General features: G+C 46.6%; 13 protein-coding genes and 1 pseudogene across 16 annotated transcripts in view; 6 read left to right on the top strand and 8 right to left on the bottom strand.

The window, feature by feature from the left end:
• Nucleotides 1-11,801: 11,801 nt before the first annotated feature.
• Nucleotides 11,802-30,201, bottom strand: LOC142574520 (uncharacterized). The gene is made up of 6 exons (XM_075683580.1): nucleotides 30,017-30,201; nucleotides 27,471-27,881; nucleotides 26,982-27,044; nucleotides 26,678-26,781; nucleotides 15,848-16,044; nucleotides 11,802-12,992 (listed from the first exon to the last, which is right to left on the bottom strand). Exons 2-6 carry the CDS (start codon nucleotides 27,865-27,867, stop codon nucleotides 12,542-12,544), a joined length of 1,212 nt encoding a protein of 403 aa, XP_075539695.1. The 5' UTR covers nucleotides 27,868-27,881; nucleotides 30,017-30,201; the 3' UTR covers nucleotides 11,802-12,541.
• An 8,616-nt stretch (nucleotides 30,202-38,817) lies between these two features.
• On the bottom strand, nucleotides 38,818-38,997 carry LOC142576827 (U2 spliceosomal RNA; annotated as a pseudogene).
• A 6,779-nt stretch (nucleotides 38,998-45,776) lies between these two features.
• LOC142575613 (uncharacterized) lies at nucleotides 45,777-55,990 on the top strand. Its single transcript, XM_075685106.1, has 3 exons — nucleotides 45,777-45,853; nucleotides 48,867-49,249; nucleotides 55,692-55,990. The coding sequence occupies exons 2-3, from the start codon at nucleotides 48,901-48,903 to the stop codon at nucleotides 55,784-55,786; spliced, it is 444 nt and encodes a 147-aa protein (XP_075541221.1). The 5' UTR covers nucleotides 45,777-45,853; nucleotides 48,867-48,900; the 3' UTR covers nucleotides 55,787-55,990.
• Nucleotides 55,991-59,488: 3,498 nt separating this feature from the next.
• LOC142574518 (uncharacterized) lies at nucleotides 59,489-60,151 on the bottom strand. The gene has a single exon (XM_075683579.1). The coding sequence runs from the start codon at nucleotides 60,149-60,151 to the stop codon at nucleotides 59,489-59,491; it is 663 nt and encodes a 220-aa protein (XP_075539694.1).
• A 6,280-nt stretch (nucleotides 60,152-66,431) lies between these two features.
• Nucleotides 66,432-71,290, top strand: LOC142575612 (uncharacterized). The gene is made up of 3 exons (XM_075685105.1): nucleotides 66,432-66,536; nucleotides 68,693-69,084; nucleotides 70,991-71,290. The coding sequence occupies exons 2-3, from the start codon at nucleotides 68,724-68,726 to the stop codon at nucleotides 71,110-71,112; spliced, it is 483 nt and encodes a 160-aa protein (XP_075541220.1). The 5' UTR covers nucleotides 66,432-66,536; nucleotides 68,693-68,723; the 3' UTR covers nucleotides 71,113-71,290.
• Nucleotides 71,291-80,976: 9,686 nt separating this feature from the next.
• On the top strand, nucleotides 80,977-84,936 carry LOC142575611 (uncharacterized). Its single transcript, XM_075685104.1, has 3 exons — nucleotides 80,977-81,064; nucleotides 83,051-83,462; nucleotides 84,562-84,936. The coding sequence occupies exons 2-3, from the start codon at nucleotides 83,084-83,086 to the stop codon at nucleotides 84,705-84,707; spliced, it is 525 nt and encodes a 174-aa protein (XP_075541219.1). The 5' UTR covers nucleotides 80,977-81,064; nucleotides 83,051-83,083; the 3' UTR covers nucleotides 84,708-84,936.
• Nucleotides 84,937-95,017: 10,081 nt separating this feature from the next.
• On the top strand, nucleotides 95,018-99,779 carry LOC142575610 (uncharacterized). The gene is made up of 3 exons (XM_075685103.1): nucleotides 95,018-95,132; nucleotides 97,511-97,787; nucleotides 99,540-99,779. The coding sequence occupies exons 2-3, from the start codon at nucleotides 97,529-97,531 to the stop codon at nucleotides 99,665-99,667; spliced, it is 387 nt and encodes a 128-aa protein (XP_075541218.1). The 5' UTR covers nucleotides 95,018-95,132; nucleotides 97,511-97,528; the 3' UTR covers nucleotides 99,668-99,779.
• A 607-nt stretch (nucleotides 99,780-100,386) lies between these two features.
• LOC142575609 (neprilysin-1-like) lies at nucleotides 100,387-106,051 on the bottom strand. The gene is made up of 2 exons (XM_075685101.1): nucleotides 105,886-106,051; nucleotides 100,387-102,866 (listed from the first exon to the last, which is right to left on the bottom strand). The coding sequence occupies exons 1-2, from the start codon at nucleotides 105,907-105,909 to the stop codon at nucleotides 100,857-100,859; spliced, it is 2,034 nt and encodes a 677-aa protein (XP_075541216.1). The 5' UTR covers nucleotides 105,910-106,051; the 3' UTR covers nucleotides 100,387-100,856.
• Nucleotides 106,052-120,998: 14,947 nt separating this feature from the next.
• Nucleotides 120,999-129,982, bottom strand: LOC142575608 (neprilysin-1-like). The gene is made up of 3 exons (XM_075685100.1): nucleotides 129,648-129,982; nucleotides 127,828-128,001; nucleotides 120,999-124,053 (listed from the first exon to the last, which is right to left on the bottom strand). Exons 1-3 carry the CDS (start codon nucleotides 129,873-129,875, stop codon nucleotides 122,047-122,049), a joined length of 2,409 nt encoding a protein of 802 aa, XP_075541215.1. The 5' UTR covers nucleotides 129,876-129,982; the 3' UTR covers nucleotides 120,999-122,046.
• A 14,850-nt stretch (nucleotides 129,983-144,832) lies between these two features.
• On the bottom strand, nucleotides 144,833-196,074 carry LOC142575606 (uncharacterized). Of its 4 annotated transcripts, none has more exons than XM_075685095.1 (8): nucleotides 195,885-196,073; nucleotides 182,822-183,133; nucleotides 178,728-179,210; nucleotides 173,269-173,311; nucleotides 164,970-165,122; nucleotides 160,760-162,403; nucleotides 149,903-149,935; nucleotides 144,833-148,343 (listed from the first exon to the last, which is right to left on the bottom strand). In XM_075685095.1, the coding sequence occupies exons 1-8, from the start codon at nucleotides 196,041-196,043 to the stop codon at nucleotides 148,264-148,266; spliced, it is 2,907 nt and encodes a 968-aa protein (XP_075541210.1). In that variant the 5' UTR covers nucleotides 196,044-196,073; the 3' UTR covers nucleotides 144,833-148,263. The 4 variants fall into 4 exon arrangements, with proteins under 4 accessions (XP_075541210.1, XP_075541211.1, XP_075541213.1 ...); XM_075685096.1 differs by lacking the exon at nucleotides 195,885-196,073 and adding an exon at nucleotides 195,501-195,719; XM_075685098.1 differs by lacking the exon at nucleotides 182,822-183,133 and having other exon boundaries at nucleotides 195,885-196,074.
• Nucleotides 196,075-196,555: 481 nt separating this feature from the next.
• wbl (endoplasmic reticulum protein 29-like protein wbl) lies at nucleotides 196,556-200,788 on the top strand. The gene is made up of 4 exons (XM_075685099.1): nucleotides 196,556-196,781; nucleotides 197,011-197,149; nucleotides 197,269-197,430; nucleotides 200,114-200,788. Exons 1-4 carry the CDS (start codon nucleotides 196,677-196,679, stop codon nucleotides 200,437-200,439), a joined length of 732 nt encoding a protein of 243 aa, XP_075541214.1. The 5' UTR covers nucleotides 196,556-196,676; the 3' UTR covers nucleotides 200,440-200,788.
• A 10,365-nt stretch (nucleotides 200,789-211,153) lies between these two features.
• Nucleotides 211,154-236,089, bottom strand: LOC142575605 (ran-specific GTPase-activating protein-like). Its single transcript, XM_075685094.1, has 7 exons — nucleotides 235,972-236,089; nucleotides 235,496-235,546; nucleotides 234,698-234,804; nucleotides 230,584-230,741; nucleotides 229,868-229,996; nucleotides 227,160-227,231; nucleotides 211,154-215,429 (listed from the first exon to the last, which is right to left on the bottom strand). The coding sequence occupies exons 1-7, from the start codon at nucleotides 235,984-235,986 to the stop codon at nucleotides 215,278-215,280; spliced, it is 684 nt and encodes a 227-aa protein (XP_075541209.1). The 5' UTR covers nucleotides 235,987-236,089; the 3' UTR covers nucleotides 211,154-215,277.
• A 201-nt stretch (nucleotides 236,090-236,290) lies between these two features.
• LOC142575604 (tRNA (uracil-5-)-methyltransferase homolog A) lies at nucleotides 236,291-259,807 on the top strand. Its single transcript, XM_075685092.1, has 13 exons — nucleotides 236,291-236,705; nucleotides 236,803-236,894; nucleotides 236,962-237,037; nucleotides 237,191-237,297; nucleotides 240,588-240,737; nucleotides 242,443-242,662; nucleotides 245,197-245,343; nucleotides 248,272-248,424; nucleotides 251,821-252,003; nucleotides 255,924-255,999; nucleotides 257,081-257,200; nucleotides 257,735-257,831; nucleotides 259,643-259,807. The coding sequence occupies exons 1-13, from the start codon at nucleotides 236,412-236,414 to the stop codon at nucleotides 259,770-259,772; spliced, it is 1,845 nt and encodes a 614-aa protein (XP_075541207.1). The 5' UTR covers nucleotides 236,291-236,411; the 3' UTR covers nucleotides 259,773-259,807.
• Nucleotides 259,808-268,015: 8,208 nt separating this feature from the next.
• Nucleotides 268,016-287,369, bottom strand: part of LOC142575603 (uncharacterized) — a 283,677-nt gene continuing 264,323 nt past the window's right edge. The window contains exons 6-11 of the mRNA XM_075685091.1: nucleotides 283,097-283,314; nucleotides 281,083-281,279; nucleotides 279,508-279,662; nucleotides 278,100-278,245; nucleotides 274,731-274,943; nucleotides 268,016-271,345 (exon numbers count right to left, since the gene is read on the bottom strand). Coding sequence (XP_075541206.1) covers nucleotides 271,228-271,345; nucleotides 274,731-274,943; nucleotides 278,100-278,245; nucleotides 279,508-279,662; nucleotides 281,083-281,279; nucleotides 283,097-283,314 — 1,047 coding nt within the window. The 3' untranslated portion in view covers nucleotides 268,016-271,227. The remainder of the gene's footprint in view (nucleotides 271,346-274,730; nucleotides 274,944-278,099; nucleotides 278,246-279,507; nucleotides 279,663-281,082; nucleotides 281,280-283,096; nucleotides 283,315-287,369) is intronic.

Below are 287,369 nucleotides of genomic sequence, written 5' to 3'. Positions count from 1 at the left end.
CCCCTCAAAAGACGAGCACGTGAATGTACAATGGGCTAATGGTGACGCACACTGTCGTAGCGATGCCGTAGCACCATGACGAGCACGATCTCGTAGCACCCTGTCGAGCACGATCTCGTAGCACCCTGTTGTAGCGCTGCCGGTCGGGCACAATGACTGTAATGAGAGGATGGTCCCTGCTTTGGCATCGCCTGTTTCGGGCACAATGACTGGAATGAGAAGATGGTCCCTGCTTTGGCATCGCCTGTTTCGGGCACAATGACTGGAATGAGAGGATGGTCCCTGCTTTGGCATCGCCTGTTTCGGGCACAATGACTGGAATGAGAGGGTGATCTTTTGCGGTCGCATCGCCGCAGTCGCGCCTGGAAACACCTGCCGATGAGTGTTGCGGCGACGACGATCGGGCCAAAATGTCTGCCGCCCCGCCGCAGTCGCGCCGGCAAAACCACGTGTCGCAGGCGAAACGCAACACCCTGCAGGCCGATCGTAAGAACGGTACGTAGTCGCTAACAGTCCTTCCTTTTGTGCGCCTGCAACATCTGGCGTTCCACAGGGGTGTGTGTGCTTGGGACCTTGCTCTTTCTTATATTTATTAACGACTTACCAGACAATGTCCAGTTTTTTTCTATTAAGTTATTTGCAGACGATTGTGTAACCCACCACAAAATCAGTAGCCCTGATGACTTGACAGTCACCTTGACAGAATTTCTTCGTGGTGCAATAACCGGCGCATGAATGTAAATGCTAACAAATGTAAATATATGCAAGTATTTACACCAGTACTAACGCGCTTCCTTATTTCTTTTGTGGTACCACTAGATCCTGTTGACCTTTTCAAGTATGTTGGGCTTTACATCACCAGTTACCTTACATTGAGTGTACACAATGATTACATGGTTAACGGTGCCAATCGTGCACCAGGGCACCTACGCCATCACTTTAATACTGTACCGAGTGAACCTAAAGTAACCGTGTAGAAAACACTTTTTCGCTCTTAACTAGGATTTGATTCGGCAATCTGGGAGCCGTCTTAATCTACTAATACGACTCTAATTCTCAATCTACCGTACTTCTAATACAACTTACTGAAAGTGTTCAAAATCGTGCTTCTCGTTTTATATCATCTAATTATTCTCGTTACGCCAGTACAACGTCTAAGAAACTTACGCTTAGACTACGTGAACTCTCATCCCGTCGTAAAAGTGCACAACTGTGTCTATTTCATACAATCTACAATTTTAATCCCAGTCTAAATGAACAACTTACAGCACGTCCGCTGTACGTATCATTTCATTGTGATCCAAAACTTAAAGTTGGTGTACCGTCTTGTCGAACAACCTTGTACCAGGATCCCTTTGATCCAAGGACAAATCTGGATTTTAAGCGCCCTCCTGCTTCTATCGCCATTATTCCGGACAATGCTAGCTTGAAAACAGCCGTAAACAACACGATTTGTTAAATATTTATTGTTGCGCATGCATGTCTTCATTGTTCATGTATACAACTCCTTTCTGTAATGCCTTCGGGCCTGGAAAGTATTTTAGTAAATAAATAAATTAAACAATCGGTGCATTTGCCAACTTCCTTCTGTGAATATAAGTACCAATAGTACCAGCAATATAAGTACCAATCACAAACATTCGCCGTGCACCTGTGATTCTTTAACGGATTTATAGAGAGAGATTAGGAATGGCTTAATTGCATACTTGCCTAAAGGTGCCTAGATTGCCTCCTTTCTTGAACAAGAATGTCCTTGGTGATTAGATAGTGAGTCCACAATAGATAAGAAAAAGTTTAATTTAAGAAAAATTCTTCAGTGAAGAAAAAAAAATTATATCTGGGGTTTTACGTACCAAAAACCGCGATCTGACTATGAGGCAGGCCGTACAGTGAGGGACTCCGGATTAACTGGGACCACCTGGGGTTCTTTAATGGGGGACCACGTGGTACACAAGTGTTACACAAGTGTATTTACATTTTTGCCACCATGGAAAACATATAGCTCTTGTGTACTCAGGTGCAACTTAAGGAACCTCAGGTGGTCAAAAGCCTAAACGCGCCCGTACTAACTTGGATAAAAGCCTTTGTGACCGCTTGCCAGCAGTTTGTTCATTGCAACAATTATTATGCCTCTACTGCCCCCGTTCTCTCAGGTGTTCCTCAAGTTACCGTCCTACGTATCTTTTCGATACACATAACAGACATAGCTAATTGCACTCAAACCCAAGTCCGATTGTTCACCGGTGACTGCGTAATCTATCGTCGTATACACACGGCACGTCTGATCCGCTATTCCTGAATCCCATTTAAAATGCATTGAATATCGGTGTGCATCATGGCTAATGTCCGTCCATGTCTCCAAAACTGGGCATATCCCCTTTCATTGCAGGGAGTCCTACCTGCCGCGCTATAAACCTAAAGTTATGCAGTACCCACTAGCCCACTAGTCTGTTCTACTATACTTCACGTGCTACTTCCATAACGATTTCCTCTTATCGCGGCCCTTCCAGCCTAAGTAATCATAATGCTGTTTACCCACCGCTAGCACGTTCCTCGTCGCACTCGAACTCATTCTTAATTCAAACAGCCTGGAACTGGAAAGCATTACCCGTCAATGCCGTAGGTTGCACCAAAAGCATGAAATTCAAGGAATTCATCGAACGACTCAAGCAATTTTGCCAACACCTCATGTAATACTGCTTACCGGGGCATTCGAGGAAATAAATGAATAGGAAATTATGCGGATCCTACGCAGTGTGGGAATCGATGTAAGATAAGCTTTCTGTGCTGTTTGCGTTGATTGACGATAATTGGCGGTGATGTATATGGCGATGTTAAGCGATAGAAGACTGGTGAGTTGATGTTAAACGTAACTTAATGAAAATGAAAACGGGAAAACGCCGACCAAAAATGAAATGGTTTAAAAACTTCAAGATGTTCCGGCTTCCCCGCGGAAGCCTTGTTCACAAAAAAAATGACTCAATGAGGCGAACTATGTCCGTATTAGTACGTGACCGTGGCATTTAGCATACGCATGTACAAGACTGCCATCATTCCTGTTTAGCGTTTCTTTCGTAGGCTAGTTAGTCACATAAACATAACTTGCCTGCGCCGCTTTTGTTTGTCTACGTAATACAAAGAACACACTGCGAGACGTGGTTGCTTGAGGCGTTGTTTTTGTGCATAACCTCCGACAAGGTTAGAATGTCATCACCTCAAACGGCGCATCGCATAGTGGCAGAAGTGTTAAACTTTAACTGAATTATGGAGCTGTACGTGCCAAAACTACAATTGGATTATGAGGCACGCCGTAGCGGCAAATTCTGGATTATCGTTGGCCCCCTCGGGTTCTTTGGCGTTTACCTAAATGTAAGTACATGAGCATTTCTGTATCCCTCCACCCCCCCCCCCGTCCCCTTCAACTGTGGCTACCGTGGTCGCGATCGAACCCACGACCTCGAGAAATACCTTAACCACAAAGCTACCGCGGCGGGCACAGTAGTATTAATTTGATGTGCTATTGCTTCCGTAATGGCACCTAGACGCTACAGGACTTTAATTGTGCTTTGCGTCTGCACACCATGCTTCAGTTGTCTGCGGGACAACTTCGCAGTGTTTATTTTTTCAGAAGTAGCAGAAACGTGCCGTACCATGCCTTGTACTTCAATTTATCCAGCTTGCCCACAACCGCTGACCTGTCTAGTAGTAGTGTTTCCTCACTTTCTCACGTCGTCTTTTCCCTCTCCCCTCAGTATGGAAACTGCGAGCGAAGAGTGGCAAGGCTATCTATCAATCGTTGCGTGGCTCCCTCAGTTATAACCCATTCTCTGCCTCCTCTCCCTACCTCCTCTCTACTATTCAATCTCCACTCTCGGCTGTTGCACGTTAGTAGAAAGATAAGTGCCGCAGTTTATGCAATGGTTTTGCGGAGGGGTCACCAATAATTACAGCTGTCAAGAGGGTACTGTGGGAGTTACATAAGTCAAGAAGGAACTCTGGATGGCACTGTGCACATGCGACGCGATGGAAAGGTTCAAACGAGTTTCTCGCGTCGCCTTTCCTCTCTGCGACGCTCCTTACACGTATGTACACGCTCTGAACCACCTCCTGACGCCGCTTGCAAGACAGCGACAGCGACAGCAGCAGCAGGAGCAGCAGTGTAATGGTTGAATGAAGAGGCAAGAAAAGCTTCGCTTTAATAAAATTAAATAAATAATGCGGAGTCCACCATATCGAAATGCGGTTGGCGGGGCAGGTACCAAACCTGCGACATCGCGCTCACCAGGGCAACGCCATAGCCGCTAAGCTACCGCGGCAGGTTTCTTTACTGTGGAGTAGACTACAGTAAAGAAACGCAAGACATAGTACAGAAAAAACTGTGCTTACATTTCGGGTCATGTACAAAATAACCTAAACAGTTCAATATTTATACCGCAGGGACCTACACTACATGGCACAAGACTTCCAATGGCACGTGTGCAGTGTTTGGGCATTAAACACTGCCTGTTACTATAACTGGCCATTTCTATCTCCCTCTAATTTTTTCTCCCTTTCTTCTTACCCAACGCTGAGTAGCATGCTAAAGATTAGTAGTTCAAGCCGACCTAGCTCTCAGCTTTTCTCACTTAACAAACCTCTCTATCGTTCGCCTCTTAAATCGTGCTGGACGCTATACGAAGTAATCAGCGCCTAAATAGAGCACCAGAGGAAATATAAATGTTTTTGTTGAAAGGATGTGCGAATACGCATATCGGTAATCCATGATTAACGATAGGTAGCGCAGCGCAGCAGTATACAGGGGTAACGGCATAGAAGAATCAAGACGGACCATGACGTTGTTATTGTTGTCATCGTCTTCGTCGTGCGAGTGTACACTACATCACTACTACTACTACTACTACTACTACTGCTACTATGTACACTACATCACACACACACACACACACACACACACACACACACACACACACACACACACACACACACACACACACACACACACACACACACACACACACACACACACACACACACACACACACACACGCACACGCACACGCACACACACACACACACGCGCGCGCGCAGACTCACGCACGCACGTATACAACACACACGCGTACAAAGAGACGCAATATGCCACATACGAACATATGAAGTCGACAAAAAAGGCAACGTAAATGTAATCAAGACAAAAATAATGCTAAGAAGAAACGACCCATACGCACGCGCGTTAAATAACCGAACGTCGAGTACACTGGGACGCTCTGCTTGAGACCTCAAAAAAGAAAGTCCTCCCACATGTTTCTCTTCAACACCTTGTATTTCTGGATGGATCTGCTAAGGCCCGAAAGTAAGATTCATGCCTTCTTCTAGAATTTCTAGGGGACACTGAAATGTTCGACAGACAGTGAATACCACAGTGACAGCAAAAAAGACACACTCAGGTGGAGCAGTTGCCGGCCTCGATCTCCATGCTAAACTCGCCTGCAGCTACAAGATACCCCCACCACGGTGGAACTTCGCAAAATTTCCAAACACTCGTCGCATGCTTTGGATCCAAATCTACAGCTCCGTCTTTCGCCAGAGATGTCACGAGCTGCAGAAGCGCTTCTGTGAGTTTTTGCAGCTTGGCGTGGTCTTCGCAAAAGCCTATTCATTTCGCATGCAGAATGGCCGCCAACTCTGCGACAACTGTGGCTTCGAGGAGGCGAGCGCGCATCTCCTTTGTGAACTTCATCGATTCAGTGCGCCTTAGAAACGAACTCTGAATTGCATTGGACTGACTAGACAATGGGCCTATGCCGTAAGCGAAAACCCTCGGGGACTGGCCGAGACCATCGTCAATAAAGAAGGCGTTGAACGCGTTCTTGCGCTTCTCGAGAACAAATTGAATGAGTGATAGACTTTGAGAAGGGCCGTAGGCTATATCGCACCGATGTTCAGTTTTCTGTTTCATTTTTCCTTTCTTTTTCTCTCGTGTGTCATTCTATACTCTGTAATTCTTTTCCCCCTTATGCCAGCAGAGGTTAGCCAGCCGGTATATGTACTGACTAACCTCCCTGTCTTTCCCTCTCGTCCTTCCATCCTTCCTTCCTTCCTTCCTTCCACGTCCACTGCACCACAAGAACACTGATACACACGCACGCACGAAAGTCATAGTTCGAGTAGTCCTGAAAGCAAACACTCCGAAGTCACTGAACAAACCGAATCAGTTAACTTGGTGCCTACAAGGGAATACCGTGGAGCACACTGAAATGATGCCACTTCTCGACTCACTAGTGACTACCGCTGGCACTGATGTCCATAAAGTTCTAACGTTGTTTAGCTAGCTCGGCACACGTGTAGAGAACCACGGCTGCTTTTTATATGCGCTCGCATACACACGACACTCTTGCGCGAGGAGCTATGCTCGGCAGCACAAGTCTCTTGCTATATATCTTTCAAGCTTTCACCAGTCTCGGTCATACTTTCCAGCTGTTCGCCATCTCACGTCGTGGAAGCGTATGCCAGTGCATATCGCCGGTGGCAAGGATGGCACCTATGCAGGACAGGTGCAGTTGCGGCGAAAGGGTATCACGCAAAGCTAGATTCAAATAGTTACGGTGGAAAACCAAGTGAAGCATCAGCAAATAGTTGGGTCTACCATTTTTGCGAGCGTTTGTTGCTGAATTTTCTTTGTTAACTCTTGCATTTCAAAAACAATATGTCAGCTTCGTTTTTTGAAATTCAGGTTTCGTACAGCCTACAGTGAAAGCGCGCAAGAAAGTCGTTAGCATACAAGTGGAGCTTCTTCTTCTTCTTCTTCTTCTTCTTCTTCTTCTTCTTCTTCATCATCATCATCATCATCATCATCATCATCATCAGCAGCAGCAGCAGCAGCAGCAGCAGCAGCCTGTTTTGTATCCACTGCAGGACGAATGCCTCTCCCTGCGATCTCCAATTACCCCTGTCCTGCGCCAACCGATTCCCACTAGCAACCGATTCCAACTCCTAATTTCATTATTCCACCTAGTCTTTTGTCGTCCTCGATTGCGTTATCCTTCTCTTGGTACCCATTCTGTAGCCCTAATCATCCAACGGCTATCTAACCGGCGCATTACATGACCTGCCCAGCTCCATTTCTTCCTCTTGATTGCTCTTTGCGCGGTCTTTAACTTGTTCTCAAGCTTCTTGGTCAGTTTCCAAGTTTCTGCCCATATGTCAGCGCTGGTAAAATGCACTGATTGTACACCTTCCTTTTCAATGATAATGGTAAGCTTTCAGTCAGGCGCCGGCAATGTCTGCCGTATGCGATCCAACTCATTTTTATTCTTCTATGAATTTCCTTCTCATGATCAGGGTTCCCTGTGATCAATTCACCTAGGTAAACGTACTCCTTCACAGACTCTAGAGGCCGACTGGCGATCCTGAACTCTTGTTCCTTTGCCCGGCTATTTATCATTACCTTTGTCTTATGCATATTAATCTTCAACCCCACTCTTACACTCTCTCTGTTAAGGTTCTCAATCATTTGTTGTAATTCGTCTGCATTGTTGCTGAATAGAGCAATATCATCGGCAAACGGAAGGTTGCTGAGATATTCGCCGTCGATCTTTACTCCTAAGCCTTCCCAGTTTGATAGCTTGAATACTTCTTCCAAGCACGCATCGAATAGCATTGGAGATATTGTGTTTCCTTGTCTGACCGCTTTCTCTTCCTGTTTTTCTTGTGTAGAATTAAGGTAGCGGTAGAACCTCTGCAGATGTTTTCCAAAGTATTTACGTAAGCTTTCTGTACTCCTTGATTACGTAATGTCTCTATGACTGCTGGTATCTCTACTGAGCCAAATGCCTTTTCGTAATCTATGAAAGCCATATAGAAAGGCTTATTGTACTCTGCGGATTTCTCGATAACCTGATTGATGGCATGGATGTGATCCATTGTAGAGTATCCCTGCCTGAAGCCAGCCTGTTCCCTTGGTTGACTGAAGTCCAGTGTAGCCATTATTCTATTGGAGATTATTTTGGTAAATATTTTATATAATACTGGGAGTAAGCTAATGGGCCGATAATTTTTCATTTCTTTAACGTCTCCCTTCTTGTGTAGTAGTATAATGTTTGCATTGTTCCAGTTTTCTGGGACCCTTGCAGTCGATAGACACTTCGTATAAAGAGCCGCCAGTTTTTCAAGCATTGTCTCTTCCATCTTTGATTATATCGACTGTTATTCCATCTTCGCCTGCCGCACTTCCTCGTTTCATGTCTTGCAAGGCCCTTCTGACCTCATCGCTAGTTATAGGAGGAGTTCCTGTATCGTGTTCATTACTGCTTCTAACTGAGGTATCCTGGCTCCTCTGGGTACTGTACAGGTCAGTATAGAATTCTTCCACTGCTTTTGCTATATCTTCGAGATTGCTGATCATATTACACTGCTTATATTTCAGTGCATACATCTTGGTTTGTCCTATTCCAAGTTTCTTTCTCAATGATATCATGCTGCATCCATTTTTTACGGCGTCTTCAGTCTTTCTCACGTTATAGTTTCGAATATCCCTTATTTTCGCCTTGTTGATCAGTTTTGACAGTTCGGCGAATTCTATCCTATCTCTTGAGTTGGACACTCTCATTTTTTGTCGTTTCTTTATTAGGTCCTTTGTTACTTGGGAGAGCTTGCCTACTGGTTGCCTTGGTGCCTTGCCTTCCACTTCACTTGCTGCCTCTGAAGGAAAACTAGTTACGGTTTCATTCATTAGCTCTATGTCATCATCATCTCTCTGTTCTAAGGCAGCATATTTGTTTGCAAGCACCAGCCTAAATCTGTCTGCTTTTTCCCTTCCTGCCTCTAGGTTGACCTGTCTCTTCTTGACCAAGTTATCTCTTTCTCTCTTCACATTGAGATGAATCCTAGCTCTCACTAACCTATGATCACTGCACTTTACCCTATCTATCACTTCTACATCCTGCACAATGCTGGGATCAGCAGAAAGCATGAAGTCAATTTCATTTCTTGTTTCCCCATTAGGGTTTCTCCAGGTGCACTTTCTGTTGCTAGGCTTCCTGAACAAGGTGTTCATTATTCGAAGCTTATTCCTTTCTGTGAATTCTACCAGCATCTCTCCTCTAGCGTTCCTAGAATCGACGCCGTAGTTGTCAATTGCTTGTTAACCAGCCTGTTTTTCCCCCACTTTTGCATTGAAGTCGCCCATTACTACAGTATATTGAGTGTGCACTTTTTCTCATCGCTAATTCAATATCTTCATAAAACTGATCTACTTCCTCATCATCGTGACTGGATGTTGGAGCGTAGGCTTGTACTACCTTTAATCTATACCTCTTATTAAGTTTGATTACGACTACAGCTACCCTCTCATTCATGCTGTAGAATTCGTGAATGTTGCCCGCTATGTCCTTATGCATTAAGAATCCTACCCCGTATTGCTTATTATCTAGGAGACCTCTATAGCAGAGGACATGTCCATTATTCAGCAATGTATAAGCCTCACCAGTTCTTCTAATCTCACTAAGGCCGATGATATCCCAATGTCTGATAATTCCTCAAAGAGTCCTGCTAAGCTAGCTGTACTCGAGAGGGTTCGGGTGTTAAACGTTGCAAGGGTCAGTTTGTCAGTCAGATAAGTGGAGCTTGTCATGGACTTAGAACCCCATTATCGGCTAACGGGTTTACACCTCTCCAGAGCATATTGTTCTCTCTGTTTTTTTTTCTGTTATACATAGGAAGCTTTGGAGAGACTGAGGTGGAAAGTGATTCGGTTATTCCATCTGTCTATTTCATATAGGAAAAAAATTAATTATACGAAGAATTGATAATGGCGATGAAGTCGAGTGTCTGATGGAATCCCATCTGGTCGGGGAAGATCATAGTCAGTAATACGTGCATCGCCGACCGAGGTCAAATGTATTCAGTCGAAGCAAGTTTCAGCTCCCCCAACGGGGGCATTGTTCACAATCATGTGACAATAAATAATAGCAATAATAACAAACCGATAAAGGTAACGATGGCGCAGCTCGGAGTAGAGCTGACGTCTGTCCAGGCCGTCAACCAAGTAATGTAACAGGCACACACTTTTCAGTCTTCATTCGTTGATGTAAAGAGTCCTCCAGAAAAGATGACTGCATGATAGGTCTAAACGCAAAACTCGTTTAAAATTCCGTCCATAATGCAGAGAAGTGAGTCACATCCAACACAGCTGTACAGGATTACTCATCACAAACGCGGACCTGTGAGTGATAAGCCTATCGCTTATCAGGGATGACGGCGTTTCGTTTCTGTGTGGCACCGTCAGAGATGCCGACGTACAGTGAAGCCGATGCCTAGAGCCGCGGCTACCCAGCCCACTTCGCCACGGTCCGCGCGCACAGTTCTTCTCGGAGCACCGCTGAGAGCGCTGCGGTAGGATAACGCATGAGCGCAGTCACATGGTTCTAGTTCATATTTCGCGGGCTTTCTTTAAACTCCGAAAAATGAATCCCCACGCAGCATATACGTTGCCATAAAAAGTTGGACCTGTTTCTGAATTCACTCTACAATACCACGAATGGCCCTTGGCCCTGAAGTGAATATTAAAAGTCTTGCGCAATGAATCTTTAGTTTATTAACTGATTCAGCGGAATATAAAAAAATATACTCTAAGGTGCGCCAGATTACGCAAACAATATGTCGTTGGTTTCATACAGCTGCGGTTAACCATATCTTTTTTTTTTCAATCCTTGGCTCAAGTTATGTGAAACACCCTGCGTATTAAGGCGATCGTGCAGCTGCTATACTGAGGGGCCAACTCCGTTTGCTTAGTTCAAACAATTCGTATGAAAGGTGCATAAAATCAGAGCACGCGATGTTTTTCCTTTCGATTCACCTTTCGCCTCGATTATAAGTCATATTTTCCTACTTTGCCACGTGAATAATGTTACACGCAACAACAGATAGTACAAATAAGGATGAACAAATGACACACCAGTTCGCTCTACTTAGGACAATCTGTTATGACGGCATGTTTCATGACATTCTTCCAAGGGCACTATTTAAAAATAATTATACCTTATAGTCGAGCCGCATAGCGGGCGGGTCGCTGGTTTATGAAGTAGGTTGACTGTGCGATCACTTCAAAAAGAAGCCTCAACAGTATGGGCTCCATATGGCTTTTCTTGGTCAGAGAAAATTGCAGATTCGTAAACATGGAGGAATAGTGAGACAGAGGCGGGGACGGGGCCGAGGGAGGCAGGAGCAGACGAGCACCTTCTGGGTAAGAAAGCGTCGTGAAATGTCGGAGCGCCCTTGTTGCAGCGTTCTTGAGCTCGATGCAGATGAAAACCGCGAGCCACTCTTGGTCTTGGCATTAGGTGGCTGTTGTCAGCCACTCGGAAGTAGGTTCAGTGGTGAGATATGCAGAGGAGTATGAGGAGAACGGACTCTATTCTGCCACTGGTACGCTCAGGACGAGCCCCAAATTCGTTGCGAGAATGAAGAGTTGACCGCACATCGATAATTTTTTTTCTTGTTTGTACGCGGACTAAAGTTATCAACGGGTTAAATTCGACTGACACGACTCGTTGCCAACCACTTGGTACAACAGCGGAGCTGCGAGGAAACCGCATGCTCACGTCGTCGCGGTGTATAGGTGAATTTGCAAAGGCGTCATTCAACCACAATACTGGTAACAAATTCCCACGCTAACGATGGGAATAATTCCTTACATAATATGAAATAATGTGGCCTACCTCTCTTTCAATTCTGAGCGAAGTCGGGGAACCACACTTTTAAAGGGACTCAAGACAAAGAAAAGGGAAACTAAACAACATAAGTCTAGCAGTAACAATACAACGAACAAAGTTCTAATTGTTTATTTCTGGTGAAGTGCTATTTACACAATGAAAATGCAGTCCAGGAAGCCCCAATAACACAATCAAGCTTAAGCTCGTTGTTCAAATGCTATGCTATGATAAAGGCCAAACATATGGAAGCATACTGATAGCAACTTAACGCTGGAAAGACGATAATGATTGAAAGACTTTGGTGCAAAGCGCATTTCCTGAACCACACATTCTGGAATACACACGCGCATCCATGCTTTTCGCATCAGAAAGAGTGCGTATAGCTTTATTCTGTTATAACCTTGTAAAGAATTCGCATTATGTAATACCATAACGGAGGCAGCAGCAGAGCTGGTAGAGACGTCTTCTGGCAGTTTGTGCAACCATAAAGCATCAGAATTAAGCGGTTTTCGTGATAAGTCACTGTTCTATTCACAGGAAAAGAAAAGAGCATTAGTACATTCGGTGATGAAGATTCTGCCAACGCCTTGGTGCTGCAGCAGCTGCGTTGTGCTTTGCCCACCATTGCGCAATAATAACTTCATGCACTCTACTTCGACTCAACGTTTTAAAGCGCCGCCACCACCGCTGCTGCTCTGCGTCTCCACTATTCTGCATCGCTCAAACGGTAACGCGTACACGGACAGGCTAAAAGTATCGTTAACGCGCCAGACGGTCTACGTCACTGACGCGTCATCGTGTGCAGGTACGAGCCGTCATCGCGAGCCCGATCACGCGCTGACTTCACAACCGGCGAGAGGCGGGAAGTCGCAGTGGTTGGTGACCTTGTTGAAGTGCAAGCCGGGCGCGCAGTCCATTTTCATGCCGAAGCCTGCGCTGCAGACGGTGTACTTGGTGCAGTCGTCCGGATCTGGCACGTAGAGGGGGACCATGCCGTCGGTCGGCGGGCAGCTGGGGTCGGAGGGCTGACCGCCGGCTCCAGGTGGTGCGCCGCCAGCTCCACCGGACGCCGCCGGTGGTGCACCGCCGCCGAACCCGCCGAATGCACCGGGGCTGCCCCCGAAACCACCCGGGGGTGGCGGATTTGCGGGTGGTCCGCCTGGACTGGCGAACAGCGCCGCCGACGTCACGGACACGGTGATGGTCGCGACGAACACGACGAACAAGAATGTCGGGTAGCCCATTGCCGTCGTCGTCTGTGTGGCTTTTTTGTCGCAGGAGCTGAAGAAATGAAAAGAGAGAGAGAGAGTGAAGATGTGGCACCCAATCTAAGGACGATAGCTGCTATTGGCATTCTTGTCTTCCAGCACTGTTGCACGCCTGTGCCGCCTGTGCTATGTCAGAGTGCTTCGACACAAATAAATGACTACGCTAAAGCACTCGATAGTGAGGTGGTCTCAGTGATGCCGACGTATAATTGGAAACAGCAGCGATCGTTTGTGGGGCCGAGCTCAAATTGGGGGTCTGACCAATGTTATTGTAGAGCACGACAACGTTCCGCTTACATGCTAACCTCGCGATTTCGGATCTTCTTAAACCTATGTCCAGCACCTGAAGGTTGTTATATAAAGAAATGCTAAATTATAACACTATCCGAAGCTGCGTGAAAGACTATGCAAGAAGTCCCCCCTCCCCAGCCCCCCGCACCCCACTGCCTGCATCGCTCTTATTAATTTTCACTTCTTACGTGTTTTCTTCTTCAGAGACACGCCCGTTAATGCTGATCGTTCACTCCACTTAAGCAGCTGTTTTTTTAGGTCTTACAAACTCTTTTCTTATCTTCTGCCCCAGTTTAGGAATCGCTTGAGGCCAAGAATTGGGAGGCAAAAAGCCAAATAGCTAGCAGGGTCGGTCCGCGAAGGGCCGGGTGCGAGGTGCAGAGTTATCGATGGGCTGGATGCATGATGGCACCGTTTGCAGTCTTCCGTTAATGAATGTCCTAATTATCTCACCCATCTTATAAGGTAGCACATAAGGCGACAAGCCATGCGAACATCTCTGTAGCTTATAATTAAAGTCAGCATCCCCTCCTTTCTCCCTCTCTTTAAAACGAGCTTACCTGGATACCTTCAGGTCCAGGTCAAGCGACGGCATCGACTCCACTATATTTCTCGGGCTACTTCAGTACGTCACGAGGATTTGGGCACCGAGGGTCAAGACTAGCATTACATTACCGAATAATGCGCAGCTCGTCTGAGCTTTCAATGTTTGGTTTAAACGGCGCCGGCAAGACCGGTCAGTTGCTTGAAACTTGCTTGGTAAAGTCGTAAGAGAGGCGGTTGTAACCTTTCTTCACTAGAGTACAGTAAATCGGTCGTCCTACCACTGCCGTCGCCTTGCTGCTGTCATGGCGCACAAGCTATGCGTCACGCGCGCAATCGTTCGCCATAAACAAGCTGTTGGCCCAACCGGTAACGCTTTTGAGAACTCCAAACGATACTGGATGTCTATAGCTACTTGCAAAACGTTTCGCACAGCATCGATTTCGACAGTGCGCGGGTTCTACATGGTTTTTTCTGCGTGAAACATGTAGTTTTACGTAGTCGAAAACGTAAAAAAAGCCCACAAAAAGGTGGACGGTCCCTAATGTAGAGACTGCTTATATGTATGATTTTATACAGGGCGTGAACGAGCATGTCAGACGAAATCGCTTTCACCAAATGTCCTCTATTTGTTAGTCGCGATTACACGCGGCTTTTCCCTGATTTTCCAAACAGTGCCAGATTATTCGGTGAGTGATGAAGAATTTAACTTTGCGGAATTGTTGCAGACAGAGAAAATGCCTGCTTTTATATTTCTCCAAGATCCGATGACCACCTGTGATTTCAACGCCACCGCCATTCAGAATTGAGACTAAAGTTTTACTTTCGGCACCAACTGACACTACTGCCCTCCACAGCTTCGTTTCCCGTACAAAGCGCCAACTCTGCGAGGCAAAAGGCCCAGCCAAGGCGAGCGAGCCCCACAACACCACGAAATAAGGAACGCGCACCTTTTCTCACCTTTCTGTGTACGGGGACTGGAATCAGCCGACTAGTTTGGCAGCGATCTCGCGTGTCTGTGACGGGGAGAACCGAGCGGGCCTGCCTTTTCTACCACGTCGCGTGAGTCCGCGTGTCCTCCCTTTATCGCGAACACGGGTTTTCGTGGGTCCAACCGGCTCGCAAGAAAAAGGGTCCCGAGATAACAGTCCTGTGACGTCGGCAGGGGTTGCCGCTACTTCACGTCACTACGTTCTCAGCGTGGAAATGCACACGGCACTCGGCCGGATGCCGGTAGACGGACGTCGCGAGGCGAGGTTGTTAAGCCATAAAAAAGGGATAATTGCTCCTGGTTTTGCGAGTGCGCAAAAGGAAAGTCTAGAAACGAGATAACTAGGGAAGCTAGGTAAATTCTGCGCAGCTCAAAAAACGAAAACATGTTGGCACGAGGTTGCATACAAGCCCAACTTCGCGCCTACATTCTCGCTTTTCACGTGTGCCGTCACAGATATTTGAATTGATGTGCCTGCGCCGTTACGGCTTGGGTGTTGTGAACAGCGAACTTCTGCCACTTGGTTCCAACGCCATCAAATGTGGCACTGTGTTCAAGCAGGCGCACCTATACGGGTGCATTCATTCGAACAAAGGCACTATTTTGTACCGAACGCGATTTTTGTACTGGAGTGGTTGCTTGGGCTAGTTGGTAATTCATGTGACCAGTGCACTAGGATTTGCTGAGGAACAAGGACTGCGAGAGACGACATACGCGTACACAGCGCAGTGTATGTCGTCTCCCTCAGTCCTTGTCGTTCGCGCTGTACGTCATCTTTCATCGCGATTTTTGTACCAAATACGGTATTTGGTGACGTCTGAATCAAGTAGCAGCGGTTCGCTGGTCAGAGAGGTCCTAACCCCAAACTCGTGGCGAAACCCGTTAAATAAGTGTGTATTAACATAGTCGCAAGACGGCGTCCAGGTCGCAGTTATGCTCTTTGATGTGCTCGTAGAAATCGTGTAGTGTAGTGAACTGTGGTAGTGGTGGTGGTGACAAATTTATTTTTGTCCGGCAAGTTCATAGGGTGGGCTTCGCCATGCCTAGGCGTCTGCCACGAGCCCTTGGGCTCAGGCGTCGTCGTCTGCCCGCTGGACTGCCACATTTGATCATCTGGGTCTGAGCTGGAAGGGTATCCTGAAAGAGTCCACCTAGTTGACTGTCCATTTCGGCCGGTGCTGATTCGCTGGGGCCGCTCGTCTCCTCCTCCCTTGTACAGCTTCATCCAATCAGCAGCAGTCTAAATGGACAGTCCACTAGGTGGACTCTTACAGTATACCTCACCTGAGCAGCACAGCACACCAACGCGCGTGGAGGCTTTCGCTAGAGGCTCTCTCTCTCTCCCCGTTGCCACTCGTTGGCTCATTGCATTCCCAGAGCACATGCTCGAGAGTTGCTCTGGAACAACGTAACTTATATTCGTTTGTCCTGTATATATCTGGATAAATTATATCCAGATAGATCCAAGATCATGTTACCGTACCAACTCGCCCAACTTTCTATCCTTTTGCATCACCTATAATGATCCAGCCTGGACACCTCCGCTTGTTTCTCTGCCTTCGTTGTTTCCGTAAGGCGCGGTCTCCTAGTAGGACCGTCTCGGACTACCGTTGCCATCGTTTTGAGACTTCGATCTCGATTTGGATCTGCCCCTGGGTCTCGAGCGGCTTCTTTCTCTGGGTCCTCTTTTTTTCTTTGTGTCCGGCAATCTAGGAATGGGTTCTGAGCGATCCCTTGTCTGAATGTTTCCTCCGTCCTCTCTTGCTCTTGTCTCTTTGTTGCATCCATTGTTGTCTGTTGTTTGGATCTCTTTGTTCCATTTTGTGGTGTTGTAATTTTCCTCTCCGGATTTCTCTTTCTCCTTTTTCTCTCCTTCTTTCCCATCTTTGCCTCCTGACTAGGTATAGAATTCTACATCTCGCCACACACCTGTGGTCTCCCTGTTGGGTGGCCCTTTCCACACAACTGGCACTTTATTACGCACTCATGATCTTGTTGTTTTGGGTTGTTCTTTCCACATCCACGGTAGATTTTGTCACGGGGATTGGTGCACACGCGTCCGCTCTGTGCCCAAGTCTGCCGCATCCGTAACATATCTCGACCTGTTTTTTGTATACCGCACAACGAACAAGCGAGGCACCATAGTTCACAAATTTTGGCACGTAGGACCCGTCGAATACGATGATCACTGGTCGTGTTTCCCATTTTTTTGGCGCAGAGCACACTGGAATTTCTCGACGCGACCAATTTTCTCGTGATTTCTTCTGGACTCTTATGGTACCCTCGGATGGATTTTCTGGCCCTGCTCTGTATGCACTCGTCTCGTATTCCTTGTTCCCCATGCGTAATCTGGTTAAAGCGACGTATTGTTCGGCCCCATCCACTGAAGATGTGCAGAAGACTGTTATGTTTTGTCTGTTGTTTAGCCACATGTTGTCATCTTTTGCTTCTTGTCCAATTCCTATTTCTAGGCATATGCATTGTTGTATTCGGTCGTCTGCGTGTTCGGTCACGTTGAACCTCCTCTTGGTCTTAATATTATTCTGTAGTCTTTTCTGTATTTGATAAATTGGGCATGCGGCTTTGCAATATTGCAACTCTCGCGAACTGCGCTAAAAACAACAAAAGACACCATTTCGATGGTACGTCTTCGTGAAGCTTTGATGACAAGACTTACAAGGTTGCAGTGTTCTATTCCCCTTTCCCTTAACTTCATTGTTGGATAGCAAACCAGACGTTCCTGTGGCTTACCTCTCTGATTTTGCTCTGCTTGCTTTGTCTCTCTCAAGTGCGAGTAGAAAGAAGGTTGAGAAGTAAGAGATAAACTCGCTGTTTCGCCCGTAAGGTGAAGCACCGATTGCTAAAGCAAATTGGTAGAAAGCTATACGAAGTAAGGATAGCAGTTCTTTTCAGCCGTATAAACTTGTAAACAAACGCTTAGAAACAAAATTAACAAGCACGGTGTCACGTGCGCACAGGTCAACATGAACGCACTTCGCTGTCAAAACGCTGGAGTGAGGAATCGCGGCAGCAGCAGCGAGCGAATTTACCTTCATGCATTTCTCGCTTCAACGCGAACGAAACGTCGATAGCACCGCGCATGCGTAGCTATACTGGCACTGCACGCACTCTGCAAACATCGCAGATCGCTTTGACGATGGGGCCCGCGCAGGCGTGAACTTTGGCCGCGTCGCAGATCGCTTTCAAGATACGGCGGCCGCACGGTCGCGCCTTAAGCAGCTGCAGTTGGAGAAGAAGGCCCCCCTCCCTCGCCTCACCCCCGTGCCTCGCGCGCGACAGCAGATTGCTGTCGCAGTAAAGGAATGATATCTGTAGTCATGTTAGAGTACCATACGCGCGAGTACCGTTCCGACAGGGGTAACAAACACCATATTGCTTTTGACGGCGCAATCTCTTGCTCCACCTATTTTTCCATGCCATGGTGGAATGTAGTTTCCCTTTTTCTGGGTATTACAGATGTTGTGCTGCTTGGCTACAGGAATCAGGCTGCTCGAATGTTTGTATAGAAAAAGTTTATTCAACGAGAGACGATACGAACACTGATTCACAATCATGGCACAATTCCACCAGGACCATCACATATATAAAGTACGAAGCACTGTATACACGGCACGTTTTCAAAGAAGTGTCCGAGTCCTCACTTACTAACACATAACCACATAGACCCACACAACATACAGTTACACAGAAACTAATTGTCACGTTATATAATATGATGTTGATCTATACAGTGTACAAAATGGTTATGTACAATGATGATGCGAGAAAGACATTTTACACAATTTTGAAGTGTTGCTATGCGATGGGTATATACAAAAATGATCAGGTATGCAAGATCACGCACACACAGAAGTCACAGGCACCTACATTCTGTGCACATTCAGTGAACACCTCTGATGGCCTGGCTACAAGAACCAGGCTGGTCGAAAATTAAGCCGTACGCGTCTATCAGACACCGACAGGAAACGGCATGACCACTGTCGAAGGAACTCTTCTTCCCCGAGGAAGAACAACTGCTCTGACAGAAACGACAGTAGCTCAAAGTGGAGCCTCCCCAGAAGTGGAAACACAGCACAGCGACGATGTCCCGCGGCAACTGCCTCGCACCGGTTACGCCATAGACGAAAGGCCCCCGCAGCAATTAAATGTCACGCATAGCGGCCACGTGAGCAGCGACCGGGTGTAGTAAAGCGGTTAACTCTAAGGCCACGGAAACCAGTATTCACGGCCCTCCAAGATACCCTGGCAACGACGCATTGCAGCAGCACATGTTGATTGGATTCCTGAAGGGGGCAATTTGGACACAGTGAAGATGAGACCTACGCCCCACCGCTCTAACCTGTCCCAAGTAGGAAGCACTAGCCACCCTAGACACCACATGAAGTCGCGTTGGTAGCCTGGCAGAAATGACGCCGTTATTGCATCCCCCGACACATTACTGGAACGTGCGCGGCGCGCAGGGGGAACTAGAGCAAGCAGTAAGGCTGACATTTTATCCACAACACGGTTTTCGAGAACGTCTACATCAGGACATACCTGTTGTGTGTGGCGATAAAATGCCACGACCGTAGAGTAAAATACAGGTGCGTTTAACACTTGTGGTCCGCGATTTAAGTGCATGCACGCCCGGTAACACGTAACGAATTTTTATGCCAAGGAAATAGCAGGCGAGTTCACGCGTAGGACACGGATCATGCTGTCATAGACGCCGCAGACACCACAGCATTCTATGTGCTAAACTACATAATTACGGTTTTCGGGGGCATTTCCACACATTTATACAAAACTACCTGTTAAATCGGTCCCAGATCGTATATGTATTGGCGACCAAAAGAGTTCTTTGCGGTTTCTTAACGCAGGGGTTCCGCAGGGTTCCGTTTTGTCTCCGCTTCTTTTTAATTTGTACGTTTGTGACTTGGCACAGGTAACAACTTCATGTACTATTTTCCAGTATGCAGATGATACGTTGCTTGTATCTAAACACATGCAGTACGAAGCAGCTGTCGCTTTACTTCAAAGCGACATAAAAAATGTGATGAACTGGTTTAAAAAAAAAACCGTATAAAAGTCAGTGCTAAGAAAACTCGATTAGTATGTTTTAGAAATCCGTTAAAGGCTCTTGTAACAAATCAACATGTTTTCCTTCACGGTTCTGATTGCTTAGACTGTGTTTGTGCCCCAGTACAATATGCGGATAGTGTCAAGTACCTTGGAGTATACTTTGAGGCTGACTTATCATGGAATATTCAAATGACTCGAATATGTGCGCGATTACGTAATGTTGCGTGTGTCCTTTACCGTATAAGGAGTTATGCACCTACCAAGATTAAAAAAGTGATAGTGCATGGTTTAGGCTACTCACATATAAGGTACGGCATTCCCTGTTTTTTTAATTGCAGCGGATTTTGGAAACATAAAATTGACAACCTATTAAAAAGCATACTAAAAAGTGTTGCGTACAACCAAACCACAGATAACTTATTTCGAGATTTAGAAATGCCCGATTTCGAGTCTCTGTTTCGTTCAACAATTGTGATGCGTTATTTCTGGTGCAATGCTTTCCGAGAACCTGTCCATAAAAGTGTTGCTTTGCGTAGTCATCCCAGATATGTAGTTCCTCGGACAAGAACTCGTTATAGAAAAGGACAAAGAAGGTACTACATCCCCCACCTGTTTAATAACCTTCCCAGTGCTGTACTGGATCAGACAACTTTGTCAGGATTAAAAAAGGCCCTCAAGGCAATGATAGAATAGTTCACACTTGTATAAAGTCTCTTTTGTTGTAGTGTGATCTTTACCAAAATGAATGTCAGACTGTTTCCGCTGTTTTCACATTTTTTCTTCTTTTTTCGTTCTAGATAGGTTGTGACTTTGTTTACATATTGTGCCATGTTTACTCAATTGTAATGGTTGTTGAGTGCTACGTGTATTCATTTGAACATTAAGTGTTGTTTCCTGGGCATGTTTACCTGAAAAACCTGTGAAACGGTCTTTCTTATTTTTTTTAGTTTGATATTTAGTTTGTCTGTAATAAGGTTCATAATGCATCGCCCTGACTGCCAGGCTTCTGCCATACAAGCCCACAGAAGGCTTCGGCAGACCTAGCAAAATCATATGTACAATTTCATTATTTGTAATAAAGATTATTTATTATTATTATTATTATTATTATTATTATTATTATTATTATTATTATTATTATTATTATTATTATTATTATTATTATTATTATTATTATTATTGGCAGAGTGCTTGAAGTCTGCTTCACCTAGGCCGCGGGTCGGCCCGCTATTGCACTACCTTCTGTATGGGCCCACATTTTTGCCCACGAACACGACAAATGCTCTGGGAGACTGAGGTATACACCTTCGTTGTAAAAAGCGTGAAGGCATTCCCAGTACAGGTGTTCACGCCGGTTGGTGGATCACGCAAACAGTGGTAAGGCTAGCATGCTTTCTGATGTGTTGATTCCCGTAGCTGTAAAGTCTTTCTTCGAATGAAGGCCGGTCGTCCAACTGGTTGAGCCCACCGGACGTCTCTTCACACGGTCTCTGAGGAAGCTGGTCATGGTGTGTCGCGCACGCAAATTATTCGTTGTCAGAAATCTCAAAGGCAAGGCGTAGTTCCGCTGACGGCGATTATAGCCTTCGAGAAGATTTGCCCACCAAACACGACAGCCCGCCGAATAAGTCGACTTGCGACTGTTCGGCTGCGCTGCGATCAGTGAATAAAATGTTGACGAAAAAAATTGCTGGCGTCTTTCGTTGTTTTTTTCATTTTTGCGTGTGTGTGTGTGTGTGTGTTTGTGCGCGTGCGTGTGTGCGTGCGTGCGTGTGTGTGTGTGTGCGTGCGTGCGTGCGTGCGTGTGTGCGTGTGTGTGTGTGTGTGTGTGTGTGTGTGTGTGTGTGTGTGTGTGTGTGTGTGTGTGTGTGTGTGTGTGTGTGTGTGTGTGTGTGTGTGTGTGTGTGTGTGTGTGTGTGTGTGTGTGTGTGTGTGTGTGTGTGTGTCATCCCACCTTTTCACATGCTTTGACAAACCCAGGGAAAGTCGTGAGGACATTTTTTTTTCTTTCCAACGCCGAAGCATACCAACATACTGCCGAAATATACGAAGAAAGCTGTACGTCATCGTTAAACATTTCAGGGAAACTCAAAGAAACGAATCCGTCAAATCAAGGAAGAGAACGGGTAAGAGAGGCGTATAAAGTTTCACAAAGAGTCATGTTTGTGTGAATTATGACTTCCTGCACAAAGTAAATCGAACCTGTCGTGTTGACAGGTTTCATTTTCGCGATGGCGACACATGCATGGTGTAATAACGGGAGACGAATGGGCAACTTGAAGATAAGCTTCGTGTAGAAGCGTTTCGCGAGCTGTCTTCAAAAACGCGCAGGCCAAACCGAACAAACCACCCTGCGCATTAAAGGCGGCTCGAAACTCTGGTTATAAACGGAGCATAGACAAAGCAGGCGGTTGGCGACAACGCATGTTTGCGCTTATCTAACGCGCTTACGCTGACTCACGTTGCTGTATCCAAGCACAAACTCGCACACGCTACGGAGAGAATCGCCGTTACCTATACTGAGTGAAGTGCTTTTCAAGAGAGCCGAAATGCCGCTTTCCAAGTAGTTCCACTTCTTTTTTTCTTCTTCTCACTCTAACCACGCTTTTCACAACCATCTCGTTTTACGAGGCACACTGGTAAATCAACTTCCAGCAACTTCGTAACGGGAGTACGTGAGATCACCTTTACGTTCGCAGAAAGCTTCATCGGCGAAAGACAAAGAAAAAGAAAGTACTTTCTCTCTTTCGTTTTAAAAGCGCTGTTAAGTGGAAGACGTATACGCCTGTCATCGTGTTAATCCTGAACAACTTCTACTGGGTTGGCAAGGGGGCGCGATGCTCACATATGCACAATAAAAAGCATGGCACCCATAAGGATCGCTCATCTCGTGATTAACACGTTCACGCTAAGGGGTAAGATCAAATCCTTCGTGATAACAAGCGAAGATTTTTTTTTCTCTGATGACATTTTATTTAATTTTATGCCGGGCAAACATGACGGTAGCTGCGACAGACGAGACGATAATTGCGTGAAATAAGCATTAATGGCTATCCACGTGAAATGCTCGTGCCAGATATAATTTGGTGCGCGCTACGCGGTCAGAAGTAGGATATAGCTTTCAGGTATGGCTTCTCTCTTCGAAGGAGTAGTTGAAGCCACTTGAAGACAACAAAACACCTTTAAGAGTACAAAATTATATTTCTGCGTAGGACACTGTGCAATTATGTACACGGCGTTATGCAACTCTACAGAAGGCCTTTCTGAGGGTATTAATCACGGCCCTAGATTCACTGGGACGCAAATGACTATACACAACGGCCCAACTCGTGATTCGAGGAGAAGTAATAAGAGAGCCATGCGCGCTGTTTATATTCTCTTGAGCTTAAATCCCCCGATACACTCCCCCGCCTTCCACCGCCACCACCACCACCCCCGCCTTTGACACGCGCGAAAGCAAAGCGCGGCTCAGACATCTAACGCCCTCTGAACATAGCGATGCGAAACCGGCACCCGCAGTAGTCGAAGGCACCACACCACCGTGCGTGGAACTATCCCAGTGTATGAACGACATCTGGCCAGATGGCGGCGATGTTTGCGTTGCTCAGTTATGGTGCTGTCGACGGTGGCAAAAAAAAAAAGAAAAGAAAATGCAGAGCCAATGCAGATGTAATCTTTGTGTAGTGACGCTTTTATGAAGCCTTTAATAAAATGCTACAAATTTGCCAATATTTCATTCCTTCCTCTTCGGCGTAGAGAAAGGTGGGGCGCGCATGGGTCCTCCCTCACCCGTTCTGCTCAGTGTATCAGATATTGCATTGGCTTACAGTTGTTAATTTCTCCTTAAATACTTCAGATATATTCCGTTGACCGATCGCCAGTTGCGGGTATGTGTCGGTCTATGGAAATCATCACCATCATTATCAGCATGCGGATGCCCTTCATGCCCCTGTGCGTATGTGCCATAGTAGGGAAATCGTAATCATGATCAACACTCGGAGTTCATTTGAAAGCTCTATAGTTGGTGGCACGATAGGCACTGCCTATTTCTACAGGCGAACGCCCCATTGTGGGTGCAATGTGTATTACCCACTCCTTGGCCAATCTCCCGTTGTGGGTATGGGCCACTGTATACCGCCCATTTCTTGGGTACGCACCGTTGTGTGCAAATCATCATCATTAATATGAACACGCCGGCACCACTTCTTGGCCGATCCCTCGTCGTCGATATACGTACCACAGTAGGAAAGCATAATTATCCTCAACACTCGACGGTCATCTCATTGAGCTACGTGGTACCATGACGCGTATATCGCCTTCATCTTGGCCAATATTTCATCGTAGGTATGCGCCATAGTATGTAACTCGTCATCACAATCAACACGTGGTCATGCTTGTTGGTTGACATCCCTTCGTGGATATGGGCCGCGGTATGGAAATCATTATAATCATGAACACGCTGCAATCGTCTGAAAGAGTGCGCTGGTGGCACGATATCTACCGCCATCTTCCTCGCCAATTCCCCCGTTGTGTGTATATGTGTCCGTAGTATGGATAGATCATCATCATGATCAACGCGTAGCGACCATCTGAAAGAGCTAGTTGTTGTTGGCACGAGAGAATAATAATAATAATATTTGGGGTTTTATGTGCCAAAACCACTTTCTGATTTTGAGGCACGCCGTAGTGGAGGACTCCGGAAATTTTGACCACCTGGGGTTCTTTAACGTGCACCTAAATCTAAGCACACGGGTGTTTTCGCATTTCGCCCCCATCGAAATGCGGCCGCCGTGGCCGGGATTCGATCCCGCGACCTCGTGCTCAGCAGCCCAACACCATAGCCACTGAGCAACCACGGCGGGTGGCACGAGAGAAGTACACGTGCGTCTGTGGCCTAATGAAGAAGGGTCACCTTCATTATGCGTCTTTATTGTGCACATGTAATAAACACCGAAAAAGAAAAACCAAGCACTTGTAGCCTAATGTGCCGAGTATCAGGCTGCTGCGTTTGTGGACCGCGGCTTGAATTCCGCTGCCGGTTGAGCTCTTTTTTTTAAAGTTACGTTGAATCTATTCGTATAGAATCCATCCAGCGACCGACCGACACACCGCCGACCGAACCAGGCCAATCCATGGAATGGTAGGCAAAGAATGCTTCCCTTTAAAAACAATTTTTGTTGAGGGGCTTAAGCACGCCGTAGTGGGGGACCCCGGAACAATTTTTACCACCTAGGTTTTTTTTTTTTTCTAACGTGCACCTGAAACTTAGTGCATGAGCGTGTTTACCCACCGCTCTCATCGAGAGGCGGCCGTCGCGACAGCGATCGAACCCGGCACCTCGAGCTCAACAGCTCAGCGCCATTAGTGACTAGGCTACCGCGACTGGTATACTGACCGGTTAATGACCCATTTTGTGAAAACTTACAATGCATTTGGGCTGCTTACAGCTTCTTTCTGTGTGCACGCAAGGGGGGGGGGGGGGCGAGTGGCGATGGAGGCTGAAATAACCTCTCTGAGCCACTTTCGCAGTTTGCGCAATCCCAGAGCCAGTGCAATTCGTCCTATGTACATCGACTCAAATCCTACCTGAACGTCGCTTGCATTGGCTCCGCCAACGAAAAAACGCTCGATCTCGCACACTTGCCAACACCGTGACAACTTCCTAAGCTGTAGGGCTCGTTCAATATTTAAAAAAAGCAACAAAATGGCTGTGAATGAGCCTTTAGTGTTTTTGAAAAGCCAGTGACATACATTAGGCTCCTTTGACTCAGTCGAATGCCGCCGAGTGTTCTTACGTGTGGACGGTGTTAATCCCGCGCTAGCGGGCGTTGTAGGGCAGCGCTTCTTGCTTTGCATATTTGAGCACTTTCGAGTTTAGCGGAATGCTTGTTCTATTTTCTTTCTAAATTCAATTTTTTTTCAGTGCACTTGCTAAATAGAGCTTACCCTTTTTTTTTAATTGAAAGAATTGCTGGAAGCAATGCCATAGCGTGGTTAGTCCACTTGCTAATTGTATCATTCGTAATGCTCAGGTGTAGTGTTCGCCCCTTCAGAGTTAATAATCTTTTAAGAGGTTTACAGATGTCAGGAACTTAGGGTCACTGCAAGAAATAATAGTAAGTTCACCAGAAGACATCCTGACATGACTCCTGACCTAAATGCTTGAAGAATAAAACAGCTTGGCGGGGTCCAGGAGACTGACACAAGGCAACGTGCGACAAGTCGTTCATTCACAATTAATCAGTACAAGAGAATTTCACAAGCAAATTAAATTAACTACTCAATAGTAGCAATAATATTATTAAATATAGCTAATGTACTCTCACTCCTGATCCTGAAGTCTCGTTTGATTTCAACTTGATTGCAGGTATCTGAATAAATTAAGCCTGTAGCTTTCAGTGTCCTGGATAGCCGCTTGGCATCGGCAAAGAATAGTATCTGATTTAGGAGGAAATTGGAGACACTGCAGTGTAATGTGCATAACAGAACTATACCGTCCTGCCACTCAATCGATAAACTGTTTAACGCAGCGTAGCGTTAAATACACACGACAAATCGGAGTAAAAATGGCACAAATTTATTTTGTAATCTCCGCGCACGACGGCCACGACTGGATCCACTTATTTAGTTACACGTGGAGCTCTTGGCCCTTCAACACTTTAAATACCCGAAAAATAAAAGAAAATCCGAGCTTTCGGCTGTGGCGTTGTTTTGATCGCCTGTTCCCGGCGCTGTTAGAGGAGGCCCAGAGTGGGCTGCACTTTTCGAGAACGCTGTAGCACTTTCTAGGCTGCGGGAGCGCTGGGCTTGCCGGGAGGGTTCTTAAGCTGACCGATTCCGGGGTTCGGTTGTCCGAGGAGGATCGGGAAGCCGGGCCCGCTCAAAAGGCTCATGTCTGAAAGAGCCAAGAGTATACAGTGGTGGTTGTCAATAGGCTCATACTTACGTCATGTAGTAGGCTATGGCTTTCTGGAAGGCTGTACGTGAGCCTATTCATTGAAGACCATCATATATATCAGATAAGGTAAAAAGTAAAAGAAGAAGGAATGCGTATCGTATGCATGGATGGGCACAGCTGGCAGGGCCCACTCTTACCGAAATAAGCGTCCTTCTTGATTCCGGGTGGCCCCGTCAGCGTCGTTGGGTCTTCTGGTGGGACTGAAACAAAACGGTCTTGTCAAATTCAAGCTATAAGTTCCCGGTAGACCTGCTGAGATATGCTGCTGGGGGACACTTATTGGTTAATTGTGTTGGTTGATGTTACTAGGCGTAAGGATGCTGCCCCGTTGCGTCACTTCCAGGATTGGGTCACTTCACAAACCACACTAAAACAATTTTGAGAAAACATATGGCGCACTGGTATCAGGATGGACCCAGCATGAATACACCTTCGATTGCACGGCTTCCTGGATGGGCCACCATTCGTTACGGCGCCTCCACGATCGGCCCGTTTATTCGGCCAGAAAATTATCCACGCGAAGTTAGGAAAAGAGCGAAATAAAGTTTCACTTTAACAGGATAATGTCAACAAAGGCAGTCATGCAAGTTGCGAGATTTCAATAACACTCATTCAAATCCACTAACTTTCTTCACAGCCGGCGAGCGGCGGATAGTCGCAGTGGTTGGTGACGCTGTTGAAGTGCAGTCCGGGCGGGCAGTCGAGCTTCATGCCGAAGCCACCACTGCACACCGTGTATTTGGTGCAGTCGTCGGGGTCGGGCACGTACAGAGGGACCATGCCGTTGGTTGGCGGGCAGCTGGGCTCAGAGGGCATGGTCATTCCGGGAGCAGCGCCGGCCGCGCCCGGATATCCTGGAAATCCTGAAGCGCCAGGGGGCCCGAACGCCGGACCCGCAGCGCCGCCTGGAGGGCCACCCGCCGAGAAGGGCGCCCCTACCGGTGAGGCGGCGAAGCCGCTGCCAAAGCTGGCGGCCGAGGCTGGAACCACGACAAGCGCCAGCAAAGCGGCAATGGGCAGCATGGTGATCTTAGTTTCTAGAAATAGAGAAAGAAATGCGAGTTCAATTGCGTGGCATCGCAATAGCGCGTCGTGACGGCGTTGATCGTGACCTAAACGTCCGTGGGTTGTTCGCAGGGGTGGGGTGGTGGGGAATAGGTAAACGATGCGAAACCTTTATGCATTGGACAGCGTTGGTCCTGATGTTTGCCGCGAAAGATCCCTCCTAGTAGGACAGCTCATTGGCGTGCTACCACTTCAGAAGTAATCGCGGGGAAGCCGCTCTTACTTGTAGTCCATTGGCCTTAATAGTTCTGTGTCTTGCTGATGATTTATGTGTTGACGACTAATTCTGTCATTCTTTCTTATCTTGCTTTATAGCGTTTGATACTCTGTACATGCATTTTTATTTGTATGTGTTTGATATTTTTCAGTGTGTTTTGAAGCATGTTGCGCTCATGTTGTGTGCTGCGCGTGCTGTCTGGTGTCAGAGGTCTAGTCAGGTGGCTTTTAGTGCCGCCTTTTTTGCCTTGGCACCAAGACAAACCGCTCTTGAGCGTTGTTTTGTCAATAAACAATTAAACAAAGAGAACAAACAAAATTAACTTATGTTTCTATTGACTTTTTGCCGCTTTCCATAGGCTTTCTGCTCAAGATTCGATTGAATATTGTGCACAATTCTTTACAAGGACACCCAGACGGAGATCACAATCCCCTGCTTTTCAATAATTTCGCCTCTCTTAAGTAAGCACCGAGCGAGTCGCGTGTACATGTGGGTGCAGAGAGGGTGCAAGGTAACAGCGAGAGAAAATTTCGTGAGAGCATTGCCGTGAATTCGCTGGCACAGTGCGTAAACTTCGCTTACTGAAAGGAAGAATAGTGAAGCAGAGTTTCCAAAAGCATTTATCTCGTGCTCGGAAGCCAAGTTATCGCATCCAATCAATACTCTACTTGTTGTCTATTTCTCTCTCTCCGTCTCTATCTCCCATGCCCTAAGAAGCAAACTTGTTGATCTGTACTTCCCTTTTCCCTCTCCCCAAGCGCAGGACAGCCAACCGGGCACGTCCTTGGTTAGCCTTCCTACCTTTCTCTCTACGTTTCTCTCTCTCTCTCTGGTTGATCTCGCAGGGGGACGCCAGCGTCCTGTTCTTCAGAAAGAAGTTTATTTTTTGCATCAACTGAATAGTTCGTTTAAATTTCTCTGCATCCTTATTTTCCTTTGCGCACATATGCATGGTGGTTCAACTTATTCTACCTGCACATTATGTTCTTTGATTTCGGTTTTATAGATGGCTAGGTGGTTAGATGTTGTTGATGGGTTAGATGGGTGGTTGAACCATCGTTTCTCTTTTAAAATCTTTTTGGCTACGTTTTCTAGGTCCCCCCACTACTTTTATGTTTCCGACCTTCAGTACAACAACGCATTGGCCTGCCACCTAAAACAATGCCCGCTCTAGCCTACAAAAATATTGCAAGCCGATTTCCTGGAAATATCAACATAGCTACCACGAGGAACCCAAGTACTTATGAGAAGACTGGCCACCAATACAATAAAGTCCCCCCACAGGAGGCGTCTCTGCTTTGGTGACGAGCCAAACGAACGGATGTGCACAGCATATCAGCGACAAGCCACTACAAGACATGTGATGTGGAAACGTACCAGACACGATAAATTCCGCAAGAGTACCATGGCAGGAATACCTCGACATATCCCGCCAGCCACATTGGATAATTGGGTTCGACCTCACCACATCAATCAGGAAGCTGTTTCCTATCTTCAGGCGAAGCTTGCCGAATTCGGTGGCGATGAAGGCGGACCACGCCTTCTCCTAGGAGACCATCATCGTCTTGAGAATCGCTTACGAACACAAGGACACCCAAGGCCCCCTCACGGGGTATCCACATGTATACGCTCCTAAAGCTTCAGGCCCAGTTGGGGCTTCATCTTTTTTGTTATGTTTTCCTTTCGTTTTCTTTTTTTTTTAATACGGACGTTCCAACTGAAATCTAGCCTAGGAAGCGCAGAAACTTTACACAGGGCTTCTGTCTCAGAAAGCTCACCATCCTCTTGTATCGAACCCCAACAAATTTAAGTTGTGACGTCAGAATGTTAAATTCCTCCAAAGATGTCACGGAAGAACGCAAGAATAAGTGACGGGCGTCCTGTGCTCACCTGCACAACGATACGAACGCGCTGTTCGGCAGCGAGGCAACGGAGTGTTCTCCTTGGACAAGACGACGAAGGGCTGAGGGGCAGCTTGGCGTATCCTCTTCCACTGGTCTCTGGAAGGTGCGCGCTGGTTTTATCGGGCACCCAGAACGCGTATAGCAGCGGGGTCCTCTGGTTCTCGTGGAGTTCCGCCACCAATGACCAGCTCCGGCTCGAGATAAGGTATTCTCCCTCTTCCCATCCTCTAGTCGATGACGCTTGCTTGCTTACCAGGTCTTTTGCTGCGCACATTGTTAGGCCCCACACGTATACATCCGTTGCGGGGGGTGCGCAGACACGCAGACGCAATGGCGCCATCGTTAAGCCATAAACCCGGCCGGCTGTGTCTGTGACGTTGACTTCGAAGCAAATATGGACAGTGGAGGCATACCGCGACTCCGAAAACAACGAAAAAAAAATAATAATCTGTTTCTCAGGCTCGACACGTTTCTCCCGAGTCTCTGAATGAAAGTTTAAGAGATAAGCCATTACTGCGCAAATATAGCATAAGCCTCAAGTTCAGGGCTAGGTTTATGCGTGTTACCTGCGGAGCTGTTACAGTATCGCCGAAGCACGCAACCAAGTGACTGGGCATACAGAGACATGGCATTCGAGGCACCTTTTCCGGTGATAATGCTCCGAGCGTTCCGGCGCCGTGCAACCATCCGGCGCTTTATGACAAGAAGTTATCCGCTTGAGCCCATTCTGGGCTGACACGGAGTGTTTTCCGAGAAGGAGCCTTGCCGCTGTTGTCCCAGGCGAATGCCTCAGCAGTGCCATTATGCAAAACGTTTGCGTCGACAATAAGGGGTTGCTCTGTTGCCAACGCTGTCCGAGCGAACGGCTTCAAATTCTTTTCCCCCTGGTTTTCACCTTGCGTCGCTTGAGAAGGTGCCGCCGGGACTGGGACCTCCGCCGAAGTACGTATACGATCATTACTTAGTGACTTCTCGTCACCTACGACAATAAATAGTCGTCGCAGACCTTTGTTTCCACAAGATGCGCACTTGCAGAAACTTAAAAACTGAAGACTTTCCCACGATGTTTCCTTAACGTTATTATTTATTATTCTTTCTTTTCTATTTTCCTTCTTCAATTACCCCGAAGATTGCAGTAAGGTAAGGAATTATGTAGGCAGAGAGAGAGAGAGAGAAAGAGTGTTTATTATGAGAGAAAAGTTGAAGGTTGGCCTGTATCAACGTTTTGACCTGCTACTCGGCGTTGGGGGAATGAGAATGGGTGTAGAAAGAAATAGAGAAAACTAATTATGAGGATCAAGATGGTGGTGAGAACCTTGCACTCTTAAACGTCTCTTGCCCAGTCCATACAAAAACTTGTTGACAGCCTTCATACTGTCAGGCTGATGACGAGGGTCAGGCGAAGGTCCCAACAGAACCTTTTCAGTCAATGGTGCAAAGACAAATTTCGACAATATGTTTAGTTTGTCAGCGATTTTCTCTGTACATAAAATCGCGGGCAGATGCACAAGAGGTGTCGTCTGTCGTCTTTGGAATACCGCATTCCGCACAGTTCGGACTGTCCGCCCGGCCCATAAGATGCACGTAGCGCCAGGTGAAGGCCACATCTAAACGTAACATGTGAAGCAAGCTTGCACTGCACTTTTTCATGGTGGGTGGTATCCGTATTTTCATCTCTGGGTCGAGTTCGTGAAGGCGGTGATGACGATGGCCTGGCGAGGAACAGTATACTGCGGTATTACAGCGCAAAATTCTGTTGGCTAAGGCATTAGTCTCTGGTCGTGAAAATGGAATGAGCGTTGGTGAGCTATTAATGTGGGCCATCTTTGTCTCCACGTTGGCGGGCTCATTGTCATGTAAGCCAAACTGTCCTGGAATCCACTGAAACCTTATGCAATGGCCAGCTCTTAGAGCTACATCGTGTGATTCTATCATCTCTTGAGCAAGGACATAGTAAGGTCCTCGTCCAAGTGAAGAATCGATCACTTGAAGTTCCGGATTGTAATCGCAAAATATAGTCCAAATCCAATGCGGCTGCATCGACGTATAACAAATTGCCTTCCGAATGGCGATAATTTCTATGGCTGCTGATGTAGTTTGATGGTCAGGATCTTTTTGGAAGCGCTTACTGATTGATCTTCATATTCGGTATTACGAATGCCGCGGTTTAAGTGGTTGTTGACACTGACCCATCAAAAAATATATGTATGGAAGCAGCATATTCTTCGGATATATGGCCTAATCAAGTGTCGATGCTCAAGTTCACCAGCAACTTAATATAGATGCTTAAATATATAGCAGATGTGAAATGGCACCTGTCAGAAAGATCATTACTCCAGCTGTATGAATCACCTTTCTTAGGCTACCTACAATACAGTTTATCGATTATTACAAGCATTCGACCCCCCTGCCTATTGTTGCCACGCCGTTTCTCGAACCTCGACCGGCATTACTATTGGGCAGCGTGGCGTTGTCGGCGGGCTGCAGGCGTTCGGTAGACCATGGCGACCAGGTAGGGACGAGACGCGGTGCGAGAAACAGGCGTCGCAACAACTGGTGGCAGCGGTGGGGCACACTACCCTGGAGACCCCAACTTTAGACGACATCTAAGAGATCGTCTCCTCTTCGTCCTGGTGACAACGTTCGGAAGGAAGGTGTCAGGATTCATGACTGCATATGGTGAGTGCACGGCTTTTCTTTACTAAGATATCACTTGGGTTTGCGTATTTTTGGGGAAGTACAGAGTAGTGATTTTTCTTTAACTGTTGACGGAAGTTTTGAGTACGTCGAGGTTGTTACAAAGTGAAGAGTTAGCAGCACTAAGGGCAGCCGCGAACTTGAAGGTACTAAAGAAGCCGGAATCGTTTAGCTTGGCCAGAGAAAAAAATCCTCCAAATTACCGAATCAAAGAGAAAGCCGGAGATCATTGAGGCGATCGAAGCGACCGGGGCAGACGACGATGAATGAATGGAATGAAAAAAAGTACATTGGGGGCCCCTTAAATAGGACAACTAAAATCGTAAGCGGGATCTTGCACACAACGTCACGTGACATGCACTGAGTCCCCCTCGTTGCTTTTGGGCTGCTCCCACTTTCCTGGGCGAAGTTTTCCCGAGCTTGCCTCCGCTGGTGGCAACCTGCGGGCCTGGTCGAGGATGGGTGGCTGATCCATTCAACCAGGTGACGTTTTCACGAGCGTGCCTCCGCTGCCGGCAACCCGGGGGTCCTGTCTCGTTTGCGGAACGCGTTCCCCCCTAGAGTTGGACAGTTCGTGGAAAGTTCCCTTAGTCGCACACACACAAAAGGGCCTGTCATCACTGCGGGGCGCCTGCCAGACCGGCAACCACTGCAGACAACCACAGCAAATTAGGAATCCATCCTCCGCTTCGGCTAGGCATGGTCTTTGAACATTCTTTTTGCCCGGGGTGTTACACGCCAACAGTAACCCTATGTACACTGGAATTGTGTAGCGATTCTATTCTAATCCTCCTCATTTTCTGCCTTTGTTAATGGTCTGAGCTGTCCTTCATGGACGTTATCACCAGTATCGGCAAGGTCGTGAGGGGAGGGTTATAAGTAAAGAATAAAATCTAGCGAAATTAAGGGACCGTTAGATTATACCGGCTCAGATTCTTCAAGCAAATGCAAATAGCACCAGCCTATTACATTATAAGTCGTGTGGAACTGCTGTCCGATTGCAGTACACAAACATCATCACCATCAGTAAATATTTAAATCCACTGCAGGACGAAGGGCTCTCTCATTAACGACCTGTTACCCCTGTCTTGTGCTAGATGATTCCAATTTGTGCCGAATTTCCTAATTTCATCACACCGCCTAAGTTTATGCCGTCCTCGTCTGTGCTTCCCTTATCATGGCACAAAATATCTAACTCTGTAAGAGAACATCGGTTGTCTGCCCTACGCATTGCATAGCCTGCTCAGCTTCAATTTTTCCTCTTAATGTCAACTAGAATACCGGCTAGCCCGTTTCCTCTCCAATTCACTTCCTGTCTCTTAAAGGGACACTAAAGCAAAAAAAAAAAAAATAAATCAGTTTAGACTAATCAAGCATTGTTTCAGAACCCTGCAGGCAGTCATTTCAAAAAAATAGTTTGGTTATTAGATGACAAAACGAAGGCCGAAGTATCAGTATTTGAATTTCGCGCCGAAACCCCAGCGCCGGCACGTCAGCGTGACTTCAGGGATTCCAAAGTATGTTTTCGCATTTAGGCCGCGTTGGCTGAGTAAAGGTTCCCGAAACGTGCCATGTTTAATATTTGGTTCCTTTAGAACACAATGTAGTCAATCTGCACCACTATATATAATGAGTAGGCCCTAGAAGATACCATAAAAATCGAATACGTCACAGCCTCAAGGTGCGGGAACTTAAGTGGGCGTCGCCACCCGTATTTCGTTCTTGCGCTTTTTCTGGCTTTTTCTGGCCCATCGCCAGTCACGAATTCTTATTATCTCGCCAGGCTATTGAACATTACCTTTGTCCTTCTGCATATTAATCTTCAACCCTACTCTTACACATTCTCGGCTGAAGCCCTCAATCATTTGGTGCAATTCATCACTAGCATTTCATCGCCAGCATTCATCCCCTGCATGGAAACGCATGCTGTGTTTGAATTCGCATGAAATAACTTATTTATCTTTCGTTCTTTTGTCCTGTCTCCTTTTTTTGTTTTGTTTGGGGAAGTCTTCATGTTAATTCCAGCTGCTGATGTTTTTTTTTGTTGTTGTTGTTGTTGTTGTCGTTTATCGCGAGAGATATTCATTTGCACCGTAAGTCAATGAAATATTTCTCGTTCATTACGGACGCTTCGCTCTGCACTTATAATATAAACAATGACGACATGTTTGTTGCATGAGGTCCTACACGGAACCGGTGGGAACAACTAGCAGGGGGAAAAGGCAGCATTTTATTTCATCATATTGTGAACCGTTCCTTCGGGATTTCTGCTGGTTCCTCCTCGTTTACTACTTCCTCTTTGGGCTACTCTTCCTCTTTGGGCTACTCACTCCCGCGGTAAATGACTATGGGGATGTAATTTGTTAAAGTGCAAGTTAGACCGATTGGGACGAGTTGCAATAAAGAAACAGTCGTTGCTCTCGAGGTGTTTGTAAAGCTTTATTTAATCAGTGCAAAGTACTAAGACGCTATCGTGACCAGCGTGTGCATGAGATATATGATGCTTACAGCATCATAGGGCGGAATAGGGGACACGTGTGTGAATGTGCCGTCGATATCTCTCCTCACCCAAGAAATCGCGCTTGTTGCACATTGGTGACGGCGCTGATTGAGTGACCTTGATTTTCTATATCATACGTCTTTCTCTCTTACTATGTAGCTCACCCTTCACACACCTCTGTATGTGTGATTGATGTGTGTGCGCGTAATAAAACAATGGTTGATGATCAGCGCTTCGCCCGTATCCTTCTTAGGTGCGGTGTCCTGCAACGTTACTCGTTTTTTATGCAATATGTAGTATGTTAGTATAAATAAGTAGGTACGTTTCACACGTTTTCTAACCGCTTTATTTCACAGGCTTTCAATGAAGATGCTTGTAACTAATACCACCAGATTTGTCACATCTTGTCATTCATTTCGGTGCAATGAAGTCTGTAGTGCCTTCGTGGCAAACAAGACCACTGGGAGCGCACTGGATGCCGCTGTGCTTTTGTATATGATCCCGTAGAGATGGTGCCTACGTAGAATCACTGTACGCCTCCACAGAGAAGCGGCTGCTTTTAAATATTCAGCGAAACCACGTGACCACAAGCTGCTGTGTCAATCTGCGTGGGAACAGTGCGGTGCAGTGGGAACAGACCTTGTTAATTGGTCTACAACTTGCATCTCGCGTCGTACGGTCGTTTTGGCAGCTCTCAGTGAATCGCTGTATATACCGGTATTGTGAAGCGACGCAGTGCGCAGTTTTGAAAGAAAGAAAGAAAGAAAGAAAGAAAGAAAGAAAGAAAGAAAGAAAGAAAGAATAATGACCCTCTTACCTGCCCTACTGACATGCGATCTCGCTTACTGGCTTTTGAACAGGCACAGGATTCGTGAAGGCGGGTAAACATATACAGTGCCTGTGAAAGCTAGTAGATACATGCATGTGTGGATCGACTTGCATCCAATGATCATTGTGCGCGTGAGTTTGCTCTAGGTGCTGTAATTGCTGATATATAGAGAAAGGGAGAACGGGGAAGAACTAACACAGTTAATATGAATTGATTCCGACTGTTACTGTACGCTGGGGAAGAGGAGAAGACAGAAAAAACAAGAACGAGTAGGCGGAGTTATAGAGAGACTCTTACTGGAGACTAGAGAGCTTTGCCTGGCTGCACGTCTATCATCCCACTCCCAGTGAAAATGACAAGAGAAGACGCAGCTAAAGACTTGTACGCATGCATTTGAGATTTTGTCACCCATTCACAAGCGGCTACCTAGGCCTGTCGACTTCAAGAACGAAATAGCAACTTGGTGGCCATCTGTGCCTCACACACACACGGTCTAAAGGCCCTCTTCGTGTGCAGTATCTTCGAGCTGGTCCTCACAGGGTTCTTACATGGTGTGGTCAGTTGTACTTTATTCGAGAAGTTGGCGTAAAGTGAAGACTGAAGTTATGATACATAGGTTGTTTTTGCAACGAGAATTCATCCTTTAAGCAACCAGAACAAATACCTACAACAGCAGCTTCCCAACAAACCCTCGACGAGCCGTAAATGTTTACGCCTTCTAGCTGGATAGTGCATTTATCATGCTAAATGAACGTACGTCTGCTGATAAGAAGGGGGTGAAATTACGTGTCGTTCGGTTTTATCACACTACGGGTGAATTTGGAACGCAAGTACGATGCACGCTTCATGCATTGTGGTAAGGATCGGGCGTCATAATGACCAGTTCGCAGACAACCTTCTCCACCCTCGTACTGTTTGTTATGTCTAGCCAAGGAGTAACCTTCTTGTGTCAAGCGCTGCATGGAACTACATCGCTCTCCGCTGTGCCAAACCAGTCGGACGACCGGCCTCTTTAGGAACAGATAACTATACATGAAAACAGAAGGCCATGTAAGCATTAGTGTGCTTACTGCGATCTACAGGCCTGTGTGAACGCATGTAATATGAATGCCGTACTATGTTTTGTAGTTTCTTGCCCCATATTTCTTCCGTCCGCTTTTACAACACCTGTGAAGCGTAACAAGCCGAAAACCCTTCTCTCTAAACACCTCGCCCCATCAGCTACCCGTCTTCTGAGTTTAATCGGCTTTAAGTTCTTCCATATACTAGTACTGCGCTACATTCTTTTGTACTGACCTCATTTGTTTTTGTTATGAGGATCAGCATTATTTGCCTTCTTCTCGACTTAGCTTCGTCGACTTGATTTTATATTGTAAGCGCCTCTATTAGCCCTTCCCGAGGTTTATTTTTTTCCTTCGCTGCAGTCATCTAGCCACAGATCTCAATATCGCTTCGCGAAGCCTGTGGCCACTACGGCACCATTTTTACTGAGTCACCGCTCGACTTATAGGAACTGGACAACTTATTTCAGAAATAATTAAGCCACTTCGCGAAGCTCTCGTCCGTTCCAGTTACGTGGCGAATACTTTCGAACTTCGACTTCGATGTCCGCAACACTGGGTATTCCACAGACACACTTGTTCAAAACAATATCTCTCTTCGTCGATGATAAAATACACCTAGGCTTCCCTATTACAACAGAATCGATTTACTTCAAGTTTTATCCTTCAAAGTTACTTCGATTTCATTCAGTGCAGCTAGCCGCACGAGCCTCGCACTCCTGGCTTTTCAACTTACCCGCTTTTGCTTTTTTTAGCTCAATGTACCCCGACATCCATCTATTTCTTCAACTATATGACTGGATTATGTTTTTCAGTTGTCCCTAGGTTGCTTTCTTCTCCCGCCACTGAAACAAAATACCTACATATACTCAGTTCAGTTGGATTCGATTCAGCTTTATTTTTATTGAATACAAGGGGAAAGCAGCCGCATACGAGCTACTGCACTGAGCAGCTTGACAGAGTTGTCGTCTGAGTTATCTGAGGTGTCCACTTTCACTCGAAAGTGTTCGCGGCCGTAACTTTCATGTTCAAGCGCAGAGCACACTTGAAGTTATGGTGCATCAAGCACTGTGAATAAAAGGAGTAAGCAGCCGCATACCAGCTACCACACTGAACAGCTTGACGGAGTTGTCTTCTGAGTTATCTGAGGTGTCCACTTTCACTCTAAGGTATTCGAGCACGTAACTTTCATGTTCATGCGCAGAGCACACTTGAAGTTATGGTGCATCAAGCACTGTGAATAAAAGGAGCACGCAGCCGCATACCAGCTACTGCACTGAACAGCTTGCCAGAGTTCTCGCCTGAGTTATCTGAGGTGTCCTCTTTCACTCGAAGGTGTTCGCGAACGTAACTTGCATGTTCAGGCGCAGAACACACTCGAAATTATGGTGCATCAAGCACTGTGAGTCAGGCTTCAGAAGGGCGCTGTGCCAGCTGCTCCTCAATCTCCCGAGTGACGCTGATTCCCTTCGTGACACATAAATATGAGCATAAGATCGCTGCCAGGTATAAAGGGGAGAGAGGTGACTTTCTCAACCCAACCCCACGTGCTTTGACGTAAATCGGTACCGCTACTGCGCTTATAAAATTGAGCGTGCACTAAGCACCTCCCCCCCCCCCCAACTCCCCGCCCTCTCTTCCTCCTTAAACAGCGACGCTGTACATGGCTCGTTTCCAGCGGATCTACGTCCGTAGACCAAAAACCGTGGACCGATCCCGAAGATGGCGCAATGCCGAGTCGACTCGCGGCGTGGGTGAAGCAGGCTTGAAGCACTCCGCCAACTTGCAAAAGTAAGCTTAATATCTCGGGTCCAAATACAAGCCATGTTACACATTAAGCTTATAACAACAGATACTACAGTTTGACGCGCGTCGGATATGTCTACGTTTGCATCACCCTCTCATTGTCCCCGTTCCAAGTGCTTGCGCCCATCACCCTTCTTTTTCCACTCTCCCGTGGCGGAGGTCCCGTCGAAACGTCACGCGTGTCTAATTTCCTGCGGCTCCTCGGGGCGGCGGTGCCATCCTCCACGCGAATTAATATAAAAATCACGGTAAACGAGTTCGTACCTGCGTTGAAAATTCTGTGTCACCTCTGTTTCCTATGTTAAAGAGCTTTGCTGGTTATCGACCTTCGCAGAGTGGAATGGCTCATAATTTTTTTTCTTTCTCTCTTTCCTTCTTTTTTTTCGGTACGATGAGCCTGGTTATGGCATATATATTTGCAAGGGTTTAAGGCTGGTTGAAATGGACAGATTACCAGGAATCTGCAAGGGCAGAGAATGATGGAAAAGGGAGATCTGTACACTTCGATTGTTATTTTTAAATTGTACGCAATTTCCGCCTTTTCCCTCTACGTTCTGTTACTTGATTTTCCTTCCTCGTGCTTACATTAGCGCCTTTTCCATCAACCAAATTCTGAAACATTGTTCTTCAAGGGCCAGTAATGCGGCTAACCATGTGTGGAACGTATTTCGCCATCATCAGGCTGCTCTTTCTTGACTGCTAGCCCCACGTTGGGTTCTTCGGCATTGAGGTGTGGTGCCTGCAACTCGTCTCTCTTCTAGGCCTGCTGACCATCTGAGATATATACGGCGTCCGGCGACGCAGTTGCGGGCAATTCCTCGCAAGGCTGTGGGGGCCGCCAGCCAGAAAGCGAGCTGTAGCATCCCGCCTCTTCGCAACGACTGCTGCCACCTCTTAGCACAAATTTTGACACAACACACGTCGCGCTTCCCTCCGCAGACGTTAGATGTCGGGGGGTGAGCAGACGCGCAGCAAGCATTTAAAGCGACGAGAGAGAGAAGAAAGGCCCCGCGACACCCGAAGAGAGTAATTTGCGTCGCACAGTGATTGCCACGAGGGCTACCACTCTTTCCTTCGTTTCCTCCGCTCTCGCAGATGGAGATTAGACAACGCGCGTACGTGGATAACCTTCTGCATACGCTTATAATGTTTCTCTTCTCGGAAAAAGTAGATTCGCCCTTATCACTCCCGCAGTCCTTGCTTTTCTAGCTTAATTTTTTTTTGTTACCCACAGAAAAACCTAGTCATATCTCATCCTTTTATCCGTTTACCTGATTGAAGGGATTAGCTGGCCATTACCGAGGGAGGAACGGATGTTTATAAAGTGGCGTTGACACACTTTCACTTTCGGTGTAACTGCTCCTACTTCTGGAAATCATATGGGAAACTTACTAGGCTCACGTTCCCTCTCTCACCCGCAGCAGTCACCGTTTATAATAATACTCGTATATCTTTTAAGAAGCCTAGAAGAGATCCTGCACATATTTCTGTATATAACCTGTGACAATGACTCTGGTCACACCCATTGTGCCATAACCATTACTAGGACAAGCACCGGTATATAATCAGTGGAAAGAATGGATGGATGCATTAACGGATGGAAAAACTCTATTGAGGACCATTATGTCGCGCTAGTTCCCTAGCCCGACGCGGGAAGTCGTAGGGATTTTTCCGCTCACGTGCTAATCTTCGCGAAACGTGGCATCCTACCGACTGTCTTTCCCTTGATTGTTTGCTTCAGTGATATTTGTTCTTGTTTTTATACTGCTTACATGTTTCAGGCTTTCGTAATTAACTGTACATCAACCTTTCTTTTTATGGAACGCAAGTACTCTAGTACCTAGTTACGTAGTTTATATGATTTCCCTCCTTTGTGTCGCCACTGTGTCACCGCTGTGTCATTTTGTATTAAAGAGTAATAACACTTTGTCAAGCAATTTTATTTGAATTGATGCCAAGCCATTTAAAAACCGGTTATTTGGTGTGCAAATAAACCCCAACTTCAACGACGTGTTGAACTTGCCACGCACCGTTGCAGGCTGCGTGAAATTCGGTGTTTAGTGGACGCTAACGTAATAAGTTATTTGTTCTCCAGACCTATTCGAAAGAAGTCTCCGTCTGTTTTGTTACTTTTACCGGTTGGGTTTTCGTTGGCAGCGCGGACGTTGTAAAGTCAAATAAAGCAACCTCTGCGCAACCCTCAGCCTATCCCGAGCGTCTTTGGCATGACCGACCTGCGTGGCCCTCTGATGAACTGTGGCTACTCGGTTTAGTTGTCGCCTTGTTCTGTAAGGTATGTTTTCGACCACATCCACAACTGTTTCAAATGCGAGGCTGTGAATTGCCTACGTACTTCGCGCTCTCCAGAAATCTGTCACCATTCCGACATTCAATGAATTCTGTCGTCATCCCCGTATCCGTAAGTGAATTCTTCGTGAAGTCAGCCGGGTGTAGTGTTTAAGATTCTACGTTCTTTTTTTTTTATGGTTCGGACAAAAAGTTGTTTGTAAATAAATGAATTTTCTCTTTCTCTCGCGAAACGACTATATCACAATCCTTCCCTGCTCGATGTGTATATTTAAGCATTAGATGTGCACATTTAACAATTAAGAAACCTCAGGTTGTCAAAATTGTTCGGAAGTGCTCCTATACGGCATGCCTCACAATTAGATCGTGGTTCTCGCGCGTAAAACCGTAGAATTTAATTGTTTGTGCCAGCGGACCTGACCGCGGGAGTGTGCGCCGAAGCGTCATCACGCTGTACGAAGACAGATTACAGACATATTTAAGAATGAAAAATGATTGATAGTGACAGTTAGTGGATGATAGCATTATAATAGAGATTGTTAGAGATTAATAACGAGTAGTAATGACTAAAATTACAACTAATGACTTGTAATGACTACTAATGACTACGAAATGACGAATATGTCTAACGAAGGCTTGTAATGACCACTATTCATTACAAACGACTAAATATGCTTACCAGTGAGCAGTAATGACTAGTAATGACTGAAATGACTTCAACCTTCAATCGAATGATGACTAGTAATGACTACTAATGACCAATACGTACAACGACGAATTGTAACGGTTGTATTTGATTACAATGACTAAAAGAACTTACTAATGAGGCGAATGTAAGAGGACAAAGAGTAGGCTTTCGCCTTTCACCTCTTAAGAGAGATATTAGGAAACCCTGTAATTTTTCTTTCATTTATGCATTAGTGAAGCAATTCACGGATGCGCTCTAGCTTATCCAGCTTGTGCATATCCAATGCTCTAAACGTTATACGACGTCCAGCCTCCAAGCTCACTCCAAAAGAGTTTGCTCCAAAGCAAACTCGGAAATCCCACTCGCAGGTTTCACTCTTTTCTCCTTCATATAGCTACGTGACTTCGTGAGCAGAGCCGGGCAGTGTCCTTATCGGCTACGTACCTGTGGCGCGGCCGCGTTCTCCGACCCTGGTGCAAGCGCTAAGCTTTTCTCCTATCGCTGTCGTAAAGTTTATTGTCTCTTCCTAGGTCACCCGTTCTAACACGTCGCGGAGAACAGCGAGCAAAGAAAAAAAATTATCAAAAACGAGCTTTCGTTCACTGATCCACTCACTTCAGCAACGGGCATTATCTCAGGCCATCTACAACTCGATGTCTGGGAGTCGCGCGAAACTGGAGGGAAGAGGGTTAGGTGCAGCGGGAATACCCGCTCCCCCTAGGGACATTCAAGCTCTTAATTTTGAGAGATGAAGTTCATGCGCTGACAAACTTGAACGTGTCGTGAACGCACCAGTGAGGAACCAATTGAACGCGTCAATGGCGAGCGGTATGCAAATTTATTTGAGTATATCCTATAAATGGACACTAAAAGGAAATACTGAGTCAGCTTAGATTGATAGTTATTTTTGAGGAACTCTAGTTTCATGGATGTTGCGGTAATAGGTTGACTATTAGAAGCGAAAACGACAGTCAAAGTTTCATTTCTTTTCGGCCCCTCGCGCCGAAGCCCCCATGCCGGTACGTCATTACGACGTCACTGTTGGCAAAGTACTTCTTTTCTCGCCCTTCGGCTGCTGTTGGTTCAGTAAAAGACCTTCAAACTTCCTAAGTTCAGTCTTCGGTTCCTTTTGAACACAATGCAATTCATTTTTGCCGATAAAATATTCAACTTGACCCGAGCAGACAGATTCAAAAGCCATGACGTCACGGCTCAGTGGTTCAGGAATTTCCAGGCGGCGGCGCCACCCGCTGTTTCTTTTTGCGCCCTACCAAGTGGCCTTTCGCGATGAAAGGGAACTTATTTTTGGCAATGGGGAAGGGTAATTCACTGGCACAAGTCAAATAATTTTTCCCTCATTAGTGTCCTTCACTCTCACTGCGTGCCTCCGGCCGATGCGACAACGTTGATGACAATGACGTTGGCGTGGCTTCACCTTTCCGAACGGGCTGCCGCAAGTGCTGCGCCCTATCCGTGACACCAAAAATAAGAAAGTTATAATTAATGCGTCACAAAATATAGAAAAATGCAAAAGACAACAAAAATAAAAAGGTCTCCTCTTGCTACCGAGTTACGCCAGCTTGCATGTTCCTCTGACACCTCATCTCCTGCTGGACTTGCGATCGTTTTATTGCGATCGCAATTATATGGGCACTCCAGGCGCATTTCTGCCGTCGGCGTCGGCGTCGGCGTCGCCGTGAGGTTCCGTATGAGTTAAATCGCGCGACGGTGAGCCGGCCAACGCAATTGAAGCGCGTGCGGAAGCGAGGAACGTGGCCCGGATGCGTGCCCTCTCATCTGACGCACGAGGCGGGGGGGGGGGAGAGGCGCAGGAGGAGGGGCGTTCTTCTCCGGCGGCTGCTACTCTGCCTCGATGTCCTCCTCGCCCGCCGCTCCGTACAGAGTGGAGACAACTGCGGCGTATTCTACGGCGTTGGCCGCGCGGATCGCGGGAGCCGTAGTAGGCGCCTTGGGCGGACGCTGTAGGGACGCGTTGCCGGCGCTCGTGTGTCTTGAAAGTGGTCTGCGACGTGGCTAAAGTGCGAGCCCGCGGGAGCCTCATCTTCAAAGCGATCAGCGGCGTTTGCAGAGTGTGCGTAGTGCCGGTAGCTTCGTATGCGCTGTGCTTTCGACGTTTCGTTCGCGCTGAAGCGAGAGATGCACGAAGGTGAACTGACTCGCGACTGCTGCCGCGATTCCGAACTCCGGTGTTTTCACGGGCAGTTTCCTCTGTCGTTAACCGAGATGTGTTCGTGTTTACCTGTGCGCGCGTGACACCGTGCTGGTTAATTTGGCTAGAACACGTTGACGGGCTATTTGGTTTGAGTCCACGATCGAATGTGTAAGTGCGACTGAACAAGCACGTAGAAAGAAGCAAAAACACAAACACAGCGCTGTCCCAGTGTGGCTGTTTCTTTCTACGTCCTCGTTGAGTCACGCTTACGTATTCTACCATGGTTAATTTAGTTAGTAAGCGAATGTTTACAGGTTTATATGGCCGATAAAACTGCTGTCCTTAATTTGTACAGCTACCTACTAATTTTCTATCGCAATCAGTACTTAGCTTTTCCGGCGAACCTGCGAATTTTTTTATTTATACCTTCAACGTCGTTCGATCGCTCCGTTACGAACGATGAAAAGCACTGACAAGGTGATGACTTGGATGTCTCAGCACTTCAAAGGTGTTCTAGCATGAATACCTACCTCCTGAAAATTGAAATAACAAGTGTCTAAAGAATAATTTCAGCATTTAAAAAAATTATTAGCGTAACTGTTTCAACAAAATTGCTTAGAAAAAAAATTTCTTTACACACTAGGGTCATATATTCCGAAGACTGCATACAGGGACCCATGATGAGAACTGCAGGGTTAAAAGACATGCAGGTAGGCAGCAAGAAAGCCGAAGTAGCACTTGCAATAACAATAGCTCTCAAAATCAACAAAACCACAGAAACACAACAGTATATGAACGTAAAAATTTCAAATAACCAAAAAGAAATATAACACAAGCCAGTCAGGGGTGCATGGAAATTAAGTTACGTAAGAGAACTACCTCAATGCTCCTTTTTCTGATAAATACAGCTGAAACAATGACACTGTGTTAGGAGGCAAGGAGCTGCGTAACGAAATACCGTAAATGACACTGTTTTTACACCGTAATTAGTGCAAACTCATGACAATCATGAACTTCCGTCCGACACGAAAGGAATACGGTTGGTGGTTTGTAATAAGTAGTTATTAAACTTCGAAAGCCCGTTGACGATTAAATATTTATAGAAAAACAAACAACTACAACTGTATTGAAATACCTTGTTCAATTATGAAACATCGTATTCCCTACATAATTGCGCACTTTAGTGACTTAAAAGGTTTCCGAGCATTTGCTACACTGCTTTAGGCACCAGACAAGAACCTCTCCGGCCTTTCATTTTCCCTTTGTCTGCTAGTCTAAAACATGCTGTAGCATCTACAGTTGCCACGCACAGTGGCGTTGTAGCTTTGGCTGACACGCAACTCGGCAAGTTACAAAAGTTACAGTTGATTATTCTCACAAAGGGCGGGGTAACCCCTTGGACCCGGCCATGATGGATAAGTTTCAAAATGTCCCCTTTCGCTTAACGACGCGAAACTTGGTCAGATAAGACTGCAATGAATATGGCCGAGATTATCGTTGTCGTCTTGTGCCAAGATCAGGAGGTCTCGATTCGCAGGTCCGGTAGCAAAGGTCGCGGCGAGCTTCAGTTGAACTTCGGTTTGCGCAACTCTATCTCAGAGCAATTACTAGAGCTACGATAAAGAGTATCCTTTCCTGTTTTTGGTTTTCTCTCTCTCTCTTTGGTATTTCGCAAAAGAGGCTTTATAAAACAACTGGTACCACCCTACGGAGTCACTCGGAGTTTGGATTCTCAAGCGATTCCCGAAGAAAAAAAGTTGAGGTAAGTTCCTGGGCTAGTTTCTTTTCTCGAACGCTCGTCGGTAGACGGAAGCAGACAAATTACTTGCAGTGTCTTTACTTTGTAATATCGAGATCACTCCGGAAATCTTAGACAGTGCAGTAGATTATGAGTTATTTTTCTTGCTGTCTGATGTGTGTATCGTGATGGAGTCATCACACTCGCATCGCGCATATAACGCTATTTTATTTGGAAAATGACATTTTGTCCTGCAACATCTTTTCGTTCTTGTAGTAAGGCTTGTCACTTTCTACTTCTTAAATGCTTCTCTTGAATGTCTACGTCGCAGTAGCATGGTAAATCCTTGTTGCTGTGTAGGCTAAGGTTTGTTCAACCCTTTTAGAGAATGCAAGAGAAACAACTCCCGGCATGTCGCCCTAAACGTAGGCACCTTCCCTAAACCCATTTGTATGTCTTCTTGCATGCTCATAGAACAGCAGACAGGGTGTAAGTGGTACATTGATTGTTTTGAAGTGCTTGATGTCACAAAGTAAAACAGAGGACAACAACATAGTGGTGGATGCACATTAACTTCAACCACCTGGGGCTCTTTAAAATGCAGCCAAGGTATGATACGCGAGCATTTTTGCACTCCTACTCCGTTGGAATGTGGTCGTTGCTGTCGGGAATCGAACCGTGGACCACAAGCTCACCTTCTTAGTGGCACAGCCTATGAGCAAACATGACGAGTGACGCTGTAGTGGCATAAGGTCACTATTTCAAATCCGACTTCGTGTTAACGGGCTCGTGGTTAGAAAAGTTGAATACCTAAGAATTATTCGGTAAGGTCTCCACCTAGTGGACCCATCGATTTCGGCTGCAGCTGAAGTGCTGATTGGCTTGCCAGGGGTACCACTGAGAAGGAGACAGGCACCCCCAATCAGCTTCCTTCTCGATGACACAGCTCCAGCCATTCGGAGGCGGCCTCATGCGTGTACAAGGTCATCCACCCTTAGGGAAGGAGATTGATCGGCTTACGATGGCAGATATTTATGACGCGGAAAGCAGACCTTTAAGAGGAGCAATTCCCGGCCTATACCGTCTGTAGCAACGTCATCATCATTGCCACCTCCGCCAACATCACGATCGAAGACCTCCTTAGCTTTGCTACACTTTCTAGACTCACTCTGTCCATGTTTTACTCCTGTCTGTACGTGAGGGGAGAAGCGTGCTAGCCAGACAGTGCTCGTAAGGAGGCAGCTAAAAGAAGGTGAAACGGATAATCTCGCTCACGACAGGTCAAAACAAGAAGAGGGCGACAGAGTACACAGTTCGCTTATCAACAATACTAGAGCTAGGTCGCAGGCTTGCACATGTGCTTTTTATTTGTTTACTTGTTGTTTTTAGCGTGGTTCGCGCGCATTGTGAGGACAACTCTGCGAACCAGCAGCCTTCTGCTTCTTTCTCCTCTTTATGCCTTGGACGCGCCTCCGCAGGAATTGATAACGACCCGCTTAACAAGTGTCTCGTCCACTTCATTTCTGGTTGCTGCACAGGTTTCAAAAGGGGGCTATTTAAGCTTGTTTACTGCTGGATAAATGAGCTGCGCGGCTCGACCAGCATGCCCTTACTGTGTCACTACATCCTAATTGCACTCTAGTTTTTAAACTAAGATATGGACTCGAACAATGTCGTTTGTCTCGAACGAACGGAACACAGTGCCATCATAAAGAAGACACTGCGCTTCGAAAACGCTCCTGGATGAATCATACAACGAGGGCTTGCTTGAGGGGCGCACCTTCAGTGGTGGCCACTCGTCTCTAGCTAGGCCTCGACAACATCTGCTAAGAATTTTCCCTCAGGAGTCCCCTTGGAGTCTCACTAAATCCCAGTGACCATCTAAGCACTCTGGTTTCTTGAGTCGATGTGGAATGTAGAGAGGAAGGACGTTCTAGACTATTTTGCTTGGGCATGACGCCAATACAAGGCCACACGCAGAACACCGAAAGAAGCATCGACGGCACGCGTTGACTGCTAACTGCTGCAGTTCATTGTGCGCCAGTTGGCAGCCAACGCTTGTACACGACGCGGCATTGTGTGCCCCGTGTCTCGCACTTGCGTTGTACCCAAACACCCTTGGAGAGTCACGAAATAGTTCATTCTGTCAGACTGCTATGCTCCACAATACGTATAGGTAAGTATAAAGATCTGCATGAATCACAAGGCGCAACAGAACAACGCCATGATAAATGTTGAACGGGAAGCGCAGCTTTTACGGTGTGATTTCTAGCGCTATCGCTTTATTATTGCGACAGCAAATATGTGGACCCTTAAGGCTAATTTCCGCCACCTTCTCCATCACCGCCGCAGTCACTGGGATGTGCCTCATATAGTCCAAGTTCGATAACATCGCGGATGCGCGCCGTATTCTGCAGCTGCGAGCGAAAGCTTACGAGGATGAGCCGAGAAGGATGCTGGGGCTTGATGCGGCGATGTCTTCTCACCCGCGCAAGGGGCGGGGAGATGTACGCGTGCTTGGAGGAGGGTGGTGGAAGGGAGCAGTTTAGTGCGTAACACCTCTTCTACTCCTGCTGCGCCGCCGCAGCTCGGCCGCGCGCGCTGCATCTTGGAGGCAATCTGCGTTGGGTTCGAAGGCTAGCAGTCCGGGGATGGCTGATGACTTCGTGGGCACTGTGTTCTCACATATTGGCGCTGAAGCGAGAGGCAGCAGGAAGGCTAGTGCACTTGCTGCTGCTGCTCGTCCTCCTTACAGCGTTTTGACAGCGAGTGTCGGCGGTCGTCAAGTCAGATGTGTTCAATTTTTCCCTGTGCACACGTGACACCATGCTTGCTAATTTGTTTAGGAAGCAGATGGATGTTTAAAAGTATATAAGGCCGTTAAAACAAATATTCTTACTTCGTATAGCTGTCTAGCAATTTGATATCGCAAAATCGTTGCTTCGCCTTTCAGGCGGAACTGCGACATCCTTCCAGCGAGCTGCGCTTGTATGTTCACAAGGTACATCTGTTCTGAGCTTCTCTCTTCTTTATGTAGGAACATCGCGGCAAAGCCCACTACGACAGGCAAGATGGTCAACACAAAGGGCGTGCTGTACTCAGTGGTCGTGGTCGTCGCCGTGGTCACGATGTGCGGAGTCCTACCGGCGGTGCAAGGAAAGGCCGCCGCCAAGGCCAGCGATGGCCCGAGTGGCTTCGACTTCACTCATTTCTTGATGCCGCCGCTTCCGAGCGAAGACTGCGAAGGTGTCGCGGTCGCCCCGGGTGGTGGCTCCACCATGGTGGCCGACGCCAACGACTGCACCAAGTACTCAGTCTGCACGGACACGTTCAGCACCAAGATCACCTGCCCGGCCGGACAGCACTTCAGCGTGGCCGACAACAGGTGCATGGCCCCGGAGAAGGCTGGTTGTGACCCCGGTATGCATAAGGCACCTTAATTCGCATTTAGAAAAAGAAAAAAAAAACAGATGGATGAATACACCTAATGGACATACGCCAAGAACAGCGTACACTGAAAGTAAACCCCGAAAGATGCGCAAGGTTACCCAAAAACAATTCTAAAGGGATACTAAATCGAAGCCCTGAATAGACTGACAACGCACTCTTTCAAAACACTACCTTCGAAAGACAACTACGATATTAGGTTGATTATGAGAAAGCAAAACAAAACTCAAACTTCTATTTATTTTGCGTTGTTCGTAATCACTAGCGCTTCTACCTTTTAATTTGGGTCGCTCTAGCTCTGTAAACATTCCTGCAGGTTGCTAACTTCAGTCTTTGGCTCGTTCAGAATGCAATGTAGTCCACGTTTAAGGTTAGGAACTTACCCGGGCTCTAGCGGACAAAGCCCAAAACAACTTACATCTATAGGAGCGGTGGCGAGGGACTTACACGTCTTGCATTGTGCTTCTTTTCCAACATACAAAGCGTTTTTCACGGCGTGTCTTTCTTAGTTTTGTAAAAAAGGTAAATTGCTAATACAGCTCAAGTGGCTTTTCTGCTTACTGTCCATTTAGAGTAATACTGAGTGACATATTCAATTTGCCACTTTAAAAAGACATTTATTTGTAAGCGAAGGTCCAGATCCTCTAAATCTTGGACAGAAATATTGGCATGCGTCAGTACTCATTTCTGCAAACCAGGACACGTATTCACAAAAACAAAGTATTACGCGGCACAATGTTAGTAAGAGATAATTTAAGCCAATTCGAATGTTAGAAATATCATTAGCAAAGCCGGCTGGCCAATGCCAAGACGCACTTGTGAATGCAAAGCTTCGTAAGTTTGGCCCCAGGGGCTGAATTCACTAAGCTGCGCGGTTCGTAGGCGATTTCTTAATCAAAAGGTGCTTATGCTAAGGTGCTAAGGGAAGCGTGCATCCGAAGTGGCAGCGTATTTAACTTACGGCGTTGTATGAGTGTGAGGAGGAAGCAAAGCGCGGACTTAACGACAAGAAATTAAAGAAGCGCAGACGACTGTTAGCGTGATCGCACATCATGCATCTGCAGTTCAGACTATGTACTTACGACAAATCGCTACACACCGCTATTGGACAGCTTGCGTTTCCGGGCGTCTGCTACAGCGCCGACGAGTGGAACCACGCTCGTTCGTACACCGCAGCGCAGTCGAAAGAATAGCAGAAGTGTCCCGCATTCTTCTTACATTTCATGTGATACACAGGACTGATGTATACCTGGTAGCATATTTGGCGCAGAAGGACACGCTGAGGCGGAGCAATTGCCAGGCAGTTCTGCTAGGCTAATCCAGCCTGTAGCAACATCACCTCCACCACATCCACCACCACATTGATACAAAACGACTAAATGTATTTATTTAGGTACTAATTACGGAAAGGAAAAACAAATCCGCATAATATCTAATTCATAGGTCCTCAATGGAAGGCTACCAGCCCCTGTACACATGCACACGGTTGCAGGTGCGGTTCTTAAGCCACGTGCGCGTAGGCACAATATCAGCTCTTTCGGCAGCTGATACCGTCTAAGCGGCTGCTCGATGATGTCGTCAAACGCGTACCGACGCATAGGATATCTGTCAAGTGCAGGGAGATCTATGAAAAAAGCAACTCTAGAAGAGAAATGCAGAAGGACGTATCTATGGATAGTACCAAATTAGGACAGAAATTCGACAACGTAACATCCGCACATGGAAGTTTCGCTGCGTATCGCACTTTGACATCGAATCAGAGATCATCGCTTCTTCTTGACTCCTTCTCAGTTGATAAAACGCGATGATGTTTCGCACCAGGTGCAGAGCTTCTTTTGCAGGTTTAGGCGTCTGCATACCGACAGATGCGGAATACACGAAGGCGGGTACATTTCAATTTTGGAGACTGACAATGAATCATATATTGCTGCCGTGAGGACCTGGATCCCATAACTGCGCTATCTCTCATTGCCCAAGTGGCACTTCCTTGAACTCGAGGATAATCAGCGAACATCAGAACAATGCTCAGCGCCAACGTTTCTATAAGCCTACCAACCTCATAAGAACGCACGTTCAAGTGCAAGTCAGAATACAACACAGCACCGTACACGAAATACATAGCAGTTAAACATTGCAGCTGGTTTCGCATGATATCGGTTCAAGGCGACCTTGCGGCACTGAGCACTTTGTTTGTTCGGAGCAATCAATGCACATACAGTACGAGAACAGTCGGAGAGGGGGGGTGGGTATTCAATCGGTGAGAGGCACCGTTTTGTAAACATGCGAATGCGGCCTCACGGTACCAAGCAAACTGTGACCTAAGAGCAACAGTTGTTTAATTTTCTGACGAATTTTGGATGTTGTAAAACGTCATCAGCCTATGTTTATCTCCAGTTCAGGACGAAGGCCACTTTCAGTCATCGCTAACCATCCCTGACCAGCACTAGCTGATTCCTAGTTGTGCCTGCAAATGTTTTTACTCATTACCCACCCACCCCTAATTTTCTTCTGTCCTTGACAGCGCTTACATTCCCCTACCATTGCCTCTGTATCTCTCGCGGGCCACTCATTAACAGCTCTACGAATTACGACGCTTGCCCAGTTCAAAATTTTAAATTCGTAATCATTTCTATGCTTGCTCAATGGGAAAGCCGTCCGTCATGTAAGTAAAAAATATGGGCCGATCCAGGAGATAGTGAGGTACCGGGCCGACCAACGGTGGAGGTGAAGACGGTTTCAAGCACTAAGCAAAGTAAAGCGAAACTTGCATACGTTCTTTGGAATCACACATGCAATACCGATAGAGCCCGTAGCAGCGAGCGGCTTTACCTTCGCTTTGCCTGTCGCTTTCAGGCGAACGAAGCGGCGAGAACACAGCGCGCGAAGCTATCAGTAGTCGACATTCTCGCTCTGATGTGGTCCGCGCGGCGCATAATGCTTCGACGCGGATGGATATCGATACCAGCTTGTAATAATCGGATCGTCATCAGCGCACCTGGCACCGCCACTTGGAGTATGCTTGCCTCAATTCACCTTGCGCCGCCGATCGCGGCAGTTCGTGTTGCCGCAGCGCGGTCTTTTATGCCGGTCGTTTCGAATTTCATGACATTGATAATGACACCGCACTGCATGTCGATGAGCAGATGGTACAATGGTTACGACAACTCCCTGAAGAGTTTCTACGGGAAATTTTTGCTGAGCGAGCGTCTTCTAACGGTAACCTTGTTTGGCATCCCCGAAGGGTAATTCACTAACGCGGCGTCTATTTCGGGAAGACCTAGGAGCAAATGAAACAACTTAGCTTCAGGCGTGTGATATTTAGTATTTATATATGTAAGCTTAAAGAACATAAATAACGAATAAAGTATTGTATCGCCATTCATGCGTGTTCTTGCCAGAGGTGCTGTTTATGCAATTTGTAAAACGAAACACACAAATAACTCAGAGCACCCATGGGGGCTTCATTAAGTTACTCTACGTTACAAAGTCTTAGGAGTCGGCTCCATCTGCGGCAGGGCTGCGCTGAACGGTGTGCTCGAGGCGTTGTTGTGTGAATTTTAACGCGACAGCGTTAAGGAGCTCGTGTCGCAGAAAACCCGGTGTCGTCGGCGTCCGCGGCGTTGGCCGTGAGCGATAAATCACGGCAGGCACTTCATAAATGAAAAGCAACTTCCAAGATGGGCTGGGTGGGAATCGAACCAGGGTCTCCGGAGTGTGAGCCGGAGACGTTACCACTGAGCCACCGAGTTCGATGCTTCAAAGCGGTACAAAAGCGCCTCTAGTGAACGCGGTGTTGCCTTAGAAACGAGCTGTTTCTAAGGCTCAGGCGTGCGTCGCTTGCTCAGGCACACATTTCGTTGTCGCGCCGAACGCTGCGTTGCTGGACGCTCACCGCGTCCGATGCGGGGCGCGTAGTCGCTGCGCCGTAGCCCATTGTCTTACACCCCTTGGCGGGTCGACGGGAACGCTGTCGCGTTCCACTCTTGAAGGCGAAGCTTAAGCGTCCTCCAATTTTTTCTCAATCATTTGAAATGCGTAAAAATATGTATGCTTAACCGAACGAGAAAATCGGTCCACCACGTAAAGCGATCGTTTCAAAGATAGAGCCCCCAGCAGCGATCGAATACACCTTTGCGGTGCCTCTCGCTTCAACTTAAACGGCCTGAATACAGAGGTCACGAAGCTATCAGCACACGTCGCACCCCGCCCCTTTCGCAGATCGCATTCAATATAGGGACCCGTGCGTCCCTCTTCACCGCGAAGTAAGTGGCGAGGACATAGCGCACGAAGCTATATGCAGTAAGCGCCCTCTGTCCACAACGCAGACCGCTTTCAACATACGTCCTGTACGTCTGTGCCATATACAGCCGCCGCCACAGTACGCTCTATCACGGTTCATAATGGTTCAACGCGAATGGACAAGGCGCTAGAGAGTTATAATGCTTCATAATAATCGGAACGTCATCAGCGGACCTGGCGCCGCCACTTGCAGTACTTTGCTCGCGTCATCAATGCACTTTGCGCCGCCGTCTGCAGCAATTCGGGTCGAAGCAGCGCTGTCGTGTGTACTGGACGGATCGTTTCGGAACCTTGCCAACGACACCGGGCTGCGTGGTGGTGAACAAGTTGCACAATGCTTACGCATTCTTACACAACTCCCAGAGGAGTGTCTGTGTGAACTTCCCCCTTAATTTCAGCTACCACTACCCCCGTTTGTGCTCTGATTCACACCGCCTTCTTCCTGTCTCTTAATTTTAGGCCTCGCATTTTTCATTCGATTGCTTGTTGGGGCTCTCCTTTACTTGCTCTCAAACTTCATTGTTTCCTTCCAAGTTTCTGCTCCATATGGTAGTACTGGAAGAATTAAATTATTGCACGTTGTACTTTTCAACGATGGCGTTGAGCTCCCGGTCATGATTTTATAATGCTGGCCGTATGGGCTCCGACTCATCTCATTCTTCTGTAAATTTCGTTCTCATGATCAGGGTTCCGTATGAATAATTGACCTAGATAAGCTTAGTTGTGCAGACACTCTAGAGGCGAGATGCCGATCATGAATTTTTGTTCGCTTGAGAGGTTATTCAACATTACCTTTGTCTTCTGCGCAATAATCTTCAACCTACTCTTACACATTCTCGGTTAAGGTCCTCAAACAATTGCAATGTGTGCACAACGTTGCTGAACAGGACGATGTCATCGGCAAGCCAAAGGTGGTCGAGATATTCACCGTTGATCGTCGTTGCTGATCCTTCCCCTGTCTAACAACTTGAATATTTGTTCTAAGCATGTCGTGAATAATATTGGAGAGATTGTGTCTCCTTGCCTGATCACTTCCTCGATAGGTACTTTTCTACTTTTCTTGCGGATAATTAAAACATATTGTTACGGTGGCAAAAGAGGACAAGGTCGTTGACGGGTGAAGAGGACGAAGTGGCAAGAGCCTCTCGGTATTCTCGGCAGCTGTGTATATACGCTTTGTAAATACAACGTGTAAATAGTTTTATACTCGTGACAATATAACCTGCTTGGTCACTATGCAGCTTTCTAGTTCACTGTAGTTGCTAGGCGTTGCGTGACGCCTACGGGCCCGTGTTGCTAGAACACATCAAGTTTCGCGCTGGAATGTAGTACTTTTTCACGTTTAGTAAACAAAACAAGAAGAAAGCGTCGACGAGTCTCTATATTAGCATGCGGATTTTAAGATTGTGCGACGATAACACTTTTCGTTCACTAATGGTGTTCGCGTAAAGCTTTCAAGAGATGCTTTAAAAGCCAGGCGTGCGGCTACCGTTCCTTACGTTAGGACGGACGAAGGGAGCCTTTAGAGTACGCTTGCTTCCTCAATCAGTTCAACACACGTTGGAGGGCTAGTTAGTTTGAATCCATGGTAGAGTGTAGAAGCGTGACTGAATGAGGACGTAGAAAGAAACAGATACACAGACACAGCGCTTCACTTTCAACTATAGATTTTATTTTCGCACGCATCGATAAATATATACCGTACTAGCGGAAACACATTCACAACAAAGAACATTAAGTGGTGCATTTCTTTTGGTACTTTGCTGAAAGAGGCCTCACGTAAGGTTAGAAAGCGGTCGAAGGAAAGGAATATTTCATTACACAGGTCTAAGTCCGGACAAATAGTCGCTACGCTTTGCTTCCTCTACCAATATCTACTACGCTTGTGGTTTTCTTACTATTCGCGCATCCGTACAACGCAGGCGACGTCGATTACGCTCCTAAAGCAGGCATTCGCGTTGGCGCGTTTCTCGAGCATTCCGTAAAACGAACAGAAGCCGCGTTTATGAAACGCCGGCACCGTTAATTCTACCTCCGGCGATCTGAACATACGCGTACCTCAATTTTACATCCTATATGGAATGTACTTACGCGTTATCTTTTTTTCTCTTTACAGCCTTTGCTGTCATCACTGCAGCTGCTGCTGCTCCCGCTGATGCCAGCAAAGCTGCCGCCAACGTTGAAGCCGAATCGGCTGCCGCCGAAGCCTGAATAGTTCGGCCCACACTTGACACTGTGCAGGATAAGTGTGCTGCTCGCCGTAGTGTACGGAACGAGCGCTGTTGCTGCTCGTTCACCGCCCCTGCGAAAAATTAAAAAAAAAATGAACGTCGCTGCGGGAATGTGATAGATTCGCGCTCCACGTCACAAAACCTACAATAAATAAATAAATAAACCTACTAAAGTGAACTAAGAGAGCGAGAGCCGTCTTCAACCTTTGTTTTCCTTCCTTTACATTTGCCAATGCACTGCAGTTCGTTCAGCATTCAAGACAGCGTTCGGTTTCCGATCGGCGCAACCTCCTGTCGTCCTCGTCAGCCATCATTTATATCGCTCGCCGTATTACGACCTGTTAACAAGCGAAACAAAGTACAAAAATAAGACACGAACAGGAATAGCTCGCTTTGTTTCGCATCACACACATGCGCAAACACACGCACACATATACATATACGCGCATGCACACACACATTATCTGACACCTCACCTTTTACTAGACTTGCGATCGTTTCTATTTATTCCTTCAACGTCTATCGTTCGCTCCGTCACAAACGATCAAAAGCACCGACAGGCTGACTTGGGTTGCTCACCACCTCAAAAGTGTTCCTGCATCAATATTTACCTCCCGTAAAGTAAAACTAGAAGCAACTATAGATCAATTTCAGAATTTAAAAAATTATTAGCATAACTGCTCTATCAAAATTGCTTAGAAAAAGTCTCTTTACACACTATACTCGCGGGACAACTTCCTGTGGTTGTGAAGGGAAAGCTATACGGAGACAGCGCGCACAAGTGAGAGCGCTTCTGAAAACAGCCCCGCGTTTTAATCCACGTTACTTTAGGCTGGGGAAGACAAAACATAAACGCCTTATTAGCAACACTTAAATAAAACAGAACACGCCACTGAGTGTAACGGGTTCACTTATTCTGCAGCTATTCCCTTCCGCGTCTGGGTAAACGAGAAGGCGTCGCACGCGGAAGCTGCGTCGATTCAGCGTTTGTTCCAAGCAACCAAAAGCACTGTCAAACGCTGCCGGGCTACTTGGCGCGATGACACGCGTGCAGTATTCACGTGCCCATACCTTTCCGTTGATGGCCACAGAAAGTTGTCCGCGAGTGTAGGGTCACATATTCCGAAGACCGTATACTGGGGACCCAAGATGAGAACCGCAAAGTTAAAAAATTGGAGGACGCTTAAGCTTCGCCTTCAAGAGTGAAACGCGACAGCGTTCCCGTCGACCCGCCAAGGGGTGTAAGACAATGGGCTACGGCGCAGCGACTACGCGCCCCGCATCGGACGCGGTGAGCGTCGAGCAACGCAGCGTTCGGCGCGACAACGAAATGTGCGCCTGTGCAAGCGACGCACGCCTGAGCCTTAGAAACAGCTCGTTTCTAAGGCAACACCGCGTTCACTAGAGGCGCTTTTGTACCGCTTTGACGCATCGAACTCGTGGCTCACACACACAATAAAGAAAAAAAAAACTCGTGGCTCAGTGGTAACGTCTCCGTCTCACACTCCGGAGACCCTGGTTCGATTCCCACCCAGCCCATCTTGCAAGTTGTTCTTTATTCATGAAGTGCCTGCTGGGATTTATCGCTCACGGCCAACGCAGCCGACGCCGACGACACCGGCTTTTCTGCGACACGAGCTGCTTAACGCTGTCGCGTTAAAAGACATGCCAGGTAGGCAGCAAGAAAACCGAAGCAGCGCTTGCAGTAACAATAGCTCGCAAAATAAACAAACCCACAGAAACATAACAGCATGAACGTAAAAAATATCAAATAACCAAAAAGAAATATAATGCAAGCCAGAAAGGGATGGACGGAAATTATATTAGGTAAAAGGACTGCGTTATTGCTTCTTCTTTTAATGAATACAGCTGAGGCAGTGACTTTGTGTTAGGCGGCCAGGAGTTCCGTAATGAAACAGCTGTAAATAACACTGCTTTTATACCGTAACTGGTGCAAACTAATGCTAATAATAAAGTTCCGTCCGAGGCCAAAGGAATTCTAATGGGAGTTTGTAATAAGTCGTTATTAAAACTTCGGGAGTCAGTTGACGATTAAATATTTATAGAAAAACAAACAACCGCATTGAAACAACTTGCTCAATTATCAAACATCGTCTTCCCTGTTTAATGACGCACTTTCGTGCTTTAAATGGTTTTCGAGAATTTGCACACTGCTTTAGGCACCAAACAAGGACCTCTCTTGCCTTTTCTTTTCGTTGTCTGCTACTCTAAAATGTACTGTAGCCTCTACAGCTGCCACGCGCAGTGACGCAGTAGCTTTAGCTAACACGCAACGCGTAACACTTTGTCCACAGTGTCCAGCTACGCGACGTACTGGTTCCAAAAATTACAGCTGATTGGTCTCACAAAGGCGTGGTAACTTCCTCGACCCGGCCATGATGAATAAGTTGCAAAATGTCACCTTTCTCTTAACGACAAAAACTTGATCAGAGAAGAGAGAGAGAGAAAGAAGGAAACCTTTATTTGAAGTATTCACTTGTCAGTCGAGGTGGGAGGGTCCCTTATTCCAGGAACCCTCTGGCTTGGATCGCCCTCCGGGCCAGGGCGATGAGTTCGCACTCGTCGACCAGGACCGCCTCGGAGATCGCAGCCTCCACGTTGCAGAGAGGAAGTTTGGGTCTGCGTCTGCTGGGGCTACTAGTTGTGTCGCTGTGATGCTTGCTAGGGTGTTCTTGCATTGGAGGAGGAGGTGCGCCAGGGTGTCTGGCACGTTGCAGCGTGGACAGGTGTAGCTGTATAGCGTAGGGTGGAAATGATGTAGTAAGCTTCCGTGGGTAAAGGTATTGCTCTGGAGTCGCCTGCAGTCGGTGCCTTCGTTTCTTGTTAGTTTTGGATGTGGTGGAGGGTATACCCTGCGTCCAAGCCGATAGTGTTGTAGTAGTGCTTGGTAAGTTAACGGTATTTTTTCCGTTTCCTCCGCTGATTTGGGTGGGTGGGACCTGTCTAGAATGTCGTGCGGGGAAGCCCGGTTGACGCTTGCGTGGGCCGCGGTGTGTGCCGCTTCATCCCCCTCGAGTCCCTCGTGTCCCGGAACCCACATGATGCAGGTGTAGGGGCGAGGAGTATCGCCACGTTTAAGTATGTTGATCACTTTGATGGTGATTTTGCCCTTCATGTAGTTGCGTGCCACTGTTTGAGAGTCGGTGAAAACCACTATGGCATCCTCGCTTGTATGGGTGGCGAGTGCTATAGCGGCCTCCTCAGCTGTGTCCGTGCGTTTGGTGAGAATTGTCGCAAACGCCAGTGTCGTCTCCCTGTAGTCTGTGACGCTGATGGTGAATGTGTTTCGGCCTGGATACTTGGCTGCGTCCACGTAGGGCGCCTGCGGGTCGTTACGCTGCTTGTGTCTGATGGCGTTTACCCTGGCGAGCGGTCTGCCCCGATGGTGTTCTGGGTGCATGTTCCGAGGGATCTGAAGAACTTGTAGACATTCTCGCAGCTTCGATGTGGTCTTTTCCTTACGTTCGCCATCGTGTTCTAGGTTGGTTACGTATCCAGTGCGTCGGAGGACTGCTCGGCCTGTGGTTGTGAGCTTGAGTCTCTCGATCTGGTTGATGAAGTGCGCTTCCGCGAGTTCTTCCCAGGAGTTGTGAACTACCATGCGAAACAATCGGTCAGCGGAGGTGGTTGTCGGTAGTCCTAGGGCGAGCTTCGTGGCCCTTCATATTAGAAGGTTTAGCTTTTGTTTCCCAGCTGTCTTCAGGTTGAGGTAAGGAGTTCCGTATGTAATGCGACTGTAAAGGAGGGCTTTTACCATTTGCAAAGTGTCGTGCTCTTTGAGGCGATTGTGGCGATTGGCCACCCGTCGTATCAGATGAGTAGGCTGTGCCACGGTGTTGTGTAGCCTGGGGAGTGTGGCGGAGCCGGACCCGTCCTTGTGTATATGGACTCCGAGGACTCGAAGGGACTCGACCTTCGGTATCGGGCCTCCCTGAAGAAGCACTTGTGGGTCCGGTGCGTCGTGGCTTGGGGGCCGGCCCCGGGTGCGTGCCCCGAGTTCTAACATCTCGGATTTATCTGGGGCACAGTGGAGGCCGCAGGTGTTGAGGTACCGTTCGATGACGTTGACCGCCTCCTGAAGACGGACCTCCTGTTCGCCCGTGCTCGTGCCTCTCGTCCACAGTGTGATATCATCTGCATATAGAGCATGGAGTATCCCTGGAACGGTGTCTAGGAGGCGGGGAAGCTTGAGGAGGGCCACGTTAAAGAGGAGTGGCGAGACTACCGAACCTTGTGGCGTACCTTTGTTAGGTAGGTGAAATGTCTTGCTCCGGAGGTTGGCAATCCCCACCGTGGCCGTACGGCTGGTGAGGAAAGCGCGCATGCAGGCGTATGTTTTGGCACCGCAGCCGATATCTTCTAGGCTACGGAGAATGGCTTCATGGCTCACGTTAGCAAAGGCGCCTTTTCCGTCTAGCGCTGGAATGGAAGACTTGTTGTGTTTGCTCAAATGGTCAAGAATATCTTCCTTTAGCTGTAAGAGGACGGGTTCACGACGCCGCACAGCAGCACGGTCTTGCGTTATGGAATGACCTGCTCCAACCCACCCGAGTGGGCAACAGCGTGTCAAGGGACACCAATCCTTATCTCAGGTTCACTCGTGACGGGCGAAAGGCCACGTGGGCCCGACTCCCGGGCAGGCTAGGGAGCGACTTGAGAAGACTACAAGAAATATGGCCAGGGTTATCTTTGTCCTCTTCGGCCAAGATCAAGTCTCCATGAGACCTGATCTGATTATTGAGACCTAGGGTCCCGTCGCAGTCTTTGACTTTAGGACCCACGTCTGTATATTGTCTCTTACCCATTCATTGTACTTAAACTGATTGTGAAACTGAAAGTGATTCACAGGTCTGGTAGCAAACGTCGCGGCGAGCTTCAGCTAAACTTCGGTTTGCACAACTCTCAGGGCTATTACTAGAGTGACGATAAAACATATCCTCTTTTGATTTGTTATTCTGTCTTTCTTTTGTACTGCCCAAAAACGGCTTTATAAAATAGCTGGTACCACCCTATGGAGTCACTCGGGTTTCGTATTTGCGAGCGATTTCAGGAGACACAGAGTTGGGGTAAGTTTGAGGTAAGTAAGTTTCTGGGCTGGTTTCTTTTTTCGAACGCTTGTCAGTAGACGGAAGTAGACAAATTACTTCCAATGCCTTTACTCTGTAACATTGAGATGAGTGAGTGAGTGAATAAACTTTATTGTAGGTCCGGCGAAGACGCGAACTCGTCGCGCACCCGGCTAGTCCCACGTCGGGACCGGCAGGTCTAGCCCACCGGCCCGGTCGCGGGCACGCCGGACGGCAAGGATTTGCTTTTCTAGAGCGGGGCTACGCAAAAGCGAGTCCCACTCCTCCTTGATGAACTTGGGGTATGTCGACCCGCACTCCCAGAGCATGTGAGGTAGAGTGGAGGTCTGGCCGCAGGACGGGTAGGCGTCATCGCGATACACGTCGGGGTAAGCCTCGTGGAGAGCGGACAGACACGGAAATGTGCTGGTCTGTAGGAGCCGAAGCGAAACGGCTTGCGCCCTATTCAACTTGGGGTGAGGGGGTGGAAAGACCCTTCTTGACATGTAGAAATATTTAATAATCTCGTTGTGAGTAGCGGGAGCGTCCCTGTGACCGTAGAGAGGAGGGGAGTCAGTGCTCCTTATAGAGGAAGCGCGGTCGGTGAGGTCACGCGCAGCCTCGTGGGCAGACTCATTGAGGTTCGGGGGAGCACCCTCGACCGATCCTACGTGAGCGGGAAACCAGTGAATTGAATGGTTTGTGAGAGCATGTGGACTCGAGCCGCTAAGAAGACGAAGAGCTTCCTTGGAGATGCAACCCTTTTGAAAAGCCCTAACTGCCGTTTTGGAATCGCTATAGATTTCGGACCCACGACTGTCTAGCAGGGCGAGGGCGATGGCGACTTGCTCGGCGACTCCGGGGTCTGAAGTGCGAATCGAGGCGCTATTGGAAATGTTTCCGCTCGAGTCGACCACAACGACGGCAAAGGTGTCCCCATCACTGTACTCCGCAGCGTCGACGAAGCTTGCGCTAATGTCGTGTCGCTTGATCTGTTTGAGGATGGCTGCTGCTCTGGCCTTGCGTCTGCCCTCGTTGTGGACGGGATGGACGTTTCGGGGCACAGGGGACCCTACGAACTTGTCTCGAATGCACCTAGGGATCGGGGTACTGACCATCGAGAATTCCGCAGGGTGGTAACCCAGCTCATCGAGGATGCGTTTACCTGCCGCTGTGGTGGCCAGGCGACTGAGTTGCGTGCGTTCTTGGGCTTCGGCAATCTCCTCGGCGGTGTTATGTACCCCCAGCTTCAAGAGATCCTCGGTATGGGTCCGGATGGGTAGCCCGAGAACCCTCTTGACTATTTTGCGGATAAGAACGTTGAGCTTGTCTCGCTCCGCTCTGAGCCAGTTGTGCATAGAAATCGTGTACGTGAGGTGGCAGAGTACGAACATTGAGATCACTCCGGAAATCCCAGACAGTGCAGTAGATGATGACGAAGTGATTATTCTATAGAACGCTTCTACTTTTGCCTGCGCTTTTTGGCTTTGTTTCCCTGAATTTCTGGGAGCTGCCGCTCCCTCCTTGCGGCAATAGATGAGGAGATCTCTGAGAACTTTCCTGATGCGCAGCCGTCAGCTCGGATAGCGTTCAAGAAACGTGGAAGTGCTTCAAGCGATACAGACAGCGAGGCCACTGAGTTATGTTCGGATAGCTACAACTCGTCGGACGATGACCTCCCGGTCGTGATGAGTACATCAGCAAAAATAAGACTACTACAGGCATCTTCGTCGCCAAGTGCTTCTACCGTGAGGAGGGCCACACACTGTGCTCTTTATGTCCGTGGACCCGGCGACGAATTTGCGGCTCCTCAACAGGCAGGTCCTCTCTTCGTTACTCGAGAGAATCGCACCAAATGAGATTAAAGACGTAAACAAACTAAAAGCGTAAGAAAACTCGACCGCACTCCGCCATGCCTGCATGTCTAGGAGACAAGCGCATACAACACGCGCTAAGAAACCACCTCCGTATAGTGCCTAGAAAGAGTCATATATTCAAGGAGCAAAAGCCTCCAGATTTTCTCTCTCGCGCCTGCTTCTACTCGCGCCTGCGCACAGACGGCTGGCGATCGCTCAAATGAATGTCATTGAATGTCTCGTCTCCCGTGGTCGGCGCGGCCTAAAACCCCTTAAACTTCGTAAAGTAGTGACACTCTCCTCCTCCGCCTTCACTCCTCCTCGTTTCTCCTCCCTTTCACGCTCCCTTCTCGACCATGGCGCCGCCTACACTGCTCGAGCGTAGCAACGGCGCCAACATGCGCTCCTCGCCCCTCCGTAGACGCTTCTCGAGCAAAAATGGCGCTGAAGCACGGCGCGAGGGCCCACGTGATGCTATTAGGCCAATAGCGACGCGGCGTCGGCCTCGGCCAGAGCGCGCGAGGAGAAGGCGGCATTCTTCAAAGCGTGGCAGTACTTTACGAAGTTTAAGGGGCTTTAGCGCGGCCTCGACAGTGGCGCCGCCTATGCTGGTCCTGTCGTAGCAGACGACGGCTAAAGCGCTACCGGAGGAAATCCGCGGAAAAGCTCGTTCGAGCCCTGCAGAGCTGTTCTTGAGGCGAGATTTTTCTTCGTCGGTAGGTAACTGGCCTTAATAATGTTGTGTTGGAAATGCGCAAAAGAAAAATAGAGGAAAGGACCATTATTTAAGACGTAAAGCGCCCGCACGTTTAGAGTTCGTGTTGCTGAAACACGACGCATGCGCATGGTGTGTTCAAACACGCGCGTAATTACCTCAGGTTTTTACTCTGTGAAAGCATGTGTACGCGATTTCGTAGGTTCATTTACGTACCTACAGGATACTTTTATTCGGCCGGCGCGTGAGATATTCCAACTGTCTGGGGCCAGCTAGCAACGCCTAGCAACAGGGCTGCTTCTTCTGCGCACCTTTTACAGATGTGTGTAGCTCATGCAGGAGTCAATTGTGGCGGCCATGAGCAACGTTTTCACACGCAGACACTATCGATAATTTGAACAACGTACCAGCACATGAAATCGTTATTTATTTATTACAGTGCAAGTAGTTGAAATTTGATAGCAAGAACGAACTTTTTGGGACAACTTGACAGATGTTCCGAAAATAATTACCCCCCCCCCCTCAATAGCACCAGTAACACTTTTGTTGAAGTGCTCATTTTATATCTGTATACTGCGTGCGTCTGTATTCTTTTGCGTTGTAAGTTTTCGCAGGGAAGCAGTGTTGCTTTAACTGGAACACTCAAGGCACGCAAGACAGAGAAAAATAAAATTCTTTTTTGGGTTTTACAAGCCATAACCATGATCCGATTATGGGCATGCCGTGATGCGGGACTCCCAATTGATTTTGACCAGCTGGGGTTATTTGGCGTGCTCCCAGTGGACGGGCCACTGGCGTCTTAGCATATTGCCCCCATCAAAATGCGGCCGCCGCGGCCTCGATTTGATCCGGCGGCCTCCCACGATCAATCCGTCTAAAAAAATTAAATTATGGGGTTTTATGTGCCAAAACCACTTTCTGATTATGAGGCACGCCGTAGTGGAGGGCTCCGGAAATTTAGACCACCTGAGGTTCTTTAACGTGCAGCTAAACCTAAGTACACGGGTGCTTTCGCCCCATCGGAATGCGGCCGCTATGGCCGGGATTTGATCTAGTGACCTCGTGCTCAGCAGCCCAACACCATACCACGGCAGGTATCCATTCGTCTGCGCGCACTTTTGTCGCACTGGTATATATATATATATATATATATATATATATATATATATATATATATATATATATATATATATATATATATATATATATATACAAACGCGCGATGTCTGCTTCCACATGACAGACCTGACACAGATTGCCCAATGGGAGAGTGGAGGAGGCTGGGGCGACAGGAGGCGTGGAGGGGGAAACGATGGGGATAGCGAGGTGGCGGAAAGGTCTAAGAATGGCGCTACTTTTTTGGACAATTGAGGGTCTTTAAAGACGGAGCGGTGGATTCGCCGCTGCAGCTGCTTTTTGTTCAAGTGAAGTCGACCGCGCGGGCATCCCGCGACATCACATGGAAGCTGAATTCTCTGCTACATGCAGTTTGTGCGAGTTTCGCGAGCCAAAGAAACCAGCGCAGCACTACGCGATGACGAAACTAATGAAATGCGAAAGCGTGGGAGGCACGGAGTCGAGCGAAAACAAAACCTTTTCAGCTGCCCGTGTCGTTGTCGAGGGTAACTTCAATGAGTTCTTTTTTTTCTAAACAGTGAAACAGAACTGGACAAGTAGCATTTATTTCGTCTTGTAATACAATAACAGGATGTTTCTTCCAACGAGTGGTTCAGTACTAGTGCAATGAACTCAACTGAGGAGTGTTTTCGTCATCGGGCAAGTAATTGAATTTCCCGGGGGTGTCTCTAATCATGTCCTGCGTTTACCTCAATTTCTCAATTATTAAGGCTCTGTTCGCGATCATATTGACGCCTTAGAGATTCTCGAGCACTAATCTATAACTTTAGCTTGACTTAATATTAGCCTTCAGTGTCCCTTTAAGCGGGTCACCGGATTTCAATATGGCGATGACTGTAGGAGCTCTCTAGTGATATGGGGATGGTACGTACCAGTCGGGAGCGATCGTTGAAAGAACACTGACAGAGCAGGTAAAGTGCTCGGTGACAAATTTCTTATTGTGGTGTTATCCAACGCACAAGCGTCAGAAGCTCATGATATCTTCAGTTTGTTACGATGAGAAAGAATACCACACTCAATAATAATTATTTCTGGCCTAGAACTGTCAGTTAAAGTGGTTTCGTTTAGGGTATTGATGCGGTGTCCTCAACAGTAAATACTAATGAGGACATATCATTAAGCAATCTATCGACGTACATTGCTTGACCACAGTTGATCACTGTGCTGCTTTGTTACGTTAATCCCGACCAATCGCCGTCTCAACGCTCGTCCGTATATAGATAACCACAGTTGATCACTGTGCTGCTTTGTGACGTTAATCCCGACCAATCGCCGTCTCAACGCTCGTCCGTATATAGATAACCACAGTTGATCACTGTGCTGCTTTGTGACGTTAATCCCGATCAATCGCCGTCTCAACGCTCGTCCGCATATAGATAACGCAGACGTGTTCACGCAGGCTCGCATAGTGGCGTGAACACATCACTTAACTCGCAACACGTAACGGTTGCCCATTGGGCTCAGTGACGTCGGCTGCAAGACGGCGGAGCAGATAACGAGGAGTTGCTGTCAAAATATGACAGAAACGGGCGGCAGGAAACATACAACGCTGGCAGGATGGTAAAGTTGCGAAATGCCACTTAAGCATGCTGAACAGAGCGCCGCGGCCGATTAGATAACATTACTAGAAATACAGCGAGGATTTTCGCACTCTTTTCTTTTTTTGTTCTCATTGTAAGATCAAGTCTGGGCTCTAAGGGAGTGCGACTTGCAACTCGCTGGTCCGGTCGTAAAGTTTGCCGGCGCGTTTCAGCGCGCACCTTGGCTTAGCAGACCTTCTATCTGAGTGCAATTAACATAACGACGATAGGGACAATCTTTTTTGTTTCGTCTTTCGTCACACTGCGAAACCTCTGCTTTATAAGTCACTGGTACCACCCTTTCGAGTTCTGGAGATCTCTCATCCGCCGGCGTGTCCAGGCTAAAGCTTGTGAGGTAAGATTTGCCGGTGGCTTCCTTTCAACTGTGCAAGCATATGTGTGTAGAATGTGTGTAGAAGCAAGCGGCCGATCGACGTGGACGAATTTAGCATTGGAGACGGAAAGTCCTTTACGGCGCTGTCACAAGCAACGCGTTTGATTGTTCGAGTTCGCTTGCGGTTTGTCGCACGTGTAGAGGCCATTTTCGCGACAACTATTACACTGCCGTCACACACAGGTATACTTCGCCTTTGAGGAAAACGGCTTCTAGCTCTTTCGTGCCCGTTTGCAATGTTACACACGAGCTTTTCGATTACGCATTGTACTGAACAGCAAAGTGTCGTTTCCATTCTTTGCAATGTGCCAGATGACGAAACGTCGCGGTCCCACGACGGCACAAAGTTGCAGATTCTTACCTCACGTTGCATTTTATATTTTTTTATCTCTATATGTAACCTTCTTTCCACTGCCTTCCCTCGCCGAAGTTCAGAGTATAAAACGGTACTTTTTCATTAAGTTTAACCCCCCCCCCTCTTTCTTTCTTTTTTAATTATTTCATTCTCGGGATTTATAGTGCCAACCTCACGTGCACATGCGCACGAATCCTTCAAGAGGACAAAATATGTAGGGCTCTGGTAAGCCGGCGAGGAGCTGTAGGGTTCCGACATCAAGCCTTTTATTACAAGTCAATGAGGTCAGCCAAGAAGGAAGCAGTAGAAGGGACAGTCCGCACTAACTTGGCCTGACTAAGTCCTTCTGGCACAACTTCTTGCCATTAGCGTTTGCTTTGCAGCGATAGCCACAGCGCAAAATTGCTATCGTTCTCGTCATTTTTTACTTGTTTCTTTTTTTTTTTGTAATAAGGCAGTGCAGAAACACAGGGCGAGTGCTCGCTTTCGAAAACTTTTGGAAATGAATTTTTTTTCTTCTCTGACTCTATCACGAAGCGACGAATCACGAAGCGACCATATTCATGCATGCTGTCCAGCTTCCGTGGAAGAAGGAAATAGCGTTATAGAAGAAAACGTGATGTCGGCAGTCAAACTTCGTAAATCGTCAGACGTGTAAAAGTCTACTCCGAATTGGCGTACTGGCTCACTGAATCATGCGAAAACCACCCCGCGCGCGAGTTTCAGTCTTTTCATGGAGTTTTTTGGATCGCGGTATGCTTTAGTAATGCCGGCCGTTGGATTCCATCCTCTGAGTCCACTATAATTGGTTAGTCCCAATCTTGCAAGGCGGCTAAACCCTACTGCTTGTTTGTCACTGGACAGCAACGAGGCGTAGTTGTATTTAGAACGAAAGCTCTACTACGCCATGTCTCGCGTAGCAAAGGTAAAGTTGCCTGCTGAAATAGCGAAGCAAAGGGAAGCCAGATTAGCAAATTATAGAGAAGCTTACCATGAGCAGGAGCGTGAAAAGATCGTAGCTACTGCAGCCGCCAGCCGTCGTTCATGAAGCCAAACAGACCTTTCGCTCGTGATAACTAGGTTTAAAAGAGTTTTAAACCTCTGTCAATTTTTTCGTGACAAGTCCTCAGGGTTGTAGCGTGATGGTCCCTCTGGAGCATTTCTTTCTTGCTCAATAGTTTCCTCACCTCGACGCAGAGCTCCGTGGAGATGTCGGCCGCGAGCGAGTTTTCGCAAGGGCTGTCGGCTCGGCCCAGCTTAGCACAGTTTACAGGTACGTTTACGTGAGCATGACAAGGCGTGTCGAGCCGGCTTGCCGGGCTGGAAATCGGTAGTCGGGTTAATGCAAGCACTAGGAAGTCAGACCGAGTGAGCGTCGAGGTGAGTTCGGTCAACCCGCCCTGCAATGAGTGAGTCGACTCGCACAAGTCACTTCACAAAGTGCACGTTAACGCGGTCGGTTCGGGCTGGGTCCGCTCGACTTCCGACTCAACCCCCTCGCGCCGATTTCTCGCAAACGAAGCTTGTGACTCGACTCGCTCACGACATGCTCGCCTCGTCATCGTCAGCAATTCTATTTCTACTGCAAGACGAAGGCCCCTTCCAGCGACCTCCAGTTACCCTGCCTTGCGTCAGCTCAGTCCGTCCCGTGCCCGAGACTTTGCTAACTTCATCGCACCACCTAGCTCTCTACCATCCATCCCTGAATGCGCTTCCCTTCCCTAGACCAACCTACAATTGTCGTTCTGTCTCTGGGATGCAGGAATTCAAAGCGCAACCGAGGAGAAGCAAAAATGGTCAGCTCAAAGGGCGTGTTCAGCCGTGTGGGAGTGGTCGTGGTCGTCAGCATGGTCGTGGTGTCCAGCATCCTACCGGTCGTCCAAGGAAAGGCCAGCAAGGCCAGCAAGGCCGGCAAGGCACCCGCAGGCGTAGACTTCTCGTCATTCGCAGCACCGCCCGCTCCCAGCGAGGACTGCCAGGGAGTGGCGGTCGCCCCTGGCGGTGGCGCCGCCCAGGTGCCTGACCCGAACGACTGCACCAAGTACTCCGTGTGTACCGACACGTTCAGCACGAAGATCACCTGCCCGCCTGGACAGCACTTCAGCGTGGCCGACAACAGGTGCACAAGCCCGGAGCAGGCCAAATGCGACCCCGGTACGCACTAACTACCGTGCCACTTACGGTCGCGACACCTTAACGAAACCGTCTTAATAACCTTACCGAAGTGTACACATCAAGGCGATAGGTAGGACCACTCAAGACCTTCATATCAGAGTCCCGGTTTCCAGCCTCTGCATTATTCAAGCTCAAACCCGTGCCCAAATCCAACAGAAAAAAATGTGCTACAGCCGCCAGCCAGTGGAAGTAAACTAGTACAGAAGCAACCGCATTAGGAACACCCCGTTAAACTTCAAAAAGAAATTCGCTAGCCTCAACCTACCTCTCTGATACTATGTTTGGCCGCTATCTGATAACAGCTGCAATGATGAGACATCTCATCGACATAAAGAAGCAGTTTGTGCATATTAAATTACAAACTGCCAAAAGCAAAGGATTGGCGTTCTCAAAAATGACTCTAAAGATGAAAAAACGCGTCGGAAAGCCACCTTGTTATACCTGCAAATGGGGTCTAGATGCTTTATATTTCAATGTAATCATAATCGCGTGACTTCTAAAAAATTAACCATCATAATCTCAGCGGGAACTTATGTGACAGGAGGCACTGAGTCAGATGGATGTCACCTTTATGGGGCCTCGCAAGAGCACATTACAGGGGCTCATATGGACGCGAATTAAATAAGCACAACGTATTTGAAGCATTAAGATTAATGCTGCCACGTTCTCAACAAACAACAACAGATACTTTAGCAAAGCCCGTGTAATACTGAACTGGAGTAGCGGGAAACCAGTGTTGTCGAACTCTGCAATCAGCTAGCCCCATTAGCTACGAACAGTTGGCCTCATTAGCTACAAAAGCAAACCAACAAAAAGGAAACACAAGTGAGTACATATGCGGATACTCTAGGAATATAGACAGCGCTATAATGTCAACCCCTAGTTCCAAACAGTAGTCAATAGAAAGTTCACAACGCTGAGAGAAAGAAAAAAAAGAAACATCGTGCGGGGAATATCGATTATGATTGACGTAAGGGAACACCGGCACTCTCCAGAAAGCTGCTCGCTTTATTAGGTTGGTAGCGCTCGTTATTAGCTAGAGCTTTTTTCATTGAGAAGCGTTGTTGGTTTATTGCGTAATTCCGTAGAAAACATTAGCCGATTCGCCATATGCGAGTTCTTTCTCTCCAGCGGCGCGAACGTCGGCGCGGCAGGTGGCTGCCATCCTCCTCCTCTTCCACAGCCTCCACGGTGTGGGGGGAGGGAGGGGGAGAGAGGGCGGCGACAGAAAAGGCGGGGCTGTCCTTCGGCCCCAGAGCGCACCACTGCAGCATCTGAACACTCAGACGCCACAAGGCTATCACCGTGCGTCGTCAGCACGTGCTCCTCGAAGGGCTGGTTGGCGTTCGCTTTCGTCGCGCAAAAACACGCGCCGTTTGCATCGACGGCGTTGCACCGGTAGCTGAAGTCCGCTAAGTATGGACAGCTGGGCTAGTTGGTTGTGATTGGCATTATGAAACAACGTTCCAGCGCAAATCCATAATGCCAATCACAACCAACTAGCCCAGCTGTCCATACTTAGCGATATACTTTGTAGTACGTTGGGCCCTGTCTCCCCTCATCTTATGTGTGCAAACCCTTCCTCGACCGTTTTCAACCTTTTAGCAGTGACCACATGCCATGCACCGGCGTTTGTGTTGTCCTTCTAGTTTCTGTTCAATTTGTGCGCTGGAACGATGTTTCATAAAGCTAAAGTCCGATCACCTGCAGCCAACCACGCAAACGGGCGAAATAGGCAAGGAAAGGCCGCTCACTTTAATATTATACGACCGAAAAGGGTGTGGGAGGGTGCTGCTATAGAAAAGAGCAATGTCACATTTGATTGCCATTCGTTACGAAATCGATTAACATTACGTGTCGTTCTCTTTCTGTTCTTTTGACACAGCTTTTGCTACAGTTGACGCCGCCGACGTAGCCGCCAACGTCGATCCGGAATTGGCTGCTGTCAATGTCGCTGATGCCGCCGACGTGAATGTCAATGCCGCCGATGCCCTCGCCGACGTTTAAACACTCGGTCCGCACTTCATCGTCGCCTATGCTCCCACGTCCCGAGATCTTGTTCTATACTCGCAGACCACCCCAGCGACAGACGTGGACACAGCACCGGAAATCACGGAAGAAAGCCCATACGGCTTCTGCGCCAGATGCCTGCGGCAAAGAAATAAAGCTAAAGTGCTCGTGTGTTTCCGAATGTCGTCCTTACGTTACGCACGAAAGGCTGCTGTCATTTGGTGGACTGATGTGTTACCGTATTCGCTCATTTAAAATCCTTCTGCTCTTTTGTTGTTGTCTTTTTTTGCAAGCTGCCGGAGACATATCTTGGGCGTGGACTTAGTGTCGGCAGTGTTCTTCAAGGAGTCAATAAGTTGCAAGCATTGATATCGTGGCAGACGAGGGAATGGAGAAGAAGCAGACGACGATTTTTTACAGTGCATGCCAACGCATAAGCTATATGCAGTGTCAACTTTCAAAAGAACTAGGCGTCAATTTCATCTTGAGTTTAACTTCAGCTGACCGCTGCTATATTTCGCTGCTCTGAAAGGCTTACTGAAGAAGAAGGCCGCCAAGACTGGTTTGCGATACCGTATATGAATGAATGAATGTCTGACTGAATGAATGAATTAATCCACCATGCACGACAAAATTCTGACAGCGAATGGGATAGCAAGCGCACTTGAGAACTTCTGGTTCTCGTGATCTTATCGAAATTAGTGCATTTAGAAAGCAGCAATGTAAATCGAACTGATCTGGGAATAACAAGAGACGCACAGATAGAGAGAACAAATAGAGGAAAGGCAGGGAGGTCAACCGGACGAGCGCCCGGTTTGCTACCCTACACATGGGGTAAGGGAAAGGGCGAATAGAAAGAGGGAAAGGAGAGTGAGCACCGAGTGTACGTGGGATGATACACAGGGACATTATACGCGGTCTCTTAAACCGGTGCACTTCAAGTAGTATACTACTGCACGAATCGCTTTTTGTGCCAGGGAGACGGTCAAAGTATCTTTGACTAAGAGAACGATCTCAAGTCCAGTTGGTCTAAGACAAGTAATCTCATGCCGTCAATATATATATATATATATATATATATATATATAGAGAGAGAGAGAGAGAGAGAGACAGAGAGAGAGAGAGAGAGAGAGAGAGAGAGAGACGTGTAGGGCCTGTGATGTTCTGTCACGCAATTGAGCCTTTGATGCGTCGAGTGCACTTGCTCAAAGCATTCGCGAATCGCGTGGCGTACGCGAGAAGGTATTGCACTTCAATTTTGTTGATATTCTCGTCGGCTTAAGTTCTAGTAAACATATTTTTTTTTTGCTTCTAAGCTAAAGTGATTGTTAGGCTTGTTAGTGCTGAAGTTTCAAGAACAATGCAGCGCACAAGACACGAACACAGAAAAAGGAAACAAAGCCATGATGACACACAGGGGCGAACCTGCTGCCATCGGTGATCCTTTCGATGTCTGCATCTCAAAAGACGCCAAGCGATGAACTGCGGAACACGAATCTATAACTACGTGCGCTCGTTCCTCAGCGACCGCACGGCCACAGTCGGATTAGTCTCCACGAGGTCCGACACCTTCAACTGTCCCGACAGAGGCACCCCTCAGGGAGCTATACTCTTTCCACTGCTATTTAATGTGGGGATGAGAAAGCTAGCCTTGGCGCTAGATAAACACACGAATCTCGGCTGTGCGATATGTGCCGATGATATCACGTTCTGGGCTCACCAAGGGTCCTATGGGTACAAGCAAGAAACTCTTCAAAAGGCCATAGACGCAGTCGTGGAATACGCGAGGGCGGCGGACATGGCATGCGCAGCTGAAAAATCGGAATTCATTCGGGTGCGTGCGAAATACGCAAGAAAGAAGGATTGGGTGCCACTCACTCTGACTCTCGACGGGGCGCCAATTCGTGAAGTGGAGACACTCAGAATATTGGGGATGTGGATACAGCAGACCGCTAGAACATCCCACACCCTTCAAAAACTAAAGGCGGTCACAGGAAACGTGGCCAGAATGATACGGAGAGTGGCAAGAAGCAGAGACGGCCTAACCGAGAGAGAGACCATCAGCCTGGTTCACGCATTCGTAATTAATCGTAATCGCATCACAAACGCCCTTCCGTGTCAGGCTTCGACAAACCAATAGATTATACAGGCAAACACAATAATAAGAAAAGTCTTCAAAGCCGCCCTTGGTCTTCCCGAATGCGCCAGCACAGACAGATTCGAGGGACTGGGTCTGCACAATACTTTTGACGAGTACGCAGTCGCGACGTTATATGCAAAGAACTTTGTTCTTTGTTCTTCAACTCAGGGCAGGGAAGTATTGGCGAGGTTAGGCTTTCCACTGAGACCCCAGTATTGCGGAGAGGAAACGGCACAGATAGACCGCAGCGTTCGATCGCACATCGTGGTGGCCCCAATTCCCACAAACATGCACTCCAAGTACCATCCCGGACGACGCAGAGCAAGGGCAAAGACTCTTCACAAACGTTTTGCAATGGAACCGAGGGTGTATTATACGGATGCCAGTCGAGCCAGCTCAGACATTTTCACCATAGTCTCTACATGCAAGAACAACGTAAGAACGGCATCCTACAAAACCACCTCGGCATGCGTGGCAGAGGCTGCAGCCATCGCCTTTGGCCATTCAGGACGCCAAGCGCCAAACCAATTCGGCTGTCATATTATCCGACTCACAAGCGGCTTGCCGCCTTGTTATACATGGAACGGCTCCCAAATCAATAATCAAAATTTTAGGCAATCAACTAGAGGGGCACCGCACTATCATATAGCGTCCGGCACACGAGCGACTGGCAGGAAACGCGAGGGCAGACCGTATTGCTCGAGGATTAAACGTCCGACCAACGGCGTGGCCCAGCGACGACCTTCCACCGAATTCTCGTGACATCCTCCTACAACAAAGGCAGGAGCGCAGACATTTTGGACATTCTCACTCCGATTTAAACGGCCAACAGGAAAGGGACTCAGACGTATTCAGACGAATACATACCCCAACCTGCACCACCCACACAGAATACACCCCACGAGATTCAGCGACGAGTGCCCATGGTGCACAGACACACCCACACTAAAACACATCACATGGGAGTGGCCCAGGAGGCCTCCGCACATAGACAGCCCCATATTACACCAACATCCACTAATGAGGAATATGCAGTGGGATGCATGGCTTGCGGACGAGGGTTGGGAGAGCCAGTTGGCTCTTCTGGACCAAGCCCAGCGAGCCGCTCGTGCCAGAGGGGCCCTGGAATAGGGGCTCCAACCATCGTGCCTTATTTTACATATATTTAATGAAGTTTTTACTCACTCACTCCCAAACTTCGTTTTTATTCATATTTAAAACAGCACCAAAAAAACACGGACAAGGGAGGACACAGGACGAGCGCTCGTCCTGTGTCTTCAACTTGTCCGTGTTTTTTGGCGCTGTTTTAAATATGAATGATCCGTAACAACTAGCTCGCACCCAAACCCTTCTGATTCGTTTTTCTTTTCGTGCCTTACAAATCCTTGGTATAGGTTTATGTATTAGGCTGGCTAAAATTCGACCAAATACGACATTTATTTTCAGGTAATGGTGGTAGTTAACATTTTCTTTGTTAAATATATGCGGGTACGATCTTCCTTCTCTGCCCTTACTCTATGGCAAGGAGGGGAACAGGGTTTGAAATGGAGGAGAGGGTTCAATTATCAGTGCAACCTGCAGTCGCGCTTCTTAGAGATACTCCAGAAGGTGGCCAATGATAAGGCGAAGGCCACACGTACGTTCGGTCTTGATCGGTGTGTTCCTCATTAGCCTTTACTTATACCAGTCATTGTTGTTGGACGTGGGATGATGATATTGAATAACTTCAAAGTGTTTTTCCAGAAGAGATCTATTATTATTTTTAAAGCTAAGCTTTCCTTGCCTACCATCCTGTGCTTTCGTCAGAATCAGTCGGTCGCTTGTCGGTTTCTGACTAATTTCCTCATCAGTCATAAAAAGAAAATTCACGGACGATTACAATACTAAATTATGGGGTTTCACGTGCCAAAACCACTTTCCGATTGTGAGGCACGCCGTAGTGGAGGACTCTGGAAATTTTGACCACCTGATGTTCTTTAACGTGCACCTAAATCTAAGTACACGGGTGTTTTCGCATTTCGCCCCCATCGAAATGCGACCGCCGTGGCCGGGATTCGATTCCGCGACCTCGTGCTCAGCAGCCCAACATCATAGCCACTGAGCGACCACGGCGGTTTATGACAATATTCTGCCATATGACATTTGAACGCAGATTTATGCGTGTTTTCATTTCGCGATATATTGGGGCAAAGAATTTGAGAGAGACATGTAGCAGAGTAGGAAATCGTCGAAGACTTGATCTGCGGGTCAAGCGCGGCGGCTTTCATATATCAATTGTAGAAAGTTCCAGTGTAATCGTTGGTGCCGCGTGGATTCCAGAAAGTACCACGCAATTCGCGTCGCGCTTACTATCAGATTACAAAACAATAGCAAATCATGCCAATCGAAACAAACGCGAACGAGACCAAAGCAAGCAAACAAATAACAAGCGCAAGCGACAAGCGAAAGCTGAAGCGAGCAGACGACAGTATGAAAGAAGCGGTCCGGCTGAGACCAGATACGACTGCGCATCGAGAGGTCGAGCGGGTCCGCATGACACCATTTTCTAGCGCGCGCATCACTGAAAGGGCCGCTCTCGTTGTTCTCCGCCATAGAGTTTCTCACTGCATTACCTAGAGGGAAATCTGGCGCTGCTGCGCTGGGGTATGCATGGGAATGCCGGTATATTGTGACTTCGGATTGGCATCGTTCTCGGAGAGCCAGGCAAGCACCGTTACGTCTGTCACAGTGATTAATTTTCTACTAAAACAGAGCTGTATTAGCTTTATTATTACACCAAATGATACACCAAATATGTATTACACCAATAAATATTACACCAAATATGTTCTTTAACTATGAGAGCTTGTTATTGCACGTGCAATTAATTATATGAAACGTAAAACATATCAGCAGGCCGCTAATGTTAGAGGACAGACGACAAGATTCGTGCTCGCTTTGGAACAGTTTGTCGTCTCTTATTCTTTTCTTCGCTTGGTCATGCATTGTAGGTGAGTAAAGATGTAATCTGCGTGAATGGAAACATTTTATGAAGATTTTTACTTTTAGAACGCGTTATTTGTGCAGCCATATCGACGTTTTAGACGAAGCCTGTTACAACAGCAGCCAACACAAGCCTCGCAGACACATATACCGTCATTCCCGTGACGGCACAGCGCCCCTTAGGAAACTCCCATAGACGGTGGCGCCAGATTTCCCTCTAGGTGTTATAATGAGAAACTCTATGGTCTCCGCCGTTCGCTGTTCGCGTCTTTCATCTGCCGCTCCGGTTTCGCGCTTTCGTCTTTCGCTGTGCTCGTTCGCTCGCTTACGACGACGCCGACGCTCGCCGCTGAAACGGGCGCTTGAGCTGCACTTTAAAATGAAGCGCACAAGGATTGCAACTTCGATCCCCCTAGCACAGCAGCCCGATGCTCAAACCATTCTATACAATAGTCCACAATCGCACTTTCTTTTTGCTTATTTCGTGGAAGTATTAGTAAATGCGTGCGAACATTATTTGCTTTGCATTTAGATGTACCCGGGAATCGCTTGTATGCTTACATAGTGGCAAAGCCAACGAGCTCCCTGATATGATTGCCGCGCGTAGATGATGATCATGATTTCCGTACTGTGCTCACAAGGGGTATCGGCGGGGGCGCGGCAGGTGTACTTAAGATAAGAAAAAAATAAAGAATGCAAGTCAACATAAGAAGCTGTCACAGTGCGCAGCTCAGATGTTCGAAATCACATGCCCGCCAGTTTCCTTTAAGCCAAAGACGTTGGAAAGAAATTGGAAAATATGTAGCAATTCAACAGTTACTTCACAGTACAGTTTCGCTTCTCATACATTGAAAAATGTACATTGGATCTGCATAATTTCTCATATTTATTTGTGCCGACCAACGCATCTGGGCAATTTCAAAGTACTTCTAGAAAAAGAACGTGCAACGTATCTCATACTTATTATGCCGCAGTGTTTTTATACGTAATCCCTGATTTAGAGAACATAGTACGAGTAATCAACAGTAGTCGAAAAGCAAATGCTGCTGAAGACGTGTTTCCTTCTTCAACTGTCATTATTTCTCCATCTTCCACTGAATACCGGTCTTCTTGGCATAGAACAAGTCGAGTTTATGTTTTATGTTTGTCAAGTTTATTAAAGAAATAAATTTGTTACTTAAAAGACGATGCTTCTCATCACATAGAATGCCTTAAATGTAACTGTGACATGACATGTACATGTAGTAAATTTGTTGAATTGCCCAAAACAAATGAGCGCTTGAATGCGACAGTACCACCAGAACTGAGCTGAGGAGCATTATTCATATCTGGCAAAAAAACAAGAACGAACTAAAATCTGACAGGCACTTCACAGACTTCAAAGTTCTGGGGATAACTGTCATATCATTAACACAGGCCAAGGCCATAAATTCCAGCTTGGTCAGCAGTCTGAATCCTATTTTCAAGACATCAGTCAGTCAAGCACAAGGACCTTCAACACCCGGCCGGTGAAGAGCTAACAAATAAGGATACCTAAGTTAAATGGCAATTGAGGTAGAGAGAACTGGTTAAAAATTTGGCATCCGACTGCTAAGTATCTAACTTTCTGGTTGCCAAAATAATAGGAGCAAGGGCTACACGAAAAAATTATGCAGATCCCACGCACTGTGGGAATCGATGTACGCGAAGCTTTCCGTGCTGGATGCTTTGATTGGCGATAATTAGAGGTGATGTTGACGGCTAAAGCTTAATTTATTCAACGTTTAGGCTAACACGAGAGTGGTGAATTGATGTTAAACGTTACCTTGCGTGCACCACTGCTGTTTGTTTGCGTAGTACACAGAAAACACAGGCAGAGGTGTTTGCTTGAGGCGTTGTTGTGCGCCATATTTTGTAACCTCTGCGAGGTTTGAGCGTTGTCATTTCCTCACATGGCGCGTCGCATTGTGGCAGAAGTATTAAACTTGAATTGGATTATGGGGCTGTACGTTCCAAAACCACACTCGGATTATGAGGCACGCCGTAGTGGCGGACTCCGGATTATTTTCGACACCGTGATGTCCTTTAACGTGTCCCAAAATCTAAGGGCACCTGCGCTTTCTATTTAGCCCCCGCCCAAATGCGGCTGCAGCGATCGGAATCAGATCCGTGACCTCTAGCAATGCCATAGCCGAAAAGGTGACGCGGCGGGCACAGAACTGTTGATTTGACGGTCGTACGCGTCTGTAGTGTCTCCTGGACCCTGCGGTGCGCTTTAATTAATGCAGCTCTGCTTCTGCGCGCCCTGCGTAAGTTGCCCGCTTGACATATTTGCATGGCGTTTATTTTTCAGAAATAGCAGCAACGTACTGTACCGTACCTTGAACTTAAGCTCATGCTGTGTCCCCGCAACCGCTGTCGTGTCTTAGTAGTGTTTCCTTGCCTTCTCACGTCACCTCCCCCCCTTCTCTTGTATGGGAACTACTCCTCTTTTCCTCTCTACAGTTCTTTCTGCGCCCCCTCTAGCCTCGCACATTAGTAGAAAGGGAAGCACTGCAATTTCTACAATGCTTCTGTGGGGAGTCACGGATAATTACAGCTCTCAAGCGGCTAATGTGGCGACGGCCAGGGATCTCCAGAGGGTACTGTGCACGTTCAACGCGGTGGTGTGAGAACGAGTTTCTCCCGTCGCCTTTCCTCTCTTACTAGCGCCTGTCATCTATATACACGCTCTCAACCACCCCCCGACGCTGTGTGCGCGACAGCAGCAGCAGTAGGAAAGTCGAAGGAAGAGGCAAAGAAAGCTACGTTTTAAAAGACAGCGATACGACAAGGCCCCCAACGAGGTGATAAAGACAAATAAACATCAGCGGGAAATGCAGTCTTGCTTTGTACTGTGGAGTAGATCCGTGCATGCAACAGAGTGATGATAAAGCGGCAAGGAGACCCTTGAGAACACATAAATAACGCAAAAATAACGCAACTTGCATAATTTGAGATTATGTTAACAAAACAAGCAGCAAGTCAACGTGTGAACAGTTACAACCATAATAAAGTAAACGTGGCATGCTATAAGAGTTGTTAGGCTATAGTGACTGAAATAAAATAAATTAGTATTCCATGAAATCAGGGCGGTCGATTGCAAAAAAAGACGAAAGAATTGAATCTGGGGAAGAAATGAAAAGGGCTCGCTAGCGGCGCATATAAAACTTTTAGAGCTCCAAAAACGCGTAAATGTCTGGTCATAAACAGCTTAAACCTGGCGTTAAGAAGGAAAACATGAGTGTACATGGAAAGCATATACTATAAGCCACAAAGCGGCGATATACCAAGACACAGACGGTGTATCTATCTCTCCAGAGAAAAATAAAGTATGCCTTGTAAGGTGAACAACCTGAAAAAAAATACATCTAATATAACGAATAAACGCATCTCTTCGTATTCTTGTATGCTTATCAAGCAATTGGCTTAACAGCACCCTTTTATCAACCTCAATATGTGGTCACCAAAATGAAGCATTGTCGTAATTCAGTGACCCGACTTGAGGTGTCAGTTGCTGCTCGTAAAAGAAAAAAAAAAGAACTCGAATCTTTTTGACAACATGAAGGCAAGAAGTGAGAATCTGCCGACGTTAAGAGAAATAAAAGAGCCCGTAAAACCAAGCCATATAAGATTGTAAAGTCTGGTAGAGGCTTCAGAGAACACGTGAGGAAGTCAAATTGCAAGCATTACAAAGCTCGTTGGGCGTCATCACGAATCTGACCTAAACATGGCAAGCTGCTGAATAAGTTTTCAGAAAAAAAAATAAGATGCCGAACATCCTTTGTAAGTTTATGCATATGAAATGAAATGTCGTCTTGGAAACGAACAAATTGTGAGCCCGAAAAGAGTGTTTTCATTGGGACTTAACGTTATCCGGGACGGCAAAGCTGGGCTATCGCGACCACAGAAGCTGATGGACAGCAACTGTCGTGGATATTTGAAACCCGCAGACTTTCGAAGTCTGAAACGTTCCCTGACAGGCGCGCTCAAACGAACGGGGACTCCCGAATTAATGGGTGCCGACATTCAAGAGAGGGGCTTACCTGCCGTCAGTATAGTAAGTTTTCTTGGAGGAAATAGATTTAAAGACAGAGAAGCCTGAAGCGCTCTTTCAATAAATGTGCGTTATATGTTTGAAACGTCACGTCTCGCACAGATGGGGAATGTGTGATTTGTGGAGCAGTTTGGGAAGATGGAATGTAGATTGTTTTCATATTGTAGACGTATCAAAATGTTGCGGGAACGTATAGGGACCGCGATTAGTTAGTGAATGTTTGACTATAACTTATACGTACAGTTTTGCTTAAATCACTGCAAGTAACAGTTGTTGCTTGTTCTCGAGCTTCGGCTTCGAGATCATGTAACAACCAGCCAGAAAGTTACGACAAAAAATACTCAAGAAAACAAAATCTCTTGACGCCGGCATCATGACGAAATTGAGAATTACCCACAAAGCGGGGGGGGGGGGGAATAACAGCGTCAGTGCCGATTAGATAGCATTACGAGAAATGCGGCGGGGATTTTCATTCTCACATCGTCGCCCTGAGAAGATCCGGCCTGCACTCAAAGTGTGAGCTCCGAGTTCCCGGACCCGGTAATAAAGGTCGCGTCGCCGACAAGCTTTGAGAGACCTTCGCTTTGCGCTTCTATCTGAGGGCAATTAGTATAGCCACGATAACAATAATCCTGTTTGTTTTTTCTTACGTGCCCGCGTCTAGACAACTGCCTTATAAGCCGCTGGTACCACCCTTCTCCAGTCATAAGGATTTTGCATCCGCCAACGGGTCCAGAAGACAGAGTCTAGAGGTAAGTTCAGCTCGCCTGCCTTTTTTTTTTTTTCACCCTCGTTAGAATAAGCGTGCATAAAAAAAACGAAGTTCGATGGTTCCGACGGGTGGCTTTGCAGTTATCGTATGAAATCCCAGAAAGCGCAGTATAGATGCCGGAGTGTTCATTTTTAACTTGTGACACGTTCAGTCCTGTCTCCAAAGTCATCACAACACTTCGTTCGCACATTTCCTTTGGCTTCGTGCCTTCTCTCTCTCCGTTTGACCTAAACCGGCTCATTGTCGGTTACCGTTCGTTCTTAAACAGCGAATTGAGTCTAAATAGCTTTAGGAATTTAGGAATTGCTTTGCTTTCGATATGTCAAAGGCGCACGACGAGCACGACGTCCTGAAAATTTAAAGCTGCAGCTTTTGCTACAACGGTTCAGCGAAGCCACCTTTATGCGGTTCCTTAGCGTAAAACAGCCGACTGTGTAGTCTACTCAGTTCGCTCGGAGGCAAAACTACACTTATATTGTGAAGGCTACATTATTTGTCTACAGCAAGACGCATCCTGAACGCATGAACTATTGTTGCTGAGAAGGGCTTCAAACAACTGTCACGTTAGGATGACAAAATACAGGGGAGGGATACTGCTCTCCGTTTAGAGCGTTGTGCTTCAATTAGTCAAGTTCTGATGTGGTTATTAAGCCATCAGAACTATACAGTTGTGCGCTTATACGCCTAAAAATATAATTTCTCGTTTTTAGTTTATCTAACGTTCATCGTTGCCCTGACATATGAAACAGTCCAAACAAGCGAGAAGTTCACGGGAAGATGGAGAGTTGAAGTGAACAATAGTAGTAGAACAAGGAATGCCACTGACGCCAACGCTTCGACAAGATGACTTGTCTTCATCAGGGCATCAACTGCCTTCCTTAGCAGCGTTTTTATGCACACGTAGCTTACCCTCTCCCACCCTCCATGGAAGAGGAGGAGTAGAACGAGCCTGTGCGTTATAAGGTGAGGTAGCTGAAGACAAAGTGCTCAAGACAAACAACTTGTCGTTTTTAGGTTATCTGAGGGTTAGTCTTAATCTGACCATACAACACTCTGCTGCCACTCTGTCTGTTAAGTGGCCCTCCCGTGGAACGTTCATGCCAATTAGAAGGGAGGCAATTAGAACAGGGACGAAGGGCCGTAATAAGGCAGACAAACAAGGATGCAATGAAGGAAATGTTTTACTACAGGTCAGGGCAAGAACGCCACAACAGAGTGTATCAGCGCTGCCGGGATAAGTCGCTCTTGCCGAGTTGTTTTTCTTACTAGGGTTCACGTTTATCGTTAGGTCTCCGCTACGAAGGGGGTATATTCCCTTTCTTTTAGCTTCTAATTAAGCTTGTAAACCGGTTAGGTTTAGCAGAGTCTTCGCTATTCGAAATAGACGAAATAAAAGGGGGTTTTGACGCCGTATTGAACCTCCTGCACAAGTCCCCATGACATCAAACACTTTGATAGCGTCTGCTCGCGATAATTGTTTATCGATATAAAGGCAATACGTGGTGAACCTTAAATAACTCAGACTCAACTTTGCGAGCTATGAGGATTTTCTCTGTGCAAGAACCACTCAGCCACGGCGCAATACATCAATATCCATCACGCCCCGCTGGCTCATTGTCCTGCAATTTGGCGCCAGGTTTCAAAGTGCCAATTTGTCCTTCATTTTATTTTCATTACTCTTTTTTTTTCAAGATAAGCCTAAGTATACCTTTGAAAGAATACATTGCTAGTTTGAACGTTTTCATTAATTGATTCATTCATTGGTTATCCCCTATACGAAATTATTCTGTAAGGGGTCAAGTAGGAAAGCCGGTTCTCGAAGATGCTTTGGTCCTCCTCTTTGGCGATGGCAGCGACAGCACAGTTAATGCTTTCACTGTGCTTTTTAAACCTGCAGCTGTTTGAAAAGAGCCCGCTATTTCTCCTACTATTTGTTCACTAACGACCGCCCTTACCACCATTGCAGAAACCCGCAACCGAGCCGACGACGACAGGCAATATGGTCAACTCAAAGGTCAGCCGGTTGGTAACGCTAGGGGTCGTCGTCATGGTCGTGGTGGCCGCGGTCATCCCGGTGGTCCAGGGCAAAGGCGGCAAGGCCGGCAAGGCCGGTAAAGCCGGTAAGGGCGGCAAGGCCGGCAAGGGGCCAGGCAGCGGCTCTGGTTCCTTCGGGACGCCGCCTCCCCCCAGCGAGGACTGCGTCGGCGTCGAGGAGGGCCCGGGCGGTGGAGCATCCCTGGTTGCTGACCCGAACGACTGCACCAAGTACTCCGTGTGCGCGGGAATGTTCAGCCTGAAGCTCACCTGCCCCCCCGAGCAGCACTTCAGCGTGGCCGACAACAGGTGCACGGCCCCGGAGCAGGCTGGGTGTGACCCCGGTATGTGCGATAACCTGCAATGATGAGACGCGACAGAAATAGATTACTGTGGAAACCGTCAATTGCGTACGGTTATTAAAGATATCGTATCGTTGCAAAGTCGTTAATGCTTAATTACCATCCACGCTAAATTAGTCGATCGCGCTTATCAAAGCAGAGTAAGCTACCTATACGGGTGAGTCGGCAGATATTCATAGAATGAAAAAAGAAAGCATAGGAAGAAATTGGCATAAAAGAGAGAGAAGAATACAAGAAAGCGGACAAGCTGTCTTTCTTATAGAATCCTCTCTACGCGCCTTTTACTTCTTTTATTTATTTCTTCTTTTCACCATCTTTATGAACGATCATCAAAAGCGAGCACCTTACGGTTAACGTGGTGCGCAACCAAATACGTGATGGTGAGAGCAAAATCGGGTAACTGATACTTGTAACATTAAGAAAAAGGGTTGGAGCTGGGCAGATCGGGTGATCTGCACAAGTAAACAGTGAGCTTTTAGGGGTGCCCAATGAAGTAAAACAGAGTCGGCGGCGGTAGATAATCAAATAGTATCATGAGATTAGGAATTTATAACGCGCAGAGTAAAGCCTGTGCGAGCGGGACGTATGTGAATGAAAATCGCATAAGGTTAGCTCTCGTCGTGCAGCAGATGTAAACTTACGATGATGAACGCAATGTGTTGATAAGCTTAAGCTGCATTTAAATTTTCGTACCGACACTGGGTGCAGGAGATGTCGACAAATAGTTTACGTTTCTGACGCTAGAAAACGATGTAAGATTGAAAGAGCCGCGCGGAAGCAACACTCAAATCCACAGCGCACACCTTTGGTGTTTCCCCTCACGAAAACTGGCCCAGGCTAATTATTTCTGGAAATAATAATAGTCAACAACTTTTTTTATCATCTATTCATATTCTTGCGCTTTTTGACTAAACCATTGCCCATGAGTAAGGTACGACAAGAAGGACAACTCTATAGCGGGTACCCCGTAGTCTTTAATATGTTTATAGACAATATATATACTACCTGAATTTATCTTCACCAGGACACCGCGTTGCTTGACTCGGCGAACCTTTTTCATTACCTCTGTCTTTTTATTCAGCCTTTGCAGCTGCACCGGCTGATGCAACGGAAGCTGCCGCTCAGGCCGAAGCTGCTGAAGCAGCCGTCGACGTGGAGGCGGAGCCAGAAGCTGAAGTCGCTGACGCCGCTGAAGCAGTTGCTGAGGAAGTCGACAACGTAGTTTAACTATCAGCTACTCTGCATGCATCGTTGCCCTGCGGAAGTGGACACAGGCTATCGCATTACGTCTGATTACAAGCAGCTCCACAAAAAAAATAATTAAGTAAACGAAGATGACTATGTGGGCAAGCATTTAGGACGGCGGCATCGAGGACTGCTCTGGTGAAGCTGGTTTCAACCCTCGAAGGAACTTCAGTTATTAAATAAACAAAAAAAGATACTTTGCAAGTTCATTTCCGTTGTACCTCCTGAATGATCGAATGACCTCGCCATTACATTATGGTCCGCGCGAACTTTTTGTTGATTATGAAAGCGGTCGGCCATTTTCAAGTTCGTTACTATACCCTTCAGGTATAAGCCACGTGACAATGAGCAGTTGACGTATCACGTCTGTCCTTTTGGGAATTCCCGGTTTAACGACTCTCAGTTCTATGACGAAAAATAAAGCATCGCCTATGTTGTAGAACTTGCAGTGGCCGTTACGTCGACGTCGCTTGGCAGGTAAGTTATCGGAGGTGTAGATAGCATATCAAGATAACGTCGATAATAAGAGAATCTAAACTGATCGAATGCTCTCACGTGGATATCGAAATGTTTTCGTCTAAGCATTGCAGGCAATAATTTAAAGTGTAACGTGCAGTACATCCACAGACACTGCAGAACACCGATATCATGTTTTTTTTTTAAATTGAAAGCCTAAAGTAGACGAACGCTTGATTTTAGGCACAACGACCCTTATTTCCTATGCATTATCCAGCGAGCCACATGACGACACTACTGTGAGAGTCGAAGCTACCAGAGGCGCGACACCAAATGCGTTATAAAATGCACGGTTATTTTAATTCTGTCTTCTAGGTTATATAGCTAAAGGATGTGTTTAGCTTCTCATTAGCTCACTCTCATTCATAGTACGCCAAACATCGCAGAATTATCCGCCATTAGGCGCGAGTGGCAACCCCGACTTCCTTCACTGCGCTCTTTCAAAATAAAAATAAAATGATACGCTGCATTCCAAAGTGAGTGCTTGGTTGCGTGCAGAAAAAAAAACAGCTAACCTATGAATGGGTTTGTCCCGATTCCTATGTTTCCCGCGGATTTGCCGAAACTTCACTCACAGCCCTTGTTTTTAATATCGAGATTAAAGACTCATCGTCATTACTTCCCATCTCTTGGTTGTTGTAGCAGAGGTAATTGAACGCCAGTTCATTTGTTCCTTTAGTTTTCTTTGTCTATGGCCAGAGTGGTACCACGTGAAGATCACTGGATTTCAAAAACTTCTGAATAAAAAGTTAAGTTGGCAGTTGTAAGTACGACAAACGAGTACAGCGTTATATTCAGATGATTGAAGATAGGTATGGGGGGGGGGGGAAGGTTTGCCTTTTTTCCTCAAAGCACTTTTTGAGCCTAATGCCTGCTCCACCGGGCTATCGAGCCACCGAACGTCTCAAGAATAAGTATTATCGCATAAAACTAACCCTTTAATTTTTGTTTCCGAAGACATTGTCAGTGAGAACATCAGCGTCTCATCCGTGTAACAATGTATCTTTAGCACTATTCTCTGAAAGCGTGAAGGAATACAAAGTTGGATGTGTTTCTTTCAAATCCGTGGATGTGTAACGTCTTTGGCTACCAAACGCTATGAATTGAAATTCGCGCTAGTTGGTCGTGATTCATCTGAAAATAATTCATCACTCTCCGAGTGTGCTACTCGGGCGTCCTTGTCGTCCATCTTCGCGCTCAAAAAACATATTAGAAGATGAAGCGTTGAAAGCTATATGCCTATAGGCTTTTTCCCTATAGGCTTTTTTATTTACTCATACTGTTGGCCTGTTGGCCGTTACAGGGTGGGTTAAAAGCAGCACTTCCACAATTAGTACAATACATGAATATTCCAATAATACATATACCACAACATAAAACAACAAGTCAATAGCAGTGTTTTGGCAATTAGTACAGTACATGAATAACGCAGTACATAAATAGGTGAACATAAGCGAATAAAAAAGATACGTAAGCGAAATATTCTGCAGATACTCCGATCAATAATACGACTATAAATGTAGTGTTAACAAACGAGCTCATACACACACACCTGCCCACCAAAAAGAAGAAGAAGAAGAAGCGGTGAGCGCGTATACGTGTGTGTATCTTTCAATGTAGCTTTAAGTTTTTCTCTTTCTTCTGCACTGATGCTTTCTCGCGTTGACACCGGTAATTCATTCCATTCTTTAATGGTTCTTGGGAAGAAGGAAAACGCGTAAGCGTTAATGTGCATCTGAAGTATTTGAAAAATATTATATTTGCTTTTCCCTAGCGTTCTACCTTGTCGTGCTATCAAATACTGTTCACTATTGATGTTGAATGTGTTTTTAGTGAGAAGAAAAAAAGAACTTTAACCTAGCTATGCGCCTGCATTCAGCGAGTGTAGGCAAGTTCACCAAACCGAGCATTTCGGAGACAGAACCTGTGCGAGAGCAACGTGATAGAATAAACCTTGCTGCTCGACCGTTTAACACTTTCCAGTCTCTCAATTAACCCTGACTGATAAGGGTCCCATATTATGCTGGCATATTCTAGCGTGGGTCGAACGTACGTTAAATAAGCTCTTAGTTTTACTGACTGTGAGGCTAACTACAGTTTACGTCGCAAGAACCAAAGCTTCTTTTCCGCAGTTTCGCATATTTTTATAACATGGTTCGACCAGCTTAAATTCTTGGATATATCTATGCCTAAGTATTTCAGCACGTCAACCGTGGAAAGCACCGAAGGATTCCTTGTCGTAATTAAAATCGAAAATATGATTTAGTTTATTCGTTATCCGCAATACAACAGTTCTACTCTCATTCTTTTTCATTTTCCATCTGTCACACAATTTTTCTATAGCCCTAAGAGCGTCACTGAGTAATTGCTGATCTTCCGTGCTATTGATTTCTTTGTATATTAAGAAATCATGGGCGAAAAGTCGCACCGTGATACCTTCGTCAATGGCAGAGGAAATGTCATTAATATATACTAAATATAGTACAGGACCTTGCACAGACCCCTGTGGGACACCAGACGTCACGTTCAACGGCTTAGATTTAATGTGTTCCACTTCTACTTGTTGGGTTCTGCCGCGGAGGTACGTGGTTATCCATTTTACTATTTCCGCCTTTATTCCCATATCAGTCAGTTTCACAATCAATTCTGCATGTAGCACTCAATCAATTCTGCATGTAGCACTCTGTCGAATGCATTCGACAGACCAAGACAGATGGCATCTATCTGTTTCTTATTTTTTGATGTGCTGGCAAAGTCATGGATTGTTTCAAGAAGCTGTGTTGTTGCGGAAAGGCGCTGCCGCAATCCGTGTTGGTTGGCAAAGAATGAGTTAACATTTTCGATGTGCGTGTAAATTGACTTGGCTACAACATGTTCTAGGAGCTTGCAGCAAACGTAGGTCACCTATATTGGACGATAATTTCCAATTATCTGTCTATCTCCAGATTTGTGCACAGGTATAACCTTTGACGTAAGCCAGTCATCAGGGACTCGGACTTCCGCAAGTGACGCGTCAAACATAATTTTTAAGTAATGCGCAACCCATTCCGCACACCTGCGCAGAAATGCGTTCAGTATGTCATCGGGGCCTATCGATTTTTTGACGTCAATGTTTAGTAGAACTACAATTCCCTCATATGAGACCTCAACGGCTGGCGTCTCTTCCAAGTGAAGCGATGGAGAGAGTATGAATTCAGTACTGGATTGTGACGGAACAGAGAACCCTGACTGAAAGAACTCGTTGTAAGAAGAAGCAATCACTGCAGGATCAGTAACTACAGTGTTATCAACTACAATGTTGTGTGACTCGTTGTCCTTTTTCGACATGTGACGCCAAAATTTATCGGGAGACGACCTCGTGAAATCTGTAAATGTTTCTATGTAATATCTACTTTTGGCTGCAGTAATCATAGAACGTAGTTGTGCAGACAACTCAGTATTCTTGCGGGGTCTTTTGTTACTTTCCGTCTCTAGCGGCTTATTCTACGTTTTAGTTGGATGATTTCCCTATTAACCCAAGGGTTCCGTTTAGTTTTCCTTCTTTTACAAACCGGCACGAATTTGCTAACACAATGGAAAATAATAATCTCTAACGATTCCCACATGGCATCGATATCACTTTGAGAATCAAAATTGTCCAGTGCAAATGACAAGTAGTCAATGATACTTGTGTCATCAGCATCGAAAAAAATAAAAACATATGTAACCGCCTCTTTACGTTTTGACATTGCTTCGTTGTGTGCTATCTGAACGAAGACAACTTCATGGTCGGAGATACCCTCCTCAACCGACACTTCAAACTGGTCAAAGCGCCCGTCAAGGAACACCAGATCCAGGATAGACGGACCTTCCCCTGGCTTTTGCGTGTTTTGACGAACAACTTGTGAAAGGTCATGGGTGAATGCAATGTCAAGGAGCAAATCACAGTGTGCCTCTTCCCTCGACTCTGTTGCGAATGGGTCCCAGCTAAGTGCAGCAGGTAAATTGAAGTCACCGGTTAGGAGTAGACGGCAGTTGCGCGTTTTGTTTGTTTCTAAGTAACTCTGTATCGACTCTAAGAATGAAAGAGGTGAGTTTGGTGGTCGGTCAACTGTACCGAGAAGGACTCGTGACGTTGAAATATTCATTTCACACCAAAGACTTTCGTGTCCTGGGATACCGCTTAATGTTTTGAATTCAATATTTTCTTTCATTATTACTGCAAAGCCGCCTCCTCGAGACTGTCGATCCCGACGTACTATCTTGTATCCGGGAGGTATTATCTCATTATCTTGAGTCTCTGAACGCAACCATGTCTCTATGATCGTAACAACCTACCCCCCCCCCCCCCACACACACACATCCGGATCATAATTGACTAAAATGTACTCTAAGCCTGCAGTCTTATTCACGATACTTCTAGGCTTTAAAGTTAAGTAGACGAAATTCATGATGCCCTTTCTGTTTCGGTCAGTCCTCGCTTACTGCTGATAGAGTACTCTTACCACGCCTGACCTTGACTCGACGGTTCTTTTCGTCGTCCCAACTGTACACATCACCATCGATGAAGTCTAACATAGTCAAGACGCACGCGCTGTCCTTGTTTTCGTTTATCCTGCACTGATTTCCAGAGAAGCTTGCGTTTGGTAACTGTTTCCTTGCTGTAGTTATCAGCAATATATATACGAGTTCCCTTTAGTTTTTCACAGTTTTTGTATACTTTCGACTTTTCTCTGGAATTGTAAAAATTTAGTATAACAGGTCGTGGCTGTTTGTTCTGCCGTTTCCCGATCCTATGTATTCGTTCAACTGTGTGCAGAGTTTGTCAGCTGTTTGTCAAATAAATCGGTAAGCACTTTAGTAGATAGCTCTTCTGTTGTTTCTTTTTCGCCCTCCGGAATTACGAAAACCATGACGTTCTTTCTTCTGCTTCTGCCTTCCAATGACACAAGCATATCGTCCAGCGTTTTTACAGACGCGTTCAGGGTTTTGTTTTTCTTATTCAACTCAGCTATCACTTTCGCTTGGCCCCTGACAACCTGCGCCGTCTTCTCAACTTGTTTTATTCTCTCGCTCAAGGCGGCTAAATCCGTTTTGATGGCTTGCTGCCCGTCAAGCAGTTCTTTCAACAGCGCTGCCGTGTTAGGACTTGGATTCGTCTCAATGTCACCAGATAACAACTGACACAGAGAAGCGAATGACAAATAAAGCACTTTTGGGCACGGCAGCACAACAATGAAGCGATTATCATTCTTGTAACCATAATACGAATAGAAACCAACCTTTTCAAGGAACAGCAGACGAGTTACAGGTGACATGGCATTTGCGGTGCCACCGTGCCCACTGATGCAGGCTGCTGAATCAGCTGCCTTTATAGGACAGGACGAAGTTACCATGATGCTCCCGTAGTATCTGGTGCCGAGGGTGTCGCTCACAGGCACTTCCCAGTTGAGGACCGCCATATCAGGAACGCGTCCAGCGATACACGTGTTGTATGCATTCTCATGGCAAGATGGGCAGATCAACAGCACCTGTTCAAGGAACAGAAGACGAGTTACAGGTGACATGGCTTCTGCGGTGCCACCATGCCCACCCTGACTTCGGCTTTGCTCTATGTTGGCTTCGTATAGTCACTAAAAATCAAGCCACTGGTTCTCGTTCTCACTCAACGCATAACAGCCTTTACCCGACAGCCTTGGTGCCTTAAAAAAGTCACACGGGATTTGACTGGCCAGTTGCCCGTCGCCAAAATTAAGTAGTTAGCGCGTGACATCTACGAATTTCTTTAGTTAGTTAATTAATTAGTTAGTCTGTTTGTTTGTCTGTTTGTTTGCATTAGAAATATTCGCAACGAGCACAGTATGTCTGTGGCTTCCACACAACGCTCAATTGTTAAGGCAATGAAGGATGGTCACCGGTAACGTGTAGCGTTTCAACTACGCGTATCTATAGTAGTTTGCATTCAAACGTAGGGTAGTCGCTTGCAATTAAACAAACAAACGTAAAAAATATATATATAAAATAAATCTCATTCGTCATAGCCTGACGGATGCACTGTAGGAAATAACTTTGTCATGTTCACAAGCATTTCAAAAATACTTCACAGGTGGCCACTTGAAACAAGAGAAGAAAAGGAGAAAATTTGAGTTTTCGCACAATCATGACTGAAGACACGACAGTCGCGGAACAAGTAGCGATAGCATTGGCTTTAAGGAATAATAAGTGGACGCGAATTTACAGTGACTCTAAGATGGCTATTAGACACTTTGCCAAAAGTTTGTAACCAGAATGGCTGCCCAGCTGATTGGACAGCCAAGGGAGCGAAATCTGCTGGTTTCCTGTACACATGGGGTCTGTCGATCCATCTCGGAAGAATTTAACGAGATGGCTAACGCAGCTGCACGAGGACTTACTATCCGTGCACTACGCAACCAGGACCATAATAATACACAGGAGGAAAACAGGGACCAATTAATTATTCATAATCAAACCACGAAGAATTACTACACGAACAGAAGGAAATTCCTAGTGCCACACGCTAAGCTCAACAGAGCTCAAGCGGTGACTCTTTGATTGTTACAGACAAGAACCTACCCGAGTCCAAACTTTATTAACAAGCCCTATTCAGAAAGAGATGTACCAATCAATCGCGAGATGTGTAATGACATCATTACTCTGGATCACATGCTTTGGTAGCGTCTTGTGTCGTTCACAGACTGTGACAACGAAAGAGACTGGTGGCGACGAGTCCTTCACAGTGGAGTTCCTTTAGGTCAAGTACAGGCCGTCCAGAAGGCCCACGATACTTGCTGTCCTGACGTGGGAGCCGCCTGCCTCATCCTAAGGGTTGATCTTTAGTACCTGAATAAAGTTCATCATACCATACCATATGAAATGCCACGCGGAAAATGTGGCACATCCAATATACACATGCAAACACGAGATCACACTTGAGCAACCTTCAAAAGAAGAGACAACTGGCTGCGGTTTGGCCGCCATGGGCTCGAGCGGCGCTACCTAACACTCCCAAACGTTGATTGTAAATTCAGCCCCATAAATATCCAATTAAGAGGGCGGAGGGAAGGCAGTCGTCCTAACTCAATCGGTAGACCACAACATGTGGCCTGCGGTCGTTGTGGTCATGGTGGCCACATGGTGGCAAATTATGTTCTCCGATTTTGTCCTCCCTTTCCTTCATTACGAATATAATGTTAACCGCAAATATGACTCTCATTGATAAGTATTTCCGCAGTTGAATAAAAAATCTTCATTTCGCTGATGTTTTCCTTTGCTTCATTGTCTGTTGTGCTCAAATGATTCTCACTAAATATTGAGCCTCTCACCTCGTCATAACCCTCGCGTACAGAAACGGCAATGTTTCTTGCTCTTAGTAAACCCACAGCGTCAACAACGAGAACTCGGAGCTTTGGTGTACCTGCCCTAACCCGTTCGGCGCATGCTTTTATAGAGTCTCAAATCGCATGGCACAACTATACGGCTTCCTTACCCGTGCGTTCTAAAGCCTTTTGTTTGCCTCTCGCCGCAGTCTGTCGCCGCGTTATCTCGTTTACCTAAATGCAAACGTTGGTGGGCAGGAAAAAAGGGAAGAGAGGCCGAAGGCATGTGGAGCGCAGTGCATAAAGGAAAACTGTGGTCGTAGACGCTTGCGAGCACTCACCGTTTCGTTGGAACGAAGAATTACACGCTATTGTTAGCACTGTCCGGCTGCCGTGCACTACACCCGCTGTTTAGATAGGGCCGCCAACGAACCGCGCTATCTAAACCCATCTGGCCGTATACAGAACCGCACGCTTACAGCCTTCCATCAGGTGTCCGGTGCGTGTACGTTATTACGCGTTGTGGAGCGACAACCCCAAACAACAAGTGTCGCTGGAAGGTGAATGGCGACAAGGATGCATTCCCTCTCCCATATCTCTCGGTGATTGCTCATTATCGTCGGCAGCGGAAGAAGCCGCAGCAGCAGCCTGTTTGCGTAGCGCAGTAATCTCAGTAGACATACGGCGTTCCGCCGCCCGAGCACGAGGTCGTGGGTTCGGTTACACCGGCCGTGGCAGCCGCATTTCGATGGGAACGGAATGCACCAACGCTCGTGCGCTGAGAATTGGGTGCGTGTTAAAGAACATCGGGGGCGGTCAGAATAAATCTGGAACCCACCATTACGGCGTGCCTCACAGTCCACTGTAAAGCTTCAAGACAATAAACTCCCCCATATCAGGATCCGTATTTGCAAAAACCTTTTACGCTACAGTTCTCTCTGAGTGAACATTTTCAGCCAATACTGTAGCTGGACGTATAAGTTAGCGAAGATAGCCTGCCACTGGCAAAGTGCGTTTACGACAGAAAAGCTCTGCGAATTCGGCCCACGATTAAATCGGCCGGTTTAAGATCACTGTAGAACGAAGGTCCTTCTCACCGATCTCCCGCCAACCTTGTCTCGAGCCCGCTGACGCCACAACATGACGGTGCATTTCCTAATCTTCCGGATCCACCAACTAATCCGCGGCTGTCCTTCTCTTCACGTTTCTCTTCGTTTTTTTTACGCAAGTTCCATTACTCTAATAGATAGCCCGTTATCTAATCTACACATTAGATGAGTGCCTATAATGACACCCAAGGCAAGAACCTACAATGGCGACGAGTAAGTGTTGCCATCTGCACACACCGAACTTCCGCCAAGCACTTCAAACGCCTCTTCAAGAGGATAGCCTTGCGCTCATTTGCGATGCATACGTTCGTACGTGGCAGTTATCGCTGCCATAGGTTACCTTTCGCTATGGGTACCATTGAAATCAGCCCGTAAGTTGTTGAATTTTAGTCAGCAATATTAACGGTTGCCGGACATAACCTATACATATACTTTGCTTTCTTCTTCGTTTGTATTTCATAAGGCGCTCCATATGCATTTTTAATCTTGACTCCGTGACGTATATCTTTTCATGTCGTATACAACACGCACCTAACTTGTTTCGATTTCTAGAGGAGTATAAACTGCGCTTACGCTAAATTCAAAAGTACCAATGACCAAAATGTCCGGGCAAGTTAGGCCTACTCCTGTCGGGTACGCACTGCAATGTCAATTAGACTCAGGGGTGTGGTGAACTGAGCGCCACCAACGCCAGGCAGCAATGACACCCACTGCTCTGATTTCGGGCATCTGGAAACCGGACAGCCAAAAACATTTTTCGTCGCGTATTAACCGGGCTTAGGAAAAAAAGTGCGGAAGTATGGAGAGGCAGAGGCGCGAAGGTACGGATGAACTTGTAGGAAGATTATCTCGCCTGTTTCATATACCGGATGTCCAGCGAGACATGACGTCACGGACATTCCTTCGCATTCTATCAAGGACACGATCTCGCCAATACGGTGACATCCCTCAGCAACATCACCGGGAGTCGTAGTTTTGGCAGCCACCTTGACGGGCAGAGCCACTTTTCGTCGCGTATAAACCGGGATTAGGAAGAAGAGCGACGGGGGGGGGGGGGGGGGGGGAGGAGGAGGGAATGGGGGCTGTCACTCATGTGCAGAAGCCGGATGTCTAGTGCGTGCATGATGTCACGGGCATTCCTTCTTTGCACTGCACCAACGGTGCCTCCATAAAGACGTGGCCGAGACCATTTCCCAAGTACCCCCCCCCCCCCCATGGCGCTATTTCTCTCACATTTTTTTGTTTTGTTTTGCGTTATTCGTCTGGGCGTCTAATGACTGCGGACACGGATTGCAGCAATCGCACCAGATAACGAAGCAGAAACCAGTCTCGTGAAACGCGGGGTTTGTTTACAATACCCTCGTGACACCGACGTCGTTCGCTTTATAAGAACGTCGCATCTCGGGCGGAAGACCCCAAACAGCGCCGGCTGTCTCGCACTACTGGAAGCATACCAAGGAATCAAGGTGAGGCAGAGACCCGAAGGAATTCCTTGTACCCTGGTTTTGAGATTGGATTCTCGCAGTTCCTGCGCCTTACCGCTGTTACTCGACATTTCTGCAGTTAGCCATAGGAGACAACGAAACCAAACCTCGCGAAATTCCTTTTTCCTTTCCTTCTTTGCACGAGCTCTGCAGTGATGTTCCTTTCCTGCATTTAATATGTCGAATCCTCGTTTCACATCGCAGGTGAGAGCAGTCTTCATATCCTTTTCAGACGGCTAAGTGTATAGTTGTACACGCTTAGAAAATGCCTAAAAAATGAGGACTGATGAAAATAGCGACGCCTCAAACGCGTAACAGACTCCTTAAGGTACTTTTGATTGAAATGTGCTTCAAAACTGATTGTGTCACTCGAAAGGGCGACGAGATAGAAACCGCGTGTTTCTTGCTAACTTAGTATATTTTCTGGTAGCGGGTTCTTTTTCTTATTTTTTTTTCAGTGATCGTCTACCCTATAGGCAGAATTCTTAGGTGGTTAAATGTTTTCCAAGTACAATTCACGCGAAATGTCGGTCCGATGTCGCTTCCGCAACTGAGACCGAGTTCAGGCGCGGACCTCATATTTGAGGACGCAATAAATATCGCAAGAAAACACAGGGTATCTATTCGACCGCTGTCTAATGGATGATGTGGAAAGGGAAAGGAATTAGCTAAAAAAAGTATTTTAGACAGAAGTAAATAACTGGCGCCTAACAGGCTGTAGTCAATGTTTCATAGAGTTTCCCTCCCGCATCTCATGAATGAGCGGCTTCACTGCAGACCGGAAAAATCAGAGTATAGACTATATTGTTCTGAAACTTTGGAGAGCCCGCCATCATGTGCTGTTAGCACGGGCGTTTTCTAAATATAGCAATCAATGCACGATACTCTGCGGTGGATTTGTACGCACAATAATTGTTCGCACGAAACGACGATTTCGGTTATTCGCAACCACGATAATGTGACACTGCTTTGCACAGAATAGAAAAAAAAAAACGTGCGTGTACCAAGTGCCCGGGATGGCGCGCCGTCCGTGAAACAAGAATCAAATCGTTTTAGACCGACTGTCAGCTGTCACACGCTGGGGCTTTTCGATACGCTTTCACCGCTCACCCTTCTTTCCGAGAGACAAGTGTCAGCCGCCATCTCAGTATCGTCTTAGTCCGAATGCTCTGACTTTTTTTTTTTACTTTGTGCCTCTAAATTCAGTGCACAGCTGGAACAACATATACAACAAGTTATTTTTTTAGCAAAGTTAATTAAAGCTGTGTCGCCTTTATCATCCTCTTTCTCATCCTCTCCGCTCAATGAGAGTTCACCCCAGTCGATTGACTTAGAAGGTTGTCGCGGATTCCCAGGGGTCGCGGTGAACACGCCGTTGAGTACTGGCTTCCGCGCACCCGTCATTAGTTTGGTACAAATTGAAACTGAGATTACGAATTAAAAATAAACTTTGTACAAGAGAGCACGCGAACGCGTAGGTAGCTCCTCCGCTCTGCAGTGCGTGGTGTCTCCTCAGTTCAGGCTACCAGTGGCGTTACTGTCAATCTCGCTCAGAAAAGCAGGCACGTCAAATAATTTAGCTTCGTAAAACCATTATCTACAATATATCTCTTGATTCAAATCTAGCTATTCTCAAATTTGTACGTTTATTTTATTTCGAACTATCCGGTCATCAGCCGATCTCCCGGAGTGGGTGTGTGCCACTAACTCCTAGGCCCTACATATATACGCGTCTACAACAGGAAGCAGTCCAGTTCGCTACCCCACATCTGGGAAGGGACAAAATCAAGGAGGTGCAACCCATTCGGGACATCATTTCCACTCCAAGTTTTTCTTGGTAACCTCATTGTGTAAAATACAAGTAAAGAGAAAAGAACAGAGAATAACAGAAATATATACGTAAATCGCTAACACATATCGAAGGCTGTAGGCACCAAATGTTGCAGCCCATTTCACTGACAGGCCTACAAAAGCATAAATTCAATTGTCTTTTTAAGAATATTACACTGGGAGAGACACAATCTCAGTAAAAAAAAAAGAACAATAAAATGTCAATAATACTTTTTGCAAGTCGAACTCACCGACAAGTTTATGCGGCAATGAAAGGAACTCGCACGTGACAGCGCTTGCTAAAGAACAGTCCCACTGCATCGTTCGCATTCGTTTATAAGCTTGGGAACCGAAACTATACGCAGCAGTTATATTAAGGTGAGACATAAAGCCCGTCAATCAGTGTTAGGTTTGAATAATCTCCATTACCTACTCCTTCTCCCCCTTTTAATCGTACACCTTAATGTCGAGCTATACTTTACCGCGCTTCTTGCTGCAATGACGGCGTACGCTTCGACTGCGTTTCGCAGAGCCCCACATCGCCAACCATGAAGGTCCTGGTCATCGTAGTGGTTATCCAGGCCATCTGCGCCACGGTCGTGTCGTCCTTCGGCTTCACGGGGACCGAAGACTGCCCGGAACAGGGAGTGCCCGGCGTCACGCTCAAGGTTCCTGACCCGAACGACTGCTCGGCGTACTCAGTGTGCCTGCCGCTGTTCGGCTTCAAGCTCAAGTGTACCGTGGGAAAGCACTTCAGCGTCGCTGCTGGCAAGTGCCAGCCTGCCGCTGTCGCCGGATGTGACCCCGGTAAGGAAAAAAAAAACAGAAGCCCACCTGACGAAGAGTATACACTCTGAAAAACGCCCCCAGAAAGTCGTCCGCAATTTCCACGTCTGCGAAAGAGCAGACGAACGCGAAAAAAAAAGTACAGAGATTTCTGCTGAAATTACTATCGAGAATTATGGCACTGAGATCGTTCAGCTACTATGAAAATGATGGGTAGCACCAGAGTAACAACGTCCTTTTTAGGGCTTGTTGTTAAAGAAAAGTATTGAAAGACTCTGGTAGCACTGCAAAACGTATGGGGTGTAACGTGCCAAAGCCGCGATCCTATTATGACGCACGCCGTAGTGGGTGACTCCAGATTAATTTTGACCAACTGGGGTTCTTTAACGCACGCCTAAATCTAAGTACACGTGCGCTTTCGGATTTAACCCCCATCGAAATGAGGCCGTCGTGGCCGGGATTTGACCCTGCGACCTCGTGCATATCAGCGTAACACCACACCCGCTAAACCAACGCGACGGGTCCGGTAGAACTGTAGTGAGCACGTTGGGGCTTTGTCTAATCTTCGCACAAGTGGCTTCAGACGCTCTTGTGGCGGTGGTTGTTATGTTTTCTCTTTCTGCACTTCGAAGAAATTGTATCTTTTTAACCGCAAAGCGTTTCTTCGGACTGGCGTAAGCATCGCAACGTCTTGAATTTGTAAGACGCAATGTTCTTGTCGAAAATGATCAATTAGCAAAGCGAAGAGGTACGAAGATTAGTCATGTCCGCGCAACTCTTATTCCCCTGCTGGAACAATACCTTCTTTACTAGATGCTTACTGCATCGCTCGCGTGGCCAATTGGAGCGGGCGTCTCCATATTTCATGCTAGTTCGTGGTATTCGCAAAGAGATTTCGCTAGAAGCCGACAGTAATTCCGGTCGCAGCAGAAGTGACGACTGCGAAGTCAGCGCGCGTTTGGCCAATGGCTCAGCGAGAGCCGGAGGGCCTGCCTCCGGGATCGCAGTAGACGGCGCTTAAATCTCGGAGGCAGAAGCACGTGATTTAAGCTTGCAGCGCCTGCCACAACCAGCGCTCGTAAGCAAAAGTAATGGAGATGATAAAAAAATAAGAGGGGAGGGAAACAGGTTCTAGGTATAAAACTCCATGTTCTGGGTTAATGGGACAGACATCCTTCAAAGGAGGCTTTGGCTGGAATACGCCACCACACTTGTGACTCCCGTAGGAATGGCCAGTGTTCCCCTTTCCTTTTGCAGGAAATTCGATTTGCTTGAGAAAAGACTTAGTTAACGCCAAGTTCGTAGTGTCACTAAGCTTCAACTGCATATGTCCAGTGCACTTCAACTGACCCAAGGGGGCTCCAGAAGGTTATGTGACGTCCCTTTCACGTTAAACAAGTACCACTTTCGCTGCAAACGCTGGGCCGAGGTGGCATACTACTACTCCAATCCGCGTTTATTCCAAATCCGCCATTAGATATCCGTGATAGGTCACCGTGGTTAGGGCTCCGCCCATGTAGGCGTGGTGCCTGTCAATCCGGGCTTGGTTCGAGTCATAGTGACCTATTACGGAAGGCTAATGGCGAAGTTGGAATAAAAACATTAGAGTAGCTTTACGTTATCTCAACCTGGTTTAGTTTTCCCCGCGTACAAAAATCAATTGGACATGCGCATGCCTTCAGGAGCCCGCTACTGCAAAGGAGTTTTTTCTAGCGTTGCCTCATTTAGCGTGAGAGTCGCTGTAGCGAGCTAAGTTTCATATTGACACTGCAGCCGCTGCCGAAGCAGTTGCCGAACCGCAAGTTGCTCCGGAGCCTGCAGCCCCAGTTGCGCCAGCGCCCGCTCCCGATGCGCCGGCGCCAGCACCAGCAGCGCCTGCGCCTGCTGCACTTGCCTTCTAAGAGCGGGACTCTGCAGCTGGAACCGCTGTTGGGGGAACATCGTTAATCAGCATACGCGCAATAAAGCAGACGCTACGCTGAATGTAAATAAACGTGTACGCTGTGTCACGGCTACAGATTTTGCATGGAGGCTCTTTATACAGCCACGGCCACTTCACAGCCATTTGACAGCCCACACGTCAATCGAACACAGCGCGAAATAACATCAAGAGGAAGCAGGAACCCGCCAGGAACAGTCGCTACGTGTACGGAGAGCCATTGAGAACTGGCGTCTTCGCGGCGGGGGGAAAATGCATGTAACTGGTTTTCTACATGGGCACCACGCGCTCGAAGCACACAGCACTCTTCACTACGCCGGATGCGGAAAGCTTCGCTCCGCAATGTGCTGCACAGAGATAGAAGTTGTGTTCATGTGCCTTAAGATAATTGTTACGAATGGGGGAACTGCAACTTTTCCAGGGCACAAGGGGCTTTCGCAAGTTGTTCTGTACCTGCTTATACAATGTGTACTTCGTAAGCCCGCAGAATCTCGCTATTTAAAGCACAAAAGCACGTTCTGTTCAAGCCACCAACTACGAAGGGTGCTAGCGATTTGGTGTATCTTCACTGTAAACATTTATCAGCACTCGCGTGTGCGCTTCGCTTTCGTTGCGCGGTTTGTTCACAATTCACTACGCGAAGGAGGCTATACGAATATCCGTTCATTCAACCTGTGGAGCAATGTTCAGCCCTCCCCCTTCCCCCATGCCCTCCCTCTGTCCATCCGAGTGAAAACTCATGCATAGTACATTCAAGGCAAAGGGAACAACGCACCACATGAAAAAGAAAAAAAAACGGAGACATGTACATTCGCAGTATATCAAAACACAAAACTGCACAATTAAAAAAAAAATTTCAACAGCTGTCCGCAAGACTAGCTCTCGTGAGCTTCGAAAGTTTCAGACGGCCGTCCGCTGTCTCTACGCGAGCGCTGATATGCCTCGAGGAACATGCGTGCGTTGATATACCAATTGTACCTCCATGTCCAGACGCACAGTTCCTCAGCACATTCTACCGATGTCTGTATGGGCGACATCCCATAGCGCGTAACCTTCAGCGGTCGAAGAAGACGAGCCTTTGAAAACTTTCGATCATGCCCACGAGACCTGCGTAAATGACAGCGCGAGACCATTACAAAGACATGTGGTTGTTAGAAAACCCGGCACTTGTGCACGGGATTTAGCGACGTCTCCGGCTGGCAACGGAAGGTCTCCGAGAACCTCAGAACGTGCCGCAAAGGTGCGGAGCAAGGATCCACGTCTGCGTTGCGCTCGTTGGGAGGCGCGGCGCACTTCATGAGGCACCAGGAGAGGAAAAAGGTCTCCAGTGCCGAGTAACCGGCGACGTCCACGTGATCCTGATGCTTTTTATCGTAGTTCTCCTGGAAGGCGTCCAGCAAGGCTTCAATGGCGACCGCCTCCAGCATGACGTTGACCCGCGGCGCGATCGACATCGTCCGGGCGTCCTTGGCAAAGCATTCTCGAGACTCGTCCAGACGATCCTTGGTCGCCGCCTGCCTGCCGTAGTAGTCCAGCGCGATTTCGGCCGATGCGCGCGCCAGCAGCGCGCCCAGCGTGCCGTACTTGATCGCGACTGACGTCTCGACGTCGAACATCGGGGACGTCAGCGCGAAGGGCAACAGCACGAAGTCCTGCGAGCTCTTCTTGACCGTGTACAGTTCGCTGTTCAGGATGGCGTCGACCGTGCGCAGGACGTCTACGCTGGTCTCCGTCTGAAAGCGCAACCGCGACGCGTTCCTCCAGTTGCGCACGAACGACGACGTCATGTCCGGATAGCCCAGGAACGGAGAGCGAAGATCGTGCTTTATCCGGTAGTCGAACGCTTCGAACACGCCCTCTAAGGAAGCCCACTCGGTGAGCAAGGTCGTGTCACTGGAGAACGCCGGGTCGTCTTTGAAGCGCACCGTGAACGCTTTGCGCACGGAGAACACCAGCTTGGCCACGTCCGAGCGCACGCCCGGCTTGAGGACGTGGGCGCTGTAGGGCGCGAATATGGCGTCTCCCACCACACCGTAGGTGAACATGAGACAGATGGACGGCGAAGACGTCCAGCTCGCGAGGTGGGACCCGCCTATGGCGGTGGCAAGCAGCGCGTCCCTGCTGGTGAAAATCGAGGCATACTGCACGGCGCACCAGGAGACGTACAAGTGCATCCTGTCGTCACCGTACTCTTGCCAGAGCTCGCCGAACGCGCTGACGAACGCCGCGTTGGTCGAGACGAAGCGGAGTGCCCCGGTGACGTTGTGTCTAGCCAGTGCAGTTGCCCACGCACTCACGTCCGGATACATGTGGTTGGTTTCCAGCGTGGTCCAGTTTCGCAACGCCAGTGCGTCCCTCAGCCGCTTCTTCATAAGAAGCTCGGCATCCAGGATGTGGCTGTAGGTGACGTTCCCGACGCCGCCGTAGTGCTGGACGAGAGCGTCGAAGTACCCCTTCCGCTCCACCTCGTTCGTGGTTCGCGAATCAATCAGCGGGATCACTCGCGTGAACCAGTCCGAAGGCTCCACGATCACGGTGTTTGAATTCGCCGAGGAGCCCCTGACCATGAAGTTAAGGATCGCGGGCCACCCCAGTTCGAAGGCGAGGAACAGGCTCGTCTCCAGCACGTCCGGCCGCGACGGAATCCAGGGCCACACGACGCCGGCCTCGGCGAGGTACGCCCTGACCAGCGCGACCTCGTCGGCAGCCGACCCGGCGTCCGCCTTGACGAGGGACTCGTAGCAGGACCGGAAAAAGGCCGCCGTCTGCTCGCCCGCGTTCTGGTGCGTGTCAGGGATGGCGACACCTTCCACCGCCGCGACAGTGGCCTCGGTCGCCGTGCGGAACACCGACTCCCGCAGTGAGACCGAGTGCTTGCTGCGCCATCCGTCGCACACGTAGCGGCCGAAGCTGTCGCACGGGTTCATGGAACCATTGACGGACGCGTGGAGCAACTTGGCGAACGAATCGCAGGATACCGTAGTGCACAGCTCAATGTTGAGGTTCGACTGGACGACGAAGAACACGATGACGACGGCAAAGGTGACGGAGAGGAAGAGTGCGGCCAAGGACCACAGGTCGCCCTTCTCGGACTGTTGCGCGGCGGCGGCGGCGGCAGCGGCGGCGGCGTGCCGCATCTCTACGGTCACGTCCTGGTTCGGCTGCAAGCACGCGCGGTCCTTTGTTAAGACTGGAGAAGTATATATATAAGGCTCGGCGAACTATTCTGTGCGTAAAGCTTAATTTATATTTCGCGGTTACCGGTGTATGAGGCAAAATTCTTTTCTGCCCTGCGTATTTTCGCTAGAATTTGTACATATCCTTCTCAGATCCAAAGAAGTGTCAGGGGCATAACCTTTCTTGAAGTCGGTACTTCTTACCGATAGATATATGTAACCAAACTGAAAAGCGCGTTGTTGTGTTTATATGCCAAGGCGTTCAACGTGGCCTCTTTATGCATGTGCAGAAGGTAACAGAGCTTGGTGGATTGGCACGTTGAAGCTGCATCCTCACTTTTCATGTCAACTCGCGCTGCTCAAAACGCATTCCACGGATGCTTTTCCTCACCTGAGAAAAGCACGATAGTCTATATCAATATAGCGCCAATTTTCCCTAATGAACACGGAAATAATCGACCTAAGCCACTTCCATACGGTCTTACACGCATGCGACTCGATATGCGCTATAGGAACACTGTACAAAATCGCTTCGTAGTTAGCGTTGAAAAAGGAGTAAAGGTGTATCGCAGAGAAAACAGCCCGCGAAGCGAGGTCTAATACGCGCACAACACGAACACAGTACAGCGCTCGTGCCACGAGCGTTTCCAGTCCTCGCTTCTCGCGCTGTGTCCGCTACAGGCTGCAATATTCAGCGTCGCAGCTTTTGGCAGGTTGAAGGTGACGCGCATTATAACGTGCAACAAGGGGCCGCGCGATCGTATAGTCGTGCGCGTGAGCCTCACCGAAGGCTCGACGATATAACCTACAAGGGGGTAGGATGCCTTTTTTACTAGCGAGGCGGAGTGTCCCGTCGAAATGTCAATCAAACCGCCGCCAGCAAAGCAGCCTGCGTCGGAGACCTGAAGCGATCGAACGTGTGCGAATGACCCGCCGTCGTCGAAACGCGCAGCCAGAAACTGACGTCGGAGCGCGCATGCACTACACATGCGGGAACACGTTGATTGCATGCAGGATGTTTTTAGCGCACACTTTCCAATTTTCTTTAAAGGAATCGCCTGTGGCAGATAGCAGAATTCTAGTCCATGAGCTCGACTATGCTCGAAGAGGCGGAAATTGGTCCCACGACAAATTCAATTGCATAATTGACTAATTAACAATAATTTGCTAATTAAGCTTTCGACTAATTGCCTTATGGCACACATTTCAATTTAAAGAAAGTTCTAGCGGATGAGTTTACCAGGCACATCCACTTGTAAAGAACTGTGTTCACGCCACCGTTTACGAGACGTGCGCCATCAAACTTGCGGTAAAAATGCGCGACGTCACTACTGGCACAGCCAACCAGGCGCCGCTCCTTCTGTTTTTCTTTTCTCGCGCATGCGCATGAGGTTGCGCCGGAAGAGTTTTAGCTGTACAGGCTACAGACGGATGGACGTACGGACGGACGAATCGGCTAGCCCATATACTGCTTCGCTGTAAAAACAAAAGCAAAGATGACAGAAATAAAGTCGAAGATATCGGCGCGTTCTGTCGGAGAATGATACCGAGAGGCAACTGATACACACGTCTTTTCAATTGCCGATTTTTATTGCTTCAAGGATTTCCCTCGTTTTCTTCTTGTGTTTTCTGCACGCAAGTTCCGCTCCTTTCAGGACTAGTTTGCAGCCGAAATCCCTGCAATGAAAGGCTAAATGACCTGAATCTTTAGCCGTGCAATGATAATTGTCCTCAGTTAGCCTCGTATTCAAGCACCTGCCCGTCTTCCCGGTGTATACCTTGTTACAGGACAGAGGGATCTCGTAAACCGCTCTCTCTGTACAAGTGACTTAGGGTTTTCGGTGCTTGATTGCGCAGGTACTCGTTTCCTTTTCCGCGCCACAAAGTTCACCTTTTTGCACAGGCCCGACAATAGCAGAGGCGCCGAAAACACCACATCAACGCCGGCCTTTTGCCTTATCTTTCGCAGACTCTGGGAAATTGTGTGCAAATGACGTGTGACCAACTTGTCTTGACACTCCCTGTGACTGCGAGTGGTTCTGCACGCCTTCTTTTACCTTCTTTAGTGAGCATTCAGCAAATGATATCAACAGCTTCGAGGGCTACACGGAGCTCCTGAGGCGGCTCAATTGGTTTGTGCTCATTTCACTTTTGTGATGGCACGGTCTTTGCAGCGCGTTAAGGAAGCAAGAGCAGACAATCGCCCTCTTCACAACCTTTTAATGCGCCGATTGGTAGGGAAGGACAGGTTTGTTGCCCTATGGTTCATAAGACCAACATATATGATCAGAGGATGCATGTACACCAACGTCTAAAAACCTAATAAAACCACTCCCTGGTAGCTCATGTGTCAGTATCCATGGCGCAAGGCATTCAGAAATGTCGCCATTATATTAGACAAAGCAGAACAAAAAAAAACATCTAAACATCTGAGTAACTGGAACAGTTGTTGGAAAGTAACTGGAACGCCAATAAATTTCTCCGCAAAGTTAGGGAATTAACATCTCGAAACCGGTGTCATCCCGAGAATTCCTTCCAAGTGAATCCACCTAGCAAGCTCTCCAGCTAGAATTTGTAAATTGCAATATGTGCCATAAGTTAATTAGTTATACTTAATTGGTAAATTTTTAATAATTAGTCGATCATGCATTTATTTTTTTGCTGCAAGTAATTAGTAGACAAGCTCAGAGACTAAAATTGTGGTATCTGCCACAGGTAGTCTTTGAAAATTTTGAAAGTGTTTGCTGAAACACCCGGTGCAACCGAATAAAGACGTATTATACTCGGACATAGTGAAATATCTAAAAGGGCTAGGGTATGGCGAAGTAATTGAACGGGATACAGCGAAGCTTCTGCATAAGTATTGAGTAGATTTGAGGCAGTGGCAAAACAGAGCCCTACGACTTCCGAAGGGGATTCCAGACAGTGTTTCGCTGTCTTTGATGCATCAGTTGCTAGGATTCGCGTACATCTTTGAGGATATCTTTCAATAGGTGCCTCGTACCGCAGGCGTGCTTGGCGTGGCCATAGCACCGCCTTGGGTGACAATCGTTCCGGTTTTCGACCGTGGCTCTTCGTGTGCTGCGGCTTTGGTTGGACGAGACCCGACGGGCGGCCTCGTCGTTGACGTCACAGCTGCTTTCGGGACAGGGGCCCCTGGTCGGTGGACGGCCGCGTTTGCCTGCGGTTATTATTATTATTATTATTATTATTATTATTATTATTATTATTATTATTATTATTATTATTATTATTATTATTATTATTATTATTATTTGTCGACTCAAAATTTATACGTCCAATAAACCTTTAAAAGATTTAATTATGGGGTTTTACATGCAAAAAGCATCATCTGATTATGAGGTACGCCGTAGTGGAGCACTCCACAAATATAGACAATTTAGGTGCAAGTGTTTTTTCGCATTTCTCCCCCATCGATATGCGGCCGCCGTGGCCGGGATTTGATCCCGCGACCGCATTCTTAGCAGCCCAACACCACAGCCGCTAAGAAATCACGGTGGGTGCCTCAAGTAAAACTTAGAGTGGAAACAACTATATTCGTGCCTTGCGAAACCTTGTTAAAAGGCAGCGTTGCCTGAAGGGTTTTTAATTAGTAGTATACTTCCGAGCGATGTACGATAGACCCATTTTGCCAAGCTTCAGATAAATCAATAAATCAAAGAATCAATTAACCCGTATTCGTATGACCGGATATATACATCGCTAAAAAATGAACACGAAGGAAAAGCTGCAAATGTTGCAGCTCGACCGAGTGACATCCATCCAATAGGCGCGACGACAGCGTGTAAACAATGTAAGAGATAAAACAAGTGAGAAGATTTAAGTAAAATGCGCTGAAACATAAGAAACCAAACTGATATGTGTGCTTGCTAATTTTGGGCTCAGTCCTTGTAGTCCCTAATTAGTGCATGATAATGAAGTTTTCAAGGGGGGGGGGGTGCTTATAACAATGAAAGTAAAAACTATTAGTTTGTTCAAGGTGGGTGAGGCAAGTGCCAAAAATGTGCCAAGCTTCCGGCGACACGCACTAATGTAGCATCGTGTGAACCTGTATGTGCACATGTCAGCTGCCGCCACAATCTCACGTTGAACAAAAAGTGTGTTCAATGTATGGAATGTCTGTTATTGCCCTGGTCGCTCTTTTTGATCTATGTAAGCTAATTCAAATTTGTTGACGTAGCGTCTCCCCATACTAAGACGCCGTACAAGTGGGTATGGAAGAGAGCTTGGTATATAAGTCGCCTTATGGTGACTCATCTCTAATAAGTGCTGATGACAGAATTGCGATATCGCTTATTTTTTTATTGCTGAGTTAGAGAGTTGTGGGCTTGGTGTTTCAGCCTCCTTCAATTTCCCGATTTTCGACAGTTACTGTAAATGCATTGATGAACCGAATGTAAACTCTTACTCCCCACGGTCGGTAGACCTTGATTTTTTTTTATTATTTACATGATACAAACCGTATCAAATTCGGCGGAGTGGATGCCGGGAAAAAATTATTTTCCCAATCTGATATATTCAAATAGTACATATGAAGGACTCGTATAGACCTTCGTAAAACTTTAGTATATAGATAGCAAGCCTTCCCAGTGCCACCTGAAACTCCTCAATACGGAAGCTGAACACAGGACGGAGCGAGCATGATCCAAGTCTACAGAGTTTCTTGTAGTTTAGTCACTTAAGTACTCCAACGCGTCACTGTTTAACTTTCTGTAGGTGTTTGTTTTAGCCGGATCATATCACCCTTATCAAGGTACAATAACGTTCCAGATAGGGAAAGAAAATGACCACGAAAAGAACATCTCCTCGAAGTGTACCTGTATGACGGGCTTGACCTCCTGCTGCGGTCTTTCTTCAGCCCGCTGGACCTTTCGCGTCGCGTGTCGAGTAGGGCTAGACCTGTCCAGCGTCCTCTCCTGCGTCAGCTCGGTGTCAATGTGCTCGGCCTCGTCGGCGGCCTTGTGGTGCGAGTCGCTGCGGGACTTCTTGTGGCTGCCGCTCCTCCGCGACTTGGACGCCTCGGGGGACTTGTCGTCTTTGTGCATTGTGGACAGCAAAATGGCCGAAGTGCAGGTAATGGCAGCTGACCCGAGGCTTCTTCTGACCGGCGCATGCACTGAGGCGCGCGCTTGTGATGATGATGATGATGATGGCGGTGGTGGCGACGACGATGATGATGGTGCAGCACATGCCTTTTGAAGCGACCAGTCACGCGAGTACATAGGTACAAAAACTAAGTAAAAAAAGGAAATTAAAAGCAACAGTTATCCATGCAGTACCTATCGCACTGCCACCTATGCTGATTTTAGTTTGTTCCGGTGCCGCTTCGTGGTCTGAGCCGCCTCATGCGCCTTCGTCAACCCCAGTTGCCATCGCCAACTGCTCGCCATAGGATTGTCCACACACCCGGGCATCGCCGGTGAATGGGGTGTATACACCATACACCGGTCTATACAATAATAACGATGCGTGGGCATAGGAGCACAAAGTGTCGCAGCCTCTTCTTTGTCCTTGTTCCCGTGCTGTTGCTGATGGTGATTGCAAGGGCCTCAATCGACGACGGGGATGACGAGCCCTGAAAGAAAAATAGAGAAGTGTTTTAATGAAGAGAAAGGAGGAGAGGTTGGCCGGAATAACGTGCGTCTATAGCCTGCTACTCCTCGCAGGGTTAACGAGAGAGACAGGGGAAGGAAAAGCGCTTCCCACAATTTCTTTCCGGGAAACTCTATGGAGAAAGGGGGAACTAGGCGGTAGTTTGCAGTGCCGTTGTTCAATGTACCTTCTCTACAAGTGCCCAATACAACGCACAGTGTAATACTGACAACGTAAGCCCACTAAACACAGAAGCAACGCGTCCACAAAGAGCGTTCTGACACAAAAACATTTTGTCTATTGGCCTTTATTTCGCATTATACCGCACATATTCTAAAGACAAGCGTGTAAGGCCGTCGCAGGAAGAAAGTCACAAGCGGTTGTATGACGTCTTGGGCCCGGTCAATCAGTCTCCGTGTGCCTTGTCTTCTTCTCCGTACAGGAACGGTAGGAAATATCGCGACTGATGCTACATCACACCACCACAAGGTTCTCTGAGAAGCCCCAACTATTCAAGAAATATTTGAGTCGCAATACCCTACTTCGTGCCATTTTCATGACTCTAAGAACACCGCAGCGCCCCATTTTCCTGTAGCTAGGGGTAATAGAAGGGAACTACGCACGTCCCCATTTCCGCATGACGTCCGAGATTACCAGTAGGCGTGCCAATAGGATAATCCTATACTTCGGTGACGTATTCCCATGCTTGCAAATGCAGCTGGTGTGCATGCAGGTCATACGAGTGCACAGTGATGACCATGAGAAGGAGGGTGGTAATGATGATGATAAGGATGATGCAGCCGCTGCTCTTTGACACATTCACTACGTGACGATGATGAGTAGTAGTAGCTATGGCCTTTGCACCGGGCAGGCATTTGGAAATTCTCTATAGCATTCAAAACTATGTATAAAAAAATCGAAAACTTAACTCGTCCACTGTGCGTTCCCAGCCGACCGAGACTGCGCTCGGTATCGTCGCCCGCCAGTACGAGCAACGCCGCAGCACCAACTTCTCCATTTAGGAATAACTACACGAAACTTCCATTATCCGCAAGGCCTCCCAGATTTGTACCTCGTTTTAACGATATCGGAGACGACGCTTCCGCGCTTTCCAATTTTACTCTATGCCCGTAGTGGGTTGCTCCGTTCCGTTGAGGACCAACGAATCAACCGAGAGCGCGCGGCACGTTTCGCGAGAGACTGCTTGGCAAGGGCGCGTGAGCCGGGCCGACGGTTACGTTCCAGAACGTCGTCGGACGTTGCATAAAGCTCTACATGTGCAGTTACGCTTCCCTGATCGCGGCTTCGTCGGTTTTCTCACCCGCAGGCGAGATGGCCGACCTCAAGAAACCTTCCATTACGAAGGTACGTTTGCTTTCTCATTTCAAAGTGTGGTCACGTGCCTTTGAAATGCACCATAATACAACCGCACGAGCTTGGTGCAAGCAAGCGGCTGTATACGCCATGAAGGAAGTAAAGGATATGCAGGAACCATCGACGGTGATGGTCCACGTAAGCGGCTAGGCGAATGCTTTTAGAGATCTATCTATCTATCTATCTATCTATCTATCTATCTATCTATCTATCTATCTATCTATCTATCTATCTATCTATCTATCTATCTATCTATCTATCTATCTATCTATCTATCTATCTATCTATCTATCTATCTATCTATCTATCTATCTATCTATCTCAGGAACGCACACGTCTGCGTCAACCGATCGCTGCAAGGCATGGCCCAGTGCGAAGGTGTCGTCCTCGCAGAACTGGCCTCGCTCGAGGCGCTAGCGGACGCCTTCCGAGCCGACGGTGGCAGCGACAGCGCGTTTCTCCTCGGCGGTCTGGAGCGGTACACGGCGATGCAGATGTTCTTCATCGCCTGGTACTTCGTTCGCTGCGGCGACCAGCGTAACGTCGGCGACGACAGCGTAGAGGCAGACCCGTGCTCGCACTATCTGCGGAACGTTCCCCGCTTCTCGGAGCCCTTCGGGTGCTCGCCGGGAACGTTTCTCAACCAGGACACAAAGTGCGAGCTCTCCTGATGGCAGTTAATTCGACGGCGCGGACGCTCCGCTTGCAAGCGTGCGGGTTTACTTCCAATAAGAGCGCGTGTACTGCAGTATGCGTTTTCTCTCTTTTTTCCCCACTCCCTGTCTGGACATTGAACTTTTTCCTACACGATTTATCCTATTAGCTCCAACTAGGACCGCCCTATACCCAGTATATAACGTAGATGGCTATAAGAAAAGACACGCGTACCGCTCCATGGCTTCTGCAACCCTATTTGTTCTGATGCCAAGTGTAACCGTTTGTATGGTTTAGTTTTACCTATTTTTTTCGCGCTCTAGCTCTTTCTTTTTTATCTTTCAGCGTACAGCCCCCCTTCCCTACCAGGGAGAGTTTGGCGTAAATATACGCGTTTCTCGCCGAATATACGAATCGCATTTAAAGCATGGAATGTTCACCGACCAGTAGCATGTTGCTAGTGAGTGCTCCCCTGTGGTCAAATAATTCAAGATATACGTCATCGTCAGCCTTTCTGCGTCCACTGCAGTGTGTGTGGTGCTTTTTCGCTCCATCTCCTAGGTATCCCTAAGGCACGCGGACCTCTTATACAGGGTGTCCCAGCTAAGTTTAGCCGGAGGTTTAAAATATGCGAATGCCGCGAAGCTGGACAAAACCAAGGTAATGGTGTTTGCCGTCGCTTGGAGATACTTAATTTTTTTTTCATTCCGCCTAATGAAATAGTCCTAATCGATTAATTAACTTCTCAAATATTATAATTAGATGAGAAGTGTCAATGAGACGGGACGCTGTGTCAATGCTCGCCTAAAAGAACATGAAACGTCTGTGACGTCAGGTGGAGGGGCTAACTTGCCCGCTCAATGCGGAAGTTGCCCTTGCCATGCTGTTTTCATATATGAAGACACCGAAATTATTCGTAGGAGACACTCGAAATGCGAGGGGAAAGTCATGGAAATTTACCAAATCCACACACAAAAAAAAAGCGAACACAATCGATGCGTGAGCGCACCCTCCACAACGCTATATTGAAAAGAAGTGGCTTTTTTGGGAAAATGCCGCCTTTAGAATGTGTCATTAAGCAATGTATTTCTTTTTTCTTTTCGTATGGCACATGCGCGAGTTTTCTTTTTCTTTCCGACCAAAGTGTTTTTATTGAACTCTGTTGCCAGTCCCAGCGTGTGCGGTTGTCTTTTCTCTCTTCTCGTGTACGTGTCTTCGAAGGCTGGGTTTCGTCGTTTGCTTATCAAGTCAATGAGACAATTGTAGAGCGACATGAAAAACTCCCGATACAGCTCCCTGTTGGTCAATATATGCTATATAAGTGTTTTTTTTCCCGAGCGTGAAAGAAGCCCGCAAATGCACGCAAAATTAAGCGTGAAAGGAGCCCGCAAATGCACGCAAAATTAAGCGCGAAAGAAGCCCTCAAATGCACGCGAAATTGCCGCGCGATTGGCCCCTCGAGGTACTTTGCAGGTATTCGAGGGCGTTACTTACTGCACCAAATGAGTCCACATTTAAAAACAGTCCCCATTCCAAGGTAACTAGACCAGGGAATCGGATGACTGTGTCTCGGTCAATCATAATCGTCGAACCGTTCGCAAAATCCCACCCATGCCATCTAACCGTTCCGCCGGACTCTTCCTCCAATGTTGCGTGATCGCCCCCGCATGTGCGAGGCAACCACGTGGTCGACGCAGTTCCCACGGAAGTCCTCGACGTTGGTCCCTCGCATCAATCAGTGCATCGGATCTCCGTGACGGTCAGCTTGGGGAGACACGGGAAGCCTGGTATTGACGGTTGTTACGGCGACTACAGAATCCGGTGGTCGTTGTCATAAGGGGGAGCTTCTTTGTTGACCCGTGAACAGTCGTCGCCAGGGCTGCGTCGAAGTCTGGGAGGGCGCTGCTGAAGGGGAGGCTGCCTCGTGGGAACGACCTAAGGAACGCCATTTGCCGTTCTGAGACGTACGCTTGCGCTTATAACAAGCAGTGACGAAAAAAAAAGAAAGCTTGCAGAGCAATTTGGGTGCACTCAAGGCTGCGTTGAGCGCAATTTTTTTTAAACGACTGTCAACGTCATTTTAAATTTTCGTTAAATGAAGTGCCAAACCTGGCAGGCGTCAGAGCGTTCAACATATTTCCCCACGATAATTATTTTAAATTATTATTCGCGAGGATTAGCCGCAAGCGATAAATAATTAAAGGAGGTTAAATGCAAGCTTCCAAATCTTCGCCGTGCAAGAACTGCAGCAGTGCATGTACGAAGTTGTTGTCTATCACCCAACGGTCGTAGTTTTCTGGTAGGTCTGGTTACAGTCCAGGCTTTCTTAGATTCTTGCTTCTACAAACCTGGGCCCATAATCACACGAAGCTAATGAACAGATTGTTGCGATAACAGAAATAAAGTCTTAGGAGGGCAAGTAAGAAAGGATAGGTCGAGCGCTGAACTTCAACTCATCTTATTCATGGCAGAGCAGGAAGAATCAACAAAGGCGTATGCGTATATCAGTGGTGTCTAGAGCGATCTCGTTGTCAAACAGAAAAGCAGACGTATCACTAATGCAGCTCGTGCCTCTCTCTGTTACGCGATATGCTTCCAAAAGTGCTCTTGCTAACGTATCACCATACCTGCCAATTATCTTAATCTCATGCACTTGTGGCTGACATCTGCCTGCCAGGTAAACTGTGCAACGCACATTAACTTTGTTAATTATTGACAATTCATGCTCCTGGGCCTGGTTACTGGCACATTTCCCCCCCCAGTCCCACGCAGGACTTCCGACGTTTCAGCGCTACTTCGTATATAACGCCCATCACACATTTCACGTACGGTCTCATAAGGTCTTTCTGGCATTTCATTTTATCTTGGTCGGCACTTGAGTAGGTCTTCGTGTGTGTACACACCCGCGTACTTATATTGCTTGACAATGTCTATGACTTCCTGTTCAATCGATACCAAGTAATTACTCGTCTCTTCATAAATATCTCACTTCCCAGTTTCTCTGTGCTAAACTGAAGGCCTTGATTCATCGCACAAAGCCGTCCGCATACATCAGCCCAGTGACCTTCTGTTGCACCCTTTGCGCCTTAAAGATGCAAGGTAGATAAATATGATCAACCCTTCCTCTACGGGGGTACGTGACGATGGTCCTGCGTGCACCTGACCCACGTCACGGTTAAGTAACTCGCAGGTAACGGTGCCGGATAGCTTCAGCCTCCTGCTCTCTCCGCTTGGGATCTTCTCGTTGCTGTCGGATTGCCTGGGCTCGGGCGGCTCTGACGTCTAAATCGGCGCGCCCACGACGCCGATTTTCACGGGCGCCGACTTTCACGGGCGAGTTCTCGCCGACGCTCGTCGAAGGCTGCCTGTTCGTCGGGGGGACGCACAACGCGTGACCGTCCCATCTGTTTTCCGAAACTATACTGAACGGAAACGAAGTTGGCGTAGCACGTGCAATATCCATTCCTGCCCTTTCCCTCACTGGCAGAAGTTAACTGCTACGATTGGTTGCGCGCGTGGCCTGAGCGCGCACCTATGCAGCTGGAATCCTTGCTAATTACTCACGCTGCGGCGACTGTGAACTCATCAAACCTCCGATTCGCACAGCTGCTCTGGCAGCAGGTTCTTTTTGTGCGACCACAACGCCACCGAAGCTTGAGTCAATACAAACTTCGCTTGAAAGGAAACTAATACGCTGCTTTCCGTTGGTATTTCTGTGCCTTAACCTATCCTTTTTTCTATATAGGCCTTTTTCCTCTTTAGATGTGCTATTATATGCAATCAACGTAACTGTGATATCGTTTTTTATTGCTGAGCTAGAGTTCTGAACTTCATATTTTGATTTACTGCAAATTTGATTTCTTCGCAAATATTTATTTTAAAAATTGAGCATCTAAATCAAAAATTCGAAACCAGTAGTCACTAGGTGTTAGGTTCTCTTAAGTGCAACAGACCCCGTCAAATTTGGTGCAGTGCTTGCCGAGAAAAACGAATTCTCCTTTTACATGTAATTTCGATAGGAGTACCCGAGCTAAACTTTCCTCTTAACGCTATCGCGGTAATGCCACAGAAGACCTATGGTAATACGTGTAGGTGTTCTGTGGTAATACTGCGGAAAACGCGAGGGCGCGGCGAAACGGCGCTCCGCGCCTTCTGGCGTCGCACCCTCGTTGCGAGACCGGCGCCAGCACGCATGCGCGTCCCTCCGTGACTGCAAACGTGCAAGTTTCCGCCATTCTTCCTTGCACGCCGCCGATACACGAGTGTAGCCCATGAGAGCAATCTTGTGCGCGACGCCGACTAAACGGGCCGTCACTTGAAAAGATCGCTCGATGCTGGACATTAGAATTTGTCGCCCGGACATTCCATGGGCGTCTAGCCGAAGCCGGAACTTGGCTAGCGCAAAGCCGGAACTTGGCTAGCGCAAAGCCGGAACTTGGCTAGTGCAAAGCCGGAACTGGATGTACTGTACATCCCTCATATACTACCGATTGTCGCACGGAAAGAGCAAACGATTGAATTTTATACGTGCATGAATAAGAAGCTATTGCAAGCCCTTCAGAAATATCTTCTGCTGCTTTTTATAGTAAAATAAACATCAGCTTGAATTAATGAAGCACTCGTCACGGTAGTTTCGACGCATATTTGTTGCCCCCATACCGGCAACACCGGGGAGACGTCGCTCAAGATCGTCGCTCGCATGGGGTACGACTTGTAGGCGACGAGCGAACCCGACAGCCATCTCAATCGCACCGCTGGTCGCTGTCGCGCGAAAGATCGCTTGCACAGGGTTTATACACTTTACGATTGGCGCTGTGGCGACTTCGACGGGCAAATCTATATGCCGAAGCGTGAGCTGGCGCGCGCCGCTGCGGTCGCTTTTTTGTCGAGTCACGAGCACATATGCACAGGTTCCGGTCGCGAACGCAACACTTTCTTCAGCATTGTGCCTTTTCGTGACCAGGCTTCGTCCTTTTTACGAACGGGCGTTCTCTCGCAGAAGTGCGTAGCAAAAAAGGTGCTTATAGAAGGAGACAGGCAAGATGAACTCGATTTCGGTTATACGAAGCTTAATGCAGAAACAAGGTTCCCAAAGAGCTCCAGCTACACGGGTAGGTGCGAGGCGAAATCCGGCAACACTGCTTCGCGCGGCTGTTCCCCCACTCCCGATTCGCCCCGGTTCTTGCATCGCGCATTCTTGGCTCAGCAGCCGTTTAATATGCAGGTTCCCATTGTTGACCCCGCCAAGTGCGAGATTCGTTCCGCAATTCGCTTTTTGCACGCCAAAGGGACTGCACCCGTGGATATTCATCTCCGTTGACAGAAGTGTATGACGACAAGTGTATGTCCGTTCAACACGTCCGAAAGCGGTGCACGGAGTTTAGTGGTAGTCGGAAGTCCACATGAAGAAATGAAGAACTGAGTGGAAGAACGTCAGTCTCGGAGGCGGTTATCGAGGCGGTCGAACGCGAAGTGCTTCAAAACAGGAGGATCACCGTCTGTGAACTTGCTGCTCAGATTTCTGCAAGTTCTTACGGTACAGTGAAAAGAACTTTGACTGAAAAATTGGGGTATCGCGAGTGTTGTGCTCGATGGGTACCGCGGCTATTCGAGAGGTTTAGCTTGTCCGGTATTCCGGTAAAACGCAGGCGTTGGGGCGGAGGCGTAAACGTGAGTGGTCTGCACGGTGCAGCAGCCCGGTGGCGCAGTGCTCGAGCAGACAGAAGCAGCTGGTGGCGCAGTGCTCGAGCAGACAGAAGCAGCTAATATTGCATTAAGCGATAGCGTATTCTTTTTCGCTGCCGGTGTAAATTTTTGGCACTGGCGTAATCGCGTTGCTGTCAAACATTTACACCCACAACAAAGTAAAATACACTTGGTTACTGCAATATTAGCTGTTTCTGTCTGTTTGAGCACTGCGCCACCAGGTGGCTGCACCATGCAGACCACTCACGTTTACGCCTCAGCCCCAACGTTTTACGTCCGCCTGCGTTTTACCGGAATACCGGACAAATGGAAACCTCTCTATTGACATCAGACCACAAGGAGAAACGCCTTGACTGTGCTCGCCAGTTTCTTCAGAAGTGTCAAGGAAAGATTATTGGACTCATTGTTACGGTAGACGAAACATGGGTGCTTCATTTCACTCCCGAAACGAAACAAAAATCCGAACTATGGCGTCACCCAGAGTCACCAGTCGCAAAGAAGTTCAAACAAACTCCTTCTGCTGGCAAAGTCATGGCTAGTGCTTTTTGGTATCGTAAGGGGATACCGCTGATCGATTTCATGGAACGCGGGACAACAATCAACTCGGACAGTTATTGTGCAACACTAAGAAAACTCGGGGGAGCTATCCAGATCCACCGGCGAGGACGACTGGAAGCCATTGTAACGCTGTTCCACGACAACACCCGACCTCACGTCTCACGTCAAACCCAGGAACTTCTGACAAACTTTGGGTGCACTGTCATGCCCCACCCACCGTACAGTCCAGACCTCCCGCCTAGTGATTATAGCTTGTTCCCGAAGTTGGAGGAACATTTGAGTGGCCAACGCTTCCGGAGCGAGAATGAAGTCGAAGAAGAGGCGAAGCGCTTCCTCAAATAGCTGGCGGCGGAGTTCTGCGACATTTGGATACAGAAATTGGAGCACCGTTTACAAAAATGCGTAGAAAAATAGAGCAAAGTTCTAAATTTCCAATGACGTAAATTTCTATGAGAATAAACAATGATGTCCATCTCTAAAATTGATGGGTTCCTTATTTCTGGATCAACCCTCGTGTAAGTGAAGTTTCGCCCTTCGAAGCAGCCACAGCGCCAATCGCAAGAGGGGCACCTCGCGGCTGCACTCATTCATCGCCGGCGCGCAATGAGAAAGCTTGCAAACGTGCACGCTTTGAGGAGCTGTGCATGACTGCCCTGCGCAGCTCCGATCCCACCCTGCAGGACCGACTCCCGCGGTGGACAGAGGAGGTAGCGGAGGCCTACCACGAGCGGCAGATGGACGCCTAGCCAGATAATGTGCTGACGGACGCCTGCTGAGACTGGAGTACTTACCCCCTCTGTCCCCCTATGGACCCTCCCCTGTCTTAAAAGGGAAATAAAGTACATTCATTCATTCATTCATTTCAGCCATGAAGGGAGGCACATGCGCCCAAGCGCCGGACTCGATAACTTGGAGTGCGCCGCCTGAAGGTGTGGAGGGTCGTTTCGCTATGCGTTCGCGTGGCCCGAAATATTTTGTGGCCGAGTGTACGTCCATCAAGCATTACCGATTGTCTCGCGGACTCAGCAAACGACTAAATTTGAATACGTGCAAGAAGCTACTGCAAGACGTGCAAAAAATATGTTGCGCTGCTCTTCATAGAGGAAGACGCCACGAACTTAACAAATCACCCTTTCACGCCACTTTCAGTGCGCATCTGCTGCCCTCATACCGGCGACACCGCGGAGAAGTCGCTAAATGTCGCCGCTCGCCTGGGGTTCGGACTTGCAGCCGACGAGCGAACGCGACAGAGCTCTCCCTCGCGTCGCTTGTCGACGTCACGCGCAAGAGCGTTTGCATGGGTGCTCACACGTGAACGCCCATGAATACGAAAATGGTATCGTATTCGAAGACTAGCCGTAGAGAAAGAAATTATGCTATAGTCTTCCCAGCTTGCGTATGACACGCCACGTTTATGAAAACTCGTACTTCCGAGAAACGAAATTCGATCTCCCAAGTTGGGGGTAGGTGGCGGCAGCCTGGCAATGCGTACCTGCAAAGGAAGCAAACAACTGCAACGGATGAGTAACCTTTTCAGCCATTCTTAAAACAAGTCAACAAGTGTACACTCTTCAAGCGACTGTTCATTGCGCTTTCTTTTGGGCCCGTTCATCCCCTCCTCAAATGCAATGGGGAGGCCAGGGTAACAGGACTGTCGTTGCTGCGCGAAAAAAAAGAACAAGCATGAAGTCTTCAAAGTATGCCAGGCCATTGGCAACAAACCAATGGATACAAACTGTGTCCTGATAAAAAGTGTCTCTGTTGGCGAGGCAAAGTACACAGCGCAGTCGTGAACACTGTTTTTCGTTCGCTATGGAGTAACACACACGACCACTCCATTGAGCGCACAAGACTGCGAACTGTAGTAGTGCCCAATCCGATGTGGAATGTTCAGCGAACAGGCTCTTTTGGCTAGGAAAAGCAGCGGGCAAATTGTAAAAAAAAAACTTGCATCGATGTCATTTTCTTTTACATCACCTCTTATGAATGGGATGAAAGGAACGCCAGAACTTGGAGCGTTCTTCAGGCGGTAGCCAGTAATATTTCTCGCGCATTATATATATATATATATATATATATATATATATTTCGCATTCACAGACACTCGAAAAGCAGGGACGAAGTTCGGGCCCAGTCGAGAAAGACACCCGCGCATGGGCACACTTGCGGACATACCAACAGTCCTCTTTGTAGACTCTTCATCTCCTGGGTCTCGACTGTTGCTCCACGTTATTTAAATCGCCTCTTCATCGTCGACTAGTGAATATTTTAGACATTCATGTAACGCTCTCTATAACAACATCGAAAAACAAACAAAAACGCCTATTACGCTCCTCTCCTTCTATATTGGGCGCGGCACAGCCAAGACAGCCCAAAGAATCTTTCACGCTCCAAGAATGCCTTGCACGACAGACAAGTGCTGGGAGGCACTTCTGAACCTGGCAATGAAGGAGGGCCTGGTGGGGTGTGGAAGAGTTGTGGCAAAACTCTATTTGCATTTTTTATAAACTACGAAGCACATAACTTTTGCTTTTCATTTCCTCAACAACGGCTTTCGCTTTCTGCGCACTCTCGGGGAGAGCGCGCAGAGCCGTACCTGCAAGGCAACGTTGATTGTCGTTAGCTACCATGTGTGCCTCCCACATCTACACCGATATGTGTTGCCTATGGAAGTGTTCCACTGCACCTAAATCTAAGTACACGTGCATTTTCGCATTTCGCCCCCCAATCGAAATGCGGCCGTCGTGGCCAGGATCTGACCTTACGACCTCGTGCATATCAGCGCAACACCATAGCCCATAAACCACCGCGTCAGGTCCGGTAGAACTGTAGCGTGCACGTTGGATTTGTGTAATTTTCGCACTTGTGGCTTATGACGTTCTTGTGGAGCTGGTTGTTATGCTTTATCTTTCTGCACTTCGAAGACATTGTACATTTCTGAACGCAAAGCGTTTCTTCGCACTGGCGTAATCATCGCAACGTGTTGAATTTGTAACGCAACGTTTTTATTCAAATATGATCAATTTTCAAAGCGAAAAGGTATGAAGTTTAGTCATATCCGCGCAACTATTATTTCCGTGCTGGAACAATGCCTTCTTTGCTAGGTGCCTACTGCATCGCTCGCATGACCGATTGGAGCGGGCGTCTCCGTATTTCATGCTAGTTTGTCGTATTCGCAGAGATTGCGCTAGCAGCCTACAGTACTTCCGGTTGCAGCGGAAGTGACGACTGCGAGGTCAGCGCGTCTTTGGCTTGGGGCTCGGCGAGAGCCGTAGGGCGCTGCCTCCGGGATCGCGACAGACGGCGCTTTAATCTCGGAGGCAGGAGCACGTGATTTAAGTTGGCAGCGCCTGCCGGAGCCAGCGCTCGTAACCGACAGTAGTGGATATGACAAAAAAGAAGAGGTGCTGGAACCAGCTTGTGGGTATTAACTCTATGTTCTGGGTTAATGTGACAGGCATCCTTCAAAGAAGGCATTGGCTGTAATACACCACCACACTTGTGGCTCCCGTAGAGGTGGCGAGCGTTCCGATCTTTTTGCAGGAAATTCGATTTGCTGAGAAAACACTTTGTTAACGCCGAGTTCGTAGTGCCGCTAAGCTTCAACTGTATATGTCCAGTGCATTTCAAGTTACCTAAGCGGGCTCAAAGAAAGTTATGTGACGTTCCTTTCACGTTATACAGTTATCACTTTCGCTGCAAACGCTGATTTGAGATAACGTACAACTATTCCAATCCGTGTTTATTCCAAATCCGCCATTATCTCTCCGTGATAGGTCACCGTGGCTAATGCTCCGCCCAAATGGATGCGGTGCCCGCCCACCCGGGCTTGGTTCGAATCATTTTGACCTATTACGGAAGGCTAATGGCGAAGTTGGAATAAAAACATATTACAATAGCTTTAAGTTATCTCAGCCTGGTTTAGTTTGCCGGGCGTACGGAAGTGAATCGGACATATGCTTTCCCATTCGGAGCCCGCTGCTGCAAAGTGGTTTGTTCTATCGTTACCTCTTTCAGCGTGAGACTCGCTGTAGCGAGCTAAATTTCATATTGACACTGCAGCCGCTGCCGAAGCAGTTTACGAACCGCAAGTTGATCCGGAGCCTGCAGCCCGTTTCCCCAGCGCCCGCTCCTGTGGCACTCGCCTTCTAAGAGCCGGCCTCTGCAACTTGAACCGCTGTTGAGGCAACATCGTTAATGAGCATACCCACAATAAAACATACGCTACGCTGATTGCAAATAAACGTGTACGTAGTGCCACGGCTACAGATCTTGCAGGGAGGCTCCCTATAGCCACGGCTGTCATATAGCGCCACCGGCGGTCACCGAACGAACGGCTTCTTCGCGGCGGGGAGAGCATGCATGTAACTGGTTTCCAACATGGGCACCACGCGCGTGAAGCACACAGGACTCTTCACTACGCCGGATGTGGAAGGCTTCGCTCCGCAATGCGCTGCACAAAGAGAGAAGTTGTCTTCAGGTGCCTTAAAATAATTGTTCCGGAGCAAGGGGGGAACTGTAGCTTTTTTAGGACACACGGGGCTATCGCAAGTTGTTCTGTAGTTCAATATACAATGTGTACTTGGTAAACCCGCAGAATCTCACTTTTTAAAGCACAAATGCGCGTTCTGTTCAAGCCATGCACTAACTACGAAGAAGGCTAGCGACTTCGTACATGTTCATAGTAAACATTTATGAACTCTCGCTTGCGCGCTTCGCTTTGGTTGCGCGGTTTGTTCGCAATTCACTACGCGAACGAGGCTATAGGAATATCCATTCATTCAACGTGTGTAGCAATGTTCAGCCCTCCCCCTTCCCCCATGCCCTCCCTCTGTCCATCGGAGTGAAAACTCATGCATAGTACATTCAAGGCAAAGGCAACAAAGCACCATATGAAAAAAAAAAAACGGAGACATGTACATTCGCAGTATATCAAAACACAAAACTGCATAATTAAAAAAATTGTCAACAGCTGTCCGCAAGACTGGCTCTTGTGAGCTGCGAAAGTTTCAGACTCTCGTCCGCTGTCTCTATATGAGCGCTGATATGCCGTGAGGAACATGCGTGCGTTGATATATCAATTGTACCTCCATGTCAAGACGCACAGTTCCTTAGCACTATCTACTGATGTCTGTAGGAGCGACATCCCATAGCGCGTAACCCTCAGCGGTTGAAGACGACTAGCCTTTCAAAACTTTCGTATATGCCCACGAGACCTGTGCAAATGACAGGGCGAATACATTACAAACACATGCGGTCGTTAGAAAACCCGGCACTTGTGCACGGGATTTAGTGACGTCTCCGGCTTGCAACGGAATGTCTCTGAGAACCTCCGAACGTGCCGCAAAGGTGCGGAGCAAGGATCCACGTCCGCGTTGCGCTCGTTGGGAGGCGCGGCACACTTCATGAGGCACCAGGAGAGGAAAAAGGTCTCCACTGCCGAGTAACCGGCGACGTCCTCGTGATCCTGATGCTTTTTATCGTAGTTCTCCTGGAAGGCGTCCAGCAAGGCTTCAATGGCGACCGCCTCCAGCATGACGTTGACCCGCGGCGCGATCGACATCGTCCGGGCGTCTTTGGCAAAGCATTCTCGAGACTCGTCCAGACGAGCCTTGGTCGCCGCCTGCCTGCCGTAGTAGTCCAGCGCGATCTCGGCCGATGCGCGCGCCAGCAGCGCGCCCAGCGTGCCGTACTTGATCGCGACTGACGTCTCGACGTCGTACATCGGGGACGTCAGCGCGAAGGGCAGCAGCACGAAGTCCTGCGAGCTCTTCTTGACCGTGTACAGTTCTCTGTTCAGGATGGCGTCGATCGTGCGCAGGACGTAGACGCTGGGCTCCGTCTGAAAGCGCAACCGCGACGCGTTTCTCCAGTTGCGCACGAACGACGACGTCATGTCCGGATAGCCCAGGAACGGAGAGCGAAGATCGTGCTTTATCCGGTAGTCGAACGCTTCGAACACGCCCTCTAAGGAAGCCCACTCGGTGAGCAAGGTCGTGTCACCGGAGAACGCCGGGTCGTCTTTGAAGCGCACCGTGAACGCTTTGCGCACGGAGAACATCAGCTTGGCCACGTCCGAGCGCACGCCCGACTTGAGGACGCGGGCGCTGTAAGGCGCGAATATGGCGTCTCCCACCACACCGTAGGTGAACGTGAAACAGATGGACGGCGAAGACGTCCAGCTCGGGAGGCGGGTCCCGCCTGCGGCGGTGGCAAGCAGCGCGTCCCGTCTGGTGAAAATAGAGGCATACTGCACGGCGCACCAGGAGACGTACAAGTGCATCCTGTCGTCACCGTACTCTTGCCAGAGCTCGCCGAACGCGCTGACAAACGCCGCGCTACTCGACAGGAAGCGGAGTGCCCCGGTGACGTTGTGTCTAGCCAGCGCAGTGGCCCATGTGCTAACGTCCGGATACATGTGGTTCGTTTCCAGCGTGGTCCAGTTTCGCAACGCCAGGGCGTCCCTCAGCCGCTTCTTCATAAGAAGCTCGGCATCCTGGATGTCGCTGTAGGTGACGTTCCCGACGCCGCCGTAGTGCTGGACGAGAGCGTCGAAGTACTCCTTCCGCTCCACCTCGTTCGTGGTTCTCGAATCAATCAGAGGGATCAGTCGCGTGAACCAGGCCGAAGGCTCGACGATCACGGCGCTTGAGTTCGCCGAGGAGCCCCTGACCTTGATGTCAAGGATCGCGGGCCACCCCAGTTCGAAGGCGAGGAACAGGCTCGTCTCCAGCACGTCCGGCCGCGACGGAATCCAGGGCCACACGACGCCGGCCTCGGCTAGGTACGCCCTGACTAGCGCGACCTCGTCGGCAGCCGACCCAGCGTCCGCCTTGACGAGGGACTGGTAGCAGGACCGGAAAAGGGCCGCCGTCTGCTCGCCCGCGTTCTGGTGCGTGTCTGGGATGGCGACACCTTCCACCGCCGCGACGGTGGCCTCGATCGCCGTGCGGAACACCGACTCCCGCATTGAGACCGAGTGCTTGCTGCGCCATCCGTCGCACACGTAGCGGCCGAAGCTGTCGCACGGGTTCATGGAACCATTGATGGACGCGTTGAGTAGCTTGGCGAACGAATCGCAGGGCGCCGTGGTGCACAGTTCTATGTTGAGGTTCGACTGGACGACGAAGAACACGATGACGACGGCAAAGGTGACGGAGAGGAAGAGTGCGGCCAAGGACCACAGGTCGCCCTTCTCGGACTGTTGCGCGGCGGCTGCAACGGCGGCGGCGGCGTGCTGAATCTCTATGGTCACGTCCTGTTTCGGCTGCAAGCACGCGCGGTCCTTTGTTAAGAATGGAGAAGTATATACTACAAGGCATAATATCGCGGTTAATGGTGTATGAGGCAAAATTATTTTCGGCACTGTGTATTTTTGCAAGAATTCGTACACATCCTCCTCAGTCCCAAAGAAGTGTCAGGGACAGAACCTCTTTTAAACTCTGTACTTGTTACCGATAGATATATAACCAAAATGAAAAGCGCATTCTTTTGTTTATGTAGCAAAGTGCTCAACGTGGCCTTTTCTTGCACGAGCATGGTGGATTGGCACGTTGAAGCTTCATCCTCAATTTTGATGTCAAGTCGCGCTGCTCAAAACGCATTCCACGGATGCTTTTCCTCACCTGGGAAAAGCACGATAGTCTATATCATTATAGCGCCTATTTTCTCTAATGACCACGGAAATAATGGGCCTAAACCACTTCCATCCGGTTTTACACGCATGCGACTCGATATGCGCTAAAGCAACACTATACAATATCGCTTCGCAGTTAGCGTCGTTGAAAAAGGAGTAAAGGTGTATCACAGAGAAAACAGCCCGAGAAACGAGGTCTGATACGCGCGCAACACGAACACAGCACAGCGCTCGTGCCACGAGCGTTTCCAGTCCTCGCTTCTCGCGCTGTGTCTGTTATATACAGGCTACAATACTCAGCATCGCAGCTTATGGCAGGTTGAAGGTGACGCGCATTATAACGTGCAACAAGGGGCCGCGCGATCGTATAGTCGTGCGTGAGCCTCGCCGAAGACTCGACGATATAACGTACTAGGGGGTAGGATGCCTTTTTACGAGTGAGGCGGAGAGGCCCGTCGAAATGTCAATCAAACCGCCGCCAGCAAAGCAGCCTGCGTCGGAGACCTGAAGCGAACGTGTGCGAATGACCCGCCGTCGTCGAAAAGCGCATGCACTACACATGCGGGAACACGTTCTTTGCATACAGACTGCTTTTAGCGCATACTTTCAAGTATTCTTTTTAAAAAATTGCCTGTGGCAGATAGCATAATTCTATAGTCCATAAGCTGGTCTATACTCGAAGAGGCGGACATTATCGCACAACGAATTGAAATGCATAATCGGCTAATTAACAATAATTTTCTAATTAAGTTTTCGACTAATTGCCTTATGCCACGCATTTCAATTGAAAGAAAGTTCTAGCGGGTGAGGTTACCAGGCACATCCACTTGTAAAGAACTGTGTGGATGACACCGTTTATGAGATATGCGCCGTCAAACTTGGGGCAAAAATGCACTGTCGTTTCACTTTCTTGACAACGATATTGAAGCAGCTGACTCAAATCTGACACGCTCACGCACACATGAAAAACGGCATACACAGGCGCTGGACTGCCACTACTGCTTTATTGCTTAAATGCCCGCCTTTTGTAGTGTCGTTTGAGAAGCGCACCCACTCTGACGGCAGTGAGGCGTGAAGACCCAAAGTAAAGATCACCGCCCCAGCACTCCGTACAGATGCTTACTCAGCGAATCTGAAACGCGCGACCCGGTGTTTATCACTGATTTAATTCCTACGGTTTATTAAAAGATAATAATAATATTTGGGGTTTTACGTGCCAAAACCACTTTCTGATTATGAGGCACGCCGTAGTGGAGGACTCCGGAAATTTTGACCACCTGGGGTTCTTTAACGTGCACCTAAATCTAAGCACACGGGTGTTTTCGCATTTCGCCCCCATCGAAATGCGGCCGCCGTGGCCGGGATTCGATCCCGCGACCTCGTGCTCAGCAGCCCAACACCATAGCCACTGAGCAACCGCGGCGGGTTATTAAAAGATGGCTTGGTAGGCTGCCATATCCTCAGTACGCAGTTGCTGCTTGCGCTCGGCTGCACGAGCCTGTTCTTGTGCCCGGGCTGCAGCATCGGCACGGCGTAGAGGAGCTCGTTCCCGGTTCTGCTCGCGGCGTTGCTGATCGAAAGCTGCCTGCTCCACAGGAGCACGTATGACGCGCAGCCTACCCATTTCAGAACCGGAGAAAAGCTGCTGTGAGCGTGCTTGGCTGCGATTGAGAGCAACGACGTCACTACTGGCACAGCCAACCAGGCGCCGCTCTTCTTATTTTTCTTTTCTCGCGCATGCGCATGAGGTTGCGCCGGAAGAGTTTTAGCTGTACAGGCTACAGACGGATGGACGTACGGACGGACGAATCGGCTAGCCCATATACTGCTTCGCTGTAAAAACAAAAGCAAAGATGAAAAGTCGAAGATATCGGCGCGTTCTGTCAGAGGATGATACCGAGAGGTAACTAATACACATGTCTTTCCAATTGCCGATTTCTATTGCTTCAAGAATTTCCCTTGTTTCCTTCTCGTGTTTCCAGCAGACAAGATCCGTTTCTCTCAGGACTGGTTTGCAGCCAGAATCCCTGCAATGAAAGGCTAAATGAGCTGAATCTTTAGCCGTGCAGTGATAATTGTCCTCAGCCTCGTATGCAAGCAGCTGCCCGTGTGCGTTATGTATACCTTGTCACAGAACAGAGGGATCTTGTAAACCGCTCTCTCTCTCTCTGTACAAATGACGTAGGGCTTTCGGTGCTTGACTGCGCAGGTACTCGTTTTCTTTTCCGCGCCGCAAAGTTCACCTTTTTGCACAGGCCCCACAATCGCCCAGGCGCCGAAAACACCACATCAACGCCGGCCCTTTGCCTTATCTTTCGCAGACTCTGGGAAATTGTGTGCAAATAACGTGTGACCACCTTGTCTTGACAGTCCTTGTAACTGCGAGTGGTTCAGCTCGCCTTCTTTTATCTTCTTTAGTGAACATTCTGCAACTGATATCAACAGCTTCGAGGGCTACACGGAGCTCCTGAGGCGGCTCACCTGGTTTGTGCTGATTTCACTTTTGTGATGGCACGGTTTTTGCAGCGCGTTAAGGAAGCAAGAGCGGGCAATCGCCCTCTTCACAAGCTTTTCATGTGCCGATTGGTAGGGAAGCATAGGTTTGTTGTTTCTTGATTAATAAGACCAACATATACTATGATCAGAGCATGCATCAGAGGAACCTAACCTAACCTAACCTAATAAAACCTCTTATTGGTAGCTCATGTGTCATTATCAATGGCGCAAGGCATTCAGAAAATGTCGCCATTATATCAGACAAAGCCGAATAAAAAAAATATCTTAATCTTAGCAAAAAATCTGAAATCTTAACGAAACGTCGCCTTATGCATTGGAGCACCAAAGTAACTTGAACGCCAACAGATTTCCCCGCAAAGTTGGAGAAATAATATCTCGAAACTGGTGTCATCCTAAGAATTCGTTCCAATTGGATCCGCCAACGAATTCCCCTGCTAGAATTTGTAAATTGCAATATGGGGCCATAAGTTAATTAGTTGCAAACATAATTAGTGATGTTTGTTAATTAGTCAACCATGCATATCAATTACTTTTTTACGAGTACTGCCCGCCGCGTCGAGTAGACAAGTTCAGGGACGACAATGGTGCCATCTGCCACAGGTAATTTTTAAACATTCTGAAAGTGTTGCTGAAACACCCGGTGCAACAGAGTAACGAAGTATTGTACTCGGACATAGTGAAATATATAAAAGGGCTCGGGTATGGCGAAGTAATTGGACGGGATACAGCGAAGCTTCTGCAAAATTATTGCGTTGATTTGAGGCAGTGGCAAAACAGAGCCCTATGACTTCCGAACGGGATTCCTCGCAGAGCTTCGCTGTCTTTGATGTATCAGTTGCTAGGATTGGCGTACATCCTTGAAGATCTCTTTCAATAAGTGCCTCGTACCGCAGGCTTGCTTGGCGCGGCTCTAACACCGCCTTGGGTGAGTATGGTTCCGGTTTTCGACCGCGACTCTTCGTAGGCTGCGGCTTTTGTTGGACGAACCCCGACGGGCGGCCTCGTTGTTGACGTCACAGCCGCTTCCGGGACTGGGCCTGGTCGGTGGACGGTCGCGTTTGCCTGCGGTTATTATTATTATTATTATTATTATTATTATTATTATTATTATTATTATTATTATTATTATATTTGAGCCTCAAAATTTGTACCTCCTATACAGCTTTAAAAATTTTAAATATGTGGTTTTACGTGCGAAAAGCACGATCTGATTATGAGGCGCGCCGTAGTGGAGGACTCTGGAAATTCAGACCACCTCGGATTCTCTAATGTGCACCTAAATTTCAGTACACAGATGTTTTCGCATTTCTCCTCCATCGAAATGTGGCCGCCGTGGCCGGGATTCGATCCCGCGACCTCGTGCTTAGCAGCACAACAGTACTGCCACTGAGCAACCACGGCGGGTGCCTCAAGTAAAACATAGAGTGGAAACAACTATATTCGTGCCTTGCGAAACCTTGTTAAGAGGCAGCGTTGCCTGAAGGGTTTTGAATTAGTAATATACTTCCGAGCGATGTAACATAGACCGATTTTGCCAAGCTTTAGATCAATCAATAAATCAAACAAATCAATTAACCCGTACTCATATGACCAGATATATACATCGGTAAAAAAAGGGAGACGAAGGAAAAGCTGCAAATGTTGCAGCTTCGCCGAGTGCCATCCACCCAATAGGCGCGACGACAGCGTGTAAACAATGTAAGAGATAAAACAAGTGAGAAGATTTAAGTAAAATGCGCTGAAACATAAGAAACCGAACTGATATGTGTGCTTGCTATTGTTTGGCTCAGTCCTTGTAGCCCCTAATTAGTGCATGGTAATGAAATTTTCCAGGGGGGGCGGGTGCTTATAACAATGAAAGTAAAAACTATTAGTTTGTTCAAGGTGGGTGAGGCAAGTGCCAAAAATGTGCCAAGCTTCCCGCGACACGCCCTAATGTAGCATCGTGTGAACCTGTATGTGCACGTGTCAGCTGCCGCCACAATCTCACATTGAACAAAAAGTGTGTTCAATGTATGGAATGTATGTCATTGCCCTCGTCGCTCTTTTTGATGTATGTAAGCTAATTCAAATTTGTTGATGTAGCGTCTCCCCATACTAAGACGCCGTACAAGTGGGTATGGAAGAGAGCTTGGTATATAAGTCGCCTTATGGTGACTCACGTCTAATAGGTGCTGATAACAGAATTGCGATATTGCTTTTTTTATTGCTGAGTTAGAGAGTTGTGTGCTTGGTGTTTCAGCCTCCTTCAATTTCGCGATTTTCGACAGTTACTGTAAATACACTGATGAACTGAATAAAAAATCTTACTCCCCACGGTCCGTAGACCTTGATTTTTTTTTTCATTTAAGTGTGACAAACCATATCGAATTCAATGGAGCGGATGCCGAGAAAATTTATTGTTCCATCCTGATATATTTAAATAGTACATACGAAGGACTCGAATTACGCAAAACTTTAGTATATATAGCAAACCTTCCCAGTGCCACCTGAAACTCCTCAATACGGAAGCCGGACACAGGACGGAGCGACCATGATGCAAGTCTTCAGAGTTCCCTGTAGTTTAGTCACTTAAGTACTCCAACGCGTCATTGTTTAGCTTTCTGTAGGTGTTTGTTTTAACCGGATCATATCACCGTTATCAAGGTACAATAACGTTCCAGATAGGGCAAAGAGAATGACCACGCAAACAACATCTCGAAGTGTACCTGGATGACGGGCTTGACTTCCTGCTGCGGTCTATCTTCAGCCCGCTTGACCTTTCGTGTCCCGTGTCGAGTGAGGCTAGACCTGTCCAGCGTCCTCTCCTGCGTCTGCTCGGTGTCAGTGTGCTCGGTCTCGTCGGCGGCCTTGTGGTGCGAGTCGCTGCGGGACTTCTTGCGGCTGCCGCTCCTCTGCGACGTGGACACCTCGGGGGTCTTGTCGTCTTTGTGCATCGTGAACGGCAATATGGCCGAAGTGCAGGTGCTGGCAGCCGACCCGAGGCTTCTTCTGACGGGCGCATGCACTGAGGCGCGCGCTTGTGATGATGATGATGATGATGATGATGACGTTGGTGGCGACGACGATGATGATGGTACAGCATATGCCTTTTGAAGGGACCAGTCACGCGAGTACATAGGTACAAAAACCAATTGAAGAAAGGAAATTAAAAGCAACAGTTATCCATGCAGTACCTATTGCACTGACACCTATGCTGATTTTAGTTTGTTCCGGTGGCGCTTCGTGGTCTTAGTTTAGGTGCCCCTTCGTTGTCTGGACCGCCTCATGCGCCTTCGTCAACCCCAGTTGCCATCGCCAACTGCTCGCCATAGGATTGTCCACACACCCGGGCATCGCCGGTGAATGGGTTGGTACCACCGGTCTATACAATAATAACGATGCGTGGGTACAGGAGCACAAAGTGTCGCAGCTTCTTCCTTGTGCTTGTGCCCGTGCTGTTGCTGATGGTGATTGCAGGGGCCTCAATCGATGACGGGGATGACGAGCCCTGAGAGAAAAAGAGATAATTTCTTTTAATGAAGAGAAAGGAGGAGACATTGACCGGAATAACGTGCGTCTACAGCCTGCAACTCCTCGTAAGGTTAAGGAGAGAAATAGGGAAAGGAATAGCGTTTCCCACAATTTTTTTGCAGGGAAACTCTATGGAGACAGGGGGAATTACACTGTAGTTTGCAGTGCCGTAGTTCAATGTACCTTCTCTACAAATGCCCAATACAACACAAAGTGTAATATTGACACCGTAAGCCCACTAACCACGGAAGCAACGCATCCACAAAACATTCTGACACAAAAACATTTTGTCTATTGGCATTTATTTCCCTATATACCGCACATATTCTAAAGACAAGCGTGCAAGGCCGTCGCACCAAGAAAGTCACAAGCGATTGTATGACGAGTTGGGCGTGGTCAACCTGTCTCCGTGTTCCTAGTCTTCTCCTCCGTACAGGAACAGTAGGAAATATCGCGACTGACGCTACATCACACCACCACAAGGTTCTCCGAGATGCCCCAGCTATTCAAGAAATATTTGAGTCGCAATACCCTACTTCGTTCCATTTTCATGACTCTAAGAACACCGTGCGCCCCATTTTCCTGTAGCTAGGGGTAATAGAAGGGAACTACGCACGTCCCCATTTCCCGCATGACGTCCGAGATTACCAGTAGGCCTGCGAATACGATAATCCTATACTTCGGTGACATATTCCCATGCTTGCAAATGCAGCTGGTGTGCATGCAGGTTATACGAGTACACAGTGATGACCGTGAGGAGGAGGGTGGTAATGATGACGATAAGGATGATGCCGCCGCTGCCCTTTGACACATTCACTACGTGACGATGATGAGTAGTAGTAGCTATGGCCTTTGCACCGGGCAGGCATTCTCTATAGCATTCAAAATTATGTATAAAAAAAATCGAAAACTTAACTCGTCCACTGTGTGTTCCCAGGAGACCGAAACTGCGCTGAGTATCGTCGCCCTCCAGTACGAGCAACGCCGATGCACCAACTTCTCCATTTAGGAATAGCTACACGAAACTTGCATTATCCGCAAGGCCTCCCAGATTTGTACCTCGTTTTAACGATATCGGAGACGACGCATCCGCGCTTTCCAATTTTACTCGATGCCCCGTAGTGGGTTGCTTCGTTCTGTTGAGGACCAACCAATCAACCGAGAGCGCTCGGCACGTTTCGCGAGAGACTCCTTAGCAAGGGCTCGTGAGCCGGGCCGACGGTTGCGTTCCAGAGCAGCTCGCCGACTTACGTCGTCGAACGTTGCATAACACTCTACATCTGCAGTTACGCTTCCCCGATCACTGCTTCGTCGGTTTTCCCACCCGCAGGCGAGATGGCAGACTTAAAGAAACCTTCCATCCCAAATGGTACGTTTAGTTTTCGTTTCAGAGTGTGCTCACGTACCTTTGGTGTAAATGTTATAAACAGGGTTAAGATGCCTCAGAAAGGCTGGCCAACGTTTCGATAGGAGGACCTATCTTCGTCAAAGCCGGCCTCGTCATCCTTGGCAGTTAGTGTTAAAGCGTTAGTAGAGTGACCTTATGCACCCTTGTGTTCTGTGGCGGCTGGTTGTGAACGGAGAGACTTCCAAGAGAATGAGCGCTGTCGCCTGAGGTCTGTGAACGTGGTTTCTAGTTAGACGAGGGGAGAAGAGCGGGAGAGTGGGAAGGCGGGGAGAAAATAAATAAAAGGAGAAAAAAAGACACCTAGAGGGGGAAAATGAACAAGAAAAAGAAGGGCATGGGGGAGTGTCGGGGAAGCGAGAAGTTAGGGAGCATTCAGCGCTGACGTTGGCGGCCTTTTTTTGCGGCTTTAGAAGAGTCGGTCAGGCGGTCAGTGCGCGAGTAACAAAAAAAACCCAAACAGACATCAGCTGAAAGAATGACTTGAGTAGCGTAGCAGCAATGCGTCGGGTAATTTTGAAGGAGTTGAGATGGCGACAAGGAATCTGGGATGCAATGCATGGGATAGCAGAAAGGCACGGTCTTTGAAATGCCCCATAATATGACCGCACGAGTTCGGTGCAAGTAAGCGGCTGTACACGCCATGCAGAAAGGGAAAAAAGATATGCAGAAACCATCGACAATGACCGTCAACGTAAGCGAGTAGGGGAACGTTTCTAGAAATCTGTTCGATTTATTATAGGAATGATGCTATTTACGGTGTGACTTGTTACAGTGAGGACAATTAACTAGGGTTTGTTGTTTCACTGCGTACGTAATTTCATAGAGAGCGGTCAACGTTCCAGTTCCTCTGCAGGGGTAGTTCTGTGGGCTTGTAATTCTACAGGCATTGTAATCCAAGATTGCGTGGCTCATATGCCTGTCGTGGGGGGTCTGGTTGGCCAAGTGGTGGAGGTGTCGGCGTTTTGCTGACGTTACGGGCAAGCACGTAATCATAATAATAATAATAATAATCATCATCATATGTGCCAAAGGTCATGTATCGCTCTTCAATGAACCTCTTTGACAACAACCGACACCTACCTGGTGACATATACGTAATTGTTGATGTCAACTCGGGTTCGGTCAGCCTGTCGTTCTTTCTTTTTTTTTCTCTCTTTCTCTTTTTGAGTGAAATTCGTGATATGAATAACCTTAGCGAGCCGGTACGCGACCTTTCAGATGGAGATCTTCGTGTCGCCTGTCGTGCCGACCGCAACAACTGGGCGTAGCGTGAGGGAGGGGTTATCACGCCTGCGGCAGTGCCCCCCTTGGCATCTGGCGGGGATCCTTCGGTTTTTGGGCACCTCGGCCGCTCTTGGCGTCATCCTCCAGTGGGCCGGTTCGAAGCCAGCTCACTACTGCTCGACCAACGCCTGCGCGGCCTTTGCCAAGCTCCTCAAGTCCTCCATCAACAGGTAACGCTTTTCGCGCTTCTTCGGAAGAAGCTGAATCTTTATGCCTCCGAATAAAGTCAAAATCCGGATATAACGACCAGGTTTACGAACGAAAATAGTTCGATAATTCGATATACCAAAACTCCCCCATAAAAAGCCTAAACATTTCTTTTTCTTTTTTTTTTTAAAGGAACCTATTAGTTTCTAGCTGGTCGGGATTTCTCGTCGGCTCGCTCTGTGCTCACCTAAAAGAACAGTACCGCCACCTCGCGGCCACTGAGACACACCTCGAACCGCAGCTGGAGAAGAGCTTTGTGTTTGAGCTTAATACTTGTCCAGAATACCCGACAAGTATTATTCGCCCTCTACGGTACGTTGTTATTTACAAACCAAAATTATTCGTGGGCACGGAAGCAGTCTCCAACAAAGGAGATAGCGGCGAAGCGTATCTACAGATAACAATTTGAGCGCTTGTCGAAGTAAACGGCAGACCTTATTCCGTAGCAGAATAGTATGCCCATGCTGTTAGAATCGTCGCGTATGTTAACTACTCATTTCTGCCTATAAGTCTCAGCTTCGAACCAAGAATCACAGCGAGAATGTTGAACTAAGGTCACATTCGTGAAACGAATTTATATAGATACACAGCTGGCTTCAGAGGCTTCGGTGACATCGATACTTACAATTGGGCAGAGCATTGAATGCGTAATGCGAAGACGTGGGATCGTTCCCCACGTGGGGCAAGCTATATATATTTCGTGTAAGTTCCCATACACTTCCATTTTTGCCGTTTACATTGCAGTGTTGCAGCAATTGATATGGGAACTGCCACGCTGTACTCCTACTCTGTAGTGCAACGATCTTCGTGTAATATGTACTTGTATTTTACCCTGCGCAGTCTTTCCTGTTTCTAATTTTCATTTCAACCGTAAGTATTGCATTGACTGTAGTGAACTTGCATGCTATCGTGTTGTTCGAATAAAGCTTTATATAAAGCTTATGCCTTGCTGTATAGCGCTTCTTTTACGTTGATGTGACCGTAGTTTTCCCTTTACCAAATGCCTTCCTAATGGCAGGTCATGAGGAAGGCATTCATGAATAAATATATTGTCTTAAGGTAAATAAAATAAACTTGCCGTAAGGAGACACGTCGATGTGAGAGACGCGGATTTGTGTGTTCGGTGTAGTTATTACTTCAATCATACCGTTCATAGTTGTGATAATGACTGCTCTTGCGGCAACGATAATATACTAATAAGCGAGTAAATAATTGCACAATTCTCGCTCCGTCAAGCCGTGAAACTGCGGCACGCAGCGGAGCCCACGGTTTTTCTTTAGTCCGCAATGAAACGCTTCTAAAAGCTTGCTGCGTCTTAGCTGAAACATTTCTTGTGTGTTTGCACTTTCGGCGACACTTCACCTCGACTATTTCTCTCAACTGGCACACTTATCCCTACAAATTAGCTCAGTTCGTTGGCTAACAAAGTAAACACTAGATGCGTAGTTCACAAGGTCGAAGAAAGGGGCTTGGCGGTGGTTGCTCCTACTTTCTGCCCGTCTCCTGACAAACTCTTGAACAGACGTACCACCTCTACACAACCACGTGAATGTAGTGGGAGTGCATGTGTGCGGAAAAAAAATTTAACGCATTTGAGAATTGATAGCCGCCAGCGCGCGCGTTGCCCCCTCGTACACCTTCCGCCGTCATTTCCTAATCAGTAAGGGATCGTATAGCAGCGCGAAATCCTGTTGTTCTCGTCTCATAAGGCCGCAGCAACAGTAGCGAAGCGCCCGAAACCCTCCTCGGCGCATGAAAATGGATGGATGGATGGATGTCATGAGCGTCCCCTTTGGAACGGGGCGGTGGGTTGCGCCACCAAGCTCTTGCTATTATACTGCCTAACGTCCTACCTAGGTTAAAAAAGAAAATCCCTCTGGTGCGAGCGCCGCGGCGCGGAGAAGGAGCCGGCCACGCCAACCACAGAAATTGTGCTCTCTACGAGCGAACAGGACGGTCGGAGCAAAATCTACCAGCGCGCGCAAATCTCGGAGGCCATGGTTCGTACAAGAAAGCGTGCCGTTTCCCATAGATGGCGCCATTGCCCGCGCAATATGGACTGGGCGATGGCGCCATATTGACTCAGACAGAAAGGAAGATGACACCAATGGCAGACGGACACCAAAGGCACTAAGCTCTTGCTGCCGTGTAGCAAAGAGCTTGGTGGCGCAACCCACCGCCTCGTTCCAAAGGGGACGCTCATAACATCCCTCTATGTAGCGGCGCCGATTAAAAAATATGTGTATTAGGATAGGCGAAATCTTGGAAGTACACTTCCCCAGATGTCTCGTTCGACACAGACAAGATGGTGGGCGTCACCCTAGAATTGAAAATAAAGCAGGCGCGCGCGACCTGGTGATTGCTGTCCTTGCCACCATGCATAATTTTCATTCTCTACATTCTTGCTGTTTGGAAACCTCTCCTCGGCTCAACGGCGCCGTAAGCGAGAGGTGGGCCATCTTGCGCAGTGAAACTCAGTAGTGTGGAAAGGCCTGCTTACATTATTTGTCGTATCCCCTACTAGAGTATATAACAATGGGTTATTCGTCACTGCAGCTCCGTGAATCCGTGCGACAGCTTCGGCCGCTTCGTCTGCGACGGCTGGAAGCGCAGCAGGGCTCTGTCGGTGCGGGCGCTCTACTACAAGAGCGCCCTGGAGACGCTGATGCGCGCAGCCAAGTCGATGGAGTTCCCTGCCAGCCACCAGAAGGCCAAGCAACAGGCGGCCGCGCTGCTCACCACCTGCGACCGCGTCAAGAACGGCCAGCAGGACGAGATCGAAGTCCTCAAGCGGTACCTCGCCGAGGCGGGCAACCTGTGGCCCGATCGCGCCGTCAATCCGAACGTACTCGAAACCATGCTCTACCTGGACTTCGAGCTCAATTGGCCCGCGTTCCTGCACGTTCGCCCGCTGAGGGAGACGGGTCGTCCGGTCGTCGCCATAGAGGTGGCGAGCTCGTTCTACGGCATTCAGGAGGCTAGGCACCGGTTCGCGGGAGACAACAGGAAGTCGTACTTCGACACCCTCTACAGGCACTACTCTGGTCGGGCCACGAGCGACGACATCACCTTCGAGGAAGTCCTGGAGGCCGACGTCGCGACGGCTCCACTCGGCGACTTCCTGGAGAAGACTCCATGGGCCACGATAAGTGATGCGGCAATGTTCACGAGTGCCGCCGACTGGCGGCAAGCGCTCGGCCGCAGGTTCGGCCACGCGATACCGGCCGGCACCCGGTTCTCCGCCAACAACGTGCGCTTCGTTACGTACTTTTTCGACCTCTGGAGGCGGCTCGGAGAGCGCAAGATGCACCGATGCCTTTCGTGGTACGCCGCGCGCAGTACGCCGGTCTGTCCGCCCACAGCGAGCTGCTGCGCAATAACTACGGCAAAGACATCAAGGAGAGTTCCGGAAGCTGTGCCTCGTCATTAGCTACAACAGCTTGGGCGACCTGGTTTTCGCCGGCTTCACCGAGGCGCTGCCGTTCTCCCGAGTCCGCGACGACGTCAAGGAGCTCGTGTACGCGGTGCGGCGCGGCTTCGCCAACCGAATCACCGACAGGCCGCCGTTCTCGCCGAACGTCGACGTCACCGCACGCTGGTCTTCGGTGGAGCCCCTCTCCTTTTACCGCTAACATCTGTTTCGCCGTAGCAACTACGTCGCAGCAAAAGCGGCAGCACCGACTATAGGCCAACTCTCTTCTTTGGTGATTGTATCTCCTCCCGTACAAACCAGATGGCCGGTGTAGCTCATAGTATTGTATTCTACACCCGGATGGAGCTATAGTTACTCCTCTTAACGAGTAGACGCAGCGGTGTTTCCAAAACAAGCGCTCGCTTACTAAAAAAAAAAAAAAATGTGCCCAGTGGAGAGCGTTGGAGATTCGTCCTGGAGGTTCAAGTCTATACGTCTTCCAAATTCACCGGCTATGATTCGTAAATTGCAGTATGCCCCATGAAGTAATTAAGAGCTTAATTTGCGAATCATTTGTGCGAGTGTTTCAATTTCTCGTGCTAGTAAGGTCTGCCTCTTGGAATAATCCAGCTCAGGGACAAGAATTATGCTGTCTGTTACAGGCGATTTTATTAAAATTCCGGCAAGCTTAAATGTAGCCACTCCGTATAATAGAATATTTTAGCACACAGGGTTACCGTTACACTGCTCCTCCCCAACATCGCATGCGCAGATAGCCCACAACCTGCGCGCGCTATTGGTTGGGTCGGCCACGGCAGCGCTTGCTAAAGCGCTTTAGTAATAGGTAATGGTATCTCTATGCTTACTATATCTAATAATTACCTAACAATTAACTAAAACATCAAAAACGTATACTTTTACAACGCATACAAAAGCATTCCGCGAATACTTCTGAATTGGGGTTTTCTTTAATTATAGCTAATTGAAATTCGGTGCTATTATCTATCTATCTATCTATCTATCTATCTATCTATCTATCTATCTATCTATCTATCTATCTATCTCAGGAACGCACACGTCTGCGTCAACCGATAGCTGCAAGGCACGGCCGAAAGTGTCGTCCTCGCAGAACTGGCCTCGCTCGAGGCGCTAGCGGACGCCCTCCGAGCCGACGGTGGCCGCGACTGCGCGTTTCTCCTCGGCGGTCTGGAGCGGTACACGGCGATGCAGATGTTCATCGCCTGGTGCTTCGTTCGATGCGGCGACCAGCGTAACGTCGGCGACGACAGCGTCGAAGCAGACCCGTGCTCGCACGTTCTGCGGAACGTTCCCCGTTTCTCGGAGGCCTTCCGATGCTCGCCGGAAACGTTTCTAAACCCGGACACAAAGTGCGAGCTCTTCTGAGAGCAGTTAATTCGACGGCGCGGACGCTCCGCTTGTGAGCGTCCGCAGACGTTCTATGGCACCGGAGACCGGTTCGCCGTTACAGCATGTTTGCCGCTAGCGTGGACGTGCCTTAACCGCTCCGATTGGCTGCGCACGTGCCGTGAGCGCGCGCCTATGCAGCTGAAATCCTTGCTAATGACACGCTCCACCACCAGCGCAGCTGTCAACTCATCAAACCGTCCTTCCCCGCAGCTGTTCTGTTCTGGGAGCAACGGGCGCTTTTTCTTTTTTTTTTTTGCGTGGCCACGACAACGCCACCGAAACTTGCGAGCAAATAAAGCTTCGCTTGAAAATAACGAATTCACTGCTTTCCAATCGTATTTCCATGCCTTAACATAGAGCGTGAACAACAATGGAGACAGTGGACTCGCGTGATTCAATCCTCAGTCGGGCCTCTAACTCCGACGCGGCCTATTCAAATACGTGTAAAACGCAAAAACGTTTTTCTAATAACCCCTGCACCAATACTAATGAAATTTGTTGTATTTGAGAGGGAAAGTTAAATTATAGTGACTGTTGAAAGCGGAATTCCTAATCAGGGCCTGAATATTCAAACTTTCAAAAATTAAAAAAAGAAGCATGAAGTTTAAATCGCGATTCTGTAAGATGGATCCATTAAATAGTTCCAATGTGCACAAATTATATATATCAATATATATCTTACTTGAATTTGTTACGTTGTGTACAACGGCTCTGCAAAAGCTGTATTTTTATATTGCTAAATGTTTTTCAGATACACGTGTAACATATTTTTCCGCTTTATATGTACTATATGCAATTAACGTAATTGTGATATCATTTTTTGTTGCTGAGTTGGAGTTGTAAACTTCATAGTTTCGTTTTCTGAAAATTTGCTTTCTTTGCAAATTTTTTATTAATTGACCATCTATATAAAAAAATTCGAAACAAACTCACTAGATACTAAGTTATTCTTTTAAAAGCAACAAACCTCGTCAAATTTGGTGCAGTGGTTGCCGAAAAAAACGAATTCTTTTACATGTATTTAGATAGGAGCACCCGAGCAATGCCTCCTGTACTAGATACCTGAAGCGTGAGCTGATAAGTTGGTTCCCGGCATCTCTCCCCTTTCCTCTTCTCCACCCGGGTCGGCTGCGAGCGCTAGTTGCGGCGGCTACTACAAACTTTAATCGCGTTCTCCTGCCTCCGAGATTTTAGCGGCGTCTAGCTGTTGCGATCCCGGAGGCAGAACCCGCGGTCTCTCGTCAAGCCATTGTTCGAGCGCGCGCGAGCCTGGTAATCGTCACTTCCTCCGCAACAGGGAGTAGGGTCGGCAGCGAGCGCCGTCTTTCCGCGACTACCCCTTACTACACTCTTAGGCAAAGTTACACCCTTTGGATTGCCCCTTCTGCCACACAACAATAATCGTTATCTGCCTTGATGCGTTTCCTTTCTTTAACGCTGCGAGCCCGGTACTTTCCAGTAACGAACGGCACGCGCGTTATCAGCATAGAACAGTTTACACCCTTTCGAGTGCCCCTTCTGATAACGCGCGTGCCGTTCGTTACTGGAAAGTTCCGGGCTCGCAGCGTTAAAGAAAGGAAACGCATCAAGGCAGATAACGATTATTGTTGTGTGGCAGAAGGGGCAATCCAAAGGGTGTAACTTTGCCTAAGAGTGTACGGGAACCTCCGCAACAATGGGCAAACTAGCGACGAGGCAGGAATCTAATAAAGGAGGCGTTGACCCGAGCTAACGCTTATCTTAACGCTATCGCGGTAATGTCACAGAACACCTATGGTAAAGTATAAACCCCCTGCAAGCGATCTTGCACGCGACAGCGACGCGATGGAGATGGCTGTCGCGTTCGCTCGTCGCCTACAAGTTGCACCCCATGCGAGCGATGACTTCGAGCGACGTCTCCCCAGTGTTGCCGATATGAGGGCAGCAATATAGGCGCCGAAACTAGCCTGACGCGTGCTTTATTAACTTAAGTTGATGTATTTTACTGTGAAAAGCAGCATAAAATATTTCTGAAAGTCTTGCAGTAGGTTCTTATCCTTGCACGCATAAAAATTCAATCGTTTGCTCGTTCCGCGCGACAATCGGAAGTACTGGAGTTATGTACATCCAGTTCCGGCTTTGCGCTATTGGCTAGTCGCTCATAGCACTTCCGGGCGACGAATTCTACATTCACAGAACCGAGCGATCGCGCGACAAGACCAAGCGATCTGTTCACGCGACGGCCCGATCCGTCGCTCGTCGCTGTCGCGCACGAAATCGCGCTCATGGGGTTTAACCTTAATACTGCAGGGCACACGAGGGCACGGCGAACCGGCCCTCCGCGCCATCTGGCGGCGCACCCTTGTTGCGAGACCGACACTAGCACGCATGCGCGTGCCTACGTGACTGCAAACGTGCATGTTCCCGCGCTTCTTCGTGGCGCGCCGGCCATATCAGAGTGCTGCCTGGTTCTTTATTTTACGGTGTAGCCCACGAGAGATTTTGTGCGAAACGGCGACGAGCAACTAAACGAGCCGTCGCTTGAACACATCGCTCGGTGCTCGAAATCTAGAATTCGTCGCCCGGAAGTGCCATGGGCGACTAGCCAATAGCGCGAAGCCGGAACTGGATGTACATCGTTCAAACACTACCGATTGTCGCATGGAACGGGCAAACGATTGAATTTTATACGTGCAAGAACCTACTGCAAGACCTTCAGAAATATTTTATGCTGCATTTTATAGTAAAATACAAATCAGCTTAAATTAATAAAGCACTCGTCACGGTAGTTTCGACGCGTATTTGCTGCCCTCATACCGGCAACACCGGGGAGACGTCGCTCAAGATCTTCGCTCGCACGGGGTACGACTTGTCGGCTGCGAGCGAATGCGACAGCCATCTCAATCGCACCGCTTGTCGCCGTCGCGGGGAAGATCGCTTGCACGGGTGTTATACACTTTACGATTGCCGCTGTGGCGACTTCAACGGGCAAAGCTATGCTGAAGCGTGAGCTGGCGCGCGCCGCTGCGGCCGCTTTTTTGTCGAGTCACGAGCACATATGCACAGGACAGGATCCGGTCGCGAACGCAACAATTTTGTTTCCCTGCACTGCGCCTTTTAGTAACCAAGCTTCGTTCTTTTTACGAACGGGCGTTCTCTCGCCGAAGTGCGTAGCAGACAAGGCGATCGATAGGGGACAGGCAAGATGAAAATGAACTCGATTTCTGTTATAGGAGGGTTGATGCAGAAATAAGGTTCCCAAAGAGCTCCAGCTACACGGGTAGGTGCGAGGCGAAATCCGGCAACACTGCTGCGCGCGGCTGTTCCGCCACTCTCGATTCTCCACGGCCGCACTTCGCTGCGCCGCTTAGTATTGGCTCAGCAGCCGCCCGATGTGGAGGTTCCCACTGTGCGAGATTCATTCCGTAGTTTGGTGTTGCACGCCAAAGGGACTCCACCCGCGGATATTCATCGTCAGTTGACAGAGGTGTATGGCGATAAGTGTATGGCCGTTCAGCACGCCCGAAAGTGGTGCAGGGAGTTTAGTGCCGGTCGGAAGTCCACGATGAAGAACAGAGTGCAAGACTGTCGGTCTCGTAGGCGGTTATCGAGATGGTCCAACGCGAAGTGCTTCAGAACAGGAGGAACACCGTCCGTGCACATACTGGTCAGATTCCTGGGAGTTCCTACGGTACACTGGAAGGAGCTTAGACTGAAAAATTGGGCATCACAAGCGTCGTGCTCGATGGCACGAGGCCAAAAGGAGAAACGCCTTGACTGTGCTCACCAGTTTCTTCAAAAGTGTCAAGGAAGGATTGCTGGGCTCATTGTTATGGGAGGCCAAACGTGGGCGCTTCATTTCACTCCCGAAACGAAACAAAAATCCAAACAGTGGCGTCACCCAGAGTCACCAGTCGCAAGGAAGTTCAAACTCCTTCTGCTGGCAAAGTCATGGCGAGTGTTTCTTGGGATCGTAAGGGGTTACTGCTGATCGATTTCACGGAACGTGGGACAATGAACCCAGACAATTATTGCGCCACACTAAGGAAACCCAGGCGAGCCATCCAGAACCGCCGGAGAGGACTGGCAGCCGGTGTACCACTGCTTCACGACAACGCCCGACCTCACGTCTCCCGTCAAACCGAGGAACTTTTGACAAACTTTGGGTGGACTGTCGTGCCGCACACACCGTAGAGTAAGGACCTCGCGCCTCGTGACTATAGATCACTTGTTACCCAAGTTGAAGGAACATTTGAGTGGCCAACGCTACCGGAGCGACGAAGAATACAAAGAACAGGTGAAACACTTTCTCAACGGATTGGCAGCAGAGTTCTACGACACTGGGATACAGAAAGTGGAGCACCATCTACAAAAAAAAGCCTAGAAAAATAGAGCAAAGTTTCATCTTTCCAATGATGTAAATTTCTACGAGAATAAGCAATGTTCTCCATCTCTAAGATTGATGGGAAGGTTACCCCTAGATCAACCCTCGTATATGTGAAGTTTTGCTCGTCGGAGCCGCCACAGCGCCAATCGCAAGCGGGGCACCTTGCGGCTGCAACTCGAATCATCGCCGGCGCGCATGGAGAAAGCGTGGAAACATGCACGCTTTGAGGAGCTGTGGGAGGCTGCCCTGTGCAGCTCCGATACCACCCTGCAGAACTGAGTCCCGAGGTGGGCTGAGGAGGTACCGGAGGCATACCACGACTGGTAGGCGAACGTCTAGCCACATAATGTGATGACGGACGCCTGCTGGGACAGGAGTATACATAGACTTCCTTCTCTACCCCTTGCCACCCCTTAAAAGGGAAAGTTCATTTATCGCAGTCATGGAGGCGCATGCGTCGGTCTCGACAACATAGGGGGCGCCGCCAGAAGCCGCGGAGGGCCGTTTCGGCACGCATTCGCGTGCCCCGCAATATTTTGTGGCCGAGTGTATGTCAGTCAAGTACTACCGATTGTCGCACGGAATCGGCAAACAAATTTGAATAGGTGCAAGCACCTACTCCAAGACGTACAAAGAATATTTCGCGCTGCTTTTTATAGAGTAAGACGCCACGAACTTATGTTGAATTCCAATGGCGGAGTCGGAGCAAGTTTTTCTGCTCGTTTCGGATCAAGTTTGTTCCAATGGCAGAGTGAGGGCAGGAGTAAGGTGTTCCAATGAGAGAGTCGGAGGGGATTCAGAGCGGGAGTCGGTCCGTGGAGCAGAAAAAGATGCTCCGCCAAAATCGGCGGAGTGGACCGGAACTCTGCGTGACGTATTTCCTTTACCACGTTTGTCTGCTGGGAGGCGCCACCGCTCACGACTCGCGAGGAAGCAAAAGCTGCTGCACGCTTGGCGAGATATCCATTCCGCACTTTTAAAAAAACAACAGATGAACGGCGCTAAAGAGACAAGTGACCGGTGCGGCCATAGAGTTTCTCACTATAACACCTAGAGGGTAATCTGGCGCCACCGTCTATGAGAGTTTCTTAAGGGGGCACCGTGCCGTCATGGGAATGACGGTATATGTGTCTGAGAGGCTCGTGTTGGCTGGTGTTGTAAGAGGCTTCGTCTAAAACGTGGATATGGCTACGCAAATAACGCGTTCTCAAAGTAAAGTCTTCATAAAATGTTTCCATTCACGCATATTACATCTTCACTCACCCACGATGCATGACCAAGCGAAGAAAAGCAAGAACAGACGACCAACTGTTTCAAAGCGAGCGCGAACCGTGTCGTCTGTCCTCCAACTTTAGCGGCCCGCTGATCCTTTTTACGTAACATGTAGTCGTACACACAATAACAAGTTCTCATAGTTAAACAAAACATGTTTTCGCATAATAATAAAGCTGAAACAGCTTTTCACGTGCTGTTCTAGCAGAAAATGAATCATTGTGACAGACTGAACGGTACTTGCCAAGCGCGTCACAAGGTGTCCTGTCTCTACGGGAACGATGCCAATCCGAATCCACAATGTACCGACATTCCCATGCATACCACAGCGCAGCAGCGCCAGATTTTCCTCTAGGTAATGTAGTGAGAAACTCTATGGGTGCGGCGGTGCTGGGAGCAAATAGCGGAAGGAAATGACAACACGCAAGGTATCCTGGGTAATTCGGCGATAGAAGTTCCGGTCCCGCCTTGCTCCGGCGGCGCAGGTTGTGTTCCACTCGCGGATCTGGAGGCGTTGCTCTGCGCCAGAGTCGAGTGCTCGCTCGCGGAGTCCGTCGGCTGCTCAGACTCCGCCATTGGAATTCAACATTAGTAAATCACGCCTTCGCGCCACTTTCGGTGCGCATTTGCTGCCCTCATACCGGCAACACCGGGGAGAAGTCGCTAAAAGTCGTCGCCCGCGTGGAGTTCCGGTTTGCAGTCGACGAGCGAACGCGACAGAACTCTCCAACGCGCGCTATGGCCACAGGCACAACGCAACAACGCTTGCATGTTCACACGTGAACGCCCGTGAATACGAGAATTGTATCGTATTGGAAGTCTAGCCTTCCCAGCTTGCGTACGAAACGCCGCGTATACGAAGGCTCGTACTTCCGAAACACGAAATTCGGTCTCCCAAGCGGGGGGAGGTGGCGGCATCCTGGCAATGTGTACCTGCAAAGGAAGCAAACTGCAACGGATGAGTAACCTTTCCAGCCATTCTTACAACAAGTCAACAAGTGTAAACTCTTCAAGCAACTGTTTTTATTTCATTGCACTTTCTTTTGGGCCCGTTCATCCCCTCCACAAATGCAATGGGGAGGCCAGGGTAAGAGGACTGTCGTTGCTGCGCGAAAAAAAAAAAAAAAAAAGAAGCATGAAGACTTTAACGTATGCCAGGCCACTGGCCACAAACCAATGGAGACAAACTGTGTCGCAATAAAATTGTCTCTGGCGGCGAGGCAAAGTACACAGCGCCGTTGTGAACACTGTTTTTCGTTCGCTATGGGGTAATACACACGAACACTCCAGTGAGCGCACAAGACTGCGCATTGTAGTAGTGCCCAATCCGATGTGGAATGTTCAGCGAACAGGCTCTTTTGGCTAGGAAAGGCAGCGGGCAAAATGTAAAAGAAAAGACTTGCCTCGATGTCAATTTTTTTTTCTTTTACATCACCTCTAATGAACGGTATGAAAGGAACGCCAGAACTTGGAGCGTTCTTCAGGTGGTAGCCAGTAAGATTTTTCGCACATTATATATATATATATATTTTCTTTCTTCGCATTCACAGACACTCGAAAAGCAGGGACGAAGTTCGGGCCCAGTCGAGAAAGACACCCACGCATGGGCACACTCGCGGACATACAATAGTCCTCTTTGTAAACTCTCTTCATCGCCTGGGTCTCGACTGATGCTCCTCGTTATTTAAATCGCCTCTTCATCGTCGACTAGTGAATACTTTACATTCATTTAACGCTCTCTCAAACAACATCGAAAAACAAACAAAAACGCCTATTATGCTCCTCTCCTATATTGGGCACGGCACAGCCAAGACAGCCCAAAGCATCTTCCACACTCCAAGAATGCCTTGCACGACAAACAAGTGCTGGGAGACACTTCTGAACCTGGCAATGAAGGAGGGCTTGGTGGGGTGTGGGAGAGTTGTGGCAAAACTAGAGTTGCATTTTTTTATAAACTAAGAGTAAACTAAGGAACACAGAACTTTGTTTTTCATTTCTTCAACAACGGCTTCCGCTTTCTGCGCACTCTCGAGGAGAGCACGCAGAGCCGTACCTGCGAGGCAACGTTGCTTGTCGTTAGCTACCATGTGTGCCTCCCACATCTACACCGATATGTGTTGCCTACGGAAGCGTTCCACTGGACCTTCCCCCCCCTTTTCATCACGCTTAAAAAACGGGGGCTGATCAGGCTGATCAATTTGGCAAAGTGGGAGGGTGACAAGGGGGTGGGGATGAATGGAAGGATTTGTTACCCTGACCTATAATATATACTTTCTTTTGTTCCATCACAGGTCAACACCTAGGAAACCTGCAAGTCATTGCAGCAAGAAGCACTGTGCACCTCACCAGTGTCCCCGCTGTCCTTTAACTCTGGTAACAATAATTATATAATAAATAATGTGCAACACCATTCTGGCAGCGAAAATGGTGTTGGCAGACTCTAGAAGAGCAAACAAAAAAAATTAAAATGTGGCAAAGTCATCACAACGTTGTCAAGCACATGAAAAAAAAAGGATCAGGCTTGACCTGTGCATAAAACTCAAGTCCGGCATTCAAGAGGGCGTGGACAAACTCTACTGAACCCCTGTGTAACAACAGAGCAGCTTTCTGGTAACACGTTTTGACTGTGTACAATACTTCAAGGTCTTGAAAAAAATAAAGTAAGCTCACAGACACACATTTCAATGGCCAATCTTAAAGCCCCATAACAGACATGTCCACTTTCTAATCTTTTCTGTGCCTCACATTAAGACATTTTATCCCCTGACCCTTAATCCCACGGACACTTGTGGCAGTAGCAGTCACATTTGAAAAGTCAATCTCGATAAAAAAAAAAAAATTTAACATCACAACACTACCAAGTGCCGCATGAGTATAAGGTAACACGCACACACACAACAATGCACGCACACACAGACGCTCACATTTTTAGCACACATGCAGCCAGTTTCAGAGCCTTTTCTTTCGAGAACGCCAATTAAAAAAAATAAATTGTCCAGTGCCTAAGTTCCCTACGTGACAACCAAAGAGGAACTTCTCAGCACCACCTATATCATCCAACAAATGCCCCCTTGTCTCCATGCGCCACCAACTTAAGATTTCTTACAAGACACAACTATGCGTTCACAACTGTCCGTGCTCAGCTTGGCCTTCAATAAGCAGTCTGCCACCACAGTACACAGGGGCAACAAGTTCACACGCACGCGCTGCCCCCGACTGTGTTAGTTGCACTCCTTGGGAGGGCCTACCCGTGTGATGCTGCAGTTCCAGAAATGTGCAAATGCGCTCAACACCTTTTGAAAGGGAGGAAAACCAAGTCACTTTCAATCTGAGAGTGGGCAGAGGGGGGGGGGGGATGATGTCGGGAAGGAAGGGGGAGATGGGACGTCATTTGGAGGAAATAGAGAGCAACAACAACGATCTGTAACGTTTCCTGTCTGGCACTGCTCGTGAGCATTTGTCCACGCGATGCTGAGCAAGCACTTGTATCATATAGTCCCTACAGCAGTCGTCGACAAAGGGACGAGACGAGAAAGACAAAGGAGCCGAAACAAAGATGAGTCTTCTCACACTTTGCTCACTCCCACCCTCGCTCCCCGACGAGGGGGAAGGGGGCTGTTTCAACAAGCAGTTTCACTTGCCTTCATTCGGTGAAAGGCGGGACACACGCCAGTGTTTGAAGTCTATATGCATAGCCACTCCTCTGCTGCAAGTCGCATCACGCCCCTTGCGTCAGTTGCATTGCACGGCATCACAGAAAACACACAAGACGAGAGAGGTGCACACACACACAAACACAGTCCCTGGGGCCACACCAGAGAGCCTCCAACGTGTCTGTGGCATGTTACGTTTGTCGGTCGCAACATTGAAAAAAAAAAAAAAGAAAAGAAAAAGAACAGCAGGTTTTGCGAGGCGAGCCAAGGGAGCTCTCGTAGTGTTTTCATAAACTGACTTGGCTTGGCTTGGGCGAAAATCAGAGCAGCGGCGGCTGACTGTGATAATGGACGAGCTGCTACATGCTTCACCAGCAGTCTTGCCTCTTGTTGAACGAGGGAGGGACGAATGAAAAAGGCATCAGATGGGAGTAGCGAGGTGGCTGCAGCAGAATGCAGAAGGGGCGGTGAAGCCCTGTGCTTGGAGACTTTCACGCGGCTTGCTTGCTTGCTTGCAGCGGCGGAAGACTTTGCTGAGGAGAGAGAGCCAGGCGATGATAAACAAGGAGAAGCACTTTAGTGCCGGCAATCAGAAAAAAGAGCCACGAGAAAGGGATGGAGAGATAGAGAGAGACGGCCAGAGCAGGTCAAGCATGCACATGCCACATGTCCAGTTTTCTGCCGCACACAGCCGCGGACATACAGTGACGAGCCGAACTGCGCTGCTTGCCCACTGCCTCTTCTCGACGTTTCATTCCACGTAAGCGCGCGTATGCGCAGGCTAGCTGTTCTGTTGCTGCTGGCCACCAGACGATGAATCACAGTAGTACAGGACTCTTGTCTTAGAGTCCGAGGAGCCTTCTGCAAGAGAAACAGGCCAAATGACACAGTTGGTAAACATGGCGCACTCTGCATGTAAAGCTATACCCCTATACCCCCCATCATTATCCTGGAAATGCTTTTCGTACTTAATCCATGCCGCCCTGACTATTTCTGTGCTGCTAAGGCCACTGTTTTACCATGGCAGTTCTCTGGTTCTGTGAGACGATGCCAAAGTATTCAGCGCTAGCCATACTTTGGTGATACAATAGACTGCATTAAGGCTAGTTCCTTGGCCATATAAATGTGCTTGTGCAAATGGCTCTAATAGCATACTATAGCAGTCATATTTAACATGACATGTAGGAGGATTGAATTATGGCCCAAAAAATACACTGTCAGGGAATTGTACCACCAGGTGTTAGACGCTTTCCTTTTGAGTCTGCCTCGCCTAACATCAAACAAAGCTGGGCAGATACCCTTCTGTTAGGGTATAACAAGTGTCATCGACAGAAAGAAGTACCGGCAAACAGATTTACATGAAAGCAGTCTCGGAAAACTACCGAGCGTCATACCAAAGCAGATACAGCTCACAGCCAAAGACAATATTTCATCCTACTACATGACAGTGCATAAATGTGCGGGGTGTAGTGCAGCTATATTCATTAAACCTAATATCTAGTATTACACAAAATATAGTAAGAATTTTGAAAGCTCATTGAAGTACAAGAACAGGGATGCACACGAAAAAAAAATCTCTTCAGAAGCAGTTATCAATCTAGCCACGTTTACAACTACTTGTACCAATGATATTTCTAGCTGACAATCTTGCCTGCAAAATGACATTTCGCTTGCTGGGGCAAAAAATTTAACTGCCATGCCATTTTTAGGCGGCTGAACTCTTGGAATTCACATATCACAGAATGTACAGTACAGTCCACGCTTATAGGGAACACCAATTTAATACTGAATCTATCGCATAACCCAAAAAGTCATCCCATCATCAAGGAAATGGGTGCCGGATATGATGCATTAAGAAGGAATCAATCGCCAAAGGATCATTGCCGGATGCCTTCTCATTTAATCCGAGCTGTAATATGTGCTGGTATTATATTCTAATTAGATGTTTCCCTTCAACAACGGAACATACTCTACATTCACCATGAGGCTTTCGTGGGAGTCTCGATGAGACAGCTTTACCTGTGGATAAAGATGTTGAACCAGACCAGAAATTACAAGGAACATGTAGCCCTAAGAAGTTCCATTAAGTGAAAGGGCATTTTACTTTGCTGTGCTGCAATAGCTTGATCAGTAGCTAATGTACTGCTATCTTGTACCTAGATGCTTGACATTTTTACTTGATGCTAACCTACTGTTACTGAAGTCCTAAAACTCAAGGTTACAGCAGTTGATCTGGCTAATACAAGGCATTTACCAAAGCAGGCTGCACAAGTGCAGTATTAGAGTGACCTTCAATAAGATCACAATGGCCTAGGATAGGAAATCTACAGTGTGGCTTAACACGTTGCTTGAAGAGCGAGGTAAACAAATTTTATTCCTACTGCACAGTTGATGCCCTCAACACAAATAATATTGCTTACCTTTTTCGTAGCTCTGGTACGCTCTCACCCACTCTAAATAGAAAAAGAAAAGGGAAGAAGGAAGCAATTTTAGTCACAAACCCGCAGCACTATGGAGTAAACTATGCAACGTACGAAAATGAAAAAAAAAAAAAATTTATGTGAAGCACATTATCTTAACATCATCAGCAAATATTGCGTGCTCGAGCACACTGCCGTCAATCAGCAAGTGGGTTGTCATGAGGGACACCTCATTGCATTTCAAAGGCTATGTTTCAAATGCAGAAGAAAAATAAAGAAATAACAATGCATTGTTTCAGAAACTGCTTAATTCATCTTCCTAAATTATTTAATTAGGCAATATATAACATGTACATGGACTTGCACAGGACAAGGCTCCCTTGATCACAAACCGATACGCAAGTTAGACACACCTGAGATAACTTTACCAATGATTACAATCGGAGGCTCCGATGTCACAGATTTGCAGTTAAGTTTTAAACAGCAGCAACAGCATCTTAATGGATGCTGAGCATGCACACTTGAGCAACTTCAGTTATGCAAGCAGCTGGCACAGTTTATGTATAAATACAAACTGCCCTTTGTTCTTGAGTGATCATTCATGCACTCAAATATGGCTTGAGGTTTACATCCTCACCATAGCAGCTAGCAACAATGGTTGCGAGCTGTGAACCGACTTCCATAGGTGGCACCATGTGTGAGGTAACGTGCAGGATTTATCGTTAACACAGGGGGTGGGGCAGCTTACGGGGCCTCACTTTCGTGGCGAGCAGGCATATTCTTTGATGACTTGATTTTAAGATATGTATTTATGTACAACACATGGCCAAATACATGAAGGACAACACAAGCACTTTGTTGTCCTTGTCCCTCTTGTGGCCAAGGCCCACAAGCCCGAGATAGCAGAACAGGTCGCCATCGCACTTGTGCTCACAGACCCGACCATCACCCATGTCTACAGAGATTCACTGCTCGGCCATCAAAACTTTTCATAAAGGAGCCGTTGCAAGCCAAGCCCTACACATAGTCAATAGATCCGCACCGCTGCAGCATCACACTATCTGCTGGTTCCCGGCACACCTCGGAGAGATCGAGGATGCCCCTCCCAATCTCAATGAGATGCTGTGAGCGTGCGAGACCTAACCGTCCACGACGCCACCTATTCTGGTCGTGACCATGCCAGCGAGAATGGGGATTCTCCCTCCACATACGAGATCACGAAGCAAGCACCTTTATCGAGACCGCAGAATATACAGCGCACCTCACAATAAGCTCCCTTGGCCTCAAGCCCCTCATGTTCAGAATGCTTCAAACAAACCCGTACCTCATGCAGAACAGACTACATCAATACATGCCTGAGCTATACACATCATATTGCAAAAATTGCCTTGGCACACTAGAAGTACATTACTTGCTCTGGCCGTGTGGTCAGACCCCCCAAAACAAGAATCAAGACTCCGGCAGGCTACAAGAAGCATTACGCAGCATGGACCTGGCGGAGCAGCTCTGGGCTGTCTAGCGAGCCCACGATGCAGCCAGGGAGTTAAAACTCCCGGTCCCAACGTGGGAGTAGCCCGCTCTATGGGGCCTTGTGCCTTGTAGCTCGCAAGACCTTTCAGTAAAGTTATTCCATCCATCCATCCATCTTGTGGCCATGTTTTCATGCCTGTGCTATAAAATCGCAAATCCTTGCCTAATCTTCCAGCTTTCCACAGTATTTCCTTCACATCATTGGAAAACCTTTGCTCATTCATGGTCAGTAATTCAACATGAAATGTCATTAAACCACTCACAATCAAGCAGCACAACAAGAGTGCTGCACATTCAGAGGCTCCCTGCAGTCAAAACATACACACAGTAAACTTTTGTTAACCTGACTATGGTTGATTCCATCTTTTAGGCCGTCCGATCCCGACCGAAAGACCCAGATGGCACTCATGCATTTCTATGGGGTGAAACCTTGTTTGATCATAAAAGTGGCCTCTGTCAGATAATTTGAACTTGACCAGTCAGCATGCATGCGCCTAACCTCTACGGTGACCTAGACATTGGCTCCTTCAGTTGAAGGGTGTCTTGGTGAACATTAGGGAACAGTGACTATGTTAAGCACATGTCAGAATAAATATCTCGTCAAAAACGACCATGCCATAGGAAGAATTTGAAACAACAATGGTAGCTCACAGTGTCCGATTACGGTATTTACCAGATTCTAACGCGCACTTTTTTTTTTCTCTAGGAAAGATGTCACAAAAATGGCCAGTACAATGCAACTGAACATGAAACCAAAACGATGTTCATGGTGTTTGTGTCCTTTAGCGCATAAGACGGCAGTAATGCGGCAAAAGAGACTTTATAAGAACGGCCAGCATTGCACAACACATGTTAAACTTTTGCCAATCTTTCTTGCAAAACAAATCAGGTGCACGTTAGTTTTACTTTGTTTAGGTGCTTGAATGTTATTTCTACGTTAGTTTGCAACTTTCAACACATAGAAAGCGGGTGCATTTGATTCGGGGGTGTGTTAGAAATGGGCAAGTACTTCCAAACGATTCAATATGGAGTTCTGGCATCTTTTTTTTTTTTGCATAGTGTTTAATTTGACCCACTGGATAACAGTTTCGTTGGTGCCATCAGGGTTGAATTAACGGAAGTTGAGTGTAATGGAATGACATATGAAGGGTGGACAGTGCATGGATATATTAACTTTTTACCCTCTGGCTTCGAGCAACTTTGTGATGTTGCAAACTGATTATTTTTGACAAAATGTTGCATTATGAATGCAACAATACGCAATGATTCAGCACATGCATGGACACTTATTGCCTTGCTGTTTAGTTAACTTTGATCAGAAATTTATAGAGAAAGCGCAACAATGCCACAGACTGAAGCCACAAGCCCAAAGGTTAGACTAATTCACGTACTAGCCATAATTTCCACAGGAGATGCACGATTGCTTCACCGATGTCCCAGAGTTCCCACAAGTAGTTTTTCAAGTATAAACTATGGTCACAGCCACACCACCCAGTCCAATAGGCCTAACCTGTGCTGCTACACTTTGTCGGGATTCAACATGAGCCAACATCATCCTTGCAGTTGCTATGGTAGTTAGCAGGCCTAATATTGTCTTGCGAATGGAAGCATGGGAACAGCTTAACCGCATGATTCACAGCAATTTTGTACACAGCAGTACCTCAGATATTATACGCAGCAGATCACGTCCAAAATGTGAAAGGGATACAGCATGGCATCCAAAATATCGGTCACAGTCGCCCATTGCTTCTGTGAAGTGCATAGTAGCAGTATGGCAAGTCCAATAATGAACTCCAAGAGCACATGAAAACAATAACAAAACAGACACTTGAAATATTGGTCAGCTAGAGTTCAATGTCTCTAAAAAGCAACAACCTACATAATGAAGGATTGTGCATGTTGTGTATGTTCCAGCCTAACTTATCTTTAACATGTGTCGTGAATGCCTCAAGTGCAAAACGCCTACAGTCGACTTCTGCGGACCCTGACGGGACCAACGAAATTGAACAAATTATCTGGTGGGTCGAATTTAACAAGATGCAGAAAAAACGCCAGAACACATTGCTGATTTATTTGGCAGTAGTTGCCCTATTCCAAAATTGTCCCAAATTAAATGCACACCCACTTTCTATGTGTCCAAAGTAGAAAACTAATGTAGGAATGACAATAAAGCTAATAAACAAAGTAGAAATCTAACAAGACCCAATGTTTTAGTCAGAAAAATTGTTGAACAAAGACTTTCCTTGACTTAACTTCGTCATCCATCTTTCTTTTAAAAAAAAAATCAGCTATGCTGCAGTACATCCGTGTTAAGCGGTGAAGCATATGACTTGTGAGGGCGGTTTTGGTTTCGTGCCCAATTGCACCACACAGGAATTTTAGGCGTAACTTTTTTGGAATAAAATAACAAAGGCAAGCATCAGGATCAGGTAAGTACCGTAATCAGACATTGTGAGCTATGGTTATTGCCCAAAAATCATCCTTGGCAGGCTGAATACAGGCGTTTTCAACTGATATGACGTACGTTCAACGCATTCACTGTTCCTTAAGCTCCGGCAGGACAGATGCCGCCACTGAAGGTGTCGCTATCTACAGGGGTCAGGTGCATGCGTGCTGTCTGGTCAAGTTTGAATTATCCGGCGATGGCCAATTTCAGGATTGAAATAATGAAAGTTTGGGCCCATAGAAATGCCTGGGGGCCGGCCCGCACCCGTGGTCGGGATCGAATTATCCGGAGTCGAATTATCAGAAGTCAAATGTACAACTAATTTTCCTCTATAAACGAAAAACTTGGGCTAGCCCAGCAGTCAATATTCTTGGCTTACAACGAATGCACATGCACGTAACGAGTGCCCCTTGACACCACAACGAAGACTGTGTGGGACAGGACTTCCTTGTCACTACAGTAGTCCTCCGCAACAGATGCTAAAAAGGCTCCAAGGACTGCAAAACTAATACACTGCTTGCTGCAACACAGAAGCAGGTGCAGCGGCTAATGACATGATCTGCTCGGAACTGACAAAGTCATCAAGGATGAGAAGGAAGTGGAGGGTGATGAAGACTAAGGTGAAAAGCCTGCAGACGAACCAAACATTTCGACAAGGCAGACAACAGGAGCATTTGACGTGGAGCCCCGACTTGCTTAAAGGTGCCCTTACTGTATGCTACACTAGCAAGTTTCCATACAACAAATGTGGGCCCACAGTCAAAATTCATTATAACACTCATGTGACATTAAAATACATTTATTATATCTGATATTTATTATAAGCTTATATTCATTACTTGCCGATATTACCGAGAAACTTTTCATATTTACTTTTTTTTATATCCGTAATCTTTATACAGAGGTTTGACTAGCAAATTATTGGATATATAAAGAATTCAACCAAGAATTTATTTGGTCATGTGTCTTTTCAAGTAGATCGCTATAATAACACTGAAAAACCACACATTATCAACTGCAGCAAAGCAAATATCTGATCACTCACTGCTCCAAATATGTTTTCTGGTAGCAAAAACGTCAAACATGTACCAGCAAAACAAACATGAAATTGCACATTTTAGGTGCCCGTGTGTTTTTGGTCAGTAGCTTAGCAGGCTTGCTGCCAGCAAGCTAACATGTTGATTTTGTGTGATCACACCGACTGAATGGCTGCATATTAATGTTGTTGCAAGATGTGGGTTTGCAAAAATAATGATTCTTTCTGTACCATGCACAGCATGGCAAAGCTGCTGCCTGGCCAGCAAAATCAACAGGAAACCCTGTGCTGGCCTGTCATGGGCCTCACGCTTGCGCTTCTTTAGTGTAGACACAATTGCAATATTCCTTCACTGACACCAGCTTGTGTGTGACGACGGAATTCAGCTCTATTCGGAGAGTCATAAGCATGTGACGTAGGTATGTGACAAAACATCAAGATGAAAGCAGAAGCACTAACAGCAGCAACAACAACTTATAAATGCAATGCTCGAGAGTTCACTCCAAACGTTAAGAAAAAAAAATTTTTTTTTAAAGAAAACCAAGATGTGCATGTGCCTTTGTGTCAGAAGCCAAGTAGAATCTGTAGTCAGCAACGGGTCAAGAATGCAGGAGACTCCAAAAGAAGTTCGACAGCCCTTCCATTTATCTCTGGGAGCTTCAAGGAACAGTTTCCTCTAGGAATTGCCAACAGGAAAAGGAGGAGCGCTAGTAGTTAAGCAACAATTAGCTCACCACACCCATGTGCAGCCACAAATCAGTCTGGAGACTAAGGAGACACCTTACCAATGCACAAACAGGTCGTTTGTGTACAAGGTCAGTGAAATCCTTTTAATTTTTCAATGTACCTCCTCGCCAATACTTATCCCTTGTGTGTGGGTGTGCACCCACACATAAAGGTTAAGGTCAGCTAAGATTAACGCCAAGGTTCACCAGGAGAGGCTGAATGAACTAACAGATCCCTTCACGGATCCATCGCTCAAACTTGATGCACAACATGCATCTACCAGCAGAGCAATGAGTTTTGTGGCAGTGTCCCAGGAAGGTGGGGACAGATACAGAGAATAGGGAAGGAAACTACGAAGGAAGCGATTAACTAGAACATGTAGGCATATGCATCCTTTGAGAGGCACTTGCCACTGCATCTTTGACCCGTCATGACTATACATTAGACTCTCGATGATGAGACTCTCATGATGGCTCAAACACTTGCATCATCCAAAAATGTAAAGAAAATAAAGAGAAATTAAGGGGAGACGGGGCAACATTTCTCCTCAAGATTGCTCAAAATTTGATTTCTTCATGTTTTACATTTATCTCATGGCTATTGAGATACATTTATTACACCGATCACATTTATCTCATGGCTAATATTAGGAAGGAATAGGTTGCAGAGCTTGAGAAAATTGCGTCTTTCTAGTGTGTTGTCTTAAATTGGGAAAAAAATCATGTTTCGTGAGGCGCTATTGCACAGCCTATTGAGGGTGTCTACCAAGTTGACATTTGCAAATTCCCCGAGTTTTCCAGGTTTTCCCTGAACACATTTGCAAAATTCCCTGAATGAGCCAGAACTTTGTTTTATATCAAGACAGGCTGACACCCTGTAGCCCGATGCTGTCACTTTCTAGAAAGTATGCTGGAACAAAAAAAATGACTTAATCCTGTTTGAATAGTAAGTAGTAATATCTATTTTATTTAAAGAGAAAACAGAAGGAAGGTGTTCGTAAAATGCACAGCGAGAAAATGGTAAAGCCCATTTCAAATTAAGTAGAACATTTTCAAATACGAATGAAAAGGAGATGCATACATAAGTAAATATTCTTAAATATGAGCTATTTGTATCAATTGATAGCAAGCTCATCGGTATGAGGCCTGAACTTTGTCACAACTAAGATTCACTCTAGACAGCTGAGAAGTCAACCTCAACTGTTCTGACATACTTTCAGCCCGTACACAACATCTCAGTGTTGTGTTCCATTGCTTTAAAGAGTTTGCTTTGGTTTGGGTGAGGGACACCTACATCTCGGCGTCAGCCAACACTTCTTTTTTTGAGCTCAAGCTCCTTCAAGGAGGTGGCAGCATGCTTCCTTTTCTGTTAATTCCTCAGTGCGTCGGACCTTTCTATTCTCATCCTCCTTCTGCCACGCTTTGATAACATGGATAATTTGAAGCATCCTATTGGTCAGTTGTACAGTCAACGTCCGATTTTTAGGACTCCCTAGGGGCCGCAAAAACATCCGAAAAATAGCGCAGTCCAAAAAAATGAATGCATGTGTTTAACTGCCCTTAAAGGGCTCAAATTTCCACAGGCACGTTCAAAAAAGCTCTTAAAGGAGTACTGACACAAAAAAAATCCACGTGTTTTTTCTGCTTTAATAAGTAGTTAATGACCCAGTAATCACGGCACGAAACCTCATTTACTTAGAGCGCGACAGGTAATTATTTGCAGTCTTTTTTGTAGCGACCACTCGAAGTTTCGGTTCCAGAGAGCAACGAGATGGGGCAAACGGGAGTGTAAACAAAGTGGTCACGTGTGCGCAAAAAGCCATGGCGTATTGTCGTGCGACTGCCGCATCGGTCGGACGACCGCAGCCAACGACAGCGCCGGTAGCGTGAACGTCATGGCCACGTGGCCCGGCGGGGCGGGGCCGGAGAGCAGGCGCCTCGCCGCTCCGATCATGTCTTTTTTTTTTTTCTGGTCGAAACGCGGGCCTCTTTCGCCGCTGACGACGGCGCATAAATGGGCTACAATTTGTTTCTGACACGAAATAACTCCTAGAATAAAGTGACCTCGAAAGAGTGCGAGGTAAAAAGCGTTGTGCGAAATAGTAAATCGTTGGCGTGATTTCTACTCCGACGCGGTAAGCGCAGACGCGCCAGCAATCGTCTGTATACGAAGCGGCTCGCCTGACTGGCCTGTTTACTCATCGCTACTAACGGCTCCGGGAAAACTAACCGTATTTTCACTTAAGAGAAACATAAATGTTCAGGCATTGATTGTGCTGACGAATTTAGGCGCTTGATTACAAGCTGCGGACGAATCGCAAGTACCCTCGGCCCCGGATAGACGGCCGGCAAGCTAGGCCTACATCGTCTCCCAGCGATCGCAAGCTCGCTTGGCATGCTCGTTCGCTTCTGTTGGCGCCAAAGAAATCAAATGTTCTGCAATTTAAGCGTGACATAACTGTGTACACGTTGTGCCGACTAAAATAGGCGCTTCGTTATACGAGCTGCAAACGATCGTGTCACAAGCGCAACCGGTGTCGGATTCGATGGGCCAGCGAGCTATGCCTGCCGGCTCTTGGACATCGGCGGCTGTCAACGGATCCGATACTGCTAACGCGGCCTTGCGGAAACACATCTACAGTGCTCGCATAGACGTGTTTATATTGTCATCGTTTGTTTCAAACAAGATAGCTGTGCAAATACGGTTGCTTTCACTTTCTGTTCGAAGTTACGCAGGATTCCGAACTTCCACGCAGGGGCGCCGGTTCTGGGCCGCTGCTCGCTCAATTGTACCATGTGTCCCGAATCACCGCATGCGGCAAGTCGCACACGACGCGCCGTACTACAGATCGCACGGAAAATCGCGCCATGTGTCTCGCGCTTTAGACGTGGCCAATCACTTAGTGACTCAGATATTGCGGCCGGCGATGGCGAGGACGAACCTCAACAAAACCCTCGCATCGGCCACAATCAATGGTAAGGCACAACAAATCGGCGTTGAACGTTTTGGCAGTGCAGTCACGCTGATAGTGTGGGAAATATCCCGATGGACACGACAAAAACTGCAGTTGCAGCGACACGGAGAGCGTCCCACTACGAGTACAACAGCTAGAACAAGCAACAACAGAGGAGAAGAGCACACGTAAGCCGCATGGCAACCAACGAAAATTCGTGACGTAGCCACATGACGTAGGGTTTTCTTGGCTATTTACAATCCCGGTTGATGTCGATGTCGCGAGGTGCTCTGTTTTGCGGTTGGCTGGGCGCACGTACTTTAAAATTGATTTTAAATATGTTCTAAGCGATATTCGCCGCTGATATTTTATAGACGTGTGTGTGACCAACTAAATCGATCTCACAAGTTATCTCGACTTCAAATTTTTGTGTCAGTGCTCCTTTAAGGCCTGCCAGTACACTTATTAGGCATATCGGTGCTCGTACTGTGACAGGAGACGGGGGTGCACGCATATATAGTCAAGGAATACATACTGTGTCCCGTGACAATTGCCCCTTCCCGCACTTGTTATGCTTCACCGCCTAACACTTCTGTACTGAGGCGAAGCCAACTTTCAGAAACTGGCATTACGCGACGTGCTGTACTCTGCGAGCTTGGAAGACAATCGCGAGGATTACAAAGGCAGAGTCGGTGCCATTGCTCACAGTGGCGAATTCTTTCAATAAAAACATGGCACTGCAGGGTAAGAAGCTTAATAGCGAACGTAGAAGCAGCCGAATTCCGGTTCGAGGCAGCGAGATAATCAATATGGCGGCGGTGGTGGTGGCTTTGATTAACACCATTTCAGACCTACAGTCAGGGCAATATACATTGACTATATTGAGTACTTGGGGGTGCCGCGAAGCCGTGCGAATTATCGGGCATCTGGAAAATCGGTTAACTACTCTGGCAATACACCGTAACGATGACACGGCATCAATCCCAATTCGTTGCGATTCCTCTGTTACAAAGGCCAGCATTAACACGACTTTCGTTCCCTTTCAATAAAGTTACAGCTAATTTTCCCTGACAGAAGCACAAATTCCCTGAGTTCTCCCCGAGTATTTCCAGACTATTCAAAGTCCCGTCCCGGTTGGTAGGCACCCTGCCTATTGCATAAGCATGGCTTTCCATAGACACAGCACTGACATCTTGATATTGCCGTAAATACGAGCGACCATATATTCAGAAAGCCATAGCACCGCTGTATTTCTCCATGCAGAAATAAAAGTAGCAAGAGTAAGCGCAGGAAGAGAAAACTAATGCTGCAATTTGTTATGGCAGTCACACAGTGGGCAGCAAGCACTCCTATTGGCCAATGCAAATTTGAATTACTGGCACAGTTGTTTTGAGTGTTCTGTGACCGAAATTTCAAGATCTGCCTGGTTATCTAGTTTTTGTTGCTGTGTCCTAGCTGCTACCCGACGGTGATAAAGACATGATTTGTGCGAGATAAGGGGATCTGTTTCTTTGAAGCAGTGAAGCTATTCTGTATGGTGTGATCTGACAGGTGATAAGGCAGAAAAGTTTGGAATTGTCACCAGGCACCTAAACAGGCACGGAATAGAGATAAAGCTACACATGGAAGCGCATGTTGCTGATTATGCTGATGGCCTGAGTGTGAAGACTAGCATGCGTGTGACAGCTCCTCAGAGTTGCAAAGTGTTAGAAAACGGCCAAAAAATTGCATGATGCTGCACAGAACAAAATTGTTTTCATTTCTCTTTTTCCTTTTTGAAGGGGGGCAAAAAAGATGCGTGCTGGTGGAGTCGCAGAGTGATGTAGGCTGCCCTTACAATAGGAATGCGACCGGCACATCGGCGTGCCTGTTCAGCTAGCCTGAGAACAGCCAGTGTCTGGCACTACCGGTGCACCAAGCATTCCTCATCTGCTCCACCAGATAGGGTGCAACGGCTCGATTGTTCCTATCATCTGCTGCGGCGCTAAAATCTGTTCCCAACTTTAACAAGTAAGCTAATGGACTTGGACTGGGACTTTCGGAAATTTACATTATTCTAAAATTCATATCAGGCGCGATCATATCACCAAGGTTCTACAGCAGTAAGTCGCCACAGTAAGTGTAAATGCAAGAGTAACCAACACATAAGGCCATAGAAGTGCTCACCCCAGTCCAGGAAGTCCACCACGTCCCTGTGGTTGAACCTGCCCAGCTCTTCAGGCCGCCCGTCAAAGCGAGGAGGAGCCACGACAGCAGCAGCTGTGGCAGCAGGCTCTCCCCTTTCCCCAAGAGTTCCCCCTGAAGGCACACATTGGAACTGACTGTTCAGACTCATTTGCACTAGCTGCTCGTTCACATCAAAACCGAAAGTTATCTCGCCAAGTGTCGTGGGTGGCGTGCCGCCAATGTCATCCAGGAGCACAACCGCAGGGCTGCTTGACCTGTCACCCTCACCACTCTGATAATGCTCTGTGGAGGACGACGAAACGTTCTCGCGTGCACCGCCAACGCTCGCAGTCATCGTGGCCAGGCCACCTGCCGTGGGCGCCACCGCGCTCGTAGCCGCCGCCAGAGTCTCCGTTCCTTGACTAGTTGGCCGAACTGCCGTTTGTTGTGAAGGCACTACTACAGCTGCTGGGTTCTCAGCCCCTGGTGACGAATTTGCTGCAGCGGCACCAGCACCACCACCCCCACCACCGTTACTACTAGTTCCGCCGCGGCCCTGCCGGCAAGACATGCGTGCAATGTCAGCATACGACGTCTGCAAGACCGTGGTGGCAGCCACGCCACTGCCACTGCTCACTGGCAGCGAGTGGACGCTGTCCAGGTCAGAGTTCTCTGGAGAAGACGGCTCGGAAGGCGGCGCCGAGCCCGTGTAGTTGTGCTGGCGGCCGCCCCCCACCACCGTGGCGGGGGGCTCTGGCCGGATGCTTGGTGCACCAACGCTATTGCGTTGTTGCTGCAGCTGCTGCTGTTGTGGCTGTGACAGGCTCTCCAGCGAGTGCACACCAGGTCTCCGCACTGTTGAGTCCTCAACTGGTCCATTGCCAGTAGCAGAAGTGATGGCGGTTCCCTGTGAACTGCCAAATCCTGTTGCACTACCCCCTCCTCCTCCTCCAAGAGGCCTGTGGAAGCCCTCATACACTGTGGTCGCTGCCTTCTTCAGCTGAGCTCTCCGCCGCTGCTTCTTTGTGACTAGCCTGAACTCCGACTCCTGGATCTGGTCGACGTCCGAGTAGGATGACAGGTCCACCCTGTAGCTCCCAGCGAGCTCAGTCTCAGTGCCGTAGTCTGAGTAGAAGCTAGGCGAGAAGGAGCGCTCCTTCTCGTTTGGGCTGCCGCCACTTCCACCGCTGCAAAGCGGAGCATCCTCGAAGACTGCTCGTCGATGTGAGGAGTCGAAGTTGTTGTTGATGACGTCCTCCGACAAGCCCTCATGCACCACCTCCTTTTCATCAGCCTGGCCCGGTGGCGGACTCGAAAGGGAGTTCTTGGCGCCACTGGAGTTTGACGAAGACGAGGCAGCACCTTTGCGCATGTTCTTGCCCTTGCGGCTCTCCGTGCTCAGACTGTTGCCTCCGTTGTTTGAACTGTTCGGGGCTCCACTCTTGTCATCCGAGTAGATGTAAGCCAGCAGCGTGTCAATGGAGTCGCTGCCGCGGTGGCCTGTCATCTGTTCAGCCATCACGGTAGGATCCACATGGTTGCGAGACCGCTTGCTTTTGCGCGCTGAGTATGAGCCATTGTTGCTGTGAAGTTCACCATCACGGATACGGCTCTGTGCTATGGCAGTCACAGTTCCTGTGTCACCTGCACAAGTGCAAGGAAAAAAATGTGCAAGAAATGAATGCAAGTGGCAACCATCGTCACAAGGAAATTACCTTCAGAAACGCATTTTACAGATGGTCTCATATAAAAGAGCAGATGTCAATGCAAATACCCGCCAAAGTGATTTAGCAAAGTCAAACTTGGAGCCACAAGCTTGTTCATATAGAGCACGTCTTTCGATTTCTAGTGCACACAACTTTGCCTGCATCAAGGCTTTGCTGGTTGCAGTGTGAATAAGTGCCTAATTACCATTTCAATAAATACATGCAAGTACTGACACAGACATCCGCACTACCTGAACAGCACAGCGCTAGAAAGACGAACAAAAACATCGCCACTAAAGCGCAAACATAAGGCCTTCAGCACTTATAGTGTGCCAAGATATCTAATTACCAAGGCCATTGGTTGAGACAGAGAAGCACAACAGTCATTAGCCAGCAAAAATGCGGCACCACGCAAACCATCGGCACACATGTGGCTGGATGGCAGTTCCTGACGAGCACACAGAGGACAGATTGTGTCACTACTGCGCTGTTCATAATTCACAGAATCGTGAAAACGGAAGGTAGTTGCCATCTGCGCCTCACTTGAAAGATTTTTGGTTTTGGTAACAAGTAACACTCCCTGTGTTACGTCCATGCAGGCCAGGTGCTTTGCCTTACACAAATCACAAGGCACTGTCTGGTCAGCTGTTCCAGAAGTATGTTTCACTTATATTCTGATTCATTAGGACATTAACAATATATGAGACGTTTCATAGGGAAGGGCTGAAGATTAATTTGGCCATCTTGGGTTTCTTTAAAGAGCATCGAAAGCATGGTAATGACGAGCAGTTTCACATTCTGCCTCCGCTGAAGTGCGACCACTATGGTAGCAGGAACTGAAACCCTTGAGATTGTGCTCAGCAGCTGAACACCCCAGCCACAGAGTTCTCATGGAGGGATTTTTTCCTCTCCTAGCTAGTACAGACGACAAATGTATAAAAAGCATGGCAGCCGCATAAAGCTTTTTCACAACGTACTAACACACAAATAGTCTGCGAAAATGTGCGCCGCATGTACTTTTCTACTACGCTTCTGCTAAACTCCTGCCACGACGACAACTCTGCAATGCTGACCAAGTACAGCGAAACCCCATTAATACGTTCCTTGCCGTTGAATTTTCCAGCTGCAACATCCTGTTTTCGCGGTCCTGCCCTACATTCCATTGACTCCAATGTACTATGTTCCCATTCGATAAGGTGCCATTCTGTAATGTACCCTGTAATACGCTGCGTTTCCCCGCTGCAGTCACAAATTTAGCAGTGCAGAAAAACATTTGCTTGCAAACTTTGCTTCGAAGACAAGGATACCTTTAATGTTGCAACAAGCAACAGATATGTTGCACAAGCCAGGGGCTGAATGAACATATTGGGAGAAAACATGCAAAAGAGCAGTTGGTGAAGCACCCCAAGAAGTGCACATCTGTTAAAACCTACTGGGAACCAAGCCCACTGGGCCAAATCCTCCAATTGCAGGGCCACATTTATTCTGGGGCCGGCAATATGCATTGCTTAATTGGCGATTCTCTTCGGTCAGCTTCGCCGCAATAAAGTAGTGTTATGCTGTGAAGCATATGAGAAGTACAAAGGGGCCACTGTCGCAGAAAATCTTACTTGTCCCTTAAAGTGGTAGGCTACACTTGAAAGACAGCTTTTTTTATTTATGGGTTGATCTTAGTGCAATTTTCGCACATTATATATTTCGATGTGCCGATTACAAAGATGTAATTATTTTTGTCATAGGGCCAACAGTTCCTGATATACCATAGAAAATGGGTTCTTTCGTTTGGAAAAAAATTAGCATCCGCCAAAAAAAAAAAAGAAGGAGAATGTAAATATAGTGGTTAGGTTACAGAATTTATCTAGCATGTCTGAGGCATGTGCTGAGGTATAAATCAATGTCCTGGGCCAATTTATCAATGTTGCCTGAAAGAAATGCCACCATAACATGTGAAACGCGATTTGTAAAAAAGAATGTGACAAAATATTACATTAAAATTAGGCTTGGCATACACTCCATGCATTTACATTTTAGGTAAAAATAAGAGCTATTACGATAGTTCATATGGAACATAAGTTATTTGATCTCCAAAACTGCAAGTCAGTCAAAATTTTTTTTGAGAAATCAAGAAAAAACGTTTCAAAGCGTATTTATTGGGGAATCTTATAAAACCTTATGGAAATGAAGCGTCTCACGAACAGCAAATTGACAAAACTGAAAATACAATTTTTGACCCAATTCGCGGCCTTTAAGTGGAGCTTTCCCCGTTCATTTTACACGCCCCGTCACCAGTTACAGCGAGAGCACCGAGATGTCTAATAACTGTACTGACTGACAACAACTGAGCCATTTTTGACGTTGCTGTGGACCATTTGCAGCCTACCTCACTGTTACGTTTTCCCAGCTGTTACGTTTCTTTTTTTCCCACTGCCCCTTGAAAATCGTATCAACGGCGTTCTACTGTACAGCACTGCTATGTCTGGCTGTCGCTTGTCAGCCCTGCTTACATGTTTCCGAGCGCCCCTCGATCACGAATGGAACGCACCCAGCGCGGGTGACAAGAAGGTGCCGCGCCGGCAAATGGTACAGCGTTGAATTTTTCTCGCCGCTGCTTTGGCGCCGGTCGCTCTCGCGGCGTGTCGAAGGTGTTGCCGAAGTGCCTGTGCGATGTGCAAAGACTTCGTTAAATCGAGAGAAGTAATGCGTTGCCAACGTTTGAGACATCTTCCCTAGGACCCTTGCCATTGCTTTCAATTTCCTCAGATGAAGAAATTACAATTAATCAACATTTGTTGTACTCACGTGTAAATGTAGCCAGCAATCAATAAAGCAGCTCACTGTTCACATGATGTATTTTAAAGGGACCGACAACCGCTCAGAACATAAATGGAGATAACCCACTGATGGAACAATTCCCTATCGTAGTGGCTAAAATGAGTCATGTTTTTCTCATCAAACGTGGCTTTATATTTTTAATTCATTCCTAAACATCATGAAAAGTGACCTTTGGTGCCCCACGCAGCAAAAATGTGAAGCTGCATAAGAGGACCACCACATGACCTTTACAAGTGTGTGCGGTTCCTGGTCTTTTTATTAGCATTGAAATACAGTAAACTTTTTTTTTTTGGTTGTAATTTTTTTTCCAACTTACAATGTGCACACAGGCCTTTGTTTGTAATGAGTAGAACAGTGGCGCTGCCTTTGCCTTCGTTTTCGATGAGTTGGCTTGGCTCGTCTATCGACAGGACGACGACGGGAGCCAGCCAACCATGACGTAGGTGTGTACTTGAGGAAAAACTTGGTACAAATATAAGAAATGTTTGTATGACAATGCAAACTTATTGCACCAGCTTATTTTCAAAAGTCATTGATCACAGTTGCGCTCACCCCTGTAAAAGCAGAATTATGGATGGCTTTCACAATTTGCGAGGCAGGCTATCGACATTGCTCTAACGTCTCGGCACTGCTGGAGAAGGGACTCGTACATTGTAGAGGCTGCTCAGATAAAAAAAAATTCTGCTTATTAAATATTCACGCACTTTTGGAAGTAACCGCTGCAGATGTAAACACTACCGAAGGTGAGCTTTGAATTCCACCATAAAAAAACTAGGCCCTTAAAAATCGGTTGTCAGTCCCTTTAATGATTACCTTATAAATCTGTACACAAACTTATAGCCACTTGAAACAACAAATCCAATTTGCTGACCTCTTTAAAGCATCTTTGCGTTGACCAAATGAATATGCCAGACATTTCGCATATTGTGCAATTAGGCCTGTACACACCTTCAATTCACTGTAACTGCTTCAGCAACTGCAATATTTTGTAGACTCGTATCATTGAACCTAATGGAATTTGGCACACAGAATATCATGAGCCATAACAACATTAAATATCACACAACAGAATTATATGCGGTTTCGCAGCACAATTTAGCAAGCGAGTTGTCCAAATTTTTTAAAGACACGCACTGATAAAATTTCTCGGGCTCTAAGCAAGGAAGCTACAAAACTGCTACAGACTCTGCATAACATGGTGGCAACTGCCACCTGACATTCGCAACTCCTCTTTGCTGTGGCAGAGACTGCGTGGTGCAGCTTGTCCTGGAGCAGCTTTGGAGCAGTTAGATTTGTAGCATAGATGCAGCAGCTTTAACGAACTGAAGCAGATTGGAGCAATTGTAACGTTCCCACCACTGGGTGAAGTATACCAAGAGCAAAAAGGAGACGCCGCCACAGGACACACTATGCATTCCTTAAAGGGGTGGAGACACCAAATTTTGAGACTACAAAAAGCCTGTTGTAGGTTGCTTCTGTATGCGAGGACACCCACAACGAGGTATTGGACGCTGCAAACATTTGAAAATAATTTTAATTCACCGCCAAAAAATCATTAAAAGCTCCTTGTCATGGTCGAGACCCATCGCTAGCGCGGCTGTTACGACGTGACAGCAGGGGAACAAAAATATTGACGTCATAGCACACTAGCACAAAAACGTGACGTACAACAACTAGCGGTGAAATGCCGATTACAGAGCCTACTGAATCGAGTGACCAAGCATAGCCTTCAGTAGGCATATAGAAATCCTTTTTTAATGCAAATAAGGGGTAAGGCGTGCAGACACGGACACAAAAGGAGAGAAGCAGACAACACGAACGCCGCACGGCGGCCCGCGAACGGCAAATGGCATGCGGCGAGTTGCCGGGCCGGTAACGTAGACGGCCGGCTCCAAAAGGGACTAGGATATGTGGCGTTCGTGTTGTCCACTTCTCTCCTCTTGTGTCCATGTCTGAACGCCTTACCTCTTGTTTGCATTATGAATCCTTACCAACTAGGTCAGCTTTCTGTCATTCTAAAAATCCTTTCTTTATGCTACATGCTTCTAGAACACTAACCGAGCTAAACCCTGGCCCCTGGCTAACAGAGACATGCACAGTGCTGTAGCGGAGAGCAGTTGACGTAGCACCTGCGAGTCACATAGTTCGGCAGCTCGGAGCGATCTCGTTCGCTTGGTGTTTCTCAACGTGTGAAGGCTTGTCCATGTTACCGGCATGGCAAATCGCCGCATGCCGTTTGCCATTCACGGGCTGCCATGCAACGGCGGTCTTGCTCGCGAACGGGGAGATTTCCTTGCCGTAGAGAGGATCGGACTGGAACCCATTTGTGCAGTAGCCGTATGGCGAAGCAGCCAATCAGCGACCTACGGCAGCCTCACCGCTGCGGATCGTTCGGCGTCGCTGATATCGTCGCTAGGCCTTTTCCGGTTCACTTCAAAGCTAAAGCCGACAGCGCTTCGGAAAGAATCACCGACTCGCACAAGCCACAATATTTATTTACCGTTGTTGTCGCTGTTCGCAACAATTATAATAATCACGACATGCACTTCAAGTCACCAGTTGTTTACGTCTGCTGGCAAAGCACACGTATGCACGAGCAGATGACACAGCATAGCTTTAAGTCACTATTTTTTGCGACCCATGTGACCAAGCCATGTTGCGTTTCTTCTCCTATGACGTCATATCATTACCTGGAGCCCAGAAACAGAAATTGCTCGGTATAATAATGCTATTATTAAATTATTTATCGGGTATATATGAATCCCGCGGTGTGTATTGTGCTTCCTGAAGCTGTACGCAACGCTTGAATCCAAGAACGCATGAAAGAAAGTTTTCATGTCCCCCCCCCCCCCTTTAACTATATATACGTGCACTTAACGTCTCTGGTCGGAGTACGACCACCGATACACCTGTAAGTGCACTGGCAAGCCTTCAGAGCTACCGTATTTACATGATTGTAAGTCGACCCCCCTCCCATATCGCGTGACAGGAAAAAAAGAAACAAACAAACAAAAAAACATTCAATAACGAAAATTTATTAGTAGCTGACATGGTCACTGGACTACGCGTCTTCACTAGTGCTGCCATCGTCATCATTGCTGCGGTCCCACAGCGCGTTGTGGTCCAGCGAAATTTCACATTTGGCAAACGACTGCACCAGGACATCTTGTGGAACAGCAGCCAACGCCGAATGCACCCAACCACACGCAGCCGTCAGGGAGGCTCTTTTGACAGGTCTGGTTGGCGTAATTTCGCGGTCTTCTGCCGCCAGCCACTCGCACTCACAGCGGAACAGGGCCTTAAAATTAAGGCGAAGGTCCGGGCTTCTTTCATGACCATGTCGCACTTCACTGGCAGGGACCTGTCACACATTTCAGCGACGTATGCCGCAAGCTTAGCCTACAGCTCCGGAAACAGTCCGGACTTCGGCACGTGGGAAATTTCTCACTTGCCGTCACAGGTGAAAATTTCGCTTTGCTGCAGTTTCCACTCTCGCGCCACCCGTTCAGAAACATCGAAATTGCTGCCCGCTGCGCAGCGATTTGTTTCTTCGGTGTAAAGGATGGCAGCCCTCTTGAACGCTGCTGTGAACGAGCGCCGAACAATTAGTGGGCCTGGAGCACTCATGACGACTGGGGAAGCATAGAAGTAGCACGTAGCCGGCAGTCAAGTGGAATGCGTCAAACCAATGCCAATGCCTTTCAACAGAGAACGAGAAACGATGTCTGCTCTTCCATGAACTACCGATACTCCCCGCAAGCGCCGCCATTCTGAGGGTGCTGCCGCAAATTGGAACAGTGGCGCTTCCTTCAACTATCGGCACCCCCCCCCCCCATGAGTGTTGCGTGCACTGTAAAACTGTAAAACGTAAAGTGAACAAACAGGCGGGATAGCGAAAAGATACGGGTAGAGCCATAGAGCACACATAAAATTGTAACTACGTTGTAGCTCCCGTTGGTCTCGCTTTTTTGGCGGGGCCATGTTTTGGTTTCAATTGTAAGTCGACCCCCCAACTTCAGACTTTCAAATTAAAAAAAGAGTGGTTGACTTACAATCGTGTAAATATGGTATTTCGGATATGCCTGTGGTGATGCGAGCCCTTGGGGGCAGTAAAAGGTATGCACTAAGCTTTTCGAATTGTTACGATTTTTTGGATGTTCTCACAGTCCCTAGGGAATTAGGAAAATCGGACGTGTATGAAGTGGGAGAACTCCGACAACCATCCAATCCTGATAAAACCAGGCGACAACTGAGTGGCTGGAGTGGAGTGGCCGCGTACGTGCAGTCGAACCCTGTCACGATAATTTTGCATCTGACATGAAGATTCATTCGTCATATCCAATTTTCCAATAAGCACAGATTCGTCACGTGCTGAAAATGCCGAGAAAATTTTTATATCCATGCGCGCTACATTGAGCTTGAACTGTATTTAAAGCTTACGAATAGAAACAAGTCAAAGGGTACACTTTCAATATGTTGATTCTGCCTTTTGTGCCCTTTTTAAAGCAGACACCATCACCATCAAGCTACATCGCAGCGAGCCACTTAGAAAAACCAAGATTGCTTTCCCACCTGTCTTTTCACACTGCCAGTTTTTGACATTCTGACCCCTCTTTTAAAACAAGAAGGTTCTATCAACATCTGCTCATCAGGAAAAAAAAAAACAAAGAAAACTAAACGAAAACTGAAATCAAGAGAGTTACACGAAAACTCGTCTGGTCAGGACTGCTCATAATCTAACGTAAAACTGATGCTGATCAAAAAAGAAAAAGATGTTCCGGCTACCATATGGGGGGGCCTTGCTGACAATGAAAGCAAACAAAATGGGGGAGACGATCATATATGTGTCAATACATGGTGCAAACAGTGGGCATAAACAGAAGGAAGACTCCAGTCATTGCAGCTCAGCATGGTATCAGTAGTCTGGATTAGCAATGACTCGAAATGCAACCAGAAGGTTAGATCACTTTCAGTGGCTAGACCATGTGCCCTACCTGTCAATATCATGTCCTCTTTTTTACACGGAATAAGAGCGTTAGAGAACACTTTTTTAACATTGTAACAGAGTTCCTTGATGAGTCTTTGAAAATGACCCGTATTGCCTATACAGACATGATTGCAGTCTGCACAACGAATATTACAGAAAACCTGGCTACTTTTCTTTTGGAAGCTTGTCTGACATTTAAAAGCATGGTTCTAAACTTTTGAGTCACTGAACAGTGTTACGATGTTGAGAACGCAAAGTGTCTTCTAACGCATTTTTTTTTTTTGTAATTTGCTCTCGTACCTACAGTGCCATTTAGGCATCACAGGGAGGGGTTACATAGAGCAATGTGAACAACGTATGGCATTTTTATAAGAAGCGGTACAATATGACACACAATATCACGTAGGAACAAATGTACTACATCAGAATGTCAATGTATATCACCAACATAAGATAAACTAAGCTCCTAGGGCTTTGGTAGACGAAAATGGCACTATAGAATTACAGTTACCAACCGATTTTCCAGACGTGGGGACCAAAAGGTAGAAAAAAAAAATCAACCAGTCCGAAAAACTCATCCCAAAATATAAAATTTATTAGGCTTGGAGCGAAAAAAAAGGAAAAAAAAAAAAAAAAAACTCGTAATGCCCTGCCTCACCCTACGCTTTGAGGCAATCTGATTTGCTTAATTTGCGCAACAGCATCACCGTGTCAGTGACCTCCGTTGCTGGAGATCACCGTGGAGATGGAAGAAACAAGAGACTTTTCTTTGCACCACATGGCTCTCGCAAAGGCCCGCGAAGTGGTGCCGATCACACAAATGGAAAGCCGCATGAACACACATGAAGACGAGATGCTTCCAAGACACACCAGGTGAAAATAGCAATTGAAACTAAAATGAATAAAAATGGATCCTCCTTTAAGTGATTACGAAGGTAGTGCTGACCATAAAAAGAAAGAAACAAGAAAAATTACCGTCCCCTAGTGTTTTGTCAGCCAAGAAAGAGTGGGCATGGCCTCCAGGACGGAAGGGCACTGCGTACCACAGAGTTTCTCACTATAACACCAGAGGGAAATCTGGCGCCCCCGTCTATGGGAGTTTCTTAAGGGGGTACCGTGCCATCATAGGAATGATGGCATATGTGTCTGCGAGGCTCGTGTTGGCTGGTGTTGTAAGAGGCTTCGTCTAAAATGTGGATATGGCTACGCAAATAACACATTCTCGAAAAAACCTTCATAAAATGTTTCCGTTCATGCATATTACATCTTTACTCACCTACAATGCATGACCAAGCGAAGAAAAGCAAGAACAGACGACCAACTGTTTCAAAGCGAGCGCGAACCTTGTTGTCTGTCCTCCAACTTTAGCGGCCCGCTGATACTTTTTACGTAACATGTAGTTGTACACACAATAACAAGTTCTCATAGTTAAAACAAAACATGTTTTCGCGTAATAATAAAGCTAAAACAGCTTTTCACGTGCTGTTCTAGTAGAAAATGAATCATTATGACAGACGGAACGGTACTTGCCAAGCGCGTCTTCAAGGTGTACCGTCTCTACGAGAACGATGCCAATCCCAAGTCACAATATACCGGCATTCCCATGCATACCACAGTGCAGCAGCGCCAGATTTCCCTCTAGGTAATGTGGTGAGATACATTATGCTGCGTACTCTGTCGAAAGCGTGTGCCTCCCAATCTTGGAGCCTATAGATCCAAGCCAAACCTGGTCAAGCAAGCAGAAAATCCAATATGGCAGCCCCCAAGATCGGGCAGCATGGCTCGGAACGAGTGATTTAGTCTGGAAAATCGAACTTTGGGGCCTAAATTCATTCAAACTATCAGTTGCCGAAATGCATTAGCTCTATGGGAACTCTGACAGAGAATTGATGAAGTCCAGAATATCCACCGAGTTTGCATTTTTGAAATCCGAAAAATCCATTGGTGACTGTATATAAAAAGAGGTAAAAGAAAAACCTGCAGTATAAGACGGAAGACAATTTTAAAGAGGAGCTGCAAAAGCTTCCTTATAAAGTACGCTAACTATGGCAGTAGGCAGTCTATTCCCCTCAGAAATGGTTTTGAGGAAAGAGGTGCCGCTGAAAAGGTTAGTTGTACAACTATATTCCTTGACCTTGAGCTCATGATCTGTTCGTCTAGATACATAATGCAGCTGAAAAATACATTTACTGCAGTCTATTCCGATTTGGGCATGTAATATATTCTGCAAAAGCTTCACGCGTAATGTTTGCTTCTTTCTGAAGGCTCCCACTCTAATATTTGTTCTGTAGCAGTGATGCTGAGGTTTCTTGTATAGTTATCGATTACACACCACGCTACTATATTCTGGACTTTCTGAAGTTTGTCTCAGTTGAGTAACGACAGATACTTTTCGCCCTTGCTCGCTGGCAAGACGGGAACATCATTGTTACCTTTAGTTTTATTCAGGAGGCTTAGATCCGAGGATACTTGGCGCACTCTCTCAGTGAGCATCTGCTTTGTGCTACATAACTGAATGGTCATTCAAGTTGAAACAAATAAGATAGCTCCAAGAAACAATCCATTAGAACTTGATATGCAAGAAACACATCCGAAGACATTTCTGGCAAATTCCAGCTCTGTGGTAATAAAGCAAAAGGCTCCTAGGCAGCAGTTTGGATGTCTTACTGGAATGACCAAACTGCCGACGAACCTAGTGTTTTGTTACCACACATCCGAAGTTTGCTGAATATGTCGTCCAACAGGACTTCTTCACATACCAAGTCCCAGTTGGCAAGTACGTCTTTCAAGGCGATGCGATTGTGTGAACGGCGACAGCCATTCCAGTTAGACAGTGCCGAGCGGGTGCACGACAACGCAGGGCAGTTTCCATGTATCGCACCTCATGTCCCACAAATCAGGCCTCGATTGGAGTCATGCATCGGCACACAAACTATGCTTCCTTTGAATATTGTTCTACAGAGAGATGCTAAAGAACCACCAACCTCCAAAGAAGGACATCCTGCCTTCCTTGTCCATGCAAAATTCCTGAAACGGAAGCAAAATCAATGTTACACATCTAACATCAGTGCGACAGCAATCGACAATGTTCTAAAGCACATACCTAAAATGCCTTGAAAAATTGTCACACATAAAAGCAGTGAACATAGCTGCTTCTTTCAAACAGTGAGCAACAGACGATAGCGACAATAAAGTGACCGTAGGTATCTGTTAATTCGACTCAACTGAATTCGATTAATTCGATTGCAACTGAAGGTCCCAGCTGGCGCCCATGCATTTCTATGGGCCCTAACTTTCGTTATTTCGATCTTAATATTTTTATCTTTACTGGATAACTTGAACTTGACCAGTCAGCACGCAAGTGTTGAATGTGTCGCATATGTTGAACACAAGTTTTAAAAAAATATCTTGTCGGAAACATGCATTTTCGGCTTGTCCTTCACAACTACAGTATTTGTCTGATTATAACAAGAGCCACTTCTTTTTTTTAGACAAGAGGACCGAAAATTGCACACATGGTGCAATTGGACACGATACTAAAACTGCTTTTGCGGCATTGTATGCTTAATCTCATAACAAGGATGTATTGAGGCGAAGCTGACTTTAAAAACCGTGCGGCGAAGCCATCTCTAGGAAACTAGCCGCCGTTATCCAAGGGTCCCATGACCTTTGGCCATTTTTCTTGCTAAAAAATGGCTGCCCATTATATTTCTTTGTTTAGGAGCTTTAATGCAATTTCTACATTACTATTCTCCTTTGGGCACATCGAAAGTGGGTGCACATTTGATTTGTGGGCATGTTAGAATCTGGCAAATACTGCCCAATGAAACGGTGGTGCGTTTTGGTGTTTATTTCGACATGCTGGATAACTCAATCAGCTTTGACGATCCCGTCAGGGGCAAATTAACGGAATTAAACTACTTACCAAGTGCATTCATCAAGAACAAACCAGCAACCTACTTGCATATAATGTCAGTTCTAAAATGACATGCAGTTAAAAGGAAAACCCTTTTTTACATTTCTGCTGATCTAGGGGTACACGAATATTTGAATACCACTGAACATTAATGTTTGCATTCGATCAAAATATAGGTATTACAATTATTTCGCACATTCAATAGGATATGAATATTTAAAACATTTTTATGCTATGAATACTTGCCAAATTTTGTGCTGAATTTAGCATTGTTGGCGTAATTAAAAGCATAAGGTAAGCTCAGCCACTGGACGACTAAGCTCTGCGGGAAAGCCAACCCCTGAAGCAAGGAACACAGGTTTGCAAACAGCAAGGGTGCTGTTTAATCACAGAGAAAAGGGATGTGGGGCGATTGCGCAAAGGAATTCCAGTTGCAATAACAATACTATTTTCGAATCATAAGAAGCCAGCAAACAAAGACACCAAGGACAACACAGGGGAAATTGCTTGTACTTATTAATTGAACTAAAAATGATAACTTAATAGAAATTAAAGTGGATGAAGAAAACAACTGGCCGCAGGCGGGATACGAACCCGCGTCTTTGCACTATGTGTATGAAGCTCTTACCAGCTGAGCTATAGCGGCATTGTTTTTCCCCCCACTTTTTGGGGTACCGTATTTACACGATTGTAGGTCGACCCATTTTTTTCATTTTTGACAATCCAAAGTTGGGGGGTCGACTTAGAATCGAAACCGAACCGTGAACCGCTAGTAACGGCAAGAAAATCGAGAAATCGGGGACGCTACGGCGTGGTTACAACTTTGTACCAACGTTTCCATGGTTACGGTAGGAGCGTAGCGCAATAATTTACCGTATTGCATGCATTTTGATGTCAATACAGGCGATGCCCACTTTGAAAGTTCGCGCTCCCAATCTGTGCCCATTGGCCACCGTACCTAGAGCGACAAACCTCCCGCCATCAAGTTCGGAAATGTATTGAACAATGTGATACGATCTTGGCTACGTTAGCGCCGTGAATTGAATCAAGGAATTCGCTAATACCCATTTTATTATTAGAGACCAACAGAACACTCATTGGATGTGAGTAACGTACTCACGAGGTAAAGGAAATCGCGTGCGGCCGCTTTCGTCAGTCGCATGTAGCTTGTTTTGGTATCCCGCAGTGCGGCAGTGGCCGCTTCCGGTTGATTGGATGGTCGTCATCTCGCAGCGAATGTGTTCTTGCGAATAAAGTTCCACGCTCAACCCACAGCGTAGGGTTATTTCACGAGCTTGTTAAGAAGGTTTTTTTTCTTCTTTAAAGAAACATTTACTGCGCGCACCGCGAGCGCAAGGCTCTTGTGGGAGCATCGATCATTGATGGAAAAGTCGCCATTTGGGGGGTATTGGTAGTTGGCGGAAGAGCTTCTCTTTGAGATACGATTTTTTCGACGGCCACGTGATTGTCAGTGCTTCTGTTGTGTCGAAGCGTCGTGCCTGTCATGAGTGCCTCAAAGAACTGTCGGCGTTCGTTCACAGCTGCTTTCAAACGGGCTGCTATCCTCCATGCCGAGGAAACTAACAACTGCGCTGCAGGACGCAAGTTTGGAGTGAGTGAACGTGTGGTGCGGCAGTGGCGGCTTCAGCGCGAGGGAATTTTTTCATGCGACTCCAAGCGCCGTGGTTTTCGCGGGCCCAAGTCCGGACGCTTTCCGGAGCTGGAAACGAAGCTTGCGGCGTACGTGACGGATCTACGCGATCGATCACTGCTGGTCACGTGCGAAATGATCACTCAACAAGCCCGTGTCTTCGCTTCGGAAGCAGGAATACTGAGGACTGAATTTAAAGCCAGCAGGGCCTGGGCCTCTAAATTTATGAAGAGGGCTGGCTTCTCCCTTCGTAGACGCACCAGCGTGTGCCAGAAGTTGCCGGCCGCATACGAGGATAAGGTCCTCGCCTTCCATAGGCACTTCCTAAAACTTCCGAGACTCCCGACGGTATCTACTCGGCCAGATCGGCAATGCCGACCAGATACCTGTATACTTCGATATGACCAGTAACACAACCGTGAGCGCTAAGGGAGCACGCGATGTAAACCTGCTGACAACGGGCAACGAAAAGCTGCGTTTTACGGTCATGTTGTCATGCTTGGCGGATGGCACCAAGCTTCGCCCGTACATCGTGTTTAAGAGGAAGAAGTTACCCAAAGAAGTGCTTCCCAAAGGCCTTGTGGTACGGGCGAACGCAAAGGGATTCATGACGGATGATATGGTAGTGGAATGGTACCGTCTAGTGTGGCTCCTGAGGCCGGGCGCATCCCTCAAGAGAGACATCCCCAACCTGTTAGTGTTGGACTCTTTCCGGGGCCACCTCACCGACAAGGTGAAAGCGGTGCTTCAAAAGGAGCGCACCGACATGCTTGTAATCCCCGGTGGCTTGACGGGGCAGCTTCAGCCTCTCGACGTGGGGATTAACAAGCCTTTTAAGGACTTGCTGCGCCGCGAGTACAATGACTGGATTTCCAGAGGAAATCCCGACCTTACCCCAAGCGGGCGTGTGAGGAGGGCCTCCTTGGCTACTGTGTGCGGGTGGGTCCTCTCTGCGTGGGCGGCGGTACCGCGCGATGTTGTGGTGCGGTCGTTCGCCAAATGTGGACTCACACTTGACGACGACGTGCTGTGGGACCGCAGCAGCTGTGACGGCAGCAGCACCAGTGAGGACGACTCCAGTGACGATGAGTAGTCATCCACCGTGGCAATAAATTTTGCTTGTGTGAAATGCGCTCTCACTTTTTTTTTTTTGAGGCATGTGATTTTGGGGGGGTCGACCTACATTCGAGTCGACTTACAATCGTGTAAATACGGTATTCATGTTTTACTACTAGAGCTGACCCTGGTAGTGTTAGCAAGTGCCACCACTCACAAACCTTGGCTGGCGGATTGGAAAATCCTTTCTGCCGCAGGCATCATGAGTACGCTATCTATTTCGGGTGACTGCAACTGGTCAATAAACCCACACATGCTACCTGAAGGCATTGATGCTCCCGGATTTGGGACCCTCGTAATGTAATGAATGAGAAGAACCGAGGGGCCCAGTTTTTATTAATCATATCATAAGAAGCATAAATACCCAAAACATAAAGTACCAATACAGTACCAATACAATACGTAATGAAAATGCAGGTCGTAACCCACCTGCACCCAGTTGTTTTTTCATCAACGTTCATTTCCATTAATTTCTCATTTCTTTAATTCAATTAGCAACTATACAAGTAATTTCCACTACGTTGTCCTTGTTGTCTGTCTGTTGGCTTCTCAGATAAGATTATAAAGAACGGGCCCCTCGGTTCCCTTGCTTCTCATTCAATAATATGCTCAGGAGGACAGGTCAATGGACCGATACACAAAACAATGCTCAACCATGCAGTCTTACTATGCAAACACCTCGGCTGCCCGCTACACAGGGCCATCCGCCTCTCCAGTGCAGCATATCACTTTCCCGTTTAACATTTTAGCATTGAACAATCTGCTACTACAATGGGCACTTGAGCAGGACCCTGGGAGTTGTACAGATCTCGCTGGCAATGGGCATTCCGCATTGGGCATTAACACAACGCCTGTGAGCATAGGTGTACGCTAAAGAATGCCATTTTAAAGCAGAGTGCGTTCCACATGTTTACTTGTGGTTATAATGAAAATTTTGTTTTCTTCAAACAGTCAGAGGTGCTCTCACCCTTCACAACCCACATATTTGCGGTTGCATTATACAACCGGAAATGCAGCACTTGAACAACAGTGAGTGGATCCGATGTTTCGTACTGAAGGACAGCAATATAAGGGGGCGTGCCTTACAAGCTGTCAAGTCCTGCTTGCATGTGGCGCGATACATGAGAAAAAAAAAAAAAGCCATATTCTTGCAGTTATTTTCTAAGCAATGGTCATAGCAAGCAATACAGCACTACTTAAAATTTTGGCGGGGTGCCATACTCGCAGAAAACTTTCTGTGGCAGCAAAGGGAAAGTTATAGGAAAGCTTCTGCAGTTGTTACTGGGACAAGTATTTCAGCAGCATTCGAGTTTGCATTGGGTTCTTGTAACAGATATTGAATAAGTGTAGCTTCCGCCTGTGACAGTTTTGCATTTGCCTATATGCGGAAGAACATTTTGACACTTGAAAACTCTACACATAACCAAAGCATGCTGAATCTGCTGAAAGGGCTGTTCGTCTATGCTAAGTGCATATGTAGAAAGAAAAAAAAAATGCACAAGACATTTCTGTTTCACTCCCAAACATATATAACGGGTTCTAAATAAGCATTTCCGTGTTTTTGATTCAACAAGGTTCTCAATTTAATAAATGATTCTAGAGACTCGCCAACTTTGTTAAATTGAGGTTTAACTGAACTTTCCACTGCCCCCTGAAGTATAAAAAATGCACAAACATCATGCCACCCTTACACGTTCAACGGCACACCAACTTTTCTGCAGAGGAAACACGCCAACTCCAAAGATAGCACACACACACACCTTTGCAGCAATGAACGTGGTGTGGTTGTGGTCTATGACTGCAGTGGTGACCCGGCGGGGCCCATGGTCCAGCGGTGCCGGCAACTCAAGAGTGTCGTCGTTTGTGGCCATGCTGCTGCCGTTCTTTATGGTCACCAGCTCCTGGTCGGGCTGCGGGGTCTTGCCAGGCCTGACCAGGAGCGGGAACTTGATGGCGCAGGAAGGCTCGTCAACCCTGCCGAGGGCAGCCACTGCAGCGCTGGGCTTCTCTTCGTCAGCGCGTGATGCCTCGCTGCCGCTGCTGCTTCCGCTTCCAGTGTTGCTGCTGGCTGCTGCGGCAGCCGCCGTGGCCGCTTCGATGTGGTGGTCGAGGCGCGCTGTGCGGCCGTCCGCAAGGCGAGATGCGGTCACCTGCCTCATGCCGCGACCCGCCGGGTTGGGGACTCCGCCCCCGCGCGGGCGCACCATGCTGGATGACGGCATGGGAGAGCTGCTGGCCAAGTCCTGCACGCACAGAGGAAGGCCAAGCACATCAGAAGCCGTTTGAAGCAACAGCACGGTGCACAACTATTAGGTCAGAGGAAGATGGTCAAGTCAAGGAAGGGCCCGATAAAGCCACGAAAATTGATGCAGCATGCACACACTTCGGGAATCAATGTGACGCAAAGCACTTTACAGGGTGCTGGCTGTCCAGCACCGTTTGGAATTGGACGAAGTGTGGAGCTACATGGCGATGCAAAGCAAACAATTGCGTGTGTGACAGAAATGGCAACGTTTGGTGGCTGATCTACACAGCTGTCGCTCTATCCCTCAGCCTTGTGCCTAACTCGTTATCTGTTCTACACATTGTATCCGCCCAATTCTGCTGCATCTCCTTCCTTATGTGAAGTGCAATATCATTTATTTACCAGACAATCTCTAATCCACACTGTCTTCCTAGCCACCCTGCTGTCTCTTTTTTGCTTCGAGTTGCTGATAAGCTTGACTTCGCCCTGCCATTTGCTAGCTGCCTGGTTAGCTCAGATGGTAGAGATGGCTACCCCAGAAATATGCTGGTCCAGAGTTCGATTCGCAGACCAGAAGGAATTCTTCCTTAACTGCGAGGCTTTTCTTTCGAGAGACCCGGACGGGTTGCCTCTGTAACTGCTACGATTGGGTGGATGTCATTTCCCCTTTTTTACCCTCAAAGCTTGAACTCTGGAGGTTAGTATTAAAAGCATGCATTCAAGTAAAGTAAAACCCTGCAAACATGTTGTAAAACCATTGTAAAAAGTTGTAAAACAGTTGTAAAAACTGGGAAAGACACAAGTGGAGTTTCAAGATAAGCAAATTCACAAAAATATACGCCTCTGGCCGCATATAGAACAGTCCACTCCACTCAGACCAGCATAAGCTAGCAATTTCCTCACAACCACTTAGAGGGAACATGCCAGTGTGCTTTTGCACAACGCTCATGCTGGCAGTTGCAAAATCGCTTCTGTTGCTATGCTTACGAAGCCGACTGAGCGGAGTCAGAGCACCTCTACTTGGCTTCTCAGTCGTTTCGCAACCGAGCTGATAGCGCGCCACTTGCATCTCGGTAAAACATGCTTGTCAAGTGCAAAATCCCAGCGCATGAAATCCGAGCAGAGCAAAACATAGGCAGAACTAACTAAAGCCGTCTATTATCAATGAGATCACAGCTGGCCTTGAACGGCAGACGATAAGAGTGGTGTAGAATCAAGTGAAACTTGTGACAAACTTGCAGTCCTGTCCCTTTTTGCCGACACTGCAGCGGCCCAAAATATGGAGACCTTTGTGTAATGACGTTTCCCGACAGTTTCGTAGTCAGGATCTCGAGATATTCAGTGGGCAGCGAAAAAGAACACCGAGCCAGAAAATAATTTCGACTTGGCCTATATTTCAGAATATCAGAGTTAGAGTTAACGATGGTTTACTGTATATGAAATTATGTGACACAGACATCTGTCATCTCTATCCTGCACACGCAACAAGTTCTCCACCTTCAGCTCCATCATCATCAACGCGTCGTCATCTATAACTGTTGCAGTCTTGCTTTCCGATTTCTGGTTTTTATGTTTTCTCACTTTTTTTTTCCACTGCTGGTTCTCTGTGTGCATACGATTCCTGACTGCAAGAAATCTCGGCCACGTGCGTGCTTCCACTAGGTTATGAAGACGGTGAAGAGAGTGACAGGCTAGGCTTTGACGACTACTTGAACACAGAAGCAGATGTGCAGATTTTGTACACTAACATGGAATATGAAGTCAGCGACATTATGCCGATAGACAAAGCCCCCTCTCATACGATCGGCTGATTCAGCAACGGTTATATAGAGTCCCTGCATGTCGTCTGCAGCTTTGTTCAATGTATCAGTGGTGATCGAGACGCCGCACGTGATTGGAGAGTTTAGAGAACACCACCCTTGATGCAGCAAACTACTGTGCCAAGCAATCCCACATTGGCAATTGCTTCAAGTAGTCCCTTCAGGTAGTCTGCTACACGAAAAATAAACGTAACATGCTTGTGTTGTGCAGTTTTGCTCTTCTTTTTCCCAGTTTTATTCTTTCAGGCAATCCGAAAATCTGCTTAATTTGAAGATTTATCGCGGCTGGCAGACTACAGGTATTACTGTACATGCCTTCTAGTGGTTAACTGGTCCGACCTTCGCGCAGGCTATCGTGCATTCCATACACTTTTCTATCGTTGCCATCCCCTGTCAGCGTCACATATTCGAACTGTTTCAATCAGTGTCATCGACCCGGAAGAACCATGTAAATAGACAGACCAAGCGTCGTGGAAAGGTTGCCCTGACCTCGGCCATGTGTTTAACCGAGTAACCGAAAAATGAAATATTTGCGAATTATTGAAATGTTAACTATTCGTATATTTGAGCAACCGCACACCCCTACTGAAAAATTTCCATCACCGCGCAAGCAGACGAAAATAGTGCTTTGGCACAGCTGATGCAAACGGCACTTGGAGTTGTAGCAAGATGGCGCAGTTAAACCATGATTGTACATGGACTTATGTTAACTTCGTTCTTCTGGCTTTAAATGACTTCACGTCTTTGCAAAAGTGATCATTAAAAAAAAAAAAAAAAAGAGTACTACTGCAACATAAATAATTAGATGAACATTATTAAAATTGTCCGACTCCAGAATTAAAACACAGGACCTCTAGCACAGAAGCCCTATATTGAAACCATTACGCCACGGACACATGGACAAGCGGAATCACTGCAATTAGCAGCGATTGTGTGTGCCCGCAGAGTATTATTACCTACTACATTAAAGAAAAAGTATAAACTGGTTTGAAATTTAGGTACAGATAAAGCATAATAAACGAAGCCACAATAATGTCCGATGCCCCATGCACGAAGACTATACAAATCCATGTATTACACATCATTCCCACGGTGCCTGAACGATTGAAGCAACAGCGTTCCCTCCAGTTATGGCAGGAAGCTCTATTACGCTTGTTGGTTCTACCCATAGAGTCATGGTTTAATGTCCCAAAGCAACACTGGGTCTTACATGCTGCAGTGGAGAAATCCAGTTTAATTCGGATAACCTGGAGTTGTTTAGCATACAACCAAATCTCAAGCAGATGAGGGTAGAACCAACAAGCGCATGCTCAGCAGCATGGTGCCATAGCCACTAAGCCACCACAGCAGGTGTACCCATTTCACCAATGCTTGCCAAAACATGATACATGTAATTCCTGTAGACACTACGCTCTCAATCTCATTGCCTATAGGTTCCACTAATAAATGGAGAATTGCAGAAGTGTTCCACTTACTAAACGGAACATACGGAGCAAATGTCCCCGAGTGCCAGCTTCTTTGTTTGGTTCAGCTTGTTGCCACTGCTACTGTATATCAATTAATCTTGTTTCGCGCGAGTTTCCCTGAGTGGAACATCCTAATCTTGTTCCACAAGTCCACCAAATTAAGTGAAACGTACCTGCAAAATTGTTACTTATCGGAGCTTATCCGAAACGAGGTCAAGGAAGTAGCGCAGTGTTTAACCTCTGGCAATTTTTTTTTTTTAGGAAACTCGGCAATGGATGCCAGGCAGGGGGAGCCACAGTGTACAGACAACACACACACACACCTGAAGCGAGATGGAGCCGCCCGGCCTGTGGTGGTGTCGTGGCTGGTGGTGCCCTCCGGAGGCAGACGAGGAGAGCAGGGGCAGCGCGTGCAGGGAGCCATCAAACAGCTCCTCCTGGTCGCGCACCTCACGGCGCAGGCTGCGCACCAGCGAGCTCGAGCGCGCCTGCGGCTTGCACTCCACCAGCTCGCGCAGCACGCTCTCAAAGGCGTCGTCCGAGAGCTGGTTGATGTCCCGCTCCCCCACACCCTCCTCCTCCCGCCACTGCTGCGGCAGGGCCTTGGCCACCACTCCACCACTGCCGCCTAGCCTCTGCAGCACAGACAAACAAAACCAAGTCATCCCCTCCGTTAAGAGCGTGCACATTATGCGTGTGCGACGCCGCCTGGACAGAGCCTTCAAATTTGATGAATTTCGCTAGGGTGCAATTTTCGAAGTTCCTAAAAAATAAGGTTGGCTTAAAAATGTGACAGTCTCCAAGTTGGTTCCCAAGCTGCCCAAAAGGCCCTAACAAAGGTTAACACAATTCTGTTAGTCTTCTGAACTTAATGTTATTTGTAGCAATGCATGTCCTTCTCACTTGGGAACTCTTCTGCATGAATTCCACGTTTGCTACACTGAACCTTTTTATTTTGTAAGGAACCCGTTTAGCAGGACAAAAAAGAAAAACGCCCATTATTCTCCTCGAGCATTAGTAGGATGGGCGAGCAGTGAAAGAATAAGGTCACCATTACTTTTCACACAGATACGAGACTTGCACAATGCGGTGAACTATGAGCATGTGCGAAAAGAATGCACTGATGCGCCATTCAGAGCACACTTGCAGTTAAGCTTCATTGCTTTGAAGTCAAGACCGTGCTAGTATTTTTTTTTTTTTTTTGTAAGCACTACTGAGGTGTGCAAGGAGACATTTCCGCCGACTGTCAATTCTTTAGTCTTCATTTTTTACTTGCATTTCATACACATTTCAATGAGCGAAGAAGGGATAGCCCAGAGCTTTCAGAATCATAGCTCAAATGCAACACAGCCATCATTTACTCCCCTTAAGTGGAACATTTCCAGCACTTGACTGTAAACGTAGGTATGAACCTAAGTGGAGGCCCTTTAGCTCGGAGACCACTTCAATTTTCCTATTCCAATACATACAAAATGTCAGAATTCTCTCACAATTAGACAACCGCTAAATCAATTTTAATGAAATTTGTTACATTTAAGAGAATTCTAGTAACTACAATTTTTAAAAAGCTGCCAGAAATCAGTAGTCTAAAAAGAAAAAGTTACCGCAGAAACTACCTAGTGGGACTTGCCAGACATTGCGCAAGCATTCAGTTGCTCATATATAGTTACATATATATACACACAGTTATAATCATAAATTCCAATATTTGGGGTTTTACGTGCCAAAACCACTTTCTGATTATGAGGCACGCCGTAGTGGAGGACTCCGGAAATTTTGACCACCTGGGGTTCTTTAACGTGCACCTAAATCTAAGCACACGGGTGTTTTCGCATTTCGCCCCCATCGAAATGCGGCCGCCGAATCATAAATTCCAGTAGTCATATATAGTTATAAGGCATTCTCATATATACTTCCATACGGCCCCATACATCGTGTCATGCTCTACAGATAGACGGACAGAGATTTTCGGGCAAAGTAGCCCTAGAATGCTTACGCATTAAAAAATTCAAGCACCAAGTTTACAAATCTGCAACTCTACAATGAAAACATACTGCAAGACAGTAAATTGCACCTACTAGAAAATCCTAAGTGGACAAATGTGAAATGAAGAGCTTCCATGAAATCGCTATTCATATCTGCCTACGTGTCAATTTAAAGTTAGTAAAAAACCCTGCAAACAGAAAAGTGGGGGAGGGGAGCAATAGCACGAATTTTTGTTGTTTAAATTTGCACTAACCACCCACACAAACTTTTGAGGAATAAAAAGGCACCTTATTAACAATACCATTTAGATGCATCATGCAAGTAAGAGCAGTAAACTTGCAACAGCAGAGACTGCCTAGCCACACATTCGGGGTTTTTAGGTTTTGTGCACCCAAAGATTACGGACACAAATTGTTGGGTTTACAAAAGAATGAAAAAGGTTTACAGTAATGCAAGCAGGGTGTGGCACTTTGGCTGCACGAAAGTCCCTTTGAGCACCCAAATGTGCAAATTCTAAAGCTCCCTACACTATGTTTTGATCATGACTTTTCCAGCAGCCTTTGCGCTGTAGACTTTGCCACCTTAGATAACTTCACTGCATAAATTTGCCCAAACCAAGTACTCTGCTTTTATGGACCCTTGTAGCATATTAAATAGCATATTGGCTTTCGGGGTCCACGGTAAATCCACAAATGACGCATTGCAAGTCAGAGAAGCACGGAGGAAAATTAATTTTGCAGAAAGACTCGGGAACATCAATGAAAAGAAACTGGTGGCTCAAGTGTCCAAACATCATTATCTCAATAGCATGAACACAAGCTGGAGGAAGGAGTCAAGAAAGTTGGCAACCAAATATACCGGGTGAATGAAAGTAAATAGACAACCAAGAGTAATCAAAAAGAAAGAGAGAGACAAAGAACAAGAGACAGTAAATTCAATGCAAAGGATGATAAACGAAAAGGGACGATTTAATAATACAAAGAGAAGGAAACCAGAAGGGTAAATGTCACAAAGGGCAGTGCCTTGCTATTTGAAGCACGACTCAGGCGGTCAAGGGCAAACATACCGAAAGCAAATATTTGCTACAGGATGAGGTGTCTGCTTGTTGCAGCAAACGCTTGGAAATGACTCTGCACGTCACATGGACTGCTAGGCGACTCATCCAGCAATACTATGATGCCTACTTAACAGAAGCGCTGGGATTCAAAGCAGATGGAAGGGTTAAGCAAGAGACGTTTATAGTGTTGGCGGAAAAAGAAAAAGCAGGGTCGAGGTTGATAGAACTGGAGTCATTACAAGCATAGGCAACTGAACAACAGAGAGAGGTTTTAATTGAAGAAATAAAAATCAAGGAGAGAGACAAAATGCTGGATGGCATAGATGTAAAATCTGATTAGCTTAAGCAGGCTAGGAGACTATCTGTTGCCACTCTGTTTAAATAAAGATGCCAATAAAAATTATCCTAATCAGTTTCCTATTAGTATGCAATTTCTGCAATCTTGCATAGCCAGACCTCATAAAACCTCGAAAACGTTCTTGCAAGCAAAATTTATCCTAAAACTTGATGCAACAGTTGTAAAAAATTGAATGAGTCCAAATATATAACTTTTATGAAGAATAAGCAGAGTTGGCAGGCACGTGCGTTGCTTTGGAAGGTTTTGCAAAAGTCCTAGCAAATTATCATTATACTTCAGGGTGGTGTATAATAAATTTTATTTTCAGATGCTTCAATGGGTGTAGCTTACAGAAATGTGATAACACTATATTCACGAGTTAAAGTCGCAAGCTAGATGCATCAGTTCCAACTACTTTTATAATAAAAGTGATGGCATAGATCAGACACCAGTTCCCCCCGGTTGGCAGTGTTCCAACTTATCCCTTAAGTGCAACAAACTATCAAATACAACAAATGTACAGAGAGAAAGAATAATAATGGATTAAACAGGTCCATGTTCATTTGCGTAACCGAAGAATATTTACTAGAAAATAGCATAAAGATATTCCACAGAAATTTGATGGTGCACTAGAGCTGCATGAAAAAAAGAGGGGGAAAGAAGGTTTGCATGCTTTTCTCGAAGTCAACAGTGGATACGAAAAAGCTATACAGGTCCAATAGGATTCGAATTTATTTGAAGTGAAATGCTAGAGGGCTCAATAAGTTCTTTACAATTAAATGCAATGCACGAGATCTGTTTAACATTCAGAGATGTTACAATGAGTAAGTGGATGTATGATGTTCATTTAGCGAAGAGTAATGATGAGAGCTGCACGCACAACGAGAGAAGTACAACATATGCAAATATAGTTACATTTAAGAATCTTGCACCCCTTGTGTCAATCAGTGGGCACATAACAAATTGGCCAAGAATCAATCCTCCAAATATAGTGGATATAAATCAGAAGTTATTAAAGTTACGAAGAGCTCTCCCAGTGCTTTAGAAATACCCACGAGCTAACATTGTAATTGCCGGCACGGTCTCACAATTTATTGTTTTGCTATGCACAACAGCTGTGTTCATTGGCACACCTCTCACGGCGCATACAGAGCTGCCCCAGGAAATGCGTAGGCGAAATATAAAAAAAATTAAAGAAAATCAAAGAAGTCATTCAGTGTCCCGCCTACTTCCATTAAGAGATCTGAGCGCCTTAGATATTCAACAGTTGACATTGCAGGTATATACAAGATTTTTATAGTGACAATGTTTCATGAGCAAAACAGGTCTTCTCATTGGCAGCATTCTTTTTAAAGTGCAGCTCATAGGCGCTCGTTCCTGCGGTGAGCGTCGGCGTAAGCGAGCGAACAAGCATTGTAAAGGATAAGAGTAACTGCGGAGAGCAGCAGGGGATGAAAGATGTAAGGAGGGAGCTACTGTGGAACCACAAGGCAGAAAGTGGAGGAGGAGAACATGGCGAAAGCATGAGAACAAAAGCACAGTGCGGCAGCGGTGGCTACGAGTCGGCGAGGTCTGCCTGCTGGGAATGGTACCCACGTGCTGCTTCTCACTATCTCCAGAGACAGTTTAGCCAATACATCGGTAAATTAAAACGCATGTAGAGCTGCGCTCTAAATTTCACATTAGGCAGTATTGTAGTCGTCGGTTAATTTTTTGGTCAACACTCATTTCAGTCTACTTCAGCACTGAAGCCTGTAAAAAAGAACTATGCCACCACACAAGGCCCTTGTTTCAAGTTTAGATTTATGATCTTCACACAGTCAGCACCATGCACCAAGTGGGGAGGTTCCACACGTTTATTATAAGTAAAAATTTTCTCTACCAATGTATGATAGTAGGCAAAAGGAATCTTGGGTTTAAAAATCACATTGCAGAAGCACCGCTCAATATCAATATGTCAATTCTATTACACCAACTTAGTTCGTTTTAGTTCCCACAGCAATGGGGTCAAAACGACTGCACAGCTAAAGATGCTCCTTAAAGGGCCCCTGAAACGGTTCGGACAAATTTTGTAGACGCGTAGGGCACAGCTTAAGTAGAACATTCGCACCACAATTTAAGTGAAGCGTTACGTATTAATGGAGCTACAAGCGATTAGAAGTCACCCTCCTCCCTAGCCATGCTTTTCCTCCTCAACTCGTTCACCGAGCAATTGGGGGCTAAGCTCTGCCTTCACTGGTTCTGCGTCACGATGCGACGCCACACTGTCCACTTCCGATTGTTTTGGAGCCCGACCCCGCCCGCGCGAAACCTCTCCGCTATCGAAACAGCGTGCCTTGCGAGCATTCTGTTGTAGCGCCGAACGTGTCTGGTATTCCGGTAACCACAGGCAAGCTGGTCATTTTGGCAAATGGCTGGAGGTATAAACTTAAGCTGATGAAGGAACTTTGGCGTAGACGTACGTGAGCGGCCTGCATGGTCCAGCCACTTGTTGGCGCAGCGCTTAACCAGACACACAAAGCGATAATATTGCTCTAACCAAGAGTAAAACATTTTAAACATTTATGAAAACGTGTTGATGATTACACTCCTTCGAAAAATACACACCAGCAGCAAAGAAGAATACACTTCATTACTGCTGCTGTGTATGGTTGAGCTCTGTGCCACCAGGTGGCTGCACCGTGCAGACCATTCACATTTGTGCTTCTGCTCATCCCGTTATGGCACAGTCAAGCGGCCAGACCCTGTCCCCTTGCGCTTGCATTTGCACTACTACCCAACTCGCAAAACGCTATTGTGTTAGTAATCTTCCGGTGTAAAGTGACGGAAACAAATGCGCAAATCCTGGCACCGATCGGATAGCGGCAGTCCGATGCGCAGCAGCCAATTCGCTCGTATGCTGCCTTGCAGAGGGACACAATGTCGCAGCTTGACATATTACCAGTCGCTACATTTGCAGTCCACAAGGCGACAAAGTCGAATCACAGTGCTCGCAAAAAGAAAGACAGACTCTGACCGCGGAGCTCTCATCAAAATGGAGTATGTTGCAACACAAGCAGGCGACACTTGCTGTGTGCCGGAAGTGCTTAAGTGTACTGAAATATTGTTCTTGTGCATGCTCTTTATGTTACTTTCTTTTTATAAAAACAAATTAACATTCCAACTATTACCAACATCATTTGTTTACCATAAAGTTGGAAAAATTATCACGCGCCCTAGTCAGCCAATCGGATAGCTCACCCCACTGACGTCATATGGGGGATTTCAGTCATATGGATAGGGGCGGCTTAAAATTCCGAAGAGCAGTGTGCTGCGATCAGCAGCGATGTGCATTTTTAAAACCTTATAATAAATTACATGCTTTACGCAGAGCACTTAGATGTGTCAATTAATGATCAGAAGGACCTATACTAACGACCCAGTAAGTTTGTAGAAAACAGTCAAAATCGTTGCAGGGTCCCTTTAATGGGAAACTAATTTCAAGTGTTCATGAGTTTATTATTAATGTCCTTGCCTCCTGATGAAAGACTTGAAAAATCGTACCATAGTGGTGCTGCCACTTCAAAAATCACAGGATACTTGTGCCTGTTTACCACTGAGGTGCATAAGTGAGCCACAAGTGCAAGCAATGAATAGATGAAAAACTCCAGAGAAGGTGGTTCACATGAACTGAAGGTTTTCTTCCTTTTTGGTTTTACTCCAGAGTTGGAAAAACGGTAACATTCAAGATCACACAAAAGAAAAATTTCTTTCAGATTTGTCACTTTTGGTTCAGTTCTGGTTTGATGCCCTGCTTAATGAGCATAAAATGTACTGTGAACAAAAACTTTTTGATGAAACACAAGCAAGAAGTGGCTACACAGCTCACAGTGGAAAATGAGGAATGTGGAAAACAGTCCCAACTTAAGGTGGTATATGAACATGCTTAATAAGCTTGTAGATATTTTTTTTAATTGCCTGTGACAAAACTGTCCACCTTTTCAGCTGTATTTATAGTAGAGGCAGAACTTAGATGATAAATGTCCCGATAGCTAATAAAGAAAGCTTTGCTCATTGTTTCTTTCATTTTTCACTTTAGTACGCATGTTGCAATTGCAAAACTGAAGCAGAGTAGTAGTGAAGTCTTAGTAAATATCGTGAAATAGCACCCCTTTTGAGATATATGGTTTTGTAGTATGCTACAAAATACAATTAGTGAATATTTAATTAGCCACCTGGACAATGACATTTGTCAAACAAGTAACATCCAGCTCCCCAGGTAATCCTTCTGAACAAACCAAGCTGTGCTACATGCTCCATGCAATATTTTAAATTTGTCTAGGCTAAAGCAGAATGGTACATCAAAGCCTAAAAACTAATAAAAGCCATACTAGTACTGCCGCTCACAATTACATCCCTTTGCAAGTTTAAAGCAATGTTCAGCAACTGTGTTCAGCCTGATCAACCTTGCTTTGCCTACTGGCAACACTAAGCCATTATGCTGCTATCAGAAAAGGCAGTTGAGCACGCAGAAATAATAAACGAACATGAGCTCAGTACAACTGTTGGACACTTTCATGCTTCATTCTTGAACATTTGTAAGGCACATACTTTTTAATTAGGAGTGTCATCAACAAAGCGAAGAAAAAAAGATGCACGTTCCTTTGATGCAATGAAAGGATGTCTGGTTTCCATGCAATTCACTTTGTGCTGCTTCAGACTTTTTGAGACTGCACCATTACTTTACGATTCATCTGTCTCGCAATAAAAGTAGATATGTATGGGCCAGCGTGGTACACAATGAGAGGGAACTACGCAATTATTATTCAAGAGACACTTTATATTCTCAGCTGTTTCACACTTCTCAAGCTATTCTTGCTTGCACGAAGTCAATGGAGCTTTAGGTGCCCAAGTGAATTATCATCATACTCCAGCCTGGGTGAGGAGGCACTCAAACTCAAAACATTGTGCCGCTTTCTTTCGTGCTTATGGACAACTTCATTAAACCTTTATGCAAATACCCTTAGAAGAAAGCCCATACAATTTAAAGGGTTAAATGCACAACACAACCACAGCAAAGCACTGAACAGACCATATCATTACTCAGAACATGATAAGGTACTAGGAAACAGGGCAGAGCATCGAACTGAACTTCAGTGATAAGCATTGGCCCTTGTCAAGAACAAAGTGGGAAGACACTGTTTGGTTAGCCTGTTGTGTTCCCAACGCACTTTGTTTTTACACTACGGGTAGCATCTTGTATGCTGCTGATAGTGTTTATCAAGATTCTGTGCCCCTGCTGCTTACCATAATTTTGAATCGCTTCATATGTCCGAGATTTGAGACGCTTTCCATGAAATATTTACATCATATTTTGCGACACAAAATTATTAGACACCGAATTACATGACGCATACTTATGTCTTTCATATGTGATGCACTATATTTAGGTCGTAAATGTGAGCAGTAAGAAAGGCCTCTCTTTCCTTAGTAGCATTGCCTGATATGTACAAAACAGTATAGTCAGTTTCATGAAGCTGTGCAAGATTACTTTTATCTAGGCCAATTAATAACGGCACACCCGGATAACAAGAAAAATTTCCAGATGGAGTCAAATAGGGCCCCCGTATGCTCGGATGATCGCTTCCAGAGACATTTTCACCTTCACAATGGATTTTGGGAACATGCACACAAGGGTCAAGAAAACGCGAGAAAGGAGCTCAGCTCTCATTGGCTCTCGTGGGCTGAGCCTCACGAAATCTCACGAAAGTGGTCACACAACATTACCTGCCTAGGTTGGAATGTACACAGCAGGCAGTCGTGCGAGTTATTACAGCAAGTAATGACCAGCCGATACTTTACGTCATTAAATGTAGCTTGAACCAAGGCCAGTAGCGATCACTTTTGGGGACATCACTTTCACAAGATTCCGTGCGACCTGGTGCCAGACGCCTTAGTGTACCAGGCTGACAGCATTTCTGGCAATGTGCAAAGCTTGCTATCTTTGCACATGCTCCAGTAATACCATTGACTGCACACTTCGACTCGTCTGGTGCAGTCACGCAAACTCTCGCAAAATTGATAATGCTCTCGATAGTGATCACCCGAGAATATTGCGCCCCAGTGCATTCTGCAAGTACTGACCTCATATGGCTAAAAGACTTGGAAGATAAAGAGTTTGGGAAAAAGAAAACGATCGCACATTGAGCAATGGAAGAAAAGCTACAGGCATAATGTTAAGAGACAGGAAGGCAATACAGTGGTGTGAATTAGTAGACGGGCACAGCTGATATTCTAGTAGGGTTATGAAAAAGAATCGGATTTGGACAGGTCATGTGATGTGTAGAAGTAGACACACCGGTCTATTCAAATAAACAATGGAAGAGGGGGGGGGGAGGAACTAAGCTGTACAGCTGAAACCATGAAGCATCAGGACATCATTGATGTTCAGGTGGCAGCGTATGTTATGTTTGTATTGGGCACACAAAGGACAGAGAAGACCGATCACAACCTCTGACCTTTCCACATCACACCGTTTCTCATGAGTACAGAACAAGCCCAGCATTCTAAAATTTTTTCTTTTCTGGAAGGTCCACTGCCCACCTTCAGCTAGTAATTTTTTTTAAATGTGCAGTTCCCAGCAACCAACTGAAATGAGTTGACTACGTTCAATGGATAGCAGTGCAAACAATGCCTTAAAGTTAGAATGAACAGGCATACTTCGCTTTCTCAATTTTTTGTTACAGGTGAAAGACCAATGCAAGATCTCCGGATGCAGTGGCGTCACACACGATATAAAGCACATTAAATGTATGCGTATAGTTCACATATGACGAAAGCTGTCTGAAAATTCCAAACAAAGCCATAGGTGGCTTGGGGTGAAGCCCACTTACACTTTTCTGCCTGGTGTTTCACTCCCCCCCCTCGCCCCGATTGCCGAGTCTGCAAAACAATTTTTTTTCTTTACTAAGCTTATTCTCGATGTGTTTTGCACATTTAGATAGAATAAACACTTATCAGGTACCAATATGTGCCGTCGCTAAAGTAATATAAATGGTAGATAAAAGCAGCTAGCCCCGACTAGGCGCCCTGCGCCAAGATCTTTAGTTTTGAGCTAGTGTCGCAAAACAGACTCGAGAACCAATAAAATTCTGCTTCATCTGCGATCTTTCATCAGGTCGAAACTTTAACCCCCCCGTGTTTCCGATAGGAAGGTCACCCTACACACATGCGAACGCAAGTTGCTAGGAATGACAGTGGTGTCGAACTGGATATGACATATTGACATCCTCTTAACTGTGCAGTAATATCCTGCTACACCTCATTGTTCCATGATGCTCTGCACAATATGATGGATGCTGTTTGCAGCGAACTGTCTTTATAATCAGCTGAACAGAAACCTTTTCCACAAATCTACCTGCACCCTGCAGATTACCAAGCTTTTCTTTTTTTTTTTTTTGCTTAATACACGAAAACTTACATAAACCATTCAAGCTTTAATGATGGTCATTAAGCGAACATTCGCAAAGTACAGCAACGAAAAAAGAAAAGCTCATGCGAACAAGTGTGTGAATGAGTTATTTACAGACGAGATACTGGTACATTGCGTCGCTTTTACACGAATGCGACAGAAGCGTGCGCATAGAATGTAAATGAGGCGATTTGCCAGGAACGCGCGTCGAAGGCCACGGCTCTTACCGAAGACCACTTTCGCTTATTTTTCTTCATTCTCTCTCTCTCTCTCTCGTCTGTCCAGGGAGCACATCTAAGCGTCGCGTGACCAGTGGCCCCAGCTAAAGCATTATCCCGCACTTAGCACGGATCGGGAGCGCTTCGAGTAACGTGACCGCGCCGACAGTTAAGTGGCTTACGGCCCTCGAAGAACGGAGCCGAAAAGCTCCCTAACATAATTGTCAAAAAGAAAGAAACACGCGGTACACACCAACCCTAGTGGGCGACCGCCAAAGCGCAGGTTCCTTTTCAATCGGCGTGCGAAGCCACAAGACTGGGCAGCAAGCAAGCAAGCCGCTCACCCTCCTGTTCCACGAGCACAGTGTCCGAGAAGCATAATGCACGTTCTCAAGAAAAAAAAAAAAAAAAAAAAGCTGCGGCCTTCCGAGCACCTCACGAACGTAGTACAGTGCGGCGGTTACAAGGAAGCGAGCATTTCGGCGGTCGAGAAAAAAAAAACGACGCGGAGCAGAGAAGAGGAAAGAAAGACAGGCAGCGACCAAAAAAAATGCGACTTGCCAGGCCGCGAAAAAAAAAAAAAAAAAAAGCAGGCAGGCGCCGGCGGCAGCCGACGTGGCCGTATATTGCCGAACAACCAACAAACCGCGCGGGACCCGCTGGTTGGCACAGGGAGCGAAGCGACTTCTTCCCAAAAGACGACAAAAAGAACGAAGCAGTGGAGTCGTCTTCGCGGCGCAGTGTCGGCGTATCAGTTACGCACTCCGCCCTCGCACACCGTTTTAAGTAAAGAAACAATCGCAGGTTGATTTTATCGCGATAAATGAACACGCCCAGCAATTCGTCTGTTATCGCTTCCCTCGGCCGACCGACGGCCTTCTTTGACGAGGACTGAAGAGTTGCTGCAGAGGCTGCAGCCGCATCGCGTACTTTTTCTTTTTTTTTTTACTATTTCACAGTCGAGGCACGGTCAAGGGGCGGTCTTCAATTTTATAAGTCCTGCATTCGTACGCGACGCTTTTACGATCGCCGACAAGTTGCGTCATTAAATTTGTTTGCGCATGCGAAACTAACGTGGAAGGCTCGCGCACGTAATCTTATGAAACGGGAAGGAAGATGCTAAAAAAAAGGGGGGTGGGCGAGGCGACAAATTGTGCTCCTGAATTTCGTATCAGACGTTAATTTTTTTTTTTTCAGGACCGCTACGAAAAAAAGAAATAGTTATGAAATTGCAAGGTCGCTTCACCACCCCACCGCTCCTGCCACCACTTGATTTTCGAACGCCAGCTTTTGCAGAACACGTGGGAGTGCCCGACTCGCAAAGGCAACGCATACTATGCGTTCCTGCTGCAACGGAAAGGGAGGGAAAAAAAAGAAAAAGAAAGTGGAGCGGCGCAGCGTCTTTAGGGCGTCGTACGCGTATAGCCGGCAGCAAAGAGGTTACGAAGAAAAACGAATAAAAGAAACTAACAGTTTGAGTTCACTTAGGCCTTGATGACAAGTCCACACCAATGCAAACACAAGAAACGCGACATCGATCCGCTGCCTGCAAACATTTCACGCCCCTAAGCCGGCGTTCCAAAGGCAGACGACACAACAGCACACACCCACGTCTTCCACCTATCAACCGCAGGAAAACCGAACGCTCGTGGCGCCTCGATGGGATACCGAGCATAGACGAACGCGCGGATCGCTATGCAAGAAAAAGGACGCTCACACAACGCGTGGCATTCAGCACCAGCATGCGTGACACCCGCGTGAAGGCGACTAGCAGTGTTGCACGGCGCGAACGCGGAAAGGCTACGCACAACACGACGATCTCTCCGGCCTGTGCACCGTCCAATGTCACCTCGCTGGGGCGGCGATAAGGGGGGGGAAAAAACAAAAAAAAAAAGGGCACCCCGTTATCTCGCGCAGCAACGACGAATGACCCCTCCGGAGCGAATATACTCACCAAATGTGGGGCACAAATTCTCGCACGCCGTAACCACACGCGTTTCCCACCGGCGTGGCCAAAACCAAGCATGACGGAATACGATGCAACCATACGATGACTTGGGAGATCAGCAGAGCAGTGGTGCTCCCCTCCGCGCTAAACGTCGGCTCGAAGACGCTCGCAAGGCGTCAAAATTCGCTAACACTCTAGCCGCGCCAAGTCAAGGAGCGGCAGACGAACGCCAGCACGTGAACCTGGCCGTAACCGCTCTGATCCGGGCGCAGTTTTTGGGTATAAATTCCAGATTTAAGCCTAAAACCCATAAGCCTATCCCCCAGCTTTCAGAGGTCTACAATTTCTCAAAACACACCCACCAAATAAAGAATAACTGCGGGACTGTACCTCGTTGTTGGAGACCTTCTTTGATAGGCTACGTTCCCTGGTCCGTGAGTGCTTAGAGATCACTTCACTGTTCGGAATCGGCGCAGGAGAAACGGGAAAATTTGAGCGTAAATCCGTCGATAGGATCCCGTCTATCTCCTGCTCGGAACATGCTGCCATCTTGAATACGCCGAAATAAAAGCGGCCTTATGATTGGCTGAAAGTACTGACATTTGTAAACTGCTGCATGATTGGTTGGATAAGACAGCTATTGCTTTTATCGCTTTTTACGTAACCTGCGAATTAAAAAAAGTCAACTTACGTGTGGTGTTTGGTAGTATTTCTTCAGACACAGTTCGTTTACAATCCTAAATTAACACTTTTATTTTGCTCCTTTGTGAGGCAACACATTGCTGCGCTAGGCTTACAACTAGACGAGTCTGCGTGCCTAGGAGTGCATTAAAAAACAAATTTCGCGCCTTATCTCGTTAATTACGACTTACTCAAACAAGGCTATGAGCATGTATCACAGCGATCATTAACTAGCGAGTAGATCGCAAGCAACTCGCAAACTAACGCTAGCACGCGCAATCCCATTGCGAACGCCATCAAGGGCACGTGGTTTTTGGGATACTCTGGCCAATCAAATCACGCGACGTTTCTGCCTTCGAACCAATCGCCGAAGTACAACAAAGACGGGCCGGGTTCGTTCCCTGGGTTCATGATATACGGCCAGGGCCACGGTTGAGTCGGCGGTCCTCATTTTGCGAACTTGATCTCGGTGCGGGTGGACCGTTTCCGCGCTTGTCGAATATGTGGCTTAGGTCTATCCTCCTGTGCGTGGCTCTGGTGAGCAGCACAGCTTTCGCTTCGAGTACGAAGGGCAGCGTTTCGTTGCTGACGTCCACGTTCGACAAGGTATGTGATATGCAATACTCCCCCGAGAAACCTTACCGATGGAACGCGAGGAAATTCTTTTCGTTGTCGGCCAGTTGAATGGTCTTTCCAAGCGGTGGTAGTGTGTGCTGGCTAGACACTAGCTCTAAAACGAAACTGATGCGGCTAATCCATGCGCGGTTTTCTTTTTTTTCTGCGGGAATTAAAAGGCGCTTTTGTTTGTTTCCTTTTTATTCATCTACCCTTCCAGATCGTTCCAAAGTTCAAGGTAACTCTGGTCAAGTTCGATGTCACCTACCCTTACGGAGAGAAGCACGACGAGTTTGTGAAAGTTGCCGAGGAGTCTCAAAACACCCCCGATTTCCTGGTTGCCGAAGTTGGCGTGCAGGGTATGTCGCGCACTCGACACCTGCCCGCACCTGCCGTTGCCCGAGTCTACTAGCATTCACGGCGGAGCACCTGCTGTTGCGACGCATCACATTGTCTTTTTCTTCCTCGCTCCATGCAGATTACGGCAACAAGGAAAATGCGGACCTCGCCGAGCGATTTGGAGTTAAGAAGGACGATTTCCCCGTGCTGAAGCTGTTTGTCGCCGGTCAGGAAGAGCCGGTGACATTCACGGGAGACTTTAAGGCCGACGAGATCAAAGCCTTCGTTAAAAAGAACTCAGGTAAGACTGTTGTTATCTGAATATACAAAAAAAAAATTGGATGAAGCGCTTCCCTTACCGTCGCTGCCGATCACTGCGAAGAAAAAAAAAATGATGGATGAGAAGCATATCTTCAGCCAATGTATTCCGAAGCGGGTTCTAAAGTGTCATGCAAGACCACGTCATCATTACGCTTTCCATGAACCTCATCATGCCTGGCGACTGTATTGACGACCATTCATCTGTAATTGCGGCACTACAGCATTTGAGCCCTGATCTGTCTTATCTAATGCTACTGGTTACATTGTTTTCACGCATGCATTTCATGCTTTTGTTCAAGCTTTCCTAAATAGCCGAATATACTCGGCATATGCACTCGCAATTCTTTGCATATAATCAGCGTCGATTACTCGGAAGGAACTTGTCCTTAAGCTTGGTAAACAAGCTGGACACTACAGTCCTTGGTCTTACTTAAATCTAGTATCCGTGTTTCAACTTGGCCATGGCCATGCCAAGCTTGCTTCAAAGCTATGCATGGATTTTTTTTTTGTTAGTCGTCCCATTTACAAGCGTGAACATTGCAAAACTGGACCAAGTGACTGTTGAAATTCAGTGAGCACAATTGCAGAGCGGAGCCATCTTGGATTTCACTTGTCATTGCTGTGGCCCCTTGGCATGTGTTGTGTAAAGCTGAGCTCTGGCAAGGGCTTCTTTCTACTATAATGCCCCATTGAGCACGGAACACGAGAAAATGAGATGGAAGGTGCAGTTTTTGCATTCCCCCAGCGCATTGGCAGCACATTTAATTCACATGCGTGGCTAACTTTCGTAATGGGTCAGTGGCAAATATGTTGTGCTGTTGAGAACATGGTAGTGGAGTTTGATTTCCAGCTGCCATGGCCACATTTCGGTAGGGTGTAATGCAATCGTGCTTTACTGCCATGTGATCCCATATGGTCAAAATTAATATGCGGCCTTCCCCTGCAGCATCTTGCAAAAACCTAAGCTACACGCAAAGCTACACTCTGTTTGTATCCATAGCAGGCCAAGCTTTTGAAGGCTAAAGAGGTGGCATTCGTGATAAAGAAATATTGTCACGTATGAATCAGATATGGGTATCCGTTATGTAATTCAGCATAACATTAATTCTCATACTTTTATTTCACAAAATGACTAATTCCCTATGTGGGACGTGTCGGAGATAATAAACTATTTGCTGCCGTGTCAGCAGAGCCGTGCATCTTGCAGCCAGTAGGCACAATGCACCACTTTCCCTCATGACCAAAACATACTGCGCCCGATACTGGAAGCATCTAGGGGCACAAATACGCGATTTTATATAACCTTACGCCCCATAGCTGTAGTTAATGTATGAAGTTATTAGTAGAAATCATTGCAGATTCAAAGCAATGGCACTGTAAGAAGTGTGGAGCAACAATTCACGAATAGCTTGCGCAGCTTTGCTTGCTGTGTATGAAATGTAGCATGAAGCACATATAAACTGTACCTTGCCTACTCCGTGCAGTGCAGCAAATGCTACAGACTGTGTCAGCCTACTATAGAAGAGAACCACGCTGATTCCTTCGGTGTCCGCATCCGGTCGCTCTCTGCCACAATAAGCAACGCAGTCTTCCCTTTTCTCTTACAGTTGGCTTCTCTTACTCTTTGGTTGACAAACACCCTAGCCTTTGCTACAGCGCATGGAGTTGGTGAAGCCGCGTATATCACTTGGCATTGCTGGTTATGCATTGCAAATAAGTATAAGTAAGTGCAAGAGTTGTCCTCTGTTTATTCCCATAGTGGAATAAAAGGAATACTTGCCAAGAGGTAGAGTGTATCAAATGAAACGTTTCAGGGCCCGTACGGCTCCCTTGATCACATAGGAAATGCGGTGGCTCTTGTTAAAGTATGGAAGAGATGGCGCAGTGCGTGTGCGTAGATTTTGGGCAGACTCTCGCGGGGTTTCCTATCTGTCGCATGCTGCGTCGTCTGAGTGGGCAGAGATTCTACCGTTAGTCCTGCAGGCATTATCTTTGTGGCATAATTGATGCCAAGTTCCAGTCTATGCAATGGCCTGTGCTCTCGTAATGTTACAATAAAGCGCTGGAAACTGAATTTCCCTTGAGTTTCCCTTGATGATATCATTTGGCATCAATACGATGTCATCAGAGGTAACAAGGCTTTCTCGAAACACCACAAGAACACAGGCCATTGCATGGACTGGGACTCGGCATCAGTCGTCGCCACAGCAAAGCTACTGCCTGCATGACTAATGCTAGAATCGCTGCACATTCAGACTCTGCATGCGATTAATAGGACACGTGGGAATCGGCCCGAAATCTACGCAAGCAAACTGCGGCATCTCTTCCATACTTTAACAAGCGCCACCGCATTTGCTTCCCTTGTGATCAAGGGAGGCGTATGGGCCCTGAAACGTGGTTGTGATTTAATACACTTTACCTCTTGGCAAGTATTCGTTTCATTCCAATACGTTCCTTCCTGGCCAGACAGGTTTCCATCGAACTCTGGATTATCCGTTTATTCCCATTCGCATTTCATTCTGCGATAATATAACAAGTTGAACTGAGCAAATTGTTGTTCTAAAATTTATAGCTACATTCGGGTATCTGGACTCTGGTCCTTCTCGCAATTTCGGAGTACATGTGGGATCTTATTTTGCATATGCACATTGCTTCTTGCACAGGTATCAAGTTGCAGCTGAAACACTGTCTTCCAAAGTTTGACGAGCTGGCTACCAAGTTTATGAAGGAGGAAGACAAGACCAAGCAGGAAGGCATCCTGTCGGAGGCGAAAAAACTCCAGGAGTCACTCGAGAAGGAGGCAGACAAGAAATCTGCTGATGTCTACATCAAGATGATGCAGAAGGTTTTGGAGCGCGGCAAGGGCTTTATCGACAGCGAGACTGAACGGGTAAAGAACATCCGCAATGGCAAGATCACGCCGGCCAAGAAGGAGGAGCTCCAGGGACGTCTCAACATCATCGGTTCCTTCGTCAAGGACGAGTTATGAGAAATTGGCACGTGCTACATCAAGCAACCATGGCGTTTTCTTTTTTATTCATGAGAATTCTCCATTTCATAGTGTCCTGACTGCTGGACTTCATGCAGTGACATCATAAACATTTTGAGGGGCTTGGAAACTACCGTTCTTCTCAGAAGAGAAAATGTTTTCTTGCTTTCCATCGGGTATTTTGTTTAATCAGTGGCTGCTAGTCTAGTTTTTTGTACCTCCGCAGGCTTAGAGTGTGTGTTTTTTTGTTCTGCCGCGAATTTTGTTAAATCAAGTCATTTTTCATTATCACCATAGACAAATTTGTTTTTCAGAAAGACAAATAAAGGCTCCTTGTTCATTAAAAGTAGATGTTCCCTGTCCTTATGTTCCAAACACTGGTACAGAAAACATTGACTCTCTAAGCTCTCTCGGTTGTCTGCTATGGTGCGACTAGACGTATGGCCACTTGTACTGTAGCAGCATGACGGACCAAGCGTGTGCCTGCATGTCGTAGTGTTCAGCTCCGGCATGACCACCATCTGTGTTGTGAGACCGCAACACACGTGCCTTATCAGAAATCGGACACAAACCAAAACTACCTCGTGGAAAAGCTACGAATAAATTATTTAGGGTATTCAGAGTTGTTCAACTTAGCGCAGTGGCTTAGTGGTTACTTAGTGTTGCGCTGCTGAGCTTGGTGGGCTTTTGATGGGAGCGATTTCAGTGTGTACGTGGTAATGAACCCCAGGTGGTCATAATTAATCTATAGTCTTCCACTACAAGGCATGCCTCATAATCTTATCGTGGTTCTGGCAAAATTTAATCTGAGGCTTTCCAAAATGTTTTCTTGGTGGTTTTGAAGTCCTGGATTTTTTCAATGCCAGAAATGTGTCGTCAGTTTTTAAGAGACTGTCTACACCCTCTAAACCAAACAGAAATACTAGCAAATGTTGAAGCGTGCAAGTATTTATTCCATGCAGTAATTTCATACATAGAGACTGTCGTTACCACATGCAAGTACTGTCGGAAATGGTGCAGCACTCTTTTCCATTTCTTTGAGCAGTGTGCTTATACCCAGCACGCCGGCAAATTTTGTTATGCATTGCAATTGTGTCGATGATGTTTGGAAACTTGCTTTAGTAACAAATATCACTCATCACCCAATTTTCGAAGTTTGCAAGTGCAATGCATTTAAGTGAGTGATGTGTGGCAAGTTTGTACAGCTTTGAAAATATGTACCAAGTATCATCTGCAAGGATCCTTTTGTCCGTTGTAGCACGTGACAAATATCCTGCGTGCCATGATTGCCTTGCACACAAGCTGCCCTTCAGAAGTGGCATGGTTTTTGACCTTTCGAATGGCTCGCCAACTGGAAACTGCAGTGTGAGCCACTGCTGCGCAGGAAACAATCCTGTAGCCTAACAGGTTCAAACCCACTAGCTTTTACATGCTCACAGGAAATATGTTTTTCTGCTTTAAAACGGTGTTCTCATGTGCTCTTGTGGCACTGGTAACGGGTTTTTGTTGTATGTGGAGCAAAAAAACTTGTGTTGCAGGTTTTCAAGACCCCCTACTGATATCTCGGAGTTGCAGAGCACGTGTTTAAGGAGCACTCTTATTTTTTACTTTAAGTGAAGGTCCTAGTTTTGGAAAAATATTGGCAAGAGCATGCAAAACAATTTCATGATAGCTTTCCTACAGTCAGATTCAGTTTTATTTTCCAGGTAGTTGCTCTTGTGCTGCAGAAGGCAGTCATGTGGAAGCAGGTACATTGCAATGTTCTGCCACTCTTTAGAGCGCAGCTCTTGGGCACCTATTCCTGGGATGAGCATCGTCGTCCCTCGGTGTAACTGCACCAGCGTGTTCTGCTACTGCTCGTGCGTTTGCAGTCTTCCACAGCTGGCTCTGATGCTGCTCGTCATGCAAGTGTTCCTATTCTGCATCAAAACGGCAAGTTGGGCCAGTTGGTTGGGATTTGTAGTGGTTCGTACAGCGCAATACAAGAGAAATTCACAAGAAGGTATAAAAATGACACGGCGCCGACTCTCAACTGATATTTTATTGAAGATATGTATGACATATACGTAGGTGCCAGTTTATAACCATGACATGCACGAGGCACAGAGATGCGTCGAGGCAACTGTGACAATCTGACGCATAATCAAAATTGACATAGGTAACGGTAACGCAATTCCTTGTCACTAAGAGTGATAGACGGTTTGCCGATACACGCTTTGTCCCCAATCTTTATATTGTGAGCCTCGGCAATTTCCCCTTGTCAATTGGCTTGCGTGTTTAAAAATGACTTTTTTTTTTTTTAATCGGGGCGACAACTGCACGACTTGCAATGCTCCGGGAGATGAAGTGGCGCTATCCCTTGAAGAGAGAGCTCATGCTCACGAAGTAGAACATTCACACATCGCTTTGTTTGTCCCATGTACTCTCTACCACAAGATAATGGAATGGTATACACAACCTGCTTAGCATAAGTGATGTACCTGTTCACATGTTTGACAGTGCATTTCTCTTGTATTGCGCTGTAACGAACCGCTATGTTCCTATTCTGCCCCTCTCTCTGCGAAGGTGCTGACGGCACTGGTGTGCTGCCAGTCGATGCGGTGATTTCAGTTTCAAATTATTTGCTTCAATGTATCACGAAATGAAAACACATACAATTGTGCTAAAGTTTCGCATTATAGAGCATCGTAATTGTCGGACATTTTTACAGCACAGCTCTTAGGCGCCTGTTCCTGCGTCGAGTGTCGGCATAATCAAGTAAGCTAGCACAACAGTGAAGGATGAAAGAGCAACACAGAGCACAGTGGGGAATGAAAGACGGCGAGAGTGAAGAGAGTGTGAGAAGGAAAGTGGAGGAGGAGAAGGGCAGGACAAAAGCGTAAGAAAAGCGTCGTGCTGTGCAAGACATGTTCTGCGACAATCGTTAAGAGATGGCACCAAAATGGCATCCCAATTATGTTAATAAAGACATTGGGCCCAATATCTAAGCAAGCATTGAGAGGTAGTGAGCAAAATGATAATGGATGGTAAAGCCCCCTATGGGTAGAGTCTAAGCAGGATGAACATGATATATAAGGGAAAAGGGCACAAAGCTGAAATAAGCAACTACCGTCCCACCCGCTGTGGTTGCTCAGTGGCTATGGTGTTGGGCTGCTGAGCATGAGGTTGCGGGATCGAATCCTGGCTACGGTGGCCGCATTTCGATGGGGGCGAAATGCGAAAACACCCGTGTGCTTAGATTTAGGTGCACGTTAAAGAACCCCAGATGGTCAAAATTTCCGGACTCCTCCACTATGGCATGCCTCATAATCAGAAAGTGGTTTTGGCACGTAGCCTCATAATCAGAAAGTGGTTTTGGCACGTAAAACCCCATTTTTTTAAACTACCGTCCCATAACAGTGATGTCGGTAGTTTACAGGGTGGTGATGCAGATTGTAAAGGACAGACTGCAGGCATGGATGGGGCACGAGGAAGGGCTGGGGGAACTACAAAATGGGTTCCAGAAACAAAGGACGTTAGAGGACAATCTGTACTCATTGACGCTGTGTGTCGAAATACGATAGAAAGAGCACAGGCCCTATGGCAAGCATTTTCGGATATCAAGGGAGCCTATGACAGTGTCATCCAAGAGGATTTGTGCGACATCTGGCACACTAGAGGTGGAAGATGGAGTCACTAATCTTTTAAAGATGTCTATGCTTATAAAATAGGAAAAGAAGATATTTGAGCCTATGAGATACAATGGGGGCATTGGCAGGGGTGCCGGTGCCCCCATTGTATTTGTCACCTTTGTCACCTTTGTTGTTCATGTTGTATCTGCAAGGATTAGAGACCAAACTAGAGAGAAGTAGACTTGGCTTCCCGCATTTCGATGGGGGCGAAATGCAAAAACACCCGTGTGCTTAGATTTAGGTGCACGTTAAAGAACCCCAGGCGGTCCAAATTTCCGGAGTCCTCCACTACGGCGTGCTTCATAATCAGAAAGTGGTTTTGGCACGTAAAACCCCAAATATTATTATTATTATTAGACTTGGCTTCAACGTTTCTTTTTTCAAGCAAGGAGAATGGGTTGAACAGTAATTGTCAGAACTGATATATGTAGACGAGATTGTACTTATGGCAGACAACAAGGAAGATTTGCAGGAAATGATGGACATTTGCAGTAAAGAGGGAGATAGGTTTAAAGTTTAGTAACGAAAAATTGGCAGTCATAATTTCTAATGATAACTAGGGCAGCGAGCATAAGATACAGGAGGTTATGCAGGATGTAGTGGATAAGTACAAATATCTTGGCATGTGGATAAACAATGGTGCTGAGTATCTATTGGAACATGAAAAATATGTAACGACTACAGGTAGCAGGTGCAGCTGTGATGAAAAATAGAGCACTGTGTAATTACAATAGGTACGATGTAGGGAGAGGGATTCGGAAAGGGGTGATGGTCCCTAGTCTGACTTTCAGCAACGTGGTCCTATGCATGAGACCAGAGGTTTGAGAAAGGTCAGAAATTAAGTAACAAGGGGTACATAGGTTTACTTAGGAGCACACAAAGATGGACCAAATCAGGGGGTGCAGCTGACACAGGACGGACATCATTCGAGGGTAAAGAAGCTAGCAGCAAGATAGAATTTGAGAAGCGATTGAGAGAAATGGCAGGCAAGCGTTAGGCAAGGAAAGTTTTCAGTTAACTTGTAGATGAGGAATGTTGGCACAAAACGGACGAAGCAAACCAGAAAATTGTCACGCAAATATTTGGACAACAGCAGGGAAGCAAGCTAAGAAACATATCGGTTAAGAAAAAGGTTAAAGAAACAGAGGGGGTCTGTGGAAAACAGGGATGCAGACAAACTCAGCACAGGGAACATACACAACTTTCAACCAGGAAATTGCCAAAGAACATATCTACGATAATTCTAGGGGAAGCTCTTTGTTGTTTAAAGCCAGGACAGGTGTATTGCAGACTAAGACGTACCAACAAGGTCAAGTACCAAGGGCTCTCTCCACACATTATGCGGTGCATGTGGAGAGGAAGAGGAAATGGCTGAACACCTGACACTTTTCCGTAAAAGGCATCACCCTACAATTCATAGCATCGGGCTGACAATGGGACGGACTCAAAGCATTTGGGTTTGAAACAGTGGAGGAAAAACAGACTAAGTGGCTAGAAATAACCAAATGGAGATTATCTGATTGGTAGCTAAAATCAAGGCAAGAGTGAAATTTCACCCTCCTCTAATACAAAACATGCCATGGCTAGGTGGCGTGTGCTGCTGCCTGATTTAAGGGTTCAGCCTTGTCCATCCGTCAATCCATCCATCCATCGTCTGTTTACTTCTTTATCTTTCTTCGACTGCAACCTTCGACAAGTCATGTATAAAAGCCAACGCACTGACCCGCAGATCAAATTTTCTGATAGCCAACTCCGCTCGCCGCTATCATGGTGCTTGAGTGTTACTTGTTTTGCTGGGCACAATTTCACCCACTAAAGAGTTAAATTTGTAACTCACAGTTTCAACACATGGTCGTTCTTAACTGTCACTTCCAGGTGACATTATAATCATAATACAAAATAATGTCAGCCAGTTCTTTCTGAACAACAAGCGACGCAACCGGTAGAAGCGCTTTGTCTGCTGCAGCTGCCAAACAAGCCGCATAGAAGAGGCTCAGTGCCATCGTTGAGAGAACGCTGTCAATCAAATTCTTTGCCACAATATATCGCCAATTGAAAACACCTCAACAGTTGTGCTCAAAAGTCGCATTGGGGAGTATCGTAATCGCTGGACATCTTTTTTTTCTTTCACAATTATTTGCCGCAAGTCATATGGGGTATAACAGAAAATAATAATAAAGAAAAGTAAATAAAAGCTTCCAGCTCTCCATGGGGCAGGAACTGCAGCAATGTGTCTCTAAGCTTTTTGATGGAAAGCATCAAATTGCCCAATGAGTGAAAAATCTGGCATCTGCAGCTATAAAACAGCACTTAAATTCCCATTGGCCGTGACGCCATGTCACGAGTGCGTCTCGACAGAGCAGAGCGGGTAAGCGAAACACCTGCTGCCGCGGTAGCATGCCAGTTGTGTTTGGGGAGAGGGCATCGGCACGATGCCACGTCACCAGCGTGCCTCGACAGAGCAGATACGGTGACCCGATGCCACAGGGCAAGACAGGCCATCATCGACAAGGCAGTTGCGCGACGCGTGTGTGTGGGTCTCGCCATCTCACTCGGCGTGCGACCTGTAACTCTCTCTATAACCCCCACTGGGCTTATATAGCTGCTGCGCGTGCCTGCTAGGCTTGGTCGCCGCTGCTTCTTCCTCGGTCTCTCGTAGCGCAGGATGTCAGTGACATGCGGCGTTGGCACCACAGGCTGCTGCTGCTTGCTGGCTTGGGCTGCACCTAACGCTATGGTACATAACTCGCGGTGCAAAACTTGATGGACCGCTCAGCGGCGTTCAATTGGACATTAATGCTTTCGTATCCACAACTCGTAAAAAGTGCTTAGGTGTCCTTAAAGGGACCCTGAAACGCTTTTGACGATTTTCTACAAACGTACTGAGTCGTTAGAGTAGGTCCTTCTGATCATTAATTGACACATCTAAGTGCTTTGCGTAAAACGTGTAATTTATTATAAGGTTTTAAAAATGCACATCGCTGCCGATCGCAGCGCACTGCTCGGCGGAATTTTAAGCCGCCCCTACCCATATGACCGAAATCATCCATACGACGTCAGTGGGGCGAGCTATCCGATTGGCTGACCAGGGCGCGTGATCGATAATTTTTCCAACTTTATGGTAAACAAATGATCTTCGTAATAGTTGGAATGTTAGTTAATTTGTTTTTATGAAAAGAAAGTAGCATAAAGAGAATGCACAAGAACAATTTTTCAGTACACTTAAGCACTTCCGGCACACAGCAAGTGTCGTCTGCTTGTGTTACAACGTACTCCATTTTGACGAGAGCTCCGCGGTCACAGTTGGTCTCAGTCTTTTCGCGAGCACTATGATTCGACTTTGTTGCCTTGTGGACTGCAAACGTAGCGACTGGCAATATGTCAAGCTGCGACATCGTGTCCCTCTGCAAGGCAGCGTACGAGCGAACTGGCTGCTGCGCATCGGACTACCGCTATCCGATCGGCGCCAGGATTTGCGCGTTTGTGGCCGTCACTTTACACCGGCAGATTACTAACGCAACAGCGTTTCTCGAGTCCCGTATTAGGGCAAACGTAAGCTAAAGGGGACAGGGTCTGGCCGCTTGACTGTGCCGTAACGGGATGAGCCGAGATGAGCAGAAGGGCAAATGTGAATGGTCTGCACGGTGCAGCCACCTGGTGGCATAGAGCGCAACCATACACAGTAGCAGCAACGAAGCGTATTCTTCTTTGCTGCTGGTGCGTATTTTTCGCAGGAATGTAATCATCGACACGTTGTTTTTATAAATGTTTAAAATGTTTTACACTTGGTTAGAGCAATATATGAGCGCTTTCTTTGGCTGGTTAAGCGCTGCGCCAACAAGTGTCTGGACCGTGTAGACCGATCACGCCGCTCACGTACGTCTACGCCAAAGTTCCTTCATCAGCTTGAGTTTATGCCTCCATTGATTTGCCGAAATGACCAGCTTGCCTGTGGTTAACGGAATACCAGACACGTTCGGCGCTACGACAGAATGCTCGCAACGCACGCTGCTTCGATAGCTCTCGCTTGGGGTCGACAGCCAAGCGGCTAGCGGAGAGGTCTCGCGCGGGCGGGGGCGGGCTCCAAAACAACCGGAAGTGGACGATGTGACGTCGCATCGTGACGCAGGACCAGTGAAGGCGGTGCTTAGCCCCGCTCGCTCGGCGAACGAGTTGAGGAGGAAAAGCGTGGACGGGGAGGAGGGTAACTTCTAATCGCTTGTAGCTCCATTAATACGTAACGCTTCACTTAAATTGTGGTGCGAATGTTCTACTTAAGCTGTACCCTACGCGTCTACAAAATTTGTCCGAACCGTTTCAGGGGCCCTTTAAATTTTTGTCCATCATCCAATGGGTGTAGTTTCCAGGGACCTCTGGCCTTAATATCCTGAGCCTGATTGCCCACATTTCAGGGCACATCTAAAGCAGTTGTCGAGCATCTAATATTTCTATAGGAGCCAAGCACGTTCCTTGGTCGTCCTTTGTAGACTCCCAAGCCCAAGTAGCGGATGGCGTAAGGGCCACTCCAACCCACAGGCTCTGGTGGCGTACTTCCCACCCTTACTCCGGGCCACTCGGTTGTCTGCTGTGCTGCTACATCGGGCCTTACTAGTAGTAGAGCAAGAGGCAACTGGGGGAGCCAGAGCAAATGCTAAAACATTGCATTGTTTTTCTCCTAAGTGACTACCTTCTGCATCATGACATCGCTAATGTGCACTTTCTCGTAAATGAAACCAAAACTGTTAATAGAAGTGTTTAATAGTAAATTATTCGGGGCGCTCCGAGGTTTGAAAGAATTTTCCCTAAAATTTCTAGGTCAAAAACAGGCATTTATAACATGACTGTTTTTATACTATAAAGGAGTTGTGTAATACTACTTTTTGATATTCACATGCATGGGTTCTTCTCACTTGAAAGCCCTAGCAAGAGCATTGTGGGCTTTCTAAAAGTTAACTTTATTGGCAGAAGGCTAGACTATAGTGCTGCATATTGATGTAAACGATGTACCCAAGCATTACAAAAATTTACCTTGGGACCCCCCAACTAAATACATGGGATTGGAGAGATTCCTTTACTTCGCATCCTCTGCACTGAATACGATGTGGTTTGTTGCGTTCAAAAGAAAATTTTTAAATGCACCAACTGTAGAGTAGATTTCGAGTCTTTAGGCCAATTAAAAAAAAAGATGGCTGAAAGTTAAGATTCCAAGAAAACAACCACTAAGCTTGTAATTCTATTTAGGCAATAAAGAACAATATTGAAGTTCCGTTTACTGGACCTAAGGAGACATCCTAAGCAAAAATTAAGTTTTTAATTGAAAAGAAAGATTGATCCGATTATATACAGCACTCCGAAATTTAGCACTATTTGTGAGGACTTTTGCAATGCCCTTGCAATCATTGCAACAATTTTACAAAATGGCACTAGTATTCATTTTTGGTGCACAGTTATGTATTTGTAAAACTTCATGATCCAATTCTCTTTAAAACCATGCAGATTTTCCGCACTTGCTGCAGCAAGTTTGAGGTCTTAAATAGCATTTCCAATTCCTGCAGTCGCTAGATTTCAGCTGTCTTAAATGCAGCAAAGTTCATTCAGATCAGTCTAACCTTTTGTTGGACAGTGGGACATATCATTCCCCTTGTCACAGCAACTTCGCTGCTCCGTGGTGGGGAAATATTACCACTGAACTTTCCTGTGTGGCTATGTTTCCCAACTTCTTCAGGACACTTATTTCTATATCACTTAACAAGGCAGAACAATTGTGCTAATCGTGTATCTCATCTCCATTACCTGCAATCGCTATACTGACAAACTGGCACTATTGATCAAAATCCATTTCTTGCACTAGAATAGACAGTAAAAGCCCAAGCACATTTTTTCCAACTTTCTTTCATTGAGAATATGCGATGTTTTCACGACATCAATGTCCTTTTAAAATTTTTGGGTAGGATGGCATCTCAATTCGCCCTGTCCACACCTACATATCACAGGGCTATGCATGAGAATTGCATAGCCTTCGAGGCTTTCCAAGATGCTTCTATTTTCCGAGAACCCTAGCGATAATGGGCAGCCTCGAGTATGGATGCTGGTACAAAGCATGCTCAATATATACAATAAAAATATGCAATGCACATGCTGCTTTTATAGTGCACCATGGTACACAGGCTGCTTCTGATCATTTTACTGGCAGCCATTAAGAGGTATAGAAGCGAGCCATGTTGAAACCCTCCATGGTGAAAATGACTTGACATATAGGTCTCACTTTTTTTTTTGTTTTTTACAGCGAAGCTGTATATGGCTAGCTGATTTGTCTGTCTGTCGCTTGCACGCCGAAAACTCCTCTGGCACAACCCCATGGGCATGCGGGAAAAAAAAAAAGGCGTGCGACTTGCTTCACCAGAAGCGACGTTGTTGCCCTCTGTCGCAGCCGACGGCGCATACAGCAATTTTTCTCCGGCTCCGAAATGGGTAGGCCACGCGTCATACACACTCCTGAGGAGCAGGCAGCTTTCCATCAGCAACACCCTAAGCAAAAATGGCAACAAGCTCGTCTACGCCATGCCAAAGCTGCAGCTCAGGCACAAGAACAGGCTTGTGCAGCCGAGCGCAAGCAGCAACTGCATACAGAGGATCCAGCAGCTATCAAGCCGTTTAATGAACTGTCAGGATTAATACAGTGATAAACACTGGGGCCACATGTTTTAGCTTCACTGGTTAACCATCTGTACGAAGAACTTGGGTGGTGATTTTTTCCAGTAGAGAATGCTTGTCATCTTCAGATTTGGCTTTTCATGAACAATATCTGATCATAAACCCAGTTGTAATGATTTGGACACAAAGCAATCCGGTTTCTGTCCAGAGAGAACTAGTGCTTGTCTAATGACAGCATTCTTTTATTTGCGTATTTGAATAGGGAAACTGAGGTTTGCCCCAAGGTGAAGCATCCTCTTCACTTTCTGGTAGCTGAGCTGCCACGTGACGAGTGCTGGTGCATTCAGGCGCAATGTTGGTGAACCTCCGTTTCACATAAAGCACGGGGAGACAAATCCGAAGACCATTTAATAGACGCTTGCCAAGTACATGAGGTGTTCAGCGAGAACTACACATGCCGCAGTATATACAGTGAAGAAATGACTGAATAAGCCATTGTCCTGGCCTGAAAGCACAACAGCTCCGCCGAGTCTGTGTCGCTAAACCCCAGCCTATTTTGATGCCTATTCTTTCGTCTGCCAGAGTCCTCGCATCACGTGATGGATGTGTTAAACCACAGTCGCAAACATGTCAGCCAACACTACACAGTCACTCCCATCAGCATGTACAACACAACCAGCGCACACACGCACAATGACACAGTGATAAACATTCGGTGATAGTGCTCAGTGGACAAAATGATGATGAAAAAAGGAAGTGAGCTGTTGGCCCTTTCGCGGTATACAATAAGAGCATCAACCCTTAGAGTCATAGCAAGAACATGCATTTACTGTATATAGCACACTTTTCAATATATAATGAGACCCTTATAACAGTTGCCATCACTAAGCCAACGTGATTACAAATGGTTACAAACTGAGGCATGCCACATTGTTCTCGCTTACCATTACTTGCCAACAGCAAAATCTTTTTAGACCGATAATGTCGTTAACATAAAGAATGCTGCTAAATCTGCCCACAAAACACGCAAGTCTTCTGCTACAAGAACCCAATATTTGCATATGCGCCAAATTATGCTACTAACACAAATATACAGAAAGCTAGGCAATACCGCTTGGGCTACTATGTGTGCTCAATAAGCAGAACGAAAAGCATTTCGGCATCCATTGTGAAATTGCAAGCAAAGCGAATGACAGTGAAGCATTCGCTACAATTAAAGCACCACGTGCATGCAATGTGAAGAAAGACAAAGTTGAGTCTCACTGCCTGGCTCAAACTATAGAAAATTGCAACACAATCAACCAAATGTGCCTGGATATGAGAGCAGTGTTGATTCGCTTTCTCACTCAATAAGAACTAGACACACATCTCTCGGCTACTGCACACTAACAATGGCGCCACAAGTATACTGTAGAACCCCGTTACTACCTTCTTCAAGGAACTGCGAGAAAAAAAAAAGGTAACACCCAGGAAATAAAAAAGGGAGAAAAGCCACAAATCACCAAAGCAACGTCAGAAACAGCTCTGTGCGCATGTATAATTGAAGGGGACACGCCACGGTCACCCAACAATTTGCTGTTTAAAGTGTACTAGAGGGTCTATTATGGCTATACACATGTAAGAACTGGGCAGTAAGAGCACATTTTTGTCCAAAATACTAGCCAGAAGTCGCCAGCTCCAAGCCCCTCCTTTCGGCACCCACCGTCACATTGCCAAGCCTAGTGCGACGTCATGTGCTACATGGAACTGAGCCATCGTCTACTACAAAATCGGCCACCGCACCACGTGAGGTCAGTGTAGCTGCCATAATTCCTCCAGAAATAGCGTGCCATTTTTTCTACACCGCCATCTTCATGTAGTGAAGCAAGCAATGAATCTTGAAGGTCATGGACGAAGACAGCATGGTGAATGTGGTCACCACAGATGGCGACATTGGTACTGTGCGAAATGCTGCTGATGCCTTTCCATACTATTGCTACTTCATGCGTGTAGCACTGCTTAGCCGGCCATTCACGGGAGACGAAGTCTGGTACTACTTCACACAATACAAATTATTACGTGCGTAGATTGTTAACTGGCATGCATTTCATGTGTGCATGTTTCTCGGATCCGTACGCAACAAAACTACGATTTTCTTAAGCTGCCGCGTGTTCCCACCCATTCTTTTTCCGTCTGTAGCTGCGTGCGCCACATGTAAACAAATGCTCGCACACGTGTCCGCGCAGCAAGGATTTGCATGATGTACGCTTTGAGCGAACCTTTACTTGAACTTGCTTTATTACACCTGATGTTGGTAAAAAATAAATAGCAAGGGGCTGGGGCACTGCCTGCCGGATGGGTTGGTGCACACACACAGTCGGCATCGATTCTGGCCATAGCCTCAGCCTTTTCCCGTGTATCCCTAGCTCAGTGAGCAGATGCAAATCTCACTGTAGCTGTCTGGCGTAAAGTGTTCTAAAAACAAAACAGAACCGTCACATGAGTGCCAGTCCTTCAGGCCACATTCATCTCTCAGGCCTTACGCTTGACGGGCTCCTTGGGGAAGTACGATACGGAGCACTCCTAGCTTGGTTTGCTCTCGCACCCCACAGAGCTACATAGGCGCCGCGGTGGCATTGTTTCAGCCGCTGCAAGTTGAACAGTTCCAATGGCAAGCTGAACAAAGCATAAGTTTCCCACATGCGCACAGGTGAAACACCGATTCTTCGCCTGAATATACATTATTGCTCGGCAAGCATGCCGCTTGTGACGCCACGGCTCGCGAACGTGCCAGTGTAGCACAACTGTTATGCCGTTCGAGTGTAATATAAAAACTTCAATTGCAAATTACGTGCTGGCTCAAATGAACAAGAATTTTGCAGTGTTCTTGAACGCACAAAGATTACCCCACGCAGCACAGATTATGATTGAAAATTTGGTGTCATGGCCCCTTTAGGGGGTGCCTCCGTGATAAAGGCTCCATCTCACTTTTAATATGCTTCGCCGCAAGCACGGCTGTATTGCGGCAAAGCCGATTTTAGAAAGCGGGCACCAACCCAACTGTGTGGCAACATGCTTATTGGGATTGACGAACGCATACTTGTGGCATTCTGTACTTCCAAATTTGCCACTGCATTGCTAAATTTATGTGATCACCACATTCAAGCATAATGCAAGATGCAGGAACGTTACAGAAAGTCGGCATATCGAATGGAAACGCGATACATAAGGGTCAATGGGCTTTAGATACAGGCTGGGAAAATGCATAGCAGCCAGAAAAATGCAACAGTGAGGGGTTCCACAACAACAGGGTTCCACTGTGGTACAGTTAAACATGGACATACCAAACCCATGTATATTAAATCATTGTTTATATCAAACAGTTGTAATATACCCTCGGAAATCCCACGCAAAAGTATAGCATTGTACTATGTACATATCGAACTACACATTAGACATACTGAACAGTGCCCCCCCCCCCCCTTACTGTGGTGCGCTCCTGCAAGTGCGCTACTTGTAAGACTGATCACTTCTCGCATCATCGGAAATAGTCACGTTGACGAAACGGGATAGCTTTGGCAGTTGATGTCAAAGCGTTGAATACGAAGGCCAGTACATGCCACGGACGAAAAAACAAGCAAAGTGCACGTCACAAGATATTGAGGGCTCATACAGCACAGGCCTTATTTGCGCTCCACAATGCCAAAATCGCTTTAGCTTCATCACATCGCAGCCATGTAATATGGTGAAGCATACCAATAGCGAAAAGGACTAACTGCCGTGCTGCGTCATGAATGCAAAGAGGCTTCCAAGTCCGACAGTCATGCTCTACAAGAAACTGATGGCACTCGATCTTTTCACAGAGTGGCTCCGGGCATGGGGTAGGCAACCTCCCATTTTTCATGTTCTCGGGATACCATCCGAGGCGCATGAAGTTTTCAGATAAGCGTATTTTACATTTCGAATTATCTATATATCTAACTATTTCACGATCCACTTTGAGTTTGATATATCGTGTCCGACTGTAACACCTCTCGAGGAGGAATAATTCCCACCAGTGCATGAACAAAAGTGTTAAAATAAGAACACTTTTCGACAATAACACCAGCTCATAGCCAGCGAATCAACCGCGAGAAAGGTAACAACAATCAATACGTCAAGTACTTTCGTGTGTAGTCACATTACGCCATCACCACCATGCCAGGCAGGTGACTTAGTAGAGTCTCAAGTGCAGCAGCAGACATCTGCTTTAGTCCTCTCCATTTCAAACACTACGAGCTTTACAAACTTCCTCTACAAGGTAGGAACTCTCTGGCAATGCACAAAAAGGGAAAAAGCGGCCACTTACACCCCACCACAGTTAGGGCGTTTCCGCGCCTAAAAAAAAACCAGCGTATCCGAGGACAAGCTCCTCGAGACCCGAGGACTGACTTGCCTCAGCCGAGAGCGAGACATGGTCCCTGCGACGCGAAAAAGGCAACAGTCGATTGACCAGCAGTACACAGCAGGCTAAAAGTGCGTTGGGCCTTTTCGTTCACTTCTTGGACGCATCCGCCGAGTCTCCGGAAGGGCTCTTTTCAGATTCTGCAGCGGCGCTGCTGTCGCCCACTTTGTCCTCCTTTGCCTCCTCCTTGATGGCCAGCGACTCTAGTTCCTTCGTGGGCACTTCGGATTCAGGGGCGGCTTCTGAAAACAAACACAAAACATTCACAGTGGTGGAATGGCCAAGAGCGCTTTGGAGCAGATTTTGTAGCAGGAAAAATGATGAATTGTAACAGAGTTTGTGGCAGTCAATGTTGATTCTAAATGGTTATTGGCCAGACGCTATTCACGAGGCTCAAAAATGGTTCCAGAGTACCAACACACATTATTCTGGATATTCTCAAGGAAGACAATATGCGTACGCAACCATTCGTGGCCAAATTACAACCATCACGTGGCCACATTGAGTCAACCTGCACGCTCAAAACAGAATATATTGCGCTGAATAATGGCGGAAATAACTGCGAATAATTGAACAATTAAAGAATTATATGCTTGCTCCGCATTCTCCTAAGAACATGTTTGTTCACCGAGAACTTCGCATGATCAGCACATTATCTGTATGCTCTGTTTCAGTCTATCTGCTTCAGGTCCGTGAGACACGATCAGTTTCGGTTTCTTTTTACCAAGCTTTATTCCAGGGCTCTTTCATAACGATATATGATGTACTTTCGTACTCTGTAAGTATACGAATAAAATATTCATCTAGAAAATGTTACCATGGACAATTTTTAGATGTTTGGAAATTAAAAAGAAGAAAATATATGTCCGAGCAGAACGTTGCATTGCCGTCGACAACTCCCACCTTGAGTTACCGCTTTTCTAAGGTAGTCGCCGGCTCTCTGCTACGTGCTGTGCTGCTGCTCTGCAAGGCAAGCGCAAACCAAGCTAAATTCGCCACTGCGCGATTTGTAACTATCTAAGTGCTGATAGAGCCCTCGCTCAAGCGTGTTTTCCAAGAATGGCATCAACTGCGGAAGACGAGCCACCGAGCACGCAAGAAAAGAAAGCCGGAAGAACTCTTCTTTGGCGGTACTACACAAGACTCTCGCCATCGGCAGCTTGGCGCAAGTCGTGCAAACGTGTTCTTCAAATGCCAACGGGAACGACTACTACTCTTAAAATCACATGAAACAGCGCCCTTTGTTGATGGAAGAGTACAAAAAAAGACACCGCTGTAAACGTGCCGTTGAAGAATCAAGCGACTCTGGACGATATACTACAGCAGAGACAGCAGCCATTTTCTCAGAAGAAAGAAAACGAACTTAACCAGAAAGTGGCAGAAATGGTCGCCTTATATCCTCTCCCTTACAGCTTTGTAGAAAACCGAGGGTTCAAAGTATTGATGAAAGCAGCTGCACCGTGCTACAGTCTGCCATCTCGAACAAAACTGTAGCGTGTGCTTGTCCCGTGCCTGTACGACGAAGAAAGAGCAAACTTACGACACGAGCTGCAAAAAGCACTTGAACAAGGGACAAGCACTCTCACTTTTACGAGCAATATCTGGACATCACGGGCCAATGAGGGCTTTATAAGCCTCACATGTCATTTTCTTATGGCGAAGTTAGAGATGAAAAATTTCACTCTGAACATGCGACATATGCCGGAGCGTCGCACGGCTGTGAACATAGCTGCATCATTGGAGCAGCTATGCACCGACTAGGAGATGGCAATCGACTGCGTGAATTACATCATGATGGACAACGGCCACCATATCCGAGTAGCTGCCAGGAGACTGCCATGGCTCCAGCGAGCCGGATTTGCGCACACTCTGCCGCTGGCGATCAGCAATGCCATGTCGTGCACTCCGACAATCAACAGACTCTGCAAGAAGGCGAAAGCATTTGTAGGACACTGCAAACATAGCCCTAGTGTGCAGAAAAGACTGAACGATCTGCAGAGGCAGCTGCACAAAGGCGTACTTTATCTTGCGCAGGATGTTGACACAAGATGAAACAGTCAGTACCTCATGCTCTCGAGGCTCCTTGAACTCAGCGAGTCCATTACACTTGAGCTCACCACTTCGGACACGAGCATAGATAACTATTTGACGCAACTGCGATCTTAAGTGCTGAAAAGTACCCCTCCTTGTCAGGTCAAATTCCAATTATTTTTGGAATGTTGAATTGCCTCGAAGGGAACTCGGGGTTTGCTAACAATCTTGCAAAATGTATCAAGACCCGTTTTGCGGAGTGCAAATTTGATGAAGTGGCCAGCCTGGTCATGTTTCTTGACCAGCGATTTAAGGCCACAGTTCATCAGGCTGATCAGCCAGATCAGATGATCTGGCTGAAAGACCTTGTGACAAGGGAGCTTCATGCAGCTGACGTGGAACCCAGTGGGGAGACTGCCGTGCCAGCGTCGACTTTGTGTCCACTGGCTGCATCCAGTGTATGGAATGCTTTTGACAACCCAGTGATGAACAAAGAGAAGACACATTTGGCATCTGCCTCTGAGAGGGAAGCTACAGACTATGTGGAAAAGCCTCTTCTGGAAAAGGGCAAGAATCCTTGCGAGTGGTGGCAGTCCATTGGCCGCTTCAAGTACCCGCTTTTAAGTGCACTCGCCCAGAAGTACATGGCCATCCCTGCCACCTCAGTTCCTAGTGAAAAGAGTCTTTTCTACCGGTGGAAATGTTATCACAGTGCATAGAGAGCGCTTACTTTCTGAACATGTTGAGCAGTTAAATTTCCCTTCACAATAATCTGTAACAAGCGTTTTACCTGACAGAGCATTACCTGAAATTACCTGAGTGCCTTGTTAACCTGAAGCAGCCTTGTAAAATGCAATATTATTTTTAAATGTGTAATGAAGCTAGTCACCTCGTTTTTCAATTTTTTAACGCTACACATATATTCGATATTCGAAGACAGTTTTTCGCCTTATTCGTATTCGATTCAAAAATTTCAATATTCGCACACCCCTACCTGAAATGCATCCTAAGTGTCAGGAAAAAATTGTTTTGTCAGCACGGACAGCGAGAAACGACCCCAAAATCGCGCAGAAGCACAGTCTTTCCTGCCGCTGAGCGCTGTCATCTTGGCATCGTTCGAAAGCTCAAAGTTCCACCTTTCAGTTCCCCTCATCCTTGTCGACGATGGCCGCATAGAAAAAGTGCAAATGTAAAACAATCAGGAGGGGGGGGGGCAGTCTGATGAAGCTCGGCATGCATACGAGCCTCCTATTAGTCCCGCAAACAAACTACTGGGGAACTGCGAGCGCCACTCGCGTGACGTCGTCTGGTCATGCCTGTCGTCTGCTGCAGTTAGTGCAGTATCCGCGTGCCCTTCTGCAGTGTTTTCGTTTGTTCGCTCTCGTTCCCTCGGCTTGTATACTTATGACAGGCCTCTCAAATATATTTTTGCAACGTCTTCGTTCGCGAAAATTTATTCGAAAAGCTTATCTCTTTGACGACAACACAGTCTTCAAAGGCAAAGCTACAGTGCCAGCCGAAGGAGCACAGACCAGCCCATTGCGGGTTTCTCATGCGCGGGTCGACAACTGCAAAAATATAGCATATAAGAATCCAGTTATGATACCATACCTGCCATGGTGCAACAAGTATGTCACAAACGCTGGCTATATATGACTTCTACAACAGTTAATTTGATCCGCTAAAACAGGTTCGCTCACGACGAGTAGATCACAGTATATTATCAAATTTTTGGATTTCTTCGCAGAAACAATCAGCAGTAACACGAGGACTTAACACTGCAGTTTAGATTCAACCAGCACCACTTGCTTCTTTAACTGCTTCTCAAAGTTAGGCAATTCTTCAAGTGTTTATTTCAAGTGGCAGTAACTTGAAGTAAAGCCAATTGAGGCTTACATATATTTGCAGAATACGAAAAGGAATGCACCAATATATATTCTCTTTTCTGCGCTACATGTTCAATTCACTTGAACATGTACATCTGAACTGACACAGGCTGCTCGGCCATAATCTTTTAGCGAAATATGCCTTCTGGACCGTACGGCTGCAACCGGAAAGAAGCCAAGGCGCCATTCATTAGTAGTATGGGACATAATCAAGATAGCATAATTTTCTGGTGGAGGGTCAAAAATCAAGAGAAATATGTAATACATGTGGTGTCTTCCTTATGAAGGTTTGTGAGGTTCTCTGTTATGTATTGACGAAGCGAGTAGTTCTCCACTTGTATAATTAAACAACGCTGGATCGAGACATGGCGAGGCAGATGGTGCTTGAATTTCCCTTTTCTTGACACCCTGAGCTGCGCTGTAGTACCTCAAGTATACTTTATGCATTGCAATTGACGCTGTAAAAAACATCGTTTCAATTCGAGCTTGTACGGCACTGATGGGTTTCACGAACAATGCCTGCCTCGCCATGACAACAGTCGGTTGCTACCGTTGCATGAGGTGTGTGCCATATAGTCGATGAAGACTACTGAGGGCCACCATGAAACATTTCGTTGCTTGCACTTGATTGGCTCTCGATCTTAACTATGAAACCTTTCTTTCAGGTGATTGCTACTATGGTATTTGTGAATTACCTATGTAAATACAGTAGAACCCCGCTGTTACGTTCCTCACTGCTGCGTTTTCCCGGCTGCTACGTTGTTTTCATCCGGTCCCGGCATAGCTTCCATAGGATCCAATGTATAAGGAACACCGCTGTTACGTCGTAGCTGTGAAAACGTTCCCGCATGATACGTCGCTACTTAGCACTCCGAGCCCGCCTGGGCTGAAGTAGGCAACGCGCTCCAGCCGCCATTTTGGCTTTTGGCAAGTTTTGGCTGGGCTTGGCCGGGCTTGGCTATGGAACTGGCTGCAAGAAGCCGCACGCCAGTTCGAGAGGCCGCCACTAAGTGGCCATTCGTGAAAAATGCTCTCACTATCATCACTGTGATTAGGGTCACCGCATGGTTGTTGGACGGGTCACGGAGGAAGGAAACTCGGGAGAGGCCCTCGCGTCACTCTTTGTGAAGCAAAAGTGAAACCGGAAGTTGGCGTTGCTCGTGGCGTTGCTCCGCCTATCGGGCCAGCTCTCCTCTCTTGTTTACATTTCTCCCACGGCGCGCCGCGCGCAACCGGGCTGCTCGGACGCGCGCGCTCCGCAGCAATACTAAACAATCGTTAGCAGGTTAGCATGATTACGCCAAAGAGGGCAAAATTTCCCGCGGATATTCCTTTGTCCGTTGCCATTGCCGTGGCGCGGTGACGACGAGGAGCACGAGCCGCATGATGCCGGGGAGTGGCCAAATCCTAGCTTTGGAGAAGCCGTCGCGGCTCTAGACCTCCTCCGCAGGTACGTCGCACCTCACAGCGACGCTGACAGCAATGCGGCCTTCCAGGCTATTGAGAAACGTGTGGCGATTTCTAGCGAGTGAAAGAAACGGCAAGCCATCATTCTAGACTTTTTTAAGTCCTAAGCGCACTCTGTGGAAATAAATTGTCTATAGTTGAAGCTGCCCTTTTTTTCATTCATTTTCGGAGCGTTCCTCACTGTTGCGTTTTCCCGGCTGTTACGTTTTTTTTCCCCGGTCCGGTGAAAAACGTATGAACGGGGTTCCACTGTACTCTACATGACGTGCCGTTATGTTAGCAGCCATGAGCAACTCGTTTTATGGGGGCCTGTTTCAGAGCGGTGAAAGTAGCAGCAAGGTTTTTCATATGAAATGTGCGCCTAACTCTCTTTTACACATTAATAAAGTGGCCATATTCGACTAGAACAGCCCACCAGAGTAGTAAGAATCATGATGACAGCTTCACTGGGCAGTGTCTTTCTAACACGGATAACATGCAGACACCAAATACCAACATTTTTCTGCCATGTGAAATGCAGTCTCTCATAGCTAAGTACTAAGGGAATGTTAAGTGCTTAGCAAAACATCATACCCCACTTCGCATGTTCAATTTGCAGATCTTTTTACGCAAAATTTATGGACAGATGCAGCGTATATGTGCATTGTCAGACCTGTATACCCCTTCAAGGCTACATAGCTTGCGATATCCAAGCCGCAAGTTTTCTCAACTCACACACTTTGCAAAAAGGAACTGTGGTTCAGGCATGGCAGCAGAAAGAAGCATACATATCCTTCGATGAGTACAGCTTGAGCCACCCATACGACAAGCATACACGAAGGGAACGAGCGGTGTCCTGACAATGACATCCCTCGCAAGAGGGCACCACTCCAAGTTCTCGCTGCTAATTAGCTCAGTGCGTCTGCGCGCTGAGAGGCGCCTTCTGATTGGCTGTTGCTATGGCAACCAGACCTAGCAGACAAGTTCGTCTGCTAGGCCTGGCAGTGCGTTGCTTTGAAAACCGCTGATTTCTTTGTTCATCGTATTGCGAACGTAAGTGGCAAATTGACCCTTTGTGAAAAAGAAATTAATAAAAATCTTTTAAATCATGCGCACGAAAAGCAAAGCGCAAGCCGTCTCTGCTTCCTACGGCAAGAAAGAGGAGGCGGTTATCCCAAGGTTCAGACAACAAAATCGCGCCAGAGGTTAGTCACTGAGTCATGCAATCTCATACTGCATTGGCAATAACGCAGCAGCAAAGCTAACCACTGCTCTTTATCCCCGCGTGTAGGTTTGCTTTGGAGACCACAGACTGTGCCGATGCCTATTCCCGTGCCTCTCGCGCATACGCGGGTTCGTATTGGTGCATTCCAGATTTCGCCACGAGCGTGAGCCTAATGTCTACATCAGCGGAAGAACTTCGCATTTTTAATTATATTGTAACTATTATTTCCCGGTTTTGAAGCTTGAAATTTATATTTTCCCAGTTCTTTTAGTTTTTTTTCTCATGTATAGCTTCTTTAGTCTCAAATTTTGGGATCAGGTTGTGTCCCTTCTACTCATTCAATTCTCATTTTTTCCCTGAATGCAGGCGAGTCAGAAGGCGTGCGCACAAAAACTACGATATAGTGTTTCAGGACACTGAAATATTTCGAAATCTTGTAGAAGTCCCCTACAAGAATTCACATTTGTAAAAGTTGGAACTTTAGAATTTCACAACTTTGGCTGAAGTACACAAACAACATACAAACATACAAGTGCTAACTTGCAGTATTTGAACATGCAGGACCATACGTGCATAATATTAGCCATGCTGTTGAAGTGCATGTTTTACAAATCACATCCCAAATTTTTAACACAAGAATTGTAAGTACTTTTTTCATTGACCTCAGGAAAAATCTGATCACATATTTATAAGTAGCACACAAGATTGGATGTGTCCTGAAAGTTTCGTGTGTCTACAGGAAGTATCAAAAATGGTTAATCTGGATGCCAGGTCCCCTTATATATAATGCTGTTTGTTTTCTGTACTTTTCTAGAAACAAAAATGTTGGGCTCCAAGTAATATTCAGGCCTTGTATCTCGACACCAAGAACAGATTGAACTAAATTTTTTTTTTTTTTTTTTGCAGAACAGAACCTAACGTATACTCTATGAAGTACAGCCGTACTTAGCTATATTGAACTTGCGAAAAAACGCATATCAGTTAGATATAGGGCATGATTCAATATAAGCCTGCTAAAGAAATGGACGTCATAAAAGCAGATGTCATTTATAAAATCACTTTATTGATGAAACTAGCTTAGTTTCACGTGAAATAGTCCTGTATTTACTTCTGCTTGGGCAATTTCGCTGCCTACGACACACGCACTTCTCCACATTGTCTAAAGAGTCGGAGCAGCTGAGGCCGCAACCTTCTACATTTGTGCAGAAGCACTGGACTAGTCAGAGTGCACTAATCACCTCGGAGGATGTAGGCTAAGGACCATCGTTGCTTTCCTCATTGTGCCCACTTTCACTTGTGCTCGGTACGACGTCGGAAATGTAGTCTTTGTTTTCGCCATCTCCCATGGTCACGACACTCACAAACTCATTGACCATTGGCTTGTCAACGGCTTCCGGAAATTCTGACAGCTCATTCCAAACTTCGGCTACACCGGCAACGGCTTCGTCGCACTCATAAGAATTTAGTCATCATGGGGCACGCGGAAGCCAACACGTCAGAAGCAATTTTGGATGAACCACTTGCACACGACCGTGCGTACTTGTTGGGCACCACGGGGCACCGGCCGAGCGTTTGTCCGCTTTAGCCGTAATCTCCCCCTTATTCTTCAAGTTCATGCTGAGAGTGCTGCTCGGAACCTTGCACGCAGTGGGGTCATCCGACTTCTCAGTGCGTTCGACCCGATTTATGATTCCAAGCTTCACGGTGAAAAGCTAATTCTGCCGCTTCATCATGGCAAGTCTGCGGGAGAAGGCCCACAAGGCGCAAACACAATGAACCAGAAAAGCAGCAAGACAACTTGCATTTGTGCCATCTTGCATGACGATGGCACAAGAGCCCCTGATTGGCTGTCTGAGCAAGCGCTGCGGGCGGGCCAGGATAATTTTTTGCAGGGTGGGTATCGACGGCTCGGCCGACGCAGCGCGCTCACGGTTGGGAGGGCGGTTGGATGGAGCCTCGCCGCCGGATTTCCCTGCCGCCATGAGGGAAAGCCAACTTCTAGGGGCACTTTTGCGCCGCTTGTCGTTTGATATATATCGGGAGTCGCTGCTATTTTTGTTCGATGTAAGTGTAATTTTTGCTATATATATATTCATTGTAACTATACCACGTTCAGAAATTGTTCGATATACAGAGTAATTCGATGTAAATGGGTTCGATATACAGTGAACTCTCACTTGAGTGAACTTCAAGGGACCGAAGGAAATAGTTCAGTTAATCTATAAGTTCACTAAACTGAATATTCACTAGACCAATATAAGACATGGCCAATAGAGTCAAAAGTTTGAAGTGCAATTCATGGAGCAAAAGACATGGCATCCATAGTGTTAGAAATGTGTGAAATGGAATTTGTATATATGAACAAGTACAAGGTTCATAACAGTTATAATGCTGCCTTTCTCACTTACAGAAAAAAAAATCTAATCTTCTTCTGTACTTGTACTTTTAAAGCACAGCAAGTAACAAAACTGTGGGCACGTGAATTGCCGTTGTTACTTAAAACTGGAAGGCTCAACGGAGCCGATGAAAAACACACCACGTGAGTTGTTTGTGTGCACACGTGGAACCGACGAGACTGAAAAGAAAGAGACAGACGACCATGCCACGAATAGCTGGTTGGAAAAACACACACCGTGTGGTTTGTGGTGTGACAGATCACCGCTTTGCTCTGGCAGCGTTGTAAGCGCCAGCGATGTTACTTTGTTCATGGCCTCCGAGATTACATGCTTGCTCATGTTGTGCGGGCAATCTCGGAGGCCATGCCTCGTTGCCGTTCGTTTTCCGCACCACCGCTTTGCCCCAGGGGTGCTATAGCGCCAGCAACGTTACATTGCCACTGGAGCGGTGGTTTGATGGGGGCGGGCATCAGTTGCGCCTGCAGTGCAGGGTCGGTATTTTGTAGCGATGCCTTTTCCGATTCTATGCTTTTTCAGGCTTTTTGCGCTTGGCCAGTGGTCAGAGCCACGGTCTGCCCACATTATCAACGGGATCAGGCAGCCATGTGTGATGGATGATAAGAATAGCATAGAATAAGGCATAAGGCATTGATACAAAATAGCGGCCCAGGGCGCAAAGCTTCGTTGAACTGATCGTAAAAGTAAGCCTTGGTCCTCTGAGCAAGTTCGTTAAACTGAAATATTCACTGTTCCGAAATTCATTTAAGTGAAACATTTTTGCACAGGATGTATAAGAAAACTGCCAGGGATGTTTAAAAGGTTCATTATTCTGAAATATTCGATAAACCGACGTTCATACAACTGAGAGTTTACTGTAGTTGGGTTTGACTGTACAGCAATCAAATTTTTTTGTTTTCACTTTGGAAATCAATTATTTTGCTACAATTTCTGCCCAATGGTTGCCATATTTTGTGGGCTTGTATTCAATGGGCTGTAAAATACCTATTAAGGGTCAGATAAAAAATGTGGTTGCTATCTTTCGTTCCTTACACTTTATGCTATCTAAACATGCCTTAAGAATACTTTATATTGCTTATTTTCCATTGTGGCCTTAAATAATGAATGCAAAATGTTAATTATCGTGGAAACTAATTGACCTACAACAAAACTAATTACATATTTGAAATCAACACAAAATCTCAATGAGACTGGAAAGTTTCATTAACACTGATGAAAAAGATGATTAACATTATTTCAATAGCAGTGTCCTCCCCTCTTAAGCGGTTAAGTGTCAGTTTGTCGAGTGCCACGACGCAGCCAATGTGCTGAACGTGCTAAGTGCATGTCATTGGTTGAGGAACGTCCCTCCCACTAAGGCCACAGCCCAGTATAAAGTATGAACGTAGGACATGCCAACAATGCAGGGTGGGCCGAGCGCGCTCTGCTAGGTCTGACAGAACTTTGTCCTAAACTATGCACCACCCACAGATACAGGGAATGGAGTTTGTCAATGACAGATCATGAACATGCACGATCGCACACTGAATTGGATGGGATTAGCTCAGCGACCCTTTAGCTCGTTTACTCTTATGAATGGCAAGAGACACGACAGTGGTCTTCGCTAGGGCAGTGGCAACAACCGTTTGCCAGTAGACCACAACTCCTCTTCACTGTGGCCTCCAACACTGAGTAGTTCGGCTTGTCCTGGAGCAGCTTTTGAGCAATTTCTCTCATTTCTAGCACGGATGTAGCAGCTCTGAACGGAATGCGGCAAATTCAAGCAATTGTACTGGCAGCATTCCCACCACTGCACTCTTACATCAGTGCAAGAAATTGAGCAGAAGCTGGCAGAAAATTATTGTCAGAGCCAAGCGATTGCCGATGGGATGGTTATCTCCAATGCATAAAGCTACGAGTGATGCGGGTACTAAAACAGTATAGACATGTCAGAATGCACCAACATGTCTGGATTTGGCCCACTGTGGCACAGTAAATGTTCTTGAAACTTGAGTTCAGTCCTTGGCTCCCTTGCGATGTAGTGTAGCCCATCTTTAGATCAAAAATAGGGCCAAGCAGACACTGCAAGAATCCATGTCATGACAAGCTGGTACAGCAACGTTAAGGCGGCGGCGCCATCCCTTTTTTTGTATGCGTGTCCTTCCTGGCTTATTAAGCCTCTTGTCACGGCAAGAGTGGTGTTTTTTTTTTTCTAATACACATTTGAATCTCAACAATGTGAACTCCAAGAGGGCTGAAAATGTATCTGAATTCAGGGAAGCTCATTAAACGGAGGACTTAGGTGCGGCACTGCATCACGCGGTGCCTGTGCACTGTGCCACATACGAGTAACGAGTTCCAAAAGTGTGGCTTCATGGCAGCATGCGCCGCACTGCTGTGAAGCTGACTCTCTAAATCTCGCATAGAACTTGTCAAAAATGCACATTTCCAGCTGGCCCGAGGAAGATTTTCAAGCAATAACCGTAGCTCTAGATGTTTGATTGCGGTATTCACCGATTTGCAACCCACACCATACTTTTTCCCACAATTATTGGGCTGAAAATCGCCTGTGCCATACAATTGGATACAAATCCAAAATGAACTATGCGGCGTTTGTATGCTTTACCGCATAACACAAGTTCATTGCGGCAAGGCTAACAAACTAGCCGCCACCGTGCAACATATATTAAGCCCTTGCCCATTTTGCTTGCTGAAAAATTGTGTGCCCATTCAATTTTTACTTTGTTTAGGACCTTTAATAACATTGCTACACTAGTTTTCTACTTTAGGCCCACAGAAAGTGGGCACACATTTGATACGAAGGCATGTTAGGATCAGCCAACTACTGCCAAATTAAATAGTGGTGCGTTTTGGCTTTTTCTGCACTTAATTTAATCTAATTTAATATTATCAATTGTTGGCCCCATCAGAGTCAAACCAACGAAAGTAGACTGTACAATGAATATAATGAAACAGACAACCACTCCTCACCTTTGCCTTCTTTGAGCAGCTCAATTTGCATTCTCTTGGCTTCTTCAAATTTTTCCTTGAATTTTTGGGCATCTGGAATAAAAACAGTGAGGCCTGTTAATTCCATGCAAGCATCTATGCTCAATCAAGTAAACAGGCCAATATGCATAACAAATTCCTGCTGGAAGAATGGAAAACAGTTACGAGTAATAAAAGCTGGGTGACACAGGCAAGCAAGTCCGCTGATAGCATTCAGAGATCCTAAAAGAAAAGCATGGCTGGGATAACAATGATTTCATTCTGATTCTTTTCCTTCTTGCATTCTGTCAGTGGTTGCAGTGATGCTCTGCCTACAGCGTCATAGAGACCACCCAACAACAGTAGATGAAAAAATATTGAATAAACCAGATAAATTGCTATACTGTACTGATCCTGATCACCTCTGAAGTAAGATAAAGGTCTTTACTTCACTAAGAAAGATAACAGATCTTGCACTGAACATCAACAGTAACTAGCATGGTATAGAATGCAGACAACTGGACAAGAAAGAAAGAACACGCACACTGGTATTGTCTTCCTTTCTTCGTCCTTCGCCCATGCCGCTTAAGTTAAATTCAGGGGCTTTTTTTGCCAAAACCAAGATATGATTATGAGGCACACAATTAGTGGGGCGCTCAGGATTAATTTTGACTATCTGGGATTCCATAACATGCATTTAAATCTAAGCACGTTAATCAGATTTCACTGAAAAAAAGGCCTGATTAACGATTGTTGAAGTATGAAGGTATCAAGTGAACAAAAAGAAACAAATGCTTGCTACATCAAGAGACTTCTATTTACTGAATGAATCAACAAACATTGTTTTTATTTTACGCAAAAGCAGTGCAGAAGCTGCAATTCTTATTTCATGATTGATTAGCGCTCGCAGTGGTGAAGCGCCTCTCAACTTCCTTTGCAGTACGGCCAATACGCAAGGCCCGCGTCCTCAAGACATACTTTTCACTACCGCATGTGTATCCCATTGTTTTTTAACCCATGAGCTTGGCAACCAGTATGTGGGCCACAGCAGAATTGCATTTCATCCTTGACAGCTTCCGCCATGATTCAATTTCACGGGGTCAAACGAAACTACCCCTTGCCACAATTGTAGTGGATGAAACTGCAGTCACTATTGATGCGATCGTGGACAGTGACTAAGTAATTCCAAAGGCACACAGCAAATGTGTACAGTGTCAAAATAAAACTACCATTTGCTGCAACTGCCGCAGATGAAACTGCCGTTACTATGCGTGTGATCATGAATAACGACTCCACAGTTGTAAAGGCACACGGCTAATGCGCACACTGAATTGCAACGAACCTACTGTTCACCGGTACTGCTGTGGACCAAACCGTGCTCGCTATTGACAAAATCATCAATAGCAACTATGTAGTTCTGAAGGCATGCTGCGGGCACACAGCCCAAGGCACACCAAGTCAAAACTAAACTACCGTTTGCTAGAACCGCTACAGACAAAATCGTGGTCACTACCGATGAGATCATGGATGGAGAATAGCAGTTCCAAAGGCACGCAGTCAACACGGTGTCGCCCATGGTGACAAACGCAAGAATGAAGGCTACAAAAAGGCACAAATAAACGTGAAGCATGCATTCCTGTTGCTCCCATGCACTTTCCCCAGATAACTGTGGCCATGTGATCTCTGCCGATTCATTTCACTTCAACACTTGCGGCGTTTTTGCTCTCTTGCATAGCACACTTGCAACACTTCGTGATCGCCAACGCTCCGAGGATCCTCTGAATACATTAGTGAGCAGCCAAACAGGTCTGAATTAATGAGTTTGTGGACATTAAATAATACAATCGCCTGCTGGGAGTAGAGGACACATCTGAATTATCGGATTTTACGAATTAATGCGGGCTGAATTTACAAGGTTTTACTGTACCCGAGCGTTCTTGTGTGGATATGAAGTGCGGCTGCTGCAGTTGGGATCAAACCTGCAATCTCGAGCTAAGCAGCGTAATGCCATAGCCAGCTGGCTACCGTGGTAGGTGTCTGCGCTATTTGCCATGCTCCTCACAAACCAAACAACCCAATTGAATACACTCAATCAACAGCAGGATTGTTTCTGGTCACCAGCTTTATCAACACGCTTAACATTTGCGCAAGTTGGTACAGGTCTGTGGTGAAATGAGGGCAGCAGAAGAAACAAGGACGAAGAAAAATAGGCGCTGCAAGTGCCTCACACCTGTTTTCATCTTCCGAATAAACACCTACTTGGTAACCTAACCTGGTAAACCTAATGGTAGCACCTGTGAAAGTGCCTCAGAGGCCATGACAAGCAACACTGTACCAAACGAGGACAATGTTCTGCATATTGCAAAGATGGACACGTTCTTGAGAAGACGGTGTTGTCCACTGTATAAGGCTGCCACAGAAAATGAATCAAATTCTGAGGTTATACGTGGTAAAACCACCATCTGATTATGAGGCATGCCACAGTCGGGGACTTCATATTAATTTTGACCACCTGAAGTTACTTAACATGTACCCAATGCACACTACACGGGCATACTTGCATTTCTCCCTCTTCCGCCTCAGTGGCCGGGATTCGATCCCACGACGCAGTAAATTATTTGGCACCAGATTAATTGCTGGCCCCTTTTAATGCTTTGCACACAAGGAACAACAGGTAGCACTAACAATGGAGGCAGGCAAACGAAACTCACTCTCCACACTTCCAAACCGCAGTGCTAGCAGCTCTGGCTTCGGCTCCTCGTCCGCAAAGTCTGCTACAGTGCTCCAGACCCACGCTTTGTCACTGCCATGGCTTGGCTTTAGCTCCATGCCCGGGTGCACTGCAAAAATAGAATGTGAAGAGAGTCCTTTCCGGAGAGAGCTAAGAAAGGATGCACATAATATAGGAACTAGCACATCTGACGGATCATCAAGGACACCCACACTTCATGAGGAAGGAGCAGTAAAGCATTAGCTCTCAGTTGATATTCAGCAATTGTGATGTCCTTTTCATTCTACTAGTGTCCATGCTTGCATGCCTGCCTCTGAGTACAAAAAAGATGTAGCTTTTTTTGCAAGACACCAGTCCTGTCTCAAGATCTCGAATGCACCTCAGGAAGGGTGACCTGGGCTTGCGTTTTGCAATGTTTCACTTCAATTCCATTCTTTTCTCATCAAGCATCACCAGAACCATGATCACAAGGCATACCGTAGTGGGGGAACTTCGGATTAATTTATGGCCACGTAGGGTTCTTCAACGCGCACGCAATGCATGGTACACAAGCACTTACACACTCCACCTGTATCGTAATGTGGCTGTTGTAGTCAGGACTGAACCCGCTACCCCATGCTTAGCAGTGCAATATGTACTACCTTTAGTCATTTCACTGCTGAAGCACACGAATGCTCATATGGTGGCAGCTCTTACCATAGTGGTTGGCACAGACTTTGAAGGTCTTGTCACGGCGCATGAGAATGCGGCAGTGGCCAGACTTGTTGCAGAGGATCTTCACCTCGCCTGTACCCCGCTCTTTCCACTCTGGAGCCTCGTCGGGTGCCGTGACGTACCTGTAGAGTTTGCCCCGCCTAGGCAGACATTGTCACAACACATCAGGTGCCATCACAACAAAATGAAGGGCAAACAAGGGAGGGGGGGGGGGGGGGGGCAACAGCATTCAAGCAACAGCAAACCTGGTATGGCACAAACTAACAAACATAGGACTGCGACTTTTTGCTGATTTCACCTGTTTCAGGAACTTGTCTTGATAAACTTGATAGAAGTGGGTACCCGTGTGGCGTCCTTTCACGAATCAGGAGACTTCTTAGGGTCAAGCCATATACCAATGAGTTAAAATTTTCGCAAACAGAATTATTCTTCATAAAGCTTGATTAAAGCGCTTGTAAAGTTGTAGAATGCACCTGAACTCGTAAACTTAATGAGAAATTCGAGAGACTTGGCAGGCCTGTTACAGTCTCTGGGATTGGCCTGTTCACTCAGCCAGACAGCGGTCGGCCCATGCAACCTGGGGCAAACACCGAAAGAAAGCTTCGCTCTAAAATGTCGTCATCCACTTTTGTACCCACCTATACCGATACGACAATCTATACATGACAGTATAAAGGACATTGTTCAAACACCTCCATAAAAAGTGTAAGGACCACGAGAACTTAGAACCTGCATGCACTTTTAGTTTAGTTGATGTTGTTTAATGATACAAAGCTACACCGTTGAGCTATGAGGGGTACAGTAGTATAGGGCTTACATTTTCATTTTAACCGCTTGCAGTTCTGCAATGCACGCGTCAACATCAGTACATGAGCATCATTCCTGCTCATGAAGCGAAAAGCTCGCTTTCCAACAGAAGCCTGCTAATTCATCACCACAGCTGAGCTCACCACCATGAACAGTCGCATGCTAATCACACGCTGGCAAGCATTCACAAAAGCCTCTTCCAAGCATTCTGCAGAAGCTGACAAGATCGCAACACATGTGCATGATAAATTTGACATTGCACTGGCAACTAAGTTATGAGCAATAAGGCACTGCAGGGAAGCCACCTTACTAGTATTTCTGGGAAGATCTTCAGTACAAATGCCCAAATATCTTTTTTTTTTTTAAATTGGAAACCATTTGACCAAAACAGACAAAGCCTGCGATTAGGGTAGCCTGCAACTCTCCTGCACCCACATTTCTCAAAATGATTTCCATCAAACAACAGGTGTAAACAAATCAATGTGGTATTCAATGTGTGCATGTATAAGGTTTAGCCCACAAGGAGGAGCTTTACGGGTTACCAAACTAGGCATGCCATCTTTTAAATTTCCTGTCATGGGCTTTCAAGCTTGCATAGCCAGCGTACAACATTGAAGGTTCCTAGGGAAGCTGCCCAAACATGGTATCACTGCTCAACTTTTCATGGTGTTCACAAGAAATGGTAAAACTGACGAAGTTTACTTCCCAACAAATTACAACATACAACATCTTGCCAGAGGGACAAGTACTGCACGTTTGCCTTCTGTTATGACTAAAGACCCTTCATTACTTTTTTTCATCACTCGGTGGAGCATTGATCAAGGGGCTCTAGTTATGACAGGTGCTGATGCAACTTGACACAGGTGTATCTTTTCTTTTAGGCCGTCATATGATTTTTAACATAAATCCTCACATTGACAAATAATGTTAACCTTCATTTTTCCATTAGGTTTACATAAGCAACTTCAAGAAATGTGTGGCTATGTCACAAGCTCTTTTACTCTCATGAATTTTACCAGCTTTCTACAAATTCAACTATTAAGTAACATTAGTATTAAGTAACACCCCTCGAACAAAAACCCAAATACACCACATTATTGAAACACCTGCAGATTCAAGTCAAGTAAGTTTACATAAATTCCACTCCATTTAGTGAGAATGTGAAAATATGGGGATAAAAGTTGAAATCACATTCATTACTATTAGCACATGGTCTTCGGAAGCCCGCACAAAGAAATAACAAATGGCTGAAAAACTGAAGCTTATTGGTATGCAGTCAACTTGCACTAACTCAACCCGAACAGGACATACAAAATTTATTTCAACTTACCGACATAGAAACTAAGTGCTATTTGGGAATCTTTGAACACATGTGCTTTAAGAAGGCTGTTCATGATAACTGATGCTGAATCAAGAGAAGCAACCCATGTAATGTGGGTGTACGGTTAAGCACACCCAGGTTACAGAGGCAAGTACTTTCAATGATGCTCAAGTTCACGCACGTCAAACTCAATGCACATATAACACTGCTACATGACTATTTTTAGGCACTCTCAACTTGTGGTCTTGCTTAACATAATCCTGCATTGGCCTCTACTTTGCATGAAAGAATCTCGAATATGGTTCAAGGCTGTAGTTAACACCATAGGGTTCCGCATCAAATAGAAAAAAACAAAAACCATACCAGTTTTCTCTTATTAAAAAGATCCGTATCCAGCCTTTTTCTTTTATGTCAGGTTGAAGAAATTTCCTATTTATGCCCTTTACACCTCTTACACCCAAGTATCAGCGCACTTGTCTAGCTCAACCAGACTGGTGTAAACAAAGAGTTGGATACTTTCCCATAGATGCTGCATTTCAGTATTCAGCACATCTTAGACTGCGATCTAATTTCCCGCTCACCATTGGTTCCTTTGTGCAAGCTGCAGGAGGGAGCTGATTGTGGTAGAGAATTTTGATCTGCATCAGGCTCAATCGCAATTGAAAGCAGCCGTGCAAGACCGGCGTCAAACGGAAAGCTAATTTATTATTCAATGTTACACAACTTCAAAAAGTTTAAAGGGACCCTAAACCACCCTTTGGGCTTGGTGAAATAACATAGTCTGTGGGTGGCATATGCTGCTGTGAACAGCTCAGCCAAGTTTTGCCGTTGTACGCAGTGCGTGGAGCTCACAAGCAGATTGTGAAGTCACCTTTCTCTCAAATGCTCTCTTTTCAATAGAAGGCCCTGTCCTCCCTCTCTCCTAGACACACTATTTCGTCCTCAGATGCACTATCTCGTCTTTCCCTTAGGTGGCTGCTATTGGCCGATAGCTGATATCGAGCTGCGGTCAGCTACATGGCATGGATACCGCAGCTAACACGGGGTGCCGCCACAAGTTCACAGACTAAACGCACTGCGGCTCACTGAGGACAACCACGTTTTTAGTGCGTTGTGGGCATAAAGGCAGAATTCGTGGTGTTTCGTTAACATCCAAATGAAATTTGAACTGCGCACCACGGCGACATTTAGCAGATGGAGCATTGTGGGCATGCCCCACTACACAGTAGCCTTAACAGTGCAAGCCATTTAAGAAGTAACAGGAGCACAGCAGAGGCAGCATTCGATTGCAAATAACTCCACTTCTGTTGAATGCATTGAAGTACTTTTGGGGGCAAGGTATTTCTCAAATAGCCTATTTTCGCTTCAAATGCCTTTCTCCACTTCGATGAAAAGTGGTTCAGGGCCCATTTAGAATGCTGGCGGCGAACATGATGCATTATACAGAAATGAATTGCTACAAGACCATTGCTGGCGCCCTCTTGTCTAATCTTAATAAAAATAGCTGCTGAAAGCGATTCCTTTAACAGTGTACCTCAATGTACATCTTTAACCTCTAAGCACACAGCAGAACTTGTATACAATTATTTTACCCAGAAACTTAAGTTGGGCACAAAGTGTTGGCGCTGCCAACGTGCATACTATACTGCTCAAAATCTGATGCAGGCAATCTCTTTCAAGCTCGAAAAAAATTTGTCCTTTTCTGGGTTATTTTGTCCGCAAATGATTATCATCATGCATGTTTTTCCTTTCCATAACACAGCGCATCCACTACTTTCACGTCACGACTGGCATACACATACACGCGTGGCATAGTGTTTCCGATAGGACAGTAGCGAATGCAGAACGTTAAGAGAAAATATACACAAGTAGATAAAAATTCTTTTTTGGGGTCAAGATAAGCCCCAAGCAAAGGCGTAGAATTTGTTTTTTCTTAGTGTGCGTGCCAAAAAAGCATGCAGCACTTACAGCTTGACCAGGACCTCCTCATCTTCTTCGAGCGTTTTCACATCTATCAATGGCAACTTCATGACCGGCTCAAAGTGGATGTCTGGACTGTGTGAACGCTCATCTTCCTGTGTGCAAGTCAGAGAAAAATGAACTTGAAGCAAAAACAGCACTGTTATTTATGCAGGTTGAGAATCTGTGACAAGGCTGAACAAAAAAAAAAAATTTTGATTTCAGTTAATTCTCGCACCATACATTGCTTCACTACACACAAATACAACAAAGAAATATGCTGCGGCACATTTTAATCGCAGCTTTCACGCGTAATAGAAATGAATGAACGCGGTCACTTTTAACTTATGTTTAGTCGTGCACCGAATGAAATAAAATGCCGATTTTGCCTACAATGGAGTAGTAATAAACTTTACCAAAATAACTCGCTTTTTTTTTTTTTTTCAACCGAAACACCGTATGCTCGGCAATTCCACACGCCCCCCGCGCCTTTTCTTTAAACATACAATAGGACTTGTTTTTACAAACGAAACACCGTGCGCCTGCCAACCTCATCCCTTCCCCACCCCCCACCCATTTATTCTTTGATAAAGCAGTGAATACAATGGGCTATGCTGGATCATCTGACTAACCAAAACACACTGACGATTCAAGTGCCCAAGTTTGACAGCACGTCCCTGCTAAAACCAGGGAACACTGCTGGACCCATTGCACAAAGCAGCAAGCCGGGATGTTACATCCTTACAAAGTTTTACAGAGCAATAAAATTGCTCTCAAAAGTAAAGAACAAAACATTTAAGCACTTACGTGTTCGCTCACGCTGTCGTTCCGGCTTTTGTCCACGCAACCCGAGTCATTCTATCGAAACAAAAACAAATTTCAGCAAAAGTGTACTACCAACCATTACCGCAAATCGGACTGCTCGGCAAACTGACATAGTGTAATACGCACGAAAATCTTACAAAGGGACGCGCCAGGCTACCGGCATCTGACAGAAGCTACACCACATAGCTTTCCTGGACTGCATGCAGGGAAATTATGGCGTAGCACTAAACATACAAAGTACGAAAAGGCGCTTTGATGCTCTCTATGGCACGAGGAAGGATCGCCGAATGTTGTGTTGCAGCACTGGCAACAAAATAATTTTTTTCCCAACATGAACGCAACAAGTAAATAAGCCTATCAAAGAGACTTCATTGTCGAACGATAACTTAAACGGATACATTTAATAAAGGCCAAAATAAGTCAAGCGGGTCATGCAGATTATCCATTGGCAAACTTACAAGTTCTTCACTCATTATTCAGTATGATTAAAATGGATTTACAAGGATGACCCACTGCAATTTTTTTGCTCGTAGCTTTCCCGCTCAGCAAAGACTGTTTTTACGATGCACTGTTGATGGACACCATGCGCACAAAGCGAGTTCTATACAAATCTAGAAAAGCCCAACAGTCTCTCTAACCACTTAAAGATTATTGAAATGTTATTTAAATACTAAATATTGCAGTTAAGTTTACTAAACTTTAAATATGTTTATAACACAATCTAAAAAAAAATTGTCTTGTTGGTTGATGTTACCGTCGTTGTGGTGGCAACAGTGTTCAAGTCCACGTGCTTTCTGTTTTCGCGACAAGAAGCAGTAGGTGCGTACGCTTACTTTAAATATTAAGTTTCTTGCTAAATTAAACGTAGTTTTTGTTTTCGTTTTACACGTAGCCACCCATGTCAACTTCAGATGACATTGTGGTTAATGCCGCCATTGAATCGGCGAAGTGCGCGGGAGACGATGGCAAGGCGTGCAGTGAGGTTGTTGAGAAGTCGCCAAATGCTTCTGAAACCAGCGCTGAAGTCAAGGACGGTATCACCACATCGAGCGGAAACACGAACTCTGAAAATGCGACATCCGACGAAACAAACAAGGTCCACGATCCTTATTTCTATACCAAGAGAGATGAGTTCACCTCTGAGGTCCACAAGATCGAAATTGGCAATCTCCCCAAGATATTCGGCCACGGTGTAAGACTTGACTTGTTACTTATGCTCAGCTTGACGCGTTGTTCTTCGCCGATCAACACTTCTTTTTTATTGTTTCCCGTCTTTTTTTTTATTGCAGCAAATGAAGAAACTTCTGTCCAAGACCTTACACTTAAATCCCCACAAAATCAAAGTCGTGAACAATGCGAGGTTTGCCTTTGTGTCTTTCAGGTAAATGCTGGCCGACCTCTTGCTTGCCAGTGAAACTGGTTTAATTAAATTTCACTTTCACCAACAGGTCCGAAGAAGACCGTGAAAGTGCTCTGCAAAAGATTCAGGGCTACAAATTCAAAGGATGCACGTTGACAGTAAAGGTATATTGCAACACCTACACAATGCTATCAGTAATTTCGGGCTTTATTCTGCATATATATATATATATATATATATATATATATATATATATATTACAGTGGCAATAAAGAAAAGTATGTGTAGATGTGAAAACTTATTGAAATGTTTTGCAGAAAGCAAATCCTATGGCTGATCCGCTCATTCAGAAAAGAAAACTCGGCGAAGCGGAAGAGGTCATTCCGCTAAAAAGACAGTGCGATGAATCCAGCATCTCCGAGAGGTTTGTCCATTACTGCGTTTTCTGCAATGGGTGGAATATATACATATACAAGATGCCCTTGTCTGGAAATTATATAATTCGCTCATATTGGGTTCATAATCTCTTGTGCATTTCTCTGTGTCTAATATGATCGTACATGTACTTACCTTCAAAATTTACATTTATTTGGTTTAGCTTGATTCATCACAATGAACTGATAAGCACAGGTCAGCCAGATTAGCAGAACTAATTCTTGTTCACTTATGAAATATACTTTCAGCTGAGGGCTCACTTAGACCCAAGCTCACCTGAAAATTCACCCCACTGAACTCACTTAAAGCATGGAATCACTCACGGACTCGCAAAATCATGTGCTCATTTAACCCCATTCATATATAGGATGTCCTAGATAACGCTAGCCAAGCTTTTTAATGAAAGAAATTATACAAACACGGTGAAAGATACGATTTTGAGAACTATGGTGTGCAATTCTCAGACCTATGACCACACCGCACCGTAGGTCTTTTAAGTGTGTCGTGCATCGCTTATCTAAAAAAAAAAAAAGAAAATTCATTGAACAACTTGACTAACATTAGCTGGGACACACGGGATGCAGAGACTCAGATTCGCATGGGGTCATGTGGACTCAAAAACAATTCTAATTACTTGTGACTCAGGCTTGCTTGAACTCACTCATTTACACAAGCTCTGATTCACCTGGACTCGCTCTAGGCTCACGGCCACTTCAGCTCAACACACTCCAATTCAGGCTGAACGAGAAGGGCAACCGAGGGGCCTGATTTTATTTGTCCCAGCCAAGGAAAGCATAGGGAAAATTAACTGTGGTTTTTAATTCAAGTGCAGAAGTAATGAAGAAAAGTGCAATGAAAATGGACCAAAAGAGAACTTGTCGCCAGCGGGAGCTTAACCCACATCTTCCACATTATGAGTGCAATGTGCTACCAGTTGATCTATGGCAGCTATCCTTCCATCCACTTTACTGATTATTTCTACATGTCCCTATCTTGCCCTGGGAACGTTGGCCAGTGCCACGTATGGCCGTGGCGCCAGATATGGCACGTAGTACTTGAATTAAGGAGCAGGCGGCTAGCTAGTAGATCCTCGTATGCTGCCTAATGGCATCAAGGCCGCCCGAAGAGCTTTGACTTGCTCACACCCACCTGGGCTCACTCAAGACTCGTGGGTGGCTCGAGTTGAGTTCACCGGTCTAATGCGCTAATGAGCTCTTTGTGTTTTCCACGAGCCCTTGAAGGCAGACTAAAGAGAAAAATGATTTCTCTTGGATCAGTAAATTACCCTTCCACAATATCAAGAACACCACTCTTATCACGATAAAATGCTGGGTAAGCAAAAAGGGCAATAACAAAGGACAGGTGGTGATGCGTCCTTGAAGTTCCCGTCGCTGCGTCAGCACGCTGGGACGTCATGGATTTTGACTGTGTCTTCTAAGGCCCAGTTAATTCTTTAGTGCTAAAGATTGACTACATTGTGTTTTAAAGGAGCCAAATATTGAACATGACGAGTTTCGGGAACATTTACTGAGCCAATGTGGCCTAAATATGAAAAAATAGTTTAAAATCCATGACGTCACAGTGATGTACCGGTGTTTGATATTCGGCATGAAATTCGATAGAGAAACAGATAGAGAAACACAAGATGACTGTGATGCCGCCTTGATGTTCCCACGCCAGCACACCATGACGTCATTGATTTTGAGGGCACCTGCCAGGGCTTAGCTAATTGTTTGCTGGTAAAGGTGGACTAAGTAGTCTTTTAAAGGAGCCAAAGACCAAACTTGGCAATTTTCAACAACTTTTGCTGTGCCATGACAGCCCATGTATGAGAAAATGCTTTGAAATCTGTGACGTCGCGCTAACGTGTTGGCGCTGCTGCTACTTGATTGCGAACTTCAATAAAATTAAGTTAGTCCTTTATTTTCTGATTGAGTAAACATAACGAATACACAGTATTGGAAGAATATTTTATCAGTCTTTAGTTATTATTTTTCTCTAGTGTCCCTTTAGTTGGCGATATGTCAAAACTTTAGTGCCTACTGAAAAGGAGTTGATGGTTAGGCATAACATACATTAGTTTTGTGGTATACATATATATCCGGGCATAAGTTTGCTTTAGTGTAATAGGATAGTCAAGCCCCAAAAAACATGCTCAGCAGATTTTGCCCATGCCTGGGGTCTCCTATCATTGCCACCAATGGGCAAAGCCCAAAGAATGTATTTCCTGTCTTCTTTTTTGGCCTGATAAACTCGTTCGCAATCAGTCCTAGGTGTGATGCCATGCAATGTATCATAGGTGCGGCATCATGCACCAGGCTGATTAAATCTGAGGCCTTTAATTTAAGACATTTTAGGCGTGCAGCTTCTGCACTGCTTGACATTCTCGACAATTCAGGGTCAGCACTAGTTTAAACCATGGTGGAAAGTTTATTGTCTTTAAAGTTTGTCTTCTTCAGCTTTGCTGTGTCCTTGGCTTTCCCCGTGCACAGTCCTTTGTTTGTCGGCAGTCCACTTAATTGCCAGCCTGCCCTTACTTACCATGTAGTAAGAAGATGCCACATCCGTTGTCAAAACTAGCCATGTCCTCAGCTTTTAATGAAATGTGTCTTATATGAAAAAAAAGTTTTCAGATTTTGTCCGCTTATAAAGCACATGGCCAAGGAGCCATTTTCCTGTTTTAAAGATGTACAGTAGAAATAAAAAGTGCAACTTTTATGAGCAATTGTTTATGCTACCTGTGTCCTTGCCATAGTTATGCAGGATTTAGAGATAGAATATGTAAGTAACATGTAGGGCTGGCAACCAATCAAAATGTTTAACCCAATTAATCAGCCTTTCAATCAAATAATTATTCTGTTCATGAGATTTATGTATTAACATACTTAAGTAAGATGAAAGATTAAAACTGGTGATTTTTGTACATGAACTTTCAAGAAAAAACAAGTCGTCCAATTTGAATTGACATTTGCCTTCAATATCTCATCACCGATGCCGTCCTTGGGTGAACGTGCATCAAACATAATATAAACACCCTCAGGTGCAATCATTAGTCCAGCACATGTCCGCTGCCTTCAGAAGTACAGGACATGTGGGTAGCTTTTGCCCTAAGACATACGCAGGCACCATCTCACTGTCGAAACATTTTAGCTCAGCCTGTCGTTGGCGGTGTCAGCGATGACGCTTGCCTGGTTTCCTTCGTGTGACTCAGGCCATTTATCACGAATAATTGGTATGTTAATCAATCTATTACCCAGGCCCTGATAACATGTTTTGCAGAATCAGAGAATCTGTGGCTTCCTGGTCAGACCTCCCGTATCAGCAGCAACTGGAACAGAAGGAAGAACAGATGAGAAAAGTCATGGTGAAGTATGCCCGGAAACTCGAGCAAGTTAACCCCCATCTCAAGTCATGGATCAGCAAGCAAAGGTTAGAAAGAGTAAGTCTTAGAATCAGAGGAAATGGTTGTGGCATAAAATTGTCAAGAGTTGGTGAGTGCATTGAGCTGAAATGGTTCCGCAAGTTTGGTGATAGTACTTTGGCTTGGCACACCATGCATTGGAAGAGACAGCATAGAAATATGGTGTAGGTCAGGTGTCACAAGTAACTTGCTGGCGATGAGAAGTTTTTCTGAGAAGCTCTTTTATTGTGGCGTCCAACGATCTTCCATCTACCATTGCAAGGCAAACCATGGCAAGAATGTTTGTACAGTATGGGCCTAACTGGTGAAACGCTGTATTATTCAACTACTATTATTTACCTACATGTTTCATCTGTTTTTATTGGACAATAAGCGAGTAGTATTAGGCATGGGACAGTCGTCTACTTAACATAGGTTTTCATGTGTTATCCAAATTGCAAAGAGCACTTGAACATTTAGGTGTTTGTTCCAAGTTTGACTTATGCTGTACATTGGATGGGCACTGTGACATGCTAAAAAGAGACGTTGAGTAATGTCTGCACAATTTTTCCACTTCATATGCATGTGTTATATTTCTACCAGAGGCCGTATTATGTAAGGGTTGTTTTTCTTTGGCTCTATCGATTTCTCATTACCAGTCACTATGAATAGCCAACACCGGTAATAACAAAGGCTAGGCATCATGCCAGCAAATGACAACAGGCAAAAAAGAAAAGAAAATCAAAAGAGTCACTGCAGTATGCTGCGGCCCCAGAATTGTGCAGGTCCCACCTTGGGTGGAAACAACATTTCCAAGGCATGTTGATGTACTTCACAATGCATTAAAATGCCAGTAAAATGGTGAATGTATTGAGACGACTGTCTTGTTGCTTTACAAATGTCCCTTACTGAGATACTTTGATGATACGCTCACACTGCTTCTGTTTCAGTTGCTCTTAATAGCAGCGTTCCTTCTTATGTGTATACTAATGCCTGCAACAGTGGAAGGCCAGTGTGTTAGGGTCATGCTTAACAACTGTCACCCTACTGCAAGTATGTCTGCCATTAAATCCAACTTAGACATTCCTTTTCTCGCCAACTGCAGAAAAATATAATATTTGTGTCTGTTCCACAGAATCTGTTTCTGCGATCACATGGTGTAGTCATGCTGGATAGCAAAAGCACCTTACATTTCTGCGCGAATGCACCGTTGTCACAAGGTCCGCATTCTTTCCTCCAGTGTTGTGACAGGTAGCCTACTCATTTCTCACACAATACTAGCCCAACTAGAATCATCTGCCAGGCCAAATAGTTCCCGCTACTGATGTCGAGCTATTCTGTAAATAAGGAAAATTCTGCAGTGTTCTAGTTGCTTAAACATACTAGAGTTCTTGCACAAGGATAACGAATGGATGGACTGTACTCGCTTCAGTCTATCCATTCGTTTTGCTGGTGCCAAAACTCTAGTGTTCGGCAAAGCACTTAATAGTATGTTTCAGCACATCTTTCCACTCACCTGCCACTATTTCCTTGTGTAAGTTTTGTTTTGGCTGCCTGCAGCATGCTTACATATTTTTTCTGTTCCTGTTGTGTTCAGTGAAACATGTGTCATTTATTCTTGAATATATGTCTTTCATACTTTTGTATGTTTGTATTCATGAACCCCTCCTGTCTGTAATCCCTAATATAGTAAAATAAATGAATAAATGCTCAATAAACATGCTTTGTATGCAGGGAAGTGCATAAATTGGGCGTTTGCCCTCTTGAGCCTATCAAAGCGTCCCCAGTCGTAGATGGCTACCGCAACAAGAATGAGTTCACGGTCGGTAGACACCTAGAGACGGGGGAGGTCGTTGTCGGCTTCCGCATCAGCAGCTACAGACAGGGGTCGATGAGCGTTGCTTCGGCGGCTGACCTCCCCAACATTCCTGAGCCTGCAAAGAAGGTCGCTCAGGTATGGTGTTCTTTGTGAAATGTAGTGTCTCAGATGGCATCAGTTCCATTTTAATTCCTTTATTAGTTTGCTAGTGCTTATTCTCATCATTGATTGCATTTGTTTGAGCTTTGCTGCTTTCTATCACATCAGCATGTATCAAGAAGAATGTAGTCATTCTTCACGTGAAAACACAGCCAATGACAACAGGGAAAAAGTAAAGATAATCAAAAGAGTCATTCCAAAATGCTGTGGCCCCAGAACTGTGCAGGTGGATGGAAACAACTTTTCAGAGGCATGTTCATGCACTTAACAATGCTTGAATGCAGGTGGTTAGCCATTAGTTGACTCAGTGTCTGGTCTCATACAAGCAGAACGTAGATGTTGTGTTTCACATGGAGACACAAATAGTAGTCATTACAGTAAAAGCTCGTTAATTCGGACAACATCATCAATCACAATGTAGTCCTGAAGAGTCACATCTCTGGGAAGGTCAGCATCGAAAGCTGGGCATCATCATTGGTGGACTCGGCTGACACCTCGTCGGCTACCGCCGCATGCTCAGGCCTCACAAAACCACTGTGCCGAAAACAGTTGGCGATGACTTGCGGAGGTGTATTTTTCCACACGGGGGCGATGATGCGCACTGCGCTGAGTAAGTCCACTTCATAGAGCTTTCCAACTTCTGAGCATAAGATCATTCGCTGTAGCAGGTGCTTTCGGTACTTTGACGTCATGTAGTGAATGATTCCCTAGTCCATCAGCGGAAGGGCACATGTAGTGTTGGGTGGCAAAAAAACTACCTCGACGCTCTTCAGTTCGACTGTACAGTTATGTGCACTGCAGTTGTCAACAACCATAATTATCTTGCAGTCCTTAGACATGGAGTGCCGGTCTAACTGCTGCAGCCAGCCTCGAAAAATGTCCGAGGTCACCCAAGCCTCCCTGTTCGCTCTGTACTCGACAGCAAGGCTTTTGATGTTTTTAAAACAATGTGGCTTATGGGCTTTCCCAATGGCAACAAGTGGCAAGCGCTCCGTGCCACTCATATTGACAGCAAGAAGCACAGTTATCCTTTGCTTGCACCAATGCAGAGGTCCCCTTTGAAAGTCACCGTCTTGTCAGGCAGAGCTCTGAAAAATAGAGCAGTTTCGTCTGCATTGAACACGTCACTTGGTTCATACGTGGCGATGTGCTCAAGCAGCTTCACATTTTTCCACTGGGTGGTCACACTTTCGTCAACGCTGGCCTTTTCGGCGCACACACTTCTGAAGACGAGTTCATGTCTCTCCCAAAATCTCGTGAATCACCCTTCTGAAGCTCTGAACGATTCAGTGTTCATCATTGCAGCGTACTTCTCACCTTGTGCCTTGATGAGAGGTCCGCTCAAAAGCAGATGCGCATTGCAACAGTCGGTAACCCACTGAAGCACAGCTTCTTCGAGCTGAGGATGAGCTGCAGTTCGCACCCGCTTTCTTGATGCATGAAACTTCTCGCTTTCGAAGGCTTGTAGAATCTGTTGTTTATTTTTCACTTATGTTCCCAACATGCTCTGCTTCACGTTGTACTTGGTCATAACACGCTGTCGCGTACTTCTGCCGTACTTTTGTTCGTACTTCTGCCGCTTTGTTGGCGTTGCCATCACTGTAGCGCGTGATGGTGGTGGCATGCAAAACATGGTCACAACAAAAAAAGAAAACTCCGCAAGAATTGATGATGCCGACTCGACAACACAAGGGGAAGTTGCTGACGTGGCGTCGAAGGCGCAGTGGAGCGAAGAAAGAAGACACCGACGTTCGGTGATGCTGCGATCGCCCCCACTAATTGATGATGATGGCGATGCCTCTCAGGTTTTGGTTTCACTCCAGTGGGGCGAGCGCTGCTTTACCACACTTTTGTGTAGTGGCAGCCGTCAGCATTTGTCCGAATTAAGCGGTCCGGGCCGAATTCTGACAAATTAATGAAGGTTTGGTCCCATAGACTAGCATGCACTTTGGCCGGGACCAATAGAGCCGTTCGAATTATCTGAATTTCCAAATTAATGAGCTTTTACTGTACTAAAATGCAGGGGATTAGGTTGTAGTTGGCTCTGTGTCTGGCCTTATGTACAAAGTTTCTTAATGATATGTTCTTCTGTTCGCAACATATTGAGACGACATTAACGCATTCAACACTTGGAACCCTACCAAGTTCTACGTCATTCTTGTACGATGCCTTTACAAAAACAAAAGCAAATGCATTCGGATAAGCTTGCTACATACCTCGTGAGGGTTCTCTTTATATCAGCAGTTGCATACGGAATAAAAAAGGCTTTCTGTACATTTATAATTATGTGCAGTGCACAGGCAAAGCTGATTTATTTTAATTAGGTGCATATCTTTTGCTTGTACACCTGTTGCTGACATTCAACTCTTGATCCTGGTTCCTCACTCAGTTTTTCTGTCCGTGCGCCCTGCAACAAGTGTTTTTTAATGTTTAAGTGAAGTGTCGGTCGAGAGCCAGCACTTCTTCTCATGTTCATGGCTTCATGCAGTGTGTGCTTGATCTTCTCGCAGTGCTTTCAGGACTATGTGCAACAGTCTGGCAAGGAGCCCTTCAACCCAGAGACTCACGAAGGTTATTGGCGCCAACTGACCGTGCGCACGACCAGGCGAGGCCACATCATGGCCATTGCAGTCATTCATCCTCAGGCACTCAGTGAGGTTCGTTTATCCACTTGCGCTTCTCATATTGTATACAGTCAACGTCAGATTTTTCAGACTCTATAAAGGCTGCGAAGATGTCTCAAGAAATGATTGCGTGCCTTTTACTGCCTCTTAGGGCTCAAATCACCACAGGCACGTCTGAAACAGCTCTGAAGGCCTGCCAGTACACTTATTAAGCGCATCGGTGCTGGAACTGAGACACATCGGTGCGCATCAGTTCACTTGTTGGTTGAATCTGTTGTTAACTTGCATGGTTGTGAGTTCGTGGCTACACAGTTGACTAATGTTCTTTCACACTACCGTGCCGCAAGCTTTGATGCAAAAGCGTCAGGTGACCCATTGAGCGAAAAGGCCAGTGCTGTCCGTAGCAACGAAACTTTCCATTGGCTGCGACGCCATGTCATGAGCGCGTTCACATTGGCTGTGACGCTGGCTTGGGCTGGCTTGGGCCTTGACAGAGCAGAGCGGGCGAAAAGGAACGCTTGCCGCAGTAGCGTGCCAGGCGTTGAATGAGAGGAGAGGGCATCGCAGGGATGCCAAATTACCCTTGCTCTTGGAAGCCTGTGTTATCCGCGCATTCCTTCTCTACGCAAGCTCTCGCTTGCATTCTAACAGCATCTCGGTAAGGCCAAATTAAAATGTGCCAAGTGTCTCAACACGCTCGTTTGCCCACAAGGAGTTTATAACTTAGTTCATAACATAGCCATTCATAACCCCTTAGCGGCATTCAAGTGGACATGAATGCTTTTGCATTCACAACTCATAAGAAGTGCTTAGGTGTTCTCGGATCTTTTTGTACGTGTATTGCATTGGGCCTAAATTATCTGGAGTTAAATGTGACCCTAGGCAAAGCTGTGATTCAACATGGCAGTGCATGTCACTCACTACTTCAAAGAGAAATCTCCAGACAAATGGTGTCTCGACGTACAGTGGCCGACTCGCTATAATTCAGACTAATAGGTGCCACAGAGCTTTGCTCAAATTGTCTGAGTTGAAGAAAATGTGTACCAAAGTGAGAATGTGAGTTATTATGCAAACATATGTAAGCTCAAAGCAATTCCATGTGAATCACTAGGGTGAGTGGCCTACCACTGCGAATTTTCATGATGGAGATAGAATATGGAGACCCTGTGCATGTCTCAAACGTCGAAGCCATGAGCATCTACGTTCGCAGTAAATATCAAGTGTGTGTGAATATTAGTGGTACAGCACACATATATCCTCATATTTACTTGTTTCTTGCTGCATCTTGCGGCCCAGGGGAGCCAAAAATCGTTGAAATCACTGGTGTGTTCAGTTAGCTAGTTTGATAACCGGAATGCTGAGTTGTCTTTGTTGTATATATCGGAACATTACTGAAGCCAAATGTATACTTGCTCTCTCTATGCATGCAGTCAGGATTGAATAGGGGAACTATGCAATTCTATCCTGCTTGTCTGAATTAAACATTGCAGGCCTTGGCAGCAACATTGCAATGCTTGATCTCAAAATTTAATTTCTGGTAGGACAGTGTACTTGTACTGATTTTACGACCGTCAATTAAATATTTTTTTTCTTAATTCTGTATGGTTGACAGTTCCTAGCTAGCTAGACTTATGTAGGCCAAGGCCTCCATTCTCTTGCTTCCTGAAGGTGATGGACTTAAAAAAAAAAATATATATATATATATATATATATTTTAATGTTTGATTTCACAATGTAACTCTACATTCCTCATTCTGCCATGGAGTAATTGGGCTTGTCCTTCGTGTAGTAATTGCTAGAACTAGCATCCCTGTACCCTTTATAGGTTTTCTTTTTCTTGCACACGTTTACACTTCTTCACTGATACCTTGTGTAGATGTCACTAGCTCTACAGTTGACACAGACAATATTGTTTGCTGAACTTCTTACTTCATTCTTGTACATTCACTAGTATACATATGTAGCCAGCTGCCTTGGCACCTGAGCATGGTCAACCTGTACATTAATTTCTAGTATCCCAATCATATGATTGCACGCGTCAGACAAATATATTTCAATTTATACAGTCGACTTCCATTAGTACGACCCTGACGGGACTGCCAAAAATGATCAAATTATCTGGTGGGTCAAATTAAACAAGATGCAAAAAGAAAGACTGCACAACACGCTGCTAATTTATTCGGCAGCGTCACAATTCGAACATGCCTGATGTCAAACGTGCACCCGCTTTCTATCCGTTCAAAGTAGAAAGCTAATGTAGAAATGACATTACAGCTCCAAAACAAAGTAGAAGTCTTACGCAAACCTGATTTTATAGCAACAAAAATGGGCAAGATCTAATATGTATTGCGCAACGGTCGCCAGTTTCCTAGTCAGATTTGCCGCAATACCTCTGTGTTATGGGGTAAAGCATACAATTGCTGCAAAGGCAGTTTTGGTATCGTGTTCGATTGCACTGTGCAGGCCATTTTCGACCCAGTTTTCCTGGGGAAAAAGAAAAGGCGTGTTAGAATCGGGTAAATAACGTAATAATTCAATGGGAAATTTGATGTGTGTTCAATGCGTTCACTGTTCCCCACGCTCCGCCTAGACGAATACTGCCACTAAAGGGCTTGCTGTTGATGTCAGCAGAGGGGCCAGGTGCGTGCATGCTGACTTGTCAAGTTTGAATTATCCGGCGAAAGCCAATTTTACTATCAACATAATGTAAGTTTTGGCCTATAAATATGCATGGGCACCGGTCGGTACCTTCGACCTTGATCAAATTAACCTACAAATTGAACTAAGCAGACTCAAATTAATGGAAGTCTACTGTATGGTATTACAGCCATGAACCTGCATTTTGAATAGCAGCTGATAAGCTTAATTGCTGCAGCTACTGAAACGCTGAATATTGCATGACTCGTTATTGCTGTCTCTCATCTTTCTTTTCTTTTTCTGCTTCTTGCTTTGGCCTTTCAGGAGGACATCTTGCAGGAGAAAGAAAAGTTGCGCCAGTTTTTCACAGAGGGTCCTGGAAAACCAAGTGGGGTCACTTCGTTTCATTTCCAGAGGTTCGACAAAAAGCGCTCTGATGAGGATCAGCCAGAATATGAACATGTTTTCGGGACAGAGGTGAGGAGTCCCTAGATCATCATGTTGTGAAGTCGCATGTAACATTAGTGACCATTCTTACCATTGTTCTCATCCTTATCACAAACAAGATTACATTGATTGTGACCTCATGAATCGTTACACCACGTGAACAAACAACAGTTCAACATTTGTGAGCCATAATTATGAGGGTACACGTGCATGCATGGCGCTCTGTGGCAGTAGATGGAGCCAATGGCATTCTACTATGTTGCATGGGCTAGTGCTTTTTATTGTCGTAATTACTGCCAGTTTTCTTGCTGAATTTTATTAATAAATGCACCAGGAGGAGGTACTGTCTATCATCACTGTTCTCAAGTCGTTGACAGCCTGAGGAAGCAATGGCAAACACACCACTGTCCAACTCTGAGAACGTGTACAGATGCGTTAGCCGATTACATTGTCTCGATTCCATGACATCCCAGTGTAAGAGAACTTGTTTCAATACTGGTGCCTCCTAGGAACTGTCTTGGAGCACATAATCATAAAGGGCAGGCGCGCTGCAGTTTTGTGGGCAAATTTCATGCTGAATTCTTAGGTTGTCGTCGGGTGTATTGTAACCTGTGAGGTAATTTTTATTTGAGGAACATAGATACTGTATCTCAACTCATGAGAAAGTCATGATTTAGAAAAGTTTTTTTGCTGCAAGTTTGACTTCGGTGTAGTAGCATCGAGGTTCAACTGAACCAAGATGCACACTGAATAACTGCAGTTCACCAAACTCGGAGCTGTTAACTGCAGTTCATCGAACTTAATTTGTAGCTCTTTGCTGCGTCGTGTCCACTGTTTACCCACTCTGTACTTTCATGATGTTAGACCCATAGAGGCTGCTCCACATTCAACATTTTCCCGGCATTTTCTTGCGTTTCATCACCTGGCGTCGATGCCGAGAGTGGCACTCAAGAGACACCAGATCTCACCGCCGCCGGTGGAAGCGGCTCGATGAGCGCAGACCATTCAGCGCTGGTCCGCGTGCCGTTTGTATGGCTGAACTTTCACGCGACGCCGTCGAGAGACGCAATGCCGGTGAAAACACTGAATGTAGGGCGGCCTTAAATCGAGCCATTTCTCGCATTGGGAATGTGTGGCTCTGGCACGTGACAACATTGCCGGTGCCTCTGGGCTTTAAAGCCGTACAAGTTGGCGACCGATAATTCAGATTCAACAGGGACTAGCAAAAAGTCCGAATTGTTGGGTGTCCGAAACACTGAGTTCATGCAGTAAGTTGCTTTGTTCCACAAGTGGCCAAAGAAAGTGTGCCGTATTCTCGGATCGTCACTTCTGGGGAGGCTTTCAATTTCACGTGACTAGTGCAAAATGCATTGGCATTAATGAGTGAGGTTATTGCAGTGTCACGCGCCTTATCTTTCGCATGAATATCACAGTGTGCCTTCTTGGCACAGTGTCAACCATGCTATCTTTCGTATGATCAGTGCAAGACTCATAAGTGTCTACACTGGCACTCTTGGCACGCTGCGTTATTTTGGCACGCTGTGTTATCACAGTGCAGAAACACTGCTGCTGCCCGGTGGATGCGTCCAGCGCTAGTCACAGAAAAAATTACAAAAAGGAAAGTATCTTCGAACGTGATCATCCAAGGATACAGCCCAAGTTTATCAACGCGTTGCCGTGCACACATATGCTTGTGTTTAGCCTAGACATTCCATGGCCGCAATTTTCTAGCTATGCCTTTTAAAGGTATTCCTTTTCACGCTTTCCATGCTTCGTCACTGGCCCGAGCACTGCTCCCCACCTGTTATTAACGGGATCAGCTGACCAGGAACGGTGGAGGATGAGAGTAGCATAGAATTGAGCAGTAGCTACGAAATCGCCGCCAGTATCTTGACCACTGTCGCGCTGTTGCTACAGATAAACGAAAGTGCAATCAATGCATGCACTAAATTCTCGTCAACGATTACTAGATCGACTAAGCTTTGCTAATTTCGATTTGGTGGAGGTGCTGGTGGCCATGCCGGCAGCATATCAGAATGAAAATAGCGCTTTTCTGCTTGGCTCAGTGGACAAATTAGCCCACATTTGTGCAGTCAGAGTCTGAATTATCACACGACCCGCTGTAAGGTGTTGGAAATTTTGGTTGTCCTAATATATTAGGTCTAGGGGGCTAGTGGCGATGCCGCAGCGGTGTCCGAAGTATCAATTGGCCACTGTATAATGTGTTTGTCAAGTTTGACTGTTTTGCATTGAGCACATCTTTGATATATTAGCATGTTGATTTGCCTTTTTCTGCTTTGACATAGAGTTCGCAATGTTCAGTTGAGGTCAGCGTTAGGCATTTTTACAATGGGTGAAATTTTATACGAAGTTTATGACACAGAAAGCTACTGTAGCAGGCTTTTTCTGTATCGTAGACGTGACAGAAGAGAAATATAGAAGTGCGCTGTGCTCATCAGTGAAATAACACATTAATAGGAATGTGCAAACATTTGAAAATTTCAAATACATATCAAATAGTTTTTGTCATTCGAATCGGGCTTGATTTGAGAATTTGCTATTCGAGAGCTGCGAATGCATACCTGCCAACTCTCCCGATTTGTCCGGGAGACTCATGAATTCCGGCCAGTCCTCCCGATTTTATGAGCGCAGCCATAAATCTCCCGAAACGCTGCTCCAGACTCACCGCGAAAAAGGAAAAAAAAAAAAAAAAGAACGTGGTCATGTTGCCATTATGAGCTAAGTAGCTAGCTGTAGTCAGATTGAAATCTAAGCCATCTGTATGTAGGCAGCATAGGCCTAACTCAGTTCGCTGCAGATTGGGACGTGTTGAGCAGTGCACAAGAGACAAAGTGGTCTCGTATGCGTTGCATGACACCCCCCTCGCCCTGTGAATCTCCTGAATTTTAAGGTCCCAAGGTTGGCAGGTATGCAAATGTATGTCCGTGGTCGTATAGTACATGATAACAATGACTCATTGTATGATGGGCTGAAAAGAAGCATTCTGGCAAGGTAGCCTTAAAATACCCGCCGTTAATCCATCTATATTAGAACTATTGCTTTCCAATACTGACAGGCATCAATTTCCGTGGCAATGCAAAAAGCAGCAACTTTTTTTATATATATAATTTATTTATTCTGGTGTCTAGCAGTTGTTTACCAGATCAACAATGCTTCTTCCTTAGACAAGCCTGCATGTTTGTTGCATCAATTTGTGCATTTTTTAAAACTCTACTATGTTCACACCAAAGCAATGTGTTCATTTCATTCTCTCACTTTTGGGAAGTACTTGGCTTGCAGCTTTATTAGAAGATTTCAAAGTTTTCACCGTACACTTCACTCATTCATGATCTTAAAGTTTGAGCTGGGCAAGCATCACTGAGGCTGACTCCTTGCAACGCTGTGTGATTTGCTTTCTGGCCAAAGGACATTGAAGAAAGTCTTCTTGGTCTGACGTTCCAAGTAAGCCCTGATGCATTCTTTCAAGTCAACACACCGGCTGCAGAAGTGTTGTACAGGGCTGCGGAAGAAGTCGCAGGTCTCGGTGCAGAGACAACGCTTCTCGACATCTGCTGTGGCACGGGAACCATCGGTCTGTCTCTAGCTTCGGTGAGTACGGCTTGCACAAACTGTGAAGTGAGTGCCCCGGTAGACAGTTACGAACAGACTAATGCGGCCAACGTGCAGTGAAGCCAAGGAAAGCAAATGCTCTAAACTCGTTCTTGTGTGCAGACTCGACAGACTCGCTTCTGAAACTGTCACCCATCATCTAATCGAGAATCTTATTTTTTTTTAGCTTTAACTGTTGAGATTATAAAATTATTGGCCGCCATTGCCTAGAACACTTGTATCTTGTCAATTAGCGCCCAAGATCCACACCTTCACTTTTTTATTTATTTTTCATTCTTCTGCCCACCTTTTTTCAGGGCTTTTGTTTCCCATAGTTTCATGCCCTCCAGAGTAGCATGTATGCGAATACAGTAGAATTCTATTAATTCAATATTTTGTTCAATTCGATCCCGGCCGGCCCCCGTGCATTTCTAACACTACCAAGTGCCAAGAAAAGTTTTGTTGTAACAGATGTTTGTTATAACCGGGTTGCATGAAACAAAACAAACGAGGGACAGACATAATAATGTTTTAGTAATTAGGCAAAAAATAATTCCTGTCGAACCCACTCATAACATTGCCAGATTTAGCAAGACTCGGATGTAACATGGAGCAGCAGTGGCGCCGTGAATATTTTACCTCTCTGTGGTAAAATAAACCGCCCACTACAATGTTCCCATGTCGCATTTTTGGTGTAGCAATTGAACCTGGCTACTGGGTATCTGCACCGAAAAAAAGCAAATTGTGAAGTCACGGGGAAAAAAATTCGAGTTGCGAGATTCACCTGCATACAGGGCACATAGGCAGATTTGGCAGCTAGCATTTTTTGTTATTGTGACTTCGACTGCATAAGTGAGTTGGAGCATTTGCACTTTGCTATGAACGCAGATGTGTGTGGCATGTCTTACAGTCGTCAACATGTTGCTGTCTTGATCTGGTTCGGAAATTACATATACTTGCTACCACGCTGAATTTTACTGCCAGTCGAACCGCTCTGTTCTTGCTGTTCTAGTGATGTCAGGCACTTTGAAAATGCAATTATGCAATTGTGGAGCGTGGTTCGGCCTGTGAATGCAATCTGAACAGCTGCTCTGATTGGCAGCAACATGCAAACTGCCTGCTTCAATGCGTCCGCATCAAGAGGCCGAGTGGCAGTGGTACAACTGTAGTATGGCGGTCATTTCAGAAAGATGCATGCAGGGTGGCATTTTAAGACAGCCTGAAAGCTTTCGAATCACCACATTTCTTCACTTTGAAAAGTCACCTGCTGGGCCATAAAAATTGTAGGAGGAACGCGGTGCTGCAGCCCATACGGTATTGCTCAATTGTAGCTGTAGTTTCATTTCATTATGGGAGTTCCTCCTTTTAGTAGCGAAATTTAATTTAAAAAATATAAAAACTGAAAGCTTTCTCACAGGTAGTTGCTGTTACATTTTCAGCTGCAAAGTGTGTCTACGCATGTTTCATAAAGATTGCAATTCTTCAAAAGACACTCAGTAGTAAAGGTAGATTTTTTGTCATTCATAAAAATGTTCTAGTATTGAACATGCCTCAACAGTGTGCCAACATGGGGTGGTATATACTTATGCTAAGAAACAATGCTTTTGAATTGGGCAGGAGGAGACGACGAACGGGAGTGCCACGTAAGCGCAACAGACACGAGCTTGAATGTACTTGACACATTACGCATTTTGTGAAGGGACAACCATGACATGTGCAATATATCAACCTGCCAGATGTGGTGTCAAGCGTGTGATGGCTGCGATATGTAACCACTAGATTGGTGTGGAAACGTTAATTGACCTTTTCGAGGAATTCATGTGGATTTGCTAAGCAGTGAAAGCAGAAAGACTTTTGCTTGACCTTAGCTCAATCTCAGCTTGGAGTCTGAAAAAAGGAAAAAAAACACTCTCTGTCTCATTTGTCTATCACTGAAGTGGGAACAGTGATTTATTGTCTAGCAGCATCGGGACAAAAATGTGGCTGTGCTGTGAGAATGAAGCATACATGTTTGTAGTAGTCTGTATTATCACAGTTGCATCAATGCAATGTTTCTATTGATGTCTTTCTTCTTTTTCCTGAAATAAACCACTACTACTGTGTTTTAATCTTTGAGCTTCTTTACTTTTTCCTTAAAGCTCATTTTGTTATTGTGTCACAAAATATTTCTGTAGAATATTTTGATGTCGTTTGTTGAATAGTGATAAGACTTAACAAAATGTGACATTTTTTCTTGTTGCAAGTTTAATTTAATTAACCATCAATACCTGAAGAAATTCAAAATGTTTAGCCTCCTTGCTTTGATGTGGTTGCTAGATATACATTCGCAAACCTAAATTGACATCATTTCTTTGTGGCTCTGTGTTCTTTCATTTTTAATCCATTGATGGGTAATTTTAACCTATATCTTGTGATGAAAGTGCTAATACTTTTGTTTTACTACCTGCTTTTTTTGTGGTATATTAGAGAAAAAGTTGGCATTTATCACTAGTCATATGGCTATTTCTACAGTTTCTGGGTAGTCCTTACTTTCAATAATTACATTATCTTCAAAAATAAGGTTACCCATGTGATTAAAAGCTACAGCAGTAAATTTGAAGGCTTATTTTTGGTGATTTGGTACATATCTTATCCGTATCCGGCATCTTGCTGTTCATTTGATTTGTAGATGGGTCTTATACCTTTGATTTCTTAATGGGATGCATCTAAGAGCCATCAGAAAAATGTAAGTAAGCAGTTAGGAGCCACGAAAGGCAACCCAAGCTATGTTACAGTCTGGTTCATAAAACGGCTATTTGAAACATCATTGAGTGGCTTTCTGAAAGGTCTGCAGTTGTTGATTATCTTATCCTATCAGACTGCGTGTTTCTCGTGACCCAGGACCTCATTGATAATGGCTTCATATGGTATTGGGGATTTCCACTTCTGCCTTGAGGAAGTTACGTTTCATGACATGTAGTCTTTATGTATTAGAGTTCAGTATTTAATCTCTTTCACATGTTCGAGCGCTACTAAACCTGTTGGGAAATGTGCACTTAGTGTCGTGATGTGCATTTGTTCTTATTAACATAGCAAGCTGCACTATTTGTCATTGATTTGCCTCCATTTTGTAACAAAATAAAATTACTAAAAAGGAAATGACTATTCATATGCACAGTGGCAAGCAAGAGAAAATTCAGGCTCGAAGTAGCGTTTCAAAAAGTGAACTTGTCTTTGTCAGGGCAGGAACTGCTTTCCATGGCAGAATTTGTGTAGATCACCTTATACAAGTGCCACCAATTTGGGTCGTTAACGCTGCTGTTCTTAATCTGCAACAAGCAGATGCACTGTGTTACAGTTGATTCATGTGCTTGAGATGGTTTTAAGTAGGTGTTAGGTCTTTAATGACCATGTTACTTTGACGTCATTGGGAACAAAACTTAAAAGTTGCTCGTGTAACAGCCCAGGACGGTGGCGCCTATGAATCGAAAATCAAATTGTCTATATAGCTCACTATGTAGCTATGAGATTAAGTGAGTCTGACAGGAGTAAAGTGAAGGTAAAAGAACTGGAAATACCCAGAAGAAGGTACATATCGGTCATCTTTGTGAGGGGTGTGTTGCAAGTTCTTCTAAGAAGCAGGGGTTGACCAAAACAAAAAATATGGAAAAGAACAGTCAAGTGTAAGCAGGCTTTGCCATTCCAGTGGACTGAGTTCTCCCAGAAAACAGTAAGCAAGCAGAGATAGGCCTATCAGTGTTTACGGATAAGACAGCCAATGAATGAGACCATCCTACTCTCTGTTGCATCACTTGTCCATTAATGCCTTTGGTTTGTTTGTTCTCACCACGTAAATTTAATTAATTGAACTGTGGAGTCATACAGTCACTTGCACTTGATCAAAAGTTTCTTTCTCTTTGTCTTTTTTGCTTTCTTCACAGCAAGTGAAAAGAGTTTACGGTGTTGAGGTGTGCAGAAGAGCAGTGCAAAATGCCAAGCGCAATGCTGAACTCAATGGTAAGTAACATTTGGTGCTTTGTTATGTGGATCAGTAATATGGAAGCAAAGGCAGGCTACAGACTGGCCTTTGTGATGTGCACTTATTATAACAACAAGTATGTGGCAGTCTCTTTGAATATTCATACATGATCACTTACATTTGTCGCCTCGTTCAGTTGACGAAACCACTGTGGTTGCACAGACTGTAGCATTATGCTGCTTAGCATAAGAGCACAAGTTTGATTCTCGACTGCAGTGGTGACATTTCAATAGGAGTGCCACGCATTAACACTCCTGTACTTAGATTTGGGTGCACGCCTTAGATTGAGGAGCCCCAGGTGGTCAAAATTAATCTGGAGTCCTCCGCTACGGTGTCTATCATTGCTGCAGTGTTCTTTGTTTTCCTTAAAGGCCACTGACTAGAGGGGTATTACATACATTAAATTAAACCCTGTCAGTAGAGTGATCGATAATTCAATCAATCAATCAATCAATCAATTACTCAGATGAGAGTGGTTTACTGTGACTACTACTCATACAGAGTGATAAAAAGGTCATTCTGCAGCTGACAAGAGCAATACAGACATTGCACAAACCTTTTATTGGGTATACTTTATGTTGTCTGGTAAAAAAAAAGATTCCCTAATAACGTTTCTTTTTGTTATGCCGCAATTTATTGAAATGTTTTCTACTGTATACGTCTTAAGTACTCTTTTATAATTTTGCATAAAGATTTTTTTTTGTCCTCCTGTACAAAAATGTCTAATGAATGTGCACTTACTACTCATTGTAAATCACCTCACAAGCATCACAAGCACATGCTTGTCTGCACTAAAAGTATTAGAAAAGTTATAATATCTGCCATTAAATTATTGGGCCATTGTTCACTCTTCTAGCTGCCTATAGTGGGTTCAACCAAAAACTACGGGATCTTTAATTAATCGAGTCAGATCTTTCACGGGCAGCCACGCTTCATCAGCTTACCACGTACAGTGTGTTCGTAACCTTCATCCACACCGTGTGCATTGTGCAACCGGCCTTGTTCATTTTTCCAAGTAAGGTGCGCATGTTTCCCTGTTCCCGTATGGCACACTCGCAGGCATCAAGAACGCTAGTTTTGTGCAAGGGAAAGCCGAAGACGTCATACAGGATGTCATCCGCTCGGTCGGGGGCAGCGAAGAAATTGTGGCCATTGTAGATCCACCAAGGCAAGGCTTGCGTAAGTGCATCCTGAGTTGTTTCCGTTTCTTTCTTGTCCAAATAGTAACTAACAATGGGAAGTCGAGGGCGCACCTGCTAAGAAACGCAGCACCCAGTACTATATCATGGATGTGATCAGGAGCCACAGTACAAAAGGTTTTCGACTTGCAAGCGGGCAGCACGGTGGGTATTTCTAGTGTGAGGTGACTAATCTCGCTCGCATGCTTGCCTTTCACTACTAATGGCATTGAGAAAATTTATTGCCCCACGACACACACATTTTCGTTTGAGCTGTACGTAATTGTGCAAGCATTGAATGTGCCGAAGAATATTGGAGCTAGGGGGCCGTCAACTCTGGGTCTGACAGCCAGTGAGCTACGCCTACTGGCCATCAGCGGCTGTCAGCAAAGCCGCTGCTCACCTAGGCATGCTTTTATTCACATTGTTTGTGTAAAATGACAGAGCATTGTGCAAAGACATTTGTGTGTCTTTTACTAGACGATTTCTGTGCAAGTCTGCATCTTTAATCATGGTGGAAATGCTGGCTTTACAGACAATAAGGTCTTGCGCACGCTTCGATGGACTACCTCAATCAAGAAGCTGGTGTACGTCTCTTGCAACCCAGAAGGAGCACTGCAGAACTTTCTAGAGTAAGAAATTACACTTCCTTTTTTGTTTAGATTAGCATTTGTTCGTGGTTATAAAAACAGGGCAAAGTTATGTACGCAGAAGAGAGGAAAGGTATGCATCATTCTTTTGGACTTACCATTCTGGGTCCTTTTGTGGTGGTTTTTAAATCGTGAAGCATCACTAACTTGCTCGGCGTTCCACTCCTAACAAGCTTCAATCAATTCAGCCGACTGCTCATTAAATTCATGCTCTTTGTGTTAATGGAACAATTTCACTATGCCGGCAGTGCATGCCTTTGGATTTGGCAGGTTTCTCGACAACTTTAGTTTGCTCAAATTTTCAGTTATGCTTTACTGCTATGCTTTACTTTTGAGGCAATCTTAAGTGCTGGGGCTAGCCACGTTGCAAGTTTCGCCAGCAGATTGTTGCGTTGGTGTTGTACTGTTTCATCATGAAATGTTTCTGAGCATTCATTTTTTGGTGCTGTGAGAATGTAGAATGAAAGACCAAGATGCCATTCTTTCATCTCTTGCTTGAAAAAAGTGATGCTGCAGTTACTGACAGCCTGCACGACAGCACTGTCACAGTGAAATTTGCAGCAACATTTGCTGTGAAATCACTTCAAGATTGCACCGTAAAATCTTGTAACTTGCGTTTGTTGCAAATTTTCAGTCACTAGCAATACATTGGAACAGCATTTGTGCTCGTGTATACCTTTTATAAATATTGTTGTGTTTAAACATACCCACACTCAGGCACAACTTGTGTGTAAATTCACCACGTGCACACACTCGCATGCACATATGTTCTAACATGTGCATGTGTGAATGATTTACCAGATTAAATTATGTGACACATTTTTTTTTTATTTCACTCTCCATCATTGGCTTGCATGCCATCACCACGCTGCCATTATCACCAGGATGGGTGTTATTCAGCATGAATCTAGGGGAAAAAAATTCTAGCAATGTATGCACTTATTGTTCACTGTGGGCTGTATAGTAGAGGTCCTGTTTCGTCTTTAGTGCTAGATTCCACTTTTACTCTTCACCTTTGGTGCTTTAGGCCTTGCATTACCTTATACATACCTGCCAACTTTCCCGAATTTTTCATAAACGTTAAGCATTTGGGATCGCTTTATGGTTTTATGAATGTTGCATCAAGTTTTACGAAAAACGCTGTTTATGAAAAAAGTTTTCGTTATCTCCGAACCTCCCATTGGAAGTTTTCCGATGGTGAAAGGGTGCATGAGGGGCACTCGCTTCGACACAGACGAGTTCCTGAAGCAGGCACAATCTGCAACAGCAAAGTCATGTAAAGACTGTGATGTTATATAGAAAACAATGCTTTCTTTGTCAGTTTTGGCTGTTCCAACCTTGCTGCTGCTGCTTATGTGTTGCGTCTAAAGCTAAGCAATGGTTAATGAAGTGTGTACGTATCCCATAAAAGGCGAGGTTTAAATGAGTGTGTGTTATCAGAGGTTTGCCTTATTACAGACATAAACTTTGCGGCACTGTGTGAAAGTACTTCGATGTGCAGACACCAGTTTCAGTCGATGGCTATGTTCATTTTCAATACGCTTGCCTGTTAGGAATGTTGCTGGCCATAATACACTGTGGCAGCACCAAACTGCATCAGTGTGCTTTGCTGCTTATGGAATGGCCCTAAAATTCCACAGCGTAAGTCCACATCCGTACCAGATGCGTAATAAAGCAGCACTACTAGGATTCTTGTTTAGTGGCGCATTGCAGTGATGTCTTGACAACAAAATTCTTCAAGCCGGCGAGTAACGGTGCACAGTTATGTACAGTCAATTTTTTTCTCATTTCAGTTTAGCGAGGGCTGCGTCAAACAACTACAGAGGAGACCCATTTGTGCTGACCAAGGCTGTGCCAGTGGATATGTTTCCCCACACGCCACACACCGAACTTGTGCTCCTGATGGAGCGTCTCAGTGTATGATTAAAGCTCTTGGACTCAAGCGTCCACAAAGCTTATCTCTCCTGTGCATCGTGTACCACTTCCAGTATGTTAAAATGGTGATGTAACAAATTATCCGGTACAACAAATTAAACAAAACTTGGCTCCTTATACTTCATATTGGGGAGTGTTCTACTGTTCAACAAAACTGGGAGAAAAAAAGAACTGGAACAGGTGCAGCATTGAGATACATAGTGAGAAGAGTCTGTTTCCGTGCCTTTAAATACGTATACGTACGTGTAAGCTAGCATCAAAAAGTTATTGAAAAAGTAACTCGCTCATATATTTCACTCATTTGATTCTCAAAGATACTTGTTTTAGGTACTTGCAACGTCAGTGAATGGCAAACAGCATTTCTTGAGAAAAGGCTTGACCCTTTTGGGTTTGAAAACTGAACTGGATGCAGCGCTATAGGAAGTGCAAACTGTTAGCAAAAATAATCACCGACACCAATTTATTTGCATGTACTTCTGTAACAAATTTAGAACACGAAGGAATAATGTTTACCCTTTGAGTTCTGGATGTTCTGATTTGACAATTTTATTCGTAAAACTGTGCTGAGTCGTAGAGCACACCATGAGCTACGGCAAGAGAAACACAGGTACAGAACGGCAAGGTTCCAGTGTTGTTTGTGTTCTGCTCTACGATTGAGCAAGCTTTGGAAGTAACGTGAACTAACTGCCTTGTTCCCGCGCTGGTAGAACTGAGCCACGTAACGACAGCTATAATGCATTCCTAGACTGCCTCAATGTGCCGATACTTTTTCCACTGACCTCGCAACACAAGCGTTTTTCTATCATTGCAGTGACGAAGATCAGCGTTTCCTTTCTTGAAACAGTCTGATCCACTTGCATTGCATGAAGGTCCTGGGTGCTGCGTTTGCTGGCGATCTTTTTCGTTTCGCATTCTGTTCACCTTTAATCATTTTCCCAGATGTGACTCAAATGACAGTGTGCCACTGTTATTGCTGGGATCGGCCACTTGAGGCGACACATGATAAGGAAAACGGTGTGGAATGTTACAAAGTAGCCTCTGTTCTTTTTTTTCTGTTTTTTTTGGGGGGGGGGGTACATTTACAAATCTCGATGCACCTCAGTAGTATGGTAGGTGGTTGAAGGCAGGCAGCTTCAAGAAGTATTGAAGGCCAACAGCGCAGTGGTGTCATGATAATTTTAATATTCATCTTTAATGACTATACACACTGAAGTGACAGCCTTAACAATTTTACAACATAGTATTTGGCACTAAACATGCACGAACCCTTGTGTCATCTTTGTCCGATACATGGTGAGTAATCGGCACACTTGCATGTATGCAAGCTTGTGAGTGTGTGTGTGTGTGTGTGTGTGTGTGTGTGTGTGTGTGTGTGTGTGTGTGTGTGTGTGTGTAGGCATGTGTTTCTGTGTGTGGATTTTGTGTTTTTTTTTCTGTGTATCTGTTTGTCTTTCCTTTTAGACGGAATGTTGTGAACACAACTGTTGGGCCAGGGAACATGGCCAATGTACAATGACATACATGATGCACTCAGTGGACGAAAACATTCAGTGCGCTTGGTGACTGTGAAGCAAAAAACAAGTTATAAACACAGTGGAGCAACCTTGCCGTGACTAACAACCACTAATTGAAGCGAAGAGCACTTCTCCAGAAAAGTGATTTATAGGAGTCGAGGTTTCAGTGCTGTTTCTCTGTTTAATCTGATATGCAACAAGGAGCTGCTGTCATAAAACTGTGCTTTACCATAAGCGAAAGCATGCACTTCACAGTACAGTGTGCATAAATGAAGTCAATGCACTGGGCACACTTGCACCTGATTGAGCTGTCACAATTTGCAGGTTTGTTTGCGCATGCTGAATGCAGTTGACTTACATTACATAATTCAAGCTTACGGATAACATAGTAAGCTTGTTTGAATTATCAGGACCAAAATAGAATTGCGGTCCACAACATGAACAGATACACAAACTTGGTCGTGTCTGAATAGATAAATGATAGGAAGCGCAAAATGTATTGACACATGGTCGCATTTCCGGCAGCCATATTAGTGCCGTTGTTTCGTTTGTGGCACCTGCATACATATCCAGCGGTCTAAATATCAAACGTAGGCAGGTTTCACAACATCCATGCCTTAGGCATATTCTCCAGTCAGCTATTTTCGACCCTGTTCCTCTTCCCTGGGAAACCAAAGTTTCTATTAATAGAAATCCACCATTTGTTTTGTTTAAGCAGAATCAAAATGCATGGAAACATTTCCTTCTTTTAAGAAACATGGTAGGCCTGCCAAAATTCAGAATTCTTTTTTTTTTTTACTTGCCAGGATGATTACTGTGGTTCTGCCGTATCAGGGACAGTGGCATTTTGTTCTCTCTTAGCATTCTTGCAGAATTCAGTACACCCAAGCTCACCCTCAGGGCTGCAACAGTGTTTTGAAATATTACAAGCAATGCTCAAGCTTTGCGCATAGTTTTTCCATCTGGGTTCTAAGGCCTTGAGGGGTTCTCTTTTGGCTACTTCACCTGTGGCTCTGGCAGTTGAGCTAAGTGAAGTAGAGAGAACAGTGCAGTACAGTGAGGATGTGCAACCTCCGGCATTTATCGGCTTCTGCCAATTTCCTAACCAGAAGTGTTCGGAATTTCAATGTGCTGGCAACAATTTCAGCCAGCCCACAAGTACCTGTGACCTCTTGGCTAAGACCTAGTGTGTTGCCTTCTACAGGCAAAGCAGCCGGGAGGCTCCTTGCCTGGAGTCGTCAACAGTGGTCGAATAACGAATGTTGCTGTAGCCAACGTTTTGACAAGAGGATTTGTCTTCATCAGGGCGAAGACAGGTCTCTCCTTGTCGAAACGTTGGCTACAGCAACATCTCTTGCTCAACCGCTATTAATAATTTAGAGCCTCCACCTTCCTGAGAACTTCTGTCTTATTCGGTTTGGCGGAAAGGGGCATGGGGTGGCTTTGAAGGAGAACTGTTCATCCCAATGATTGTGCAGAACCCAGGAGTCGGTGACAACTGCAGAATGTGGCGGCAAATAAATACACCGGTGTCTAGCTCAAGGGGAACTAGATGTAGCAGCCAATTAAGTTAAGTCACTTGCGTGATGTCACAGTGGAGGCAACCTTCTTTGAAAAGCGATGTCCCTTTGGGAATTATTTTTAGTAGCGCAAAGAGACAGCGAGCAGGTTCAGTGTGATGTTGCGGGTGTAGCCCGGCCTGAATTCATTAGTTGTCAAGTAGTATAGTTTTGAATCGTAGGCATTTCGTGAGTGCATAACTGGCATGTGGATCGTTGGCTGCTGGTATCTGATCCAGGTAGAGAGCAGAAACAAATTATTCCTGGCTTTGACAAAGGGATGTACCTTTCTTTCTTTAATGAGCTGTTGTTCAGACCATGCCCTGTTTAGCCCTCCACCATTCAAGAAAAGAGTTTCCTGCGCCAGCAACCTTTCAGTTTTTCGGTAAGGATTCCTGGGACGAAATGCATTTGAATAGGGAGCAGCAGCACTCCCTCTCGTTTACTCGCCACGGTGGCTTAATGACTGCGAAATTTTCGTACTGGACTCGAAACCCTGGGTTCAAGTCCTAGTAAGCACAGCTGCATTCTGATGGAGGAATAGTGCGCAAATGCCAATGTACTTCGATTTCGGTGCGTTTTAAAGAAATCTAGTGGTCAGAATTCATCCATACTACGGCATCCATACTCATTCTACGGCGTTCCTTGTCCACTTGTGGAATTTGGGGCATTAACCCCATCAGGCTTGTTGATGAGCCAATCCTTTTCATTTCTCTGGCATCACATGCCACTGTTGGTGCTGCCACTGCAGTTTGGAAAACGACACTGGTATTTGATCACCACACGTTATAGCTGCGAGACGGGAAGGCACTGCAGCCTCGTGTCTCTCGTGTTTCTCTTGAAGCTTGCTTTCAGCACCTGCAGCTACCTGACACAAGAGATAGGGAATAGGCAGGCTACCCACAGTGTAACATTGCATGAGCATTACATCAGCTTCCGCATAAATGCGCTGCAAAACAATGAGCAAGTTAAATGTGACACTCTTTCCTTATCCCCCCCTTCTTTTTGTTCCATTTTGCACGAGATTTTTGCATTGTAACTTAAGACCTTAGCGTAAAGAACAAAGCATGAAGCGTGAGCTGTCACACAGTTGCAAACAGTATGGACATATCGATAAATCACAGAACAGATGTTACACATCCCTGATGTACTGCGTTGCCAGTGTCTGCTAGTTTAAATAGATCTTATGATGGTTTGTTTCCATCGGTACTTTCCGTTCTTTCAGCCTTATGCCTGACATTGGATGCAACAGAATAACCAGTAATTATAATACAAAGGCTGGGAATTCGTATTGTACTGTCATCAGGCTCTAGCAGCTCCTGACGCTTGACAGCAGCAGGCATCGCACCTGTCTGTTGTAGCGACATTACGTGCGCACAGAATTAATGTCACGGTGTCTTGATCTTGAGGTTTTTATGGGACTTTGCTTCCTTAAAATGCAAAGATCTCAAAATATTCATTCACCATCTGGCAACAATGATTTTGCGCGACATTTCTCATGCAGAAATAGAAGTTAACACCTCACAGTAATGTAATTATGAAAGAGTGATGTCATAGTAGCTGCTGTTATAGCTACAGCAGCAAATATTTACAGCCTTTCAGATTTCAAAAAGAATTGCTCTGTTCTATCCAACCTTGTCACATTGTGATTATGAGATTTCTGTTTCTTGCTTCTGCAGATGAAGCCTGCAGTTATTCAACAACAGTTGCCATTTCGGTGTTATGCAAGACTTATCGTAAAAGACCACAGCCTACTTGCGGAGGCTGCAGCTGTCGAGGTTCATAGATGTACAAGAACAAATCTAACTCTGTGTGGGGCCATGTCGGTTTCCTGCCTTTTTTTCTTCTTCTCCAGTCTCAAACGGTTCAGCAGAAGTGGGAAAAAGCATTTCAACAAAACACTCTGCAGGAGGTATTTGCAACATCTTGGTTGTGAAGATAATGTGAATTAGGCAACACTAGAAATCGAAAGTTTTCATAAATACTGATATCGAAAAAATTGGAAAGCGTTTAAAACACAGTCGAACCTCGTTATAACAAATTCGCATCCGACACGAAAAACCTTCGTTGTATCCCATATTCGTTATAGACATTCGTTACATGGAGAACCTGCGCGATAAGCGTTTTAGATTTGCTTCGTTATAGCGAGATTTCGATCTATTGAAATTCGACCTTTTAGGCAAATAAGCACATTCGCTGGTCGATTTCTCTTGCGCGGAAAGGGGCCGCAGAATTTTCCGAATGAGTGGGCAATCGAAGAAAAAAAAGGCAAATTTGAATGAGAAAGCAATTCACTTTGATAAATTTGGTAGTCGGCGACGAATGATACGGTTTCATGCCACGTACGTCGACCGTATCTTCTCGGCGGTACGAATTAAGCAAAGCCAGCCACGCTTTCGCGTGCACTCCGCCCCCGCGCCTGATAGCGTCGCCCGCATTGGGACCACGCTATCAGGAAAAGCGCCGGCAGTGGGGAACAAATGCTTCGTCTGCCCCTCGTTCCAATGGGTCACCGAAACTCTAGCTTACGCAACCTCCAATACTAAACACGCGGTAAGACAGCTTACGTGGTGCCACGCCATCCCGGAAGGCCCACTATTTGCAGACGCGGCAGATTACCTCTAAAACAGTGTGCGCGGCTGCGTATGCGCTCAGCCGCGCTTACAGCTATGCGCAGCCACGGCCAAGACGCGCGCCGACTTATCCGCCCCCCCCCCCCCATTTACATGGCTCCTTCGCGCGCTCTTGATCGCGTTACCAAGAGCTCGCTCCCCTCCCCATCTTTCCCTTTGCTCACGCGAGAAGACGGCACTCGTGAAGCCACGTACTATCTTTCTTGTCTCACCCTCGCACACTTTCACTAGCACCTAAAGCGCACCGTGTGCGGGGCTCGATAGGACCTTATCTCACTCGGACTTTATACGAAACATGACGCGGCTCCACTTCGGCGGTCGCCCTTGGCGCGCGATTTGAGAGGTGCGTTTTCAAAGACCGCTTGTAGTTCAATCTGACCATGTGCTTCCGTGGAAGTTTCCATTTATTGTTTCGGCATTCCTTTCCGGCGGCAGTGAAATTTCGTTATACTAAAAACACACAAAACGCGCTTCGTTATATTGAGGTTCTAAATGCACAGTGTTCTATGGACAAGATGTTATGAAAAGTTAGATACTTCGTTATTTGGAGAAATTCGTTACATTGAAGTTTTATATTGAAGGTTTAACTGTAGTACGTTACATCGAGGTTCTACTGTACCAGAGCGGTAAGCGTTCTGAGAGCCTATCTAGCACTTTCCTCCTGAGCCGTTTGACAATAAGGCAGGTGCAGTACGAACAGACATCTTTGGCGGCTCGCCTCACAGGGATTCCAGCGTCACTGCGCACCTGTGATGCGCCGAGGCACCATGCCTGCACTTATAGTTCCCCTGCATGCTGTAAGGCTCGTTTTATAAAAGCTCAGGCACTCTTTCCCACAGTGCAAGTGGGGTAGCCACGTGCTGTTATTCCGTGCACTAACTAATCGGGGGGATCACATTCGCTAGGCTCAGCATAACGATGCCCAGTCGCACAAAAAGTCCGCGATATCGCTTCCCATTATTTTTTTTTCCTCCTATCTTTGCTGTGAGCAGCGTAATCTTGCGCAAATGTGGAGGCACATCGCAATGGACCCCACACTTGTATTTCGAACTGCGGCACCCAATTACAATTGTTGTACCTTTTCTGAGAGATTCGCATGCTCGCTCCATATTTTCGCGAACACATGCCAACAGCACTTGCTATGAGCTAGTGAATTGTGTGCGACTATGCAAATGAGAGGGCAAGTGGTCTCGAGAGAGATTCGTGCTACCTTTGAAAATGCAGTTATAAGCAGAGCGAACCCGCCTGTCATTTAGAGGTAGCTCGTCGGCTTTAAATGCACGATTTTGGATATCAGCTTGCCGATACACATTACAGGTCGCGCTCTGCAGGTGACAGTACGCAATGACGCCATGGTCTCACGTCAACGCCTTGAGCATACACCCATGGAAGCACACGCACATGATCGAGATGCGGGGAGCAGGGCACGTAGTGTTGGCTGCCACTTTTGTTGTGTTTCGACGTGTTCCTGTACATTAACGACCTCGTCAACTGCTCGAGCAGCCTGTAAAGCAGAGCTATATTCCAATAAGTGCCCGTGAAATCAGACTTGATTGGGTCCGTAAATAGCAGCGCATTTCGCCTCGGCACGCAAATTGAGCGCTCCGCACGATGGGTTTCGAACGATATGCAGGTACTTTTCCGCGTCTCTCTGGCGTTCATTGACGCAGCCTGAATGACGACAGCGTGGTCAACCGGGTAACTGCTCGATCGTGTTGTGCCAACGACGCAGCGTTGTCAAGTTACGGAACCCGGCCGCGTTCTTTTGTTGCTCTGCTTGCTCCACGTCCGGCCTTTGAGGCCGGTGTTTTGTCCCCCACGTCGACTACAAGTTCGAGCTTACTCGAGTGCACCGCCTGTACTCGCTTATTTCGTCCACAGCGGCCCATTGCTCGATCCCTGTCTGCTCGCCAGCAGCGCTTGCGCGGCGAGCGCCATCTCTCGGGCGCGGAGGGCGTTGGCGGGTCGCTCTGTGCCGAAGCTCGCCAAGATTAGTTTAATCCGCTGGAATTCGCTAAGCCTAAGCGGGAACTTCATTCGATGCGTTACTTCGTCGACTCTCGATCTTCGTTATATATCAACCACTCTGCGGATGCCTTGGTCCTTCTTCTTTTTTACAAGTCCTACATAGGGCACTCTTCATATGCACGGCGCTGAAAACCTGAACCTTCACAACTGCACGCTCCCCAAATATGAACTACTATAGCTTTACGTAACTCGAGCGCAAATAGCACAGCTTCGTAAAATATATGCTCGACAATCGCAGCCGTTATTCGTAGAATACGCATGCAACAACATATATGCGCGCAAGTAATTACTGCACGGGCAAACTGCATGCACCCAACAGCGTAGAAAAAAAAAAGACGAATAGATGTATATTTGGACGCGTTTCTTTAGATCTTGGACGTTTCACGTACAACTGTCTATAAATATATACTGTTTATATACATCAGAATCGAAGACGCATTGGGACCGCTTCGCGTTGTGGTGCGTGCTGCACTTTACGAGATTGCTGCCGTCTGCCGTGTCTGCTTTTGCCCTACGCTTGTTTTGTTTGTACTGAGCATGCGTGGCTCATGCATCCATCGCTCGCGTAACGCAGCGCATAAAATTAGTATGGCGATTACGACAGCAGTTTTTTAGACTCATTTCGTTAAACTGAACAATATCTTTTTACCACATCCGGGTCTCAGTTGCAGCGAATATACGTATTATTTTCCCCGTGAAGTGACTCGTCTCATATAAATGGCGCTTACGTTTGCTCCCAATTGCTTCTTTCCTCGAGAGGAATCAAACCATGATTCCGTAACACAAACGGAACAGTCCTTGGAAGGAATGCTAAAAGAATGTTAAAACAGACGCGGCGCGTAATAGGACATAGTGTCGTGCCGTATTACAGCCTGTGAAGTGGCGCAAACACGACGCTGTCCCGTGTGTCTCGTCTGCTTCGTTTCGGAGAATAATTTATGCTCGCGCTAATACACAGCTTCTGTTTTTTTTTTTTTTTTTGACAGACGACAGGCATGCACACGTGTACATCCGCAATGCTTAAACGACCGTTATGTGCAGCGGGACACACTTTTCGTACGACACAACTGCGCAACTTCCACTCGCCACGCTATATCTATCGAGACATCCACAAACACACGTTCTCTTGCCACAACGTTGCAGTTTTCTTCTGGTCACCCTCTCGCCAAATGGACAGTGAGCAGAATTGGCACCGCACTTTTTTTTTTTTTTTTCGCACTGAGCGTCTGCAGGGGGAGCTTGTGCCGAACGTATATCGGGTTCTCGGGTTGATTTGTGCTGTTGTTTCTGTACACAGGCACACTATAGTTTGTGCCTGGCGGGAAAGGCTATGCGGTAACGAATGTCCTCCGACACTATCGACGCATAGCGTGTATCTCGGAGGGCCACTGTATTAACGCGTCTGATGACGAGAAATCGCTGCTAGAGGCACGGCCACCCACCGCTACCCCCCTCTCTCTCTCTCTCTCTGATCACTCTCCGACATAAAACCAATAGGGACATCAACCACGCTGGCGTTGCCCTGCTTAGCGAGGGAGACTTAGGTTAACTAGTCTAAAACCAATGGCCCTACGTTGTAGACCACGGCCGCTGGATAGACTATAGTGAAGCAGAAGATGAAGAGGACGAGGCCCGAGTTGCGATTATGCAGAACATGGAAAGTCAATATGCGCCAACGCGGTCGACCCGCCAGTTACCGTTTTATCACGATTTCCGCGCTAGACTTTCGCGGTGAGCCGATTTTGACGCCTAGGGGAAGCTAGTTAGGTGATATGGCTTGTTGCGCAACGACGCACGGCGTTCAAGAAAGCTCATTTCTCCTTGTGTCACGCACAAACAAATCTGGCCAAAATATATTGTCCTGTGCTTTATAACGAGTACACACGAGGCTTAAAAGAATGCAGAAGCGAGACATTACGAAGTGGTTGCTAGATCACGCGTCAGGAATATCGAGTAGGCCGTTCTTGCTGTGCAAGGAAGGACACTGCAAAGCAAGGGACGCAAAAGCAAAATAGAAGGGTGGCGACGCCTCATTGAAAAACCAGCACCAGCTTCTTGTGACGTCATGGATTTGAACAGCATCAGCTCGACTGCCATCGTTTCAAAAGCTTGGGGAGATGTGGACAACTTTTCCTGTGCTAGAACTGCGCAAATACGCGAACGTGACGTCACACAGACGTCACGATCGCGACGGTTTGGCGCGAAATTTAAAAAAAAAAAGCGAAGCTTGGCCTTCGTTGTTCGGGAGTCAATAATCGGCAAGGAAATTCGAATCGGGTATTGGAAGTATATTGTACTCTATCAGTACAAAGCCAATTTTGTGTTTCTAGTTAGATGTACCTTTAAAGCATCCCGTTACAAAGCCACTGCTTCCGGCCAGTAACCGGCTGCCTGACCAACGCTTTCGTTACCGCTGACCTTAATCGAGCGCGCCACTTAGCCGTGGCGCCTGTCCGTCGTCTATGGTCGTCCTCTTCAGACAGCAAACAAGTGGTACAGTAAAATTTAGTGCACGACCACTTATTATAGCGCTGCAAACGTCCGCAATCTCCGGCCCTGCTCGAACAAATTCGTTAAGTGAGAGCTGCTGTTGGATGGCGGGTGCCTTGGTTGACGTCAAGAGACAAGAGGGACCACTTTTCCACCCTTCTGGATGTACATCGCGCGATACATTAGTCGTTAAGTATGAAGACAAAGCATTTATATTAGGATTTCCCACGTGTAGTTGCAGTAACGCCTGCTTTCCGTTTCATTCGGGCTGGAACTAATTGTTGCGGAATATAATCCGAGGAACTGGCGCGAGATCGCGGGGCTTCACACGGGGGCGAGGGGAAAGTTTCGCTAAGTTGTGCTAACGTGGTTTCTTTTGCACGTCGCCAGACAATCCTTCGTTTCGTCCAACCTGGGACTACATTTCTTTTCTTTGTTGGCCGTCGCGACAGGCCAGCCGTGTCAGTAACGTCAAATAAGCTAACCCCTATAGGCGTTATCGGTACGGACGGCCCTGTGAATGCAGGTCGCCGTGCGGACACCCGCAGTGCGTGCAGCGCCGCTCCCATGACGTCACAACACGCCGCCACGAAGCTGACAATGCCAGACGTGAACAAGCAATGCCGCACTTCCCCAAGCGGAAAGCGAAACAACCGTCTCCGACGCTGCCTCCGACCGATACGAAGGGGGTTGGTGCGTTTTCACACCTTTAACGCACGACACACACGACACACACACACGCGCGCGCGTAGGCACGAACATTAACTACATGGCGGCCAGCGCGGACCAATCACACACGCGTACACACAAACCTTAAAATGGCGGCCAGCGCGGACCAACCACACAGGCGTACACACGAATCTTAAGATGGCTGCCGACGCGGGCCGACAGGACTCCCGCGGGCGTGTCTTAACCAGCGTCTGTACGTAGGACGATGGCACACATGCGTCCTCCGGCCTGGCAGCGAAGATGTAAGATGGCACCGATGAGTATTAGCACTGCAGGCGAGCGCGCGTGCTCGTGCGCTCCGGACGGGCTACTGGCGTGCGTGCCGTTGACGGGTGGCGTCGCTTTGGCAGCGCGTGCTGCAGTATGGCGTCGCAGCAGTGCACGGGGCATTGCTGGCTGCGTCGTGCCAAAAGCCGTCGACACGCCTCCCGTGCGCAGGGTGTGTTCTTTTTTTTGGCGAAGACAAAAAGTGACCGGGTCGTCCGAGCGCTCAAGAGAAGAGGGAGCCCCGGTACTTTTCGTTGCAGCTGTGTGACCGGTAGCAGTTGCTGTAGAGCGACTTCCTCGTCACACTGGCCATGGTGCAGGCCATGGCGAGCTCCAGGCACCTGCGAGACAGTCGGCGGGGGGTGAGATTTGCCGGATTGAACGCAGGGCGTGTATACGAAAGTGCGCGTATGCAAGAAAGGGACAAGGTCCTCGAGGATCCTAAAAAAATTAATGTGTTAAACAAAATTATCGGTGAATATATAAGTACGGAATGTACGTTTTCGAGACGTTGTTTAAGCATAATAAATGCTGAAAGTTGCAATTTGTTGCCCTCAATGTAATTTCGAACTTCAAGTTCTCCTAAACACAAAATTAGGGAGATTTAGAAATACGAGACCGAAATTAAAGATTGCTATCAGCCAGTGGTACGAAAGCGCGTAAAATGCGAGCAAAATGTGTTTCTGGGCAGACAACGCCGATCAGGGACGACCATAAGTTAGCTGCATTAGCTTTCTTTTCCTCTCTTTTATTTTTGTAACTGATAACAAAGTCCTTCAATGATAATAACTAATGCTGCCCGTGCAGTCTCTGACTTTGGGGGTCTTTCCCTGCATGTCCAATTGTATCTAATGGATTGTATCCCGAGTGAATAACAAACTGAACCGGAGGCTGTCTCTAAAGCTCTTCATTGAAGGCTGCGTTGCAGAAGTACTTTGCCGGATTTCGGAAATAGTTGTGCATGAATAATCGTAAGCTATTGAATCGCTCTCCGCTGATGCCTTTTAAGCTATATTCGCATCTTAGAAAACAGAAAGGTTGGCTTAGTGCGTTTCTATCGCCGAGAATGTTGAGCGCGGAGGTATGACTGATGCGACATCGGTGCACAGACTGTGCCTAGGGGACGGCAAGAACAGCGACAGGACGGCGAAAGCCAATTTCGTCTAGCTCATAAGAACAAGTCGAGCCTCTTTATAACGAAGTGGCACCCGACACTAAAATACTTTCCCTTATATAATCACGTATTGTTACATGTTGTTATCGGGGACGAACACTTTGTTTACTTCGGTATATCCGTGTGCGTTATACCATCTGAGCTCACCAGGCGGCTACAATTGCCTTTGAAGCAATTTCTATGATTGGGTGGATGTCCGATTTTCCCTTTATTAATTACTTCTCTCCACCTTGCGGGCTTCCGCAGAACTATTACGGCAACCCTTTGCCTTTGCTTCGAGTTGTTGACAAATTTGACTTCGCCCTGCCATCTGCTAGCCGCCTGGTTAGCTTAGATAGTAGAGTGGCTGCCCCGGAAAGGCAGTGGTCCCCTGTTCGAGTTCCGAAGCAGGATGAATTTTTCTTCAACTGCGAGGTTTTTCTTTCAAGGAACCCGTATGGGTTTCCATTGTAACAATTGCTACGATTTGGTGGATGTCCCTTTTTTCCTTTATTAATTACTTCTCTACACCTTGCGGGTTTCCGCAGAACTATTACGTCCAACTATCACAAGAGGTGCATTTCGGAGGCACATACATGACACACGAGAGGCTTCAGACGAGCACTTTCTCAAACCAGTGCGAACGCTAAGCATAACTTGCTATAGCAAGTACAAAAGCTGTAACTTCGTCATTATACTTCTCGAATCTGGTTACGCAAAGGAGGCTGCCAGCAGCTCTAGATTTGTCGAGTGTATTAAGATGTAGAGATATGCGATTGAGTTCAAAAAAAAAAAAAAGCAAAGAAAAGCGAAAGAAGCCGTCCTAGCTGCACTTGCTTTCTACGAAGCCCGAATACGCCTTGGATAAAGAAAGAAGGAAAAAGTTTAGTCGCCTCACCTATTCAGTCGCCTCAGAGGTCATGGCTCAAATGCCTGTTTCTCAGGTTTCGTTGAAAAAAAGAAAATGGCGTTGCAGGACGGCATGGGAACCGTGCCCCGTGCAAACGAATTATCCACGTATAATTAGGAGGATTTATACCGGCAGTGCAACTCAACGCGACGTAGTTTCGTTTTTTTCTTCTTTTTTTTTTCAAATAGCGTGCCGCGTTGTCGCTTGAAGACATTGTGCTAGCGAGAGCGCACGTGTGATATTTGCGAGGCTCCTAAAGAGCTGTTTCGGAAAGTGCGCCCGAGCCGCTAAAGAAAAGCTGTCCTGCGCATCGAGCGGATCAGGGGCGGATGCCTAAGCGGCCGCAATGATTCCCAGACACATCGTTCAGCTGATGCTGCATTCTTCGAAGAATTCGCTCAAGTCAGCAAAGATTTGCATTTACGCAGTTCGAAATTTCGAGAAGCATTCCTGCTGGTTAATCAATCGGCGTTAATTGCGCACTTCGTAATAAATGCTCTTTTCATTACGTTATCAAGCGCTCTTTATGGCTCTCGACGTCCGCGCACAAGGTCTGCTCGACTCCTGCGAAGTTCCGCTTTGATATGCCATCTCGCCTGCCTGTGTCGTCATAGGCATTTTTGTAGACGGGCACTTTAACAGCCAACACCGTCACGCGACGCCTATGTGGTGAACCCGGACAGCGCAGGAAATGAGCGGCTCCCGCTTGAAGCCAACCGACGCTGGAAAAGCCTTCGTCAGAGCTGGCTTTCCCGCAGTAAATTAGCGTGTGCGGAGAAGCCAGCCTGCGGGATTCCTTTCGCACCACGGGACATTGGGTGCGTCACATTAGACGCGCTAAGGTAATCTGCTATAGCTTCTCGAACGTGCTTTGCGCCGAAATCGTCGCTGATGATTATCGCACTGCCCGGGAGAGAGGCATGTGTCGGGAGGTTAGGCATTGCAGGGAGGTAGAGACGAGCTTATTGTGTTCTAGTATGGCATTATAAAATTGTTTTTCTTTTCATATGGTGTTATTGTGTTTGAGGACCTGTTGTGTGGCGTTAATTTGTCACCTTCACATGGTCGATGGTGCTCTGCATAAATTTGAGTAGCTACGGCTAAATCCTCAGCACACGAACCGCAGTTATAAGCTGCCTAACGCGACTCGTGGCCTGCCATGTACATGCCTACTTTATTAATAAAGATTATACCTCGCTAAAAGTGAACGGCCTGCTATGTGCGAAATCTCCTTTCGCGCGATGTGGGATACGACGGCGTTTGCAGTTGCCGAACAAGCTGTAGAGGCGACGACTTAAACAGTTAGCAAATTTATACGGGACTATGCGTTCGCAGGAGAAAATGTCGTGACAAAACTGCGTGTCCACAGACCTTGCTGCGTCCCATCTGCAGTGTACAGCAGAACCAACACGGGCCACTATTGACGCGACACATTTACTAACGCCACTCGGCTGGCAACTCTCTCTTTACCACAGCCGACCGCAGGCTGAGCGTTGTGCAAACAGTAAGCCGCAGAAGTGCACGTGGGAGGGTATAGTGTTCCTCTGCAACGGAACCTAACGGGGGCGCTCTTTCCCCCCACTGCACTCCCGGTGCCGGGACCCCTGCAGCTATACAGTCGACATCGGCAGCGTTAAAACATCGCGCTCCGTGCGAGACCCACCTGTGCAGCGTGTGGTAGGCGAACCAGGGTAGCACCGCGGCGGCCCTGGGCGTGGCGGCGAACATGCCGTGCGGCCCGGCCACGCCGTATCCCTGCAGGCAGCACAGCACGATGCCCAGCACGGCGGCCAGCAGCGTCTGGCGCAGCAGACGCTCCACGCGGCTGCGCTTCTTCTGCGGCTGAGGCTGGCCCCTGCCGTACGCCGTCGTCAGCCTGCAAGGACGGAACGCGTGCGCGAATCAGGTGGGAACGGCTGAACGGGAAACACTCATTATTTATCCGCTGGCGTATTAAAAAAAGAACATCTTTTTTTTTTCACTTGCAGTATACACTTTTTCTCGGGAGTTCCTTCAGCTTTAGCTTAGCCGTCAACGGGGGCCAACGTCTTTCTGAATATGTTCATCCACGCCGCGTCGTCTGCTCGACGTCTGGTTGGCATTTGCTCCTCGCCGTCATCGCGTACCGTACAAGAGCGGAGTACAAGATAGTAATGCAACAAACCATTAGGCTGTCATATATTATGCTTATGTATACATACCCTCGTTGATACAGGCACTGCCATTTCGATTATTCGTGCTGACTTTTGTCCCCGCCTCCGAAAAGTGACCGCGCCTTACTCTGACCCTTATCTTCGTGCAGCAACCAACGCTATTATTCGTCCAATCGCGCAGTGTACTCGGGTGTCCATAGACGGAATTCGTCGCCACATTCTTTTTCGGTATTTCGTGAGTGTACCCGTGAACTTATCTTGGGGTAAGGCTTCTAATCTTCCGCGTACGCTTGTGTCTCTTGTCGTCAGCGCCTCATACAACTGGATGCCACCGGCAATTCTCTTCATAACCATGAAGAACGCATTCGTCTCGTCGCCTCCTCCTATTACGTTCTTTGACCATCTAGAGAAGAGATTATAAGTGTCAAATCCTGCAACATTGTGGATGTCGACGTACTCATTCTACCCTACAGCCATACCTTATCTCGAGGGATTCTGATTACCCCTGGCCTTATTCGCTTCTCTGAAGGATCTGCATTGCTTACCGCCTTAAACCAAACTCCCGAACCCAAACTGTTGCCTCGTGGATGAAGTCTCACTTGCGCTGTTGACACTCATCCCGTTGCAATTGTCGCCCTTTCGACAGTGCCACCCGAGTTAAGATCGCCGCCAAGTGATGCCTCTTCCACACCATTGTCGGCAACCGTGAGCCCTGACCAAACGCCTGTCCAGTCACAAGATCTCCTCAGCAAGTTGAGCAAACACCGTTCCTTGTTCGACGTCAATTCGCCCGTCCTCGGTATGGCTACCGCCGCTACTCACCGCATACAGACTGATGGCGCACGCATTGTTCAGCAACACCGATATAGCATGTCTCTTACAGAGCGCAAAATAATCGAGGAAAACGTATCAGACATGCTTAGACGAAATATCCGCGTCTAGCCCTTTAGAACGCTGTTCGATCACCTTTACCCTGGGACAGAGGTGGTGCAAGTCTCTCGCTCAAAACCATATACTCGACGCATTTCAAAATACTTCCGTGCGGCCAGGCGGCCGCTTCCACGGCGAGAGGGAATTAGTGTGAGCGCAACACATGCCTGACTTTCAGCTTCATTATCTCCACATATCATCCTCCACTGTACATCTTCCTCAGTGAACAAAAAGATGTGTGCTTCATTTGGGTCCTATGAGCTGAACTCATAACGTTGGTGCTGCGTTATGCCAGACCGCTAGTCTAGGACACTAGTATCTTATACACGCACCGTCTTCGTACTTTATGCGCAGCGCAAAGCGCCCGCCGACCACGTGCCTAATTTGCGTATTCCAAGAATGCTTTTAATGATAGGTGGGTATGTTAGCCGAGAAATAGGTTTCGCGTGCTACTACAGGTTTAATATACAACAAGAGTTAAAAGGATGAGTGAAAAGAAAGAAAGAACGCGTACGCATCGACTCGCAAAAAAAAAAAAAAAAAAAAAACTGGAAAAGGGGCGGCATGCAGAGAGCACCACGAAAATAACAAAGCGGAAAGCGGAGCTTTGTGGCACCGGCAATGAACAAAACGTTAACCATTTCTGTCCTCTTGGCTACTCCACAGAGATGGTTAACGTTTTGAGGAATGACAATTTTGCGTTTTATTATATGCCAACTTTGAATCCACGTTAGCTTTTAACTTGAGTTGCTATGATCATTTGTTTTAATTGCGTGGCACCAGAACCATGGAGGTAGTATAACCAACTCTAGAGGAAAAAGCTCCCCATTGCGCTCATGTATTGCAATCGACAACCGCAAGGGCGCCGCCATGTTGTTACTCTGTGCAGGCGCAGACGACGAGATGCCGTTCAGGTGAGACGCGCAATCACCTCCGTGCGCGCAACCAACGCGATCCCGAGTCTTCCTCAGTATGGTGGCTCCATCTAGTTCAGGCTCCTGCGAACAGATCCTTCCACGCACCGTAAGTTTCACATCAAATTTTTGTAAATATCCATCACTACTTTCTGGAAAAATGTGCGGAATCAACTTCGCACATTGTCCATACGTAGTACGTACTACGTGTAAATGTTTTTCCCCCGTATTTTGAATATTTTTAGCGTTACAGAAGTGAAAAGTAGCAACGTTGGCAGGGCCTTTGCGGTTGCCATTTTTTCTCCCATCTTTTCCTCTAGAGTTGGCCTGGTAATTGTGCCTCTGTGACCAGAACTGTACTTGGTTCCATACACAGCATGTAATGCTGCGTAGACTTATCTCTCTACTCACATAAGTGACCCAAAAATAGTGCGTCTTATTGAAATAATAATGTTTATGTACGGTATGCGTAACGTGATTCGTTTATGTCATGAAATACGATCGCATTTGTTAGTGGGAAGGCATCGCGGATATGAACCTATTTACCAGTAAACGTGCGGAGGGACACGTTTCTGCAACCAGTAGCCACAGCACACCACCTGCTCGCGCGACCAAAACGTAGTACGTTGCATACTGAACGCACAAAAGTCCACGAATAATGCGCAGTTTGACGTAGCCTAACGTCGACGAGTTGCATTTGTAACGCATGAAGTAGTCATTCCGCGGAAAGCACGTCAAATCTAAAGCAGTTGCATCACGAAACGCGCGGAGTGAGACATTTATGACCGCACTACTTGCGTAGCGTCCACAGCGTTGTCCTCTTAGGTACGCAACGGAGTGTAGCAGTGTTGCGAAGGGCCCAGGGGATTTCGCAACAATGCTTTTGTAAACACATTGAAATAACTTGTTCATTCATTCATTCATTCATTCATTCATTCATTCATTCATTCATTCATTCATTCATTCATTCATTCAAAGTGCTCATATCATGCATTTTCAGTAGCACAGCGGTAAGGCAATAGAGGAATCACTTACAGCAGAGAACCGGCGGTTTCTCGGGAACGGGTCCAGGACCGAGCCGAATGGCTCGTTCTCGGCAGGGTCTGCCTCCGCTTCTGGTCCCGTTGTACGGCTGAGGAGGGCTGCTGTTCGGTGACTCCGAACTCCACATCGAGCTTGGACTGCGGTGACGGGAAGTACGGTGCGGTGCGCCTAGCTTAGTTGGCTGCAGCCTAAAGAAACGCGTTTGCTCTAGGCATGGCCTCCGAGATTTACAAGGCGCGTCGAACACTTAGGAGGCCATCATTCTCTGGAACAGAACTCAGTCTTCTTTCTCGACCGTGTGTTTTGCGGTTTTCAAGTGTGCAATCTAGCCAGTTAGCTCGAGCCAGCATCCTACTGAACTAGGGGAAGCTTTACGTAGAGAGGTCTTTTGCTATATATATAGGCACATAGAAACGGACAGATGCTTATGGCTTTGCATTTACTGAACGGCATATCAATGCGCTGAATTGATCTTCAACTCAGCGTGCGGGAACATTGGTTAACAAAAAGGTTCTGCGTAAATCCGCAAGGCGATCGGAGTATTGATGAAAAATAAGTCGCAGTTTTTCTTGAAAGGCAAAGCATCTATTGTGATATCAAATTAGTAGACACCCTTACGAAGTAAGGATAGTAGCTTTATCGGCCGTATAAACTTGTAAACATTCGCTTGCTAACAAATTTAACGAGCATGGTGCCATAGCGCATAGGCAAACACGAACACATCACGCTCGATGATCGCGGACACTCGCTGTCAGAACGCTGGCGTGAGCATGCGCGGCAGCAGCAGCGAGCGAAGCGATCGTCTTGCTGTCTATCGCTTCAACGCAAACTGAGCGGCGAGAAGGCGGCACACGCAAAGCTACGAGCCGTCGGTCCACCTAGGCTCCGCCCCCGATGCAGATCGCTTTCAAGATGAAGCCCGCGCGCGGCCAGTTGCTGCCGAAGTTCAATGCTACCTGCTCTCCCCCTTGCCGCGCGCGCGACAGCAGACGGCGCGCTTCCTGTCCGCTTTCCTCCCTTGCGCGCGCGACATTGAGCCGCCATCGTCGGCTCACCCTCGCACGCTTTGACGCGCACGTACAGCGTACGGCGCGCGGCGATGGTGTTATCGCCCTTGGACTTTATACGGAACATGACAGCGATGGCAAAAACGTGCCTGGAGTGTCCATATAGTTGTTATCGCAATAAAAATGAAAATTGTCATCCGCCCGTATGTAGCTATACGAAGCTGCAAGCGTCTGCGGAAGAAAACTTCCCTTTTGTAGCTGCATTGTTAGCCGAAGCTAAGCCATTAAACTATGCCGGTCGCCGCGCGAATGTGCAGCGTGACTGCGCACACAGACCCTGAGTTAAGCGGAATTGTATGCAATAAATTTTATTGTAACTGCGGCGGGCGTACCATGAGCGGCTGCTGCTGTTCGCGAGTGAGCTGCGACGGGCAGAGAGGCAGCGAAGTTTGCGAGCGTAGGCCACCGGAGCTCTTCGGTAAATCAGGTCCCGCGTCAGGTTCCGGCTCCGGGTCTGGTTCCGGACCTTCTGTCGACGACGAAGAACCTGCGCGATCGCGACCGTCGGTAGGTCGCGAGGAACAGCAGGATTGTTGAGACTCGGATGAACAGGTAATCAACGCCAACCATTCTTGGCGTCACAAGAAAACGAAATGACACGTACGTTTTTTTAAAGGACTATAGCATGGTAACAAATTCAAACTTGCTTTTTTTTTGCTTTAAATGAAGGTCCTCGAAATCCTAAAAGAAATACTGGCAAGTTTCACAGCTAGCCTTCTACTACGAGGCAGCCTTGAAGATAAGGTCCTAGCTGAGTGGACATGGGTTTGGCGTATCCGGGACCTGGGTGGCTTGTAACCAACACCAGCAAAAAAAAAAAAAAACTCTTTCGCGTCCCCACTGAATCGTAGCCAGTCGCAAATGATATCACAGTGTAGGTCTCAGTGATTGCAGAAGAGAGGATTAGTCGCAGCGCAGGTGAAGTTGAGGATGTGAGCGTAAGTAACGCCATTACAGTCGAAAGTTAACCGCATTGTACAATGCCCCTGTAAAGGGTGCACCGCCTTAAATATGATTATGTTGAGGCAAAGCAACCGTACAAAACACTTTCGGGAAATGGGCGCGTTAGCTTGGATTAAGCAAGGCTCGCGCGAGGCAATAGTCTCTGAAAGAAGACTTCGCCAGTGCCCAAAAGCGAAATTTAGTCGCAGAATTGGTACAATAACAATAGCAGATGTAATTAACGTCTATACGGTCGAACATTAGCCGTACGGGACCATACACTGTACATAACTCTGGGATCGGTCCACTTGACCATTTGGACAGAAAAGAGAAAAATAAGATAAACAGAAATAAAAGGATTAACAAAGTTCCGACGCTAACGACGACAAGGTCGATGCGACATCAGTGACTAAACAACACGAAAAATATACAGAATAAATATGTGTAATGAACATTTAATCATGGAATCATTTGAATCACCATGTACGTCGACCTTGTCTTCTTTGGCGTCGACACTGCAGGTTGACTCTCTTATTTTTTATTGGTTTCGTTTCCGAGGAGGCGTACGTGTCATGACGTCACGACGCACTTCAGAGTAGCTCACGTGCGACCAGGGCGTTCTGACTTTTGGCGCTCACTCCGGCACGATCGACAGAAATCTGCGTCACGGCAGAAATTTGTGTCGTAACGCTAGGTTTCAAAAGATGAAGCGCCAGCAGTGACGGAACACTAGAAAAAAAAAAGAAAGACAGGACAAGGCGCTTGTAGCACCTTGTCCTGTCTTTGTTCTTTCCTAGTGTGCCGTCACCGTTGGCGCTTCCATCTTCTGACACCTATGCACCAACTAGCCCCACAACGTGTTTTACTGTGACGCCAGGAACGCGACCGCCAATTTGACAGTGCTTTCCAGTCTGTCTTTCTTATTTCGGCCTCCTGGTGGGGTGCGCTTCTTTGAGGCGACTCACTGGCAGTCCTGTGGCCGTTGGAAGGCGACGAGGCTCTTCCCCCGGCACCCTGGGCGCTGCTCAGACTGACGGTGCGCTGGTGCTCGTCCGTGACCCGGATCCTGGGCGCCAGCGCCTCCTCCCACGCCCCGCGCATGGGCACGCCGCTAGCGGTGTAGCTGCGGGGCATGGAGCGACCGGCCGCGCCGCTGCCGGACCTGGTGTGGATGGAGCACGCGTTAACGAGCCGGCGTCTCTTAAGGGACGGCGCTGGTCTCGGCTTTGAAAGCTTCGACTTCTTTTTTTTTTATTTGGCAGCTCTTTTACGAACATAAATTTAGTGCGTAGAAAGCTGGTCGAGGTGTCGTATAGATTCACTGCTGAACTGCAGCTCCTACACAGAATACGAGAGATAGGGGCAAAGGGGAACGGACGAACGCCAAGTCGCAGCGTAGTATTTTTTTTTTTTTGGGGGGGGGGGGGGCAACTATCACACAATCGTACAGCAACTAAGAAATGACTGGGTACGTGTAGAACAGAGCATCGCTGATTGACTAAGGATGTATATATATATATATATATATATATATATATATATATATATATATATATATATATATATATATATATATATATATATATATATATATATATATATATATATATTAATCATGGCCATATAAAACCAACAGACAATGAAGCCAAGGAAAGCGTCAAGGAAATTAACTCTGCTCGAAATTGAAATGTAGAAAGTAACAAAGAAGGGGGAAATGGAAAGTGGACGAAACGATAACGTACCGCCGTTGGTAGGCGAACCCATAACCTCACCAACACTCGTGCGTTGCAATACCGTTTGTGCTACGACGACGGCTACCAATCTGTCCACTAACTTGAGTACTTATAGGTTTCCTACATAACCTTTTCCACATTAATTCATTGTTAGAGCAGATAGGAGAAATTGAAATGTCGCGCTGCCATGCTGCCGGGAGGTGAGCTTCGCTGCCAACGTAGACACTCTTTCCTATTGTCTCGGCTAACATCAGTAATCAAGCTTTTCTTGGCTCCCTTCTCCCATACCGGTGCCGAGGAACCGCGCCACGTTTACGGCAAGAGCTCCGGCAATGTATTATTATTATTATTATTATTACATAATGTACATAATGCATTGCCCTGACTGCCAGGTTTCTGCCATACAAGCCCACAGAAGGCTTCGGCAGACCTAGCAAAATCATATGTACAATTTCATTATTTGTAATAGAGATTATTATTATTATTATTATTATTATTATTATTATTATTATTATTATTATTATTATGATTATTATTATTATTATTATTCTCCTCTTCCTCTTCTTGCTGCGCGGCGCACTCCCAGCGTCGCTATAGCGCGTCCTGTATTGCAGGACTTAGCGGGGTCACGTGTCACAATCAGTCACGTTGCAGGCAGTGCGCGTTACGTAGAAGCATTTCCTTTTTTTTTTCTTTTGCGCGCGACGTTAACTCGTGTCTAGGAACGGGGCTCGCTCAAGGGCAAGGGCGAGCGGGCACCCGTTCGCAAATCCAGCTATTTTTCGAGCCGCGCCAGCCGCTTGACACTTTGCGGACACGATCGCCACTGTGTGAGACATGCGCCGAGCTTGCGGTGCTTGCAGATGTCCAAATCTGGCGAGGGGCCTCTTAAGACACACCAGGTAGGCAAATAATAATAATAATAATAATAATAATAATAATAATAATAATAATAATAATAATAATAATAATAATAATAATAATAATAATAATAATAATAATAATAATAATAATAATAATAATAATAATAATGATGATGATGATGATGATGGTGATGATGATGATGATGATGATGAGCTTGGTGGCACGTGGCACCACGTCACGTCGCAAGCGACGCTCGCAGCGTCGCGCACAATCATCACGGTCGTTCACAGTCGCCGCCTTCAGTGACGCCCGCATACGCGAGACACGTCGCCGGGAGCGCAGCCGACTCTCCGGGCAGAGTCATTCGGAGCCGCGCACTGACCTTTCGAGCGTTCCCAGCGCCATGATGCCCTTGTTGTCGTAGCAGGCGGAAGAGGCCGCGACGTCGGTGGCGGCGTCTGCGGGGCCTTGCGGAGGCAGGAACAGCAGCATGGGCAGCTGGGAGATGGACTGCTGCAGCCGCAGGCAGGAGCAGACGCACGACGAACACAGGAACAGGCCCCAGGCAGTGAAGGAGAGCTGTGTGAACAGCCACACCACCTGCGGCGGCGCACGCCGAATCGATGTGGACAGACGTCCCGTTGGGGCGTCGTCCGCATTGGGCGCGGCATCCTGGACCGTATCTGTCCTGTACGCCGACACCCACACCACATGTCCGCCCTACGCTAATCTAATAATAATATTTGGGGTTTTACGTGCCAAAACCACTTTCTGATTATGAGGCACGCCGTAGTGGAGGACCCCGGAAATTTTGACCACCTGGGGTTCTTTAACGTGCACCTAAATCTAAGCACACGGGTGTTTTCGCATTTCGCCCCCATCGAAATGCGGCCGCCGTGGCCGGGATTTGATCCCGCGACCTCGTGTTCAGCAGCCCAACACCATAGCCACTGAGCAACCACCGCGGGTGTACGCTAATCTACGCGTAGCTATCTCACAACAACTACTGGAGGGAACTCCCAGGGCTAACGTCTACAGGAGCTGCAAGCAGGGCGGTGCAAAGATTAAATTAAGGGATTCTACGTGCCAAACCGCTTTCTGATTATGAGGCACGCCGTAGTGGAGGACTCCGAAAATTTCGACCACCTCGGGTTCTTTAACGTGCACCTAAATCTAAGTACACGGGTGGTTTCACATTTCGCCCCCATCGAAATGCGCCCTCCGTGGCCGGGATTCGATTCCGCGACCTCGTGCTCAGCAGCCCAACACCATAGCCACGGAGCAACCACGGGGGGTTAGGGCGGTTCAGAGCCAGCATGGGAATGATGGCTAATGCCCACGTGGATTCGCCTCAGCTTCGATCGTCCTTCTGGCTTCAAACGACCTTGGACTTTTGAAAATTGACAATTTTTCGACAAAATAGCGCGTTATAAGCGTAACAGTGCGCCGATATTGTGCGTGTGCGCAGAAGCGCGTTGCCTCTTTGATTGATTGATTGATTGATTGATTGATTGATTGATTGATTGATTGATTGATTGATTGATTGATTGATTGATTCAGTAAAGGCATACCTGCCTGACAAAGGTCCCCGCCTCCACGTACAGGTCATGCAACGGTTCTCACGTATTTACAATGTTAATGGTCTTCTACTCAAACAGGCGCTAAAAAAAATACAACTCTATGTTGGCGTCTGTATGACCCGACACTTCTCTGACATAACCGGCGGAGCGGTAGCGGTAGTGGATGACACGCGTACGTGGCAAGGACGTCTGAAGCCACAAGCACCAAGATTACTCAGATCCACGTATACTAACCATCATTTCCATGATGGCTGAACGATCACAGCGCCATATAGTTCCCTCTGGTGAAGTTTGCAGCAAACTCTGTGCCATGGACAGAGCCAACGTCTGCCACATTGTCGGGTTTGCCGCCTTGTAAGCTCTGACTGGTTCGTGGGATGGCAATACGCCCTGTGATTGGCTCAAAACTCAAACGTGGAGGAATTTCAGGTCATGGCGAAATTTCGGCAGGCAGTGTTGAAAATAACAACCCTGCATGGTCAACGACAGCGTACGGACTAACTGGTGAAGCCAAGAGCAATATGTTCGCGCAAAAGCTTAACAACGGCTACTGTGACTATTAAAAATGTAGATGGTCTTTAGATTGTCTTTAGGACTAAATAGTATTACTAGGGAGCCGAGACATGCATGTACAAGCATTAGGCTATCGTTGCATGCGGTTTTAGCAAGTCTCCCCCTATGCTGAGACCGTAATGACGGACATTTTGCATCAAAACATATATGTGTATAGGCATATTTGCCTATACACACATATATATAGCTTGCGGAGTTGTTATTCTAAAGGATATGAAGGAATCGCAAAAATTATTCTATAGTTTTTTCCATATTAATCTTGCTTATAATGCAAATTAGATACGAAAACGAAATTTGCAAATTAGCCAGAGAAAGTTCGGGGGCTTTTCAAGGTATAATATGTTAGTCCTGTTATACACATTCGGCTCCATTGGCAACTCACGTATAGAGATGTTTCTTCAATATGTGGATACACCATGTCTGCAAATAAGCACCCCTATTGGTGTGTGTGGTACGTGATTCTTTAAAACCTCCTTGTTAATGTGCGAAAATGCATGAGTTACGCATGCGCTCGCATTCACCCGCGTCTGCGCTGTGGTAGTTTGTGAACCAGTATATTGGTGAGCCTGCGAACGGCAGAAATGCATAGGCCGAAAATTCTTTCGCAGATGTATGCCAATGAGAACAATCTCTACATCAAAGCGAAGCTGTATAAGCTACTCCTCGCCCTCTTCAGAGGTCCTAAGGGTCTGTTTGTTAGGAGTTATTATGACGATTCAAACACCAGACGCCGCGTTCGCGTTATTACCGGCACAACGGTAGCTTCGGGGCTCCCACGCCGGCGGCGTTGCTGAACAACGCCACAAGCTTTCACAGCCGCAGCCGTACAATCTCCTAGATGACCTCCAACGGGGACGCGGTGGAATGCGACGGGAGCGGCAACAATTACGGATTACTGGCAAAAGAAAAAAAAGCAATAATAACAACAAAAAAACCCCCCTCGCAAATAAGTTGTTTGAAGTGTCCTATGGCTCGTTAGCGGGCTTCAGTGTTTTGAGGATTTCGACCGATTCCACCGCGAGCGCCGCATCGAGAAGAGGTAGGAGGAGAGACAGTGGAAAGCGAAGAGGAAGAAAAGATATCTGCGGATCCCACGTGGCCGCGGGAATTTAAGCGAAGTTTTTGTTGATGTTATTAAACAGCGCACTTCCTGCTTAACGACCGTTAACAAGTAGAGACCGCACGACCTGGTTGAGTACTCATTTTCACTGGGAACCGCCTCGCTCATCATAAACCAGTGGCGCTCGATATTCGTCTGCAATATCGGCCCATATTCTTGAATAGAAAATTACTCTCAAGGGACAAGAAAGAAAAAAAAAAAGAAACCTCACAGATACGTCCGAAAGTCGAAGCTTCGATTGCGACAGCAAATTAGTCGACAGCTCTACGAAGTACGGATAGTAGTTTTATCGGCCACATAAAGTTTGAAACATTCCCTTATTAACTAAATTAGTATGCACGGTGTCAGCGCGCAAAGGCAAATATAAAAACATCACACACGATGACCGAGGGCATTCGTTGTCAAAGCGCTGACGGCAGGAAAAGTGGCAGTAGCAGCGAGCGAAGTGACCTTCGCGCTGTCTATCACTTGAACGCAAACTGAACGGCAAGAACACAGCACACACAAAGGGTCTGCAGATCGCTTTCAACGTAGGGTGAGCGCGACCGCCCAAAGTACGCAGTTGCTGCCGGTGTAGGACGCCTCACCCCCCCCCCCCCCCATTCCTCCCGCGTTTCCTCTCAGCTCTCCTCCCTTCCGCGCGTCAAATTGAGCCGTGATTCTGGGCGCCCCTCGCGCGCTCGCACTGGCGCATACAGCATACGGCGCGCGACGACGGTGTTATCGCCCTTGAATTTAATACAGAACATCACGGCGACGGCGACGGAGAAAACGCGCCTGGAGTGTCCATATAAAATTTCGCCCCTATCGAAAGGCGGCCGCCGCGGCCAGGTTCAGACGTGTGGCTTCGAGCTCAGCGGTACAATTCTATAGACACTGTGCTTTCACGGTGTGTACTGTAGCCTTTTTTGAGGACTGCTTTGCCTTATTGTAAACATTTTCTCTTGACTGCATATATATACTGTGCATACCGACAAAAGTCGTCGAGTGGTCTATTTAAGTTCATCAATTGTGGTTGATCACTTAGCTGTTACTAGGGCGTTCGCAGAAAGTCGTTAGACATTGGTCTACAACAGTGCAAGACCACAACTCCGCGGGCTGTGTTGATACCATCGATATATAATTCGCAGAAAAACGTGAACGTGCACTTTTTGTATAGGCTGCCTTAGTAAACTTGTGTCACAGCAGTAGAGGAGGAGGAAGGGGTAGTTCATGAAAGGGAAAAAGTGTCGTCCACCGTCTACCCTACGGTATAGCACGAGCTACAATTTTTTTTTTCCATTTCACGAACCCTCCTCCACCTTGTGGCATTCTGGTGTACTGATTTACCAGAAATGTGTTAAAAACCATCCGTTTTTTTTTTTTTGGGGGGGGGGACATCC

The sequence above is a fragment of the Dermacentor variabilis genome, chromosome 3 (genome assembly GCF_050947875.1).
Source record: "Dermacentor variabilis isolate Ectoservices chromosome 3, ASM5094787v1, whole genome shotgun sequence".
Lineage (NCBI taxonomy): Eukaryota > Metazoa > Arthropoda > Arachnida > Ixodida > Ixodidae > Dermacentor > Dermacentor variabilis.
Note: the sequence above shows the minus strand (reverse complement) of the source record. Positions and strands in the feature narration are given on the sequence as shown.

Coding starts and splice junctions, on each gene's coding strand:
- LOC142574520 (XM_075683580.1), bottom strand. CDS start 27,867: ATGCTGCCCATTGCCGCTTTGCTGGCGCTTGTCGTGGTTCCAGCCTCG. Junction 26,782..26,981: donor CAAGAAGGACGCTTATTTCG/GTAAGAGTGGGC, acceptor TGGCTCTTTCAG/ACATGAGCCTTTTGAGCGGG. Junction 16,045..26,677: donor GCAAGCCCAGCGCTCCCGCA/GCCTAGAAAGTG, acceptor CTGTCCATTTAG/ACTGCTGCTGATTGGATGAA.
- LOC142575613 (XM_075685106.1), top strand. CDS start 48,901: ATGGTCAACACAAAGGGCGTGCTGTACTCAGTGGTCGTGGTCGTCGCC. Junction 49,250..55,691: donor GAAGGCTGGTTGTGACCCCG/GTATGCATAAGG, acceptor TTCTCTTTACAG/CCTTTGCTGTCATCACTGCA.
- LOC142574518 (XM_075683579.1), bottom strand. CDS start 60,151: ATGCGCGCTTTCCTCACCAGCCGTACGGCCACGGTGGGGATTGCCAAC.
- LOC142575612 (XM_075685105.1), top strand. CDS start 68,724: ATGGTCAGCTCAAAGGGCGTGTTCAGCCGTGTGGGAGTGGTCGTGGTC. Junction 69,085..70,990: donor GCAGGCCAAATGCGACCCCG/GTACGCACTAAC, acceptor CTTTTGACACAG/CTTTTGCTACAGTTGACGCC.
- LOC142575611 (XM_075685104.1), top strand. CDS start 83,084: ATGGTCAACTCAAAGGTCAGCCGGTTGGTAACGCTAGGGGTCGTCGTC. Junction 83,463..84,561: donor GCAGGCTGGGTGTGACCCCG/GTATGTGCGATA, acceptor CTTTTTATTCAG/CCTTTGCAGCTGCACCGGCT.
- LOC142575610 (XM_075685103.1), top strand. CDS start 97,529: ATGAAGGTCCTGGTCATCGTAGTGGTTATCCAGGCCATCTGCGCCACG. Junction 97,788..99,539: donor TGTCGCCGGATGTGACCCCG/GTAAGGAAAAAA, acceptor TTGACACTGCAG/CCGCTGCCGAAGCAGTTGCC.
- LOC142575609 (XM_075685101.1), bottom strand. CDS start 105,909: ATGGCCACGCCAAGCACGCCTGCG. Junction 102,867..105,885: donor CCACGCCAAGCACGCCTGCG/GTACGAGGCACC, acceptor GCGTGCTTGCAG/CCGAACCAGGACGTGACCGT.
- LOC142575608 (XM_075685100.1), bottom strand. CDS start 129,875: ATGCACAAAGACGACAAGACCCCCGAGGTGTCCACGTCGCAGAGGAGC. Junction 128,002..129,647: donor AAGTCAAGCCCGTCATCCAG/GTACACTTCGAG, acceptor TAATAACCGCAG/GCAAACGCGACCGTCCACCG. Junction 124,054..127,827: donor CCGCGCCAAGCAAGCCTGCG/GTACGAGGCACT, acceptor GCGTGCTTGCAG/CCGAAACAGGACGTGACCAT.
- LOC142575606 (XM_075685095.1), bottom strand. CDS start 196,043: ATGGCAGCATGTTCCGAGCAGGAGATAGACGGGATCCTATCGACGGAT. Junction 179,211..182,821: donor GCGGCTCCATCTCGCTTCAG/GTGTGTGTGTGT, acceptor CTGTGCGTGCAG/GACTTGGCCAGCAGCTCTCC. Junction 148,344..149,902: donor GTACCAGAGCTACGAAAAAG/GTAAGCAATATT, acceptor TTTCTCTTGCAG/AAGGCTCCTCGGACTCTAAG.
- wbl (XM_075685099.1), top strand. CDS start 196,677: ATGTGGCTTAGGTCTATCCTCCTGTGCGTGGCTCTGGTGAGCAGCACA. Junction 196,782..197,010: donor TGACGTCCACGTTCGACAAG/GTATGTGATATG, acceptor CTACCCTTCCAG/ATCGTTCCAAAGTTCAAGGT. Junction 197,431..200,113: donor CTTCGTTAAAAAGAACTCAG/GTAAGACTGTTG, acceptor CTTCTTGCACAG/GTATCAAGTTGCAGCTGAAA.
- LOC142575605 (XM_075685094.1), bottom strand. Junction 230,742..234,697: donor GAGGAGGTCCTGGTCAAGCT/GTAAGTGCTGCA, acceptor ATGTCTGCCTAG/GCGGGGCAAACTCTACAGGT. Junction 229,997..230,583: donor AGTCTGTGCCAACCACTATG/GTAAGAGCTGCC, acceptor CTATTTTTGCAG/TGCACCCGGGCATGGAGCTA.
- LOC142575604 (XM_075685092.1), top strand. CDS start 236,412: ATGTCAACTTCAGATGACATTGTGGTTAATGCCGCCATTGAATCGGCG. Junction 237,298..240,587: donor GAATCCAGCATCTCCGAGAG/GTTTGTCCATTA, acceptor CATGTTTTGCAG/AATCAGAGAATCTGTGGCTT. Junction 256,000..257,080: donor GCGCAATGCTGAACTCAATG/GTAAGTAACATT, acceptor GCACACTCGCAG/GCATCAAGAACGCTAGTTTT.